Source organism: Rhinatrema bivittatum, chromosome 1, assembly GCF_901001135.1.
Source record: "Rhinatrema bivittatum chromosome 1, aRhiBiv1.1, whole genome shotgun sequence".
In the NCBI taxonomy this organism is placed as follows: Eukaryota; Metazoa; Chordata; class Amphibia; order Gymnophiona; family Rhinatrematidae; genus Rhinatrema; species Rhinatrema bivittatum.
The window spans coordinates 8,821,180-9,074,457 of NC_042615.1; the positions used below are offsets into that span (position 1 = coordinate 8,821,180).

The 253,278-nt window shown below is 45.5% G+C and overlaps 1 protein-coding gene across 1 annotated transcript; it reads left to right on the top strand.

The window, feature by feature from the left end:
• The first annotated feature begins 84,404 nt into the window (after positions 1 to 84,404).
• On the top strand, positions 84,405 to 243,463 carry LOC115078764 (2-hydroxyacylsphingosine 1-beta-galactosyltransferase-like). The gene is made up of 6 exons (XM_029582082.1): positions 84,405 to 84,756; positions 158,467 to 159,290; positions 182,028 to 182,170; positions 206,856 to 206,932; positions 236,673 to 236,892; positions 242,839 to 243,463. The coding sequence occupies exons 2-6, from the start codon at positions 158,469 to 158,471 to the stop codon at positions 243,206 to 243,208; spliced, it is 1,632 nt and encodes a 543-aa protein (XP_029437942.1). The 5' UTR covers positions 84,405 to 84,756; positions 158,467 to 158,468; the 3' UTR covers positions 243,209 to 243,463.
• Positions 243,464 to 253,278: the final 9,815 nt, after the last annotated feature.

A 253,278-nucleotide genomic window follows, 5' to 3' on the forward strand; every position in this document is an offset into this window, starting at 1 on the left:
CTCCACACTTCCCCCATCCAGTGGCCAAGGGTTCTCACCAAACACTCTCTCCCAATACACACACAATGCTCCTCACATTCACTACATCTCTCCCCATCAGTGCTCTTACTCCACACTTCCCCCATCCAGTGGCCAAGGGTTCTCACCAAACACTCTCTCCCAATACACACACAATGCTCCTCACATTCACTACATCTCTCCCCATCAGTGCTCTTACTCCACACTTCCCCCCATCCAGTGGCCAAGGGTTCTCACCAAACACTCTCTCCCAATACACACACAATGCTCCTCACATTCACTACATCTCTCCCCATCAGTGCTCTTACTCCACACTTCCCCCATCCAGTGGCCAAGGGTTCTCACCAAACACTCTCTCCCAATACACACACAATGCTCCTCACATTCACTACATCTCTCCCCATCAGTGCTCTTACTCCACACTTCCCCCATCCAGTGGCCGAGTGTTATTACTCCATACTTCCCCCTTTCCTGACCAGAGATGTCACCCTACATTATCCAGCTGCTTAGGTTTCTCACATCTTATGTAATGTGACATGGTAGACTACTCAATAGGGAAACTGAAGTTTTCCACCCACAGACAAAATAGATTCACTTGATAAGTTTTTAGCCCCCCAGAGCAAGGAAAGAAAATATAATTAAAGTTCCCAGCAGTGAGCTGGAGTGCAACATCCAGAGGGGCTCTGGAGGGTGGAGCCTCTATGTGCAGGGAGGGCAGAGGCTCCCACCTTGCTTATGCGAGTGATGGAGTAGATAATAGGTACCTAGATCAAGAGGAAGAGGAGGACATGGACTTCCTCCCATCAAAGCTACAGCTGGATAACTCTGTAGATGCAAACTTGGCCTTCATGACGGACAAGGAGATTATGCACAGTGCAAGAAGATAAAACAAATTGTTGAGAACTATGCCAGAAATTTTGGGAATTTGGTTTGAATTTGAAATGTGTAGTAAAAAAAACAATAGGTTTTTGGGACTGAAAGTAATTCAAGACTGTCCATTTGTTTGTTCTCTGCCATATTAACAGTTTATTAGAGAAATTAAAAATGGTCACCTGCTTGTTTGTCACTGGATTGCTGCAGCTTGCTTGGGGACTTTTCAGCAGCCAGAGAACCACAGGGCTGGAAGTGGCTGAGAAGGAAAAGCTGGCATCCAAAAGTATAGATAACTTGAGATGAGGGGAACTTTCTGCAGAAGCCCAGCCTGTTTCCTGAACTGAAGGACAACGACCCAGTGGGATCTTAACAGAACTCTCACCCTTCTCTACCCTTTGATTTCACCACACACCTTCGCACATCCAGTGCTCTCAGTCTCTTCTATCCTTCCCCACAAGTAATCTCATCCTTCTCTCCCCTGTTCTTTTACCCCTCTCCCCACTGCACTCACTCCTTTCTGTACTCTTACCCCCACCCATTCCCCTTTTTACCCAACATAGTCCTTTCACACAGTGCTTTCCCTTCTCTCTTACCTTCTTCAAACCAATACCTGGAGTAGGAAGAAGCCCTGCCTAGCAACTCAATTCAATTTAATTTATTTAACTTAATATATTGCTCATAAAAGCTTTATAAGAGTGGTTCACGATAGATATAGTGAACAAATACAATCAGTTTAAATAATACAATAATTCAACCTAATAAAAAATAAATAAAGTAACAAAATACAAACTATTACATAGTATAAAAAACAAAATACTACTAAATTGATCAAATTAGAACATATAATGGCAGTCATCACAAATTCAAAGACAGACACACAGATGAATTGGTTACAAAAGCAACCCATAACATTTAACATAAAAACTTAATCTGCACTTGCACTTGATGTTCAAATGGCATAGCACTCCCAAATAAATCACTGTTGGTGCTGCTTATTAGCTATATCAGATGTCAAAACATAGCTTCTCCAAAACATTTCTATAAATCAAAAGCAAGGGGAAAAACCATGATATAATTGGTTTCCAGAATTTCATAAAGTTGGATTCTGCCTGGATGTGAAAAGGAAGTGAGATGCAAAGGAGTGATGTTTGCTATGAAAAAGATTCTCTAGTGTGATCCAATCTTATAACTGAGGAAAGGAGAAAGCATAAAAGACGTATCCAGGAAGAGTGGAGAATGCATGAAAGAGAATATGGAATGAGAAGTTTTGAAAAATAAAGAAGAAAATCAGAATGGAAAGCACAAAAGGTGAAACAAAATATCTTGAATCTGTAACCCTATTTTCATGGATTTGCAATGTTTCAAGAATACACAAAAAATATATCTTTCGGGCTGTCCCCACAATAGCCTTTCCCCTATTTACTGTCCCCAAGGTGTGGGTGAAGACACCACCTGAGGACAGTCAATGACGATGCTCCTCCTCCTCCCACATGGCATGGTCCGTTCCCTTTTTTCCCCAACACCCACCCCCAATGCACACCATTATGAAACTGTAAATATGTTATTGTAAATAGTCTAATTAGTAAATAGTTAAAATTTACATTTTCAAATATATATTTTTTTTTATTATAAAAGTTGGTTCGTTTTCTTTCCACAATTGATTGCATGTCACTTATGTGTTGATACTGTGGCCATAATCAAGAACAGAATGACTGCCAAGGATGAGGAGAACATGCAGAGCATAGTGGCGGAAAAGAAAGGGAAAATTAACCGGAAGAGTAACACATGGAATACAAAGGGAAACGGAACCGAAACAGAAGAGGAGAACATAGAATACAAGAGGAGAACATAGAATACAAGAAAATCTACAGAACACAAGAGGATCAAATGGAATACAAAGGGAAACTCTACCAAAGCAGAAGAGGAGCACATGGAATACCACGATAAAATGGACCAGAGGTCAGGTACACCTGTGCATGGGATTGTTAGAGCAGGGGTCAGACACAGCTGGATATAAGATAGGAGTTAGAGCAGAGGTCAGGTACACCTGTGCATGGGATTGTTAGAGCAGTGGTCAGACACAGCTGGATATGAGATTGGAGTTAGAGCAGAGGTCAAGTACACCTGTGCATGGGATTGTTAGAGCAGGGGTCAGACACAGCTGGATATGAGATTGGAGTTAGAGCAGAGGTCAGGTACACCTGTGCATGAAACAGGGATTGTTGGAGCAGAGGTCAGACTCGGATGTCCGAGGTCGCGGCGTCCATTCGTGGACTTTCCTGCTGCCTTGAGCACCCAGCTGGACATCCAAGATGTGACTTTGGACGTCCGGCCGGGAGCTCAAGGTCCATGAACGTCTGAGGTCGCGGCGTCCATTCGTGCACCTTCCCGCTGCCTTGAGCGCACAGCTGAACATCCAAGACGTGACTTCTGACGTCCAAAGAGTGCTCAAGGCACCAGGAAGGTCCACGAATGGCAGAATGACATTTGAAATGACAGGTACCAGCGCACCCAGGATACTGTATAGGCGCTGTATACCGCTCTATAAAGTAAAATGGATTGCGCACGCCTACTGCTTCATGGACGCGCTTTGGACGCCGCTTGCATTTGCATCTCATTTGAATACTGTATCGAGCGATATGTGAACCAAATTGTGCGCGCGGCAAACGAGGGTGCGCCCGGCACTGCTGCACTCTTTCCTACGTGTACTTACTGTATCGGCCTGTATGTAATTATAGTTATTAACTTTTAGACATGCCCGCGTATCTCAATAAGCCCCACTATGTCTCCTATGTACAGATTTCCCCATGTAAATAACCAGAGATGCCACCTCCCTATGTAACTATAGTTATTAACCTTTAGACATGCCCGCGTATCTCAGTAAGCCCCACTATGTCTCCTATGTATAGATTTCCCCATGTAAATAACCAGAGATGCCACCTCCTTATGTAACTATAGTTATTAACCTGTAGATGTGCCCACGTATCTCAGTAAGCCCCACTATGTCTCCTATGTACAGATTTCCTCATGTAAATAACCAGAGATGCCCACCTCCCTATGTAACTATAGTTATTAACCTTTAGACGTGCCCACGTATCTCAATAAGCCCCACTATGTTTCCTATGTACAGATTTCCTCATGTAAATAACCAGAGATGCCCACCTCCCTATGTAACTATAGTTATTAACCTTTAGACATGCCTGCGTATCTCAATAAGCCCCACTATGTTTCCTATGTACAGATTTCCCCATGTAAATAACCAGAGATACCCACCTCCCTATGTAACTATAGTTATTAACCTTTAGACGTGCCCGCGTATCTCAATAAGCCCCACTATGTCTCCTATGTACAGATTTCCCCATGTAAATAACCAGAGATGGCCACCTCCCTATGTAACTATAGTTATTGCCCTGTTGAGCTGTTTGAATCAATTTTCTTTCAATGTTCACCACTGCTAAAATGTAATTGTATTAACAGTTGATTTGCCTCCATTCCATGTAAAAATAGTAAGACACGTTCGTCCTACTATTTCTCCATGCTATCGTGTAAACCGATCCGATGTACCCCATTGAATGTCGGTATATAAAAGCAAATAAATAAATAAAATAAATATTTTCCTTATTGGCTTTAAAGATCAGTACTAGAATTTTACATTTAGGGATAGATTTTAAAAAAGCGCGCCTTCGCGTACTTTTGTTGGCGCATCAGGCGCCAACAAAAGTACGCTGGATTTTAGTAGATACGCGCGTAGCCGCTAAAATCCTGGATCGGCGCGCACAAGGCTGCCGATTTCGTGTAGCCAGCGCGCGCCGAGCCGCGCAGCCTGCCGCCGTTCCCTCCAAGGCCGCTCCGAAATCGGAGCGGCCTCGAAGGGAACTCGCTTTCGCCCTCCCCTCACCTTCCCCTCCCTTCCTCTATCTAACCCACCCCCCCGGCCCTATCTAGACCCCCCCCTACCTTTGTCGGGGGATTTACGCTTCCCGGAGGGAGAAGTAAATCCCCGCGCGCCAGCGGGCCGCTAGTGCGCCGAGACGCGACCTGGGGGCGGTTCCGGAGGGTGCGGCCAGGCCCCGGACTGCCCCGGGCCGAAACCACACCCCCGGGCCTGCCCCCGAAACGTCGCGTTCTGCCCCCGAAACGCCGCGCTGATCCGACACGCCCCCGACACGCCCCCCAACACGCCCCCGACACGCTCCCCTCGAAAAACCCCGGGACTTACGCGAGTCCCAGGGCTCTGCGCGCGCCGGTAGGCCTATGGAACATAGGCGCACCGGCGCGCAAGGCCCTGCTCGCGTAAATCCGCCCGGATTTACGCGAGCAGGGCTTTTAAAATCCGCCCCTTAATTCTCTACTCCACAGGTAATCAATGTAGTTTAGCCAGCAGTGGGGTAACATGATCTCTGGGCCTACGTCAGCAGCATTTTGTAACAGCTATATAGCTCATAATCAATATTTGGGTAAATCTATCGATAAATGACAACAATACAATTGTCAACAGCAGTTAAAAGATATGTCTGAACAACTAATCTAAAATCAGAGCATGATAGAATATAATATAAATAATGTAGCAATTGTAATTTATAAAACCCTGAGCATATTAAGATATTTAAATAAGGTACATAACTTAAAAGAGAGTCAATTTGAAAACTTAAGTTCTGAACTGTTTTAATGAAGGGAATGTCATTAAATCTTTGTCACCAATCTGTTTACCAAGTTATTTAAGTTATATAAGATGCTTTTTCGTATTTGTATAAGTTACCAATTGGTCACCACTATGTATAAGTTGTTTATCCTGTAAACCGGAGTGAAGGCATCCCGCTATACTTCGGTATAAAAAAGCCTCGAAATAAATAAATAAATAAATAAATGTGTGTCCCTTCAAAGGTTAACCCCAAGCGCATACTAGGAGGAGGTTATTTAGAAATCCACATGGCCTCAGCTTTTATTTAATTAAGCACCAATTGATTAGATAACATCCAAGATTTTATATTTAACAAACACTGTTTGATTAATATAAATGTAGATTGAAGATCTGATGTTAGAGGAAAGCACAACTGTATGTCATTTGCACATATTTTATAAAAAATGTATGTTGATCTAACTCTGTACATATAGAAAAAATATATTTATTTATTTATTTTTAACTTTTTTATACCGACGTTCCTGTACAAAATACAAATCACACCGGTTTACATTGAAACTGCAAATTCGCAGGGGAGCGATACAAGGAAAAGAGGATACAAATAACTGGAACTGGGATGCTATAAATTTGTTACTTAAATTCGGCCCTGAATACAATCAATTTACTACAGAATAGATGAAGAAACATTTGAATGCAATGTGACCCAAACACAACCTTTATTACAAAACTAAATGAATACAAAACTAAATGAATACATTTGAATACATCTTCTATACAGCTTAACTTAAAAGGACTTAAATACAGTTTAGAGTAGGTCCTGAACAGGGTGATCTGAACCTACTTGTGGGCAGGTGATCTTAGAGGAACGGGTACAGTGGAATATGAGCTCTCTGGGTAGGATCAATTGGAGTATGGGCACTCTGTGAAGGATTAAGGATGAGATCTGAAAAGCTAGTACATAAAGGTGGAATGGATATGCAATTGCGACTTAAGTGAGAGTTATGTTGCGGGAAATGCTTGGCTGAAAAGCCACGTTTTGGGTTTTTTTTTTGAAAACCGATGGGCAAGGTTCTTGGCGGAGGTCCGGGGGGAGCTCATTCCATTGTTGGGGACCTGCTGTAGATAAGGCGTGCCTCCTTAAGGATGTGTTTGCTGGGGGAGCATACAATGTGCCTTTATATGCTCTTCTGATGGGTCTGGACGATGTATGGGGACGTAGTTGGATGCTTAGATTGAGGGGGTGAGGGTTTGTGTAGATTTGTGAATAATCGTGAGGACTTTAAAGAGAATCGTGGATTTGATGGGCAGCCAGTGGAGGTTCTGAAGGATGGGAGTGATGTGTTCTCTTTTGTTGGTGTTGGTAAGAATCCTGGTGGCGGAGTTCTGAACCATCTGTATGGGTTTGATGGTGTTGGCAGGGAGACCGAGAAGAAGGGAGTTACAATAGTCGATTTTAGACAGGATGATGGATTGCAGTACCAAGCAGAAGTCACGGAAGTGAAGGAGTGGTTTCAGCTTTCTTAAGACTTGCAGTTTGAAAAAGCATTCCTTTGTGGTGTTGTTTACAAATTTTTTTAGGTTTAGCTGGTTATCAAGAAGAACACCTATATCTCTCACATACGGTGAGTGATTAAGATTTAATTTGGGGGATTGAGAACAACTTGGTGAGTTGAGAAGAACGTTGTTGTCATCCTGAGAGATGATGAGAATCTCCGTCTTATTGGTGTTGAGGACTAGGTTGAGGCTAGAGAGAAGGAGGTTAATTGATTGAAGGCAGCTGTTCCAGTGGCTCAAGGTTTTATGTAGAGATTCTGTGATTGGGATGAGTATTTGTACATCGTCCGCGTAGAGGTAATGGGTTAGCTTTAGGTTTGTAAGTAAGTGGCAGAGTGGGAGAAGGTAGATGTTGAAAAAGGTAGGTGAAAGGGATGATCCTTGGGGGACTCCCAGGTTTGAGCGGACCAGGTGTGATTCTTTGTTGTTAATCCTGACCTTGAAGAACCTGTTATCAAGGGAAGGATTTAAACCAACTGAGAACAGTTCCCTTGATGCCTATGTCTGCGAGACGATCTAATAGAATTGCATGGTTCACTGTGTCAAAGGCCGCGGATAGATCTAGGAGAGTGAGAAGATAGGGTTGTCTTTTTTCCAGGTTTAAGAAGATGGTGTCCATGAGTGATATTAGGAGGGATTCTGTGTGTAATGATTTGCGGAAGCCAAACTGAGATGGGGCGAGTATATTATGTTCATCCAGGTATTCTGAGAGTTGCTTGTTGACTATTTCTTCCATAATTTTGGCAATCAGAGGCAAGTTAGCTATAGGGCGGAAGTTAGCTAGGTCTGCTGGCGACAAGTTTGGTTTTTTAATGGGGTTTTAGAATTGCGAGCTTTAGCTGGTCTGGCACTAGACCTTGAGCCAAAGAGCAGTTTATGATTTCTGCGATTGACTTGGAAAAGGTATTTGGGATGGCGAAGAGAAGGTTAGGCGGAATTGGGTCCGATGGATGTGAAGAAGGTTTCAGTTTCTTGAGAATATTTTCTATCTCAAGAGATGATGTGGATTCGAAAGATTCAAAGATTGTATTTCGTTGAGGAAAGGTAGAGAGAGGGAGAGGGGGCAAGGGATTGGATGTTGTAAGGGGGTCAATCAGGTTGGTGATTTTTTTCTCGAAGTATTTGGCAAGTTTTGTGGCTTTGCTAAGTGCTTGGTCATCCGGAATGATGGGTGGGGATGGTTTGGTGAGAGCTGAGACATATGAAAACAGGGCTTTTGAATCAAAGATGAAGTGATGGATTTTTTTTTGCAAAACAATTTTTCTTTATTCTGAGGACGGCATTCCTGTAGGCATTTAGGAGGGATATGTAGGCAGCTAGTGTTGTGGTGGAGGGGTTTTTACGCCATCTATGTTCTTTGCTTCTTAAGTCTTGTTTAAGGGACTTCAGTTCTGGGGTGAACCATGGTTTTCTGTTGTCCGGAGAGGGTTGTAGTAATTTAGTGGTAGTTGGGCAGGTTTGGTCTGCAACTTTATTGGTGATATTGATCCAGGAAGTGGTAGCTGAGCTTGCATCTGAGAGGTCAAGTTGGGTTAATTCCTTGGAGAGCTGACTGCTGAGGAAGTCTGTGGAGCAAGGTTTCCTGAATTGGATTGTAGTTTTAGGGAAGGATTGGGGTGGGTGTTCTTTGATCTCAAGAACCGTGGAGATGATCCGATGATCCGACCAAGGGACCGGTGAGCAAGTGGGCTTGGTAGAGAGAGAGATGCCTTCATTAATGAAAATAAGGTCCAATGTGTGGCCCACTTTATGAGTAGGGCTGTTGACAATTTGTCTGAATCCCATGTAGCTGAGCGAGGAGAGTAGTGTTTCGCAGTTGGGGGATTGTGGAGAAGCGTCAACGTGCATGTTAAAGTCTCCCATTATTATGGCTGGTTTGTCAGCGTTGATATGTTTAGCGATGAGTTCAATAAGGGGAGAAGGGTCGGATTCTAGAATTCCTGGAGGAGTGTAGATTAGACCAATTTGAAGATGATCAGATTTTAAGAAGGAGAATTCAAGATAGGTTGTTGTATTTGATTGTTGTAGGGCTAGACCTAATCCTTTTTTTGCAGCTAGTAGAAGCCCTCCTCCTCTTTTTTTGAGTCTGGTTATTGAGAAGAGGTCATATAATTGAGTGGGAAGTTGATTCATTAATACTGTATCAGAGGGTTTCAACCATGCTTCTGTGATTGCACAGATGTCTGGTTTGACTTCTAATAGTCATTCAGAATGTGAGTTTTTTAGTGAGAGATTGAGCATTAAATAGTGTTAATGAGAAGAGTGAGAGACCAAGAAGTTGTTGTGATCGGAGAGATCATGATTGGAATTAGCCTCTGTTGTCAGATGATGGAACGTGATGAGGGATTAGTGCGACTTCTAAGGTGATTGCTGATTATGGGGATAGCAAAGGTGCGCATTCCTGGGGAGAAGATAAGGTTGAGAGAGCTCGGAGGGAGTAGGACTGCTGATGTGCAGATGTGGGCAGGCTCAGACCAGTGAGAACCAGTGAGGGAGTCCGGATTTTGTGCAGGTGTAATCAGGCTTGGAGTGAGCTCTACACTTCGAGGTTGCACTTCGAGGCTGCACGAAGGGGCGCACAAAGGGGCAGGCCCCTTTGTCATGCTCCTTTGGTACGCGATGCCCGGCGCGTGGTGCCTGGAGGCAGATCTGAGATTTAATTCCCCAGCGGTCGCGGTCGCGTGAGGTCACTGGTGCGACTTCAATTTGATAGGGTGGTGCCTGTCTGATGCGTGGGTGTTGGGCTGGAGGGGTAGAGAATGGCGAAAAACCTCATGGTTGGCGAGGGGGCCCTCGGTGGTAGGAGTGAGAATTAAAGGGCCTTACCCCGATGGGCTCAAGCACCGGCCACGCGGCCCTATCTCCCAGCTCCTACAGACTTCTTTGGACATCCTCCGGCAGGACCTGGAGATCGCAGCGACATTGTTCAAGATATAACGCAATGTATTGAATGTCATTTGCATCTGTGTCGATGAGTATTGTATTGAAGTGAATATGTTTGACTTCATATTTAGATGTGACATTATTTTATTTTTGTTCTTTTATTATTGTGTTTAATTTATAATGTTTGTTCGTTTTAGTCTTTGAGAAACTTTGTGATTTTATTATTATGTATGTAATTTTGTATATCGCTTAGGCCATTTGTGTTAAGCGATTAATAAATTTCTTTAAATACAAAATACAAATATATATTGAATATATATATATTGAATATATATATTGCTTTATCTGTAAACCATCTTGAGGAGTTACCCTTTTTTTTTTTTTTAATTCTATTAGTATGTCATTTAGTTTAATATGTTTTATATTAATGTTTTATGACTGTTTATTGATTAATTTTTATGAGTTTTATCTTTCTTAACAGATAATTTATTCTTTTACTCTATATAGTTTTTTTAGCTGTTACTATTTTATGAATATTGTATTTCTGATTTTGTTTATGCTGTGTAAACCGATGTGAAGGCCTGTTCGATGTGTCAGTATATAAAATTTAATAAACCATTAAACCATTAAACAATATATATATATTGAACAATGTGGCTGAGAGGATAGACCTACTGCTATTTCATGCCAGTTTGAATAATATTGACCCTACTTAATTTTAATGGATTTTCCAGACAAAAAAGAAGTGAACCAAGAAATAGGGATGTGCATTAGTTTAAAATGAATACAAAATGCAATGAATAAAAGCAACCTTATTTGTTGCATTTGTTTTAAATGAATGCATTGGGCGTTAGCCTAGGCTTGAGGGCAGCGCCTCGCCTACAGCATAGTCCGAGGCCCAAAACAAGGGCTGCTGCCTAGGCCCAAGCTTGACGCAGAGGTTTCGGCCTAGGCCCAATCCAATGATGGGGCCTTTTCTGAGAAACAACCCCCCCAATCACTTGCCTGATCCATTGGGTATCCATGGAAGTGGCCAGGCTGGTTCCCAATTCCAGAGCCTCAACCCAGACACAGGCCTGACAGTGAGGCCCGGTCTGGAGGCCAAGTCTTGAAGCCAGGGCCTGACCCAGAGGCCAGAAGTTGACACCTAAGCCTCAGCCTAGGCCAGAGCCCGAGCTCAGGCCCAATGCCATGGCCTAGCCTGGAGGTCGGCTCTTGATGCCTGGGTTTCAGCCTCAGCCAGAGTTGGGGCTCAGGCCTAATTCCATTTCGCAGACCAGAAGCTGGGTCCCAATGCTGAAGCCTCAGCATGGACTCAGACTCAATGCCAGGGCCTGGCCTGGAGGCTGTTTCCCAATGCCTGTTACTCAACCTAGGGTCAGGCCCAGCCCCGGAGCCCAGGCCTCAGAACAGTTCCAGTGACATCCTTGTCTTTCTTCTGTTCTTCTGCTGGGGTAGCACCAGCGTTAATTAACTCCAGCACATTCTCCCCAGGGAATGGCACAATTGCCATACATCACAATGGGCCTGACCCTGTGCTGCTGAGTCCCCGTCGGTATCTGGCCTGGACCTGGGCTCCATCCTAGGCTGAGTCCCAGGCATCAGGATTCTTCCTGCCAGCCAGGCCCTAGCATCAGTTCTGGGTCCAGGCCGTGTTCCCGGTGTTGGGCTGAAGCCCAGGCCTCTGAGCCGGGTCCTGGCTTCAGGCTTGGTGTAGGTCGAGGCCCCAGCATTCAGAGCAGGCCAGGCTACCTCATCAGGCTTGGTCCTGGGGCTTTGGCCTAGGCCCAGCTGTCAGGACCCAGTTACCAATTTCACTAAGAATGGCTCATGGTATCAAAAGACAAAAGTAATGTTTAAAAACACAGGAAACAGTCTTTTATTATTATTATTATTTACTTGTCTGATTATAAAATCAGATGTGGCTACCAGCAATATTTCTGCACTGTGACCATATCTAAATCCACACTGATAGGGACTGATGAGCACATTGTGCTATTCTATAAAAATCAGTTAAGCTGAATTAGGACAGAACAATTATTTTTGCTAATGTAGGCAGTTTGGAGATTGTTCTGTAACCTAACAGGCAAATTTTAAAAGGAGCATGCGTAAACACAGATATTGGGCATGCAAGCAAAGATTCCCTTAATTTTATATTGTGTATGTGCGTATTATTTAAAATACCCCTGCTGCGCATTTGTATGACTGGGGGGGGGGGGGGGGGGGGAGGGGAAAGAGAGAGAGAGAGGGACCCTCTTCAACTCAGGGTGGATTTTAGGGAAAGGGCAGTGTTACAAAGGTATACAGAGCAATGTAACACCACCCCCCAAAATCCCACCCTGAGATGGAAGTGTCCTTCTTACAGTGGGAGAAAAACTGAGTGTCAGATTCTCTCTCTCTTCTTTTCCCTCCCTGTGTTCAGGCTCAAAATCTCCAGACTTGGGGGGCTGTTTTGTTTGAGCTTTAAATCTACCTGTAACTCACAAAGCCCATATTTTCAAGACCTTGTGTACTCACTCTCAGATACTTATCTGTCTGTATATATTTATACATATGGTGAATATTCCATAAGACTATAAATACAGCTATTTCTTATATTATATGTTAAACAGGAATAATTCACAACCTAGACTCACGTAATTATCTGCCTTATTTAACAGTCAACAGTCATTCCTTCCCCTCAAGTATAAATGCTTCATTAATTCTCCCTTGGACCGTATCTACTCCCATAACTATTTTAGGAACCACTCAGTGTAACCAAACCCGTGGTAACACTGTGAACCAATTCTCTATCTTACCTCGATGTCTACACTAATATCCTATCTTTGTTGTGACACTGTAACTCTAATTCTGGTGTAACATTGTTTCATCCCCTCGGTTGGAAAGGCTGCTTGATACAAATAAGCGATGATAATGATGACTTTACAATTTGTATTTAAATGGCTTGTATTTACAATGATTACAGTAGCATATCTATGCTTTCGATTTATGCCTATTTATAATATCCTTTCCATTTAAAATACATAACTGTAGCCTATATATTGTATGCCAAAAAGTTTGCTGTAACATACTTTTAACTCCTCAGCTGGAAAAGAGTGACATACAAAAAACAATGATGATGATAAGAACATAAGAACATAAGAAATTGCCATGCTGGGTCAGACCAAGGGTCCATCAAGCCCAGCATCCTGTTTCCAACAGAGGCCAATCCAGGCCAGAAGAACCTGGCAATTACCCAAACACTAGAAGATCCCATGCTACTGATGCAATTAATAGCAGTAGCTATTCCCAAACAAGTACATTTTCAAAGGTCTATACATGTAAATTTTGGGGTTTATGCGCATAGCTGGGTCTTGTGTGTGCCGCATGCATTTTACAATGGGTCCAGCCATGTGTGTAAACCCCGATAAGCACTCAAGTGTCGGGCGTCTCAGAAGGGGCGGGCCAGGTCTGGGCAGGGAGGAGTGTGGTGGGAGGTAAACCAGGAAAGCACCATTAGCTGCTGTCCTGGGGAATCATGTGCCGGCAGCTGACCGGTGCGTGGGGTCTACTGCTGCGCCTTCAGAGCAGTAAGATAAAAAAACAACAAAAATTACCGTATTTCTTCGATTGTAAAATGCCATCAATTGTAAGACGCATACTAATTTCAATGCCACCAACAATTAAAAAAGCTTTGCTTAAAGAAAAAAATACATTTCTCAGAATATCTTTTAAAATTTCTTAGGAATTTGATAGAATTTTTAGAATGATATTTCTAAGAATGAGTCTAAGAATAAAATGAATCTCTAAAATATATCTGCTGGGGTGTATAGAAATTAGAGTCCATTATCCAGTCCCCTTTACTAGCGAGCTCCACTATAATGAAATAATGGTGGCTCCACACTTGTAAAGTGAGCCACTTTATTCAACAAGGCAACTGCAAAAGTGAAGTGGAATGATAATGGTCAAACTTGGAGGCAGGGTTTCCATGTAAAAACAAAATGTTGGTACCATTTGCACAGCGCGGAAAAATTCTAAAAAAAATACTGCAGTCTAAGATGCACCTGCGATTCCAAGACACACCCTGTTTTTAGAGATGTTTATGTGGATAAAAAGTGCATCTTAGAATCAAAGAAATACAGTATTTTAGCTAGGAAAGGGGTAGGGGTCAGGGAGGAGAGGGGAAAGGGTAGGAAGGTTAGGTAGGGGTACAAGGAACTGGGGAAGCCCTAGTTTTAAATGTGCCCCATGCTAACTTCATGGAGTGTCCCCTAGTCCTTCTATTATCCGAAAGAGTAAATATCTGATTCACATCTACCCGTTCTAGACCTCTCATGATTTTAAACACCTCTATCATATCCCCCCTCAGCCGTCTCTTCTCCAAGCTGAAAAGTCCTAACCTCTTTAGTCTTTCCTCATAGGGGAGTTGTTCCATTCCCCTTATCATTTTGGTTGCCCTTCTCTGTACCTTCTCCATTGCAATTATATCTTTTTTGAGATGCGGCGAACAGGATTGTACACAGTATTCAAGGTGCGGTCTCACCATGGAGCGATACAGAGGCATTATGACATCCTCCCATGATTCTATGATGATGTTGATAATGAATCCTAGTTTCACTAAAACATTTTATTGAAACCATAACTGAGTCAATGTTACTGTACTAAACTAGACTTTGTTGTAGTTGTTTTTCTTAACCTAATTGCAAAATTTGCATGCAAGTAAAATCTTGAAGAACCATGAAGTTTATTGTTGTTGAATTTTTGTTTCCACTGACCCCTCTCCTATATTGTGAGGTAATTGGGAAGGTTGAGATGGTTTCAGTAGCACTTCCTGCTAGCAATGGTTGGAAGCATCACAATGTTCTGGGTTCCAGATAGGAAAAGAAGGGGAAGCCTGCACCACATGAGGCTACATCCCGGTCTGCCCAATGCAAGTCAGTAACTCTTTGACCCTCACTTTTTCCACATGGGCTAGATGTAGGGCTTTCTCTAGCTGGTCCATATGTCCCCTGCTCTTTTCCCTAGTCTTATTGGGGTCCAAATTAAAATGCTACTTAGCCCGATAAGACAGATTTATCGGGCTAAGTGGCAGACACTGAATATCCAGCTATACTACTTAGCCAGATAAGTCAGTGGATGGGCAGTGGGCGACACTGGGCAGTGCTATTTATTTAAGTACCTGATTCACTAAGGGTTTTTCCCATAGTACAAAATGGGAGACAAGCCTTAATGAATCTGGCCCTAACTTAGCTGTATAAGTGGCAATATTGTTGAGACTTATTTGGTTAAGTTAACTAGATAAGCTAGACGTGCCCCATGGCAGGTCTAAAGTTATCCGGATAAGCTTATCTGGCTATCTTTAATACTTATCCTGGTATATTCAGTGGTATTGCTGTGCCACTGAATATCCTGCGTAAGATGGCCAGATAAGTTTTATCTGGCTAACTTACATAGCTGGATATATTTTAATATTGGCTCCATTGTTGCAAACTGATTTTATAATGGCCACTCAAGGTCCTGCTGATCCTGTGGTGCCATACTGGACCTGGTATGCCCTCTGTCCTCTGCAGGGGGGGGAGGGTGTGCCTTGCTCTGTTTGAGCTGTACTGGGACCTGTCCTCTGGTTGTCCCAATGACATCATCACAGCATGACTGCTGATGCTGCTACTCTCCCTGACAGCTTTTGATGATTCAGGGGTTGTTGAGGCTGGGAATTCTGGGGCAGCCATGTTGGCATTCTCAGCTGGCATTATCTTTGCTGGCATGGTGGTGTTAGCAGTGGTAGTGGGAACAGTTGAAACTATCATTTTACTCTTCCTCTTCTAGGGAGGCATGCTGGTGAGCAGGGAGGGAGGCGGAAGGGGAGCACAGCCTGAAAGATGACTGCACTGCATCGCCTGACTATAGGGGTCTCCTCTTTCCTACCTCTGCTCTGGCTGCTCCTGAATCTCACAAGCTAGGACATGATTTTCTCCATTCCACTTCTCCAGTTTTGGCAGGATCTGCAAGGGTTTGGGGGGGAGAAAATGGGGGAAGGAGTGTCCATGCCATGTTATGTGTGTTTTCCAAGCACTCTCCAACTCTATTTTTCTCTAAAGAAAATTACAAAAATCACAATTATGCTTTCAGTCTTTTGTGTTGCTGCTGTGTATAAACTTCTTCCCTCCCTCTAATAAATAAATAGAATACAATATGCAAGAAAGGAATACAGTTTCTAGTCGTTGAATGAGGAGGTCAGGAATAGTAGTGAAAAGAAGCTGTGTCTTTAATTCTCCTTCTGTATTCTGCAAGGAGAGTGAAGATAGTGATGATTCATGACATTTCAATTCCCTGAGAGAGGGGAAAAAAGTCTGAACAAATAGGCTGTGTTATAACAAAATGGTTATTTGTCCAATCTCTGATTCCTGGCCCATCAATCCTTCTTTGTGCAAGGTTCATCCTACAAAATGTCTTTGTCTGATGCGGAATGCAACCAGAGGCGTGTAGAGCGAGGGGCCCCCGGCATGCAGCTTGAAGGAGAGAATGAGGCTATAGAATTCTGCCTCTAAGACTGTATATATATGTATGCATGTGTGTGTGTGCATAATATATGCATTATATATATATATAAAAATGATGCAGAATTTGTAAAGTTATATAGGATGTATAGAATTCTGCCTCTAAGACTGTATATATATGTATGCATGTGTGTGTGTGCATAATGTATGCACTATATATATATATATAAAAATGATGCAGAATTTGTATAGTGAATCCTGTACTTTAGCACCATTGAATAAATAGCTGAAGCCTACGTAGCCATGGGCAGTCCTACTGCAAACAAAATGATCAGCAAAGGTGATTGGGCTCCTTCACAACACATCCCAACAGAGATCTGTCTTTGCATAGAGAATGTAGAAATCTGACCTGTGCTCTGCATGTGTCATACAAGATGCAGACTCTTTATTTAGATTGTATAAATCTTCTACCATACAGTATGTGTTTTGTGTGTGCTGTATAATATGCACACATTTCCTGTCTCTGTAAATCAGTGGTAGAGCAATGATTACGTGGGTCCCAGTGGAAGTTTTCATTATGCTCACCACTCCCCCCCCCCTTCCCCGCAGCCTTATCCCAGCTGACAGCAGGATAGTGCAGCCCGTGACATAGGAGGCCTGAGGGATCTCTAAGCCACATTTCCTGCCCCTGACGTCTCTCAGATGAGCTGTTTGAAGCAGACCAGATTTCTAGACTGTGTGGTTCAAATAGATGTGAATTGGGTGGGAGAACCAATGGCAGGAAGAGCGGGTTAGAATAGCCGTGGGCCCACTGCACCACAGAGTCAAATCCTCTGCTGGAAGCTGGACATTAGGTCACTGGGTGTGAGGAGCCAACCGGCAGATGGGAGCGAGAGGTGACTGACGATACCTAGGAGCAGCAGGCACAGGGCACTGCTAGAGCTAAACCCAGGATTTTGATAATTTATTTATCTATTTATTTATTTATTTATAAACTTTTTTATACTGATATTCATGGCAACATCATATCGGTTTACATTGTAACAGCAAGGAGGAAAACACATTGAACAGGGGAGGGAGATGCATTGGAAAAATAGGAACAACAAACTTAGTAAGGGAAGAAAGAGAACCAAGCAATATGGTGCTTATGGAAGCCGTTTGCAAGGTTGGGATTGGGGGGAATATTTTGAGAGATGAGGAGCAGTTTGGTTTTAGAAGAGTTAAGGGCGAGGTGTAGATTGGATAGTAGGGTATTTATGGAGGAAAGGCAATTCTTCCAGAATCAATTGCGTTAGTGAGAGAGTTGCGAACAGGAATAATGATTTGAACATCATCTGCGTAAAGGTAGAACTTGAGACCAAGGTCTGTAAGGAGATGACAGAGGGGAATGAGGTAGATATTGAAAAGGGTGGATGAGAGGGAGGAGCCTTGGGGAACTCCTTGGGGTAGGGCATGGTGGGAGGATTTAGCATTGCCAATTTTAACAGAGTATTGTCTGTTAGAGAGATAGGAGGTGAACCAACTGAGGGCGGTGCCAGAGAGGCCTATGTCAGTGAGACGGGAGATGAGTTGGGTGTGGCTTACAGTATCGAATGCAGCAGAGATGTCTAAGAAGGCAAGGATGAAACAATGACCTTGGTCCATTCCTCTGATGAGGTGATCAGAGAGGGAGAGTAGCAGGGTTTCTGTGTTAAGGTGCTTACGGAAGCCGAATTGAGAGGAGTGGAGTAAATTATTTTCTTCAAGGTAGTTTGTTAGCTGGGAGTTAACCACCTTCTCCATGATTTTTGTGATGAATGGGAGGTTAGAGATGGGCCGATAATTAGATGGGTCTTGTGGGTCTAGGGAGGGTTTTTTAAGAAGGGGTTTGATGATATCAGACCATGGTATGGTATGGCTAGATTTGCTGGAAGGGGGGCCCTCGACACCTAGCCGCTGGAGATCCCCATCTCAGTTGGGAGAGGATAGAAATTTTCAGGAATATCTGCGGCAAAGGTGGCAGGAACATATGGATGCTCCAACTTTATTTTGGGAAGCCAGTAAGGCAGTGCTCCGGGGGGACATCACCTCCTATCTCATAGCTAAAAATAAGGCCTTGCATAGGAACTAGAGATGTGAATCGTGCCAGCGAAGTGGGCAGGAGGCCATAGTGGTGGGATTCGACTCAGAAAAGGCTTTTGACAGGGTCTCATGACCTTATTTATTTTCAGTTATGGCTCGCTATGGAATCACGGGGGCAATTGCAGACAGTATTGCTATGCTGTATGTGGAGCCGTACTCTGTGATCTGTGCTAACGGTCAGGTATCAGAGGACTTTCGGCTTTATCGGGGCACTAGACAGGGATGTCCCCTCTCGTCGCTGTTATATGTCCTGTCTATTGACCCATTATTGAGAAAAATAACGGCAGACCCGAATATTACAGGGTATCAAGTGGGTCACCAGGTCTTTACGGTTTCTGCCTTTGCAGATGATGTATTAGTGTTCCTTAATAAACCTCAGACCTCCTTATATCATGTATTGCAGCATAAGGTGGCCTTTGGGGCCTTTGCAGGCCTGAAAATTAACACGGATAAGTCCGAGGGCTATGGCCTTGGGGGTATGACACAATCTAGCTGGGCTGGAGATTTCCACTGCGATGGGTGGGCTCTGAAATGAAATATTTGGGGGTGCGAATCCCGAGAAGGGTGTCTGATCTATATGCGGTGAATATTGGCCCTCTATTAAAAAAAACGGAGCAGACACTGAGTATGTGGACTAATCTCCCCCTATCATTACATGGAAAGATTTGCCTGTTGAAAATGGTGGAATTGCCACGGTGGATTTATGTGCTACAACAACTTCCTCTGTGGCTACACAAAATGGATTTGGTTCGTATCCACCGTATCTTAAGGGCATACTTATGGGGTTTCCCACAGAGCGAGATTACCTTTAGCTACGTTAATGAAGCCCAAAGATCAGGGAGGCTTAGGATGCCCCAATTGGAGGGATTACAACTTAGCTTGCACCCTTCGACACATATATGACTGGTTGAACTCCACCAGTATATGCACTCCATATTTGTTTCTTGTGGATTGGTGTCAGCCTTTTCGGCCTGGGAATCTCCTCCAGAGGCAGGGGTTCAGATCTGCCAGGACCCATAAAGGATAGCCTACTCTTTAAATCTTGCAGAGCGGGCCTGGCGGTTTTTTATGCGTAACAAATTAGGGATGAGGAGGATTTCCTCCCATTTTAACCTTAAGGGGTAACCCCCAATTCCCCGGGGGGTATGACTTCCTCTGTGTTTCTCTTGTGGGAGGAACGGGGACTCAACAGCTTGTACCACTTTCTCGATCCACGCACTCTGGGAGTTAAAGTCTTTCAGGAGCTTCAAGACCAATATGGCTTAGACCCCAGGGATTTCTATGAGTACCTGCAAGTGCGCCATTATATTCAAAAGTTGTGGCCTAAAGGATCTGATCCTTATCAACCAGTCATATTAAGGGATTTTTTCTGGGCAAGTGGGGCTGAAAAGATTAACTCTAGCGCTACACACATGAAGCTTATTAATTCTATCCCTCATGATTCTATTTTTCACAACATTAAAGCTAATGGCTCGGGCAGGCCAATCTAGTGCTGACAGTAGAAGAAATTCGGTGCATATAAACGGATGGAATTTGTTCTCTGAAAATTCGAATATGCGAGAAGTAGGCTATAAAGTGTTTACACTGTATGTATATGTCCCAGACACGAATGTTTGCTGCAAAATGTGTGACTCAGAATATGTATAAATGTGGAAGGGGAAAGGGGTACTTTTTTCCATTGTATATGGGAGAGTACTGTGATAGTTGACTTCTGGAAAGATCTCTTAAGGGAGCTAACTAGGATTTTGGGTCAGCATGTTCCACGAGATCCGAAACTTTGTTTGTTTCGCTTGTTCCCTTATCAGATGGCCTCACTTACCGAATATCAAGCTATCTTTTTGGGCAAAGTCTTGCTTATAGGATTACAAACTATCATGTCTACTTGGATATCTTCGGACGGTCCGCAGGTGGCTCAATGGAGGACTCGAACCAGCAAACAATTGCAATTTGAATATCTGACGGCGGGAGCCAGGTCCCCCAGGGCTTATGCCCACATGTTCGGGCTGTCTGGAGAGACTACTGGGGTTATCTTCCACTATCCACTAGAGACTCTATTACTCATTTACTCATCTGTTTTATCAACCATCGTCTACATCCTGAACACCAGCGAGAGAATCCATCAACCAGGCTGATCTGTGTAGTTGGGGGGGGGGGGGAGGAGGGCTTTCACTGGGTTGTTTAGTTAAGACTGCTATGTTCCTTTTCAATCAGTTATTGGGATAGGTCTGGGAGATTCATAGGAGCGGATATGCTTTTCTTCTTACTGCTGTGCTGTATACATTCTCCTGTGATATGTCCACTGTGCTGAAAATGTTAATAAGAAATTATACAAAAAAAAAAGAAGGGGTTTGATCACGGCATGTTTGAGGGGGTTGGGAACAATGCCTGAAGAGAGGAGCTGTTTATGATAGTGGCTAAGGGTTTGGCTATGGTGTGTCCGGTATCGAAAGTAGGGCTTTTGTGGAATGGTGGCTGGAAGGATGGGAGGCAGGTTTTAATCTTTTTGAGGATGGAAGTGATCTCAATCGATGAGGTGCGCTCAAGGGATTTTAGAGTGGCAAGTGTAGAACAGGGGGTCTTGTGGGGTATGAGGGGGTTAGGGGGGAATCTGAGGAGGATATTAGATATTTTCCTATGGAAGTAATGAGCTAGTTGTTCACTTTTGTTCTTTGCTTCATTATCAGGGATGGGAGGGGGGTCAGACTTGGTGAGTTTAGAGACGTATGAGAAGAGGGCTTTCGGATTGTAGATATAGTCATGTATTCTTGCGGAGAAGAAGTCATGTTTGGCATTTAGTGTGGAGCATCTATAAATGTGAAGTGCAGATTTGAAGGTGGAAGCTTTCTGATGGGAAGGGTCTTTCCGCCAGGCTCTCTCTTTTTGTCTTAGGTCATTCTTTTTTCGTTTCAGATCAGCAGTGTACCAAGGTGTTTGGTTCTTGGCCGTAGGGTTTAGTTCATGACTAATGATAGGGCAGTGTTTATCTGCAATGTCTAAGGTGAGGTTGCTCCAGGATTCAATTGTGGCATTGGGATTAGAGCAATCGAGTTTGTGGATGGAGCTGGAGAAGGCAGAAATAAGATCATCACTGGGGCAGGGTTTTCTATAATTAATAGTGTTGTTGGGCATATGGTGCTTTGAGATAGGGGTCTTTATAGAGAGTAAAGTTTTGATGAGGGTATGGCCTGACCATGGGACAGGGGTGCAGATGGGAGTGTTAGTGGAGAGGATCTGAGAGTTAATGAACAACAAATCTAGGGTGTGCCCAGCTTTACGGGTTGGAGAGGAGATGATTTTGCTTGTAAACCCATGGCCTGAAGGGAGTTGAGGAGGGCTTCACAGGTTGAGGAGCGTGGGGGAGGCATCAACATGAAGGTTGAAATCTCCTAAGATAATAGCTGGTGTTTCAATATTAATATTGTCTGAGATTAATTCAATAAGGGGGGAGGGGTTAAGTTCTATGAGGCCAGGGGGGTGCATAAATGATGCATGCTTGAAGGTCGTGGGATTTGTATAGTCCAATCTCAAATTTGTTAGGGGGGTTTGATTGTTATGGGTTTGAGTTTTATATGTTTTTTCACCACAGGAGGAGGCCTCCGCCTCTTTTCTTCAGTCTTGGGATGGAGAAAAATATCATATGCGAGGTTGGGGAGCTGATTGAGGAGGACAGTGTCGGAAGTCTTTAAGCCAGGTCTCATGTGGTTTGCAGTCAATTGGTAGGTCGCTGAGAATTATAGTTTTCTTGGCAAGAGATTGGGCATTGAAGAAGATTACGGCTAGTGTGGTTAGTCCTAGGAACTGTGTAATTGGTGAGGTGAGGATTGGGATAAGGGATTTGCGATGGGAAGGGGTGGTTGTGAGGTGTGAGGATAAGATTCTGTGGGGGTTGTAGTGGATGCAAGAGATAGGGAAAGTGAGGTGGTTTGCAGTGTTCCATGTCATGTTGACCTTGGGGTTGAAATTGGTTTCCAGTCGGTGGTAGCATGGGAGAGGAGTGGGCGGAAGGAAAGGAGAGACAACAGAAATACAGAAGCAATGTAATTGGTAAACAGCATTCTAGATGCTAAGGCAATGTGCCAGTAATTGCATGGGATTTGCCCTGTATTATAACCGGGCCCCATCCCACATTTACATGCAAAACATGATCAGCCCACTTCCCACCTACCCACCCATAAGGTAGAAGTGTCCCGCCTGAAATCCTATCCCCGACCCCCTCCTCATCCCCATTTTCAGCTCAGCTGGGAGCAAGGGACCCTCTGCTCTGCTTCTGGCATCCCAGCACTGCTCAGAGAGAGGCAGTTCTGGAAGTGTACATAAGAACATAAGAACATGCCATGCTGGGTCAGACCAAGGGTCCATCAAGCCCAGCATCCTGTTTCCAACAGAGGCTAAACCAGGCCACAAGAACCTGGCAATTTCCCAAACACCAAGAAGATCCCAAGCTACTGATGCAATTAATAGCAGTGGCTATTCCCTAAGTAAACTTGATTAATAGCAGTTAATGGACTTCTCCTCCAAGAACTTATCCAAACCTTTTTTAAACCCAGCTACACTAACTGCACTAACCACATCCTCAGGCAACAAATTCCAGAGCTTTATTGTGCGTTGAGTGAAAAGAATTTTCTCTGATTAGTCTTAAATGTGCTACTTGCTAAATTCATGGAATGACCCCTAGTCCTTCTATTATTCGAAAGTGTAAATAACCAATTCAAATCTACCCTTTCTAGACCTCTCATGATTTTAAACACCTCTATCATATCCCCCCTCAGCCGTCTCTTCTCCAAGCTGAACAGTTCTAACCTCTTCAGCCTTTCCTCTTAGGGGAGCTGTTCTATTCCCTTTATCATTTTGGTTGCCCTTCTCTGTACCTTCTCCATCACAATTATATCTTTTTTGAGATGCGGCGACCAGAATTGTACACAGTATTCAAGATGCGGTCTCACCATGGAGCGATACAGAGGCATTATGACATTTTCTATTTTATTCACCATTCCCTTCCTAATAATTCTTAACATTCTGTTTGCTTTTTTGACTGCTGTAGCACACTGAGCAGACGATTTAAATGTGTTATCCGCTATGACTGTTGTGAGGTCCGATCGCGACCACACGCGACCGGACCCCCCTACCTCCTCCACGCGGGCAGGCCGGGGTCCTCATCACGGCGGTCCATGGCGCATGGGCCGCGGCGGCATCTAGTCTTCAGAGAGCAGCGTCAGGGAAGCCGCGGCTGGCCCCGCCTCTTAAAGGGGCCGTGTCGCAGAATTGAGGCCGGCCCCGGAAGATGACATCATCTGGGAGGGAGATTTAAACTCCCTCAGCGAAGGTTTGGACACCTTCGCAACAGTTCTCTGTGGTTGGTTGGTTTCCTTGCTCTCCTGCGTTTCCTGGTTTGACCCTTGGACTGATTTGGACTTCGCTGAGTTTGCCTGCCGCCTGCCTTGACCCCTGCCTGGTATCTGGACTGAGTTTTGCTTGCCGCCTGCCTCGACCCCTGATTGGATTTTGGACTTTGATGAGTTTGCCTGCCACCTGCCTTGACCCCTGCCTGGTATCTGGACTGAGTTTTGCCTGCCGCCTGCCTTGACCCCTGCCTGGCATCTGGACTGAGTTTTGCTTGCCGCCTGCATCGACCCCTGATTGGATTTTGGACTTCGCTGAGTTTTGCTTGCCACCTGCCTCGACCCCTGATTGGATTTTGACTTCGCTGAGTTGCCTGCCGCCTGTCTTGACCCTTGCCTAGTATCTGGACTGAGTTGCCTGCCGCCTGCTTAGACCATTGCCTGGTATTCTAGACCGTGTCTGCCTGCCTGTTTCTGGCCGGAACCCGGATTGCGTTGTGGCCCAGCTGAGGTCACCGTGTGGGTTGGCCGTACTACGGAATTTCCACCTTCCGAAGGCGAAGTTCACCTAGGTACCGCAGGTGGGTGTTCTCTCGTCCCGGGTCAAGGGTCCACTATCATAACAATGATGCCTAGATCTCTTTCCTGGGTGGTAGCTCCTAATATGGAAGCTAACATCGTGTAACTGTAGCATGGGTTAATTTTCCGTATATACATCACCTTGCACTTATCCACATTAAATTTCATCTGCCATTTGGATGCCCAATTTTCCAGTCTCAGAAAGTCCTCCTGCAATTTATCACAATCTGCTTGTAATTTAACTACTCTGAACAATTTTGTATCATCTGCAAATTTGATTGCCTCCCTTGTCATATTCCATTCCAGATCATTTAATATATTGAAAAGCATGGGTCTTAATACAGATCCTTGAGGCACATCACTTACGTTCACGTTTATCTATTTTCTGTTTTGTTTGCACTTTGTGAAATTGTCATTTTTTTGCATCACAATTGACAACTCCAGATTTGTCTATTATGAGTAATCCTTAAAAATGTACACCAAAAGGAGTAGAAAATCCCATCATGAAGATCTTTCATCAAATGGTCCTTCGAGACATATGCCAGCTATCTGAAGCCTGATGTAGAAAGGAATATCACAATATGAATTGGTCTGAATACAAAATGGTACAAGAACTGCAGAGTTGTACATCTGATTATAAAACCAGCAGATAAGAGTGAAAAAATTGTTGTAATGGATCAGGATAAATATGAAGCCAAAGTTAATTGACAATTAAGTGATACCTGATATTATAAGCTGCTTATACACAATCCCATACCATTTTTACAAAATTAAATTAATAAACTTTTCACGTCGTTCCCTTACAGTTAGGTTTTCATTCCTATGGAGGCTTCCTTTTTGAAAAAAGTACATCCAAAGATTCCTGTCTTCTATGTATGCCCAAACTATATAAATGAGGTTGCTCAATAGTGTTGGGCAAAGAGTTGCTTCTTGAACCCTTGTTACGCTTCATTCATTATATCTTAGCTCCTTTTGATCCTACATAAATAAGACATGCCATACTGGGTCAGACCAAGGGTCTATCAAGCCCAGCATCCTGTTTCCACAGTGGCCAATCCAGGCTACAATACCTGACAAGTACCCAAACATTAAATAGATCCCAATCTACTATTCCTTATTAATTAATAGCAGTTTATGGATTTTTCCTCTAGGAACTTATCCAAATCTTTTTTAAACCCAGTTACACTAATTGCCATAACCACATCCTCTGCAATGAATTCAGGAGCTTAATTATGCGTTGCGTTATGAAGAATGTTTGGTTTGTTTTAAATGACCTACTTTCTAACTTCATGGAGTACCCCCAGTCCTTTACTGTCTGAAAGAGTAAATAACCGATTTACATTTATCTGTTCAAGTCCTTTCATAGAAACATAGAAACAGAAAAATGACGGCAGAAAAAGACCAATTGGCCCATCCAGTCTGCCCAGCAAGCTCCCACACGTATTTTCCCATACTTATCTGTTTCATTATTTTCCCATATTTATCTGTTTCATCTGCCAAAAAGTTCAGGGCCCTTGTTGGGAACTCTTTGATTCAAATTTCCTGCCGTCCCCTGTCATTGATGCAGAGAGTAATGTTGGAGTTGCATCAAAGGTGAGCATAAGGCTTAATGGTTAAGGGTAGTAACCGCTGCATCAAGCAAGTTACCCCGATGCTTGGTTACCCAGACTGCACAGATCAATGCCTTGTTGGATGTTGTCTGAATGTAAAACCTGTTTTCCACATTTCCCCCTACCGTTGAAGCAAAGAGCAGTGCTATATATGTATTCAAAGTGATGTATCAGGCTTAATTGGTTTAGGGTAGTAACTGCCGTAATAAGCAAGCTACCTCCATGCTTCATTGTTTACCCAGATTGTGTAGTTCAATCCTTGTTGGTGGTGGTCTGAATGCAAATCCTCTTTTCCACATTTCCCCCTACCGTTGAAGCAAAGAGCAGTGCTATATATGTATTCAAAGTGATGTATCAGGCTTAATTGGTTTAGGGTAGTAACTGCCGTAATAAGCAAGCTACCTCCATGCTTCATTGTTTACCCAGATTGTGTAGTTCAATCCTTGTTGGTGGTGGTCTGAATGCAAATCCTCTTTTCCACATTTCCCCCTGCCGTAGAAGCAGAGAGCAACTCTGTATATGCACTGAAAGTGATATCATGCTTAATTTATTTATTTAACAGTTTTATATACCGCAGTTCAGGTAACAATGTTACTAATCACTTCGGTTCACATTTCAACATTAGTTGAAATGTGAACCCTAATTAGGGCAGTAACCCTAATTAGGGCAGTTACTACCCTAATTAGATTAGGGTAGTAACTGCCATAATAAGCAAGCTACCCCCATGCTTCATTGTTTACCCAGATTGTGAAGTTCACTCCTTGTTGGTTGTTATCTGAATCATGATATTGTAGACCACTATCATATCCCCCATCAGCTGTCTGTTCTCCAAGCCAAATAGCCCTAGCCTCTTTAGCCTTTCCTCATAGGGGAGCCCCATTCCATGCACTTTATCATTTTGGTTGCCCTTCTCTGTACTTTCTCTAGTGCATCTATATCTTTTTTGAGATGTGGCGACCAGAATTGTACACAGTATTCAAAGTGTGGTCTCACCATGGAGCAATACAGAGGCATTATGACATCCACCATTTTATTCGCCATTCCCTTCCTAATAATTCCCAACATTCTGTTTGTTTTTTTCACTGCCACAGCACACTGAGCTGACGATTTAATGGGTGGTAACTCCTAATATGGAACTTAATATTGTGTAACTATAGCAAGGGTTATTTTTCCCTATATGCATCACCTTGCACTTGTCCACATTAAATTTCATCTGCCATTTGGACGCCCAGTCTTCCAGCCTCACAAGGTCATCCTGCATTTTCTCACAATGTGCTTAAGATTTAACTACCATCTACCTTCCTTCCATAATATATATGTGATTCATAATATATATGTGAATAATTTTGTATCATCCGCAAATTTGATAACCTCCCTCGTCATATTCCTTTCCAGATCATTTATAAATATATTGAAAATCACCGGTCCAAGTACAGATCCCTGAGGCACTCCACTGTTTACCCTTTTCCACTGAAAAAATTGACCATTTAATCCTACTCTCTGTTTCCTGTCTTTTAACCAGTTTGTAATCCACGAAAGAACGTAGCCTCCTATCACATGATTTTTTAGTTTTCATAGAAGCCTCTCATAAGGGACTTTGTCAAACGCCTTTTGAAAATCCAAATACACTAAATCTACTGGTTCAACTTTATCTACATGTTTATTAACCCCTTCAAAAAATGAAGTAGATTTGTTAGGCAAGACTTCCCTTGGGTAAATCCATGTTGACTGTGTTCCATTAAATCATGTCTTTCTATATGCTCTACGATTTTGATCTTGAGAATAGTTTCCACTATTTTTCCCAGCTCACTGGTCTATAGTTACCCGAATCGCCCCTGGAGCCTTTTTTAAATATAGGGGTTACATTGGCCACCCTCCAGTCTTCAGGTACAATGGTTGATTTTAATGATAGGTTACAAATTTTAATGAATAGATCAGAAATTTCATTTTTGAGTTCCTTCAGTACCCTAGGATGCATACCATCTGGTCCAGGTGATTTGCTACTCTTCAGTTTGTCAATCAGGCCTACCACATCTTCTAGGTTCACCGTGATTTGATTCAGTCCATCTGAATCATTACCCATGAAAACCTTCTCCATAACGGGTACCTCCCCAACATCCTCTTCAGTAAACACCGAAGCAAAGAAATCATTTAATCTTTCCGCGATGGCCTTAACTTCTCTAAGTGCCCCTTTAACCTCTCGATCATCTAACGGTCCAACTGACTCCCTCACAGGCTTTCTGCTTCGGATATATTTTAAAACATTTTTACTGTGAGTTTTTGCCTCTACAGCCAACTTCTTTTCAAATTCTCTCTTAGCCTGTTTTATCAATGTCTTACATTTAACTTGCCAATGTTTATGCTTTATCCTATTTTCTTCTGTTGGATCCTTCTTCCAATTTTTGAATGAAGATCTTTTGGCTAAAATAGCTTCTTTCACCTCCCCTTTTAACCATGCCGGTAATCGTTTTGCCTTCTTTCCACCTTTCTTAATGTGTGGAATAATTCTGGACTGTGCTTCTAGAATGGTATTTTTTAACAATGACCACGCCTCTTGGACATTTTTTACTTTTGTAGCTGCTCCTTTCAGTTTTTTTCTAACAATTTTTCTCATTTTATCAAAGTTTCCCTTTTGAAAGGTTAGCACGAGAGCCTTGGATTTGCACACTGTTCCTTTTCCAGTCATTAAATCAAATTTGATCATATTATGATCACTATTGCCAAGCGGCCCCACCACCGTTACCTCTCTCACCAAGTCCTGTGCTCCACTGAGAATTAGATCTAAAATTGTTCCCTCTCTCGTCAGTTCCTGAACCAATTGCTCCATAAAGCTATCATTTATTCCATCCAGGAACGTTATCTCTCTAGCGTGACCCGATGATACATTTACCCAGTCTATATTGGGGTAATTGAAGTCTCCCATTATTACCACACTATCAATTTGGTTAGCTTCCCTAATTTCTCTTAGCATTTCACTGTCCATCTCACCATCTTGACCAGGTGGACGGTAGTATACCCCTATCACTATAGTCTTCCCTGACACACAAGGGATTTCTACCCATAAAGATTCAATTTTGTATTTAGTCTCATGCAGGATGTTTATCCTGTTGGACTCTATGCAATCCCGGACATAAAGCGTCACACCTCCTCCCGAGTGCTCCTCTCTGTGATTGCGATATAATTTGTACCCCAGTATAGCACTGTCCCATTGGTTATCCTCTTTCCACCATGTCTCTGAGATGCCAATTAAGTCTATGTCATCATTTACTGCTATACATTCTAATTCTCCCATCTTACTTCTTAGACTTCTGGCATTAGCATACAAACATTTCAAAGTTTGTTTTTTGTTTGTATTTTTATTCTGCTTTTTAATTGATAGGGATAAGTTAGAATTTTTTAGCTCAGGTGAGTTTTTAGTTACAGGCACTTGGACTACTTTTCTTATTATTGGAACCTCACTGTCGGGATGCCCTAATTCTAATGCATCATTAGTATCCTTTAAAGATACATCTCTCCGAACCATGCGCTGCTGAGCGACTGTCGGCTTTCCCCTTTGTTCTAGTCTAAAAGCTGCTCTATCTCCTTTTTAAAGGTTAGCGCCAGCAGTCTGGTTCCACCCTGGTTAAGGTGGAGCCCATCCCTCTCTGCAGCAGATCTGTTCCCTGGGATATTCGTGCTGCAGAGAGGAGAGGGGAGAGCTTTATTGTTCCCTGGGAGATTCCTGCTGCAGAGAGGAGAGGGGGGGAGCATTACTGTTCCCTGGGAGTTTCCTGCTGCAGAGAGGAGAGGGGGGAGCATTACTGTTCCCTGGGAGTTTCCTGCTGCAGAGAGGAGAGTGGGGACGTTACTGTTCCCTGGGAGAGTTGGGAGCGTTACTGTTCCCTGGGAGAGTAGAGAGCTTTACTGTTCCCTGGGAGATTCCTGCTGCAGAGAGGAGAGTGGGGAGCGTTACTGTTCCCTGGGAGAGTTCTGCTGCAGAGAGGAGAGAAGGGAGCGTTACTGTTCCCTGGGAGAGATCTGCTGCAGAGAGGAGAGAGGGGAGAGTTACTGTTCCCTGGGAGATTCCTGCTGCAGAGAGGAGAGTGAGGACGTTACTGTTCCCTGGGAGAGTTGGGAGCGTTCCTGTTCCCTGGGAGAGTAGAGAGCTTTACTGTTCCCTGGGAGATTCCTGCTGCAGAGAGGAGGGGGGGTGCTTTACTGTTCTCTGGGAGATTCCTGCTGCAGACAGGAGAGTGAGGAGCGCTACTGTTCCCTGGGAGATTCCTGCTGCATAGAGGATAGTGGGGAGCATTACTGTTCCCTGGGAGTTTCCTGCTGCAGAGAGGAGAGGGGGAGCGTTACTGTTCCCTGGGAGATTCCTGCTGCAGAGAGGAGAGTGGGGAGCGTTACTGTTCCCTGGGAGATTCCTGCTTCAGAGAGGAGAGTGGGGATGTTACTGTTCCCTAGGAAAGTTGGGAGCGTTACTGTTCCTTGGGAGATTTGGGAGCATTACTGTTCCCTGGGAACATTCTGCTGAAGATAGGAGAGTGGGGACATTACTGTTCCCTGGGAGATTCCTGCTGCAGAGAGGAGAGTGAGGACGTTACTGTTCCCTGGGAGAGTTGGGAGCGTTCCTGTTCCCTGGGAGAGTAGAGAGCTTTACTGTTCCCTGGGAGATTCCTGCTGCAGAGAGGAGAGTGGGGAGCGTTACTGTTCCCGGGGAGATTCCTGCTGCAGAGAAGAGGGGGGGTGCTTTACTGTTCTCTGGGAGATTCCTGCTGCAGAGAGGAGAGTGAGGAGCGTTACTGTTCCCTGGGAGATTCCTGCTGCATAGAGGATAGTGGGGAGCATTACTGTTCCCTGGGAGTTTCCTGCTGCAGAGAGGAGAGGGGGAGCGTTACTGTTCCCTGGGAGATTCCTGCTGCAAAGAGGAGAGTGGGGAGCGTTACTGTTCCCTGGGAGATTCCTGCGTCAGAGAGGAGAGTGGGGATGTTACTGTTCCCTAGGAAAGTTGGGAGCGTTACTGTTCCTTGGGAGATTTGGGAGCATTACTGTTCCCTGGGAACATTCTGCTGAAGATAGGAGAGTGAGGACGTTACTGTTCCCTGGGAGATTCCTGCTGCAGAGAGGAGAGTGAGGACGTTACCGTTCCCTGGGAGAGTTGGGAGCGTTCCTGTTCCCTGGGAGAGTAGAGAGCTTTACTGTTCCCTGGGAGATTCCTGCTGCAGAGAGGAGAGTGGGGAGCGTTACTGTTCCCGGGGAGATTCCTGCTGCAGAGAAGAGGGGGGGTGCTTTACTGTTCTCTGGGAGATTCCTGCTGCAGAGAGGAGAGTGAGGAGCATTACTGTTCCCTAGGAAAGTTGGGAGCGTTACTGTTCCTTGGGAGATTTGGGAGCATTACTGTTATCTGGGAACATTCTGCTGAAGATAGGAGAATGGGGACATTACTGTTCCCTGGGAGATTCCTGCTTCAGAGAGGATAGTGGGGATGTTACTGTTCCCTAGGAGAGTTGGGAGCATTATTTATTTATTTATTTAAAAACTTTTATATACCGGTATTAGTATGCATACATCATACCGGTTTACAATGTAACTTTAAAGGCAGAAATTACAATGAACAGGGAGGGCGAACAAGGAGGAGTATACAAAGAGCAGGAGGTGGTGGAATTAAAGCAATAAATAAAACTGCAACGGACTATTTACAGGAATATACAAGGCGTAGGCAAGATACTTGTGGAAGTCAGATACTTGCGGAACTCTCACAAGGAACATTACTGTTCCTTGTGAGAGTTGGGAGCGTTACTGGTCCCTGGGAGAGTTGAGAGCATTAGTGTTCCCTGGGAGAGTTGAGCGCGTTACTGTTCTCTAGGAGAGCTGGGAGCATTACTGTTCCCTGGGAAGTTCTGCTGCAGAGAGGAGAGTGGGGAGCGTTACTGTTCCCTTGGAGATTCCACCTGCAGAGAGGAGAGAGGAGAGCATTACTGTTCCCTGGGAGATTCCTGCTGCAGAGAGGAGAGTGGGGATGTTACTGTTTCTTGGGAGATTGGGGAGTGTTACTGTTCCCTGGGAGAGTTCTGCTGCAGAGAGGAGAGTGGGGTCGTTACTGTTCTCTGGGAGAGTTGGGAGCATTACTGTCCCTTGGGAGAGTTGGGAGCGTTACTGTTCCCTGGGAGAGTTGGGAGCTTTACTGTTCCCTGGGAAAGTTCTGCTGCAGAAAGGAGAGAGGGGAGCGCTACTGTTCCCTGGGAGAGGAGAGTGGAGAGCTTTACTGTTCCCCGGGAGAGTTGGGAGCGTTACTGTTCCCTTGGAGAGTTGGGAGCGTTACTGTTCCCTGGGAGAGTTCTGCTGCAGAGAGGAGATTGGGGATGTTACTGTTCCCTGGGAGAGTTGGGAGTGTTACTGTTCCTTGAGAGAGTGGGGACTGTTACTGTTCCCTGGGAGAGTTGGAAGCGTTACTGTTCCCTGGGAGATTCGTGCTGCAGAGAGTTGAGTGGAGAGGTTTCCCCGGGAGGGCATGCGGTCTTTGCAGTACAGTGGGTCTTAGTCATGCTAGGCAGGAGAATGTTGCTCAACTCTTGAGAATCATCTGGTGACAGCCACCCCTTTCCTTTGGGAATCTCATTATTGAGAGGAATTCTGTGGGTGATGATTGCTGAATTTCGTTCTGACTCAGGAAGAATGCACATCATTGTGGAGCTTCTTGCCTATGGAAATGAGCATTGCCAAGCCAGCTCCTCATGCTGTAAGAGGCTTCTGTACCCCATGAAATAAGTGGTTTTAAGATTTTTAGCTCTGCCTGCTGCTCTCCTTATTTTTGGGTAAATAAGTTTGTCCGAAGCAAGCAAACCTTTGCTGAATCCCCCGTGACCCCCACAGTGCTCCCTTCTTTGGTGGTATTTACTCATTTACAGCCTCGGATATCATGCTGGCAGTATTTTGCCATGGCTCATGGAAGTACCAGCCCTGGTCTGAAGATACTTTTGTGAGAAACCCTCCTTAATCCCAAGCTGTGAGTTCACAAGTTACCTCAAGCGGGGATCAATCAGAGGGGTAAACACAGCCTTTGCCTCTGAACCACATCCACTACACCTTCTCCTCAATGGTAGACTGATCTTGGCTGAAAAGTAAGCATCAGATACTCTTCCCCTATTAGAGGGATTTCACTAACTTATTTTCTTGCTTTCCTTAACCTCATTCTAAGCCCATCACTTCTCAGAACTCCCAACTCACCATGACAGTCTATAAATGAGAAACAAATAATTCCTGATACCTGCTAAGAATTGTACTTCCACACACACCTCTACCATGATAACAACCTGAGGAGAGACAGGAGTCATTACTGACCCGTATAAGAACTCTACCCCCCTGTCCAATCTCACACCTCTAATAATAGCCTGAAGAGACACAGGAGTCATTACTGACCCATATAAGAACTCTACCCCCTGTCCATTCTCACACCTTTAATAACCACCTGAAGAGAGACAGAAGTCATTACTGACCCATGTAAGGATCCTACTCCCTGTCCAATCTCACTCCTCTGATAACAGACTGAGGAGACACAGAAGTCATTACTAACCCATGGAAGGATCCTACTCCCTGTCCAATCTCACTCCTCTGATAACAGACTGAGGAGACACAGAAGTCATTACTAACCCATGGAAGGATCCTACTCCCTGTCCAATCTCACTCCTCTGATAACAGCCTGAGGAGAGACAGGAGTCATTACTGACCCATATAAGAACTCTACCCCCTGTCCATTCTCACTCCTCTGATAACAGCCTGAGGAGAGACAGGAGTCATTATTGACCCATATAAGAACTCTAACCCCTGCTCATTCTCACTCCTCTGATAACCGCCTGAGGAGAGACAGGAGTAATTACTGACCCATATAAGAACTCTACCCCCTGTCCATTCTCACTCCTCTGATAACAGCCTGAGGAGAGACAGGAGTCATTACTGACCCATATAAGAACTCTACCCCCTGTCCATTCTCACTCCTCTAATAACAACCTGAGGACAGATAGAAGTAATTAATGTTAGATGTAAGTGTTACGCATGCCGCCCGTGGCAGACCCGCGGTGCGGCCCTCTCACCTTCTCATGCGGACTCCAGCTCCTGATTCCTCTTTGCTGGTGGTAGTGGGCCACCAGCTCCGACCTCAGGTCGCCTCTGGCTCTGCCATGGTCCCCAGTGTTGCCAGCCAAGATGTCCTTGCTCTTCAGGTTTCTCCGCATGGCCCGTGGAGAGACACTGCCATCAGCGCCGCACCCCTCCCTAGGTGCACGCACATTACTAGTTCTTTTAAAGGGCTCGCGGTGGGAACCTGGCCGTGGCCCCAGATGCTGATGTCAGACTCTTCAGCGTATAAAAGCTCAGGCCTCGCTCCATAACGTTGCCTTTGCAACAGGTCTCCTTGTACTCCGAGTACTCGTTGCTGATAGAGAATCCTCTCTACCTCGTGTTTCTGATTCCTGTCTCCATGTTGGACCAACTCTCTGGGTTTTGACTCTGCTATGCCTGACTACTCTTCAGTCTATCTCCAACCCCAGACCTCAGCTACTCTTGTCTATGTCTTCCATCTCCATGCCCTGACCATTGCCTTGATTGACTAGCTAGAGACCTTTCGGTGACCAGAGTTCTACACTGCTTGCCACGACTTCCACGTGCCAATGGCTCTGACCCTAGCCTGTCAGTGACGCCTCCTCTTGCCTATCCTCTGGCCGTGGACTTACAAGGCTTAGGCCTTCCTTTGCTTGAGCACCTGTCACACCTCCTCTGGCCGATAGACTCCAAACCTCACCCTCTCCAGGGTACAATCTTGGAGAAGGGGCTTTTTCTGGTCACTTAAAAACTCAAATATCAATTACTTATAGTTTTTCCCCACAGGTCCCCCGGCAGGGTTTGATTGGAAGGCAGGTGCCCTCCCTACTGAGCCAGCCAGCAGACACTGGCTTCAAAAGTGAAATTTAAGCCTCTTGCTTAGTCTTTCCAGTCCTCTTTGACATCCAGCACAAAACAAACTTCTCTCAATCAGTTCTCCAAAGTCAAAGTCTGGCCCCAATGGGCCTAACTGCCACCTCCCGCTGTACATCTGGGATATCAACCCTTTCTCCAGGGGAACAAGCACCCACTTGGCAGTTTTCCTGGTAAGGTGTCCTTAAAGTAGGAAAATCCAAACAAACAGAAGCTCTTATATCCCCGAGCTCACCTTCTTTGTGGTCACTGTTGCCATCCTTCTTCACACGGTAGCGGGGACATCCAGAGTCAAAGTCTTCCAGAGCAAACTGATAGCAAGGTCCTTCCCCGGCAGGAGACTGAGACAGCTCTGTTAGGGAGTCCTTTTTATATCCTGTAGACTCCTCCTCCAGTAGCAAGGGATTGGTTCCTAGGGCCTCACCCTCTGGTATGCTGTCCCCCTGCAGCTATGGATTGGCTTCTGGATCTCCACCCTTTTCTCCCACACCTGTGTCTGTTTCTTTCTCTATGGTTACAGGGGAAGGAACCAGCGTAACTCTCACTGTCGCCGGGTTTTTCTTCCCCCTTCCCTGGGGTTTTTAGTTCCGGGGAGTTTTTGTTCCTGAGGTTTTGGTCTACCCCCCGGGCTGTATAGTGACCCCGTCACAGTGCCTCCAGTTACTTGTTGTTCCTTTGGCGCCTGAGTTCCTGTACCGAATCCAGTCCAGGGTAGGACTACGCCATCTACCGGCTGCTGTCTCTGGGCTGAACCACTTCTCGCTATTCTCTAACCTTGAGGCCCATTTAAGTCCTGCCGGCCCCGGCACCCAAAGGCTCAACCCGAGGGGAACGAGGGCTGGTATAGGTAAAGCCTCTATCTTCAGCCCACTCCACCTGCTGATGGTGGAGTGGGCATCAACCCCACCTCAGCCCAAGTGTCCACCTCCGATGCAACAGTAAGGATTCTACCTCCCAGCCAATTCTCGCTCCTCTAATAAAAGCTTGAGGACAGACAGAAGTCATTACTGACACCTGTAAATATTATATCCACTGTCCATTCCCACATCTCTATTAACAGCCTGAGAAGAGACAGAAGTAATTCTGGTACACATAAGGATTTTAGCCTTTGTCCATTCTCACATTTCTAATAATAGCCTGAAGAGAAACAGAATTCATTACTGCTACATATATGGATTCTACCCCCTTTCAATTCTCACACCTTTAATAACAGCCTGAGGAGAGACAGAAGTTATTACTGATACATGTAAGATTTCTACCCCCAGTCCATTCTCATTCCTCTAACAACACCTTGAGGCGAGATGGACATCATTACTGAAATGTGAAAGTATTCTATCCTCCTGTCCATTCTCACTCCTCTGATAACAGCCTGAGGAGAGACAGAAGTCATTCGTGACCAATGCAAGGATTCTATCCCTGTCCATTCTCACATCTCTAATAACAGCCTGAGCAGAGACAGAAGTAGTGTTACGCCAGAGGTGGACCTTTGGCCCGAGGTGGGGTTGATGCTATCCGCAGGGCAAGCCCTATGGGTCCCCACCATCGGAAGGCAGAGCTGGCTGAACAACAGAGGTCAGCAGGAGCTTCACCAATACCAGCCCTCATTCCCCGCAGGTTGAGCCCTTGGGTGCTGGAGCCAGCTGGTCTTAGGTGGGCCTCCTTCCGAGGACTCCTTGAGTATGATGGTAGGTTCAGCCAGGGGCCAGCAGTTTAGCAGGCAGACAAGGATGAGTCCAGACGAGGCCCGGGCACCAATAGAGTACAGGAGAGGACAGGTGGTGCCCAAGTAAAAGAAGGCCGAAGCCTGTAAAACCAAGTCCAGGGTAGAACCAGAGGAAACATCAGAGAGCAAGCTGTAGTCTGGACAGGCGGTGGACAAGAACCGGTGGTCAGACGAGCAAAGGTCAAACTAGGAGACAGTCCGAGAATGGTCAGGCGAAGCAGGAGTCATGCCAGAAGTCAATACGAGACGTGGTCAGGCAAAGCATGGGTCAAGCCAGAAGTCAATACGAGATGTGGAAGCAAGGATTGGGGACAAGTGTAGGAACCAGGAACAAGGACCGGAACAGGAACCAAGAATGGAGAAAGGATCAGGAACCAGGAACAGAGACAGGATCAGGTACTAGCAACAAGCACATGAAAAATGTGGAGACCTGTTGCCAAGGCAAGGAAACACTGACTGGGCCCGGCTATTATTAGGGATGTGCAGCCAAAAAGTTTTCGTTGCATTCGTGATACGTATTTGTGGGGGGTCAATTCCGTTTCATGCAGAAGTATGGAGAATTCCATAGGTTGTCGATCTGTAAATACGTTACTACGGCGAGTTAAATTAGTGTCCCAGCTAAAATTAAAATTAACTACAACCCCCCACCTTCCTGACCCCCCCCAAGACTTACCAAAACTCCTTGGTGGTGCCATTTTGAGTATTGGCATTGGACGGCCGGCGTGAAGGAGGTCGCTCCCGGAACCCTGCTGGACTTTTTGCAAGTCTTGTGGGGGTCAGGAGGCCCCCCAAGCTGGCCAAAAGTCCCTGTGGGTCCAACGGGGGTCCCAGAGCGACCTGCCATCCAATGCCAGGACTCAAAATGGCGCCGATAGCCTTTGCCCATACTAAGTCACAGGGGCTACCGGTGCCATTGGTCAGCCATTTCACATGTCACATGGTAGGAGCACAAGATGGCGCCGGTGACCATGTGACAGGGGCTGACCAATGGCACTGGTAGCCCCTGTGACACAGGCTATTGGTGCCATGATGAAACCAGCAAACGAGTGCAGCGATGGCTTCTGGATTCTCCGCTGGACTACCAGGGAGTTTTGGTAAGACTTGGGGGGGTCAGGAGGGTGGGGGGTTTAAATGTTTATTTAGGAGGCCGAATAAAACAGATATCTGTTAAATACGTGGGGGGTCGCGATGCGTTTCGCCTCCCCACGTATTTAACAGATAGGAAAAAATAAGTTGCGGATTCCAAATACGTGGAAAACGGATGCACATCCCTAGCTGTTAGTGGATCCTTGGACCGGGACGAGGGATGACACCCACCTGTAGCGCCCAGGTGTGCTCGTCTCTGGAAGGTGGAAGGTTCTGTAGCACAATCCGGCAAGGAGTCCCCAGGAAGGTGGCGAGCGACACAGTCCGAGTTTCAAGCAAGGGTCGAGGCAGGCGGCAACAAACACAGTCCGAGTTCCAGGCAAGGGTCGAGGCAGGTGGCAACAAACACAGTCCGAGTTACAGGCAAGGGTCGAGGCAGGTGGCAACAAACACAGTCCGGGTTTCAGGCAAGGGTCGAGGCAGGCGGCAACAAACACAGTCCGAGTTCCAGGCAAGGGTCGAGGCAGGCGGCAAAAAACACAGTCCGAGTTCCAGGCAAGGGTCAAGGCAGGCAGCGAGCAACGAAATCCAAATCCAGGCAAAGGTCCAAGGCAGGCGGTGAGTAGCAAGGTCCAAATCCAATCCGAATCAAGCCAGAAAACAGGAGAGCCAGAAGAACAGCAGACAAGCACTGGAACCTGTTGCAAAGATGTCTTCCATACCTCAGAGGGAGTTTAAATCTCCCTGGCTGATGATGTCATCTTCCGGGGCTGGCCTGGTTTCGGCGTCGCGGCTCCTTTAAGAGGCGTAACTCGCTGCGTCTCTCCCAACGCTGTTCCCCAACGTCCAGAAGCAGTAGCGCCGCGGCCCGTGCACTGCTGCCCGCCACGATGGAGACCCTGTGCCGGCAACGTGGAGGAGATAGGGGCATCTGACTGCGGGTAAATGCAGCCAGGACCCATAACAGTACCCCCCCTCTTACACCCCCTCTTGGAAGGACCCGGCTTGTTAGGATGCATAAGATGAAAATGGTGAAGTAAAGATTTATCCAAGATATTCGCCGATGGTTCCCAGGAGTTCTCCTCTGGACCAAACCCCTCCCAAGCAATCAGATACTCCCACCGCCTTTGGTTACGGTGAATGTCCAGAATCTCCAGTTCTTGATAGATGGGATCCTCATCGGACTCGACGGCAGGAGACTGGAGTGGAGTATCATGGAACGAAGAGGAGATCAAAGGCTTTAGCAAGGAGACGTGGAAGGAATTATGAATGCGAAGACTGGTGGGAAGTCGCAACCAATAAGTTACAGGCCCCAGACGTTTACTGATGAAAAATGGTCCAATGTATCTGGGAGCGAGTCGCATGGAAGGGACCTGGAGGTGCAAATGACAGGTGCAGAGCCAAACCCGGTCTCCCGCATTGAACTGCGGAGCAGGTCGACGATGCTTGTCGGACATCCATTTTGCAGTCTCGGCCGCATGGAGAAGACGAGCATTAGTGACCTCCCAGAGTTCATGGAGCCATTGTGCCGAAAGTTGGGCCACTGGAGAGGCGACTGTAAGAGGCAGGGGTAGGGGAGGCCGTGGTTGTTTGCCAAAAACGATTTGAAACGGAGACTGTCCAGTGGCCGAGTGTACATGGGAATTATGTGAGAATTCGGCCCAGGGCAGGAGAGTGGCCCAATCATCTTGGCGATGGTTCACGAAGAGGCGTAAAAACATCTTCAACCCTCTATTGACACGTTCTGCCTGTCCATTCACTTGAGGGTGAAACGCTGTGGTAAAATCCAATTGTATGCCAAATTTCCTGCATAGCGAGCTCCAGTATCCTCTATCAGAGGTTATGTGAAGAAGAAGCCCATGGAGACGGAAAATATGTAGAGAGAACAGGTTAGCCAATTCAGGGGCAGATGGTAACTTGGGCAGAGGTACAAAGTGTACCATCTTAGAGAATCGGTCGACTACAACCCATATTACCTGATTCCCGCATGACAGAGGAAGATCTACTACAAAGTCCGTGGATATATGGGTCCAGGGTTCTTGAGGAGGCGGAAGGGGCTGGAGGAGGCCCCAGGGTCGACCGGGTAAAGGTTTTTGATGGGCACACTTTGGGCAAGAGGCGACGTAGGCCCACACATCCCCCTTCATATGAGGCTACCAGTAATAGAGAGATAACAGTTCTAGTGTACGTACTCTCCCGGGATGACCTGCGGTGAGGGAATCATGTGCCCAGGAAAGTACTTTGGGGTGAAGTCGAAGGGGTACCACCGTCTTCCCTGGTGGTGCAGTCTCGGTGGTGGCAAGAATCAACTTGGCTGGGTCTATAATATAGTTGAGAGTTTCTTGTGTGTCCTCTATCTCATATGATCTGGAAAGCGCATCTGCTCGAATATTCTTAGTAGCTGGACGATATCGTAGCACAAAGTCAAAATGACTAAAGAATAATGACCAGCGGGCTTGGCGGGAGTTAAGGCATTGAGCTCTATTGAGATATTCTAAATTCTTATGGTCGGTATATAATGTGTTGTGCCCCTTCTAACCATTGTCTCCACTCTTCGAAGGCCATCTTGATGGCCAACAACTCCTTATCGCCTATTCCATAATTCTTCTCAGTGGGAGAAAATGTTTGGGAGAAGTAAGAGCAGGGGAATAAGATGCCTCGATCCGAGTGTTGGCTGAGGACTGCTCCAACCGCTACTTCGGAGGCGTCTACCTCCACTATAAATGGCCGAGTGGGATCCGGGAGATGAAGGCAAGGTTTTTGTAGGAAGGCAGTCTTGAGTCTTTCAAATGCTTGTACGGCTTCACAAGGCCACTTCCTGGGGTCAGCTCCCTTCTTGGTTAGGGCAGTAATCGGGGCTACATTATGAGAGTAGTGTGGAATAAAGTTCCGGTAAAAATTGGCAAAGCCAAGAAATCGCTGTATCGCTCGAAGTCCCACTGGTTGTGGCCAATCCCGAATACTAGCCACCTTATCTGGGTCCATTTGGAACCCCGTGGTAGAAACAATGAATCCCAAAAAGGGTATGGATTGTCTCTCGAAAAGACATTTTTCTAGTTTAACGAATAACTGGTTCTCTCTTAGTCGTTGTAGCACATGTCTGACGTCCTTGCGATAAGTAGCCAGGTCTTTTGAATAGATAAATATATCATCCAGATAAATGATCACTTGTTTATACAACATGTCCCGGAATACCTCATTCATTAAGTTCTAGAATACCGCAGGCGCATTACATAGGCCGAATGGCATAACAAGGTATTCATAGTGGCCATCACGGGTATTGAACGCGGTCTTCCACTCATCTCCGGGCTTAATTTGGACCAGGTTATAGGCACCACGTAAATCAAGTTTGGAGAAGATTCTGGCTCCGTGCAATTGATCGAGTAGTTCGGGTATTAATGGAAGGGGGTATTGATCCTTGCGAGTGATTGCTTTGAGTCCTCTGTAGTCGCTGCAAGGTTTTAAAGACCCGTCTTTTTTCGGAACGAAGAAAAATCCTGCCCCTGCTGGAGATGTAGAGGGGCAGATGAACCCCCGTTCAAAGTTTTCCTTTATATACTGGGACATAGCCTGTGATTCTGGACCGGAGAGGGGGTAAACCCACCCCCTGGGCAGGCTGGTATTAGGAAGTAAGTTAATGGCGCAGTCGAACTTTCGGTGGATTGGAAGGATTTCAGCTTTCTATTTAGAGAAGACGTCCATGAACTCAGCGTATTGTGGAGGTACTGGAAACTTAGTGGTAGTTACCAGCATCACTGGTTGAGGTTTCCGTTGGAGACAAGTCCCAAAGCAGTCTGAAACCCAGGCAATAATTTGGAGAGTCTTCCAGTCAATAGTAGGAGAATGTCTTTGTAACCAGGGAAGACCCAGTACCACTGGGTGAACAGATTTCTCCAAAATAAAAAAGGATATCTCTTCATGGTGGAGGATCCTGGTCTGGACAGTTATGGGAGCCGTGCAGGATGTGACACGACCGGGAAGATTCTCCCCTTGGATAGAAGAGATGAATAATGACGTCTTGCGAGGAAGTATCGGGAGTTGTAGCTGATGGACCAATTCAGCCAAGATAAAGTTCCCTCCAGCCCCAGAATCAACCAGAGCCTGAATGGTGAGGGATCCTTGACCACACTGCTGCGTAACTGGAACGATAAAGTGAGGAGCCAGGTTACTCCCTAGGGTCTGCTCCTCGAAAACACCTAGGTTCGATAGTTTCCCGGGCGCTCCAGGCATTGGGCCAAGAGGTGTCCCTTGTTCCCGCAATATAAGCAAAGTCCCATCCTTCTCCGGTGTTGCTTCTCCTCAGCAGTCAACCGACTTCTTCCTAACTGCATGGGTTCCTCCCTGTTTTCTGTTGGTGCCTCGGTAGTGGTATGAGTAACCAAAGGTCGAGAGAAGGTAGGAGCCAGGGAAACCATTCACCGGGGTGGTCTTGCTTCCTTTGCGCACTGTTGCAATTGTCAGTCGATACGGCCTGCCAAGTCGATGAGAGCGTCCAGATCCTCCGGAATCTCCCGGCCTGTGAGTTTGTTTTTGATGCGGGGTGACAACCCTTCTAGGAATATGCCCTGTAGATAGTCCGGACGCCATCCTAGTTCGGAGGCTAGGGTACGAAAGTCGACTGCAAAGTCAGCCAGAGTACGGGAACCTTGTCGCAGGTTGAGGAGTTCAGAAGAAGCCGTAGATAGCCGTCCCGGCTCATCAAACACCTGACAGAAGGTCTGGACGAATCTGGATAGATCGCTCAGAATGGGATCCCCCCGTTCCCAGATGGGAGAGACCCAGGCCATGGCTTTCCCATCCAGCAAAGAAATGATGAAAGATGTCTTCATCTGGTCAGCAGGAAATTGTTGCCCTTGCAAGGAAAATCTGATGAAACATTGGTTCAGGAAACCTCGACACTGTTTTGCTTCTCCAGAAAAGCGAGGAGGTGTAGGCATGTGGGAAACCGAAGAAGAGGTACTTGGAATTGTTGGTGCAGGAGCAGCCGCCTCGGCTCCATGAGCAGAATCGAGACGACGGACCAGGTGTTCCACGGTGGCAGTTAACGCCTCCAGACTCTGCTGTTGTTGTTGCTGTTGTTGTCGTTGCTGCATAAGCTGTTGGGCTAGGCCTGGGATAGCCTGGAGACCAGTCAAATCCACCGGATCCATGGCCTTTTCAATCTGTTATAATAGTGGATCCTTGGACCGGGACGAGGGATGACACCCACCTGTAGCGTCCAGGTGTGCTCGTCTCCGGAAGGTGGAAGGTTCTGCAGCACAATCCGGCAAGGAGTTTCCAGGAAGGTGGCGAGCGACACAGTCCGAGTTCCAAGCAAGGGTTGAGGCAGGCGGCAACAAACACAGTCCGAGTTCTAGGCAAGGGTCGAGGCAGGCGGCAACAAGCACAGTCCGAGTTCCAGGCAAGGGTTGAGGCAGGCAGAGTGCAACGAAATCCAAATCCAGGCAAAGGTCCAAGGCATGCGGTGAGTAGCAAGGTCCAAAGCCAATCCGAATAAAGCCAGAAAACAGGAGAGCCAGAAGAACAGCAGACAAGCACTGGAACCTGTTGCAAAGGCATCTTCCATACCTCAGAGGGAGTTTAAATCTCCCTGGCTGATGATGTCATCTTCCGGGGCCGGCCTGGTTTCGGTGTCGCGGCACCTTTAAGAGGCGGAACTCGCCGCGTCTCTCCCGACGCTGTTCCCCGACGTCCAGATGCAGTAGCACCACGGCCCATGCGCTGCTGCCCGCCACGATGGAGACCCTGTGCCGGCAACGTGGAGGAGGTAGGGGGGTCTGACCGCGGGTAAGCGCGGCCGGGACCCACAACACCGGCCTTATATACTTAGGGGGTGGCGTGGTGCCAGATGGTGGTGTCTCCCCGCGTGATCCGCGGGGAGGCCAGCCGAGGAAATGAGGACGACTGAGGAAGCTCGGGAGAGAAAGCGGCTGTCGACAGCTGCGAGGGAGTTCAAACCATGGGCAGAGGCTGGCAGTCGGGGGTGAGTGAGCCCGGAAACGGGCCTGCCGTGGGTGGCACACGTAACAGTAGTTACAGACCCACATGTACCATTAGCAAATTTCATCAGATAACAGGGATTAGACCGATCCACAAGACAGGCCAGTACAGGGGTGGCCACCAATCTCTGTCAGTCTGCCTGGTCCTAATCAGCAGCAGCTACAGCCCTCTAGTCTGTCTGCTCTTGACCTGTGGCCATTCTGTAAACAACACAACTCCCTCACTCCTCAGTTGTCTTACATCACATGACACCATGTTCTAGCAGCCTAGAACAAAGCAGCGGTGCATAATGCCAAAGTGGCTTATTTGCCAAGTTAAACACCAAAGGTTTAACGGGTAACCTGGCCCCTACATTAGACAGCAGAGAGATGCCACCACTTCTATGTCTGCACAGTAAACATATTGAGCTACATATGCCAGATTCCAGGTAGGCTCACCCTGGCAGCGTATACAGATGGTGAGTATGTGTCAAATGATGTGGCTTGCTGTGGCACCCTCTAGATCAACTGTACATATTATGATCTACAGAGAGGAGGCTAACTTTCCTGAAAAGGAGACCCTCATGCACCTGCCAACCCCCACAGGTCTCAGCAATATGCAGCCATTGTGCCCCTCCACCAACCCAGTTCTCCGGATAAACCTAGCATTGTTTGCATGAGGGGCCATTGTAATTCTGCATTCCAACTATCCTTGCACTCTACATTCAGGAAACAGCTTCTTAACCAAAGCCTCCCAAACATGATAGGCCTCCCTATCAGCAGAACGTCTGAGAACTCTGCACACCCCCATGTAACTGGACTATTACCACCATCCCCGCTACCTGGCAGAAGAGGTGTGCAGTACAGCCAATTGTCACGCCCCTCCCACCTCTCCACACAAGGTCTTACCAATGATAGGCCCAGGGGGAAGGTCAGAGGCCATTCTGACAACGGCCCATACTATCAGATCATGAGTGGAAGCACTAGATCAGTGCTGGGCAAGGACAGTGTGTCCAAAATGAATGCCCACATACACTGCCTGCTGTGGGGTATGCATTGCACAGGTAAGGGAGGAAATTACTAGGCCTACATCACCCTCCCACACATAGATATTGCCAGAGGCTAACACCACAGGACACTTACCCCCCCACACACACATACACACTTATCTGTTGTGAACAGACTACCAGCACAACTTCATGCACCTACACATGGGAAATGTAATCAAGCATCTGTGATATCAGTGGCAGCCTGGTCCCTAACTGCTAATGATGTAGTCGGAGTCATTACTCAGCATACACCTTTATCTACACCGGCACGCCAGACACAAAGCTGTCCGATGCCTATATGGAACGTAGTTTGGCTCAGTTACTGACATGGGCCCCTCAAGGCCTCAGGTGGCACTAAATGAGTGTCTTGCAAGAGACCAACATGAGACACAGCCTACAGGACAACTACTCCTCTGAAGGGGCCACAAGTCAGGGCTGTCAGACTCTCTAACCCTAAACCACCTGATTGCACCTTCATCACCCTGGCTTCTGTCCTTTCTGCATGCAGCTTACCTCAGGAATCGTACACCTATGTGCTTTAAGGCTGCCCTCAGAAAGCATACGGAGTGTAATAGTTAGTGTAACACACAAGTCTGCATTAATTACAGGTACATATATACAGCAGCACAAGATGACTAGCCCTCAGCTGTATGGCCCAAGGGCCAAGCAGCACCATCACATCTCCTTAGTGGGCTAAAGCTATCTGAGACCTCTCATGCAAGGCAAAAAGCTTCAAGCACACTTTTCCGATGGGTTCAATTAGGGGAAGCTTTGGTTAGGAGACAGTTGGGAGATAGTACAGTCTTTCTAAACTTGACAGTGGGGACATGACTTTATAATACAGTTAAAGGCATGCCACCATCTGATTCCCTGTCCTGCCTCCACACAGTCAGAACAGCATCCTTGTCTATGCTCCCTGAGAAGTCAACATTACCAATCTGACATCCCAACTGACAAGGCCTTGACTGTCTGGACATGATAGTTTACATTTAGCCTAGGTAGCTGGAGGCCAAGGCATGTGTATATGGTTGCACCCAAACTCTCACAGGTATGTTGGCTTGCAAACATCTGTGAGCATTGTGGGAATGACACTATCCTTGACATGCTCTTCAGGAAAACCTGTTACTGCATGCCTGCTAGATGAGCCCTCTGAGGTGTGCAGTGGCTCTGCCATCAGTGACTTTACAGGCCGTTGTGACACTAGGCAACCCATGTATAGGTGCATATGGTCAGAAGGACACAGATGTTCATTATGGAAGGAGCCCGTTAAATGTTAGAGATGTGGTTCGTTTTTCACCCTATTTAGGAAATTTAACGAAATTTCCTAATTCGTTTCTGTTTCGGAGTATCCGAAACACGACATAAACGCCGTTATTTCGGAGCCCGCGAAACCGGAAACGAAATTTTCCCCGCAATTCGGGGGAAAATTCGTTTTCGGGTTTGCCTGGGGAGAGGGGGCACAAATTTTTTTTTTTATTAAAACCCACCCCAAACATTTAAATTCACTATAATACACCACCCCCCGATCCCTCCCCAAGACTTCGTGGTATAATTCGGGTCTTCTCGTTTCGTTTTCGGTTCGTTTGCCCGAAAACGAAACGAGAAACCCGAAACCGGACCGAAAAACGAATCGGTAACGAAGCGGAAAAAAACCCACCCCAAGCATTTAAAAACATTTTTAAGCATTTTCGTACATATATAACAACCCCCCCCCATCCCGATCCCTCCCCAAGACTTACGAAGATCCCTGGTGGTCCAGCGGGGTCCCGGGGTCCATTTTCCCTCCGTGCCCTCCGTGCCCGGTGTGCTGTGCTGCAAGCCGTGCGCCTCAAAATGGTGCCGAATAGCCCGAACTACCATGTCACAGGGGCTTTCGGCGCTATTGGTCAGCCCCTGTCACATGGCCATCGGCGCCATCTTGTGCTCCTATCATGTGACAGGAGCTGACCAATGGCGCCGAAAGCCTCTGTGACATAGTATGGGCAAAGGCTATCGGCGCCATTTTGGTTACTGGCAGCCGAAAACGAAATCGCTTTCGGACCCTTGCTGGACCCCCAGGGATTATTGGCAAGCCTTGGGGGGGTCAGGAGCCCCCTCCTGACCCCCCCAAGGCTTGCCAATAATCCCTGGGGGTCCAGCAAGGGTCCGAAAGCGATTTCGTTTTCGGCTGCCAGTAACCAAAATGGCGCCGATAGCCTTTGCCCATACTATGTCACAGAGGCTTTCGGCGCCATTGGTCAGCTCCTGTCACATGATAGGAGCACAAGATGGCGCCGATGGCCATGTGACAGGGGCTGACCAATAGCGCCGAAAGCCCCTGTGACATGGTAGTTCGGGCTATTCGGCACCATTTTGAGGCGCACGGCTTGCAGCACAGCACACCGGGCACGGAGGGAAAATGGACCTCGGGACCCCGCTGGACCACCAGGGATCTTCGTAAGTCTTGGGGAGGGATCGGGATGGGGGGGGGGGGGTTGTTATATATGTACGAAAATGCTTAAAAATGTTTTTAAATGCTTGGGGTGGGTTTTTTTTCCGCTTCGTTACCGATTCGTTTTTCGGTCCGGTTTCGGGTTTCTCGTTTCGTTTTCGGGCAAACGAACCGAAAACGAAACGAGAAGACCCGAATTATACCACGAAGTATTCGAACCGAAAAACGACCCGGTAGAAAAAAACGAAGCACATCTCTATTAAATGTGGCATTGTATTAGGCTTTGGCGAAACTGGCTGCCACTCAGCATGTTTTCCTGCTCCTCTGCGGGTGGACAAGTGGCCAGTTACCTCAGCTGGATAGAGCAAGGTGCTGATAACGCCAAGGTCATGGGTTCATCCCCCATACTGGCCAATTTCTTCCTCCTCCTTAAAGTTACTACCAGTTTGGGTAAACAAGCACTGGGGTAACGTGCTTAATGCGGCGGTAACTACCCATAACCATTAAGCCTTATCCTCACCTTTGATGCAACTCCATCATTACTCTCTGCATCAATGGCAGGGGGTGGCAGGAAATTTGAATCAAACAGTTATCAATAAGGGTCCTGAACTTGGTGGTCAGTGAAACAGATAACTATGAGAAAATAAGTGTGGGAGCTTGTTGGGCAGACTGGATGGGCTGATTGGTCTTTTTCTGCCGTCATTTCTATGTTTCTATGTTCTATGTTTCCTGGGGTAGGTTCTGAAGTATATCTATTGGTAGACCATGACATAGGGTGAGATTATGAAATACACAGCATAGCAGCACTATATACGCTACTCTGGGTGGCACATACATCAAAGCTCCAACTGTTTGTCCAAACAGCAAAATCTACTTTTGAGAACTCTGAAGGTGCATTCTATGACACAGCGAGTTGAACATCAGGCCTTGTTGTACCACATCTAAGCCAGCATGTTAGCAAAGCCTGCGAGGGTGTCAGTTGGACCGTTAGATGATTGAGAGGTTGAAGGGGCACTTAGAGGCCATCATGGAATGATTAAATTATTTCTTTGCTTCAGTGTTTACTAAAGATGATGTTGGGGAGATACCCATTCTGGAGAAGGTTTTCATGGGTAATGATTCAGATGAGCTGAAACAAATCATGGTGAACCTAGAAGATGTGGTAGGTCTGATTGACAAACTGAAGAGTAGTAAATCACCTGGACCAGATGGTATACACCCCAGGGTTCTAAAGGAACTAAAAAATGAAATTTGAGATCTATTAGTTAAAATTTGTAACCTTTCATTAAAATCATCCATTGTACCTGAAGACTGGATGGTGTTATGCTCAGGCTTGTGAACCCTTGGGCTGACGGGAGGATGGAATACCTTAGGAGGAAGATCCGTAGGTTCTCCCGTTGGGTGGCGAGGCAGGAACAGAAGATGTGACCAGCTGACCCTCGGCACTGGAGACAGAGACAACTGTGGAGGCAGACGAAGAGCCGTGACGTTGAAGAGAGGAAGTGAGTCTTCACCAGTGGAAGTCCACGGTCCCTCCAGGAGGAGCCCGTAGGGACCCGGACCGCTGGGACTTAGGTGGATCTTTGAGAGGTCAAGAAGTTCGGTGCAAGGGCTGACTGGAGCTTCACCACTGGAAGCCCGCGGTCCCCCTGGGAGGAGCCTGTAGGGACCCGGGCCGCTGGGACTTAGACGGGCCCTTGGAGACGATGGTCAAGAAGGAGTCCGAAGTCAAGTGCCAGAGGGTCATTGCTTACCAGTCCGAGGTCACACACTGAGGGATCACCACTTGCAAGTCCGAGGTCACACACCAGAGAATCACTGCTTGCCAATCCGAAGTCAATACCAGGAATCACCGCTAGTCGATCCAAAGTCAGGAACCAGGAACACCAAGACGAAACAGGAACAAGGATCCAAAACAGAAGGACTCACCGAAGCAAGCAGACCTGACTAACCACGGAAGTTGCCAAGTCAAGGAATGAGCAGAGGAAGCCGCCCTTTATCCTTCCCTTGCTCTGGCTGATAGACAGCTGAAGCTAGTTAAAGAGATCAGGTCCCTTTAAATCTGTCAAGGAGGCGCGGCCTCACGCCTAAAGACGGCGGCGGCCATCTTGGATTTCCTCCATGGAGGAAAACGCTGTTGGACGCCACGAGGGGGGAGCAGGGATGGTTCTCCCTGCGGCAAGCAGCACAGGGACCCATGCCGGAGCGACGGGCCTAGAGTCAGGGCCTTCCCCCGAGATTCCTGCAGCGGTTCGCCATCGCGGGCAAGGTAGGGGACCGTAGTTGTGGCCTACTATGGCCATGGAACACAACAGTACCCCCCTCCTTAGGGCGCCTCCCCAGAGGCCTGGGTTTAGCCAGATGGTCTTTGTGGAATTGCTCCAAAAGAGTCCGGTCTAGGATGTTAGCCAATGGCTCCCAGGAGTTTTCTTCGGGACCGAAGCCCTCCCATACTAACAGGTACTTCCACTCCTTCCGATGTTTCCTCACATCTAAGACCTCTCGGACTTGATAGGTGAGGTCATCTTCAGAGGCAATAGGTTGGGGAGTCGGGGGCGTGCTAGAAGGCCATGATAAAACCAGAGGCTTCAGGAGGGACACATGGAACATGTTGTGTATCTTAAGGGAAGGCGGAAGACGAAGTTGATACGAGACAGCACCCACCTGCCGGATGATGGGAAATGGCCCAATGAATCGCGGGGCTAGTCGCGCTGATGGTAGCTTCAGGCGGATGAACTGAGTGCTCAACCAAACCTTTTGGCCCGGCCGGAGAGGCGGGTATGGTCTTCTTTGTTGGTCAGCATACCTCTTAGTCGCCTGACTGGCCTTGATCAGGGCATGTTGTGTGGATATCCACAGGCAGTGTAGCTCGTCTGCAGAGAGTTGGGCTCCCGGGGACGTAACTGAGATGGGGACAAGCAGTGGCGGACGTGGCTGTTTCCCATACACTATCTGGAACGTGGAGGATCCAGTAGCCACGGAGAGATGGGAATTAAGAGCAAATTCGGCCCAGGGTAGCAGGCTAGCCCAGTCATCTTATTTCTCATTGACATAAATGCGGAGGAACTGTTTCAGAGTCTGGTTGGTTCTCTCCACGTGACCATTGGTCTGTGGGTGATAAGCAGACGTATAGTCTAAGGTGACGTCGAACTTATGGCAGAGGGCCCTCCAGATCTTGGCAGTAAATTGAGGCCCTTGATCCGACAAGATGCTTTTAGGTAGGCCATGTAGCCTGAAGATATGCTGGACAAACAGTTGGGCCAGCTGTGGAGTGGACGGCAATCCTGGCAATGGCACAAAGTGCGCCATTTTATTAAAACGGTCAACGACCACCCATATCGCTGTGTTGCCACTGGATAGTAATTGCCAGGTTCTTGTGGCCTGGATTGGCCACTGTTGGAAACTGAATGCTGGGCTTGATGGACTTTTGGTCTGACCCAGTATGGCAATTTCTTATGTTCTTATGTTCTCTTATGGTGAGAAGCCAAGTCTAGCAACCATATTCCGAATCTCCTGCGTCAAAGACAGAATGGTGGTATCATTCATCCACCCATGAGTTGGAGATATCAATAGCAAGTTATAAGCATGTTATAATAGGGATGTGAATCGTTTTAGGACGATTAAAATTATCGTCCGATAATTTTAATATCGTCTTAAACCGTTATGGAACACAATACAATAGAGATTCTAACGATTTATCGTTATAAATCGTTAGAATCGTGAGCCGGCACACTAAAACCCCCTAAAACCCACCCCCGACCCTTTAAATTAAATCCCCCACCCTCCTGAACCCCCCCCCAATGACTTAAATAACCTGTGGGTCCAGCGGCGGTCCGGAACGGCAGCGGTCCGGAACGGGCTCCTGCTACTGAATCTTGTTGTCTTCAGCCGGCGCCATTTTCCAAAATGGCGCCGAAAAATGGTGGCGGCCATAGACGAACACAATTGGACGGCAGGAGGTCCTTCCGGACCCCCGCTGGACTTTTGGCAAGTCTTGTGGGGGTCAGGAGGCCCCCCCCAAGCTGGCCAAAAGTTCCTGGAGGTCCAGCGGGGGTCAGGGAGCGATTTCCCGCCACGAATCGTTTTCGTACGGAAACCTCCTGCAGTCGATCTCCTGCCGGCGCCATTTTCCGTACGAAAACGATTCGCGGCGGGAAATCGCTCCCTGACCCCCGCTGGACCTCCAGGAACTTTTGGCCAGCTTGGGGGGGGCCTCCTGACCCCCACAAGACTTGTCAAAAGTCCAGCAGGGGTCCGGAAGGACCTCCTGCCGTCCAATCGTGTTCGTCTATGGCCGCCGCCATTTTTCGGCGCCATTTTGGAAAATGGCGCCGGCTGAAGACAACAAGATTCAGTAGCAGGAGCCCGTTCCGGACCGCTGCCGTTCCGGACCGCCGCTGGACCCGCAGGTTATTTAAGTCATTTGGGGGGGGGGTTCGGGAGGGTGGGGGATTTAATTTAAAGGGTCGGGGGTGGGTTTTAGGGGGTTTTAATGTGCCGGTTTTGCGATTTTACGTTTTTTTGATTTTTCACGATTTTTCACGATTTTTCACGATATTTTACCCCCCCAAACGGCAACAATACGATTCCCTCCCCCTCCCAGCCGAAATCGATCGTTAAGACGATCGAGGACACGATTCACATCCCTATGTTATAAGTCATTTTAAGGTTAACTCTAAGTTAGCTTGGCCCTTCAAATACTGTTTCCCTACTCTAAGGCCATGCCTCTGTATTTGTTGACAGTATATGAACAGTATAGGACTTGCACATTCTGTGTCAGCTGGGGAGCCTACCACCTGATTGTCTGTCACTCATAAAGAAGCAAACAGTACCCTTTGTAGCAGTCATAAAAGCATGGAGTGTACCTCACAGCTGCCACACATGTCCTAGCAGCAAAGCTTCAGGCTCCTGGGATGACACTGCAAGCCCCCAGCTGCTCATTGCATGTCCTCCCCATAATCACATTGTTCTGACATATAACAGTTTGTATGCTAGTCCAAATAATGTGCATGCTACTGCTTTGGTTTTACCTGTGTCATGGTGAAGACAAAGTGTGTCTGAGCTACTCGCTGACCGATGACTAACCGGCCACACAGGATCTGGGAGTACCAGCAATGTGGATTCTAAATGTATGTGAGTAAGGAATACATTTCTAAAGCTGAAAATGTGAGACTTGGAAAGGAGAAATGTTTTAAGAGACACCTGTGAAACTGTATAGTGTCTGCCCACTCACAAAGCATGGGGGCAAGTATATTGTGAGACCACACAACATTAGCAGTAGGGATGTGAATCAGGTGCCTGATCGTTTTCACAATCGGGTTTATCTGGCAGTGGGAAAATATCATTTTCCCGTGGATCAGCATTTTTTTTTTTAGTATATTATTTTAGTATATTTAGTATATTTTTTAGTATATTTAGTATATTTTTTCCGAATAGTGCGCACTAACACGAGTTAGTGCGCACTATAAAAAATGTTACTTAACAGTTTAAAAGTAATATTTGAGGAAGTGTTCGTTAGCTAGAGGTATCGTTCTGCATCCCCATTGGCTGTCTCCACCTTGAAAAGTAGAATCATATATTTAACTGATTTATTGTAGTGCGCCCTAAGCCGCGCATGCTTGGTGCTGTTCCCCGTGGCCATTTTGCTACTTCAAAGTGCAGAAAGAGACAAGACATAGACACAGGCACAGAGTAATGATCTAAAGATTCTTTAGAAGAATATCACAACATCACATTCTCATTTAAGCATTGTAAGTAGTAATAAGTATAATAGAATTAATAAGATAGTATTACAAGCTTTTTTTTTTTTTAGTTTTTCTATAGTATATTAATGTTTTGAGGCTCAGGTTGCAAGTTTCTTTATTAAATGTATTGTTTCACTAAAGTAGCATACATAATAATTATTAATAATTATGAAGAGAAGTACTTTTTAATTCATTTTATGTAAAGTTTCTTTAGTTTAATACACAAAGTACTTCATTTTATTTTATGCTACTCTAGTGAAAAAAAAAGTTTAACACAGGAACAGCAAACTTGGGCACAGTTTTCTCACCAATTTTATCTGCTTGGCCCTTCACCCCCCTCCCCTCTCCCATATACCAGCCAGTGAATGGTGTGTGTGTGTGTGGGGGGGGGGGGGGGGATGTGAAGGGGCAGACAGCCCCTGCATTCAGGTCTGATTTTCTAAAGAGAGCTGTCCTTCAGAGACAGGGACTGCTTGGCCCTTCACCTCCCCCTCCCCTTCTCTCTCCCATATTCCAGCAGTGAATGAGGGGGGGGGGGTATGTGAAGGGGGAGACAGCCCCTGGATTCAGGTCTGATTTTCTGAAGAGAGCTGTCCTTCAGAGACAGGGACAGCTTGGCCCTTCACCCCCTCCCCCCTCCCCCCTCCCCTCTCCCATTTACCAGCCAGGAATGGTGTGGGTGTGGGGGGGGGGGGGGGGGGGAGGGATGTGAAGGGTGAGACAGCCCCTGCATTCAGGTCTGATTTTCTGAAGAAGGCTATCCTTCAGAGACAGGATGTGCTTGCTTGGCTCTTCACCCCCTCCCCTCTCCCATATACCAGCCAGTGAATGGTGTGGATGTGGGTGTGGGAGGGATGCGAAGAGTGGGACACTTCAGCCCTTTGCATTCTGAGCTTCTGAACATACTTTTTTTTCATCTTCTTTTTTATATTCTCATTGTAGATGGATCGTGATAGGGAGGAGTCAGATTCCGCCCAACCGTCCTCCTCCAAGATGGCAGCTGAAAGGTCCAGGAAGCCCTGCTTTAGTCGGGCTGATGTGGACCTCCTAGCCCGGCTAATCCTCCTGGATCAGGACAATCTCTACACCTGCCCAGGCTGCAGACCTAACCTGCTAAAGGGAGTCTGCAGCCTGGGTGTCCCTCCAGGAGGAATTTTGCCGGCGAGCATCTTACCCTCGTGAGATTGAAGATCTAAAGAAGAAATAATAATGTTGGTCAATTATTATGTATATTTTCATTTGTATTTGAAAATTGAATAGTGTATGTATTTGTAGTAGTAGCATAGAGTGAGTTATATAAAGTTATAAGTAGTAAGTAAAGTACAGTACTACTAATTTAAAATACACATATTTTAGAAGAACTGAAATAGTAGTAGTGTACCACCCTTACACTGCAGTAGCTACTAGACTACAAAAGAAAGAAAGTTATCTGTGGTAATATTATTAATATTAATATTTATAATTTTGAAATGGTGGTATTTGGGATTTTGAATGCCACATTGAAAGATTATCTAAGTAATAGTTTATTACTGACATTTCTATGTTGCATAAAAAAATAACCTAGTAGCTCAAGGCAAAACTTGGACATGTTGTTTGTAATTAAATGAATGATTGCTATTCTTTTTCCTTTATCTCTCTAATTCTCAGGTCGTCACCTACAACTTCAAGAGGGTGAGTGGCTCAAGGAGATCCGCAGTACCCTGTCCCGTCCCTTGCCTGGTAGGTTGTTTTCAGAATACTACACAAATATTATTCAATTAATTGTAATGGAATTTGTGTTTAATGTTTATTATAAATTATTATTATAACAGTGAATGAATGCTTGTGTCTGATCCCATTCCTGTTTTTTCAATTGTAACTGTTGTTCTCTGAATTTTGAACTGTATTCTACAGAACCACATAGTGGCAGGGATGAGGTGGGGCTTCCTGGACCCAGCAGCAGCTGCCACCAGAGGAGGACGGAGCCAACAGCCGCAACCAGGGGGCCAGGTCATATTATTAGATAAATGAGACCTGACCAACGTGCTGCAAATGCGAATGGGGGGGGGGGGGGAAGTGAGAGCGAGTGAAGGGGGTATCAGTCAGTGAGAGGGGAGGGAGGCAGTGGGAGAAAGAGGGTGAGTGAGGAAGAAGAAGTGTAGAAGAGTGCCGTGTCCAAAAACAAACTGAAAAAAAATTTGTTTTTAATGTAGCCCGTTTTCACGGGCTTAACGGCTTGTATTATGGACCACAGGGCCAGTAAGTAAGTAGTAGTGTCTACTGTCTAGTATATCTGTCTGAGGCTGAAAAACAAAATTATTGTTTGTGATCAGTTATAGAGGGTGGGATAGCTGTATGTTATGTTATATATTTATATAATATTATCTAATTATCTAGAATGATATCCCTTCACTCTCCCTCTCTGATGTTGTAGAATATAGATTCATTTTTCTAAAACCCTGTAATTTAGGAAACTAAGGGGTCAATTTTATTTTAATATTATAAACTTGCTGGTGCACGTACAATATTTGCTTATTTATTTCACATATATGTATTGTTCTATATTTTATGTTGAATTTTTTTACATTTATTTACAGGGCAAGAAGAGGCAGCCACAGCCACCAGTGCCACTGCCAGAGAAAGAACTGAGGCAGCCACAGTCGGACCCAGCACCACCAGCATCACTGCTGCTTTACTCCCTGCAGGATCTCCTCCAAGCTGCGTATGCCCTGTGCATGCACAGTTTGGCATGCTGAAGGAGATCCTGCAGGGAGTAAACAGCCTCAGGGCTAATTTTGATGCTCATTGCAAGGATGTGGACAGGAGGCTGTCAGCCATGGAGGAGGCCATTCAGGAGCTGAGGGTACAGGTATCTCCTCCTCACGAGATGCCTCGTGAGGAGGAGATGCCAATGCCCTCTGCTCCAGAGCAGGATCCTCTTCCCGGGTTGCCATGCTCCTCTCCACATGACCCTTTGCAATGAGTATCAAAATTAGCCAAGAGGGGGGTGCTAAACCCCATGTTTTTTAATTTTATTTTAATGTTTTGTTATTGTAATGTTATATTATATTTTTATAAACAATATTATTTATTTTAGTTATATTTTTTTTACTCTGAATAAAATATTTCATTTGAGAAATATTAGTGGACTCAATTATTCTAATGTGAAAACTGTCCTGTGCTTGATTACATTCATAGATGTCTTTCTGTATTTATATTATTTTATTACTGAGCTATATATTATTTAAACAAGTTATTGAACTTATTCTTCATTATTATTATTACTAAATGAAGTAGTATTGTACTAAATTTATAGAGAACATATGTACGTAATTGTATTATATATAATCCAACAAATTTCAGTGTTTTTTAATTTAGTATGGCACTCAGTCATACACATTCAGAAATAAAAATTCTGTCTGGTTGAATTAGCACAAGTTGTATACTTGTGAGCAGTAGCGCCAACGTCAAGGCTTCAACCATTTTATTTATTTATTTATTTATTTTTAATTTTTATATACCGGAATTCCTGTATACAATACAAATCAATCCGGTTTACAAGTAACGAAAAGGTTGCCCTGGTCTGGGAGGTTAGACCAGGGTTTTTTTTTACATGGAACATTGAACAATAACAATCAGCCATTGAACCTTATTACAACTATTTAACCTTATTACAATGAACATTGAAAGTAATAATAATTATATTTAACAAATTTAACAATTAACAAAACCTTAACCGTGTAATGAATAGTATGTGTGAGTTCATCTTTTTACAAGGAATTTTAGTAACGAATATGGTCTGCAAAAAGCGGCTATATAAAGGTGAATAACGACTGTTAAATAGACATGAGAATAAGTAAGTGCGGGTATGAAATTAAGTGTCAATGTGTTAGTGACACCCTGCAATGGTTGGATTTGAGAGTCAGGAGGAGGTGCCTAGTTAAGAGTCAGGATTTGAGAGTCAGGAGGAGGTGCCTAGTTACACTCTGGGAATTGGAACGCTTGCCTGAAAAGCCAGGTTTTTAACCTTTTTTTAAACTCTAGTAGATTGGGTTCGAGTCGAAGGTCTGGTGGGAGCGCATTCCATTGGTGTGGTCCCGCAGTGGAGAGTGCTCTTTTTCTTAGTGTTGATTTGGCCGGAGCTGCGACTAATGTGCCTTTGTAGGCGCTTCTGATGGGTCTGGCAGATGAGTGTGGATGAAGTTGGGTTTGTAGAGATATAGGTGCATCGTTATGAATTGCTTTATGAATGATGGTTAATGTTTTATATAGGATTCTCTGTTTGATGGGTAGCCAGTGGAGGTTGCTCAAGATAGGGGTAATATGGTCTCTTTTATTAGAGTTAGTTAGGATTCTGGCTGCGGCATTTTGTACTATCTGTAGGGGTTTGATGCTGATGGCGGGAAGGCCCAGTAAGATTGAGTTGCAGTAGTCAAGTTTCGAAAAAATAATGGATTGAAGAACGAGACGAAAGTCATTGAAGTGAAGGAGTGGCTTTAGTTTCTTTAGGACCTGTAGTTTAAAGAAGCAATCCCTGGTGGTTGTGTTTATGAATTTTTTTAGGTTAAGTTGGTTGTCAAGCCATGCTCCTAGATTCCTGACGTCGGCAGAGAGCTCCATGTTAAAAGATGTGGTTTGTGTCAGGCTGGGTGTGTGGGTGTTCGGGTTGTGTGAGATCAGTAGCAACTCTGTTTTGCTAGAGTTTAGAATCAGGTTCAGGCTGGAGAGTAGTTGTTTAATTGGTTGAAGACAATTCTCCCAGTAGGCGAAGGTTTTTTGAATAGATTCTGTAATGGGGATGAGGATCTGGATGTCGTCTGCATAGAGGTAATGAGTAAGTTTGAGTTGTGATAGCAGATGGCAGAGGGGGAGGAGGTAGACGTTGAATAGGGTGGGAGAGAGGGATGAACCTTGAGGTACGCCCTTGGTCTGATAGGATGGGGGCAGATTCCTTGTTATTAATTCTGACCTTGTAAACCTGTTAGATAGGAACGATTTGAACCAACTGAGAGCTGTGCCTTTTATTCCTATGTTTGAAAGTTGTTCTAGGAGTTGTGGGTGATTTACCGTGTCAAACGCTGAGGATAGGTCTAAAAGTACAAATAAGAATGACTGTTTTTTCTCCAGGTTCAAAAGTAAATTATCAGTGAGAGAGAGCAAAAGTGACTTTGTACTTCGTGATTTTCGAAAACCATATTGTGCCGGGGGAAAGAATGTTGTGCTCCTCGAGATATTCAGACAGTTGTTTTATTTACGGCTTTTTTCCATCAGTTGGAGATCAGGGGGCAGGTTTGCAATGGGTCTGAAGTTAGCTGGGTCCGTTAGTGATGCAGTTGGTTTTTTCAGTAGGGGTTTGATGATTGCAAGTTTTTAGTTGATTAGGGACTGTGCCCATGGCTAAAGAGGTATTGATGATTTCTGCAATAGGTTTTGCGACGGTGTTAGGGATGGCGATGAGCAGATTAGTAGGGAGTGGGGTCCGAGGGATGTGCAGATGGTTTAATTTTTTTAAGTAAATTTTCAATCTCCAAGGCGGATGTGGGCTCGAATGACTCTAGTCTAGAAGTCAGCGTGGTGGTTGGTATGAGCTAAGAGGTGTTGGAAGAGTTTGATGGATTGTAAGGGAGCGAGTGAGGTTTGATGAAATTTTTGTTTTTGAAGTAGTTGGCTAATTCGTTGGCCTTGCTGAGCGCTAGTTGGTCTGGAATGGATGGTGGTGTTGGTTTGGTGAGAGATGATACGTAAGAGAATAAGCCTTCGAGTCGAGATGAAGTTATGAATTCTTTTTGCATAGAAGTCCTTTTGGTTTTGTGTATGGCGTTTCTGTAAGGTGTTGAGGGTGGCTTTGTAGTCCAGTTCTGGTTGTGGGTGTAGGGTTGTTTCTCCAGATTTGTTCTTTGTTTCGTAATTTTTGTTTTAGGGCTCTGAGTTCCGGGTGAACCATGGTTTTCTGTTTGTCTCGTGCCGGTTGGATAACTTTAGAGGAGGTTGGGCAGAGTTGATCCGCTATTTTGTTCGTGAGTTTGATCCATGAAGTGGTGGCTGAATTGGCATCTGAAAGATCTATTTGTTTGAGATCTTTGGAGCAATGTTCGGTGAGTAACTCCAGTGAGCATGGTTTCCTGAAATGAATGGTGGTTTTGGAGATGTTTGGAGGTGGTGTGTTTTTCATTTTGAGGGTTGTGTCTATGATCCGGTGGTCTGACCAGGGGATTGGCGTGCAGGTGGGATTGGTATGGATGGACCAGCTATCGTTGATAAATATGAGGTCTAATGTATGACCTGCTTTGTGGGTGGGCCCGCTGATTATTTGTGAGAATCCAAGGTGACTGAGGGAGGAAAGGAAGGTTTCGCAGTTAGTGGATTGAGGGATGGAGTCCACGTGAATGTTGAAGTCTCCCAGTATGATGGTTGGTTTGTCTGAGTTTAAGTGTTTGATATCATCTCTATTAGAGGGGAGGGGTTAGCCTCTAGAGTTCCTGGTGTGGCGTAGATGAGGAATATTTGTAGATGTTGGGCTTTGAATATGGAGCATTCAAGTTTTGAAGTGGCGTATGATAGTTGTAGGGTTATGCCCAGTTGTTTTTTTGCAGCAAGTTGAATTCCTCCTCCTTTCTTTTTTGGTCTAGGTATTGAGAAGAGGTCGAAGGATTGTATAGGTAATTGGTTTGTTAATGATATGTCCGTGGGTTTTAACCAGGTTTCTGTTATTGCACATATGTCAGGGTTGTTGTCAATGAGGTAATCATTGAGAAGGTGCATTTTTTTGGAAAGTGACTGTGCATTGAATAAGTTAAAGTGAATAATGAGAGGCCTAGGAGTTGTGTAATGGGAGATGTCATGATGTTGATGAGTCTTTGTTGTCTGGGTGTCTGAATGGGGTCTGGTGGAGAGTTATTTCTGGGTTTTCCTTGAGTATGGGGATGGAGTGGCGGTGTATCATTGTATTATGATTGCTGGGGTTCTAAATTGGGGTAGGTCTGTGACCTGTTAAGTTCAGACTGCTAGGATGGATGCTGGACTGTTGGAGTGGATGCTGGACTGCTGGAGTGGATGCTGGAACTGGAGTGGATGCTGGACTGTGGAGTGGATGCTGGAACTGGAGTGGATGCTGGAACTCTGGAGTGGATGCTGGACTGGATGGATGCTGGACTGTTGGAGTGGATGCTGGAACTCCTGGAGTGGATGCTGGACTGTTGGAGTGGATGCTGGAACTCCTGGAGTGGATGCTGGACTGTTGGAGTGGATGCTGGACTATTGGAGTGGATGCTGGAACTCCTGGAGTGGATGCTGGACTGCTGGAGTGGATGTTGGATTTTTTATGGGGGGGTATTAATCCTGGAGATGAGAAGTCTCTCTGGCTGCACTCGGGCTACACGAAGGGGCGAACAAAGGGGCAGGCCCCTTTGTCGCGCTCCTTCGGCGCGCGACGCCTAGCAGGGCGTGGGATTTAAAGTCCAGCCGGGCTGTTGCTGATTGGCTGTCGGCTTAACTGTGGGCGGGCTTTTTCTCGGGTCCCTGCGGTTTTTTTTTTCCTTTGCTTTTCTTTTCTAGGTTTCGGGCCTCGGTGCGCGGCTGGCTTTGGGGCCCCCCGGGTGGGGAGGACGAGCACTGACCTGACCTTCCCCCGGCGGGGCTCCGGCGCCGGTCGAGCAGGTCTTCGGTCACAGCCGGATCGGCGAGGAGAAGGAAATGGCGCCTGCCGCGCTCAGGTTTAAAGCCCAGCCGGGCTGTTGCTGATTGGCTGTCGGCTTAACAGTGGGCGGGCTTTTTCTCGGGTCCCTGCGGTTTTTTTTTCCTTTGCTTTTCTTTTCTAGGTTTCGGGCCTCGGTGTGCGGTTGGCTTTGGGGCCCCCCGGGTGGGGAGGACGAGCACTGACCTGACCTTCCCCCGGCGGGGCTCCGGCACCGGTCGCGCAGGTCTTCGGTCACAGCCGGATCGGCGAGGAGAAGGAAATGGCTACTGACCATTCACACATCTTTCAAACGGGCCAATGCAATATTGTGCAGTGCACTGTGTGCAGCACTGCAGTGCACTCAATCTATTGGAACAAGTACAAAGCATGACCAAGGCAGTCATTTAAAGCAGCAAATGTAATGTTTGTGTGATGCTAAAGTAGGATAAGAGAAAGCAGAATCTTAAAAAAAAATCCTTCAGAAATACACAACTGCTGAGGGCTCAGTTTTCTTTTTCTTCTGATATTACTTTTGCATTATTTCTGAAAGTCTTTGCACTTACTTTATTGCATTGGCCTTGAAAATCTTTCATAATTCATTCACACAATTATTTTGTTTTGGAAAAGACTATGGGACTCTGGTGGAAAGGAGGTGGGTGCTGGGGGAGGCAGAGGAAGGAACCCAGCTGAGCTCACCTTCGGAGGTGGACGGTGGTGGAAAGGAGGCAGAGGAAGGAACCCAGCTAGGTCTGACCTCGGAGATGGACACTGGGGGAGGCAGAGGAAGGAACTCGGCCCGGTCCGGCCTCGGAGGTGGATGCTGGTGGAAAGGAGGCAGAGGAAGGAACCTGCCTGGGTCCGGCCTTGGAGGTGGATGCTGGGGGAGGCAGAGGAAGGAACTCGGCTGGGTCCTGCCTCAGAGGTGGGCAAGAGAGAGTGTGGGCGTAAGAAGCCTGTGTTCATGTCTTGTCTGTCTGTGGGCGAGAGAGAGAGCGTGGGAGTGAGAAGCCTGTGTGCATGTCTTGTCTGTCTGGGCAAGAGAGAGAGCATGGGAGTGAGAGGCCTGTGTTCATGTCTTGTCTGTCTGTGGGTGAGAGAGAGAGAGCGTGGGAGTGAGAAGCCTGTGCATGTCATGTCTGTCTGTGGGTGAGAGAGAGAGTGTGGCAGTGAGAAGCTTGTGTGTGTGTCATGTCTGTCTGTGGGTGAGAGAGAGCGTGTGGGAGTGAGAAGCCTGTGTGCATGTCATGTCTGTCTGTGGGCGAGAGAGAGCGTGGCAGTGAGAAGCCTGTGTGTGTCATGTCTGTCTGTGGGTGAGAGAGAGAGCGTGGGAGTGAGAAGCTTGTGTGCATATCGTGTCTGTGGGCGAGAGAGAGCGTGGGAGTGAGAAGCCTGTGTGTGTGTCGTGTCTGTCTGTGGGTGAGAGAGAGCGTGGGAGTGAGAAGCCTGTGTGCGTGTCGTGTCTGTCTGTGGGCGAGAGAGAGCATGGCAGTGAGAAGCCTGGCAGGGAGGCCACAAGAGAAAGAAGACAGGCCTTCTCACCCCATGGCTTGCTTGTGACTCCCGGACTGGCTTCTGCCAGGGGCCACAAGAGGCAGCGGCGGCATCGTGGAGTGTCCTGGACAGGAGGCAGGAGCAGGGCTGACTGGATGACTTCTGCAAAAAAGCCAGTACGGGACACATGATGCTGAACGCTCCATCCTGCTGCGTTCCCAAACAACCTTGCATCCCCGGCCTAGACGAGAAGCTCACTCCTCCTCCTAGTCACTGGAAAGTTCGGATTCTTAAGCAGCGGAAGGTTCATTTTTGATGAAAACCAATTCCATGGTGTGGACTCACAATGTTCCCTGTCATGAAAAATACTCTTTCACTTGCACACTGGTGGGTGGGCAGGAAAGAAGTGTTGTGCTACTATGGTACGATTAGGCCACATTGAAGTTTTTCTGCCCAATATCTCAGGGGATCTGACTCCATGCTCTGAACTGGCTCAGAGAGAAAATTCTTCACATGAATTTCTGAACCTTCTCTTGCAGGTATTGCTGCTGGTTAGCAGCACCACCAGTCACAATTCTGCCAAGTCTTGCTCTTGCTTTTGAAATAGCACCAATTTGATGAAATTGGGAGGAGAAGGGGGTGTCATCATGAGAGGGGAGCAGCTGGTGGAACTGGAAGCAGTTGAGCAGGATGGAGTGGGAGTTGAAATCTTTTCAACCATTTTAATCAACTTACCTTTCCAGTATGCAAGAGTATTGCACTTGAGAGCAAAATTGCCTTTCACACGTGGGTCACTCATAGCAGCTAACATATAGCTATCCCTTTCCATTAGAGATTTCAACTTTTTCTGTACTTGCTCTTTTAAGCATTTCACAAGCCGCAACACTTCCTTCGACAAATCTGTCTTATGCAGAAATTCCTCTAATACCTGCTCCAGATCGTATATTACAGGGATGATATCACCTAAACTGGCCATAGCTGTACTCAGTTCATCAGTATATTCTTTGAAAGGCTTGAGGACATGCACCATCTGTGCAATGTTTGTCCAGTCCTGACATCCCAGAGGACTTTCCAATCCAATTTCTGATTCCATTGTCAAATCATGCAGAGGTGTATGTTGTTCAGACACCCTCTCCAACATAAGATAAGTGGAATTCCATCTAGTAGGCACATTTTGAACAAGGTTCTGCTATTGGGCCCTAACAGCTATTTGTTTCTCTCTGAGTTCCTTCCCACTTTTCACACTGTGATTGAAATGCCCAGCTATTTTGCGACACTTTTCAATCAGCCGCTTCAGGACTTGACTAGTACCAGCACCTTGCACTTCCTTGCCACTTAGCCCCAAAGCATCCCTCACTACCAGGTGCAGTGTATGTGCAAAGCATTGGATGCCCTTGAATCCACCATCACCCAGAGCCTTAATCATATTGGCACCATTGTCAGTAATAACTAGGGATGTGAATCGGGCTTCGGACGATTGAAAATATCGGATGATATTTTCAAAATCGTCAGAAATCGGGGGCTCCCCCAAAACGATAGGAAAACCCCATGATATTGATCGTGGGGGTTCTCTTATCGTTTTGGGGGAGGGCAGGAAAAACAGCACACAACAATAACCCCTAAACCCACCCCGACCCTTTAAAAAACTAATCCCTTAGCTTCCCCCCCCCTCCCAACCCCCCAAAATTTTTTTTACAGGTACCTGGTGGTCCAGTGGGGGTCCCTGGAGTGATCTCCCGCTCCCGGGCCATCGGCTGCCACTAATCAAAATGGCGCTGATGGCCCTTTGCCCTTACCATGTGACAGGGCATCCGTGCCATTGGCCGGACCCTGTCACATAGTAGGAGCACTGGATGGCCGGCGCCATCTTGTGCTCCTACCATGTGACAGGGGCTGACCAATGGCACCGGTAGCCACTGTGACATAGTAAGGGCAAAGGCTATCGGCGCCATTTTGAATACTGGCAGCCGACGGTCCGAGTGCAGGAGGTCACTCCCGGACCCCCGCTGGACTTTTGGCAAGTCTTGTGGGGGTCAGGAGGGTCCCTCAAGACTTGCCAAAAGCCCCTGGTGGTCCAGCGGGGGTCCGGGAGCGATCTCCTGCACTCAGGCCATCGGCTGCCAGTAATCAAAATGGCGCCAATAGCCTTTGCCCTTACTATGTCACAGGGGCTACCGGTGCCATTGGTCAGCCCCTGTTACATGGTAGGAGCACAAGATGACGTGGGCCATCCAGTGCTCCTACCATGTGACAGGGTCCGGCCAATGGCACGGATACCCTGTCACATGGTAAGGCAAAGGGCCATCGGCGCCATTTTGATTAGTGGCAGCCGACGGCCCAGGAGCGGGAGATCACTCCAGGGACCCCCACTGGACCACCAGGTACCTGTAAAAAGTTTTTGGGGGGGTCGGGAGAGTGGGGGAAGCTAAGGTATTAGTTTTAAAGGGTCGGGGTGGGTTTTTTGTTTATCGGCTCGGGCGCAGCTGATAAACAAAACCACGATCGGGCCCGATGAAAAAAACCCACATGTGAATCGGAACCGGAATCCGAACCGATTCCGGTTCCGATTCCGGTTCCGATTCACTGCTGCCGGGGAAGAGAACATAAGAACATAAGAAAATGCCATACTGGGTCAGACCAAGGGTCCATCAAGCCCAGCATCCTGTTTCCAACAGTGGCCAATCCAGGCCACAAGAACCTGGCAAGTACCCAAAAACTAAGTCTATTCCATGTAACAATTGCTAATGGCAGTGGCTATTCTCTAAGGGGCGGATTTTAAGAGCCCTGCTCGCGAAAATCCGCCCAAAACCGGGCGGATTTAGGCGAGCAGGGCCCTGCGCGCCGGTGAACCTATTTTACATAGGCCTACCGGCGCGCGCAGAGCCCCAGGACTCGCGTAAGTCCCGAGGTTCTCCGAGGGGGGCGTGTCGGCAGCATGTCGGGGGCGGGCCCGGTCGTCGCGGCGTTTCGGGGGCGTATCGGCAGCGTTTTGGGGGTGGGTCTGGGGGCGTGGCTACGGCCCGGGGCAGTCCGGGGGCATGGCCGCGCTCTCCATACCCGCCCCCAGGTCGCGGCCCGGCACGCAGGAGGCCCGCTCGCACGCGGGGATTTACTTCTCCCTCCGGGAGGCGTAAATCCCCGGAGAAAGGTAAGGGGGGGGGGGTGTAGACAGGGCCGGGCAGGTGGGTTAGGTAGAGGAAGGGAGGGGAAGATGAGGGGAGGGCGTTAGAGGATTCCCTCCAAGGCCGCTCCGATTTCGGATCTCCGATCCAGGTTTTTAGCAGATACGCGCGGCTCCGCGCGTATCTACTAAAATCCAGTGTACTTTTGTTTGCGCCTGGAGCGCAAACAAAAGTAGGCCTATTCGCGGAGTCTGAAAATCCGCCCCTAAGTGAACTTAATAGCAGGTAATGGCCTTCTCCTCCAAGAACATATCCAATCCTTTTTTAAAGACAGCTATACTAATTGCACTAACCACATCTTCTGGCAACAAATTTCAGAGTTTAATTGTGCGTTGAGTGAAAAAGAACTTTCTCCGATTGGTTTTAAATGTGCCACATGCTAACTTCATCGAGTGCCCCCTAATCTTTCTAATATCCAAAAGAGTAAAAAAACGATTTACATCTACCCGTTCTAGACCTCTCATGATTTTAAACACCTCTATCATATCCCCCCTCAGTCGTCTCTTCTCCAAGCTGAAAAGTTCTAACCTCTTTAGTCTTTCCTCATAAGGGAGCTGTTCCATTCCCCTTATCATTTTGGTAGCCCTTCCCTGTACCTTCTCCATCGCAATTATATCTTTTTTGAGATCCGGTGACCAGAATTGTACACAGTATTCAAGGTGCGGTCTCACCATGGAGCGATACAGAGGCATTATGACATTTTCCGTTTTATTCACCATTCCCTTTCTAATAATTCCCAACATTCTGTTTGCTTTTTGGACTTCCGTAGCACACTGAACCGACGATTTCAATATGTTATCCACTATGACGCCTAGATCTCTTTCTTGGGTAGTAGCACCTAATATGGAACCTAACATTGTGTAACTATAGCATGGGTTATTTTTCCCTATATGCATCACCTTGCACTTATCCACATTAAATTTCATCTGCCATTTTGATGCCCAATTTTTCAGCCTCACAAGATCTTCCTGCAATTTATCACAATCTGCTCTTGATTTAACTACTCTGAACAGTTTAGTATCATCCGCAAATTTGATTACCTCACTTGTCGTATTTCTTTCCAGATCATTTATAAATATATTGAAAAGTAAGGGTCCCAACAGAGATCCCTGAGGCACTCCACTGCCCATGCCCTTCCACTGAGCAAATTGTCCATTTAATCCTACTCTCTGTTTCCTTTCTTTTAGCCAGTTTGCAATCCACGAAAGGACATCGCCACCTATCCCATGAGTGTTTACTTTTCCTAGAAGCCTCTCATGAGGAACTTTATCAAATGCCTTCTGAAAATCCAAGTACACTACATCTACCAGTTCACCTTTATCCACATGCTTATTAACGCCTTCAAAAAAGTGAAGCAGATTTGTGAGGCAAGATTCGCCTTGGGTAAAGCCATGCTGACTTTGTTCCATTAAACCATGTCTTTCTATATGTTCTGTGATTTTGATGTTTAGAACACTTTCTACTATTTTTCCTGGCACTGAAGTCAGGCTAACTGGTCTGTAGTTTCCTGGATCGCCCTTGGAGCCCTTTTTAACTATCAGGGTTACATTAGCTATCCCAGGGCCGCCATCAGGAATTTTGAGGCCCCATACAGCAAGCAGACAGCGACGGCCCGCGCGCTTTGCCGGCGCATACTGTCTGACGCGGCGGTGACGTCACAGCCGCGTGAGACAGTGAACGCTGGCAGGACAGAGCGCGCGGACGAGTCTCTGTCTGCGGTGCTCTGTAAATCAATGCTATGTGTGTCTAAAAGACACGCATAGCATTGATTCTCTCCCTTCTCTGGGGCCCACACCCAGGGCCGGCTCCAGGTTTCAGTAGGCCCCTGGGCGACAGACTGTCGGAGAGAGCCTCAGTGGGCCTCTTTGCCATGAACTAAAACATCCCCCAAGCGCACCTGCCGCCTGGCGGCTGCGGCGGGCCCCCATATATGGCAGTAGATCCTGGGGCCCCATACTGCAGGCCCAAGAATACTGCCCTGATGGCGGCCCTGAGCTATCCTCCAGTCTTTAGGTACAATGGATGTTTTTAATGATAGATTACAAAATTTTACTAATAGGTCTGAAATTTCATTTTTTTAGTTCCTTCAGAACTCTGGGGTGTATACCACCCGGTCCAGGTGATTTACTACTCTTAAGTTTGTCAATCATAAGAACATAAGAACATAAGAAAATGCCATACTGGGTCAGACCAAGGGTCCATCAAGCCCAGCATCCTGTTTCCAACAGTGGCCAATCCAGGCCATAAGAACCTGGCAAGTACCCAAAAACTAAGTCTATTCCATGTAACCATTGCTAATGGCAGTGGCTATTCTCTAAGTGAACTTAATAGCAGGTAATGGACTTCTCCTCCAAGAACTTATCCAATCCTTTTTTAAACACAGCTATACTAACTGCACGAACCACATTCTCTGGCAACAAATTCCAGAGTTTAATTGTGCGTTGAGTAAAAAAGAACTTTCTCCGATTAGTTTTAAATGTGCCCCATGCTAACTTCATGGAGTGTCCCCTAGTCTTTCTACTATCCGAAAGAGTAAATAACCGATTCACATCTACCCGTTCTAGACCTCTCATGATTTTAAACACCTCTATCATATCCCCCCTCAGTCGTCTCTTCTCCAAGCTGAAAAGTCCTAACCTCTTTAGTCTTTCCTCATAGGGGAATTGTTCCATTCCCCTTATCATTTTGGTAGCCCTTCTCTGTACCTTCTCCATCGCAATTATATCTTTTTTGAGATGCGGCTACCAGAATTGTACACAGTATTCAGTATTCAAGGTGCGGTCTCACCATGGAGCGATACAGAGGCATTATGACATTTTCCGTTTTATTCATCATTCCTTTTCTAATAATTCCCAACATTCTGTTTGCTTTTTTGACTGCCGCAACACACTGAACCGACAATTTCAATGTGTTATCCACTATGACACCTAGATCTCTTTCTTGGGTTGTAGCACCTAATATGGAACCCAACATCGTGTAATTATAGCATGGGTTATTTTTCCCTATATGCATCACCTTGCACTTATCCACATTAAATTTCATCTGCCATTTGGATGCCCAATTTTCCAGTCTCACAAGGTCTTCCTGCAATTTATCACAATCTGCTTGTGATTTAACTACTCTGAACAATTTTGTGTCATCTGCAAATTTGATTATCTCACTCGTCGTATTTCTTTCCAGATCATTTATAAATATATTGAACAGTAAGGGTCCCAATACAGATCCCTGAGGCACTCCACTGTCCACTCCCTTCCACTGAGAATATTGCCCATTTAATCCTACTCTCTGTTTCCTGTCTTTTAGCCAGTTTGCAATCCACGAAAGGACATCGCCACCTATCCCATGACTTTTTACTTTTCCCAGAAGCCTCTCATGAGGAACTTTGTCAAATGCCTTCTGAAAATCCAAGTATACTATATCTACCGGTTCACCTTTATCCACATGTTTATTAACTCCTTCAAAAAAGTGAAGCAGATTTGTGAGGCAAGACTTGCCCTGGGTAAAGCCATGCTGACTTTGTTCCATTAAACCATGTCTTTCTATATGTTCTGTGATTTTGATGTTTAGAACACTTTCCACTATTTTTCCTGGCACTGAAGTCAGGCTAACCGGTCTGTAGTTTCCCGGATCGCCCCTGGAGCCCTTTTTAAATATTGGGGTTACATTTGCTATCCTCCAGTCTTCAGGTACAATGGATGATTTTAATGATAAGTTACAAATTTTTACCAATAGGTCTGAAATTTCATTTTTTAGTTCCTTCAGAACTCTGGGGTGTATACCATCCGGTCCAGGTGATTTACTACTCTTCAGTTTGTCAATCAGGCCTACCACATCTTCTAGGTTCACCGTGATTTGATTCAGTCCATCTGAATCATTACCCATGAAAACCTTCTCCATTACGGGTACCTCCCTAACATCCTCTTCAGTAAACACCAAAGCAAAGAAATCATTTAATCTTTCCGCGATGGCCTTATCTTCTCTAAGTGCCCCTTTAACCCCTCGATCATCTAACGGTCCAACTGACTCCCTCACACGCTTTCTGCTTCGGATATATTTTAAAAAGTTTTTACTGTGAGTTTTTGCCTCTACAGCCAACTTCTTTTCAATGCGGAGCCGCGCGTATCTGCTAAAAACCTGGATCGGCGCGCGCAAGGCTATCGATTTTGTATAGCCGGTGCGCGCCGAGCCGCGCAGCCTACCCCCGTTCCCTCCAAGGCCACTCCGAAATCGGAGCGGCCTTGGAGGGAATCCTCTAACGCCCTCCCCTCACCTTCCCCTCCCTTCCTCTACCTAACCCACCCGCCCGGCCCTGTCTACACCCCCCTTACCTTTCTCCGGGGATTTACGCCTCCCGGAGGGAGAAGTAAATCCCCGCGCGCGAGCGGGCCTCCTGCGCGCCGGGCCGCGACCTGGGGGTGGGTACGGAGGGCGCGGCCATGCCCCCGGACCGCCCCGGGCCGTAGCCACGCCCCCGTACCCGCCCCAAAATGCTGCTGACACGCCCCCGAAACACCACGACGACCGGGCCCGCCCCCCGACACGCCCCCGACATGCCCCCCTCGGAGAACCCCGGGACTTACGCGAGTCCCGGGGCTCTGCGCGCGCCAGTAGGCCTATGTAAAATAGGCCCACCGGCGCGCAGGGCCCTGCTCGCCTAAATCCGCCCGGTTTTGGGCGGATTTAGGCGAGCAGGGCTCTGAAAATCCGCTCCATTATGATCATTATTGCCAAGCGGCCCCACCACCGTTACCTCTCTCACCAAATCTTGTTCTCCACTGAGAATTATTTCTAAAATTGCTCCCTCTCTCATCGGTTCCTGAACCAATTGCTTCATAAAGCTATCATTTATTCCATCCAGGAACTTTATCTCTCTAGTGTGTCCCAATGATACATTTACCCAGTCAATATTGGGGTAATTGAAGTCTAAATGTGGGAAATTCTTCAAACAAATGTACAACAAATGATTATAATCAGGGAAAAAACGTTGTAACCCAAATTTTGACTGGATAGGTTTTCAGAACTTTGAAGTATTCACATTTGTATATCACATTTATAGCTTAGGGACCTTCATAACATCCACAGTGCTGCAAGTTAAAACTTGTGTACTGCACTTTTATAGATCATATTTAATCATAGGTCCAATAGTCCATTAAATGAGCACGAAGGCGTATGCCTTATAAAACTTTCATTGTGGACATTATAAGGCTCTAATATAGTATTTTTTCAATTTTTATAAAGTTCTGTAAAAATAAGGGATTACTTCCCTCTTTATGCTCAGCTCAGCCAGAGTCAGAGGTCGGATGCGCGTGTTTCGCGGTCCGCTGCTTCAGGGATATTTATGGCTGACTTGCATGGCTCGGCACTCTTAGCCGCACTACTACTGCGGGTCCAAACTCCACTTAACTCATTCATGGAGGTCCCAGTGTTTATTTCTAAAAGGTAAAAATACTTTAAGAATACAATTCAAAATGCTTTCTCAAGAAATTTTGCAGAAACTCAAACGCCAAACCATTTATAAACACTTCACACTCAGTGGGGAACGCCAGCACTTACCAGGCCTGTCTTCACATACAGTTTTGGCATGTTGGAAAAGATACATTGATGATATTTTTGTCATCTGGGAAGGCTCTGAAGCAAGTTTGCATGATTTTCACACCTGGTTAAATTCTTTGGATTCATATTTAAAATTTTCCATGAATTTTCATCACTAACAAATCTCATACCTAGATATCCTGATCTCTAAAAATGGTCAAGCCATTAATACAAGCATTTTTCGAAAACCTAATGATCGCAACAACTTGTTACGGTTTGATAGCTCTCATCCTGTTACTTTTAAAACAATTTTGCCAGTGAGCCAATTTCTACGTCTGAGAAGACTATGCACTGACCGTAATGAATTTAAAATCCAAGCTAAACATATGGCCACCCATTTTTTGCAACTAGGGTACCCATTCAAATGTGTAAAATCAGCATATTGAAGAGCTTTGTATTCCAACAGAGATTACTTATTTTTACCAAGGACTGCTTCAGTTTCGGATTTGAATTTACAGACAGCAGTGTTGAGACATACTTCATTGTCTGCTCCTATCAGTGGAGCTATTAGGAAACATTGGGAAATCCTCCAACGTATTCATCCTTTGTTCAATTAACCATTGAGGATTGCATATTCGTGGGGCAAGAACATCAGAGATTTTGTTGTCCGCGCTAGTTGTTACAACCCTATTGATGAGTCTGAGCCACTGAAATTATGCACCAAGTGCATGTACTGTCCCCTTAAATCCGCATGGAATTCTATTACCACAGCCAATGGCAAGGTTTATACATTACCTAACTCTACGTGTCATTCCACTTTTGTGGTATATGTGATTTTTTGTCCATGCCCACTTATTTATGTGGGTATGACTAAACGCCAAATTAAAACTCGGCTCACTAAGCACAAATGTTGTCTAAATACAGACAGACTTGAGGAACCCTTGGTTGCCCACTTTAAAGAATATAACCATGATTTTAAGAATATTAAGTGGACAATCCTGGAGACAGTAAAACCACAGTGGAGGGGTGGTGACAGAGTCTTACGATTATGGCAATGTGAACAAAAGTGGATTTTTTTACTACAATCAGTAACTCCAGGTGGTCTCAATAAAGAGATCGAGTGGCACCACTTTCTGTGATTTCACGGCAAAATCACAGACAATTCATTGCATCAGGTGAGATCAGGAAATCTGCTTAAAAACCAGGTTTGTTCAGCCACATCGATGCTGACATGCCGAAACTGTATGTGAAAACAGGCCCGGTAAGTGCTGGCGTTCCCCACTGAGTGTGAAGTGTTTATAAATGGTTTGGCGTTTGAGTTTCTGCAAAGGTTTGTTGAGAGAGCATTTTGAATTGTATTCTTAAAGTATTTTTACTTTTTAGAAATAACCACCGGGACCTCCATGAATGAGTTAAATGGAGTTTGGACCCGCAGTACTAGTACGGCTAAGAGTGCCGAGCCATGCAAGTCAGCCATAAATATCCCTGAAGCAGCGGACCGTGAAACACGCGCGTCCGACCTCTGACTCTGGCTGAGCTAAGCATAAAGAGGGAAGTAATCCTTTATTTTTACAGAAATTTATAAAAATTGAAAATTGAAAAAATACTATATTAGAGCCTTATAATGTCCACAATGAAAGTTTTATAAGGCATACTCCTTCGTGCTCATTTAATAAATACATAAATAAATTTAATGCACTATTGGACCTATGACTAAATATGATCCATAAAAGTACAGTACACAAGTTTTAACTTGCAGCACTGTGGATGTTATGAAGGTCCCTAAGCTATAAATGTGATATACAAATGTGAATACTTCAAAGTTCTGAAAACCCATCCAGTCAAAATTTGGGTTACAATGTTTTTTCCCTGGTAATTGAAGTCTCCCATTATTACCGCACTACCAATTAGGTTAGCTTCCCTAATTTCTCTTGGCATTTCACTGTCCGTCTCACCATCTTCAGCAAGTGGACGGTAGAATACTCCTATCACTATAGTCTTCCCCGACACACAAGGGATATCTACCCATAAAGATTCAATTGTGCATTTAATCTCATGCAAGATGTTTATCCTGTTGGACTCTATGCCATTCCGGACATAAAGTGCTACTCCGCCTCCCAGGTGCTCCTCTCTAACATTGCAATATAGTTTGTACCCCGGTATAGCACTGTCCCATTGGTTGTCCTCCTTCCACCATGTCTCTGAGATGCCAATTAAGTCTATGTCATCATTCACTGCTAGGATTTTTGCCCGACTCTGGCCAAGTTTCACTCTTTTATCTAGAGCTGCCTCAGGGGCAATCAATTAGGGCAGGACTTATAGTATGCCTGCAGGGTCGATGCCACGATGTCATACGTAAACTAAAAACTTAAAACCTGTTGTGTCATGAATCTCTACTTTGATTGTGCGGTAGTGTCATGTAGCACCATTAGTGAAGACAACTTCATTCAGTTTGCATCATCAAACACAGTTAGAGATTGAATGACTATTGCGTCATAAAATTCTACTTTGTGTGGTAAATCTACGCAGCACCATTAGTGAAGATGGCTTCATTCAATTTGCATCGTCAAACACAGTAAGAGATTGTGTGACTGCGGAGTGTATCAACAAAGTAAAATCACTACTTTTCTTAGTATTGGAACCTCACTGTCGGGATGCCCTAATTCTAATGCATCATTAGTATCCTTTGAAGATACCTCTTGCTGAATCCTGTGCTTCCGAGCGACTGTTGGCTTTCCCCTTTGTTCTAGTTTAAAAGCTGCTCTATCTCCTTTTTAAAGGTTAGCACCAGCAGTCTGGTTCCACCCTGGTTAAGGTGGAGCCCATCCCTTTGGAAGAGACTCCCCCTTCCCCAAAAGGTTCCCCAGTTCCTTACAAAACTGAATCCCTCTTCCTTTCACTATCGTCTCATCCACACATTGAGACTCCAGAGCTCTGCCTGCCTCTGGTGACCTGCGTGTGGAACAGGGAGCATTTCAGAGAATGCTACCCTGGAGGTTCTGGATTTCAGCTTTCTACCTAAGAGCCTAAATTTGGCTTACAGAACCTCCCTCCCATATTTTCCTATGTCGTTGGTGCCCACATGTACCACAACATTTGGCATTTGACAAAGTTCCTCATGAGAGGCTTCTAGGAAAAGTAAAAAGTCATGGGATAGGTGGCGATGTCCTTTCGTGGATTGCAAACTGGCTAAAAGACAGGAAACAGAGAGTTGGATTAAATGGGCAATTTTCTCAGTGGAAGGGAGTGGACAGTGGAGTGCCTCAGGGATCTGTATTGGGACCCTTACTGTTCAATATATTTATAAATGATCTGGAAAGAAATACGACGAGTGAGATAATCAAATTTGCAGATGACACAAAATTGTTCAAAGTAGTTAAATCACAAGCAGATTGTGATAAATTGCAGGAAGACCTTGTGAGACTGGAAAATTGGGCATCCAAATGGCAGATGAAATTTAATGTGGATAAGTGCAAGGTGATGCATATAGGGAAAAATAACCCATGCTATAATTACACGATGTTGGGTTCCATATTAGGTGCTACAACCCAAGAAAGAGATCTAGGTGTCATAGTGGATAACACATTGAAATCGTCTGTTCAGTGTGCTGCGGCAGTCAAAAAAGCAAACAGAATGTTGGGAATTATTAGAAAGGGAATGGTGAATAAAACGGAAAATGTCATAATGCCTCTGTATCACTCCATGGTGAGATCGCATCTTGAATACTGTGTACAATTCTGGTCGCCGCATCTCAAAAAAGATATAATTGCGATGGAGAAGGTACAGAGAAGGGTTACCAAAATGATAAGGGAAATGGAACAGCTCCCTTATGAGGAAAGACTAAAGAGGTTAGGACTTTTCAGCTTGGAGAAGAGACGACTGAGGGGGGATATGATAAAGGTGTTTAAAATCATGAGAGGTCTAGAACGGGTAGATGTGAATCGGTTATTTACTCTTTCGGATAGTAGAAAGACTAGGGGATACTCCATGAAGTTAGCATGGGGCACATTTAAAACTAATCGGAGAAAGTTCTTTTTTACGCAACGCACAATTAAACTCTGGAATTTGTTGCCAGAGAATGTGGTTCGTGCAGTTAGTATAGCTGTGTTTAAAAAAGGATTGGATAAGTTCTTGGAGGAGAAGTCCATTACCTGCTATTAAGTTCACTTAGAGAATAGCCACTGCCATTAGCAATGGTTACATGGAATAGACTTAGTTTTTGGGTACTTGCCAGGTTCTTATGGCCTGGATTGGCCACTGTTGGAAACAGGATGCTGGGCTTGATGGACCCTTGGTCTGACCCAGTATGGCATTTTCTTATGTTCTTATGTAACAGCCGGCTCCTCCCCAGCACTGTCTAAATTCCTATCTAGGTGACCCATGAGGTCTGCCACCTTCGCACCAGGTAGGCATGTTTCCAGGTGATCCTCACGCCCACCAACCACTCAGCTGTCTACATTCCTAATAATTGAATCACCAACTATGACAGCCGACCTAACCCTTCCCTCCTGGACTGTAGGCCTTGGGGAGATATCCTCGGTGTGAAAGGAAAATGCACTACCTGGAAAGCAAGTCCTTGCTACAGGATCCTTTCCAGCTGCACCAGGTTGATGCTTTCCAATTATGAGACCTTCTTCCTCCAAGGCAGCCCCAGGGCTGCTAATCTGAAGTTGGGACTTGGCTACTATGTCCCTGAAGGTCTCATCTGTCTCTCTGTCTGCCTCAGCTCCTCCAGGTCTGCCACTCTAGCCTCCAAAGATTGGACTCATTCTCTGAGAGCCAGGAGCTCTTTGCATTGCACGCACATGTACAACGTCTCACTGGTGGGTAAAAAATTATACATGTGACACTCAATGCAAAAGACTGGGAAGACTCCCTCTTGCTGCTGGACTGCTGCCTTCATCTCAAATTTGTTCAGTTCCTATTTAAGTTTTAGGTTGCTATGGGTGTTATATTTGTGGACCCTCGACCCAGAGTAAAAGACACCCACCTGAGGAAACTAGGTGCCTTTCGCCTCCGGAAGGTGGAAGTCCCGGTACTGCAACCCCTCAGTACCCTACGCTGGGCCTCAGCGCGAAGTGGGTACAGGCCGAAGACAACTAGATGCAACGTCCTGGTTCCAGGCAGGGGTCAGTGTCCAATCCAAGGTCCAGGCAGGCAGCAGGCAAGGCAAGGTCAGAGTCCAATCCGAGGTCCAGGCAGGCGGCAGGCAACTCAGAGTCAAGGCAAGCAGGAGTCAAATCAGGAAAACAGCAGCACCAGGAACCAAACAACCGCAAGACCTGTTGTGAAGGTAATCAGTCCTTCACTGCAGGCGTCTTAAATATCCCTCTTTACTGACGTCTTCTTCCGGGGCCGGCCCCTACTCCGTGTCCCGGCCCCTTTAAGAGGCGGGGCCAACCGCGGGCTTGACAACGCTGCTCCTCGGAGGGATGCCATCTTAATGCCGCGGCCCGTGCGCCGCAGACCGCCGGGAAGGGGACCCAGGACGAGCTGGCTGGAGGAGGTAGGGGAGCCCGGTTGCGTGCAAATGCGATCGGGGTTCATAACAGTACCCCCCCTCTTACGCCCCCTTCTGGACGGGCCCGGTTTCTCAGGATGCGTAAGATGAAAGTGATGAAGCAAGGACTTATCCAATATTTTTGCTGCTGTTTCCCATGAGTTTTCCTCAGGACCAAAGCCCTCCCAAGCGATCAAATACTCCCATCGTCTATGGTGGCCCCGAATGTCCAGAATCTCTCGTACTTGATAGATGGCATCCTCAGCCGACTCGACGGTAGGGGTTTGACACAGAGTCTTATGGAAAGGAGAGGAAGTCAGAGGCTTAAGTAGAGAAACGTGAAAAGAATTGTGGATCCGAAGACTAGTAGGAAGTCGTAGTTGATAGGTTACCGGACCCAGACGTCTACTGATAAGGAAGGGCCCAATGTATCTGGGGGCCAGTCGCATGGAAGGAACCCGGAGGCGCAGATGACGGGTGGAATGCCAAACCCGATCTCCCGTAAGAAATTGCGGAGCGGGACGGCGATGTTTGTCCGACATCCGTTTTGCAGCCTCAGCTGCCCTGTGAAGGCGAGCATTAGTGACTTCCCAAAGTTCATGGAGTCGCTGAGCCGAAAGTTGAGCTGCTGGTGAAGCTACCGTAAGTGGTAGAGGTAGTGGAGGTCGAGGTTGTTTACCAAAAACAATTTGGAAAGGAGATTGCCCAGTGGCAGAATGTACATGAGAGTTATGTGAGAATTCGGCCCAGGGTAGAAGGCTGGCCCAATCATCCTGACGATGGTTCACAAAAAGGCGTAAGAATAATTTTAATCTTCTATTGACCCGTTCTGCCTGACCATTCCCCTGCGGATGGAAAGCAGTGGTAAAGTCCAATTGGATGCCGAACTTCTTACAAAGCGCGCTCCAGAATTTAGCTGTGAACTGAGGTCCTCTGTCAGAAGTGATGTGAAGTGGAAGTCCGTGGAACTGAAAAATATGCGAGGCGAATAGGTCCGCCAATTCAGGAGCAGAAGGAAATTTGGGTAAGGGCACAAAGTGGACCATCTTTGAAAAACGGTCGACAACGACAGCAGATTACCTGATTCCCCCCAGAAGTAGGCAAATCAACTACGAAGTCCGTGGAAATATGGGTCCAAGGCTCTTGAGGGGGTGGAAGGGGTTGGAGGAGGCCCCAGGGTCGACCAGGTAACGGCTTCTGCTGAGCACACTTAGGACAAGAGGAAACATAAGCTCGTACATCCCCCTTCATCTGGGGCCACCAGTAGTAGTGGGCAAGTAGTTCCCAGATTCGTGCTCTCCCAGGATGTCCTGCAGACAGCGAATCATGTGCCCATGAAAGTACTTTGGGGCGTAGTCTGAGAGGTACTACAGTTTTTCCGGGGGGTACCGTCTCAGTGGCCGCCAGTATTAGTTTGGCGGGGTCAATAATGTGATTAAGAGTCTCTGGTGAATCTTCGACCTCGAAGGATCTGGAAAGGGCATCCGCCCGCCCATTCTTAGCCGCTGGACGATACCGGAGGATGAAATCAAAACGCGAGAAGAACAGTGACCAGCGGGCTTGGCGAGGGTTGAGACGCTGAGCTCTGTTAAGATATTCCAAATTCTTGTGGTCTGTGAAAACTGTGATGGTGTGTTGCGCCCCTTCCAGCCACTGTCTCCATTCCTCCAAAGCCATCTTGATAGCCAGCAATTCCTTATCACCGATTCCATAGTTCTTCTCCGCAGGTGAAAATTTACGAGTGAAAAAAGAGCAGGGAACTAATGCCCCTCGGTCCGAATGCTGACTGAGGACTGCTCCAACTGCTACCTCGGATGTGTCTACCTCCACGATAAATGGACGATTGGGGTTCGGATGATGGAGACACGGTTCTTGTAAAAAGGCCATCTTGATATCCTTAAATGCTTGTACTGCTTCCTGGGGCCACTTCTTGGTATCTGCCCCCTTCCTGGTCAAAGCGGTAATCGGGGCTATAATGTGTGAATAATGTGGGATAAAGTTCCAGTAAAAATTGGAAAATCCAAGAAACCGCTGTATGGCTCAAAGTCCCATGGGTTGTGGCCAGTCTAGAATACTGGCCACCTTCTCCGGATCCATCTGAAACCCTGTGGTGGATATAATAAATCCCAAGAAAGGTATAGATTGTTTCTCGAAGAAACATTTCTCTAGTTTCACAAATAGCTGATTCTCCCTTAGTCGTTGTAGGACTAGTTTAACATCTTTGCGATGCGTATCCAGATCCTTAGAGTAAACGAGGATATCATCAAGGTAGACAATCACCTGTTTATATAGCATGTCCCGAAAAACTTCGTTCATAAGGTTCTGAAAAACCGCATGTGCATTACACAGTCCAAAAGGCATGACGAGGTATTCATAGTGGCCATTATGAGTATTAAAAGCGGTCTTCCACTCATCCCCTGGTTTGATTCGAACCAAGTTGTATGCTCCACGCAAGTCCAGTTTCGAAAAGACTTTAGCATCGTGCAATTGGTCTAGTAATTCAGGTATCAGAGGAAGGGGGTAACGATCCTTGCGAGTGATGGCGTTAAGACCCCTGTAGTCTATACATGGTCTTAACGACCTGTCTTTCTTGGGTACGAAGAAAAACCCCGCTCCTGCCAGGGACGTGGAAGGACGAATGAATCTTTGTGCGAGGTTCTCCTTGATGAAATCTGATATGGCCTGAGATTCTGGACCCGAGAGTGGGTAAATCCGCCCCCTAGGAGGAATGGTGTCAGAGAGTAAGTCGATCGCACAATCGAACCTTTGATGACAGGGTAGGATCTCTGCCTTCTCCTTAGAAAAAACATCCACAAAATCGGAGTATTGGGGTGGTATAGCCATCTTAGTGGTAGTTACAGGAATTGCAGGTTGATGTGTCCATTGGATACAAGTCCCATGGCAGTCTGGACCCCATGCCGCAATTTGGAGAGTTCCCCAGTCAATGGTAGGAGAATGTCGTTGTAACCAGGGCAGACCCAGTACCACAGGGTGGATGGCCTTTTCCAAGCAAAAAAGGAAATTTCCTCGTGGTGCAACACTCCGGTGAGGAGGAGTAAAGGCGCAGTGCAGGAGGTAATCCGTCCAAGAAGATTCTCGCCACGGATGGAAGAAATAAATAATGGCGTCTTACGAGGGTATGTCGGAATCTGTAACTGATGGACCAGTTCTGCCAAAATGAAGTTTCCTCCGGTTCCGGAGTCAACCAGGGCCTGGGTGGTGAAAGGTCCCGCATCACATTGAAGCATCACAGGTACTACAAATTGAGGAGCGAGATTACTCCCTAGGGTCTGCCCCTCAGAGACGCCTAGGACTGGTAGTTTCCCGGGCGTTCGGGACACTGAGCAAGAAGGTGTCCTCGGTTGCCGCAGTATAGACACAGCCCCATCCTCCTTCGTCGTTGTTTCTCTTCCACCATCAGCTGACTTCTTCCCAACTACATGGTTTCTTCCTTTGTCTCCGTCGGAGCTTCAGCCATACCGGGAGTCACCAAAGGACGAGAGAAATTGGGAGCCAAGGAAAACATTCGACGAGAGGATCTTGTTTCTTTAGCCCTCTGTTGGATTCGTCAGTCAATACGGCCTGCCAGGTCGATCAATGAATCTAAATTCTCAGGAAGATCTCTACCCACAAGTTCGTCCTCAATGCGGGGAGATAAGCCTTCAAGAAAAATGCCCCTCAGGCAGTCCGGTTGCCATCCTACCTCGGAGGCCAGTGTCCGAAATTCAATGGCAAAATCTGCTAACGTACGGGGAACTTGGCGTAGGTTTAGCAGTTCAGATGAAGCGGTAGCCATTCTTCCTGGTTCATCAAACATCTGGCGGAATGTAGCAACGAATCGGGACAGGTCGCTCAATATGGGGTCCATCCTTTCCCAGAGGGGAGATGCCCAGGCCATGGCCTTCCCGTCGAGCAAAGAGATGATAGAGGAGGTTTTCGTCTGGTCTTGGGGAATTACTGTCCTTGTGACGAAAACCTAATGAAACATTGGTTAAGGAAACCTCAACATAACTTGGCCTCCCCAGAAAAGCGAGGGGGAGCGGGCAAGTGAGATACTGAGGCAGAAATACTAGGTGGAGGTGGTGCAGGAACAGTGGCCTCGGCTCCATGGGGTGTCTCCAGACGCCGAGCTAACCGATCCATCGTGGCTGTTAGTGCCTCCAAGCTCAGTTGTTGCTGTTGTTGCTGCTGACGCTGCTGCATCAGCTGCTGGGCGAGGCCCGGAATCGCCTGAAGACTGGACAGGTCCACCGGGTCCATGGCCTTCACAATCTGTTATATTTGTGGACCCTCGACCCAGAGTAAAAGACACCCACCTGAGGAAACTAGGTGCCTTTTGCCTCTGGAAGGTGGAAGTCCCGGTACCGCAACCCCTCAGTACCCTACGCTGGGCCTCAGCGCGAACTGGGTACAGGCCGAAGACAACCAGATGCAACATCCTGGTTCCAGGCAGGGGTCAGTGTCCAATCCGAGGTCCAGGCAGGCAGCAGGCAAGGCAAGGTCAGAGTCCAATCCGAGATCCAGGCAGGCGGCAGGCAAGGCAAGGTCAGAGTCCAATCCGAGGTCCAGGCAGGCGGCAGGCAAGGCAAGGTCAGAGTCCAATCCGAGGTCCAGGCAGGCGGCAGGCAAGGCAAGGTCAGAGTCCAATCCGAGGTCCAGGCAGGCGGCAGGCAAGTAAGAGTTCAAGTCCAATCTGGGGTCCAGGTAGGCAGGCAGCAGGCAACTCAGGGTCAAGGCAAGCAGGAGTCAAATCAGGAAAACAGCAGCACCAGGAACCAAACAACCGCAAGACCTGTTGTGAAGGCAATCAGTCCTTCACTGCAGGCGTCTTAAATATCCCTCTTTACTGATGTCTTCTTCCGGGGCCGGCCCCTACTCCGCGTCCTGGCCCCTTTAAGAGGTGGGGCCAACAGCGGGCTTGACGACGCTGCTCCTCAGAGGGATGCCATCTTAATGCCGCGGCCTGTGCGCCGCGGACCGCCGGGAAGGGGATCCAGGACGAGCTGGCTGGAGGAGGTAGGGGAGCCCGGTCGCGTGCAAACGCGATCGGGGTTCATAACAGTGGGAGTAGGAATGTATCTAATTAATGTCCTTTAAATGTATTAGTGAATTCGCTATATGTCTGGTAGTGGCCTACAGGGGAATGATCAAACTCTCAATAAGGTTTTCTTTTGTTTTTTTGAAAGTGGCACCTGCCTATAAATTAAAGGATGAGCTAGGGGTGGGAGGGGCGGGAGATACAAACAGTCGAACTTCAATTAGTCAACCAGAATGATTCACTGCTCTCTTGATTAACAAATGTTGGTCCCTATTCAAACCAAATTCCACTATCTTAACACCTTTCCAAGGTGAGTAACTGAACTGAACTTTTCAACCTTTTTACTTAGGTACACACTGCTCCTAGCTTATTTCTAGCTTCTGGCTACTTTTTTTGTTGTTTTTTTTCTTTTAATATACAAACACTCTAACTTCTGCTTACTAGCTGTCTTACTGACTGATTATTTAAAAATACAAACAGTCCAACAGTAAGGCAGCAAATAAACTTCTGTTTATTTGCTGCCTTACTGACTATTAAAGCACAAACACACTAAATAATATTCCCAAATAGTTAACTTTGCCCCAATACTTTTAAAAAAGAAAATTTCCCAAGCAAAAACTTACTGATTCCTTTCAGCCGCCAGTAAGGTGATCCTCTCCCCTCAGTGCTCCCATTGCCAGAGGATGTGGTTAGTGCAGTTAAAGTAGCTGGGTTTAAAAAGGTTTGGATAAGTTCTTGGAGGAGAAGTCCTTTAACTGCTATTAATCAAGTTGACTTAAGGAATGGCCACTGCTATTATTGGCATCAATAGCATGGGATCTACTTAGTGTTTGGTTACTTGTCAGGTACCTGTAGCCTGGATTAGCCACTGTTGGAAACAAGGTTACTAAGAGCCAAGAGTAACAGATAAGTATGAGAAAAAAACCCCCAAAAAGTGCAAAGCTTGCTGGGCAGACTGGATGGGCCATTTGGTCTTCTTCTGCCGTCATTTCTATGTTTCTATTTCTAGATGGACTCTTTATCTGACCCAGTATGGCAATTTCTTATTATCTTATGATGATCCCTTTGGCATCGCAGACCTCCTGCATGATGCGATTTCAGGAGGGCTCATTGCCCACTGGTGTCTTATAGAGACTGGAGTGGAATCAATAAGGGAAGGATGCAATTTGGTAGAAATCAGTCATAACTTGTTATTGTTGCTGTCATATCTGAGGAAAAGAAATATAGTTATTTGTTTTCCTGAGAAATGCAGCCAGAAACTGATTAATATATATGGAGGGGGCTGTAACTTATTTCTTCCATGACTCCTAGTGGTATCTGGAAGATGCCGGTGACAAAAAAGACCAGGACCATAGTGACCTTGAGGTGTCCTGGCAAGGCATAGCCTGTTTGGGAGCAGGGTGCAGGTTCTGTTCTAATTGCTGGAAAGGTACAGTATGGTCTGACAAATCAAAAACTGTGCCCTCGTACTGTATAATCTCTATACGAGGTACCTACCTACTCCTCCTCCTCCTCCTCCTCTGTTCTCTCTCTCTCTCCTCAACCGTTATGCCATGAGTATCCATATGTATATTATTTTAGACTTTATTTATCCAGCCACTAACCCCTAAAGTCTGCCCTAGGGACATGCACTCACCCTCAAGTGTGCACCAGTAACACTCACTCACCCCAGTATATCCCAGTAACACTTGCTCATCCCCCAGTATGTCCCAGTATCACTTTCTGATCCCCAGTATATCCCAGAAACACTTGCTCATTCCCCAGTATGCACCAGTAACACTCATTCACCCCCAATATATCTGGTAACACTCGCTCATTCTCCCGTATGCACCAGTAACATTTACTCATCCCCCAGTATGCTCTAATGAGACTCACTCATCCCCAGTATATCCCAGTAACACTTACTCATCCTCCAGTATGCACCAGTAACTCAATCATCATTCAGTATGCACCAGTGACACTCATCTCTCAGTATACCCCAGTAACACTCACTTATTCCCCAGTATGCACCAATGAAACTCACTCATCCCCCAGTATGCGCTAGTAACTCTCATCCCCAGTGTGCACCAGTAACACTCACTCACCCCCTAAATTATCCCACCAGAAACAGTTACTCATCCCCCAGTATGCACCAGTAACACTCACCCACCCCCTAAATTATCCCACCAGAAACAGTTACTCATCCCCCAGTATGCACCAATGACACTCACTCATCCCCAATATATCCCAGTAACACTTACTCATCCCCCAGTATGCACCAGTAACTCAATCATCCCCCAGTATGCTCCAGTGACACTCCCTCATCCCCAGGGTGCGCCAGTGACACTTAACCCCTACTTTTGAAGACAGCAATACATCTATGTTGTTGCTAAAGCCATGGCAGTCAGGCCTCCACAGAAATCGTTACAAGTAGGTGCATTGTGGAGCAAAACTCGACCTTTTTCCCATAGGCAGAGCTGGGACAATTTACTGGCGTAGATGGCATTTGATAATTGCTTTCTTGTGTTTTACTTTGGCAGCAGGTAAAAATGATCATATCATGAAAAGTGTGCACATGGGCTCATAAATGATAAAGTCAACTTGAAAGATGGTGAGATTAAGGGAACCACGAGAGAAAAAGAGCGCGGAAGCGGCTGAAAAAAGAGTGCAGAGACAAACTGCTTGCACTTGTCCTCTCTAACGCCCCACGGAGCTTGCTGACCTTTGTACATGCAAGGCAGTTTTCAAAAAGCAATTTCCATGTGAAAATCTCAAGGCTCCTCAGAGAAAGTGGAGCACAATTGTAAAGGAATACTTTCTGCAGGTAAACTCCTCATTATTCAAAGAACCCCCTTTAAAATTGCCCATTTAGGAATTACTTGGCAATGAGTTTATGAGTCGCCCTGACAAGAAAGTATTCGGAACCTGAGAATAGAGAGGGCGGGCTGTGGGAGGGGTCAGGGAGCAGGTGGTGGAGAGAGAGGAGGGGATAGAGAGAGAGACGGAGGGCAGTTTACAGACCGAGCAAGTTAGGAGGAAAACACCACTAATGTGAAAAAGAGGAGACGGAGATTGCGAGGAAAGATAAACAAAGCAAGACAGAGACAGGAATATTAATGCATGAGTTAAAATGTCCAGAGTGTGACGCCGACGAAGCAAGACAGATTGTCGGAGTTTCTGTATTTTTCTGGGAAAACAGCTTTCACTTTTTAATTTAATAGGAATTAAACCAACTGCAAATTATTTATAGAAGTGCAATTTTTTCACCAGCCTCTTTTCCTTCTGACTCGCAGAGAGAGAGAGAGCCCATTCAAGAAACAAGGTAAGATGCTGCCCGCTACTGGAGAAAAAAAAAAACTATTATAGATAAACTCTGAAACATTTTGGATTCTGCTATAGTCCCCTTGTAACTCAGTAACTGAAAATTTTAAAAAGAAAATGTCACAGGGCTGCAGATTTTCATGCCTCATACTCTGCCTCACAATCTGTGTGGGGCTCCCTGGGCTCTGTAGGCAATGTTCAAACCTTCCTGTGGCTCCCTGAGCTATGCTGGTGATGATCAGACTCTCTTGGAGCTCTCTGAGCTATGCTGGTGATGATCAGACTCTCCTGGAGGTCTCTGAGCTGTGCTGGTGATGATCAGACTCTCCTGGAGCTCTCTGAGCTGTGCTGGTGATGATCAGACTCTCTTGCAGGTCTCTGAGTTATGCTGGTGATGATCAGACTCTCCTGGAGGTCTCTGAGCTGTGCTGGTGATATCAGACTCTCCTGGAGGTCTCTGAGCTGTGCTGGTGATGATCAGACTCTCCTGGAGCTCTCTGCGCTGTGCTGGTGATATCAGACTCTCCTGGAGGTCTCTGAGCTGTGGTGGCGATGATCAGACTCTCCTGGAGCTCTCTGAGCTGTGCTGGTGATGATCAGACTCTCCTGGAGCTCTCTGAGCTGTGCTGGTGATGATCAGACTCTCCTGGAGGTCTCTGAGCTATGCTGATGATGATGATCAGACTCTCCTGGAGCTCTCTGAGCTGTGCTGGTGATGATCAGACTCTCCTGGAGCTCTCTGAGCTGTGCTGGTGATGATCAGACTCTCCTGGAGGTCTCTGAGCTATGCTGATGATGATGATCAGACTCTCCTGGAGCTCTCTGAGCTATGCTGGCGATGATCAGACTCTCCTGCAGGTCTCTGAGCTGTGCTGGTGATGATCAGACTCTCCTGGAGGTCTCTGAGCTGTGCTGGTGATGATCAGACTCTCCTGGAGCTCTCTGAGCTATGCTGGTGATCATCAGACTCTCCTGGAGGTCTCTGAGCTGTGCTGGTGATGATCAGACTCTCCTGGAGCTCTCTGAGCTGTGCTGGTGATCATCAGACTCTCCTGGAGCTCTCTGAGCTGTGCTGGTGATGATCAGACTCTCCTGGAGGTCTCTGAGCTGTGCTGGTGATCATCAGACTCTCCTGGAGCTCTCTGAGCTGTGCTGGTGATGATCAGACTCTCTTGGAGGTCTCTGAGCTGTGCTGGTGATCATCAGACTCTCCTGGAGCTCTCTGAGCTGTGCTGGTGATGATCAGACTCTCCTGGAGGTCTCTGAGCTGTGCTGGTGATCATCAGACTCTCCTGGAGCTCTCTGAGCTATGCTGGTGATGTTAGAATCCTCCTGGGGCTTTCTAAGCTATGTTGGGGATACTCAGGATATTCCTGTGTCTCCCAGAGCTATGCTGGTCTTTTTCACACCATCCTGGGGATCTCTGAGCTGTGCTTGCAATGTTCAGAGTCTTCTAGGGATCTCTGGATTTTGCTGTTAGTTTTATCATTTCAGCATTCCTAAGGTGTCCTTAACAAAATACTCACAGGTAAAGAATCTCTGTTCCAATCTAAGGGGTAGCTGAGTCAATAGGAAATAAATTGGCTTGCCAAGGTCAGTGTCAGTGGCTGCTGATTTTCAGACATACCCTGGGATTCTCAGAGTTTTACTTAAGAATAATCAATGATTGTTTTTGTACATGGGGATTTGGGTACATGAAATGGATTCTCCTGGATCCTCTAACACAGACAAGGAGAGTCTGTCCTCTGTCTAGAAATTATTTTGCAGTGCTTACTTATTATAATCCTGTATAATTTGCATTTTCATATGACCATAGCTCACTGTCTTTAGAGCATCACAAATGTGCATGCCAGTGTGCAGAGATTGTTGATAGTTTGTCATATTAACCATCATAAACAGGCCAGAAAAGGTTTATTTCCTCCTTAATATCTATATTCTCCAATCCAACAGTCATGCATTTGGCAGATTATATAGTTTAAAACATAAAATAATACACCAAATAGAAGGATGAAAAAAAGAATCCAAAACCACAGTTGCTAAAATAAAAAAGTAAAAAAAAAAAAAAAAAGCCCATAGAATGTTTCTGTCAGGACAGACATTGAGAAAGGCACCATAACCTTTTATCCCTAAGGTCAAGTAGCTCTCTTTTGAGGGGGGCGCTGTAAGTCAGGAGGCTGCAGCTTGACAGTGAGATATGTCTGAGCAGAGTGAAGGAAAATACTCCATCCGTGGAAGGATTCTGTCCAAAAGCCTTTGAGTGGAAGAGAATATGGACAGGTCAGATCTTGGGTTTGTTATGTGTTGTAACAGTCACAGAGCAGCACCAGGTACGGTTCTTCTCTGGGGGTGAGGAAAAGAGTGGAAAGGATCAGAGAAAATGACAGCAAAATGGCCCTTTCCAGTCTGCCCAGTAAGCTGTGAGCTCAGCACAGTGCTTCCTGCCACTGGAGATCCTCTTGTGTTTTATCCCCTGCCCCGCTAATTTCCCATACAGTGATCCCTGAGCAAGATTCAATGCGGTGGGGATGACTGACTCAAAAAAATACTTCAGAAGAAAGTAAAAGATTCTCTTTGTATCTTACTTTCTGATACTTTGTGTCAATTCTTTCTGAATTGTCTATGTTAGCTGTTACTTTATGCTGATCCCCACTGAGAACAAGCCATTAGGGTTATTAGAGAAATGATCTGTGCCATTATGCAAGCTTTAATCTTTATTTCTGCCTTGCATTGTACCTTCCTAAACTTTCTTGTGCTCAGGTGTCTATTTAGACTCCTAATAAGTTCTGCCTTTCTTCAGGATAACAGAGGTCTGGAAACAATGAATAATCACAGTAATCTTTCCCCTGCAGTGCTCTCTACATCTCCGGCCATATCCCCTTCCCAATGTCTACTTCCTCTCCTTTTCTCTCTTCTCTGCAGTGACTCCTTTAGTCTTTCTTCCTCCTGTCTTTACTATCTTCTCACCCTACTCTCCAGCTTCTTTTTTTTTCTGCTCCTTCCTATCCCCCACTAACTCCCTCTGCTTCTTTAACTTGCCATCCCTATGTTCCCTTCCCTTTCTGCCCTCTCTGCCCAGGTGTTTGAAATATTTAAAGACAGAGCATTAATAATAGAGCACCAGACTGCTAGCTGTCCTGCCACAGGTATATTATTACAAGACAGTACAGGAGGACTGCCTGCCCCCCTGGGAGAAATCACGCAGAAATAAACTCAATATGACTTCCTGCAATCACTCCTTCCTGAGTATACCACAGGATGGAAACATACAAATAGGATCGCCTGTCTAGTCTGCCTATCCACACCACCACTCCTGCAGAGATCCTCTGTTCTTGTCCCATGCTTTCCTGAACTCAGAGGCTGTTCCGGGCATCTGTAAATAAATAGATTACTCCCCAGTAGTCTACCTCGTTTCACATTTACCCCATAAGCCCTCTTTCCAGAGACTTCTTTCCATTGAAAGAGACCCATATTTTGTCCATTGATATCTCAAGGTATTTAAATGTTTCTATCTTATCTCCCCTATCTTGCTTTTCCTCAACAGTATACATGTTTAGGTCTTTAAGTCTGTCCCCCATATGCTTTATCAAGAAGATCACTGACCATTTTAGTAGCCACACTCTGCACTGACTCATAAGAACATAAGAAAATGCCATACTGGGTCAGACCAAGGGTCCATCAAGCCCAGCATTCTGTTTCCAACAGTGGCCAATCCAACTCACAAGTACCTGGCAAGATAAATAAATCACAAGCTAACATTACTTTTAAATTAATAGCAATTTATCATTTTTTTTCATGAGGGAACTTATCCAAACCTTTTTTAAACCCTGTTACTCTGCTGTAATCACATCCTCTGGCAATGAATTTCAGAGCTTAACTATGCATTGAGTGAAAACAATTTGTTTCTCATTTGTTTTAAATGTGCTACTTGCTAACTTCATGGAGTGCCCCCTAGTCCTTCTATTATCTGAGTGTGTAAATAACTGATTTACATTTACCTGTTCAAGTCTTTAAATTATTTTGTAAACCTCTATCATACCTCCCCTTCAGATATCTTTTCTCCAATGCTGAATAGTCCTAAGCTCTTTAGTCTTTTCTCATAGGGGAGCTGTTCCATTCCCCTTATCATTTAGCCGCCCTTCTCTGCATTTTCTGCAAAGCAACTATATCCTTTTTGAGATTTTGTGACCAGAATTGTACACAGTATTCAAGGTGCTGTCTCGCAATGGAGTGATACAGAGGCATTATGACATTTTTTATTTTATTCACAATTCCCTTCCTAATAATTCCTAAAATTGTTTGCTTTTTTGATCACCTCAGCACACTTGGCTGATGATTTCAATGTATTATCCACTATGATGCTAGATCTTTTTCCTGGGTGGTAGCTCCTAATATGGAACCCAACATTATGTAATTATAGCATGGGTTATTTTTCCCTATATGCATCACCTTGCCCTTATCCACATTAAATTTCATCTGCCATTTAGACACTCAATCTTCCAGCCTCAGAAGGTCCTCCTGCAGTTTATCACCATCTGTTAGAGATTTAACTACTCTGCATAATTTTGTGTCATCTGCAAATTTGGTCACCTTGCTTGTACCCCTTTCCAGATCATTTAGAAATATATTGAAAAGCACTGGTCAAAGTACAGATACCTGATGTACTCCACTGTTTACCTTTTTCACTGTGAAAACAGACCATTTAATCCAACTTTCAGTTTCCTGTCTTTTAACCAGTTTGCAGTTCACAAAAGGACATCGCCTCCTATTCCATGATTTTTTAGTTTTCTTAGAAGCCTCTCATGAGAGACTTTGTTGAACACCTTCTGAAAGTCCAAATAAACCACATTCACCAGTTCACCTTTGTGCACATGTTTATTCACCTCTTCAAATAAATGTAGGAGATTTGTGAGGCAATATTTCCCTTGGGTAAATCCATGCAGGCTGTATCCCATTAAACCATGTCTATCTAAATATTCTGGGATTTTCTTCTTTGTTTTCTTTATGTTATATGATTGTTATTTTAATTATGTATTTACTTTGATATTTATTAGTCTTTTTGTAGTTTTATGAATGTATTCTTGATAATTGCTTTGTCCTATTTTTAGTATGAAGTGATTCATAAATTCCAATAAATGTAAATGTCATTTTAAATATAACAGTTTCCATGATTTTTCCTGGTACTGAAATTGGGCTCACTGGTCTATATTTTCCCAGATCACACCTGGAGTCCTTTTTAAATATAGGGGTTACATTGAGCACCTTCCAGTCTTCAAGTACAATGGATGATTTTAATGATAGGTTACAAATTACTTGTAATAGGTCTGAAATTTCATTTTTTTTAGTTCTTTCAGAACCCTGGGGGATGTACCATCTAGTCCAGGTGATTTACTACTCTTCAGTTTGTCAATTTGGCTTACTATATCTTTCAGATTCACCATGATTTGGTTCAATTCATCTGAATCGCCACCCCTTGAAAATCATCTCCGGAATGGGTATCTCCCTAACATCCTCTTCAGTAAACAGCAAAACAAAGAATTATTTTAGTCTTTCCGTGATGGCCTTATCTTCCATAAGTGCCCCTTTAACCCATGAAACTGATGCCATATCGGCCATAGGCTAGCCACAGCTCTGGTATGATTGAGCATGTGAGGGAGAGTGAATGAGCATGTGTATGTGTGTAGTTAAGCATGTGAGAGAGAGCACAAGCGAGTGTGTTTGTGAATGACTGAATATTAGAGATGTGAATCGGCACTGGAATCGGTTCGGATTCCGGTTCCAATTCACATCGTGGTTTTTTTTTTTTCATCCGGCCCAATCGTGGTTTTGTTTATTGGCTGCGCCTGAGCCGATAAACAAAAAAACCCACCCCGACCCTGTAAAACTAATCCCTTAGCTTCCCCCACCCTCCTGACCTCCCCCAAAAACATTTTACAGGTACCTGGTGGTCCAGTGGGGGTCCCGGGAGTGATCTCCTACTCTCGGGCCGTCGGCTGCCACTAATCAAAATGGCGCCGATGGCCCTTTGCCCTTACCATGTGACAGGGGCTGGCCAATGGCACGGATACCCTGTCACATGGTAAGGGCAAAGGCCATCGGCGCCATTTTGATTAGTGGCAGCCGACGGCCCGAGAGCGGGAGATCACTCCCGGGACCCCCACTGGACCACCAGGTACCTGTAAAATGTAAATGAGTGGATAGAGAGGCAGAGATAAAGAGAATGAAGGGAAAGGAAATGGAAAGATCAATATTAGATAGAGATGTAGGGGAGGAGCTGAGAGGAAATGGAAAATAAACAGGAAACTGTAAAGGAGTTAGGAGACCAAGAAAGGAAAAAAGTGTAAAGAAAAGAGGAGTAAAGTGATTGGAAAAATAAAATGTCTATTTATTTATTTATTTGACATATTTATATAGTGTTGTTCAGATAAAAATCAGTGGTTTACAATAAATAAAACTGCAAGAAACAAAATGTAAGATAATACATCAAAACGTAAAAATGAAATAAAAATTCAAATTTTAAAATCAATCACATTTTATTTATTTATTTATTTATTTTATATACCGACGTTCGATCGAGATATCATATCGGTTTCCAGATAACTAAAAGAATAGGGTAGTAACAGCCCTATTTTACATTATAACATTGTAATAAATATAATAAATTATAACATTGTAATAAATATAACGAATTATAACAGAAATAACAGGATTACATGGAACATTTGAAATGGTATATAACATATGTACATAAATGACTTGTTGATGAGGATATTTTAAGGTTAAGGTTGGCAGGGAGGGTTGAAAGGGGGGATAGGTGGGAGGAAGGTGGTGCAAGGGAGGGAAGATGGTGATGCGAGATGCTTGTGTAAAGTTAAAAATAAACATAAAAGGTATATTATCCTGTATATATTTTTCCTGTACAGTTATTTTCAAAAAACATCCTATATATTAATGATTCTACCCTGTGTTTTTATTATATAATTTCTTAAATTATGTTGTCCCCATAGTTTTCTCCCATATATTCCAACGAGTTTCTTGTCAAACGCCTCTGGCGTAATGTTTCTGTTCAGTGTACACTGACATGCTATCTTTGATGAATGCCGGTATATAAAAACTGTTAAATAAATAAATATAAAATAAATAGAGCACCTGATTAGATTCCACTTATAGGCCTGTAAAAGAGAACAGAATCAGCCTTTAAGCCTTTCCTTTTTAGGCTAGTTTAAAAAGCCAGGTTTTCAGGCTTTTTTTTAAAAGTGGTAAAATCATTCTGCAACCTTAATTCAGTGGGCATTGCGTTCCATAGTTTAGGACCAGCTATCGATAATGATCTATCTCTAACTTTACTTAAATGTGCAGAATGAACTGATGGGATTGTTAATCTCAGGTGTAAATGAATCATGGAGTCTAACCATTCTACTTTCTCTTTATATAAAGATTTGTCAAGAAAACATAAAACTTTAAAATCTATTCTCTGTTTTATTGGTAACCAATGCAACCTTATGAGAGTTCATACTTATTCCCGCCTAACAGAATTCTTGCATTCTGTAACATTTGTAATGGTCTTAAGGTACTTGATGGAAGTCCCAACATCAAGGCATTACAGTAACCAAGATAAGAAAAAAATCAGTGTCTGTAATACAGACCGAAAGTCATCAACGTTTAATAAGGGCTTTAAACATTTTAATATATGCAGTTTAATCATATCCATTCCTAATTTTTAAGATTAATATGCTTTTTCATTTTCAATTCACCATTAATTATAACTCCAAGATCTGGGGCTTAAGTGGATAAATCAATGTGAGTAGATCCAAATTTAAAGTTAAAGGGCATAGTAAGCAAAACTTTTCTGTTAAGATATAAAATTTCAGTTTTATTGATATTCAGAAAGTTCCATATGATGCAACAATTGTTGAATAGCTGACATGTAAATTTCAACTTTTTTAATGTTTTTTTTCAAAGGAGTCATTTATTTGTATTAGAAGATGAAGATTGTCACCATAGATATAATAGGGAATTCCCAATCCAGATGATAATTTACAGAGTGGTAGCATATACACACTAAAAAGGCTGGCAGACATGGAAGATCCCTGTGGGACCCCAGATAAAGAATTCCCAAATACAAGCTGGAATGATCATCTTAGAAAACCATTGTAAGGTCATGTCGCGGAGGCCCGAGGCAGCAGGAGTAGATAGGAATGTGCAGCTCATGATATCTTTTATTTTGCACAATACAGGAAGAAATGTTTCTACTTCAGAGTCTGGCCTCTGGGGGTTTCCAGTTCAGTGTCTGAATGAAGGCGAATGTCTCCAGTATCCCTGTACTGATTCCAATTGAGCAGGAGGAAACGGGGGTAAAATAAACAGGAAAATTTAAAGCCCCCTACATTTAACAGCCTCCCAGCTTGTGGTGTTTTGTTGTGTTCGGGGTGAGGGTTTTCACTTGGCCATAGGTGCCAGATAGCTCTGAGAATACATCCCAGAGTGCTGAGAAAGAACTGAGAAATGAAATTGCAGAGCTTCTTTTGGAAATTTGTAAACCATCAATAACATCATCTATGGTACCTGAAGACTGGAATGTTCCAAATGTAACGCCAATTTTTAAAAAGGGATCAAGGGGTGATCCAGGAAAGTACAGACCAGCGAGTCTGATATCTCTGCCAGGCAAAATAGTAGAAACTATCATCAAGAACACGATTTCTGAACATATTCGGGCTGATGCAGTATGGTGCGCTCGACTGAGCGCACCGTAAGCCCCTGTTTGGCCGCGGGTTTTCGACACGATATTTTTACCCCTTATACAGTAAGGGGTAATAGCGTGTGGAAAATGTGCAGCCAACCTCCCCCCCCCCCAAAACTAATAGCGCCCACAACATGCAAATGCATGAGCCTATTAGTTAGTCTCACACAATCCAGAAAGTAAAATGTGCAGCCAAGCCGCACATTTTACTCTCAGAAATTAACTCCTGCCAGGAGTTAATTTCAGCCAACACCGGGAAAGTGTACAGAAAAGCAGAAAAAATTACTTTTCTGTATACTCTCCCACTTAATATCATAGCAATATTAAGTTGGAGGCCTCAAAAAAAAAAAAAATCTTCCCACGGGTTGGAAGACAGACGCTCAATTTTGCCGGCGTCCATTTTCTGACCCCGTGGCTGTCAGCGAGTTTGACAACTGACGCCGTAAAATTAAGCGTCTGCTGTCAAACCTGCTGACAGCCGCCGCTCCTTATTACCGTGGGCCCTAATTTGCATAATCTTGCTTAGTGAATCACAGGCCCAGGAGAGTGGCCTGGGTGCGTGTCGGGAGAGCAGGCGCTTGCTGGCTCTCCCACGTGGTTTACTGTATTGGCCCGATAGATAGGCATAGTTTAATGGGACAAAGCCAACATGAATTTATCCGTGGGAAGTCTTGCCTCACAAATTTGCTACATTTTTTTGAGGGTGTAAATAAATATGTAGATAAAGGTGAGCCAGTTGATATAGTATTAATGTTTGTAAGGTTATGAGTGAACCCTTGGACACTGTGGCTGCTGACCACACCCACGGGGGGAGGTCCCATGAGGGCCACAGCTCTGGCTCAGCTTAGGACACACAACACAGAATTATCTTTTATTAAACAGAGTTGAGAAGCCACCAGAGGGGGCAGTAGTGAGCAGAGATGAAGCCCGGCTGGGCTTGTAGTCCCTCAGGACACTGGAACAGTGATTCCCTCTATGGCTGTGCTGTAGTGGAGAGAAACTGAGAGAGTGAGTACAGTGGGGCATACACAGGGTTCTGGTACAGAGCCTCGTTGGTAAAGTTACTCACACAGCGGTTTCTCCTGGAAGATAACACAGAAGCTGGAATAGAGGCAGGCCCTCAAGGAGCGAGACCGGCTGGACTTGTAGTCCCTCAGGACACTGGAACAGTGATTCCCTCTATGGCTGTGCTGTAGTGGAGAGAAACTGAGATAGTGAGTACAGTGGGGCATACACAGGGTTCTGGTACAGAGCCTCGTTGGTAAAGTTACTCACACAGCGGTTTCTCCTGGAAGATAACACAGAAGCTGGAATAGAGGCAGGCCCTCAAGGAGCGAGACCGGCTGGACTTGTAGTCCCTCAGGACACTGGAACAGTGATTCCCTCTATGGCTGTGCTGTAGTGGAGAGAAACTGAGATAGTGAGTACAGTGGGGCATACACAGGGTTCTGGTACAGAGCCTCGTTGGTAAAGTTACTCACACAGCGGTTTCTCCTGGAAGGTAACACAGAAGCTGGAATAGAGGCAGGCCCTCGAGGAGCGAGACCGGCTGGACTTGTTGTCCCTCAGGACACTGGAACAGTGATTCCCTCTATGGCTGTGCTGTAGTGGAGAGAAACTGAGATAGTGAGTACAGTGGGGCATACACAGGGTTCTGGTACAGAGCCTCGTTGGTAAAGTTACTCACACAGCGGTTTCTCCTGGAAGATAACACAGAAGCTGGAATAGAGGCAGGCCCTCGAGGAGCGAGTCCGGCTGGACTTGTAGTCCCTCAGGACACTGGAACAGTGATTCCCTCTATGGCTGTGCTGTAGTGGAGAGAAACTGAGATAGTGAGTACAGTGGGGCATACACAGGGTTCTGGTACAGAGCCTCGTTGGTAAAGTTACTCACACAGCGGTTTCTCCTGGAAGGTAACACAGAAGCTGGAATAGAGGCAGGCCCTCGAGGAGCGAGACCGGCTGGACTTGTAGTCCCTCAGGACACTGGAACAGCGATTCCCTCTATGGCTGTGCTGTAGTGGAGAGAAACTGAGATAGTGAGTACAGTGGGGCATACACAGGGTTCTGGTACAGAGCCTCGTTGGTAAAGTTACTCACACAGCGGTTTCTCCTGGAAGGTAACACAGAAGCTGGAATAGAGGCAGGCCCTCGAGGAGCGAGTCCGGCTGGACTTGTAGTCCCTCAGGACACTGGAACAGTGATTCCCTCTATGGCTGTGCTGTAGTGGAGAGAAACTGAGATAGTGAGTACAGTGGGGCATACACAGGGTTCTGGTACAGAGCCTCGTTGGTAAAGTTACTCACACAGCGGTTTCTCCTGGAAGGTAACACAGAAGCTGGAATAGAGGCAGGCCCTCGAGGAGCGAGACCGGCTGGACTTGTAGTCCCTCAGGACACTGGAACAGCGATTCCCTCTATGGCTGTGCTGTAGTGGAGAGAAACTGAGATAGTGAGTACAGTGGGGCATACACAGGGTTCTGGTACGGAGCCTCGTTGGTAAAGTTACTCACACAGCGGTTTCTCCTGGAAGGTGACACAGAAGCTGGAATAGAGGCAGGCCCTCGAGGAGCGAGTTCCTGCTTCCAGGGAACAGCTCTGAGGAAATAAAGTTGGTAACTCACTGATGATGTAGTCAGCGGTTTCTTCCAAGTAGGAGAGAGAAGTTCAGGCAGCGAGTCAGGGAACATGGGCCCTTGAGGAGCGAGTACCGGTTCCACACAGCGACCTGAAAGAGAAGAGAGAGGCCCCCGAGGAGCGGGTACCCTGTTAGGATAAAGTACAAAAGATGGAGAGGCAGAGTAGCTGGGTACGGAGAGCGAATCCCATCAGTAAGGAGATCCGTTGCTAACTCGTTTAGCTAGCAGTAGTGTCGGCTTTTGTATCTGGGACGCGTGACGTCTTCACAGGGGGAGGCCCCTGAGGTTCGCCCCAAAGAGAGAATAAGAAGCAGGGCCGTGCAGCGCACCCCCTATGGTACCTGGCGAGATGCAACGCCCAAGCCGGACCGGGGACACCGGAGAGGACGGCAGGCAGACGCCGCGACAACCAGACGTCCATCAACTGCGGGAGAAGTCGCAAAAAAGATAAGGTGGGCGGAGTGGAGACATCGGGCAGCAGCAGGCGTAAGATATAGGGCCAGATTTTCAAAGGGGTACGCGTGTACCCCCAAAAACCTGGCTGAAGTAGCCCCTGCTCACGCTGAGCCTATGTTGAGGCGTGTGCTAGCCCCGGGACGCACGTAAGTCCCGGGGCTTTCCTGGGGGGGGGGGGGGGGGGCGTGTCAGGGGGTGTGACGTGGTGGCGCATCATTTGGGGGCTTGGCCGAGGCCTCCGAAACGGCTCCAGGGCCTGGGAATCGCACGCTGGTGGCTGGCCCAGCGCGCGCAAGTTATGCCTGCTTCGGGCATAACTTGTACAACAAAGGTGTGGGGCGGGGGGGTGGAAGGAAAGTTCCCTCCGAGGCCGGTGTGCAAACAAAAGTACGTGCGGGCGCAGATTTATAAAATCTACCCCATAGTGTATCTGGATTACCAGAAAGCATTTGACAAAGTTCTTCATGAGAGACTTCACAGGAAATTAAAAAGTCATGGGATAGGGAGCAGTGTCTTATTGTGCAATGCCAACTGGTTTAAAGATAGAAAACTGAGAGTAGGGCTGAATGGTAAATTTTTCCAGTGGAGTGCCCCAGGGATCTGTTCTGGGACCACTGTTTATGCAGAGCAGTTAAATCTCAAGCAGATTGTGATGAATTGCAGGAAGACCTTGCAATACTTCAAAGTGGCAGATGAAATTTATTGTGGTCAATTGCAAGGTGATGCATATAGGGAAAAATAACCCATGCTATAATTACACAATGTTGGGTTCCATATTAGGAGCTACCACCCAGGAAAGAGATCTAGGTGTCATAGTGGATAACACATTGAAATCTTTGGCCCAGCGTGCTGTGGTGATCAGAAAAGCAAACAGAATGTTAGGAATTAAGAAGGGAATGGAGAATAAAATGATGGATGTCATAATGCCTCTGTATCACTTCATGGTGAGATTGCTTTTTGAATATTATGTGCAATTCTGGTCACCGCATCTCAAAAAAGATATATTGTTGAACTGGAGAAAGTGCAGAGAAGGGCGACCAAAATAAGTGGCATGGAGTGGCTGTCCTTTGAGGTAAAGCTAAGGGAGTTAGGGCTGTTCAGTTTGGAGAATAAACTGAGAGCGGATATGATAGAGGTCTACAAAATCATGAAAAAACTTGAAAAAGTTGATGTAAATCAGTTATCTACTCTTATATAAAAGAAGGACTAAGGGACACACCATGAAGTTAGCAAGTAGCTCATTTAAAACAAATCAACATTTTTTCTTCACTCAATGCATAGTTAAGCTCTGAAATTCATTGCCAGAGGATGTGGTTACAGCAGTTAGTGTAACTGGGTTTAAAAAAGGTTTGGATAAGTTACTAGAGGAAAAATCCATAAACTGTTATTATAATTATTAATAAGCAATAGTAGCTTGAGAATTATTTAACGTTTGGGTAGTTGCTAGGTACTTGTGACTTGGATTGGTCACTTTTGGATACAGGATACTGGGCTTGATGGACCCTTGATCTGACCCAGTATGGTAATTCTTATGTTCTTATCTAGGAAAGGAATGGAGAATAAAACAGAGAATATCATAATGCCTCTGTATCGCCCTATAGTGTGACCTCATCTTGAGTATTGTGTGCAGGTCTTGTCACTGCATCTAAAAAAAGATATAGCAGAATTAGAAAAGGTACAGAGAAAGGTGACCAACATGGTAAAGAGGATGGAGCTATTCTTCTATGAGGAAAGGCTAAAGAGTTTGGAGAAGGGATGAAGGCTGAGGGGAGATATGATAGAGGTCTATAAATAATGAGGGGAATGGAACAAGAAAATGTTAATCAGTTGTTTACTCTTTCAAAAAGTACAAAGACCACAATAAAATTAGTTGGCAATACATTTAAAACTAAAAAGAGAACATATTTTTTTACTCAACGCATAATTAAGCTCTAGGATTCGTTGCCAGAGGATGTGGTGAAAGCTATTAGTGCAGCTGCATTTAAAAATGGTTTGGACAAGTTCCTGGAGGAAAAATCCATTAACAATTATTAAAGTAGAGTTGCAGAAATCCACTGCCTATCCCTGGGATAAGCAGCTTTGAATCTCTCTATCGCTTGGGATCCTGCCAGGTACTTGTTGCCTGCATTGTCCACTGTTGGAAACAGGATGCTGGGCTTGATGCACCTTTTTGTCTCAAGCAGTATAGCAAGATTTATGTGCTTATGTGTTAGAGTGGTTGAGCATGTTTATCTGCCAGGGCTTCACAGCAGCACGAGGACTAGCCTCATATCTTTTGAAAGTAAAGTTAGCAACCCTTCTGGGACTTTTGGGAGAGCACAGCTATTTTAAAGAAAGGAATTAAATGGAGGTGGCTGGCACCTGTGCAAGGTAGAGAGGTGCAAGTTTAAGGTATGTGAGAGCTTTTTAAATGCACTACTTTATTGTGATGTCACCAGAGCAAGGATCTGTTCTGCTGGAAAAGAAGCTGAGGAGAAGACAGGAGGTACTGGGCAAAGGTGGAAAACGCTGTTCACCAGCTCTGCCAGACTCTAGAGACATTTTGGTGGAGGCAGGACCGTCACAGGGATTGCAAAGACCTGTGTTACTTCATGACAGACAGATCTGAAGAACAAAAAAGTGAGCTTAATACAAAGTGATGCCTGTGTCTTATAGCAAAGTAAGGGGACAAGGTAGTTAATTGTCCACAGTGAACAGGAATGCAGTTAAGTTTTAGTTACTCTTAATAGAGGAGAGACTGAGTGAAACATAGAAATTTTTATTTTATTTATTTATTTAAGTTTTTTATATACCAACATTCAAGACGGTGGTCCCATCATGCTGGTTCACAAGAAACAGGGGTGAAATTATAATAAACTTTACCATTTAAACAATAGTGCAGAAAAGCAGTTACATATAACAAGGAAAACAATAACTTGGAATGAGAGAGGAAATGAAGATCAGATAGTTATATACAAGTATAAATAACATTGTGAAAGGTGGTTATTAACGCTAATGTTAGCGGAGCTTGTTGCATGAAGGGAGTTAGATGGAGTTGGAGTTAGGGAAGGCCTGTGTGAACAGCCACGTTTTGAGTCTTTTCTTGAATGTTGAAATGTTGGGCAAGTGGAGCAAGTGGTCCATCCAGTCTGTCCTGCTAGCTTCTTATGGTAGCCAGCCACTGCCACTCTGTGCAGGTTACGCCCATATTTCTCATAAGGATGCTGCCACTCTGTGTAATTACCCCAAGCGTTATGATAACCATAGACATTGCAGCTAGCAACATTTTTTTACTGGGTGAGGAGCATTCTTGAAAACTCAGAGAGAGTTGCATGTGTGGGTGGGGTATATACCAACCCCTTTCTTCCCTACCTCGTTTATTCCCCCTTTTATTGATTGTTTATAGTTCTCTGTAAAACAAAGTCCCTATTATTGCTTGTTCTCTGTATAGCTAGTTTACCTATTAATGAACCGATGAGATGTTCCCAACGTTCGTCGGTATATAAAGATTATAAATAAATAAATAAAATATGCAAAAACACAAAGGGGTTTTCAGGTGTGCCCCCCTACTTACCTTCACTGCCTTGGCTCAGGACAGCAAAGCACTGGGGACTCCTCCCTGAGATGGTTTACACAATACATTATAATTACCTATAAAACAGATGAACATATAGTACAGTGTGGTGTAGATTGTACAATCACGTAGCATGCACTAGGATTCTGCTGCTGGGAGAGTGGGCTTGATTAAAAACAAAACAGGTTTTGATCTTATGATGGAAAGTCAATATATTATTTCCTTTATTGGGAAAAAATTGCAGAGTCCCTACACTGGGGAGGAGCAGGGAGGGAACATAGCCCCCATTCAGGATGAGATCGTGCCCCTCAAGCCTAGCATCCTGCTTCCAGCACTTACTCCTGGGGGGATTCTGCATTGTACAGTTGTGCAGAATTACCCTTTTGCACATAATTTTGCATTTACCCTCAGAATTAGTGGCAGGGAGCAGGAAGCAGCACAGGCAGCAGCAGTGGAGACCTGCACAGGCTGGATGAGAGGAAGGAATTGTGACGGCAGCAGGATCAGGAGAGAGAGACGCTTGCAGGCAGAGCAGTGGAGACCTGCACAGGCTGGATGAGAGGAAGGAATTGTGACGGCAGCAGGATCAGGAGAGAGAGACGCTTGCAGGCAGAGCAATGGAGACCTGCACAGGCTGGATGAGAGGAAGGAATTGTGACGGCAGCAGGATCAGGAGAGAGAGACGCTTGCAGGCAGAGCAGTGGAGACCTGCACAGGCTGGATGAGAGGAAGGAATTGTGACGGCAGCAGGATCAGGAGAGAGAGACGCTTGCAGGCAGAGCAGTGGAGACCTGCACAGGCTGGATGAGAGGAAGGAATTGTGACGGCAGCAGGATCAGGAGAGAGAGACGCTTGCAGGCAGAGCAGTGGAGACCTGCACAGGCTGGATGAGAGGAAGGAATTGTGACGGCAGCAGGATCAGGAGAGAGAGACGCTTGCAGGCAGAGCAGTGGAGACCTGCACAGGCTGGATGAGAGGAAGGAATTGTGACGGCAGCAGGATCAGGAGAGAGAGGCGCTTGCAGGCAGAGCAGTGGAGACCTGCACAGGCTGGATGAGAGGAAGGAATTGTGACGGCAGCAGGATCAGGAGAGAGAGACGCTTGCAGGCAGAGCAGTGGAGACCTGCACAGGCTGGATGAGAGGAAGGAATTGTGACGGCAGCAGGATCAGGAGAGAGAGTGGGGCTTTGGTAGGGCCTGAATAAGTTAGGTAGTTAGAGAGTTTGAGGGAAGGTAACTGGTGGGCTCGCTAAAGAGGGGGTAGCAGACAGAGAGGAAACAGGAGATCTTGCTTGGGTGAGAGGAGAAAACTGGAGAAGGGGGCTTCCTCTCTGTCTGTCTGTCCCCAAACCCAGGAATGAAGCCTGGATGGAGGTAGAGAGAGAGGTTTGGAGGGAGGCAGATAGAGAAAGCTAGGGGTGTCTTGCTGGAGTAAGAAGTGGAAACTGGATGGAGCAGAGAAAGAGATCTGGGCAGGCGGAGGGAAAGAGCGACTGAGTTGTGGTTTGAGCCAGGTGAGGCAGACAATAGATAGAGAGCTGATGGGGGGGGGGGGGGGGGGGGGGGGGGGATAGGTGAGCGGTCAACCTGGGTGGGGAGGTGGATGGAGAATAGTGAGAAAACTGGGAAGGAGAAATCAAGCATAGGGAAGGGGGAAAGAGCCAGGGAGAAGTGGAGAGCAATCTGGAGGCATCAAGTCTTATGATGGGAAAATTCTGCATCTTTTTTCTGTATTGCATTATAAATTAATTATTACACAGACAGTTATTAGATAGTGTTATCTGAACAAATCAAGTCTGTAGAATTTTGCAGAATTTTAACATATTGTGCATATAATTTGTATTTTTGGAACAAAGTTTTTATTTTTTTTGTGCAGAATTCCCCCAGAAGTGGCCAATCCAGGTGAAAAGTACCTGGCAGGATCCCAAACAGTAGACAGATCTCTTTGCTGCTAATACCCAGGGGTAAGCGGTGGCTTTCCCCAAGTCTTATGTGGTTCAGAGCCGAGACAAGAGGGGAGCTGCCCAAGGGGGTGTCATCAGCAAGGCTGCTGTGCAGGGATCTGCCGCAGTCCAGCTTATTCTGTTTTCTCACGAGACGGTGCATTGGTGTTTTAGGCCCAGGTGAAATATTTGTAGGGTTGATGCATTCTGAGTTCTGGGAATTAATGCTGTGTGGTATGGCAGGCTTGCTGTATAGGTTCTGAGTGACTTTTTGCAGGGTTTGTGTGTTACTCACAAAGTGCCAGGTAATTGAGGGATTAGTGATAACATACTTTGAATGTTTTTCTGACGTGAGTAGTAAAGGGAAAACAATTTAGTTCAGCCCAGCAGCCATTTCAGAGATTACCTTCAACCAATGTAGTATGAATTGCTTTTAATTTGTACATTTAGGTATTTCTTGTAGGGATGTGAATCGGGCTTCGGATGATTGAAAATATTGTACAATATTTTCAAAATCGTCAGAAATCGGGGGCTCCCCCCAAACGATAGGAAAACCCCATGAAATTGTTTGTGGGGGTTCTCTTATTGTTTTGGGGGAGGGCGGGAAAAACGGCACACAAAAATAATCCCTAAACCTACCCGACCCTTTAAAACTAATCCCTTAGCTTCCCCCACCCTCCCGACCCCCCCCCCCCCAAAAAAAACTTTTTACAGGTACCTGGTGGTCCAGTGGGGGTCCCGGGAGCGATCTCCTGCTCCCGGGCCGTCGGCTGCCACTAATAAAAATGGCGCCGATGGCCTTTGCCCTTACCATGTGACAGAGTATCTGTGCCATTGGCTGGCCCCAGTCACATGGAGGGAGCACTGGATGGCCGGCACCATCTTTAAAAATGGCGTGGGCCATCCAGTGCTCCTACCATGTGACAGGGGCCGGCCAATGGCACAGATACTCTGTCACATGGTAAGGGCAAAGGCCATCGGCGCCATTTTTATTAGTGGCAGCCGACGGCCCGAGAGCGGGAGATCGCTCCCGGGACCCCAACTGAACCACCAGGTACCTGTAAAAAGTTGCTGGGGGGGTCGGGAGGGTGGGGGAAGCTAAGGGATTCGTTTTAAAGGGTCGGGGTGGGTTTTTTGTTTATCGGCTCGAGTGCAGCCGATAAACAAAACCGCGATCGGGCAAGACGAAAAATAAACCACGATGTGAATCGGAACTGGAATCAGATCCGATTCAGATCTCTAATTTATTGGGTTCTTTTTTTTTTCTAAAATCTATTTCTAAAAATCACAGAAGAGATATTCAACAGACACTATTACATGACTTCTGAAACATATTTTGCAAGACAAAGTTTAATATTTAAAAGTCTGATTTCAAGTTATGTGATTTTTCAGGATTGTTCTGGAAGGGTTGTTTACATAATACTATATACTGGAGACTTTTATACTGTGCACGATTTAGGTGTGCATATGTAAAAGTAAAAATCATTTTGTTAACTGTTATTGCTCAGCATAACTTTTTGCCACACATTACTTTGCTGATAGGGTTGTGGTGGTGACATAATGATAGTTGAGTTTAATTATAAAAATGCAGGGGGAGCCCATGAACCTGAAAATCAATTGAGGAGGGTGCACAAGGCTGAAGGACCTAGGGAAGTGGTTCCCAAATGTTTTCTGGAGGACCCCCAGCCACTCATGTTTTCAGGATACTGCAATGAATAAGCTTGGGTAGGAGAAAGCTCGGAGCTGCCTCATGACTCAGTGGCCCTGAGGTGATTTTAAGTTTCTTCATCTGCAAAAAGATCTACAGCATTGCAGCCTGAGGAGAACCAGAAAGAGAGGGGGGAGAGGGAGAAGGCTGCCACGTGACAGAGGTAAAGAGGGGAGCCAAAGAAGGGGCTGTTGCTGCTGGGCAGGGGTTGGGGGAGAAGGGACTCCCTCTGCTGGACAGGAGGTGGGGTGAGGGTGAAATGGGGATGCCAGACAAATATGTGGGGGGGGGGGGGGGGAGAGAGGGACGGGACATAGGAAGATCCAGTCTTAATTATCCATTGAGTAAAAAAAATAAGAGAAAATATTTTTGTACTCAGCGCATAATTAAGCTCTGAAATTCATTGCCAGAGGATGTGGTGAAAGCTATTAGTGTGTATCTGCATTAAAAATGGTTTGGAAAAATTCCTGGAGGAAAGGTCCATTAACCATTATTAAGGTGGAGTTGCAGAAATCCCCTGCTCATCCCTGGGATAAGCAGCTTGGAGCCTCTCTACCCCTTGGGATCCTGCCAGGTTCTTGTGACCTGGCTTGGCCTCTGTTGGAAACAGGATACTGGGTTTGATGGACCCTTGGTCTGACTCACTATGGCAAGTCTTATGTAGAACAAGTAGTCGGGCGATGCAGGCAATGAGTGCGGGTAGAAATAGGAGGGTACAGGGGAAGGAGGGGAGGGGAAGAGAAAAAGGGGAATGCTAGATAGGAGGTGGGAGAGAGAGAGGGGTGCTTTGCTGAAGCTGCCACCATTATAAACAGCTGTGCCTTTGCTGCTAAAGGAGAAAGCGCCATGTCAGAGCAGACACTGGTAGGTGAAGGGAGTGGGGCATAATTCTGTATATCTGCCCCAGGCACAGAAAAAGCTTGTCCCGGCTCTGTTCTGCTTAATAACAGGAACCTTTTTTAAACCCATCTATGCTAACTGCTACAGCCCCTGGCATTGAATTCAGAGCTTAATAGCGCATTGAGTGAAACATTTTTTTCTCTGGTTTGTTTTAATTGGGCTGCTAAGTAACTTCATGGAGGGTCATCTAGGTTTATTGTTTGATATTCAGCACCATTTAGTCAGATACAGTAAGTAAGAACTTATCCAGCTGAATATCTGGTTGCATTTAGCAGCAGTCATATATCCAGATAAGTACTCTTCAGCTTTTTTTGAGTGAAACATTTGTGCTTTTTGAGTGGGAAATATTTTTATTTAATTACAAGAATTTATATTCCACCTTCATTGCCAAAATATTGTTCAAAGTGGATTACAACAGTAAAAATAAATAAACATAAAAACAATCTTCACATCATTTAAAAGCATTCACATAAAGGCTTTCAGACTCTAAACCTTTTATAATCCTGAATGAGATACAAATCAGAAGGAAAGGAATTCCAGAAATCGGGAGCTATCTGAGAGATCGCACACAGTGCTGTTAACTGTAAACGCGGCCCTTTATCCTAGAGAATGCACGCTGTGCTGTTAACTGTAAACACATCCCTTTGAGAGAACGCACACAGTGCTGTTAACTGTAAACGCGTCCCTTTATCCGAGAGAGTGCACGCAGTGCTGTTAACTGTAAACGCGTCCCTTTATCCTAGAGAACGCACGCTGTGCTGTTAACTGTAAACTCGTCCCTTTATCCTAGAGAACGCACGCTGTGCTGTTAACTGTAAACGCGTCCCTTTATCCTAGAGAACGCACGCTGTGCTGTTAACTGTAAACTCGTCCCTTTATCCTAGAGAACGCACGCTGTGCTGTTAACTGTAAACGCATCCCTTTGAGAGAACGCACACAGTGCTGTTAACTGTAAACGCGTCCCTTTATCTGAGAGAGTGCACGCAGTGCTGTTAACTGTAAATGCATCCCTTTATCCTAGAGAATGCACGCTGTGCTGTTAACTGTAAACGCGTCCCTTTATCCTAGAGAACGCACGCTGTGCTGTTAACTGTAAACGCATCCCTTTGAGAGAACGTACGCAGAGCTGTTAATTGTAAACGCGTCCCTTTATCCGAGAGAATGCACGCTGTGCTGTTAACTGTAAACACGTCCCTTTATCCGAGAGAACGCACGCAGTGCTGATAACTGTAAACGCGTCCCTTTATCCAAGAGAGTGCACGCAGTGCTGTTAACTGTAAACACGTCCCTTTATCCGAGAGAGTGCACGCAGTGCTGTTAACTGTAAATGTGTCCCTTTGAGAGAACGCACGCTGTGCTGTTAACTGTAAACGCATCCCTTTATCCGAGAAAATGCACGCAGTGCTGATAACTGTAAATGCGTCCCTTTATCCGAGAGAATGCACGCAGTGCTGATAACTGTAAACGCATCCCTTTATCCGAGAGAATGCACGCAGTGCTGATAACTGTAAACGCGTCCCTTTATCCAAGAGAACGCACACAGTGCTGTTAACTGTAAACGCGTCCCTTTATCCAAGAGAACGCACACAGTGCTGTTAACTGTAAACGCGTCCCTTTATCCGAGAGAATGCACGCTGTGCTGTTAACTGTAAACGTGTCCCTTTGAGAGAATGCACGCAGTGCTGTTAACTAGGGGTGTGCATTCGGATTGACCGCATTAGTGAAACGCAACTCATTTTTTTTTTTTACTTAAAAAATTGATTCGACATAAACGATCGGATTTCCCACATATCGAACATAGATATGTTCGATATGTGGGAAATCGCGATTGTTGAGCCAAAATAAAAATATAAACCCCCTCACACTCCTTAATCCCCCCCCCCCCCCCCGACTTACCACAACTCCCTGGTGATGGAGCGGAGTGAGGACGCCATTTCTGCAATCCTTGGCGAGAAGCATGTGACGTCGGCGGCACGTCGAGTGACGCCGGCGAACGAGCCGGGAATCACGTGACGCCGACGTCACATGATTCCCGGCAAGTTCGCGCCGGACGGCTCGTTAGGCCCAAAAAGAACTTTTGGCCAGCTTGTGGGGGCCTCCTGACACCCTCAAGCTGGCCAAAAGTTCTTTTTGGGCCGAACGAGCCGTCCGGCGCGAACTCGCCGGGAATCACGTGACGCCGCGTCACTCGACGTGCCACCGACGTCACATGCTTCTCGCCAAGGATTGCAGAAATGACGTCCTCACTCCTCGCTCGATCACCAGGGAGTTGTGGTAAGTCTGGGGGGGGGGATTAAGGAGGGTGAGGGGGTTTAAATTTTTTTTTTTGCACATATGTACATATACCCAACTCATTGGATTTTTTTTATGTCCATATTGGCCGCAAGTGGGACCCCCTTTCGGACATAAAAAATATGAACATAAAATTTTGCTCTGCACATCCCTACTGTTAACTGTAAACGCGTCCCTTTATCCGAGAGAATGCACGTAGTGCTATTAACTATAAACGTGTCCCTTTGAGAGAACGCACGCAGTGCTGTTAACTGTAAACGCGTCCCTTTATCCGAGAGAATGCACGCAGTGCTATTAACTATAAATGGGTCCCTTTGAGAGATCGCACACAGTGCTGTTAACTGTAAACGCGTCCTTTTATCCGAGAGAACGCATCCTTTTATCCGAGAGAGCGCACGCAGTGCTGTTAACTGCAAACGCGTCCTTTTATCCGAGAGAATGCACGCAGTGCTGATAACTGCAAACGCGTCCTTTTATCTGAGAGAACGCACGCAGTGCTGTTAACTCTAAACGCATCTCTTTACTAATTGGAACAGATAATAGCTGATGATTCATGGAACGTAAAGTTTTTTTTTGTTTGTTGTTTTTTTGGAAGATGTAACAATTGTACCAATGTTTTCAGATAAACAAGACAGTTACCTACTACAGTTTGATGTATCAAAGAGAGAATTTTAAAATGGATCTAGGGTTCAATCGGTAACCAGTGTAGCTGCATCAGAATGCACAAATGTTCAATTGCTCAAATGTTCTATGTAACGCCATAGCCACGACTGTTCTGTTCTATGGAAACCGATATGATTTGATATTTTGTTCAAGAATGTCGGTATAGAAAAATTCTAAATAAATAAAAAAGAGTGAAATATGTGCAGACAAGGCAATGGGCAGCCAGTAATCATCTGAGCAACCACAGTCATTAAAAGCTGTAAAGCCCTGCATAATCTAAACAAGACAGCACAAATGCCTAAAATCAACAATGTCCATTACATCTTTTAATTTATTACATTTTTTTAAATTTGTGTGCACCCCCCCCCCCCCCCCATTGATCCAGACTATGAATTACCCCTATGCTTGGGGTAGGGAGTACCACATGAGAAATTATATTCAGGAATATGATTTATCTTTGGGTTCATACCTGAGTCAAGGATGAGAGAGGTCCTGGTCACCCCACTACCACAATTCTCTGAGTTTCCTCCAGACCAGAGAAAATCATCACACCGGAATGAACCAGTAATTAACCCTTTCACCAGTATTGTGTATGTAGAAGTAAATCCAACCAGGACATTAAATAGGAAAAATACAGTAGTGAAGAATAATATAAACTTGCAGTTTTCTTACTTAGAATCAAGTAATGCAAAAATAACACTGGCAACCAACATACTCATATGGATAGTAAATAAAAAAAAAAAAGTAAGGAACGCTGATAGAGAGAGGTTGGAGAAGGGGGGAGCAGTGAAGTACACAGCTTTTAAATATTGTCTTTATCCCTGAGTACTCAAAAGTATGGGGGGGGGGGGACAGGAGGGATGGGGACAGATCCACCCCAATGGGTAATTGCCAGGTTTTTATGGCCTGGATTGGCCTCTGTTAGAAACAGGATGCCTGGCTTGATGGACCCTTGGTCTGACCCAGCATGGCAATTTCGTATGTTCGTATGTTCTAATGTCATCAATTTGTAAAGGGTGCACCCTGTCCCAAACACAAACTTGTGTGGAAAACAAAAAACAAGCAAGAAAATGAAGAAGTCCCTCTCGATGTTGGAGTTGGCAGGATGACAAACCAAATAGATGAGCACTGCAGTGTGTGGAAGCTCTCTCTGTCCTGGGGAGCTTCCCCGAATGGTTTAGATACTACCAAACAGAAAACAGGCCTGGTTTCAGTCTCTTACAGAAAGACCATCAGCTTCTCTTTCCCAGTCCTATGGCTGTGGCAAGGGTTTATGCTTGACTTCGGCTGAAACACTGAAGCAGTTAAGATGAGATACTGAATTTGTGATGAAAGGAAATAATTTCTCCCTCCTCTGCTAAGATAATCTAAACTTTGCACACAGAGTACTTAATGCAATCTGTTAGGAGGACAATACAGCCCTGTGCTCCTGGTCCTGGATATCTCTGGAACGAAGTCTCTTGGTCTCTCAGCTCCTGGATCCTCTGTCCCTTGTTGGATCTTACATAAAGCTTGGCTATGAAGCAAGAACTCTCTTTCTCTTTATTTCCTCAGACTTCTTTCTCTCCTTTTGATAATTAGTTCTTCAATAGATGAATTGACTGTAGAGTTGCAAGATACACTTCTCTCTTCCTGGCTCCTCACATAGAAGCAGAGACAGACAAATTGTGCCTTTTCTTCCTTATATGGTCTCCCAGGGTTCCTTTGGCTTCCTCCTCTGCTGGCTATGTAGTACTGTTCTCTGGGGAGACTACACAGTACAGCCCTTTTCCCAACTTAACACTGTGAGTGCTGGATGCTGATTCTTGCAGAACAAATGTTATTCACAAGAAAGCACACAGGGATTTTGACTTTTTGTTTTTTGTATAATAATTTTTATTCATTAACAGTCATATTGCAACATCTTGCTGTGTAAACAAGTAAACACAGTACACAAGGCCTCACACAAATGTTACATCTCAAAAAGTCCGTATGTAAGAAATGAAGAGGGAAAAGAAAAAGAAGCAGAAACAGCAAAAAGAAGCTATTTTCCATCGCTCCTACGAGCCCGGCATAAGTTAAGAATCAGCAGAAAAAGTAAATTACAAATCCTTGACCAGGCTCTAGGTGTACTGAAAGTTCTCGACCGTTAACTGAGTTTTATTTATAAGTCCCACGAACCCACTACAGTCCCCCCCCATCCCCCCAATATACACACTGGTAACACATATCAAAAAACTGTGGGAAACAAAGAAGAATACAAATGAAGAATTCACTTCTGGACCTTATAGGAGGCAGTTCAGAAATTCCTGTTCCCGTTAGCGAATATAATAATGTTCATAAACAGGAAGTGTAGCGGCGAGGCCATTGGATGTCCCATAAGCCCTTTTGCTCTAAAGCAGGTTGTTATCACTGTAGAGCCAAAGAGGGGTGTGGTAAATCAGTACAGAATAAAAGGGAATGTTACATGGTTAACAAGTCTCTTTCTGTAGCGTGAAGTAGGTTCACATATACCTCCCAGACCCTCCAAACCTTAGCATATTGTAAGTTTGATTTTTGCTTCGCTGTTAGCAGTTCTAAGTACAGTAGCTTATGAAATTTTGCCTGCCAGATCGATGGGTATGACGGTGCGGGATTTGTCCATTGGGCCAAAATAGCATCTCTGGTGGTTAAGCATATCTTATCGAACAATAACAACTGTTCTTCATTAGGAGATAGAACCGTTGCAGGAATCTCACCCAGTAGCCAGATAACAGGATCTAGAGGAAGAACACATCCCCACAGTCTTTTAATCTGGTTTTGTAAGTATAACCAGAAGAGTTGAAGACTGGGGCATGCCCAAAAGCAATGGTAAAAGTCTGGGTTCACTTGAGCACATCTATTACAGTTCTGGTTCTGCGTAATACCCATGTAGAATGCATGCTTTTGGGAATAAAATGCTTGATGGAAGAATTTGTAAGCTTTGTCCCTTAATAAAACGTTTTCGACAGAGCCTGGTATTCTCAGAAAGCACCTCTTGAAGACAGGCCTGGCAACAACTTGAGGAAGCAACTGATTCCATCTTTTAGCCACTAAGTCCAGAACAGGCCATGGGTTTAGGCATAATAGGCTGCATAAAATTGAGAACAGGAGCAGTGCTTGCCGTCTTCACCTAGCAAGAAAGCCTGCATGTCGCGGTAATGACGAAAAAACTCTGGGTGAAGTCTTTGTTGTTCTTGCAAGAAGTGCTGTATTTGTAAATAACCAAAAAAATCTGCTTCAGGCAAAGGGTAGCGAGCTTGTAATTCAGTAAAACTGTAAATCCGTGGTGGATCCACGCTATCGTCTAGAAACTGGTACATAAACTTCAGACCCAACCGATACCACCTTTGGAAGAGAAGATATGTCATACCTGATGGGAACAGCAAGCAGCCTCTAATAGGTAAGCAAGCGTGGGGACCCGGCTGTAATTTCATCTTCCGACATAAAATTTTCCAAGCCAGTCTAATAGGGCGGACTACTACGCTGCGTACAATGTAAGTTGGAAGTTGAGCATCTTGAAGCTGTAAAGTGGCACCGGGAGTGTGAGGAGAGGACCAGTTTTTATATAGATCCAAAGGAGAGTAGGAGGATAAATCGCAGACCCAGTCTTTAACATGGCGAAGGAGGCTGGCATGGTTGTAGCTTTCTAAGTTTGGACAGTTGAGACCCCCGTCCTGTTTGGAGGTCATGATTACCCGTAATGGGATACGGGCTTTTTTACCATTCCATAAATAAGAAGTAATACCTTTATGAATGTCTGAAATGTCCTTTTTTTTTTTAGCCAGATGGGTAACATATGAAAAAGATATAACCATTTTGAAATTTCCATCATCTTAAGTAATAATATTTTCCCAGACAACGATAGAGGCAGTCCCTACCAAGTTGATAAATTCTTAAGTAACTTCAATTTTAATGGGTTAACATTTAACATGTAAATTTGGCTGGGAATCGCCGGTATTTGGATCCCTAAGTATTTTAAGGAAGACTTAACCCACCTCAGCGGAAAAACACCGGACCATTTTGCCTGTAACGTACCCAGAATATCCAATGCCTCAGATTTATCCACATTTACCTTTAAGCCTGCAAACCTTCCAAAGGTAGATTGAATGTGTAACACGTGAGGCAGGGACACAGCCGGGTTACAAAGAAAAAACAACATATCGTCAGCAAATGCAGCCACCTTAAAGGAATTCTGTTTATGCAGCATTCCTTGGATGATCGGTGTTTCCGCTAGTTTGCGGAGCAGGGGGTCTAAGGACAAAATATATAAAATGGGAGATAAAGGACACCCCTGTCGCACACCTCGCTTGATATGAAACCCATTTGAAAGAGAGTCATTTACCACAATTTGTTATACAGGGTCATCATAGAGAATGGAGATAGCGGTGATGAGGCGTCCCGGAAACCCAAATCTATTAAGTACCGAGTACATATACTCCCAGGAAACACGGTCGAAGGCCTTCTCCGAATCGAAGCCTACAGCCATTGACTCAATTGACAGTGATGAGAGGATTCAATAGCGGAGATAAGCAGAATGACATGAGCCCCTGCATTTCGACCGCTCACAAACCCCGCTTGGTACGGAGATATTATTGCGGGCAGGACCGTGTTCAGCCGTACCGCTAGTATACGGGCATATATCTTAAGATCAGTATTTAATAGGGAAATAGGACGATAGGATGAGGCCTGAAGAGGGTCCTTGCCCGGCTTGGGTAAAACTGTAATGTACGCCTTGTTAAATTGCATAGGAAAATGTTGAGTGTCCCAGGCGTGGTTAAAGAAGGAAGGACACCATAGAGTCAGCAACGGAGGAGCTTAAAATTTTATAATACTCAGAGGTTAATCCATCAGGACCTGGAGATTTATGATTTTTACTGGACCTGATTACCCCATGTACCTCTCCTATCGACATAGGTCGGCTTAAATACTCTTTTTGTAGGGGTGTAATCTGCAGCAGCCATAAGCCCTTAAAAAACAAGTCTTCCTCGTCTGCTCCCCCCAAACTATCTTCGCTATACAACCCTTCATAAAATAAGCAAAAAATTTCACAAATATCTTTGCTCATATGGAAAGATATCTCTGCTGAGGATTTGAGACTTCCAATAAAAGTCTTCTTCCGTTTGATGGCCACCAGCCATGCTAACAGCTTACTAGATTTGTTTCCGAACCGAAAGAAAAAATGCTCCAATGCTTTCAAAGAGCGCTGAGCTCGTATATGTAAATGTGCATTTAATGCATTGAGACAGGCTCTGTAAGTCTCCTTATTGGAAACTGTGGGGGCGGTAGCCAGTACCCGCTTCGCAGCCTGTAGCTCAGTGTCTAATTTCAATATATCTGCAGTTAACTTTTTCCGTTTCAGGGCCGAATAAGCTATAACATCCCCTCTGAGGACGGCTTTACTCGTCTCTCAAAACAAAGAAGGGTCATTATGATGCTGCGCATTATGCTTGGTATATTCCTCCCATTTATTTTTTAAATACTGATGAAATTCTTTATCTTCTTTCAGCTGGCCAGGAAACCTCCAAAATTTGTGACCAGAGCATGCTGTAGACAGCCACAAGTCTACCCAAATTGGGGCATGATCGGCTATTACAATAGAGCCTATATCCACCTCTGCAACACTAGGGAAGAGGGTGGTAGGAGTAAGAATGTAGGCAAGCCTTGACATGGTAGCATGCGCTCTAGAGACGTGTGTATTAGGGATGTGAATCGTGTGCCCGATCGTTTTAACGATCAGGTTCAGCTGGGGGGGGGGGGGGGGGGGGCGGGGAATTTGATCGTTACGAGATGTGAATTGGAATCGGTTCCGATTCCAATTCACATCACTAATTTTTTTTAGTGAGGCCCACGCCGATAAAAAAAAAAAAAAAACAAAACCCACCCCAACTCTTTAAAATTACCCCCTTAGCCTCCCCCACTCTCCCGAGCCCCCCCAAAAATCTTTTTACACATACCTGGTGGTCCAGGGGGGCCGCGGGGAGCGATCTCCCGTTCCCACGCTATCAGCTGCACTAAAAAAAAATGGCGCTGATGGCCCTTTGCCGTTACCATGTGACAGGGCAAAGGTAGCGCCGGCGCCATTTTGAATATTGGCAGTACGGCCGACCGTCGGCCCCTATGACATAGTGAGGGCAAAGGTAGTGCCAGCGCCATTTTGAATACTGGCAATACGGCCGGAGTGCAGGAGGTCGCTCCCGGACCCCCGTTGGACTTTTGGCAAGTCTTGTGGGGGTAAGGAGGCCCCCCCAAGCTGGCCAAAAGTCCACGGGGGTCCAGCGGGGGTCCGGGAGCGATCTCCTACACGCGGGCCTTATTGCCAATATTCAAAATGGCGCCGGCGCTACCTTTGCCCTGTCACATGGTAAGGGCAAAGGGCCATCGGCGCCATTTTTTTTAGCGCAGCTGATAGCGTGGGAACGGGAGATCGCTCCCTGCGGCCCCCCTGGACCACCAGGTATGTGTAAAAAGTTTTTTGGGGGGGTCGGGAGAGTGGGGGAGGCTAAGGGGGTAATTTTAAAGGGTCGGGTGGGGTTTTTTTTTATCGGGCCATTGGCGCCATTTATATTAGTGGCAGCCAAAATGGCGCCGATAGCCCGAGAGCGGGAGATCGCGCCGGGACCCCCCCCCCCCCCCCCCCCACTGGACCACCAGGTAATTTAAAACATTTTGGGGGGGTTTGGGAGGGTGGGGGATTTATTTTAAAGGGTCGGGGTGGGTTTTAGGGTTGTTTTGGTGTGCTGGTTTTCTCGCCCTCCCCCTCCCCCGATTTACGATTTTTCAAGATAAATCAGGGGAATTTCTATTGTATTGCGACTCTAACGATTTTTGACGATTTAAAAAATATCTGACGATTTTTTTAAATCGTCAAAAAACGATTCACATCCCTAGTGTGTATTCCCTAATTTCAGGGTGTAAGATGCGCCAAACATCAATAAGACCCAGACGCTTACACAGTTGCCGAACACTGGACTCAGAGGTGTGTTTATAACTGCTAGGCAGTTGTGATTTATCCAGTGCACTGCTAACAATGCTATTAAAATCCCCTACTAATAACAGTTCCCCTCTCATTTTTGTCAAAAGTGTCGTGGATAGGTGATTTATAAAGGTTGAGTCATACATGTTTGGGGCGTAAAGGTTACATATAGTCACCTCTTTCCCCGCAAGAGTTCCCATCACCAGGATGAATCTGTCCTCAGGGTCTTTGAGTTCCTGTTGGAAAGTAAAGGGAGTATTTTTATCTACTAAGATGGCTACTCCTCTTTTCTTACCCTTGGCCACGGAGAAATAGCAAGCAGAGGCCCACTCTCTACATAATATTTTGCTCTCAGAATCAGAGCGGTGAGTCTCCTGCAAGCATGCTATACTGACCCGCAATCTTTGTAAGTGTTGAAAGATTTTTTTCCTCTTAATGGGAGTTCCCATTCCATCTACATTCCACGATATTAACCTACATTTACTCCCCATAACCCCTATAGAAGATAATAAGAAAATGGATCCATACATAAATAGGGCAGAGGATTGGCTCCCAGCTGACCAGGTCCTCTAATTCACCACTGCCTCCCAGAATCTCAGACATCTGAAACGTGCATATAATGAATGTGCTAAGACAAAATCCCACATAACCAAGAATACCAGAATCCCAGCCCCCCCCCCCTCTCTTCCTCCCTTTCCCTTTTCCATACCCAAAAAAAACCGTTCAGTCTCATGTACTGAACTAAAGATCAATATGAGTGCTCTTTTGGCTCAGAGCCTGCCTCCAACCTCCGGATTCAGATAATGAAAGTGAACCCCGAAACAGTCATACATCAAGATTAAGTCACTTGTTTAGAGAGTCCAAAAACTGGGTTGCCTCTTCAACACTGTTATACGTTTGCCATTTACCTGCATGGTTAATGCATAATTTTGCTGGGAACTGCATTACAAAACGGATATTCTTGGCAATTAGGGTACTGCAGATAGGTGCGTATGCCCGCCGTTGGGTAGCCACTTTTGCTGAATAGTCTGGAGCCAAACGAACGGGGATTCCTTGAAATTGTAGATTTTCACTTTTTCGGGCCGCTTGCATGAGGAGCTCCTTGTGACGGTAATTTAAAATTTTAGCGATAACTACTCGTGGCTGGGACTGGGCTGGACCCCGTGCTCCTATGCGGTGCACCCACTCTATTTCTAAAGGCCCCTGCAGCTCTGGCAGGCCTAAAGCTTCCAGCAGCCATTTTAACAACGCAAGGCGCAGTGAGTTATCTTCTAATGTCTCCGGGATACCCAAAAAATGAATATTCGACCTTCGGGCATGGTTCTCGAGGGCTTCAGATTTATCCATTTGTTCCTGGAGTTTGTTTTCCAGGGTAACCACTTTTCCTTGAAGTTCCGAAACTGCATCTTCCAGGGATGACATCCGCTCTTCGACCTGGGTCAGGCGGGGTGCATATTCCTGAAAAGAGTCTCGCAGCTCAGCAAGTTGGTCAAATATCCCCGTTAGCTTACCCTCCAAAGCCGCTAGCACTGCATCCTTAATTGCCGTTACTGTGGAGGGTGACAAAGCATTTACCGAAGAGTTCTCTCCGTTCACCATAGCTGGTGTTCCGGGAGCCATTTTAGGATCTGCTCCCTTAGGGTGTTCTTTGTCCTGTTTCGCCAGTTTTGGTGCCATATTCGACGGCGATTTAGACATAAAGGATGTTGTGGACATGGGGGGGTCCAGATCCAGCTTTTGAAGGTCTGCCCCATGGGTTTAAGAAGATTAGGGAGGTCGAAAGCAGGATGAGCCGTTCGGAGCGAAATCAGACGTGGCCGACCTCGCTCACCACATCACGTGATCTCCTTGACATTTTTATATTCCTTCACCTTGGCTACAGTGGCTTGCAGTCGCTGCAGGGTTGAAAAACGTTTTGGCACTTCCAAAATACATCACTCATATCCAGACGCAGCTTGGTTCACATTATAAGAGTCCAACACATAAGCTTGTGGGGGCAGGAACCTGGTTTATAGTAGCTTGCTATATTTGAAAAAACATATTCTAACTACAGATTGTAGCTATGCATCTATAGAGAATCTCATATCCAAAAGAACACCCAAATCATGACTATTTCGACAACTGTCGCATCTGATCCTCCAATTTTCAAAGAAATGGGGGTATTAACCTCTAATACTCAAGAAAAAGAGATCATTTTAGAGTTTTTTTTACATTGACCAAAAGACTAGTTTTAAGCATCCAATGGGTGGTTTCATTTACCACAGGAGTTATTGATTGATACTATTTTCCCACCTATCAGGGACTGAACATCGAAATACAACATTCAGAGACTCAAGCAATTTACACAAAGGTGAAAAGTAAACATAAAAAAGCATTGCTAAAAGGCAAGACCCTTGAGGAACCCCATGCTGGAGAGGAATTCTGCCCCAGACATGTTTTAAAAATGAAGAAAACCACTCAGCGACATTCTCAGCGAGTCTCCTTAATAATATTAGGTGGGACTCAGAATCAAAGGCCGCTGAGATATTTAAAAAATAAATATTACTCAATGATTTTTGTCCAACTCACATAATACAAAGTCAGAAACTCCGATTTCGGAGTGGCCTCAGAGGGAACGGAGGAAAGCTGCATGGCTCTGCACGTGCAAGTTGCACAATTGTGCAGCCCCTTGTGCGCTCCGACCCTGGATTTTATAACATGCATGCGGCAGCACGCGCATGTTATAAAATCAGGCGTAGATTTGTTCACGCCGGGTTGCGCGAACAAATCTACACCCACATGCAGGTTTAAAAATCTGCCCCAGTTTATGCAGATTGATTTCATGCATATTCATTGTGGATATCCTGAAAACCTGACTGGCTGTGGAGTCCCCAGGACAGGTTTGGGAAGCCCTGAATTAGAGGCTTTATCCAGCAAAGTGGTGGATGAGATATGGGCATTTTGGAGAGGAGCTACTTATCTGGTTCATCAAGCCTAGCATCCTGTTTCCAAACCAGGCCATAAGAACTAAGTCTATCCCCCGCTACTGATGCAATTAATAGCAGTGGCTATTTTCTAAGCCAACTTGATTAATAGCAGGTAATGGACTTCTCCTCCAAGAACTTATCCAGTCCTTTTTTAAACACAGCTATACTAACTGCACTAACCACATCCCCTAGCAACAAATTCCAGAGTTTAATTGTGCATTGAGTAAAAAAGAACTTTCTCCAATTAGTTTTAAATGTGCCCCATGCTAACTTCATGGAGTGCCTCCTAGTCTTTCTACTATCCGAAAGAGTAAATAACTGATTCACGTTTACCCATTCTAGACCTTTCATGATTTTAAACACCTCTATCTTATCCCCCCTCAGCTGTCTTTTCTCCAAGCTGAACAGTCCTAACCTCTTCAGTCTTTCCTCATAGGGGAGCTGTTCAATCCCTTTATCATTTTGGTCGCCCTTCTCTGTACCTTCTCCATCGCAATTATATCTTTTTTGAGATGTGGTGACAAGAATTGTACACAGTATTCAAGGTGCGGTCTCACCATGGAGCAATACAGAGGCATTATGACATTTTACGTTTTATTAACCATTCCCTTCCTAATAATTCCTAACATTCTGTTTGCTTTTTTGACTGCTGCAGCATACTGAGCTGATGGTTTCAATGTGTTATCCATTATGACGCCTAGATCTCTTTCTTGGGTAGCAGCACCTAATATGGAACCTAACATTGTATAACTATAGCATGGGTTATTTTTCCCTATATGCATCATCTTGCACTTATCAACATTAAATTTCATCTGCCATTTTGATGCCCAATTTTTCAGTCTCACAAAGTCTTCCTGCAATTTATCACAATCTGCTTGTGATTTAACTACTCTGAACAATTTTGTATCATCTGCAAATTTGATTACTTCACTCGTCATATTCCTTTCCAGATCATTTATAAATATATTGAAAAGCATGGGTCCCAAAACAGATCCCTGAGGCACTCCACTGCCCACTCCCTTTCACTGAGAAAATTGTCCATTTAATCCAACTCTCTGTTTCCTGTCTTTTAGCCAGTTTGTAATCCATGAAAGGACATCACCACCTATCCCATGACTTTTTACTTTTCCTAGAATCCTCTCATGAGGAACTTTGACAAATGCCTTCTGAAAATCCAAATACACTATATCTACCGGTTCACCATTATCCACGTTTATTAACCCCTTCAAAAAAAGTGAAGCAGATTTGTGAGGCAAGACTTGCCTTGGGTAAAGCCATGCTGACTTTGTTCCATTAAATCATGTCTATCTATATGCTCTGTGATTTTGATGTTTAGAACACTTTCCACTATTTTTCCTGGCATTGAAGTCAGGCTAACTGGTCTATAGTTTCTTGGATCGCCCCTGGATCCCTTTTTAAATATTTGGTGTTATATTAGCCACCTTCCAGTCTTCAGGTACAATGGATAATTTTAATGATAGGTTACACATTTTTACTAATTGATCTGAAATTTCATTTTTTAGTTCCTTCAGAACTCTTGGGTGTATATCATCAGGTCCAGGTGATTTAATTCTCTTCAGTTTGTCAGTCAGGCCTTCCACATCTTCTAGGTTCACCGTGATTTGGTTCAGTCCATCTGAATCAATACCCATGAAAACCTTCTCCATTACGGGTACCTCCCCAACATCCTCTTCAGTAAACACTCAAGCAAAGAAATCATTTAATCTTTCCGCAATGGCCTTATCTTCTCTAAGTGCCCCTTTAACCCCTCGATCATCTAACGGTCCAACTGACTCCCTCACAGGCTTTCTGCTTCGGATATATTTTAAAAAGTTATTACTGTGAGTTTTTGCCTCTACAGCCAACTTCTTTTCAAATTCTCTCTTAGCCTGTCTTATCAATGTCTTACATTTAACTTGACAATGCTTATGCTTTATCCTATTTTCTTCTGTTGGATCCTTCTTCCAATTTTTGAATGAAGATTTTTTGGCTAAAATTGCTTCTTTCACCTCACCTTTTATCCATGCCTGTAATCATTTTGCTTTCCTTGCACCTTTCTTACTGTGTGGACTACATCTGGACTGTGCTTCTAGGATGGTATTTTTTAACAATGTCCACGCCTCTTGCATACGTTTTTACCTTTGTAGCTGCTCCTTTTAGTTTTTTTCTAACTATTTTCCTCATTTTATCAAAGTTTCCGTTTTGAAAGTTTAGCTCTGGAACCGTGGATTTGCTTACTATCCCTCTTCCAGTCATTAATTCAAATTTGATCATGTAATAAGGACATAAGAACATAAGAAATTGCCATGCTTGGTCAGACCAAGACTCCATCAAGCCCAGCATTCTTTTTCCAACAGAGGCCAAACCAGGCCACAAGAACCTGGCAATTATCCAAAGACTAAGAAGAACCCATGCTACTGATGCAATTAATAGCAGTGGCTATTAACTAAGTAGACTTGATTAATAGCCGTTAATGGACTTCTCCTCCAAGAACTTATCCAAACCTTTTTTGAACCCAGCTATACTAACTGCACTAACAACATCCTCTGGCAACAAATTACAGAGCTTTATTGTGCGTTGAGTGAAAGAATTTTCTCCGATTAGTCTTAAATGTGCAACTTACTAACTTCATGGAATGCCCCCTAGTCCTTCTATTATTCGAAAGTGTAAATAACCAATTCACATCTACCCGTTCAAGACCTCTCATGATCTTAAAGACCTCTATCATATCCCCCATCAGCCGTCTCTTCTCCAAGCTGAACAGCCCTAACCTCTTCAGCCTTTCCTCATAGGGGAGCTGTTCCATCCCCTTTATCATTTTGGTTGCCCTTCTCTGTACCTTCTCCATCGCAACTATATCTTTTTTGAGATGCGGCAACCAGAATTGTACACAGTTTTCAAGGTGCAGTCTCACCATGGAGCGATATAGAAGCATTATGACATTTTCCATTTTATTCACCATTCCCTTCCTAATAATTCCTAATATTCTGTTTGCTTTTTTGACTGCTGCAGCACACTAAGCCGACGGTTTTAAAGTATTATCCACTATGATGCCTAGATCCTTTTCCTGGGTGTAGGTCCTAATATGGAACCTAACATCGTGTATCTACAGCAAGGGTTATTTTTCCCTATATGCAGCACCTTGCACTTGTCCACATTAAATTTCTTCTGCCATTTGGATGCCCAATCTTCCAGTTTTGCAAGGTCCTCCTGTAATGTATCACAATCCCCTTGTGATTTAACTACTCTGAATAATTTTGTATCATCCGCAAATTTAATAACCTCACTCATCGTATTCCTTTCCAGATCATTTATATATATATTGAAAAGCACCAGTCCAAGTACAGATCCCTGAGGCACTCCACTGTTTACCCTTTTCCACTGAGAAAATTGACCATTTAATCCTACTCTCTGTTTCCTGTCTTTTAACCAGTTTGTAATCCACGAAAGGACATCACCTCCTATCCCATGACATTTTAGTTTTCTTAGAAGCCTCTCATGAGGGACTTTGTCAAACGCCTTCTGAAAATCCAAATACACTACATCTACTGGTTCACCTTTATCCACATGTTTATTAACCCTTCAAAAAAATGAAGCAGATTTGTTAGGCAAGGCTTCCCTTGGGTAAATCCATGTTGACTGTGTTCCATTAAACCATGTCTTTCTATATGCTCTACAATTTTGATTTTGAGAATAGTTTCCACTATTTTTCCTGGCACTGAAGTCAGTCTCACTGGAGTATAGTTACTCGGATTACCCCTGGAGCCTTTTTTAAATATTGGGGTTACATTGGCCACCCTCCAGTCTTCAGGTACAGTGGATGATTTTAATGATAGGTTACAAATTTTAACTAATAGATCAGAAATTTTATTTTTGAGTTTCTTCAGTACCCTAGGATGCATATCATCCAGACCAGGTGATTTGCTAATTTTTAATTTGTCAATCTGGCCTACTACATCTTCCACGTTCACAGTGATATCGTTCAGTTCGTCTGACTCATCACCCCTGAAAACCATCTCTGGAACTGGTATCTCCCCAACATCCTCATTAGTAAACACGGAGGCAAAGAATTTATTTAGTCTTTCTGCAATGGTCTTATCTTCCCTAAGAGCCCCTTTAACCCCTCGATCATCTAATGGTCCAACCAACTCCCTCACAGGTTTCTTGCTTTGCATATATTTTAAAAAGTTTTTATTATGAGTTTTTGCCTCTATGGCCAACTTCATTTCAAATTCTCTCTTTGCCTGTCTTATCAATGTTGTACACTTACCTTGACAATGCTTATGTTTTATCCTATTTTCTTCAGATGGATCCTTCTTCCAATTTTTGAAGGATGTTTTTTTGGCTAAAGTAGCCTCTTTCACCTCACCTTTTAACCATGACAGTAATCGTTTTGCCTTCTTTCCACCTTTCTTAATGTGTGGAATACATATGGACTGCGCCTCTAGGATTGTATTTTTAAACAATGTCCAAGCCTGTTGAACACTTTTAACCTTTGCAGCTGCACCTTTCAGTTTTTTTTCTATTTTCCTCATTTTATCAAAGTTTCCCTTTTGAAAGTTTAGTGTTAGAGCTGCAGATTTACTTATTGTCCTCCTTCCAGTTATTAGTTTAAATTTGATCATATTATGATCACTGTTGCCAAGTGGCCCCACCACCGTTACCTCTCTCACCAAATCCTGTGCTCCACTGAGAATTAGATCTAAAATTGCTCCCTCTCTCATCAGCTCCTGAACCAATTGTCATTTATTCCATCCAGGAATTTTATCTCTTTAGCGTGTGTCTCTCATATCCGTGCCATCCATGCCCGCAGCAAACTCAGGCGTGCTCCGGCACTTAAACATAGGACTGGAAGAGGGAGGGGCCACTGGCTGAGGATCCGACCTGACAGGTGTTGGTGAAACCGAGGACTGCACCGGAAGAAAGGATTGCAAACCTTGAGAAAACTCCACCCAAGAAAAAGCAGCAGGATCCAGGCCAATCCCAGAAGGAACTGGAACGGGGCCCACTGAGCTGCCATCTCCTGTGGAGGAAACAGTCAAGGAAGTTCCAAGATCTGCCGTATCTCCGGACAAATCCTTAACCAGACCATCATCAGGCTGGGAGGTCCCAGGCTTAACGATGTCAGAGAGAGACAATTCCACCTGAGCCTGTAAGCACCGCTAACACATGTTAGAGCAACGAGTCTCAACCGGTGTGTTGCGACACAGCAGTGTGTCACCAAGCAGCAGCAGCAGGTGTGTCGTGTGCTACCCGTCTCCTGCTGCTCTTCCTTCACCGAGCGAGAGAGGGACTGTCTTCCACCGCTGCCGCCTGGGCTATCAGCACGTTCAAGCCCGGATGGCAACAGCAGCAGTGTTAGTGGAGGCTGGCAACTGCGGCTGGGCCTTTTCTTCTTCCCGCACCTGCCCCCCTGGCCCGGAACAGGAAGTGATGTGCAGTGGGGTGCGCGGGAAGAAGAAAGAGCCTTGCTGCATGAAAAAGTAGTGGTGGCAACATCTGCCCCAAGCAGTAGCGTGGGCCCGGAGCAAAATCAGAAGCAGCCAGAAATCGGCACAGGAGACAACAGAATTAGCCTCCCGTGGCCGATGGGAATTCTTCTTCCTTGGCCTGCAGGGACTAGAGGAAGAGGCTGCTGCAGCTACCATTTGTGCTCGGGGGGAGGGGGGGCAGGAAATGAGAGAGAGAGAGAGAGAGAGAGACAGCCTGTCTGTAAGTGAGAGAATGTATGTATGTGTGATTGAGAGTGTGCATGTGTAACTGTGACTGAGCCTGTGTGTAAGTGAGAGAATGTATGTATGTGTGATTGAGAGTGTGCGTGTGTAACTGTGACTGAGAGCCCGTGTGTAAGTGAGAGAATGTATGTATGTGTGATTGAGAGTGTGCATGTGTAACTATGACTGAGAGCCTGTGTGTAAGTGAGAGCGTTTGATTGAGATCATCTATGTAACGTGTGTGACAGTGAGCATGTGTGTGATTGAGAGAAACTGGTCAGAGAGGTGATGTGTGTGTATATAGGAGAGACAATGTAAGTGACTGCTCAGGGAGATGAATGGAATGTGTGTGTGTGTGTGTGTGTGAGAGAGAAAGTGATTATGGGAATGAGAAGCCTGTGCATGTGGAGAGAGATAGCATAGGAGTGAGAAATCTGGGTGTGTGTGAGACAGCATGGGAGTGAGAAGCCTGTATATGTAAGATAGAAAATGGGAGTGGGAAGCCTGTATATGTAAGATAGAAAATGGGAGTGGGAAGCCTGATATGTAAGATAGAAAATGGGAGTGGGAAGCCTGTGTGTGTGTGTGTGTGTGCGTGAGAGGGAGAGACTGGTTGGGAGATGATTGGTGTGTGAAAGACAGAAACTGGTCATGGGGGTGTGACTGATATGTGTCTGTCTGTGTGTGAGAGACTAAGAGACTGGTTGTGGTCCCTAAGGAAGAGGATCATGAGTACAGAGCTTCAGCCACTCCTGCTTCTGGTGTGTGCTACTGGCCTGCATGGAAGAGGAGTAGGAGAGCTGATGGAGGGGCTTCGTAAAGGTGGCTTAAGTTTATTTTTCTTGATTGACTGCCATTTTAATTACTGAATATTATGTGATTGCTGTTTTGAAATATTTTATTGGTGTTTGGAGAATGTTTAATAGTTTTTATGAGTTTTTAATTGTTGGATGTTATTCTGTTCATAGCTGTTTAGAAACATTTATTCTGCTTATTAGTATAGTTTTACAATTATTTCTGTGTGGGGATCTATAGCTGCTTGCTAGTTCTGTTTTCCTAATAAGAGGTGTATTGGTGTTTAGGGCCTGATTTAATATTTGTAGTGTTGCCTTTTCATAGATAGGGTTGCTCCTGTTTGAGTGTATTCCATAATACAGGTGTAACTGTGTGCGGATTAGTTTATGTGCATTACTACAGATCCTGGGAGTATGTTAGGTCGGTTCTGTGTCTGTTACCGAGATGAGATATTTTGCTAGCATGTAAGCGTTTGTATCAGTCTTATTTGTTGTGTTTTCTCAAGAGGACATGCATTGGTGGTAAACTGCTGTCTTTTCATAAGTAGGGCTATTGAGCCTGGAAGTAGAAGGAGTTTGAGTTGCTGTTACTGAGATGACACCAGAACCAGAATATCTTTTTTGTAGGGTGAGTTGTATGGGGAATGTCATAATTCTGCTTTACATCCATTATTGTGGGTCAGGGGGGTTCCCGTGGATGCAAACTGTACTTTTACATCTAGCCCTGTGACGATCATGGGTCAGTGTGTCACGCATGTGAGAACCATCTGTCAGGTGTGTCCCGACAGAAAAGAGATTGAGAACTACTGTGTTAGAGGACACATTAGGTTGAGATGCCCGACTTTGACAGGCAACACAGAAAGAAAGGTGCTTAGGTTTCTTGGTCACCAGCGCCATCCAGGGCCGGCGGAAGCACTAGGCAAACTAGGCGGTCGCCTAGGGCGCCAGCTTCCCGGGGGCGGCACTGCCCCTGTAAAATTAAGAGAGCCGCTGCCCCGGTAAAAATGAAAGTGAGCCGCTGCCCCGGTAAAATTAAAAGAGCTGCATTAAGCCGCCACCCCCCCCCCCCCCCCGATAAAAATAAAAGAGCCGCTGCCGGCAGCCCGCCCCAAAGACAGATTTAATTAATTATCTTGGCGCCGGCCACAACAGACCCATCTGACCTCCTCCCCCAACAAGACCCGATCTGATTGCTCAGCCAGCAGGGGCGGATTGACCTATCGGGGGATCGGGCTTCCCCCGGTGGGCCGGTTTAGCTGGTCACGTGGTCTCGACCACGTGCAGCCTGCATTCAGCCCAGTGACCTCCATCAATTCAAGGGCCTAGTCAGCCCCCGCTAGAGACCAAGCAGCGGGGGCGAAGAAATAAAAATCGTGGCCGGCGGAGGCCGAAGAAAAGAAGATGGGCCGGCCCGGTGCCTCCCAGACAGCCCCCGCGGGAGACCAAGCCTGCGAGAGCCGAAAAAATGAAGATGGGCGCCGCCTAGTCAGTCCCCGCTAGAGACCAAGCAGCGGGGGCTGAAGAAATAAAAATCGGGGCCGGCGGCGGCGAAAAAATGAACACCGGTGCTGCTAACCCCCGCCGGAGACCAGCTGTTCAGCTGGGGGCCTTAGATCGGCAGAGTACTTCTGTGTGTGTATGTGTGAAAGGAATGGTGCTTCTGTGTGTGTGAGAAAGGAATGGGGCTTCTGTGTGTGTGAGAAAGGAATGGTGCTTCTGTGTGAGAGAGAAAGGAATGGTGCTTCTGTGTGTGTGAGAAAGGAATGGTGCTTCTGTGTGAGAGAGAAAGGAATGGTGCTTCTGTGTGTGAGAGAAAGGAATGGTGCTTCTGTGTGTGAGAGAAAGGAATGGTGCTTCTGTGTGTGTGAGAAAGGAATGGTGCTTCTGTGTGTGAGAGAAAGGAATGGGGCTTCTGTGTGTGTGAGAAAGGAATGGTGCTTCTGTGTGTGTGAGAAAGGAATGGTGCTTCTGTGTGTGAGAGAAAGGAATGGGGCTTCTGTGTGTGTGAGAAAGGAATGGTGCTTCTGTGTGAGAGAGAAAGGAATGGTGCTTCTGTGTGAGAGAGAAAGGAATGGTGCTTCTGTGTGTGAGAGAAAGGAATGGTGCTTCTGTGTGTGAGAGAAAGGAATGGTGCTTCTGTGTGTGAGAAAGGAATGGGGCTTCTGTGTGTGTGAGAAAGGAATGGTGCTTCTGTGTGTGAGAAAGGAATGGTGCTTCTGTGTGTGAGAAAGGAATGGTGCTTCTGTGTGTGTGAGAAAGGAATGGGGCTTCTGTGTGTGTGAGAAAGGAATGGTGCTTCTGTGTGTGTGAGAAAGGAATGGTGCTTCTGTGTGTGAGAAAGGAATGGTGCTTCTGTGTGTGAGAAAGGAATGGTGCTTCTGTGTGTGTGAGAAAGGAATGGGGCTTCTGTGTGTGTGTATGTGTGTGTGTGTGTGAAAGGAATGGGGCTTCTGTGTGTGTGTGTGTGTGTGTGTGTGTGAGAAAAAATGAACACCGGTGCTGCTAACCCCCGCCGGAGACCAGCTGTTCAGCTGGGGGCCTTAGATCGGCAGAGTACTTCTGTGTATGTGTGAAAGGAATGGTGCTTCTGTGTGTGTGAGAAAGGAATGGTGCTTGTGTGTGTGTGTGAGAAAGGAATGGTACTTCTGTGTTTGTGAGAAAGGAATGGTGCTTCTGTGTTTGTGTGTGTGTGTGTGTGTGTGTGTGTGTGAGAAAGGAATGGTGCTTCTGTGTTTGTGTGTGTGTGTGTGTGTGAGAAAGGAATGGTGCTTGTGTGTGTGTGTGAGAAAGGAATGGTACTTCTGTGTTTGTGAGAAAGGAATGGTACTTCTGTGTTTGTGAGAAAGGAATGGTGCTTCTGTGTTTGTGTGTGTGTGTGTGTGTGTGAGAAAGGAATGGTGCTTCTGTGTTTGTGTGTGTGTGTGTGTGAGAAAGGAATGGTGCTTCTGTGTTTGTGTGTGTGTGTGTGAGAAAGGAATGGTGCTTGTGTGTGTGTGTGAGAAAGGAATGGTACTTCTGTGTTTGTGAGAAAGGAATGGTACTTCTGTGTTTGTGAGAAAGGAATGGTGCTTCTGTGTTTGTGTGTGTGTGTGTGAGAAAGGAATGGTGCTTCTGTGTGTGTGTGTGTGTGTGTGTGTGTGTGAGAAAGGAATGGTGCTTCTGTGTGTGTGTGTGTGTGAGAAAGGAATGGTGCTTCTGTGTTTGTGTGTGTGTGTGTGTGAGAAAGGAATGGTGCTTCTGTGTTTGTGTGTGTGTGTGAAAGGAATGGTGAATCTGTGTGTGTGTGTGTATGTGAGAAAGGAATGGTGCTTGTGTGTGTGTGAGAAAGGAATGGTGCTTCTGTGTGTGTGTGAGAAAGGAATGGTGCTTCTGTGTGTGTGATGTGTGTGTGAGAAAGGAATGGGGCTTCTGTGTGTGTGTGTGTGTGAGAAAGGAATGGGGCTTCTGTGTGTGTGTGTGTGAGAGAAAGGAATGGTGCTTCTGTGTTTGTGTGTGTGTGTGAGAAAAAATGAACACCGGTGCTGCTAACCCCCGCCGGAGACCAGCTGTTCAGCGGGGGGCCTTAGATCGGCAGAGTGCTTCTGTGTGTGTGTGTATGTGTGAAAGGAATGGTGCTTCTGTGTGTGTGAGAAAGGAATGGTGCTTCTGTGTGTGTGTGTGTGTGAGAAAGGAATGGTGCTTCTGTGTGTGTGTGTGTGTGTGTGTGAGAAAGGAATGGTGCTTCTGTGTGTGTGTGTGAGAGAAAGGAATGGTGCTTCTGTGTGTGTGTGTGTGTGTGTGTGTGTGAGAAAGGAATGGTGCTTCTGTGTGTGTGTGTGAGAAAGGAATGGTGCTTCAGTGTGTGTGTGTGTGTGTGTGAAAGGAATGGTGCTTCAGTGTGTGTGTGTGTGTGTGTGAGAAAGGAATGGTGCTTCAGTGTGTGTGTGTGTGTGTGAGAAAGGAATGGTGCTTCAGTGTGTGTGTGTGTGTGTGTGTGTGTGTGTGAGAAAGGAATGTGCTTCTGTGTGTGTGTGTGTGTGAGAAAGGAATGGTGCTTCTGTGTGTGTGTGTGTGTGTGTGAGAAAGGAATGGTGCTTCTGTGTTTGTGAGAAAGGAATGGTGCTTCTGTGTGTGTGTGAGAGAAAGGAATGGTGCTTCTGTGTGTGTGTGTGTGAGAAAGGAATGGTGCTTCTGTGTGTGTGTGTATGTGTGAAAGGAATGGTGCTTCTGTGTGTGTGTGTGTGTATGTGAGAAAGGAATGGTGCTTGTGTGTGTGTGTGCCTGAGAAAGGAATGGTGCTTTTGGGTGTGTGTGTGTATGAGAAAGGAATGGCGCTTCTGTGTTTGTGAGAAAGGAATGGTGCTTGTGTGTGTGTGTGTGTGCCTGAGAAAGGAATGGTGCTTCTGTGTGTGTGTATGTGTGAAAGGAATGGTGCTTATGTGTGTGTGTGTGAGAAAGGAATGGTGCTTCTGTGTGTGTGTGTGTGTGTGTGTGTGTATGTGAGAAAGGAATGGTGCTTGTGTGTGTGTGTGCCTGAGAAAGGAATGGTGCTTCTGTGTGTGTGTGTGTATGTGTGAAAGGAATGGTGCTTCTGGGTGTGTGTGTGTGTGTGTGAGAAAGGAATGGCGCTTCTGTGTTTGTGAAAAAGGAATGGTGCTTGTGTGTGTTTGTGAGAAAGGAATGGTGCTTCTGTGTGTGTGTGTGTGAGAGAAAGGAATGGTGCTTCTGTGTGTGTGTGTGTGTGTGTGTGTGTGAGAAAGGAATGGTGCTTCTGTGTGTGTGTGTGTGTGAGAAAGGAATGGTGCTTCTTTGTGTGTGTGTGTGTGTGTGTGTGTGTGTGAGACAGGAATGGTGCTTCTGTGTGTGTGTGTGTGTGCCTGAGAAAGGAATGGTGCTTCTGTGTGTGTGTGTGTGTGTGTGTATGCCTGAGAAAGGAATGGTGCTTCTGTGTGTGTGTGTGTGTGTGTGTGTGTGTGCCTGAGAAAGGAATGGTGCTTCTGTGTGTGTGTGTGTGTGTGTGTGTGAAAGGAATGGTGCTTATGTGTGTGTGTGTGTGAAAGGAATGGTGCTTATGTGTGTGTGTGTGAGAAAGGAATGGTGCTTCTGTGTGTGTGTGTGTGTATGTGAGAAAGGAATGGTGCTTGTGTGTGTGTGTGCCTGAGAAAGGAATGGTGCTTCTGTGTGTGTGTGTGTGTATGTGTGTGTGAGAAAGGAATGGTGCTTCTGGGTGTGTGTGTGTGTGTGTGTGTGTGAGAAAGGAATGGCGCTTCTGTGTTTGTGAGAAAGGAATGGTGCTTGTGTGAGTGTGTGAGAAAGGAATGGTGCTTCTGTGTGTGTGTGTGTGTGTGTGTGCCTTAGAAAGGAGTAAGAACATAAGAACATGCCATACTGGGTCAGACCAAGGGTCCATCAAGCCCAGCATCCTGTTTCCAACAGTGGCCAATCCAGGCCATAAGAACCTGGCAAGTACCCAAAAACTAAGTCTATTCCATGTAACCATTACTAATGGCAGTGGCTATTCTCTAAGTGAACTTAATAGCAGGTAATGGACTTCTCCTCCAAGAACTTATCCAATCCTTTTTTAAACACAGCTACACTAACTGCACTAACCACATCCTCTGACAACAAATTCCAGAGTTTAATTGTGCGTTGAGTGAAAAAGAACTTTCTCCGAATAGTTTTAAATGTGCCACATGCTAACTTCATGGAGTGCCCCTTAGTCTTTCTACTATCCGAAAGAGTAAATAACCGATTCACATCTACCTGTTCTAGACCTCTCATGATTTTAAACACCTCTATCATATCCCCCCTCAGTCGTCTCTTCTCCAAGCTGAAAAGTCCTAACCTCTTTAGTCTTTCCTCATAGGGGAGTTGTTCCATTCCCCTTATCATTTTGGTAGCCCTTCTCTGTACCTTCTCCATCGCAATTATATCTTTTTTGAGAATGGTGCTTCTGTGTGTGTGGTGTATATGTGAGTCAGGGAGGGTGCTTGTGTGAGTCAATGCGTGTGTACGAGAGAGAGATGGAGCATGTTTTTGGCTGGCTTGTGGCTGTGAGAGGAGGGCGTGTGTGTGATTGAAATCCTGCGTGTAAGTAAGGGGAGCGAGAGCATTGTGTGATTGAAATCCTGCGTGTAAGTAAGGGGAGCGAGAGCATTCTGTGATTGAGAGAGACTGGCCAGAGAGGCGACATATGTGTGAAACTGAACAGGGAGATGACTGGTGGTATGTGTGTGCTTGTGTGTGAGAGAGAGATACTGGTTGGGGAGATGATTGGTGTGTGAGAGACAGAAACTGGTCTTGAGGGTGTGATTGGTGTGTGTGTGAGAGAGAGAGAGAGAGAGAAGAGACTGGTTGTGGTCCCTAAGGAAGAGGACCATGAGGACAGCTTCAGCAGCTACTGCTGCTTCTGGTGTGGCCTGCAAGGGAAAGAAGTAGGAGAACTGCTGGAGAGGGTAAGTAAAGGTGGCTTTTAAAATTCATTTTTCTTGACTGACTACCATTTTAATTATTGGGTAGTGTGTGATGTCTTCTGTTTGAAATATTTTATTGGTGTTTTGATAAAGGTTTCAAAATTTGCTTGAGTCTTTAATTATTGGATATTCTATTCATCAGCTGTTTTGAAATTATTTTATTAGTATGATATTAATATTCATGATTTATATATCTTGATTTTATTGATTGTTTCATGAGGAATGGTGACATTTTTGTTTTTCCATTGTTACACTGTATAGAGTCTGGCATGATGCGTTTTACAGTTCAGTTTTTGTCTGCGCATTTCTATTTATACTTTATGTGGCTTTATTCTGTATTTGGTGAGGGTCTGTCTCTGCTCTGTGTGTGTGACCATGATGGGAGATTCTGCTAGTATAGGGATCTATAGCAATCGGGTTTGTTTTGTTTCCTCAGTAGGTGGTGTATTGGTATTCTAGGACCCAGTGTAATATTTACCCTTGCTTATTTACAGGTAGGGTTATTGTTGTTTGAGTCCTTGGTGTTATTACTGTTGTGTTACAATGGGATTGCAGTATAGATTTTGAGTGTCTTTTTTGCGAGGTTTTATTTTAGTTCACAATGTGCCTGGCAGAGGAAGGTGTTTGTGCTGCTGTTACTGTGAGGTGACACCAGCATTTGAAAATATCTTTTACTATGATGAGCTGTAGGGGAAACCTCCAAGCTCCATTGTTTGGGGGAATTTCAGTGGATGCACAGAGTTACAGAACTGGAGGTGCAGGGTTTATATTAAGGGAAACCTCCAAGCTCCATTGTTTGGGGGAATTTCAGTGGATGCACAGAGTTACAGAACTGGAGGTGCAGGGTTTATATTAAGGGAAACATCCAAGCTCCATTGTTTGGGGGAATTTCAGTGGATGCACAGAGTTACAGAACTGGAGGTGCAGGTTTTATATTAAGGGAAACATCCAAGCTCCATTGTTTGGGGGAATTTCAGTGGATGCACAGAGTTACAGAACTGGAGGTGCAGGGTTTATATTAAGGGAAGCATCCAAGCTCCATTGTTTGGGGGAATTTCAGTGGATGCACAGAGTTACAGAACTGGAGGTGCAGGGTTTATATTAAGGGAAGCATCCAAGCTCCATTGTTTGGGGGAATTTCAGTGGATGCACAGAGTTACAGAACTGGAGGTGCAGGGTTTATATTAAGGGAAACATCCAAGCTCCATTGTTTGGGGGGAATTTCAGTGGATGCACAGAGTTACAGAACTGGAGGTGCAGGGTTTATATTAAGGGAAACATTCAAGCTCCATTGTTTGGGGGAATTTCAGTGGATGCACAGTGAGTTACAGAACTGGAGGTGCAGGATTTATATTAAGGGAAACCTCCAAGCTCCATTGTTTGGGGGAATTTCAGTGGATGCACAGAGTTACAGAACTGGAGGTGCAGGGTTTATATTAAGGGAAGCATCCAAGCTCCATTGTTTGGGGGAATTTCAGTGGATGCACAGAGTTACAGAACTGGAGGTGCAGGATTTATATTGACATTCTGTCCCTTCCTATATATTCCAGACTTCACTCTCCTAGCCATATAGAATTAGCTGAATGAGGCTATCAAATCATTATATAGTGTGAAACTGGCCAGCTTTTTAAAATTACGCAGAAGACCCTTTGGACTTTTTTATTAACACTTTTTTTTTATAACCAATTTGAAAGCAGGATCCATGCTATAGAGGTGGGGGTGATGAAGAAATGTCATTTTGGCTCCCCCCCAACAATTCTTCTGTCTAGAGACGCCACTGATTTTCTGTGACCTTAAGCATTAGTACAAGAAGGATTACGGGGGGATGCCGGAGAGGCACACACATGCATTGGCCCCCAGGTGCCGGAGACCCTTGGTGCGCCACTGGGTGCGAGTCATATGGGGCTGCAAGCGGTGGCAAAGAGGAGTGGAGATTTGGCGGCCCAACCCTCTCGTGACCCAGAAAATCACACAGTCGGTGGGTGTGATCGAGAATGAGGTAGGAGTCGGGGCCGAGACCGGAGAGTGGCGGCATGACCCGGGGGGAAGGGTGCAAGGGAGAAGGCTCGCCTAGGGTGCCAAATCCTCTTGCACTGGCCCTGGTGCCATCACTGCTGCATAGCCGATAGAGAACGTGTGTCCCGCTGGCTCGTGCTGAAAAATTTCAAGTGCACAAAACTTATGCATACAAAAATTAGGCACCTAAGAGTAAGGGCCACAAAAAGCAAATGCACAAACTGTGCCCCAAAACCTGGGTGCACCACCAACTGCTTAAAAATGTGTGCACACAAGTCACGCCCAAAACTGAGTGCAGAATGCGTGTGCAGAGCCGATGCACTGCGCACACTGATGTCTTCTAGAGGACAGTAAAGCACGCACAGGAGCGTGTGAAAACACTGCCGTGGCCTACCATGCAGCATGCAAGAAAAAGCCTAACTGCGAGGCCTAGCTCACTGGGGCTGCTCAGTTCCCCTAACCACCACAGAGTGGGAATGAACATCGGAAGAGTGCGCCAAACACTGAGACCGGAGGAAGTTCTGCAAAATCCTCTATATTGTCTCTGCCTTTAGTATATTTTTTTTTTGTCTTTTTTTTTTTTTTAAACTTATCCAAGTTCAGTCTTTACCGGCTAATTACAGAGATGGTCTCCAGTTGTGGGGGGAGAGGGCAACTGCCATCACCGCTGCATTCAGCTTCCTGTACCTGCTGCCTTTTAAGCTGCATGATCAGTTAAGTCCATGCCAGGAACCCCAGCTACCGGACCAAGACACTCATCTAAGGGATCACAGAAATTGCCTCGGGAATTCTCAGCTGGGGGAGGGACCATCTGGAATCACCGCAGGAGAGCGGGGCTTTTTTTTTTCTTTTATTCTCCTTCCAAAATCTGAAGCAATCCCCATAGGGAGATGCACATCCACCATCTGCTGGAGACAGAGAATACTGGCAGGCTGGAGTCACTGCAGGGTTATATATATATATATCCCCAACCAGCCGGCCTCGGTGCCGATAACGCGGCACTCAGCCAGGCAAAAACAACAACTTAAATCTGAAAAAAAAGCAGAATCGCGCCGAAATCGCCGAGCCCCGCCCACCCAAACCGCGCCTCCAATCGGGAGCCAGCCTGTGGGGTTTTAAATTTACTCACACCTTTGGCGCCGCGCGCCGTGCGTCGCGCGTCGAAGGAGCGCGACAAAGGGGCAGGCCCCTTTGTCTCGCCCCTTCGACTAGCCCCGAGAAGGCCCGACCCATACCCACGTAAGTAACTTCAGCCATAACAACACTATAGTAACAGATAGTAAACGTGCTGAAGCCCTACGGAGTTTACTGCCTGCATTACAGCCAAAACCTGTTATAGCCACCGCAGCATCCAGCATCCAGTCCAGCCACTCCAGCATCCAGCATCCAGTCCAGCCACTCCAGCTTCCAGCATCCAGTCCAGCCACTCCAGCATCCAGCATCCAGTACAGCATCCAGTCCAGCCACTCCAGCATCCAGTCCAGCCACTCCAGCATCCAGCATCCAGTACAGCATCCAGTCCAGCCACTCCAGCATCCAGTCCAGCCACTCCAGCATCCAGCATCCAGTCCAGCCACTCCAGCTTCCAGCATCCAGTCCAGCCACTCCAGCATCCAGCATCCAGTACAGCATCCAGTCCAGCCACTCCAGCATCCAGTCCAGCCACTCCAGCATCCAGCATCCAGTACAGCATCCAGTCCAGCCACTCCAGCATCCAGTCCAGCCACTCCAGCATCCAGCATCCAGTCCAGCCACTCCAGCTTACACTCCAACAATCTGAGAAGAATGCCTCCATCCTTTCCAATCCCAATCCTCCCTCACTGTCCACCTTCCAAAGGACATTCAACTCGACACGCCAATCACCACAACCTTAAATCCCTCTCTCCAATCGTGATCACTCCCATTACCCAACTGCTAGGCCTTTCACTATTTACGTTAACACTATTCAATGCACAATCCCTAACTAAGAAATCAGTAATACTAAACGACTATCTCATCGATGTGAAACCGGATATATGCGCAATTACTGAGACATGGCTCAAACCTTCAGACACTGCAATAATTAACCAATTACCCACAGAGACATACAACTTCTTCCCCATCCCACGTCAGGGAAAAAAAAAAGGAGGAGGAATCCTCCTAGCTACAAAAAAGGACCTCAGATTCACTCAACACTCCTCCTACACCGACTCGAAACTCGAATTTGGCTTCTTCTCGTCAGACAAACTCCAAATTTTACTTCTCTACGCTCCTCCAGGCTTACTGGAAACAGACGCCTCTCCTCTGGTCGAATTAACTACTTCCCTTATCAATCTAGACGCCCCTGCTATAATCTTAGGGGATTTCAACCTGCACGTCGACAACTCCATATTATCACCTAACTGCGAAGCCTTACTCACAGCATACTCCGCTTTAGGTTTCACTCAACTAGTTAACGAACCCACACACAAAGCCGGACACACGTTAGACCTTATCTTCGTCAATACTGCAATCAAACTGGTCCAGCACCCCACCTGCACGAAGGTACCATGGTCAGATCACTCCCTCATAACTTCCTCTTTCTCAATAAAAGATACCAGTCCATCTCACATACCCTCACATTGCTTTACTTACAGGAAAACATGCACCACAGAAGATCTTAGCAATCACTTATCATCACATCTCACCCAAGTAGATTTCACCAATCCGAACTCAGCGCTTCGATCTTGGAACACCATCACGGAATCGATAGCAAACAAGCTATGCCCTCTAACAACAAAAAAACCTCACCCCAACTCCTCCAAAAGGCAACCATGGTTTACCCTAGAACTAAGAAAGCTTAAACTACTGCTAAGACAAAATGAGGCTAAATGGCGCAAAAACCCATGCACCCTCACTCTATCTACCTATAAATTAACTCTTCACCAATACAAATCCAATACATCAAGATCCAAGAGGAACTACTACGCATCCAAGATCCACCACCTAATCTTCGACGCTAAAGCCCTCTTTAGCTACGTCTCTAACCTCACTCAAATAAACCCTTCAGAAATCGCTCTAAACCAAGCCAAATCTAAAGCGGAAGAACTAGCGCTATTTTTCAACAACAAAATCAGCAAACTTCTAACTCAACTGCCCCCTAACACCGCTTCTACTTCTACTTCAACACCACATCAGACCGCCTTCAAAAATTCCCGCTTAGAAGAACTGGAACTCACTTCTTCCATTGAGATCCAAGGTATACTACGGAAAATGAAACCATCTTCTCACCCTTCGGACCACATCCCCTCAAAATTGCTTCTATCTATTCCTGACTCCATCTCCAAATCCCTGTCAGACATCATAAATTGCTCATTAACGCAAGGATCTTACCCAGATGACCTTAAATTGGCCTCTCTCAAACCACTACTCAAGAAACCTAATCTAGATCCTAATGACCCAAACAACTACCGTCCGATCGCCAATCTCCCCTTCATAGCCAAGATTATGGAGAAATTGGTGAACACCCGACTCTCAAACTACATTGAAGAAAACAACCTCCTTTTCCCATCACAATACGGTTTCCGCAAAACACTAAGCACGGAGTCCCTCCTCATTTCCTTAACAGATCACCTCATCCTGGGCCTCGATAAAGGTCAAGCCTTCTTACTGATCCTACTGGACCTTTCTTCAGCCTTTGACACCGTTAATCATTCATTCCTCATTAACCAGTTAGCCTCCATAGGTATCTCAGGCACAGCTCTATCTTGGTTCATATCATTTCTCAGCAATAGAGGATACAAGGTCAAGATACAGAACAAAGAATCCTCTCAACACCCGTCATCAGTAGGAGTCCCACAGGGGTCCTCCCTGTCTCCTACTTTATTTAACATTTACCTTATACCGTTATGCCAACTTCTCACCGACCTCAACCTCAAACACTTCCTTTACGCGGACGATATCCAGGTCCTGATACCCATTAAGGATTCCTTCGCAAAAACTCTGGCTTACTGGGATAAATGCCTTCAAAAAATTAAACTCCTCCTCACCAGCCTAAACCTGGTATTAAATTCCGGCAAAACTGAACTCCTGCTCATCGCTTCAGAAAACAGCACCATCACCTCTGCACAACAAGCCACGCCAACAATCACACAAGTGAGAGACCTAGGAGTCTTAATTGATAATCGCCTGAACTTCAAAGCCACTATTAACAAAACCACCAAAGACTGTTTCTACCAACTACAAGTGCTGAAAAGAATTAGACCACTTTTCCATGCCCAAGATTTCAGATCCATTCTACAAGCAATCATTTTTTCAAAATTAGACTACTGTAACACCATCCTACTTGGCCTTCCCGCTTCATACACCAAACCGCTTCAGATGGTGCAAAACGCAGCTGCACGAATTCTGACAAATACCAGGAGAAGGGACCACATAACCCCCATTCTAAAGAGCCTCCATTGGCTACCTATACACTTTAGAATAATATACAAGGCCATTCTTACCACTTACAAAAACATCAACCAACTGGCTCCCATTGAACTACAGATCCCTCTCCAACTACACAATTCGTCAAGACCGACAAGAGATGCATACAGGGGATCTCTACAGGTACCACCGTCCAAATCCACCAGACACTGCACACTAAGAGACCGGGCTTTCTCTACAGCCATTCCACCGTTATGGAACTCCATCCCCTCAAATCTAAGAACAGAACCATGCATCTCAACTTTCAAAAAAAGACTAAAGACCTGGATATTCACACAAGCTTTCCCGGACGCCAACTGATAGAACACCGCCAAGCCACCCCTAATCTCCAACTATACCATGGTTAACTAATCTCCAACATGGTTAACTAATCTCCAACTCGGTTAACTAATCTCCAAATACACCATGGTCATCCTTATCTTCTATCGTTTACCTGTGTGAATTTCAATAACCTTTCCTTTCTCTTCCTTCTCAGCCAAGTTCTTATCACCCTGTTATATGTAACTGCCTTTTCAACACTATTGTTATAGTTATGTTTACTATGCACCCCTGTTTTATGTGAACCAGCACGATGTGACTGCTGTCTCGAATGCCGGTATATAAAAATCTGAAATAAATAAATAAATAAATATATATATATATATATATATATATATACTGTGATGTCAGCTTTGCTCCATCTCCATCTGCTGGCATAAATCCACTGGTCCTGAGTCCATCTGTCTACACGCTAGGAAATGCTGTATTATTTATTTGATTTAATTTGATTATTGTATTTATTGCTTGATGTAAACTGTCTTCAATTGAATTTGTTTCAAGGAAGTTGGTATAAGTATAACAGAACATTGTCCTAGGTTACACAGTGAAAGGGCTCTGACTTTACGTGGTATCACTTTGTGCATAGATACAGTCTCTTGGCAAGGTTAAAGAGCAGGGTTTATTTTTAGCATAGTCGCTCAGAAACCCGATGAGATTATGGATGAAACCAATGCGTCTGAGGAGAGGCATGCAGTATTAGCTGCTGGTTGTGTAAATAAAGAGATTACATATTGACGCTTTTCTAAACACTTTAAACAAAGCAGAAATATTGCCTGGCATTGAAAAATAAGAGTAGCAGAAGTGGAAACAGCATCTTGACTCCAAGCCATCTGTTCCTCTCAAAGATGCCCAAGGTGTTTGGGCGGTGTTGTTCACTGTTTCCGAAAGCCACACAGGGGACTGAATTGTCAATTTTTATTTATTCAATGCACTGGTGGATGACGAGGTTATGAATATTTACAGCTTTCGCTTGTAAGGTACTTGTCTTCTTTTCTATTTTTATTCCCATGCTTACCACCTTAAAAATCGTTTCGCTCAATGTCCGTGGTATCTCTTCAACCATGAAGAGAACCCAGATTTTACAATATTTGAAACAGCAGGGGGCCTCAGTCACATTCCTGCAAGAAACCCACTTAAAAACTTGTGAACATGATAAACTGAAATGCGTCTGGGTAGGCCAAGTATTTGCTGCATCTTACTCCTCCCATATTTGGAGAGTAAGTATCCTTCTCCATAAGGACTGTCCGTTTCAGGTCTATCATTCCAGTTGTGACCCTAATGGTCGCTATGTGATATTGGAGGTGGGGGGGTTTGGACATTGGGTAATGCTTGTAGCAGTTTATGGCCCTAATACTGGGCAATCAGACTTCTAACATTAGCTCTGTGGAGCATTACAATCTAGGGATGTGAATCGTTTTTGAACGATTAAAATTATCGTCAGATAATTTAAAATCATCCAAAATCGTTAGATACGTGATACAATACAAATGCCCCCGATTTATCGTCAGGGGCATTTGTATTGTATCGTTAAATAGGGCGCGGGAAAACCGGCACACCAAAAAAACCTTAAAACCCACCCGAACCTTTAAAACAAATCCCCCACCCTTCCGAACCCCCCCTCAAAATGTTTTAAATTATCTGGGGTCCAGTGGGGGGGGGGGGGGTCCCGACGCGATCTCCTCCCGCTCTCTGGCCACCGCTGCGTTCAGAAATGGCGCCGGTGGCCCTTTGCCCTCATCATGTGACAGGGCAAAGGTAGCGCCGGCGCAATTTTGTTTCCTGGCTCCCGACGTCACGCGTGTGGGAGATCGCCCCCGGACACCCGCTGGACTCCCAGGGACTTTTGGCCAGCTTGGGGGGGGGACCTCCTGACCCCCACAAGACTTTCCAAAAGTCCAGCGGGGGTCCGGGAGCGATCTCCTGCACGCGTGATGTCGGGAGCCAGGAACCAAAATGGCGCCGGTGCTACCTTTGCCCTGTCACATGATAAGGGCAAAGGGCCACCGGCGCCGTTTCTCTTAACGCAGCCGTGGCCAGAGAGCGGGAGATCGCGCCGGGACCCCCCCCCCCCCCCCCCCACTGGACCCCAGGTAATTTAAAACATTTTGGGGGGGTTCAGGAGGGTGGGGGATTTGTTTTAAAGGTTCGGGGTGGGTTTTAGGGTTGTTTTGGTGTGCTGGTTTTCCCGCCCTCCCCCGATTTATGATTTTTAACGATATAAAAACAAAACAAAACACGACGATCAGATTTCCCTCCCCCCCAGCCAAAATCGATCATTAAGACGATCGATCACACGATTCACACCCCTAATAATTACACGATGTTAGGTTCCATAATAGGAGCTACCACCCAGGAAACAGATCTAAGCATCATAGTGAATAATACATTGAAATCATCGGCTCAGTATGAGCGGCAGTCAAAAAGCAAACAGAATTTTCGGAATCTATAAGAACCTGGCAAGTACCCAAAAACTAAGTCTATTCCATGTTACCATTGCTAATGGCAGTGGCTATTCTCTAAGTGAACTCAATAGCAGGTAATGGACTTCTCCTCCAAGAACTTATCCAATCCTTGTTTAAACACAGCTACACTAAATGCACTAACCACATCCTCTGGCAACAAATTCCAGAGTTTAATTGTGCGTTGAGTAAAAAAAAACTTTCTCTGATTAGTTTTAAATGTGCCCCATGCTAACTTCATGGAGTGCCCCCTAGTCTTTCTACTATCCGAAAGAGTAAATAACTGATTGTGGGAAAATAGTAGGGGTGTGCATTCGGATTGACCGCATTAGTAAAATGCAAATCATATTTTTTTTTTACTTAAAAAATTGATTCGACATAAACGATCGGATTTCCCACATATCGAACATAGATATGTTCGATATGTGGGAAATCGCGATTGTTGAGCCAAAATAAAAATTTAAACCCCCTCACCCTCCTTAATCCCCCCCCCAGACTTACCACAACTCCCTGGTGATCGAGCGAGGAGTGAGGACGCCATTTCTGCAATCCTTGGCGAGAAGCATGTGACGTCGGCGGCACGTCGAGTGACGCCGGCGTCACGTGATTCCCGGCTCGTTCGCGCCGGACGGCTCGTTCGGCCCAAAAAGAACTTTTGGCCAGCTTGGGGGGGTCAGGAGGCCCCCCCAAGCTGGCCAAAAGTTCTTTTTGGGCCGAACGAGCCGTCCGGCGCAAACGAGCCGGGAATCACGTGGCGCCGCGTCACTCAGACGCGACGTCACGTGATTCCCGGCAAGTTCGCGCCGGACGGCTCGTTCGGCCCAAAAAGAACTTTTGGCCAGCTTGAGGGGGTCAGGAGGCCCCCCCAAGCTGGCCAAAAGTTCTTTTTGGGCCGAACGAGCCGTCCGGCGCGAACTTGCCGGGAATCACGTGACGTCGGCGTCACGTGATTCCCGGCTCGTTCGCGCCGGACGGCTCGTTCGGCCCAAAAAGAACTTTTGGCCAGCTTGGGGGGGTCAGGAGGCCCCCCCAAGCTGGCCAAAAGTTCTTTTTGGGCCGAACGAGCCGTCCGGCGCGAACGAGCCGGGAATCACGTGACGCCGCGTCTGAGTGACGCGGTGCCACGTGATTCCCGGCAAGTTCGCGCCGGACGGCTCGTTCGGCCCAAAAAGAACTTTTGGCCAGCTTGAGGGGGTCAGGAGGCCCCCCCAAGCTGGCCAAAAGTTCTTTTTGGGCCGAACGAGCCGTCCGGCGCGAACTCGCCGGGAATCACGTGACGCCGCGTCACTCGACGTGCCACCGACATCACATGCTTCTCGCCAAGGATTGCAGAAATGACGTCCTCACTCCTCGCTCGATCACCAGGGAGTTGTGGTAAGTCTGGGGGGGGGATTAAGGAGGGTGAGGGGGTTTAAATTTTTTTTTTGCACATATGTACATATACCCAACTCATTGGATTTTTTTTATGTCCATATTGGCCGCAAGTGGGACCCCCTTTCGGACATAAAAAATATGAACATAAAATTTTGCTCTGCACATCCCTAGAAAATAGTAGCCCGGGGGATTTTTCTCCATACTGTAATGCAGCAATGGAAAAACAGAAAATACCATAATTCTTCATAAAACATCAAACAATAAAATCAAGAACTATAAAACATCAATCACAATAGGAAATCATAAAAATATACATTTCAAAACTGCTGATGAATAGAACCTCCAGTAATTTAACTCATATGGAAATTTTCAAAAATTTGCATAACACCAATAAAATATTTCAAAAACAGCAGACATCAAATAATAATCAATAATTAAAACTAATAAGGATAGAAAGAAATCCCCGGTTCTCCATACCTGGGAACTTTTTCCAGTCACCTTGAGATGGTCATGAATTAGTTGTTCTCTAGCACAGTGGTTCTCAACCTTTTTTCTGTCAGGACACACCTGACATATGGTTGTTACATACGTGACACACTGAGCACATGACCATCATAGGGCTAAATGTAAAAGTACAGTTTGCATCCATAGGAGCCCCCCTGACCCACAATTATGGATGTAAAGCAGAATTATGACATTCCCTGTACAACTCACCTTACAAAAAATATATTCTGGTTCTAGTGTCATCTTAGCAATGGCAACACAAACTCCAACTACCAGGCTCAATAGCCCTACTTATGAAAAGACAGCAGTTTATCACCAATGCATGTCCTCTTGAGAAAATATAACAAATAACAGCTGTGATGCATGGGTTGGATTGCCGGCTCCCTGCCGCGGCCATCGCTGCGGGTAGGTGCAATCGGCAGTGGGGGTCGGCCCCCGCCGATCGTAACAACGGCTTTGTCTGCTTTCAATAGCACTAGTCCCACCCACTTTCTTCCAGAAACGGAGTGGTATCTAGTCCACTTCCATCCATGCTCTTACCAACTAACAATGGTCTTTCCTCAAGGTCTTCATTAGTGAACACTGAAATGAAGTGTTTCTTTAATGCATACTGCTAACTTCTGCAGGAACAGTGCTTTAACAGAGGCAGATATAGAGCAGTAAGAAGTGTTTTTTGCTCCATTAATTTACACACAGGAGTGCTGTTTGAAGTTTTTTAATTAATTAATTAAATTCTGGAGAAACCACTGTTAACTAACTCATACTCTATTGATTATACAATGTAGTTCTTATTGTAATGGGTGTCCAGTATTCCACTCTTCTCCCTCCCCCCTTCTTATTACTTTCTTAAATTGTGCTACCCCTCCCCCCTTTCCTAGTGTAATTCGAGATCTAAGCGGGTCATAGTAAACAACTGGATTCAGTGGAGTAAATGGGTTAAGTGGATAAAATGGATTAAGTGAATTAAGTGAGTCAGGTGGATGAAGTATGTTAAGTGGATTTCGTGTGAAACGAATTAAAATGTGTGAGTTACGGGTTAAGTGAGTTAAGTAGATTAAGTAGATTAAGTAGGTTACGTAGATTAGGTAGATGAAGTGGGTTAAGTGGATTAAGAAGATTTGTTGATTAAGTAGATTAGTTGGGTGGCTAATAAGCATTTGAAAATATGCTACAGCCATGATTTTTTGTGGTTCTAGTATCAGCATTGCGTATATACTAGAGATCCAACATTCCTTGGGAAAACTTCCATTATCAGAGATCAAATATAGAAACACAAACACACAGATAGTGTCATAGGGCAGGACACAAGACAAGTATTACTAGTTAAACAGAGTCCACGTATGGAGATCAAGTGGCTTCGTCTTTGTCCCAAATAAGGAATGTTAAAGCTTCTGAAGGCAGTAATTTCACATAGCCTGACCATATTCGGGAATTTAATTTCTTCTGCTTGGCAGACTTTTGATGAGCTGTTAGGTATTCTCTGGAGCAATTGGTGAAATTTGTTCTTCCAAATAGGTTTGAATTGAGGATTTGGAGTCATTCACTGTGCGAGAATAGTGTGCATTGCTATGAGAGTGATTTTACGAAAGAGTTGGAGTTGGTAAGTATCCATAGCATCATTGGTAGTTGTTACCATACCGAACAACCATATCAGTGGATCCAGTGATAGGGTTATATCCCACATTTTCATCGGTATAGTTTGGAGGTATTGCCAGAAGTTCTGCACTGCTGAACATGACCAAAAGCTATGGTAAAAGTCTGGTTGAACAGCTGAGCATCTGGTACATAATCTATCTGTACGAGACCCATTTGGAATGCAGTATGTTGTGAGTGATAAGCTTGATAATAAAATTTAAATTGTTTGGCTCGCAGTACCACATTCTCGATGGTTGTAGGTATTTTTTGGAGGCAAGAGCTAAACTCTTTCTCTGAGATCTTTCGAGGTACCACTGGTTCCATTTTTGTGTACTGGTTGTCTGGTAGGTTAGACAGTTGCACAATCGCTGCATAAAACTGCGAGCATTTAGTACATTTACCATATGGTCCCTTCAGAAAAGAGATTAGTTGAAATGTATGCTTGGAGGATGAAGTAGCTTGTAGCTTTTCAGTAATAAAATTTCTTAGCTGGAGCTATCCGTAGAAGTCTACATGGGGTATTTGATATTTTTCTTGAAGTCCCTGAAAGCTATAGAGATGTGGTGGGGTGGATTCTAGATCAAACATTTGTAGGACTGTTTTTATCCCTAAGTGTGACCAGCGGGTAAACAATGCCTGTGTTAATCCAGGTTAAAATATTGGGTTGCCCATGATTGGGCAACCCAATCATGGGCAACCCAATATTGGGAAGCCTTGTCGGGCCCCTCTTTGTATTGGTAACTCCTTTGAAATGGAATCATTTGTTACGATATATGACTTGGGATTTCTGTATAGGATAGAGATGGCTTTGATAATATGACTGGAGAAACCGAAGCGGGCCATTACTGAAAACACATAATCCCAAGACACTCAGTCGAAAGCCTTCTCCGAGTCAAACCCCACGGCCATGGCAGGGACTCGAAGATGGTGAGATGTCTCGAGTGCGGCCTCAAAGTGTAGTTCATGAGCACCTGCGTTTCTGCCGCCTACAAAGCCGGCCTGTTGTGGGGAGATGATGGATGGTAATACGACCCCTACACGAATAGCCATGATCCTTGCATATAGTTTTAGATCATAGTTCAGTAGGGATATAGGTCTATATGATGCTGCTTGGAGAGGGTCTTTGCCTGGTTTAGGTAATACCGTGATGTATGCATTATTGAAAGTCGATGGGAAGCCATTACCTAGCCACGCTTGGTTGTAAAAGGCAGCTAATATGTCTAAGATCCTGGGACTTAAAATCTTATAGTACTCAGTGGGAAACCCATCTGGACCGGCTGATTTGTGGCATTTGCTTGTTTTTATCACACCAAGCAATTCACCAGGAGTGATAGGGCGACCTAGAAATTCCTTTTGTGCATCTGTTATTTTAGGCAAGGATATGTCTCTGAAGAAATCTTCTTCATCGTTCTGGTCTCCTTCTCTATCTTCCTTATAAAGAGATTCATAAAACTGACGCAGTGTATCTAGTACCTCTGTTGTATTGGTCACATACGTGCCTTCTTTTGTTTTCAATCTGGTAATGTAAGATTTTTTCCTCTTAATTGCTACCATCCAGGATAGTAATCTACTGGATTTATTGCCATGCCTATAGAAGTAGTGCTCCGAGGTCTGGATTGACTTTTGCGCATGAAGGTGTAAATGTGCATTCAATGAGTTTAAACATGCCCAATATGCTGCCTTAGAATCAATGGAGGGTGTCGTCACCAGCTGGATTTTGGCTTGTTGTAATTGTGAGTATAGTGTTAAAATGGTTTGATTTAGCTGTTTGCTTTTTTTCATAGTATATGCTATTATTTCGCCTTGGAGCACCACTTTACTAGTGTCCCAGAATAAAGAAGGATCTGGAAGATGTTGTTTGTTATTATCTTGAAATTCTTACCATTTGGTCTGTAAATACTTGTGAAAGTCTGCATCGCTGGCAAGATGACCTGCTAGTCTCCAAGATTTCCGGGTTTTATGTTCCAAGGAAAACCACATGTCTACCCATATGGGCACGTGGTCTGCTATAGCAATCGAGCCTATGTCTGCAGTCTCCACGTTGGAAAACAGGTGATTGGCTAGTAGAATGTAGTCTATCCTAGACATCGTACTGTATGCTCATGATACAAGAGTGTAGTCTCGTGCCTTCGGATTCAGTATACGCCAAGGGTCCACAAGCCCTAGTTGTTTACATAGTCGTGTTACTCCTGTTTCTGTTTTCTGGCGAAATCCTTTCGGGATCTGAGATTTATCCAGTTGAGCGTCAAGCACACAATTCATATCCCCTGTTACAATTAGGTCGCCTTGGGCATTGGCTAGTAGTAAAGTAATGATGTTGGTAAAGAAAGCAAGGTCTGGCACATTGGGGCCATATATATTGCATAGTGTCAGTTGTTTGCCCACTAATGTACCCATGATAAAACATCCTTCCGGGTCATGAAATTCCTTAGTTATAGTTAGAGGTATATTTTTATTGATCAGGATAGCTACACCACCTTTCTTTCCTTTTGCTGGAGAAAAGTAACATTCGGAAACTCACTCTCTTCAGAGCTTTGTACTTTCCTTGTTGGTGAGGTGTGTTTCTTGGAGGCAGGCGATATTCACTTTTTGCCTTTGAAGATGCTGAAAGACTTTTTTTCATTTTATGGGAGATCCCAACCCGTCTATATTCCATGAAATTATCCTATATTTACCCATTTCGCTCTTCTCTTGTGAAAACACTGAAGGATAGCGCTTTGCGATGAGATGAAAGGGGCCAGGTTCCCAGCCTGACCTGTGCCCCACGGAGTAAAATGGTTTGATGGTATTGTTCACCTATCTTCTTCCCCACCTTCTTCCACTTCTTAAAATAGTCAGGCAAGCTTAGATCAGATTTTAGACATACCTTATATTTTTTGTGAATTCCCCCTATCCCTACTCCCATGAATCCCAAAACACCACTTCTCTCTATCCCCATGCCCTAAGCCTTATAAAAGTAAACCCCCCTTATAGTTTCTTAATGTCCCTCACAATTGAAGGAATGCAGAAGTCACGATTTGGAGCGTTCCCGCCCCACAACACAGAATATTTGCCAGACAGAAATATTTTTCACAGCGAGGTCCTGGCAATTGGATTCTGATTATGCTAATCGTTGGGCTTAAAAGCCAGGAGATCATTGTACCGGGATATATACATTTCCCCTGTTGGTTTCCATTTTATTCTTTTATTACAGGTGTTGCCACTCTCTTTGTAAATTTTTATACCCGGGTCTTGTAGTTAATGCCCCAGTTAAAAGCACCTTGCTTATAGCTGATAAACTCCAAAAGTTCTCTAGTGATTAACTGCTGAAATCATTTTGAAGTAATCGATGTGAAAAATTTTTGGGCTCTCTCCAGAGTTTCAAACGATTGCCCTTTCTCTCCATACCAGATCTTTAATGTCGCTGGGTATTGCAGGGCAAATTTAGTTTGTTTTTCCACTAACGTGGAACATATAGGTGAGAATGCCTTCCGTTGTTGTGACACCTGAGCTGAGAAATCTTGTGTGATTCTTATTTTATTTCCTTGATATAAAATTTCTCGCTGCTTCCTCGAAGCCAGCCATATTTTCTGCTTGTGGGCAAAGTTTAGGATTTTAGCTGCTGCTATCCTAGGACTCGTGTCTGATTCCTTCCGGAGGCCCACCCTATGTGCCCTTTCTATACTGATCTTTCCTTTGAGCTCAGGTTCCCCCCGGGCTTCTGGCAGCCAGTCCTCCAGAAAGGCTCCAAGTCCTTTCTCATCCACATTCTCGGGTGGCCCTAACAATCGTAAGTTTGTCCTACGAGACCTATTTTCAAGGTCATCAAGTTTAAGCTGAAATTCTTTTAGGGTCACCTCCTGCATGCACAGTTTCCCCGTTTGCGCCGTCAAGTCATCTTCGAGCAGGGAGACTCGTCCCTCAACCTGCTCAAGACGCGGTCCTAGTTCTGTTAGGGCTTCTCTTACCTCGGATAATTTTTCAGAGATTCCAGCAAGTTTTTCATCTAGAGTTGCCGCTATTATTTCTTTTAGCGCCGCTGCTGTTAAAGTGCTTTGCAGAGAGGACTCGCCGTCACACGAGGCCGCCGCCATCTTGCCATCCACCGCAGGCTTTGCTCGTTCTTTTTCTTTTCATCCGCTTTTAGAGGTCATAATGCCTGGGGATCTATTCATGTAGGTGACAATTGACATGTGCCACCTTTCTCGTATCCCGGTTGTGGGTTTAAAAGCCGTTTGCAAGATTTTGCCGTTGATTTCCTGTTGTGGAGCCGGGAGCCAAAGCAAGTCACGTCTGCTTCAGCAGACCCCTGGGTGCCTCACAATGACCCCTGTGTGCCCCACGTGACCCCTGTGTGCCTCTTTTTATGGTTTTGCACTTTTGAATGCTGATCTTTTTGCTTTTATTTTTTGAAACACCTCTTCAGAGAATCTTATTAATTTCCCTTTCCAGTTACTTTTTTTTCACTTTTCTTGCATAAAGATTTGTTGCCTTTATGATAGCGCCTTCTGATTTAGCCCACTGTTGTTCCATTTCTCCCATCTAGCTCTTCCTCAAGGTACTTCTCCATTTTTTCAAAGTTTGCATTTCTGAAATCTATGACTTTGATCATCATGTGACTTTTTCTTAACTGCTATATCAAAGCAAACCATCCGATGATCGCTGGGTCGCAGATAGGCACCTACCCAGACATTCGAGAAACTGTCTCCATTCGTGAGCGCCAGGTCTAGTAGTGCTCCTCCCCTCATGAGTTCCCTCACCATTTGTCTAAGCAGAGCTCCTTGAAAGGTGTCCACGATCTCTCTACTCCTTCAGATTTTGCAGCAGGGGTACTCCAAGCAGCAGCATTTCTCCCTTGTTTCCCAACCTTTGGATATCTGTAGTCAAATCTCTGTCCAATTCTTCTGTGGGCCACACTAGTGTAAATGGAAGCACCATCTTCTTTTAAGACAGCCCACTCTTTATCCCACACCCCCTGCATTTCTAAGATATTGCTTTGGCCATCTCTTTGGTTGCTCAGCAGGTTCTAGCCCAGGATGGCTGCATGCTATTCTTGAGAGTCCCCGAGCCCTGTCTCCGTAATACTAGTAATATCCAAGTCTGCCTTCACCATGACGGCTTGTCTTTTGTTCCTCAGCAGGTTCTAGCCCAGGATGGCTGCATGCTATTCTTGAGAGTCCCCGAGCCCTGTCTCCGTAATACTAGTAATATCCAAGTCTGCCTTCACCATGACGGCTTGTCTTTTGTTCCTCAGCAGGTTATAGCCCAGGATGGCTGCATGCTATTCTTGAGAGTCCCCGAGCCCTGTCTCCGTAATACTAGTAATATCCAAGTCTGCCTTCACCATGACGGCTTGTCTTTTGTTCCTCAGCAGGTTATAGCCCAGGATGGCTGCATGCTATTCTTGAGAGTCCCCGAGCCCTGTCTCCGTAATACTAGTAATATCCAAGTCTGCCTTCACCATGACGGCTTGTCTTTTGTTCCTCAGCAGGTTATAGCCCAGGATGGCTGCATGCTATTCTTGAGAGTCCCCGAGCCCTGTCTCCTTAATACTAGTAATATCCAAGCCTGCCTTCACCATGACGGCTTGTCTTTTGTTCCTCAGCAGGTTATAGCCCAGGATGGCTGCATGCTATTCTTGAGAGTCCCCGAGCCCTGTCTCCGTAATACTAGTAATATCCAAGTCTGCCTTCACCATGACGGCTTGTCTTTTGTTCCTCAGCAGGTTATAGCCCAGGATGGCTGCATGCTATTCTTGAGAGCCCCTGAGCCCTGTCTCCGTAATACTAGTAATATCCAAGTCTGCCTTCACCATGACGGCTTGGAAATCTGGAACTTTGTTGCTCAGTCTGCAAGCGTTAGTGAACATAACTTTCCAGCTTTTTTCTCCTCAGTTTCCTGCTCTTTTCTGTGCTTTTTGCTTGAAAGTGAACTAATTTTGTGTTTTTCTCCACCCACATCCTCTATTTCTGTACAAAGAAGTGAAAATTATTTTGATATTACTCTTGAAGCCTCCTGAATCGTGCTTAGCTCAGACAAATGACTTAACAAGTCCATTTGGTAAATAGTGAAGCCAGTGGCTAGAGTGCTTGGACATTGAGAGGTCAGCCATTATCCGGCTATCTTGTCTAGGTTATTCAGTGGCACGGCCATGCTGCTGAATATTTCTGGATATCTAACAGATGGATAGGCTTAGCTGGAGAAGTAGCCATGGCCAGGAAAGCTGGTAGCCCACCCACCACTTAGTTATCTGGGTAAGTAGCAGCTGCTAAATGCAGCTGAAAATAGAAACAGAGACACTTAGCCAGATAAGTCCATGCTTATCCGGCCCCGAGCTTCTTATATTATCCTTTCTTATCCTCTGCAATACAAACATTTTCATTCAACCTCTGCTTTACACAACAGTTCTAATTTCTGCTCACTTTTAGTATTTGGTGAAGATCTGTGTTCTGCATGTGTGAACAGAGTGAGATACTTTGCTAGGATATAAGTTCTGGGAAGGGATCTGTAGCAGTCCTCCAGCTTGCTCTGTTTTCCCGATAGGAGGTGTATTAGTCTTCTAAGGCTTGGTGTAATATTTGCCGTGCTGCCTTTTCATATAGGGTTGTTGCTGTTTGAGTTCTGGGAAAGGATCTTTAGCAGTCCTCCAGCTTCCTCTGTTTTCCTGATAGGAGGTGTATTAGTCTTCTAAGGCTTGGTGTAATATTTGCCGTGCTGCCTTTTCATATAGGGTTGTTGCTGTTTGAGTTCTGGGAAGGGATCTGTAGCAGTCCTCCAGCTTGCTCTGTTTTCCTGATAGGAGGTGTATTAGTCTTCTAAGGCTTGGTGTAATATTTGCCGTGCTGCCTTTTCATATAGGGTTCTTGCTGTTTGAGTTCTGGGAAAGGATCTTTAGCAGTCCTCCAGCTTGCTCTGTTTTCCTGATAGGAGGTGTATTAGTCTTCTAAGGCTTGGTGTAATATTTGCCGTGCTGCCTTTTCATATAGGGTTGTTGCTGTTTGAGTTCTGGGAAGGGATCTGTAGCAGTCCTCCAGCTTCCTCTGTTTCCTGATAGGAGGTGTATTAGTCTTCTAAGTCTTGGTGTAATATTTGCCGTGCTGCCTTTTCATATAGGGTTGTTGCTGTTTGAGTTCTGGGAAAGGATCTTTAGCAGTCCTCCAGCTTGCTCTGTTTTCCTGATAGGAGGTGTATTAGTCTTCTAAGGCATGGTGTAATATTTGCCGTGCTGCCTTTTCATATAGGGTTGTTGCTGTTTGAGTTCTGGGAAGGGATCTGTAGCAGTCCTCCAGCTTCCTCTGTTTTCCTGATAGGAGGTGTATTAGTCTTCTAAGGCTTGGTGTAATATTTGCCGTGCTGCCTTTTCATATAGGGTTGTTGCTGTTTGAGTTCTGGGAAAGGATCTTTAGCAGTCCTCCAGCTTCCTCTGTTTCCTGATAGGAGGTGTATTAGTGTTCTAAGGCTTGGTGTAATATTTGCCGTGCTGCCTTTTCATATAGGGTTGTTGCTGTTTGAGTTCTGGGAAAGGATCTTTAGCAGTCCTCCAGCTTCCTCTGTTTCCTGATAGGAGGTGTATTAGTGTTCTAAGGCTTGGTGTAATATTTGCAGTGCTGCCTTTTCATATAGGGTTGTTGCTGTTTGAGTTCTGGGAAAGGATCTTTAGCAGTCCTCCAGCTTCCTCTGTTTTCCTGATAGGAGGTGTATTAGTCTTCTAAGGCTTGGTGTAATATTTGCCGTGCTGCCTTTTCATATAGGGTTGTTGCTGTTTGAGTTCTGGGAAGGGATCTGTAGCAGTCCTCCAGCTTGCTCTGTTTTCCTGATAGGAGGTGTATTAGTCTTCTAAGGCTTGGTGTAATATTTGCAGTGCTGCCTTTTCATATAGGGTTGTTGCTGTTTGAGTTCTGGGAAAGGATCTTTAGCAGTCCTCCATCTTCCTCTGTTTTCCTGATAGGAGGTGTATTAGTCTTCTAAGGCTTGGTGTAATATTTGCCGTGCTGCCTTTTCATATAGGGTTCTTGCTGTTTGAGTTCTGGGAAGGGATCTGTAGCAGTCCTCCAGCTTGCTCTGTTTTCCCGATAGGAGGTGTATTAGTCTTCTAAGGCTTGGTGTAATATTTGCCGTGCTGCCTTTTCATATAGGGTTGTTGCTGTTTGAGTTCTGGGAAAGGATCTGTAGCAGTCCTCCAGCTTGCTCTGTTTTCCCGATAGGAGGTGTATTAGTGTTCTAAGGCTTGGTGTAATATTTGCCGTGCTGCCTTTTTATATAGGATTGTTGCTGTTTGAGTTCTGGGAAAGGATCTTTAGCAGTCCTCCAGCTTCCTCTGTTTTCCTGATAGGAGGTGTATTAGTCTTCTAAGGCTTGGTGTAATATTTGCCGTGCTGCCTTTTCATATAGGGTTGTTGCTGTTTGAGTTCTGGGAAAGGATCTTTAGCAGTCCTCCAGCTTCCTCTGTTTTCCTGATAGGAGGTGTATTAGTCTTCTAAGGCTTGGTGTAATATTTGCAGTGCTGCCTTTTCATATAGGGTTGTTGCTGTTTGAGTTCTGGGAAAGGATCTTTAGCAGTCCTCCAGCTTCCTCTGTTTTCCTGATAGGAGGTGTATTAGTCTTCTAAGGCTTGGTGTAATATTTGCAGTGCTGCCTTTTCATATAGGGTTGTTGCTGTTTGAATTCTGGGAACTGGTGCTGACCTGACAAGCTGGGTGTGAGGGGTTGTCCCAGCCCCACTGAGGGACCTGTTCCAGCTTTGAAATGTTTGGGGGGGGGGGGGGGGTGCAAGCTGCAAGGGGTGCCTGGAACCTTTTTTTTGGCACTTTGGGGGGATGGGAGGTAGTGTATGTTGTGGCATGGAAGATCTTTTTTTTTTGGCACTTAGGAGGTGAAAAGGGGGGCCCAGCACAACTTACAGGTTATTTTGAGCACTTTGGAGGATAAAGGGGGTATGGAGTGGGCCTGGAAGACCTTATTTGTTTTGTACACTTTGTGGTAGAGATGTGAATCGTGTCCTCGATCGTCTTAACGATCGATTTTGGCTGGGAGGGGGAGGGAATCGTATTGTTGCCGTTTGGGTGTGTAAAGTATCGTGAAAATCATTAAAATCGTGAGCCGGCACACTAAAACCCCCTAAAACCCACCCCGACCCTTTAAATTAAATCCCCCACCCTCCCGAACCCCCCCCAAATGCATTAAATTACCTGGGGATCCAGCGGTGGTCCAGAACGGCGGCGGTCCGGAACGGCCCCCTCAATTGAATCCTGTTGTCTTCAGCCGGCGCCATTTTGCAAAATGGCCGCCGCAAAATGGCGGCGGCCATAGACAAAAACGATTCGACGCAGGAGGTTGTTCAGCGGCGGTCCGGAACCCCCGCTGAACGACCTCCTGCAGTCGATCTCTTGCCGGCGCCATTTTCCGTACGGAAAACGATTCGCGGCAAGAAATCGCTTCCTGAACCCCGCTGGACTCCCAGAAACTTTTGGCCAGCTTGGAGGGGCCTCCTGACCCCCAGAAGACTTGCCAAAAGTCCAGCGGGGGTCCGGAACGACCTCCTGCGTCGAATCATTTTTGTCTATGGCTGCCGCCATTTTGCGGCGGCCATTTTGCAAAATGGCGCCGGCTGAAGACAACAGGATTCAATTGAGGGGGCCGTTCCGGACCGCCGCCGATCTGGACCACCGCTGGATCCCCAGGTAATTTAAAGCATTTGTCGGGGGGGTTCGGGAGGGTGGGGGATTTAATTTAAAGGGTCGGGGGTGGGTTTTAGGGGGTTTTAGTGTGCCGGTTTTCCTGCCCTCCCCCTTCCCCCGATTTATGATTTTTTAACGATAAATCGGGGGAATTGGTATTGTATCGTGGCCCTAACGATTTTTGACGATTTAAAATATATCGGACGATATTTTAAATCGTCAAAAAACGATTCACATCCCTACTTTGTGGGGAGGGGTTTGGGGTGCAAGGGGTGCCTGACGCAACTTATATTTTTTGAGCAACTTGGGGGGGGTGGACGGGGGGTACAAAGGGGACCCCTAGAACCTTATATTTCATTTAGAGTACTTGGGAGGGGGAGAAGGTATGGGAGGATGTTGCTGCATGGGCACTTATTTTATTTCTGGGCAGGTGGGGCTGCCTCGAATGGCAGTCCTGGGTTGAGCCTTTATCGGCCCTGACCCCTTACTCAACCTTTTATTGAGCCTTGTTTTGTTTTTTTTAGGGGGGCCGGCCCTCCCAGCTCACATTTTACCACATTTCAAATAAGTGTAAATATTTTATTGCAGCTGACTACCTTCTTGGTTGGTAGCAATAAAGTATTTGCATCAGATTGCTAGTATGACCCTCTTTGCATGCATTTGCATTATTCAAGCATGCAATTCAGAAGTGAGGAAGGTCATTGTAATAGGGAAGAGTAAATAGGCGGGGAGATGCAAAATATCACATATATCGTGCGATATCGCGTGATATATGCTGTTTAATAAACGCATTAGAGCACTACCACAGCTTGATGCATCTCCCAGTTAGTTGGCAAAATTCTAGCTGGCTATCTTATTAGCTGGTGAGTATTTAGCTGGATAAGTGTTCAAATATTCATTTAGCTGGCTAACTTCTGAGTTAACAAAAGTGAATTAATATCATCCCTCAATCTTCCCAAAATGAATAGAAAATATCAGATATCTACATCCTGACATGCATCTTGTACACCAAAAAAGATTTTTTGTAACTTTTTAAAATAATTTCAAATCAAATTTTTATGGAAGAGATTGATGGTTTCATATAGCATGAAGGCTGTTACCATCCCGTTACTTAACGCTCCACAATTGTTGCACGCCCCGTCCACGCCCAGCCCGCACATGGGCCTGCTCACCTCGCTAGCTCCTCTGCAGGTCATGGGTTGGCTTCCCCAGCGGCAGCCGCGAGCTCCTCCAGGCCTCGGTGTCCCGCGGCGGCAGTTCCCGGGCCTTCCACTGCGCATCAGGCCTCACGCTTTCTCGGTGATGTTGACCATGCCCCTGCGTACTTGCGCGCGCGCGGACCGCCCAGCCTCTTGTAGGGCTAGGGGCGGGTCCTAGCACCACGGCATGCCCTGATTGAACATGCTACATAAGGAAGTTCCTGCCTGCACTTCCTTGCCTTGGCAATTGGGTGGGCACTGTATGGGGCAGATTTTAAATGCCCTGCGCGTGTAAATCCGGCCGGATTTACGCGCGCAGGGCCCTCCCGCGCCGGCACGCCTATTTTGCATAGGCCGCCGGCACGCGCAGAGCCCCGGGACGCGCGTAAGTCCCGGGGCTTTCTAAAAGGGGCATGTCGGGGCGTGTCGGGGGCGCGTCTAAAATGACGCGGCATTTCGGGGGCGTGACGCGGCGTTGCGGGGGCGAGCCCGGGGGCGTGGTGCCGGCCCGGAGATGTGGTCGAGGCCTCCGGACCAGCCCTCGGGTTGGGTAATGGCGCGCCAGCAGCCCGCTGGCGCACGCAGATTTACGTCTGCTTTTCGCAGGCGTAAATCGTGGAATAAAGGTAAGGGGGGGGGGTTTAGATAGGGCCAGGGGGGTGGGTTAGGTAGGGGAAGGGAGGGGAAGGTGGGGGGAGGGCGAAGGAAAGTTCCCTCCGAGGCCACTCCGAAATCGGAGCGGCCTCGGAGGGAACAGGCAGCGCACGCTGGGCTCGGCGCGTGCAGGTTGCACAAATGTGCACCCCCTTGCGCGCGCCGACCCCGGATTTTATAAGATACACGTGGCTACGCACATATCTTATAAAATCCAGCGTACATTTGTTTGCGCCTGGTGCGCGAACAAAAGTACGCGATCACGCAATTTTTTTAAAATCTACCCTTATGTGTACTAGTTTGCCTCCGCATTCACAGTCTTGTTCCAGTCTTATTCCAGTGTTCTACTGTTCCAGCATCCTACTGTTCCAGCCTGTCCAGCGTCCTCCTGTTCCAGCATCCTTCTGTCCTGTCTCCCCAGGTAGTACCTTCAGACTGTCTCTCTGGTACTGACCTCTGCCTGCTCCATTGTCCATTCTGCTCGCTGGCTGGATCTTCACCTCTGCCTGCCTTGTGACCTCATCTGACCCCTGGAACCTGACCCCTGCTTCATTGACTACTCTCGGACTGACTCCTGGTATCTGACCTCTGCCTTGGCTGACACTCCTTGGTCTGATCCACAGAACCTGACCCCGGCTGCCATTGACCACATCTCTTGATTCTGGCTTTGTCCCTTGCCTTGTCATAGCCTACGCTGTACTGGACTTCCCAAATCCTCCAGGCCTACAGCCTAGTGAGTGTCCATGCTGCCTTGCTGCTCATGGGCATGCCTCTCTACCACTTCTATAGGAAACCCTGCAAGGCCCATCTAAGTCCAAACAGCCCGGGGGGACCGCAGGCTTTCAGTGGTGAAGCTCATCCTAGCCTCTGTCCCCTCTTGTGCTCTGCCCCCTGGGGGCAGGTGCTTCCTGGTCCCTACAGGGAGCCATTCCACACTGCTCCAGGACAAGGGTCCACCTCCAAGCGCAAAAGATTGCCAAGGCCGTGGACTCGGCGGAGTCTCCCACCTCCAGGGCCCTACCGGGTTTGGCCGCAACAGTCAAATAATTTCACCAAGCTTTGGAATCGTTAGCCTCTTCGGTGGAAGAGCTTCATTCCCAGCTATGAGATACAGCTCTGGCCAATCCCGTGGGCCTATTGGCCTCTATGCTACCCAAAGATCGTTGGCGCTCCCTGCACCTCCTAAATACAATGGGGACCCACACTCTTGTCTTGGCTTCCTCAACCAGTGCTTCATGCAATTTGCACTGCAACCCTCCTTGTTCCTGAAGGAAACTACCAAAGCGACCTTCATCCTTTCCTGCCTAGAAGGGAAGGCTCTTGCAGGGGCCTCTCCATTGTGAGAACACTCTGATCCCCTGCTTTCCAAGTTATCCGAGTTTGTTGCTCTCTTCAAGCAGACCTTCGGAGACCCAGGCTGCCAAGCTGTAGCCAGCCAAAATCTACTCCTCCTCCATCAATGGTCACGGACCCTCTCAGAGTATATGGTGAAATTCAGGACCCTGGCTACCGAGCTCTGGTGGAAAGAAGATTTTCTGCAAGCCATCTTCCTAGATGGTTTCTCCAGGGCTCTCAAAGATGAACACTCCATCCATGAGACTCCCACGTCTCTAGAGGACCCGATTTCCCTCACTGGGAGGATCGACCATTGCCTCCGGCAATGGTGCCTAGAAGTAAAGGCCTCTCGCTCTCCTACTCCATGCCCCATGCATGTCCAGCCAAGACTCCATCACCACCACCTCTTCCCATGGTGGAATCCATGGAGGTGAACCTTGGGCAACTGTCTCTGACTGAACGTCTTCGTTGGAGGAAGGAATGTCTTTGTCTTTACTGTGGTGCCTCCAGACATCTTCTGCAGTTCTGTCTGGTCCATCCGGAAAACTGCAACTCCTGAGCCCGGTGGGGGTCCCGAGCTTAGGCGCTACTGTCACCAGCCCTCAACTCCTGCTTCCAGTCTCTCTGGGCATTGGGTCCCACTCCTTCGCCACCACTGCTCTTGTCAATAAAGGGGCAAGTGGAAGCTTCATCATGGATGACATCGTCAAGCTTCTGAACATTCCTCTTCAGTTATTAGAGGTGAGCCTTCATATTGCCTCCATCCAAGGAGAACATCTTCCAGAGCTCATCACCCATCGAACAGTGCCCGTTCTTCTTACTGTGGGCACTCTCCATGAGGAGTAGATGTCCTTCTATGTGTTAAAATGCTCTACACATCCAGTCATTCTGGGGCTGCCCTGGCTCCAGTCCCATGAACCCCAGTTCGATTGGCATTCCCTGCAATTGGTGCAGTGGGTTTCCAATTGCCAGAAGACATGTCTACATCAAGTATCTCCAGCCGTCTCTGTCTTGAAGTCTACCACCCTATCTGGTTTGCCTACCCAGTATGCCGAGTTTGAAGACGTTTTCTCGAAGCAGAAGGCTGACACACTACCTCCGCTACGCAAGCTGAATTGCTCTCTGGAACTGCTCCAGGCACAATGCCTCCCAAGGGTAGGTCATCTGTAAGTAACAGAATGTGTAAGGTCAATAAATAAGTTCACACCCATAATTCATTAGTAATTTTGAGTTTTTGATTGCAGCCAAAAGATCTTATATTAAACAAAGTTCCTATACTAAAGCTGCCCAATTTAATTCTTCAATCATTCCAAATGGTGTTGCTGTACAGAGCATATAAATCTAAAAAAACGTGGCCTTGTTGGGAGGGCAGTAAGCTATTATGTTTTGATGCTGGTGTTTCTAAGCTCATGTTTTGATACCGTCTTTTAAACTTGATGCCAGAATATTGTTATTTTATGAACTGATATTAGGTTAATGTAGGAGTGCTACTTTTGCACAATTCACTAGGAATCAATAAAAACAAAATTTCTCAATAAAAACATGGACATTACAATGAGGAAGGTGATTGGTGATTCATGATCTACTGAACTGTGGGGCATTGAGTACTGGGATGGTAACAGTCTTCATGCTATATCAATCTCTTCCATAAAAATTTGATTTGAAATTATTTAAAACTATTACAAAAAATTTTTTTGTATACAAGATGCATGTTAGGATGTAGATATCTTTGATATTTTGTGTTCATTTCAGGAAGATTGAGGAATGATGTTAATTTGCTTTTGTTAATATTATTACATTCCATGGTGGTTATTTTTTGCATTGGTTTGTAACTTCTGAGTTAGCCAGCCAAATGTTTTTGAATATGTGCCTCTTAATTTCTAATCAGGAAGACAGCAGCAGAAGTGAGACACAGAAATGAGCCTACATTGTCACTTGCTCATAGCTATCAGGAACCATGTGTAATGAGTCATCAGTCATCGGGTTCTCTGTATGTAAGAAGAATGTATGTGTAAAGCCAGCAATGAGCACAATCTCTGTACTCATTGGATTGTCTGTCAGAGATAGCATTTTGAAGACCATCAATGAGCATACACTTATTGCTCAATAAGTCCTCCATGGGTCAGAGAAAGTATGTGTAAGGTCAACAATGCATGCACACATTCATCACTCACTGGGTCATCTATGTGTCAGAGATAGCATGTCTAAGGTCAGGAATGAATGTAAAGTCATCGATTTTCAGGTCTTCTGTAAGTAACAGAATGTGTAAGGTCAATAAATAAGTTCACACCCATAATTCATTGGTAATTTTGTGTTTCTGATTGCAGCCATGACCTCTTATGTGCTTCCTTTCATACTCTTCATGGGTACTTTTGGAATTACAAATGCTGCCAAAATTATAGTTGTGCCGCCAATCATGTTTGAAAGCCATCTATATATTTTCAAGACTTTGGCATCTGCTTTACAAGAACAAGGCCATGAAACAGTGTTCTTGGTGTCTGAGGGCAGGGATGTGCCTCTATCAAGTCACTACAAGCTACAGCGGTACCCGGGAATCTTCAACAGCAGCACCTCTGATAACTTCCTACAGTCCAAAATGCAGAATATTTTCTCTGGTAGGTTGACAGCAATAGAGTTCTTTGACATTCTGGATCACTATTCCATGAACTGTGACATGATGGTTGGAAATCAGGAGCTGATGCATCAACTTAAACAGCAGAACTTTGATCTTCTCCTAGTGGATCCTAATGAGATGTGTGGCTTTGTTATAGCTCATCTTCTTGGAGTTAAATATGCTGTGTTCTCAACTGGCCTTTGGTACCCAGCAGAGGTTGGTGCCCCAGCTCCACTGGCTTATGTTCCAGAGTTTAATTCACTACTTACTGACCATATGAATCTCTTGGAAAGAATTAAAAATACTGTCATTTACTTGGTTTCCAGATTAGGAGTTTATTTTGTAGTTCTCCCAAAATATGAAAGAATAATGTGGAAGCACAAGGTGGTACCAGAGAAGTCCATGTATGATCTGGTCCATGGATCCAGCCTTTGGATGCTATGTACTGATGTTGCCCTAGAGTTCCCAAGACCAACTCTGCCTCATGTTGTCTACGTGGGAGGAATCCTTACGAGACCAGCCAGACCTTTGCCAGAAGTAAGCTTTATTACTCTTTAAGTTCTCTAACAGTGAAAGAATGGTAAAAGAAAAATCATGATGTCATGGTACAATATAAACTTTGGAACTTCAAGGTGTATGATATTAGCTGACATCCAATGATCACCAGATAGTATGGCTTAATATAAGAGCAAAGGAAGAGAGGAGTCACAACAAAGGTCAAGATCCTGCATTTCTACATACCAAATTTGTTAAGATGTGGGAATACCTTAGCAAGGCACTGGAGGGGTGGGGAGGCAGTGAGGATCCAGGTGAACTAGAAGCTATGGTAAGGGCGGCAAGTCTTTGATATGAAGGTAAATAAAAGTAAGAGGAAGAACAGACTAGTCTGGTTTTCAAAAGAGGTGGCTGAAAAAGGAAGGGCAAAAAGAGGTATCAGAATGATTAGGACATGGAAGAAAACCTAGAAAGTCTGAAAGAAACAGGGAAGATGGGACACCAAAGACAAAATTGGAGGAAAATGTAGCTAAGGCCATGAAGGAAGGTGCAACATGTTATACATGTTATGCATGTTATACATGTTATGCATGTTATACATATTGGGGTAGATTTTAAAAGAAGCGCGATCAGCCTACTTTTGCTTGCGCATCAGACTCAAGCAAAAGTACGCTGGATTTTAGTAGATACGCGCGGAGCCGCGCGTATCCACTAAAATCCTGGATCGGCGCGCGCAAGGCTATCGATTTTGTATAGCCTGCGCGCGCCGAGCCGCGCTGCCTCCCCCCGTTCCCTCCAAGGCCGCTCCGAAATCGGAGCGGCCTCGGAGGGAACTTTCCTTTGCCCTCCCCTCACCTTACCCTCCCTTCCCCTACCTAACCCACCCACCCGGCCCTGTCTACACCCCCCCCTTACCTTTGTCGGGGGATTTACGCCTCCCGGAGGGAGACGTAAATCCCCGCGCGCCAGCGGGCCTGCTGCGCGCCGGGCCGCGACCTGGGGGCGGGTACGGAGGGCGCGGCCACGCCCCCGGGCCGTAGCCACGCCCCCGTACCCGCCCCCAAAACGCTGCCGACATGCCCCCGGAACGCCGCGACGACCGGGCCCGCCCCCCGACACGCCCCCCTCCGAGAACCCCGGGACTTACGCGAGTCCCGGGGCTCTGCGCGCGCGGGGAGGCCTATGTAAAATAGGCTTCCCGGCGCGCAGGGCCCTGCTCGCGTAAATCCGCCCGGTTTTGGGCGGATTTACGCGAGCAGGGCTCTGAAAATCCGCCCCATTATACATGTTATACATGTTATACATGTGCGTGACTGGAGGAAGGTCAGAGGTAGGTCTGCAAGACTAAGGATGTGTGGTCATTGAAACATATAGGTAAAATGCAATGAATGAGACCATATATTATACATGTTATACATATTATACATGTTATACATGTGCGTGAATGGAGGAAGGTCAGAGGTAAGTCTGCAAGACTAAGGATGTATAGTCATTGAAACATAAAGGTAAAATGCAATGAATGAGACCATATATTATACATGGTATACATGGTATACATGTTATACATGTATACATGTGCATGAATGGAGGAAGGTCAGAGGTAGGTCTGCAAGACTAAGGATGTATACTCATTGAAACATAAAGGTAAAATGCAATGAATGAGACCATATATTATACATGTTATACATATTATACATGTTATACATGTGCGTGAATGGAGGAAGGTCAGAGGTAAGTCTGCAAGACTAAGGATGTATAGTCATTGAAACATAAAGGTAAAATGCAATGAATGAGACCATATATTATACATGGTATACATGGTATACATGTTATACATGTATACATGTGCATGAATGGAGGAAGGTCAGAGGTAGGTCTGCAAGACTAAGGATGTATACTCATTGAAACATATAGGTAAAATGCAATGAATGAGACCATATATTATACATGTTATACATATTATACATGTTATACATGTGCGTGAATGGAGGAAGGTCAGAGGTAAGTCTGCAAGACTAAGGATGTATAGTCATTGAAACATAAAGGTAAAATGCAATGAATGAGACCATATATTATACATGGTATACATGGTATACATGTTATACATGTATACATGTGCATGAATGGAGGAAGGTCAGAGGTAGGTCTGCAAGACTAAGGATGTATACTCATTGAAACATAAAGGTAAAATGCAATGAATGAGACCATATATTATATATGTTATACATGTTATACATGTGCATGAATGGAGGAAGGTCAGAGGTAAGTCTGCAAGACTAAGGATGTATAGTCATTGAAACATAAAGGTAAAATGCAATGAATGAGACCATATATTATACATGTTATACATGGTATACATGTTATACATGTATACATGTGCATGAATGGAGGAAGGTCAGAGGTAGGTCTGCAAGACTAAGGATGTATACTCATTGAAACATAAAGGTAAAATGCAATGAATGAGACCATATATTATACATGTTATACATGTTATACATGTGCATGAATGGAGGAAGGTCAGAGGTAAGTCTGCAAGACTAAGGATGTATAGTCATTGAAACATAAAGGTAAAATGCAATGAATGAGACCATATTTTATACATGTGATACATGTATACATGTGCATGAATGGATAAAGGTCAGAGGTAGGTCTGCAAGACTAAGGATGTATACTCATTGAAACAAAGGTAAAATGCAATGAATGAGACCATATATTATACATATTATGCATGTTATACATGTTATACATGTTATACATGTTATACATGTGCATGAATGGAGGAAGGTCAGAGGTAGGTCTGCAAGACTAAGGATGTATAGTCATTGAAACATAAAGGTAAAATGCAATGAATGAGACCATATTTTATACATATTATACATGTTATACATGTTGTACATGTTATACATGTGCATGAATGGAGGAAGGTCAGAGGTAGGTCTGCAAGACTAAGGATGTATAGTCATTGAAACATAAAGGTAAAATGCAATGAATGAGACCATATTTTATACATATTATACATGTTATACATGTTGTACATGTTATACATGTGCATGAATGGAGGAAGGTCAGAGGTAGGTCTGCAAGACTAAGGATGTATAGTCATTGAAACATAAAGGTAAAATGCAATGAATGAGACCATATATTATACATATTATACATATTATACATATTATACATGCTATACATGTTATACATATTATACATGTTATACATGTGCATGAATGGAGGAAGGTCAGAGGTAGGTCTGCAAGACTAAGGATGTATAGTCATTGAAACATAAAGGTAAAATGCAATGAATGAGACCATTTATTATACATGTTATACATGTGCATGAATGGAGGAAGGTCAGAGGTAGGTCTGCAAGACTAAGGATGTATAGTCATTGAAACTAGAGATGTGAATCATGTCCTCGATCATCTAAACGATCGATTTCAGCTGGGAGGGGGAGGGAATCGTATTGTTGCCGTTTGGGTGTGTAAAGTATCGTGAAAATCATTAAAATCGTGAGCCGGCACACTAAAACCCCCTAAAACCCACCCCCGACCCTTTAAATTATGTTATACATGTGCATGAATGGAGGAAGGTCAGAGGTAGGTCTGCAAGACTAAGGATGTATAGTCATTGAAACATATAGGTGAAATGCAATGAATGAGACCATATACATGTTATACATGTATACATGTGCATGAATGGAGAAAGATCAGATGTAGGTCTGCAAGACTAAGGATGTATAGTCATTGAAACATAAAGGTAAAATGCAATGAATGAGACCATATATTATACATATTATACATGTTATACATATTATACATGTTATACACGTTATACATGTTAAACATGTGCATGAATGGAGGAAGGTCAGAGGTAGGTCTGCAAGACTAAGGATGTATAGTCATTGAAACATAAAGGTAAAATGCAATGAATGAGACCATATATTATACATGTTATACATGTGCATGAATGGAGGAAGATCAGAGGTAGGTCTGCAAGACTAAGGATGTATAGTCATTGAAACAAAGGTAAAATGCAATGAATGAGACCATATATTATACATATTATACATGTATACATGTTATACCTGTGCATGAATGGAGGAAGGTCAGAGGTAGGTCTGCAAGACTAAGGATGTATAGTCATTGAAACAAAGGTAAAATGCAATGAATGAGACCATATATTATACATATTGGGGCGGATTTTAAGAGCCCTGCTCGCCTAAATCCGCCCAAATCCGGGCGGATTTAGGCGAGTAGGGCCCTGCACGCTGGTGAGCCTATTTTACATAGGCCTACCGGCGCGCGCAGAGCCCCGGGACTCGCGTAAGTCCCGGGGATTTCGGAGGGGGGCGTGTCGGGGGCGTGTCGGGGGCGGGACCGAAGCGCGCAGCATTTTCGGGGCGTGTCGGGAGCGTTCCGGGGGCGGGCACGGGGGCGTGGCTATGGCCCGGGGCGGTCCGGGGGCGTGGCCACGCCCTCCGGACCCGCCCCCAGGTCGCGTCCCGGCACGCTAGCAGCCCGCTGGCGCGCAGGGATTTACACCTCCTTCCGGGAGGCGTAAATCCCCCGACAAAGGTAAGGATGGGGTTTAGACAGGGCCGGGCGGGTGGGTTAGGTAGGGGAAGGGAGGGGAAGGTGAGGGGAGGGCAAAAGAAAGTTCCCTCCGAGGCCGCTCCGATTTCCGAGCGGCCTCGGAGGTAACGGAGGTAGGCTGCGCGGCTTGGCGCGCGCCGGCTATACAGAATCCATAGCCTTGCGCGCGCCGATCCCTACTTTTGCTTGCGCCTGATGCGCCAGCAAAAGTAGGCCAAATCGAGCGGTTTGAAAATCTACCCCATTATACATATATACATATTATACATGTTATACATATTATACATGTTATACATGTGCATGAATGGAGGAAGGTCAGAGGTAGGTCTGCAAGACTAAGGATGTATAGTCATTGAAACATAAAGGTAAAATGCAATGAATGAGAGAATATATTATACATATTATACATATTATACATGTTATACATGTTATACATGTGCATGAATGGAGGAAGGTCAGAGGTAGGTCTGCAAGACTAAGGATGTATAGTCATTGAAACATAAAGGTAAAATGCAATGAATGAGACCATATATTATACATATTATACATGTTATACATGTGCATGAATGGAGGAAGGTCAGAGGTAGGTCTGCAAGACTAAGGATGTATAGTCATTGAAACATAAAGGTAAAATGCAATGAATGAGACCATATATTATACATTTTGTACATATTATACATGTTATACATGTGCATGAATGGAGGAAGGTCAGAGGTAGGTCTGCAAGACTAAGGATGTATAGTCATTGAAACATAAAGGTAAAATGCAATGAATGAGACCATATTTTATACATATTATACATGTTATACATGGTATACATGTTATACATGTGCATGAATGGAGGAAGGTCAGAGGTAGGTCTGCAAGACTAAGGATGTATAGTCATTGAAACATAAAGGTAAAATACAATGAATGAGACCATATATTATACATGTTATACATGTTATACATGGTATACATGTTATACATGTGCATGAATGGAGGAAGGTCAGAGGTAGGTCTGCAAGACTAAGGATGTATAGTCATTGAAACATAAAGGTAAAATGCAATGAATGAGACCATATATTATACATGTTATACATGTTATACATATTATACATATTATACATGTTATACATGTGCATGAATGGAGGAAGGTCAGAGGTAGGTCTGCAAGACTAAGGATGTATGGTCATTGAAACATAAAGGTAAAATGCAATGAATGAGACCATATATTATACATGTTATACATGTTATACATGTGCATGAATGGAGGAAGGTCAGAGGTAGGTCTGCAAGACTAAGGATGTGTGGTCATTGAAACATAAAGGTAAAATGCAATGAATGAGACCATATATTATACATGTTATACATGTTATACATATTATACATATTATACATGTTATACATGTGCATGAATGGAGGAAGGTCAGAGGTAGGTCTGCAAGACTAAGGATGTGTGGTCATTGAAACATAAAGGTAAAATGCAATGAATGAGACCATATATTATACATATTATGCATGTTATACATGTTATACATGTTATACATGTTATACATGTGCATGAATGGAGGAAGGTCAGATGTAGGTCTGCAAGACTAAGGATGTATAGTAATTGAAACATAAAGGTAAAATGCAATGAATGAGACCATATATTATACATGTTATACATTTTATACATGTTATACATATTATACATGTTATACATGTGCATGAATGGAGGAAGGTCAGATGTAGGTCTGCAAGACTAAGGATGTATAGTCATTGAAACATAAAGGTAAAATGCAATGAATGAGACCACTTTTGTTTCATTTGTGTCCCTCTGAAATGAATGGAGATTGCTCATAAAAATAAACACAACTTTTGTATCAATTTATATCTATGGCCCATGTAAAAGTGCGGTAAATTAACACAGAGGGTGACAATTATCAATACTCCCTGATTTACTTATAGTTATATCACACAACAGAGAGATCACACATTCACAATGTATATAAATATTTAGATCTATGTCAAGAAATTTATGATCTGGATTGATCTTTTGGGAATGTGCAATCTTAGTCTCTGGTAATAAATGATTTGTAATCTATGTACATTGTTTAATCCATGTGCAAGATGTTTTTAAGTAAGTAATGGGTATGGTTGATTGTATGAGTGTGCTGGTTTAGTTTTTAAAGTGTCTACATAGGTGAGTGTGTTATGATGTTCAATAAATGTTTATACACATTGGGGTAGATTTTAAAAGAAGCGCGATCAGCCTACTTTTGCTTGCGCATCAGACTCAAGCAAAAGTAGGCTGGATTTTAGTAGATACGCGCGGAGCCGCGCGTATCCACTAAAATCCTGGATCGGCGCGCGCAAGACTATCGATTTTGTATAGCCTGCGCGCGCCGAGCCGCGCTGCCTCCCCCCGTTCCCTCCAAGGCCGCTCCGAAATCGGAGCGGCCTCGGAGGGAACTTTCCTTTGCCCTCCCCTCACCTTACCCTCCCTTCCCCTACCTAACCCACCCACCCGGCCCTGTCTACACCCCCCCTTACCTTTGTCGGGGGATTTACGCCTCCCGGAGGGAGACGTAAATCCCCGCGCGCCAGCGGGCCTGCTGTGCGCCGGGCCGCGACCTGGGGGCGGGTACGGAGGGCGCGGCCACGCCCCCGGGCCGTAGCCACGCCCCCATACCCGCCCCCAAAACGCTGCCGACACGCCCCCGGAACGCCGCGACGACCGGGCCCGCCCCCGACACGCCCCCCTCCGAGAACCCCGGGACTTACGCGAGTCCCGGGGCTCTGCGCGCGCCGGGAGGCCTATGTAAAATAGGCTTCCCGGCGCGCAGGGCCCTGCTCGCGTAAATCCGCCCGGTTTTGGGCGGATTTACGCGAGCAGGGCTCTGAAAATCCGCCCCATTGTGAATGTGTGATCTCTCTGTTGTGTGATATAACCATGTAAACATGCAGCAGGAGACAGCTGTTTTTCATCCAAAGGTAAGTGTAGCAACCAAGCAAAGCCAGTGAGGTAGTAGCCTGCCTAGAGCAGAGGCAGAGAAGTAGGCAAAAAGACAGAATAGAGAACCAATAAAGGTGGAACTTTTTTTTTAACTAGCTTTTAACTGGTACCTTGATGAATTGAAATTGTTGTCCTCCCATTGAAAGGTCTTAGCATGTGCAAATAAATTCAGTTTTCTCTGTTGGATTTCAGAGGGAAGGGTTGTCTTTTTTTTGAAGCTCTTTTTGAGTACAAGATGATTTCTAAAAGTTCATGAAAATAAGAGAGAGAAATTTTGGCAAAGTACTTTGTTACCTTCACTGCTGCAGTTTTGTGAGGGAAAGACAGGTGTGCTGTGCTCTGTCTGTTTACTGGGGCAGGGAAGTGGAGACAGAAAAGCAGTGAATAGCAATGATTTTATTTCTCTCTGGCTCTGCAGTGTGTTGCTTATTTGCAGATTTCAGACAGAGATTGCAGTGAACAGAAGAGCAGTCTTGCCAGCCTTTCCAGTATCTCCTCTCTGAGACTTTTTTTGTATGTGCATAAAGAATCAGTCTGCAATGCACACATATACACTGAGTATGAAAAAAGCATTTTTGTACACATGTGAAGGATAGATAGTCAGTACAGTTTGTACCACTGGCAAGTTGCTAATGCTGCTTGGCAATGCTTGCTAAGCACTGAAGTACACTCAAGTCGACAGACTGATTGTGTGTGTGACAGATAGTGATTACCAGAGTGGTACTAGTGAATGGTGCAGTACATTAATAAACTATATTCTGGCATCTAAAATCCCAGTAGCTACTTCCAATTTATTTATTTATTTATTTAAAATCTTTTCGTTAAGCGGGTGCCATCACAAGGGTTCACAATAAGGCACAAAAACTATACGAGCGGATTTTAAAAGCCTTGCTTGCGTAAATCCGCCCAGATTTACGCGAGCAGGGCCTTGCGCACCAGTGGCCTATTTTCCATAGGCCACCGGTGCGCGCAGAGCCCCGGGACGCGCGTAGGTCCCGGGATTTTTGGAAGGGGCGTGTCGGGGGCGTGTCAGGGGGCGGGACCCGATGACGCTGTGTTTCGGGGGCAGGACCGGGGGCGTGGCCCAGGCGCGCGTAGATTTACATCTGCTTCTCGCAGGCGTAAATCTAGGGACAAAGGTAAGGGGGGGGGGGTTTAGATAGGGCCGGGGGGGGGGGTAGGTAGAGGAAGGGAGGGGAAGGTGAGGGGAGGGCGAAAGAGAGTTCCCTCGGAGGCCGCTCCGATTTCGGAGCGGCCTCGGAGGGAACGGAGGCAGGCTGCGCGGCTCGGCACGCGCCGGCTGCCCAAAATCAGCAGCCTTGCACGCGCCGATCCAGGATTTTAGAGGATACGCGCGGCTATGCGCGTATCTTTTAAAATCCAGCGTACTTTTGTTTGCGCCTGCTGCGCAAACAAAAGTACGCGATCACACTGTTTTTAAAAATCTACCCCATATTGAATAAACTGACTAGAATTCTAATTCTTAAACAGGTGCCATCAAAAATACTGTAACATTATATCATAATAAATACTATTTGGTGAGTGTTATAAGTCATGTCTAGTTTTTCTAACTCTGCTAAAAGTTTGGTGTTATTTAATACGAATACCGAATTGGACGAATCCGTCCCTACTGCACATCCCTACCACAGGGACCTGACTTCCTCCACTGTGAATGTCTGTCATGCCCCTATCAACACCAGAGGGACCTAACTACCTCCACTGTGCCAGCCTGTCTTGCCCTTATCAGCTTTTGGCACCTCTGCTTTGCTGCCATGTACAAGACATCAGACGACTCTACCCCTTGTGGTGTTCTTGCCACTCTCATGTTTCCTCAGTGTCTTGGTGCTAGTCTTTCTGCTTGCAATGTTCCCCCTTCATTGTGCTGTAGGAGGTTGATGCCACTTGTTTTACCGCTTTGCCTGTCTTGCTGCCTTCGAGTGTTCATGCATCTGTTATCGGTGCTCTCTTTTGATGCTGTGGTGTGTTTTTGACACTCTCGCTGTTGCTTTGTGCCTCTGTTAAAGCTCTCTTGCCACCCCTGGTACTCCTTTGCACCTTTAAAATGCCTTAGGCTATTCATGTTACTTTGCCACAGCCTTTTTCTCATTCTGATGATTGCTCCCCAGAAATTTTGTCCAAATTGATAAGAAAACCCAAATTCTGCAGTCAAAAATAGGCTGCAATACTTCCCCCATTGACTTTAATGGCAAACAAAAAACGAATCAGACTAATAATAATAATTTTTTTGTTTTGAAACTAACGAAATGAATTGGGGTCCCAACGAGATGAATAAACGAACCAAAACAAATGTTTTTCTTCTGCACATCCCTAGTAATTATATTATATTATATTATATTGAACTGGAAAACTGAAAATAGATAACAATATGTATTTAAAAAGATATAAATATGAAAAAGAAAATGTTAATTTTAAAAACACTTAGAATGCAAAAAATATGTAAAAAAGAGATTATAAACTAAAAGCAGAAAAACTGATAGAAGTGGGAAGAGGAGAGGGCATGGTAACAAGAAACAGGAGAGGGGGAAGGAAAAGTTAGGATGGGAAAGAGGGGAGGGGGAGAAGGGAAGTGGATGTTGGAAAGGGCACAGCAGAGAAATGGGGAGAGAAAAGGCTATGCTCAGTACTGTAGTCCCTTTCTTTCTTCAGCTGGCCGTGCTGTATTCATGACTAATTTCACATTACTGGGCATGTTGGAAAGTAAAGCTTTCAGCTTGAACACCATTATCTCCTCTCAGTAAGATTTGTTTTTAAAAGGCACGAGTTATTGAAAATCATTTTGCTAGTGGTAGCGCTTTAAGGATCCTTCTTTCCGCGTCTGTCTTTTATATAATTGTAATTCCTTCTCCTCCGTGCTCTAATCTACACAGACTTTTGCAAACACTTTGTGCTTTATCAGATTGGCACAAGATCACAAGGGTGAGGCAGCAACGTCCTTGTGCAAGTCCTCCACCTACTTGCCTCGTCTTGCTTCAGCTTTCCTGTTTTTATTCTCACTAATCTTTATTATATTTATTTTTCTTTTATTTCTTTATTATGACTCATTAAGGCTTTCTGTGTTCAGCTGTTGTGAAGATCCTGTTGTCAGGGTGTTTACAGAGGTTGAGAGTCCTGTGAGACTGAATGTTCAGAGTCCCACAGGGTGCATCTAAGGTCCTATGTCCCGAGGGCACAACACCCTCACGCACGCTAATCACTTAATCTGGGCATTTTTTCATGTGTGTGTGTGTTGTCAAATATTGCAGTTATTTTTATTTACCATTTGTAAGCCTGATTCTAAAAAGGATTTCCATAAAAAATGTGAGGCTTCTGTACATAAATCTCTGCTTGAAAAGCAATTCCAAGTCTATGCATGAAAGACTATTTTGCAGTTACTTTCACATGTCTAGGAAGTAGACATAGTAACATAGTAATGATGGCAGAAAAAGACCAACATGGTCCATCTAGTCTGCCCAGCAAGCTTTCCAAGGTAATAACTGCCGCTCTGTGCAGGTTACCCCCATGTTTCTGTTAAGGGTAATAACTGCTGCTCCGTGCAGGTTACCCCCATGTTTCTGTTAAGGGCAGTAACTGCTCCTTGCAGGTTACCCCCATGTTTCTGTTAAGGGTAGTAACTGTCACTCCGTGCAGGTTACCCCCATGTTTCTGTTAAGGGTAGTAACTGCTGCTCCGTGCAGGTTACCCCCATGTTTCTGTTAAGGGCAGTAACTGCCGTTCCATGCAGGTTACCCCCATGTTTCTGTTAAGGGTAGTAACTGCTGCTCCATGCAGGTTACCCCCATGTTTCTGTTAAGGATAGTAACTACCGCTCCGTGCAGGTTACCCCCATGTTTCTGTTAAGGGTAGTAACTGCTGCTCCATGCAGGTTACCCCCATGTTTCTGTTAAGAGTAGTATCTGCTGCTCCATGCAGGTTACCCCATGTTTCTGTTAAGGGTAGTAACTGCTGCTCCCTGCAGGTTACCCCATGTTTCTGTTAAGAGTAGTAACTGCCGCTCCGTGCAGGTTACCCCCATGTTTCTGTTAAGGGTAGTAACTGCTGCTCCCTGCAGGTTACCCCATGTTTCTGTTAAGAGTAGTAACTGCTGCTCCGTGCAGGTTACCCCCATGTTTCTGTTAAGAGTAGTAACTGCCTCTCCGTGCAGGTTATCCCCATGTTTCTGTTAAGGGCAGTAACTGCTGCTCCATGCAGGTTACCCCATGTTTCTGTTAAGGGCAGTAACTGCTGCTCCATGCAGGTTACCCCATGTTTCTGTTAAGGGTAGTAACTGCTGCTCCATGCAGGTTACCCCCATGTTTCTGATAAGGGTAGTAACTGCTGCTCCGTGCAGGTTACCCCCATGTTTCTGTTAAGAGTAGTAACTGCCGCTCCATGCAAGTTACCCCCATGTTTCTGTTAAGGGTAGTAACTGCCACTCCGTGCAGGTTACCCCCATGTTTCTGTTAAGGGCAGTAACTGCCACTCCGTGCAGGTTACCCCCATGTTTCTGTTAAGGGCAGTAACTGCCGCTCCGTGCAGGTTACCCCCATGTTTCTGTTAAGGGCAGTAACTGCCGCTCTGTGCAGGTTACCCCCATGTTTCTGTTAAGAGTAGTAACTGCCTCTCCGTGCAGGTTATCCCCATGTTTCTGTTAAGGGCAGTAACTGCTGCTCCATGCAGGTTACCCCATGTTTCTGTTAAGGGCAGTAACTGCCGCTCCATGCAGCTTACCCCCATGTTTCTGTTAAGGGTAGTAACTGCTGCTCCATGCAGGTTACCCCATGTTTCTGTTAAGGGTAGTAACTGCCTCTCCATGCAAGTTACCCCCATGTTTCTGTTAAGGGTAGTAACTGCCACTCCGTGCAGGTTACCCCCATGTTTCTGTTAAGGGTAGTAACTGCTGCTCCATGCAGGTTACCCACATGTTTCTGTTAAGGGCAGTAACTGCCGCTCCGTGCAGGTTACCCCCATGTTTCTGTTAAGGGCAGTAACTGCCGCTCTGTGCAGGTTACCCCCATGTTTCTGTTAAGGGTAGTAACTGCTGCTCCATGCAGGTTACCCCCATGTTTCTCTTAAGGATAGTAACTGCTGCTCCATGCAGATTACCCCCACATTTCGGTTAAGGGTAGCAACTGCCGCTCTGTGCAGGTTACCCCCATGTTTCTCTTAAGGGCAGTAACTGCTGCTCCATGCAGGTTAACCCCATGTTTCTCTTAAGGGTAGTAACTGCTGCTCCTTGCAGGTTACCCCATGTTTCTCTTAAGGGTAGTAACTGCTGCTCCATGCAGGTTACCCCCATGTTTCTCTTAAGGGTAGTAACTGCTGCTCCATGCAAGTTACCCCATGTTTCTCCTAAGGGTAGTAACTGCTGCTCCATGCAGGTTACCCCCATGTTTCTCTTACGGGTAGTAACTGCTTTAGGTGTGGTTCTGTGAAATGTGACATTCCATCGGAACTGTATGATGAGTTATCCTCCCCGGCAGGGTATCTCCATGAATGGAGGACATAATCACTGGCTTTGGACACAAGCAAGTGGGAATGTGCAGTTGCTCTACCACATCTTGTAGAATAAAATTTCCACCAGCTCCAGAATCTACTAAAGCCAGAGTGGAGAAACGATGATCTTCGAAACCCAGGGTGACATACAGAGTTAAGAACATAAGAAATTGCCATGCTGGGTCAGACCAAGGGTCCATCAAGCCCAGCATCCTGTTTCCAACAGAGGCCAAAACCAGGCCACAAGAACCTGCCAATTACCCAAACACTAAGAAGAACCCATGCTACTGATTAAATTAATAGCAGTGGCTATTAGGGATGTGAATCGTTTTTTGACGATTTAAAAAAAATCGTCCGATATTTTTTAAATCGTCAAAAATCGGTACAGTGTGCGATACAATAGAATTTTTCACGATTTATCATGAAAAATCGTTACTCCCGTTAGTGCCCACTAACGGGAGTTATTTGGGGGGAGGGCGGGAAAACCGGCACACCAAAACAGCCCCTAAACCCACCCCGACCCTATAAAACGAATCCCTTACCTTCCCCCACCCCCCGAACCCCCCCCAAAACTTTTTACGAGTACCTGGTGGTCCAGTGGCGGCGCGGGGACCGATCTCCCGCTCTCTGGCCATCGGCGCCATTTTGACTGCCACTCAAAAATGGCGCCGATGGCCCGATTAAAAAAAAAACCCACCCGACTCTTTAAAGATGACCACTTAGCTTCTCCCACCCTCCCGATCCTCCCAAAACATTTTTAAATTACCTGGTGCTCTAGTGGTGGTCCCAGGAGCGATCTTCCGTTCTTGGGCCGTCGGCTGCCAGTCATAAAGATGGCGCCGATGGCCCTTTGCCCTTACCATGTGACAGGGTATCCGTGCCATTGGCCAGCCCCTGTCACATGGTAGGAGCACTGGCTGGCCAGCGCCATCTTTAAAGATGGCCTGAGAGCAGGAGCTCGGTCCCCGCGTCCCCACTGGACCACCAGGTACTCATAAAAAGTTTGGGGGGGGGGTTCGGGAGGGGTGGGGGAAGGTAAGGGGTCAATTTTAAAGGGTCAGGCCTCACTAAAAAAAAATTAACGATGTGAATCGGAACAGATTCACATCTCCAGCGATCAGATATTTCTCTCCCTCCAGCCGAACCCGATCGTTAAGACAAACGGGCACACGATTCACATCTCTAGTGGCTATTCCCTAAGTATAATTGATTAGTAGCCATTAATGGACTTCTCCTCCAAGAACTTATCCAAACCTTTTTTGAACCCAGCTACACTAATTGCACTAACCACATCCTCTGGCAACAAATTCTAGAGCTTTATTGTGTGTTGAGTGAAAAATAATTTTCTCCAATTAGTCTTAAATGTACTACTTGCCAACTTCATGGAATGCCCCCTAGTCCTTCTAGTATTTGAAAGTGTAAATAACCGAGTCACATCTACTCGTTCAAGACCTCTCATGATCTTAAAGACCTCTATCATATCCCCCCTCAGCCTCTCTTCTCCAAGCTGAACAGCCCTAACCTCTTCAGCCTTTCCTCATAGGGGAGCTGTTCCATCCTCTTTATCATTTTGGTTGCCCTTCTCTGTACCTTCTCCATCGCAACTATATCTTTTTTGAGATGCGGTGACCAGAATTGTACACAGTATTCAAGGTGCGGTCTCACCATGGAGCGAAATAGAGGCATTATGACATTTTCTGTTTTATTAACCATTCCCTTCCTAATAATTCCTAACATTCTGTTTGCTTTTTTGACTGCTGGAGCACACTGAGCCGACGATTTTAAAGCATTATGCACTATGATGCCTAGATCTTTTTCCTGGGTGCTAGCTCCTAATATGGAACCTAACATCATGTAACTACAGCATGGGTTATTTTTCCCTATATCCAACACCTTGCACTTGTCCACATTAAATTTCATCTGCCATTTGGATGCCCAATCCTCCAGTCTTGCAAGGTCCTCCTGTAATGTATCACAGTCCGCTTGTGATTTAACTACTCTGAATAATTTTGTATCAACCTCATATTTGATAATCTCACTCGTCGTATTCCTTTCCCGATCATTTATATATATATTGAAAAGCATCGGTCCAAGAACAGATCCCTGAGGCACTCCACTGTTTACCCTTTTCCACTGAGAAAATTGACCATTTAATCTTACTCTCTGTTTCCTGTCTTTTAACCAGTTTGTAATCCATGAAAGGACATCACATCCTATCCCATGACTTTTTAGTTTTCGTAGAAGCCTCTCATGAGGGACTTTGTCAAACGCCTTCTGAAAATCCAAATACACTACATCTACCGGTTCACCTTTATCCACATGTTTATTAACCCTTTCAAAAAAATGAAGCAGATTTGTTAAGCAAGACTTCCCTTGGGTAAATCCATGTTGACTGGGTTCCATTAAACCATGTCTTTCTACATGCTCTACGATTTTGATCTTGAGAATAGTTTCCACTATTTTTCCTGGCACTGAAGTCAGGCTCACTGGTCTATAATTAGCCGGATCGCCCCTGGAGCCTTTTTTAAATATTGGGATTACATTGGCCACCCTCTAGTCTTCAGGTACAATGGATGATTTTAATGATAGGTTACAAATTTTAACTAATAGATTAGATATTTCATTTTTGACTTCTTTCAGTACCTTAGAATGCATACCATTCGGTCCCGGTAATTTGCTACTCTTTAGTTTATCAATCTGGCCTACTACATCTTCCAGGTTCACAGTGATTTCGTTCAGTTCGTCTGACTCATCACCCCTGAAAACCATCTCCGGAACTGGTATCTCCCCAACATCCTCATTAGTAAACACGGAAGCAAAGAATTCATTTACTCTTTCTGCAATGGCCTTATCTTCCCTAAGAGCCCCTTTAACCCCTCTGTCATCTAATGGTCCAACCGACTCCCTCACAGGTTTCTTGCTTCGGATATATTTTAAAAAGTTTTTATTATGAGTTTTTGCTTCTGTTGCCAACTTCATTTCAAATTCTCTCTTCACCTGTCTTATCAATGTTTTACACTTATCTTGACAATGCTTATCTTTTATCCTATTTTCTTTAGATGGATCCTTCTTCCAATTTTTGAAGGATGATTCTTTGGCTAAAATAGCCTCTTCACCTCACCTTTTAACCATGATGGTAATCGTTTTGCCTTCTTTCCACCTTTCTTAATGTGCAGAATACATAAGGACTGCGCCTCTAGGATTGTATTTTTAAACAATGTCCAAGCCTGTTGAACACTTTTAACCTTTGCAGCTGCACCTTTCAGTTTTTTCTAACTATTTTCCTCATTTTATCAGTTTCCCTTTTGAAAGTTTAGTGTTAGAGCTGCAGATTTACTTATTGTCCCCCTTCCAGTTATTAGTTTAAATTTGATCATGTTATGATCACTGTTGCCAAGTGGCCCCACCACCATTACCTCTCTCACCAAATCCTGCGTTCTACTAAGAATTAAATCTAAAATACTCTCTCTCTTGTTGGTTCCTGAACCAATTGCTCCATGAATCAATCATTTATTACATCCAGGAACTTTGATTCTAGCAAGTCCTGATGTTACATTTACCCAGTCAATATTGGGGTAATTGAAATCTCCCATTATTATTGCACTGCCAAATTGGTTTGCTTCCCTGATTTCTCTTAGCATTTCATCATCTGTCTGACCATTTTGTCCAGGTGAATTGTAGCATATTCCTATCACTATACTCTTACCCAACACACATGGGTTTTCTACCCATATAGATTCTACTGAGTATTTAGTCTCTTGTATGACCTTTATCCTGTTGGACTCTATACCCTCCTAGACATAAAGTGCCACACCCCCACCAAGTTGATCCTCCCTATCATTGCGATATAATTATTCCCTGATATAGCACTGTCCCATTGGTTATTCTCCTTCCACCAAGTCTCTGTGATGCCAATTATGTCAATCTCATCATTGCTGCTATACACTCTAACTCTCCCATCTTACTTCTTAGACTTCTGGCATTGGCATATAGACATTTCAAAGTGTGTTTTTAGTTTGTTTTAACAACCTGCTTTTCAGTTGTTTGGGATAATTCAGAAATCATTAGCTTTGGTGATTTTTTAAATATAGGCGTATAGACTATGTTTGCTTTTAATGGAACCTCTCTGTGGGGATGCCCTAACTCTCCTGTTTCATTAGTATCCTTCAAGGATACATTTCTCCAAACCATGCACTGCTGAGTGACTGTCTGCTTTCCCCCTTGTTCTAGTTTAAAAGCTGCTCTATCTCCTTTTTGAAAGTTAGTGCCAGCAGCTTAGTTCAGCTCTGGTTAAGGTGGAGCCCATCCTTTCGAAAAAGTCTCCCCTTTCCCCAAAAGTTGCCTCAGTTCCTTACAAACCTGAATCCCTCTTCCCTGCACCATCGTCTCATCCACGCATTGAAACTCTGGAGCTCTGCCTGCCTCTGGGGACCTGCACGTGGAACAGGAATCATTTCAGAGAATGCCACCCTGGAGGTTCTGGATTTTGGCTTCCTACCTAAAGCTAGCTGCCTTGCTTCCCACATGTACCAAGGCAGCTGGCTCCTCCCCAGCACTGTCTATAATCCTATCTAGGTGACACGTGTGGTCTGCCACTGTCAGAAAGCTCTGTTGTTAAAGCTGGTATTTAGCAATCTGTTATTATTTAGAATAGTTGTGGGTGGATCCTTGGACCAGTGGCAGTTGACCACACCCTTGGGGGAAATCCCGAGAGGGACCACTGGTCAGGCTTAGTGTAGGAGACAGACACACACTAGTTCTTTTATTGGACAATATAGTAAACTACCAGAGGTGGCAGTAGTGAGCTGGAAGCGCCTGGCTGGGCTGTAGTACCTCAGGTACTGGAACAGTGATCCTGGGGTGGCTGAGCTGTAGAGAAGCTAAGAAAGTGAGTAGGCAGGGTATGCAGAGTTTTGGAACAAGTCCTTGATGATAAGACTGACGCCATAGTCTCTTGAGGCAGCCCAGGAGTTGGAGTGCAGTAAGCCCTCGAGGAGCGAGTACCTGGTCCCAGGGAAAGCTCTGAGAGATAAATGGAAACTCACAATGTTGTAAGCAGCGATGACTTCTTAGCAGAAGTGGTATTCAGGAGCAAGTCTGGGACGTGGGCCCTCGAGGAGCGAGTACTGGTTTCGGACTTCGACCTGCAATGAAAAAGAGAAAGCGAGGCCCCCCCGAGGAGCGGGTACATCTAGTGAAGTCTGAGGAGGCAGAGTAGCTAGGGTTGCGGAGAGTGAATCCCATCCGCAGCGACCAGGAGAAAGCTAGGTAAACCAATCCCTTGCTAACTCGTCTTGTTAGCGAAAACTGAGACCTTAAATATCTGGAGCTGGTGTCGTCATCACAGGGGGACGCCCCTGAGGTTCGCGCCAACACTGGTACTTCAGTCGGGCCGCACGCGCGCCCTTAGGCATCTGGTCAACATGGCGGCTTGCAGCATCGAGCCAGTCCGGGAACGCCGGAGGAGGATGGCCTGGAGATGCCGCAGCACCTAGCCTTCCATCAACCCCGAAGGGAGTCGCCAATGAGGTAAGGTGGGCGGAGCAGAGACATCTGATAGTGATGGAGACAACAGCCACCTTTGCACCAGGCAGGCAAGTTACCATGCGGTCCTCACATCCACCAGCCACCCTGCTATCTACATCTCTAATAATCGAATCACCATATTGCAGAAGAGTTACCCATAAAGATTTGTGCTTTTGCAGATGATACCAATCTCTGCAACAGGTTAGACACCCTGGAAGATTTGGAAACATGAAGTGAGTTCTAGTGAGGCTTGAGGAATGATCTATCATCTGCAATCTAAGGGGTAGATTTTCAAAGGGTTACGCGCGTAACCCCTGAAAACCTACCCCAAACCGCCCCCCCCCCCCCCGCACACGCCGAGCCTATCTTTCATAGGCTGCCAGCGTGTGCAAAGCCCCGGGACGTGCGTGTTGGGGGGCGCGTCGGGCATGTCGTGGTCGGCACGTCATCGTGTGCATTCCGGGGGCATGACTTGTGCAACAAAGGTGGGGGGGGGGGGGGGGGGGGTTAGATAGGGCCGGGGGGGGGGGTGGGTTAGGTAGGGGAAGGGAGGGGAAGGTGGGGGGTGGAAGGAACAGAGGCAGGTTGTGCGGCTCGGTGCGTGCAGGCTGTCGATTTTGAGCTGTGCGTATCTATTGAAATCCGGCATACTTTGGTTTGTGCGCGCGCGTAGTTTTATAAAATCTGCACTTTACCTATATAAGCGGGCTTTTGAAAATTACTACAATACATGCCATTGAATTGTCCATAGGATGTTAAAATTGGGTTTTACACGTGTAAATGCACTTTACCTATACAAGCGGGCTTTTGATAATTACTACAATACATGCCATTGAATTGTCCATAGGATGTTAAAATTGGGTTTTACACGTGTAAATGCACTTTACCTATATAAGCGGGCTTTTGATAATTACTACAATACATGCCATTGAATTGTCCATAGGATGTTAAAATTGGGTTTTACACGTGTAAATGCACTTTACCTATATAAGCGGGCTTTTGATAATTACTACAATACATGCCATTGAATTGTCCATAGGATGTTAAAATTGGGTTTTACACGTGTAAATGCACTTTACCTATATAAGCGGGCTTTTGAAAATTACTACAATACATGCCATTGAATTGTCCATAGGATGTTAAAATTGGGTTTTACACGTGTAAATGCACTTTACCTATATAAGCGGGCTTTTGATAATTACTACAATACATGCCATTGAATTGTTCATAGGATGTTAAAATTGGGTTTTACACGTGTAAATGCCCTTTACCTATATAAGCGGGCTTTTGAAAATTACTACAATACATGCCATTGAATTGTCCATAGGATGTTAAAATTGGGTTTTACACGTGTAACTGCGCTTTACCTATATAAGCGGGCTTTTGAAAATTACTACAATACATGCCATTGAATTGTCCATAGGATGTTAAAATTGGGTTTTACACGTGTAAATGCGCTTTACCTATATAAGCGGGCTTTTGAAAATTACTACAATACATGCCATTGAATTGTCCATAGGATGTTAAAATTGGGTTTTACACGTGTAAATGCGCTTTACCTATATAAGCGGGCTTTTGAAAATTACTACAATACATGCCATTGAATTGTCCATAGGATGTTAAAATTGGGTAAATGCACTTTACCTATATAAGCGGGCTTTTGATAATTACTACAATAAATGCCATTGAATTGTCCATAGGATGTTAAAATTGGGTTTTACACGTGTAAATGCAGTTTACCTATATAAGCGGGCTTTTGAAAATTACTACAGTACATGCCATTGAATTGTCCGAAGGATGTTGACATGTGTAAGTCCTTGTAAAATCACTTCCTTAGTTTCCAACCTCCTCTCTTCTCCCAGCCTTGTGAAGCGGGACCACCATCGCTATTCTCCAATCTTTCGGCAGCACTCCCATTTCCAGGGATCTATTGAACAGGTCTTTCAACGGACTTACCCGCACATCTCTGAGCTCCCTCAGTATCCTGGGATGAACCTCATCCAGCCCCATGGCCTTGTCCACTTTGTTTTCCTAGCTCTTCCCATACATTCTCTTCTGTAACTGGAGTTTCGTCTATTCCACCCCTATCTTCAGTCTTCTCAATCAGCAATGGTGCTTCTCAAGGGTTTTTTTTAGAGACACTGAACTGAAGCATTTGCTTAATATTTCTGCTGTTTTCATCTTTCAACATGCATTGCATTGCTCCTTGTCTCCTTTCACTTTTCCTGTACCACCATGGGTCTTCCTACTTTCTCTGCTATATCTGAAAAATGATTTGTCACCTTGCTTTACCTCTTTGCCAAGCTTTTCTTCTGTTTGAACTTAGCTTTCCTGCTTACCTTCCTCGTCCCCCTCAGCTTCACCAGATATTCTTCCCTGGGTTCCTCTCTTTGGGAAACTTTGCACTTCTTGAACGCTGTTCTTTTTGCCTTCATTTTTAGTCATCTCCTTTGAGAATCAGACCCGTCTCTTTTTCCTCTTACACATTTACTTTTCTTACAAGGAAATGTGTTGCCTTTAAATTTGGCCCTCTATTGTTCCACCTCACCCATCATCCATCAACGTCCAGGTAATTCCCCATTTTACCAAAGTCTTTATTTATGAAATTCAAAACTTGGACCTTCCTGTGACTTTTCTCTATCCTGGCTCGGATATTGTAAAGTACTTAAATTTTAGCATGAATTCTCAAAGTGGAGTTGCGTGAATGAGTCATAAGAACATAAGAAATGCACATATTGTGAAAATCAGGCAGTGTTCAGAAACCATGTCAGACACATTACACCTCCACCTCCGAAAATCAAAAGCACACACACAAGTGATTTCCCTGCCCCTGCATTAGCTCTTCCTTCTGCATATTTAAAATGCGTGTACATTTGCACACACACAAGTGATTTCCCTGCCCCTGCATCAGCTCTTCCTTCTGCATATTTAAAATGCGTGTACTTTTGCACACACACAAGTGATTTCCCTGCCCCTGCATCAGCTCTTCCTTCTGCATATTTAAAATGTGTGTACTTTTGCACACACACAAGTGATTTTCCTGCCCCTGCATTAGCTCTTCCTTCTGCATATTTAAAATGCGTGTACTTTTGCACACACACAAGTGATTTCCCTGCCCCTGCATCAGCTCTTCCTTCTGCATATTTAAAATGTGTGTACTTTTGCACACACACAAGTGATTTCCCTGCCCCTGCATCAGCTCTTCCTTCTGCATATTTAAAATGTGTGTACTTTTGCACACACACAAGTGATTTCCCTGCCCCTGCATTAGCTCTTCCTTCTGCATATTTAAAATGTGTGTACTTTTGCACACACACAAGTGATTTCCCTGCCCCTGCATCAGCTCTTCCTTCTGCATATTTAAAATGTGTGTACTTTTGCACACACACAAGCCCACGGACACTTTTCAAAAGCCCTTTGGGGTAGATTTTCAAAGGGTTACGCGTGTAACCCCCAAAACCCTTCCCTGCGTGCGCCGAGCCTATTTTGCATAGGCTCGGCAGTGGGCGCATGTCCCAGGGCTTCGAAACAGGAGCGGTGCGGGGGCATGGTGGCGGTCCGAGGGTGGGGTCGAACGCTCTGGCACAGTGCGCCGGCAGCTGGCTGGCATGCGCAAGTGACGCCTACCAGAGGCAGGTATGACTCGATGAAATAAGGTAGGGGGGATTTAGGTAGAGTTGGGGGGTGGGTTAGATAGGGGAAGGGAGGGGATGGTGGAGGGCAAAAAAAAAGTTCCCACCAAGGCCGCTCCGATTTTGAAGCGGCCTTGGAGGGAACAGGGAAAGCCATCGGGGCTCCCCTAGGGCTCGGCGCGCGCAAGGTGCACATGTGTGCACCCCCTTGCGTGCGCCGACCCTGGATTTTATAACATACACGTGGCAGCGCACGCATGTTATAAAATCGGGAGTACATTTGTGCATGCCAGGTGGGGCGCACAAATGTAGTCCATGCACGTAACTTTTAAAATCGGCCCCTTTATGCAGAGGAAAGAGTTTTATGCACATAAATGCTTTTACAAAGGAGGCTGAATGACTGTAAGCCATCTGTGGGCAGAGAAATAGCTCTTCCCACTACAATGATTAAGGCGCGAGCTAAATCCTAAGAAGTAAATAGCCTGCAGGAAAAGGCATTGCTATCTGGACAGGTTTTATATAAATCTTGACTTACTGCTGACTGTAATTTCTCTTTTTAAAGGACTTGCAAAGATGGGCGAATGACACTCAGGAACATGGTTTTGTTCTGGTCTCGTTTGGTGCTGGCGTGAAATATTTGTCAGAAGATATAGGACACAAACTAGCAGGTGCTCTAGCACGACTCCCTCAGCGGGTGCTGTGGAGGTAAGTCTGAGTAACTCTGCTATCTGAAAATTTCCCTTTCATGTCATTTGCATCTCATTTGCATGTTTCTCCATTTTGATTCCCACTGAAACTTGTGGGGGAGCAGTGCATGGGGTTTTGTGTTTTGGACTGGCTGGCTAGGTGGGTTGGGGAGGGGAGGGGAGAGTGTTTTCAGTTTGTAGTAACCTGATACTCCAAAAAGGTATAAAAGGTGGAGGAGAAAACTTTGTCAGTATCTGTGTGTAAGTGGGAGTGTGCACAGCTGTGCAAAGTCGGTGTTACGCCTGTCGGTCGCAGATGGCTGCGACCTCTCATGCTCACCTCTTTTTTTTCCCGCTCCATCAAGTCTGGGAAGATTGGCGGTCTCTGCCAATCCCCGCCGACCTCTCTGCCAATCCCCGCCGACCTCTCTGGCAATCCCCGCCGACCTCTCTGCCAATCCCCGCCGACCTCTCTGGCATTCTCAGCACAGCGTGGGCACTGCCGACCGCTATCTTGGACCTGGAATTACCTAGGTGCGCGCACAAGGGCCTCCTTTGAAGATGTTATGGCGGGAAACTCGGGGGCGTTTCCTCCTGATGACGTCAACCCGCTTGAATATTTAACCCGACCGGCCCTTGCCTTCTTTGAGTTAGCAAGGAGTTCAGTTTTGCTGTATTATCCACACCCAAGGACTTCCTGTTCCTGACTTGGTCTTGACAATTGGACGCTCTGAGTACCCACTCCTCAGGGGCTCCCCTGTGTTCCTGGCTATCCACTCCTCGGAGGGCCTTCCTGCCTGACTGCTTCTAGACCTGCTTCTCAGGTCTCTCTCTCTCTCTCCAGGCGCCACCTACTGTGAGAACCTCTACTTACTTTTACTACTTGAACTGTATTGCGGATTCCACGCGGTGTAACCCGACCATTGGGTGACTACTGCCTTTCATCAGTAGAAGCCTTTCAGCCTTCCTACACTACAGAATATCTACAGTACAGTTACAGGAGCCACTTCCGGGTTCTCACATCTCTGCTAGCTCTCCAACATCTACTGTACAGACATCCTTGGCATGCCCCGCTCCACGGGACACTACCGGATCTGTATTCCTGAAGTTGCCTACACTCATCAGAGGGGATCCTCGGCATACCCCGCTCCACGGGACACTACCGGATCTGTATTCCTGAAGTTGCCTACACTCATCAGAGGGGATCCTCGGCATACCCCGCTCCACGGGACACTACCGGATCTGTATTCCTGAAGTTGCCTACACTCATCAGAGGGGATCCCAGGCATGCCCCGCTCCACGGGACACTACCGGATCTGTATTCCTGAAGTTGCCTACACTCATCAGAGGGGATCCCCGGCGTGCCCCACTCCACAGGCCACTACCGGATCTTCTCATCTGTGGCCTCGCTCTGGGTATTCCCCATTGCTCAGGACTGTACTACTTCATCTCCAATTCTGTGGACATTACTTTTCTTTTCCTCATAATAAAGTCTCTACTTCTAGCTGTGTCCCACACCACTGAGACTACGCCTGCTGACGGTGAGGCTCACAGGGTTCCTCCCTGTGGGCAGAGACACCTCTCATCTCAGCCCAGGGTTCACATTCTCTCATAAACATAACAGTCGGTCTGAAAGTCAGATAACAGAAGTTGTAGGAAGCAGCCTTCAAACAGGGAATAAACATGAGTTTCCTGGTTCTGTGCTGCACATTTGCTGTGTGTTTGAGCGACACAGCAGCACAGGAGTGTGTTTTTAAGCAAAGCTCTCGCTGAGTGTCACTGTAGCACTATGATTGTAGGAAAGCACGGGTAATTCAGAGGGTACTGATCGCAGAACAGTTCCCTCCTGGTTATCTTTCTTGATAAAAGTTCATCAGGCAGATGTGGGAAAGGCACAGGAGGGAAACGAGAGAAGTAAGTTGGGGCAGTGGCATCAGTAGTAGTCCCTGGTCAGGATTGAGCGTGACTATTTTCAGAGGAGGATGACAGAGAAACCTGAGAGAGATGGAGGGTCAGTGGGCAAGGAGAAGCAGCCTCTTCTTTCACCTTCCACACTCGGTACAGTGCTAAGGCAGAAGGAGCAGACTTGCTTGAGGCTGGGAGCAGCAGGGCATCAGCCAAATCCACTGCACTGCTCCTATTTCATTCTGGTCAGATCTTGTTAGAGATGTTCTTTGACATTAATCAGATTTGGGAATGGATGATTTAGAGGAAGAGGATATTGCCAGTCTGGTAACTTAGAAGGATTTTGACTAGGGTAGTTTACCCAAAGAGGCAACCTATACAGCTGGGGACAAGAACATCCAGTGGTTAGAGTATGAGAGATGCCTCTGAGCCTTTATCTATTTATCTGCCCTCGGCCTCAAGCCCAGTCCTAGCAGCAGGGGTGGTTCTATGATGAGGCGGGGTGAGGCGGCCGCTTCAGACAGCAAAATTCTGAGGTGGCAAAAAATCTCCAACCCCCACCCACAAAAAACACCTCTGTGGCAGCCGCCTCACCCTGCATGCAGATACAAACATCTGCAGTTCCAAATGATGAATGTCCACAGGCAGGAAGAACATGATGGCAGTGATGCAAAATTGTCACCTGTCCGCGGAGATCCAAAGCCCCGCAGGCAGGAAGAAGATGGCAGCAGCACCGTGAAATTGTGACATCCCCACAGGCAGGAAGAAGATGGCAGCATCACAAAATTATTACATTTCCCATGACCATGGGGATCCCAGGCCCCATGAGCAGAAAAAGAAACCTCAGGCCAGTGCAGAATTATGATGGGGAAGGGGAAGGCATGACGAAGAAGAGACCCGGTCAGTAGGGTGTGAGGGATAAGAGATGGGGGTGACTGAGAGGGATTGGAATGGTATAGCAGGTGAGGGGGAATTGAGTGTATGAGAGAGAAGGGAAGCAAAGGGAGCTGAGTGCGTGAGGAGGATGAAAGAGGAAGGAGGGGAGCGAGAGAACCTGCGAGTGAGTGCGTGTGTGCATGTGCATGAGAGAACCTGCGAGTGAGTGCGTGTGTGCATGTGCATGAGAGAACCTGCGAGTGAGTGCATGTGCATGAGAGAACCTGCGAGTGAGTGCGTGTGTGCATGTGCATGAGAGAGCCTGCGAGTGAGTGCGTGTGTGCATGTGCATGAGAGAACCTGCGAGTGAGTGCATGCGTGCATGTGCATGAGAGAGCCTGCGAGTGAGTGCGTGTGTGCATGAGCATGAGAGAGCCTGTGTGTGAGGGAATAAAATATGTATGTTAGAAAGTGTGCTTATATGAGACTGAGTGGGTAAAGTTTGTGTGTAGCCCCTTTCCCCCACTTATTCAGGACAATGTCACAGTGACTGGAAATCAAAGGATTCCAAGCATGGAAAGCTGGGAATTTTTTAAATCCTTATTAGTTGTAATTATTGGATGTTATTTAATGTCTGCTGCTTTTTGAAATATTTTGTTTTTGGAAAAGTTTTAAACATTTTTATGAATTTAATTATAGAATTGTTATTGATCTGCTGCCTGATGGGAGGAGCAATCAGATAGGAGTTAGCAATCTGTTATTATATAGGAGAGTTGTGGGTAGATCCTTGGACCAATGGCAGATGACCACGCCCACAGGGAATGATCCCGAGAGGGACCACCTTGAGCGCCGAATCGCAGGGGTCGCACAGGCGCGCATTCATTCATCCAGGCGGAGGAGCCGGTGGCGAAAGCAGCCGGCTCCTCCGCCTGGATGAATGAATTCATTCACTGCCGGTGGGGGCTGCCTCTCCGGCAGCCCCCACCGGCAGTGAATGAATGAATGTGCGCCGGCTCCTCCGCCTGGATGAATGAATTCATTCACTGCCGGTGGGGGCTGCCTCCGGCAGTGAATGAATGCGCGCCTGTGCGGACCCGGCCTAGATTTAACACGCGACCACCCGCCGCCCGCCGGCCGTCTCGAACTAACGCGTGTCCCCCCGCCGCCGCTGCCGCTGCCGCCGCCGCCTGGAACAGGCGCCCACCCGCCCACGGCCTAGATTTAACACGCGACCACCCGGCTCCCGCCGCCGCCGGCCGCCTGGACCCACGCGGCCCTCCGACAGGTATTTAAAAATTTTTATTTTTTCTTCTGACAGGTTTTATGTGTCCCACATCATTACATTTTCTCGATCATCTCTGTATCGCTTTTTTTTTAAATTGTGTTTTATTGTTTTTGAGTATCTTAAGCGGTGTCGATGGATTTGTTACTAGACTCACAGTCCTAACTCCTACTAGGGGGAGGCGGTAAACTAACACGTTACGTCCGCGGCAAAACAGTGCGTTACTAATGAGAGAACCTGAGTGCCCGTTACGGTATCGGAGGGGAATAGCTAATTCCTTCATTATACAGCTAATTCGTTCATTTACATGCCGGGTGCGGGAAGGGTTACGCGTCTGTTTTAAGAAGCGCTACGGACGCGCAAAACTGGAGACTGTATCGCTGGTTTGCCTTACGCGTCCGAATTGTGCGCAGCGAGCTCGTTACAGACGAGAAATCTTCAACTGAACTTTACTGTATCGAGCTGATAGTTGGTAGTGATGACTTCCAGGCAGAAGAGTATATGGAGCAAGTCTGGGAACGAGGGCCCTCAAGGAGCGAGTACCGGTTCCAGACTGTCACCTGAAAAACAAAGGAGAGAGCGAGGAGCGGGTACCTCTGGTAAGTCTGAGGAGGCAGAGTAGCTTAGGTAGCAAAACCCTTGCTAACTCGAGGTGTTAGCAAATACTGAGACCTTAAATATCCGTTGCGGGTGATGTCATCTTCGGGGGACGCCCCCGAGGTTCGTGCCAATGCCAGTACTTCAGTCGGGGCCGCACCGCGCGTGCGCCCCTAGGCCTCCAGGAACATGGCAGATAGCAGTGTCGAGCCGGTCTGGGAATGCCCGAGGACTTGCGGCAGAAGAACACCGCAGCAGCCAATCTTCCCGCGGTCGGAGAGGGAGGAGCCAGAGAGGTAAGGAGGGCGGAGAGAGGGCATCGGGCACCAACGGACACAACAAGAATGCTATTCTATTTGTTGGGTATATTGAAATATTTATTTTTATTAGTATGGTTTTACTATTATGATTGATATTTTATATTTTGTAATTTTATTGTTTCATGAGGAATGGTGGTTTCGGTTTTTCCATTGTTGCACAGCATGCAGAGTCTGGCTTTTTATGATTTCCAGTTCAGTTTTTGTCTGCACGCTTCTAGTCATTTTATTCTACATTTGGTGAGGGTCTGTCTGTGCTCTAGTGTGTGACAGTGTGAGGGATTCTGCTACTGTGTTATTATTGTGTAAATATTATGTTATTATTGTGTAAATATTGTGCTGTTCAATTTCTCCCCTTCCATCCCAAGTTTATTTTCCTTGTTTTTTGTAACTTTCCCTCTCCCTTTTTCTGATTCACTGTATTTAAAGTTCAAGGTTCTTATTGAAAATATTGTTTTTTACGTTACGTTATGCTTTACACTACTTGTTATTTGTAAACCGGGTTGATGTGATGCCTATCATGAAACTCGGTATAACAAAAACAATAAATAAATAAATAAATAAATAAATTTCTGTGTAGGGGTCTAAAGCAGTCTGTCTTGTTTTGATTTCTTAGTAGGAGGGAGGTTCTGGAGGCCAAATTTAGGCTCTTAGGTAGAAAGCTTAAATCCAGAACCTCCAGCACATGGTTGGAGAGAGGTATCTTCAAAGGATATACTAATGATGCATTAGAATTAGGGCATCCCGACAGTGAGGTTCCAATAATAAGAAAAGTAGTCCAAGTGCCAGTAACTAAAAACTCACCTGAGCTAAAAAATTCTAACTCATCCCTTTCAATTAAAAAGCAGAATGAAAATACAAACAAAAAACAAACTTTGAAATGTTTGTATGCTAATGCCAGAAGTCTAAGAAGTAAGATGGGAGAATTAGAATGTATAGGAATGAATGATAAACAAAGTCAATTCCACATGATATCACCTTTTGGTAATTATTCTCAACCTAATCTTTAAATGTATAAATCCATTTCTATAATATCCAATGCTGAATTAACCATTAATTTAGTATCTTTATATCAATAATTCATACAAATATATGCTCAAAGAAAAATTTTAAAGAAGGAAGGGAAAGTTTCATACTTATGATCTTTTATCCCCAACACTGGGTGATCCATTATCTTGTAATCATTAACAATCCACCTCCAACCATTTTTTTGTATTTTTATATTGCCTGAAAATTTTTTTTTTTTAAATGTAATTGTCAGCAGAGCCGATACAATCTTGTGTTCTTAAAGTATCACTCCACAACAAGACAGCTGTAAATATCCCAATTTCAACACAAATGTAATTATCAGCAAAGCTGATGCATTCTTGCGTTTCCAAAGTGGCACGCTGCAATGAGCAGCTGTAAATGTCCCGGTTTCAACTAAAAAATGAATAATCAACTGACTTATCTGATTCCAATGGGTAGCCCAACGTGGCTACTTTTCAGATCCTGTCTTCTAGGTTTATATTGGAGAAGCATTTTTCTATCTGAATATTTTGCTCATTTGTAAGCTTGTTTAATTACTTTTTTGGGATACCCCCTTGCCAAGAATCTGTCCTGCAAAATTAAAGCTTGAGTTTCAAAATCCTGTGAATTAGAACAAATTAATGTAATGCAAAAAAACTGACTTGTGGACAATCCACATTTAAAGGAGTAAGGAAGGTGACTATGAAATTTCAAAAGGTTATTTTTATCAGTAGGTTTATGATATATTGATGTCGTCAATTCTCCATTCTCTATATGTATCAAAACATCAAGAAATGGTATGTGTGAATCAGACCATTGTACAGTGAAATGAAGATGTTCGTTCTGCGAATTAATCCAGCCATGAAAAGACTTCAACCTTTCAATCGTACTCTTCCAAATAAAAAAGACATCGTCTATATAACAACTCCAATGTCTTTCCACAATCCTGATTCATATATGGTGTCTTCCTCAAACTGAGCCTATAAAGATTGGCTGTTGTTGGAGCTAATGGAGACCCCATAGAGATACCATGAATTTGTAAATAAATCTCAGATCCAAACATGAAATAATTATTGAATAGTATTGTTTCCAGTAATTGCAAAATAACACTGATAGGTATCCGCTGATGTCCAATTCTGTTTGTTAAACATTGCTGTATGGTATCGAATGCTTGTTGTTGGGGTATGTTCTTATACAATGCGGATACATCCATTGTCACCAACCAATACTCCACCCCCTGTTCCATAATCATCCCTTGAAGTTTCTGAAAAAAGTGAATGGTATCCTTGGTATATGATGTTGTTTTCAAAACATATGGGGTAGATTTTAAAAACCCCGTGCATGTAAATCCTGCCAGATTTACACACGCAGGGCACTTGTGTGCCGGTGCGCCTATTTTGCATAGGCCGCCGGCACGCGCAAAGCCCCGGGACGTGCGTAAGTCCCGGGGCTTCATAAAAGGGGGCGGGAGGGGCGTGTCCGGGGGCATGTCTGGGGTCAGGGGGCGGTCCCAAGTCCCCTGGCACTGCAGCCTGTGCTGGGGGATGCCGAGGCGGCACACGCAAGTTACGCCTGCCTCAAGCAGGCGTAACTTGTACAACAAAGGTAGGGGGGGGATTTAGGTAGGGCTGGGGGGTGGGTTAGATAGGGGAAGGAAGGGGAAGGTGGGGAGACGCAGAGGGAACAGCGGCAGGCTGTGTGGCTCAGCGTGCAGGCTGCCGATTTTGTGCAGCCTTGCGTGCACTGACCCCGGATTTTATAAGATACGTGTGGCTACGCGCGTATCTTTTAAAATCCGGCGTGCTTTTGTTGGCGCCGGTTGTGCGAACAAAAGTACGCTCGTGCGTACTTTAAGATCTACCTCTATGGCTGTAAGATCTTACCTACCAATATAGCAGGCGCCTCTAATACAGATTTGTTTAGAGGTATGATGGAACGAATAGGGGGATTTAAAATATCCTTGTGAATTTTGGGCAATGAATAAATAACCAGAATCCGAGGGATTTCTGTCACAAATATTTTTTCTCCTTATCTGTCAAACCACGCACTTCATCCACAATGCTCTGGACTGAATTTATCAATGAACTAGTGGGGTCCTTCAATAATTTATGGTAAAAATTGTTGTCATTTAAATGATGGAGCATAGCTTCATCATATTTGATCTTATCCTGAAGTACTACTGCTCCGCCTTTGTCAGCGGGTTTAATAATTAATTGTGAACTCCTTTCCAAAGTGGTCAGTGCCATTCTCAAAGGACGTGTCAAATTATCATACCATTGATGTCTACCGGTTTCATAAGTCCGTAAATCCTGCAAAGCAAGTTGTTCGAATGTCTTCACATGTGGGTCTATCGGCCCTGGAGGGTTCCATCGTGATCGGGTATGGACAACAGAGATATCTTGGGTTTTAATATTGTTCTCCTTAGAAAAAAAACAATTTTAAGTTTAACTTCCGAATGAATCGCTGTAAAGAAATTCTTGCATCAAACGAAGAATGTGTTGACGTAGAAACTTTGTTTAACAATTAATAGATCCCTCTAACTAGTGCAATTAAAGTGCATATACATTTTGGTTTCAATGAATGATGACATAGATTTAAATGGCATCTCAGAGATATGGTGGAAAGAGGATAAGCAATGGGACAGTGCTATACCGGTGTACAAATTATATCGCAATGACAGAGCGGAGCATGTGGGAGGTGGTGTGGCGCTTTACATCTGGGATGGCCATAAAGTCCAACAGGATAAACATCCTGCATGAGACTAAATGCTTAATCGAATCTTTATGGGTAGAAATCCCTTGTGTGTTGGAGAAGACTATAGTGATAGGGGTATACTACCGTTCACCTGCAGGGCCAGTGGAAGCATTAGGCAAACTAGGTGATCGCCACAGGTTTGGGGGCAACTCAGCAGCCACGTACTGCTTCCATCGGTCCTGCTCAGAATTGTGAAAAAACATTGTCTCGATTCCTGACACTGGCAGCTGTAGGACCTCCTTCTTCTAGCCCTCAAGAACTGGAAAAGGAAATGTGTTGTGGGCCTTTGTGGGCAGGAAGAAGAATGGTGGAAGGAGTGGCCAGAAGAAAAGACTGAGAGGGTCAATTGCATCATCACCTGCATCGTGCAGCAGGAGAGATGTGCGATCAGCTAGGCTGCACGGCTGAACAGAGGCAGTGATCGGCTGGGCCGTGCGGCAGGAGAGAGGCAGCGATCGGCCTGGCCGCGTGGCAGGAGAGAGGCAGCAAATCTGCTGAACGAGGAAGTCAGTGGAGGCCTCCTGATGCTGTGGAAGTCCAAGAAGAAAGCTGCTGCTGCTGCTGCCTACACCTAAGAGGGAGAAAAAAAGAAAAGAGTACATGCGTGTGAGCATGTGTGAGTGCATGTGTATATGAGAGCATACGGGGAGAGAGAGCATGTGGGGAAAAAAGAGTATGTGTTTGTGAGAGAGAGCGTGTAAGGAAGAGTGAGTGTGTGGGGGAGAGAGAGCATTTATGTTTGAGAAAGCATGGGGGGAGTGTGTATGTGTGTGCATGTAGGGGAGAGAGAGCAAGTGTATGCGTATGTGAAAGCACGTGGGGGAGAGAGTGAGTGTGTGTATGAATATGTGTAAGTAAGCAAGAGTATGCCAGTGTTGGAGCGTGTGTATGTGAGAGAGAGGAGAAAGTCTTTGTATGGCAGCCACCACCTCCTCCCATTAATCCATGACAAGCTCAGACTGAAAATCAAAAGTTCCCAGGTATGAGTGTGGGAGATTTTTTATCCTTATTTTTAATTATAGGGTGGTGTTTGTGTTTGCTGTTTTGAAATATTTTATTGGTGTTTGGTAAAGCCTTCAAAATTTGCATGAGTATTTAATTATTGGATATTCTATTCATCAGTTGTTTTGAAATGATTTTATTAGTATGATTTTACTATTATGATTAATAATTTATATATCTTGATTTTATTGTTTGTTTCATGAGGAATGGTGAAATGTTTGTTTTTCCATTGTTGCATTGTATTGAGTCTGGTGTGCTGTGTTTTACAATTCAGTTTTTGTCTGCACATTTCTATTTATATTTTATGTGGCTTTATTCTGTATTTGATGAGGGTCTGTGTTCTGCATGCAAAGACTGAGATGAAGCATTATTTTAGCATGTGGTTTCTCCTTAGGGATCTGTAGTAGCTTGGCCTGTTCTATTTTCCTGATAGGAGGTGTATTCATATTTTAGATTCTGGTGTAATATTTGTGGTATTCCTTTTCATAGGTAGGGTTGCTACTGTTTGAGTGTTGGCAGATAGTACTGTGTGGATAGGAGAGGACCATGCTGACACAAAACATGTTACAATAGGTGTGATGCCATATGTATTCCAAGCTGCAAAGTTTTCTTGTTGGCATCACAACAGTGCATGTAACTATCACAACAACGTGTATATTATTTTTACCTCAGAATGTAATTTTTCATGTAAAATCTGTTGTTATAAATGCATAAAATTGTATATGGGAAGGTGGGGAAAGGGGCGCCAGGCTGTAAGGTTTTCCTAGGGTGCCTAATACTCTTGCACCGGCCCCGACCACCTGGCCAAGATGGTGAGACAGACAGTGAAATGCTAAGAGAAATTAGGGAAGCTAACCAAATTGGTAGTGTGGTAATAATGGGAGACTTCAATTACCACTAGAAAGACGTCATGTAACTATGATTTTTCTTAATGTGCTATTGTTTATGGAGCCATCATAACACCTGCGGGCATAACAGCATATTTTAGCTTAAGGTTTTGCCACTTCAGGTCGTATTTAATCATTGGCCCAAGTCCTTTATTCTTTTGCGTGTTTTTTTGGTATTTTTTCAAAGTTTTTTGTAAAATTCTGTATCGGGGTAATACCTTCCTTGGTATGACTCAAGGTATCAAGGAAATTTAAAGTCCAGTCCGACGCGCGTTTCGCACCGCTGCTTCAGGGACTGAAACGAATACACTCCGCTTTTATGTTTAACAGGTGTAGTTGCCCCGTTACTGGTTTGCTTGCTTTCAGTTATTTATTTTTACTTTCTGCAAAGGACAGATATCTTTGTTATTCAATAGACCGTGCAGCACATATATAATTAAAATATTTGGCGGGTAAAACTGGAAGGAAAGACAACTGTGAACTCACCCAACCTTGCCGCCGTTTCCTCTTACCGGCGTCTGAGCAAAGTTGCCGCGAGAGTCTCGCTGATTATATGTGATTTTGCATGTCACAGCTGTGTGAAATCAGCCAACTTCAGCTGTGTGTGTGACGTTTACATGAAATGGACCCATTCTATTTCTTTGTTGAGTCCATTAGGACTCAACAAAGAAATGTAAGAATGTAAATGTAAGAATCCATCGTTGTTCGCATTGACGAAGACGTTGTATTCTGTCACCTCGCCTCCAGTGTGCAGATATTACTTCCAGAACAGTCCATTTAATTTCAGCAAAAGTATGTTTGTGTTCAATGAAATGAGTGACCAATGGCTCCTCAATTCTTCCTGGGGCGGATTTTCAGAGCCCTGCTCGCGTAAATCCGCCCAAAACCGGGCGGATTTACGCGAGCAGGGCCCTGCGCGCCGGTAAGCCTATTTTACATAGGCCTACCGGCGCGCGCAGACCCCGGGACTCGCGTACGTCCCGGGGTTTTCGGAGGGGGGCGTGTCGGGGGCTTGTCGGGGGGCGGGCCCGGTCGTCGCGGCGTTTCGGGGGCGTGTCGGCAGCGTTTTGGGGGCGGGTCCGGGGGCGTGGCTACGGCCCGGGGCGGTCCGGGGGCGTGGCCGCGCCCTCCGTACCCGCCCCCAGGTCGCGGCCCGGCGCGCAGCAGGCCCGCTGGCGCGCGGGGATTTACGTCTCCCTCCGGGAGGCGTAAATCCCCCGACAAAGGTAAGGGGGGGGTGTAGACAGGGCCGGGTGGGGGGGTTAGGTAGGGGGAGGGGAGGGTAAGGTGAGGGGAGGGCAAAGGAAAGTTCCCTCCGAGGCCGCTCCGATTTCGGAGCGGCCTTGGAGGGAACGGGGGGAGGCAGCGCGGCTCGGCGCGCGCAGGCTATACAAAATCGATAGCCTTGTGCGCGCCGATCCAGGATTTTAGTGGATACGCGCGGCTCCGCGCGTATCTACTAAAATCCAGCGTACTTTTGCTTGAGTCTGATGCGCAAGCAAAAGTAGGCTGATCGCGCTTCTTTTAAAATCTACCCCCCTGTTTTTAAGCAGCATTTGTGTTCTGTTAAGCGGTTGCGAATAGGACGCTTTGTCATGCCCACGTAAGTTTGGGGGCAGGGGCAGAATATGGCATAGATGACATATGAAGTTCTGCACGAAAATTGAGGTAGCGACAGTGTACGTCCTGTTGCGGTACATATTGTAGTCTGTGATGATTTTAAGGTGCAGAACGTGCAATTGGCATAATTGTTAACTGTAATGTGGGGAATTAATGCCTCACGTAAGCTTGAGTGCACAACTTGATCCTTAATATTCCTTCCTCTGGAGTAGGCTATTCGTATAGGCTCCTTGAACATAGGATGGAGATCCTGCAGGATTGACCAGTGCGTTCTAATAGCTCTGCTAATAGAGGAGGACACCAATGAATGCCTCATAACCAAAGTTTGTGGGTTTGAATCTGGCAATTTTTTTGGAAGGAATAAATAGTCACGATTCGAGTATAATGCTCGACGGTATGCCTTTTTTACACAGGATGTGGGATACCCTCGTTGTAAAAATCGTTTTGCCAAGTGTTCTGCCTGTAGTTTGAATTCTTCCTCTTCAGTGCACAAGCGTCGGATACGCATGAATTGCCCCACAGGGAGGTTGGACTTGAAAGTATTCGGATGAAAGCTATCAAATCTGAGAAGATTATTTCGCTCATTCTGCTTCTGATAGAGGGTAGTGATGATAGTAACTTCGCTTCTGGTTATGAGGATGTCTAAATACGCCACTTGATGTTGGTCATAGTTTATTGTAAATTTCAAACATGAGTTTAAGTTGTTCAACCAAGAATGAAACTCAAGTAGGGACGCAGCGGATCCTTGCCATACTATGAACACGTCATCTATGTATCGTTTCCAGTGTTTAATCTGAGCGGACCACTGATTTTGATTGATATACTGTGATTCAAACGCAGTGACGAATAAATTGGCCACATCTGGAGCCATGGCCACTCCCATGGCGGTGCCACAAGTTTGCAAGTAGAATTTGTTCTGAAACATAAAATAGTTCTTGCTTAATGCTAAATGTAGAAGTTCAATCACAAATGATGTGGGAATACGTTGAGGGGGCACTCGATTCTTTAATACTGTAGAAATTACTGTCAACAGTTCTCCTTGGGGAATAACTGTATAGAGGGATTCAATGTCCATGGTAACAAGTATACTGTCATTAGATAACGTGACTGTGGATAAAAATTGTAACATTTCGGAAGTGTCCTTAATGTATGAATCCGCTTGAGAAACATACGGCTGTAGAAGTTTGTCTAAGAAAATGGAGATTGGTTCTAATACAGATTGTTTGGCAGAGACAATTGGTCTACCGGGGTTTTTTTCTAAATTTTTATGAATTTTGGGGACGATGTATATGACTGGAATAGTAGGCTGTTTGTTAATTAGAAAATCTCGCTCACTGTTGGTCAGAAATCCCAAGTCATGTCCTCTATTTACTAGTTGTGTGACTTCGGCTAATATTTCATCAGTCGGATCCGTTTGCAATTCTTGGTAAAACAATGTATTTGAAAGTTGTCTCTGAATTTCCTCAATATATGATGTGAAGCTCATAATAACCACTGCGCCCCCTTTATCCGCGGGTTTGATAACAATATCTTGTCTGTCGCGTAGGTGTTGGAGTGCCTGATGTTCTTCTTTGGTCAAGTTATAATAACTATGGGATTTTGTTTTTTCAATTCATTCCACATCGCGCATAACTAATTGTTGGAACGTGATGATGGCTGCATCTCCCGGTGGTGGCAGGCTCCACTTTGATTTATTTTTGACTATGGAAGTAATTGATGCCGGAGAAGTCTCAAACGGACTGAGTGACAGATAAACTTTACGTTGTAATTGCCTGATGAATTTATGGAAGTCACAACGAAATTGGAAAGGATCATGACGTTGGGTGGGCACAAAATTTAGTCCTTTGTTCAGGACGCTTTCTTCAATAGCTGTAATTTGGCACCCTGATATGTTAATAACAGCTGATCTTATTTCCAACCTTTCTGAGTAGCTGGAGGGGGGTTGTTTGGTTGATACTGTGACCTCGTTCTTGGACGATTCCAGTCTGCATTGTGATAATTTCGGGACCCCCGTCTTCTCCCTCTGTCTGTTTGTCCACGTTGGGGTGCTTGTTTTAAGCCGTCCCCCGACGGTGTTTCTTCGTCGCTGCCTGAAGAATGGTCAGATGTGTTGAAGGTGACTTGTTTGGGTTTAGCAGTACGGTTGAGCCACGGATAGATGGGGCCTTTTTTATAATCTCCCTCGTCTCTTTGGAATTTGTTGATCTTGGCTAATTTTGCATCAGCTTTAAATTTTTCCATGTTGCGTTTGAATTCCTGGTGAGCATTATCAAATGCTTCTAAGGTTGCATCCTGCTTCAAAGATTCCAACATGGCCATTGATTGATCCTGTAGTTCCTGTATGATCTTATGAGTTTGTTTAACTATTAACAACATCAGGTCCATACTGCATTTGTTCAAAATAAAGGACCATTGTTCCAGGAACTCAGGATATTCTGTGTAAATTTTAGGTTCTTTAACCATCCTGAGATCTCTGGGGATGCGGTGATGTTTTAAGTATTCTACCATTGTAGCTCCATGGAGTTCCGTGCGAATTAATCTTTTGTGCAACATAGTGATTTCAGACCAACTGGAGACTGATGGAATAGGTTGATCACTTGAGAACAGAGATTCACTTTGTAATGTGTTGCTGAGTTGGTCCTGAGAGAAGCTCAGGATGTTTACCCAGGGTGTGTGTGCCATATTGTAATACTGTAAATTTGTGGAAACCACACACTGTAAACAGTTATGTATTCGGACACAACGAGTACAATTCTCACTAGAAAGACGTCATGTAACTATGATTTTTCTTAATGTGCTATTGTTTATGGAGCCATCATAACACCTGCGGGCATAACAGCATATTTTAGCTTAAGGTTTTGCCACTTCAGGTCGTATTTAATCATTGGCCCAAGTCCTTTCTTCTTTTGCGTGTTTTTTTGGTATTTTTCCAAAGTTTTTTGTAAAATTCTGTATCGGGGTAATACCTTCCTTGGTATGACTCAAGGTATCAAGGAAATTTAAAGTCCAGTCCGACGCGCGTTTCACACCGCTGCTTCAGGGACTGAAACGAATACACTCCGCTTTTATGTTTAACATGTGTAGTTGCCCCGTTACTGGTTTGCTTGCTTTCAGTTATTTATTTTTACTTTCTGCAAAGGACAGATATCTTTGTTATTCAATAGACCGTGTAGCACATATATAATTAAAATATTTGGCACATACCTGGGTAAAACTGGAAGGAAAGACAACTGTGAACTCACCCAAAAAATGAAATTTCTGATCTATTAGTTAAAATTTGTAACCTATCATTAAAATTATCCATTGTACCTGAAGACTGGAGGGTGGCCAAAGTAACCCCAATATTTAAAAAAGGCTCCAGGGGCAATCCGGGTAACTATAGACCAGTGAGCCTGACTTCAGTGCTGGGAAAAATAGTGGAAACTATTCTCAAGATCAAAATGGTAGAGCATATAGAAAGACATGATTTAATGGGACACAGTCAACATGGATTTACCCAAGGGAAGTCTTGCCTAACAAATCTGCTTCATTTTTTTGAAGGTGTTAATAAACATGTGGATAAAGGTTCTATGTAACGCCATAGTCGCGACTGTTCTGTTTAAATGGAAACCGATATGATTTGATATTTTTGTTCAAGAATGTCGGTATAGAAAAATTTTAAATAAATAAATAAATAAGGTGAACCGGTAGATGTAGTATATTTGGATTTTCAGAAGGCGTTTGACAAAGTCCCTCATGAGAGGCTTCTACGAAAACTAAAAAGTCATGGGATAGGAGGCAATGTCCTTTCATGGATTACAAACTGGTTAAAAGACAGGAAACAGAGAGTAGGATTAAATGGTCAATTTTCTCAGTGGAAAAGGGTAAACAGTGGAGTGCCTCAGGGATCTGTACTTGGACCGGTGCTTTTCAATATATATATAAATGATCTGGAAAGGAATACGACGAGTGAGGTTATCAAATTTGCGGATGATACAAAATTATTAAGAGTAGTTAAATCACAAGCAGATTGTGATACATTACAGGAGGACCTTGCAAGACTAGAAGATTGGGCATCCAAATGGCAGATGAAATTTAATGTGGACAAGTGCAAGGTGTTGCATATAGGGAAAAATAACCCTTGCTGTAGTTACACGATGTTAGGTTCCATATTAGGAGCTACCACCCAGGAAAAAGATCTAGGCATCATAGTGGATAATACTTTAAAAGCGTCAGCTCAGTGTGCTGCAGCAGTCAAAAAAGCAAATAGAATGTTAGGAATTATTAGGAAGGGAATGGTTAATAGAACAGAAAATGTCATAATGCCTCTGTATCGCTCCATGGTGAGACCGCACCTTGAATACTGTGTACAATTATGGTCGCCGCATCTCAAAAAAGATATAGTTGCGATGGTGAAGGTACAGAGAAGGGCAACCAAAATGATAAAGGGGATGGAACAACTCCCCTATGAGGAAAGGCTGAAGAGGTTAGGGCTGTTCAGCTTGGAGAAGAGATGGCTGAGGGGGGATATGATAAGAACATAAGAAATTGCCATGCTGGGTCAGACCAAGGGTCCATCAAGCCCAGCATCCTGTTTCCAACAGAGGCCAAAACCAGGCCACAAGAACCTGGCAATTACCCACACACTAAGAAGAACCCATGCTACTGATGCAAGATAGATGATAGAGGTCTTTAAGATCATGAGAGGTCTTGAACGAGTAGATGTGACTCGGTTATTTACACTTTTGAATAATAGAAGGACTAGGGGGCATTCCATGAAGTTAGCAAGCAGCACATTTAACCCTAATTGGAGAAAATTCTTTTTCACTCAATGCACAATAAAGCTCTGGAATTTGTTGCCAGAGGATGTAGTTAGTGCAGTTAGGAGGAGATTTTTAAAAACTGCGCGATCGCGTACTTTTGTTTGCGCAGCAGGCGCAAACAAAAGTACGCTGGATTTTATAAGATACGCGCGTAGCCTCTAAAATCCTGGATCGGCGCGCGCAAGGCTGCCGATTTTGGGCAGTTCCGGAGGGCGCGGCCACACCCCCGGAACGCCCCCGGGCCAGCGCCACGCCCCGGGCCCGCCCCCAAACGCCGTGCCACGCCCCCCAAACGCAGCATCACTCGGCGACGCCTCCGACACGCCCCTTTTCAGAAACCCCGGGACTTACGCGAGTCCCGGGGTTCTGTGCACGCCGGCGGCCTATGGAAAATAGGCGCGCCGGCGAGCAGGGCTTTGAAAATCCGCCCGAAAGTGTAGCTGGGTTCAAAAAAGGTTTGGATAAGTTCTTGGAGGAGAAGTCCATTAATGACTATTAATCAATTATACTTAGGGAATAGCCACTGCTATTAATTGCATCAGTAGCATGGGATCTTCTTAGTGTTTGGGTAATTGCCATGTTCTTGTGGCCTGGATTGGCGTCTGTTGGAAACAGGATGCTGGGCTTGATGGACCCTTGGTCTGACCCAGCATGGCAATTTCTTATGTTCTTATGTACTAGGGCAAATTGACAAACTGAGTAGCAAATCTCTTGGACCAGACTGTATATATCCCAAAGTGCTGAAAGAATTATGAAATGAAATTACAGACCTGCTATTAGAAACTTGTAAATTATCAGTAACATCGTTTATGGTACCTGAAGACTGAAGTGTTGCCAATGTAAAGCCGATTTTTAAAAAGGGATTTAAGGGTGATCCAGAAATTACAAACAAATGAGTCTGATGTCTGTGTCAAGCAAAATGGTAGAAACTATCATAAAGAAGAAAATTGCTGAACATATGGATTAGCAAAGTTTAATGGGACAAAGTCAACATGGATTTAGCCAAGGGAAATTTTGCCTCACACATTTGCTACATTTTTTGAGGGCATAAATAAACCTGTGGATAAAGGTGAGCCATTTGATATAGTGTATCTGGATTTCCAGAAAGCATTTGATAAAGTCACTCATGAGAGACTTCTTAGGAAATTAAAGAATCATGGGATGGGGAAGTGTTAAAAGAAAAAGAGGAGGGCTAAATGTAACATTTTCCTAATGGAGAAAAGTAAATAGTGGAGTGTCCCAGGGATCTGTTACTGCCTTTTAATACATTTATAAATGACCTGGACATGGGAACAACAAGTGAGCTGATCAAATCTGCCAAAGCTGTTAAATCACAAGAGGACATTGCAAAACTGGGAGACTGGGCATGCAAATAGCAAATGAAACTTTCAGTGGACATGTGCAAAGTGATGCACTTTGGGAAGAGTAACCCAAATTATATGTACATAATGTATGGTTCCACATTAGGAGTCACCATTCAGGAAAAGGATCGAGGTGTCATCATGGAAAATACATTGAAATCTTCTGCTCAGACTGGCGGAATTAGCGCGCATTAACTTAAAAATGATTTTTTTCCAAAATTTCGGAAAAAATTCAATTGTTTTTTGGTTCTCCCGAACCATTCTGAATTAGGCAATATCGTTGACATTGCCTAATTCGGGAAAAATAATTGCACAGCCCAAGTGTGCAGCATCAGCCAAGAAAGCACTAAAAACACTAAAAAAAAAAAATCTCTCAAATTTTAAAAAACAGTGGGCACTAGTGATTCAAGGCCAGCTGTCCCTCCTTCCCTGGGTTTAAGTTAAATCCCACCCCCTTCCTGTGCACACTTCCCATTCCTCCTTCCCCTCTCCAGGATCCCGATAATCCTTGGTGGGAGCGAGGAGTCTCTTACGCTGAAAGGAGACTCTCACATTCCTTGCAGGAGATTCAGGGATCCAGGACAGCGCCAGGGATTCTAGGTTGTGGGTGGAGAGCGGAGTCAGAAGAGCATTCATATTTACGCTTAAAATTGGAGAAGGAGGGTAGGGTGCCAGTATTGTGTTTTAAAGTTGGTAAGTTGGAGGAGGTTGGGGGGATAGAATGCTACAATTATCTTTTTTAACTGTTTTCACGGATGGGGGACTGAGAGATTGGGTTTAAATCTCCCAAATGTTTTTGTTAAGTTCCATTTTGCAGCCACTTTAATGGCTGTAATTCAAATATAGCTGGTTAAGTAGCAAGTTATCCAGCCACGCCTTAGGACTGCTCTGAAACTGTCCTGGAGTGAAATCAAGGCACACACACACATTAAGAGAAATTACCCAGCTTTCCTTGCTTTTCAATTTAATTTACCCCACAATTTCAACTCTCCCTAAAATGTTAAGTCCCAGTGTTACCCAGCAAGCAATAATTACCAATGCTCTTCAGCCGCTCGCCAGATCTCCTCTCAACACTCACTCACGATGGACAACATTTGCAGCAGGGTAGATAGTCAGGATGGCATGGAAAATATAAGGAGCGATCTAGTGAAGCTCAAGGAATGATCTGGGGGCTGGCAGCTATGATTTAAAACTAAAACATGAGAATTATGCATTTAAGCTGCAAAAACCCAAGGGAGAGGTGCAATATCAAGGGTGAAATTATTCTAAGTATGAAAGAAACACGAGATCTGGGGGTGATTGTATCTGAAGACCTTAAGCTGGTTAAACAGGTGGATAAAGCGACAGTAAAAACCAGAAAGATGCTTGGATGCATAAGGAGAGAATGGTCAGCAGAAAACGGGAGGTGATATTGCCCCTGTATAGGACCCTGGTGAGACCTCACTGGGAATACTGAGTACAATTCTGGGGATCAAACCTTCACAAGGATATAAACAGGATGGAGTCAGTCCTGAGGGAGGCCACTAAAATGGTCAGTGGTCTTCATCCTAAAGCATATGGGGATAGACTTAAAACATGAATACCCTAGAGGAAAGGTGAGATAGAGGAGATATGCTAGAGACGTTTAAATACCTCCAAGGTTTCCATGCACAGGAGGCAAACCTCTTTCAATAGAAAGGAGGCTCTAGAATGAGAGGTCATGGGATGAGTGTGAAGGGGGTAGGCTCAGGAGTAATCTTAGGAAATATTTCTTTACAGAGAGGGTGGGGGGATGCATGGAACGGCCTCCCAGTGGAGGTGGAGGAGAGAGAGAAAAGCAGTATATGAATTCAATAAATCATGGGATAAACACAGGGGATTTCTGAGGCAGTGATGGGAATTCTGAAGATAAATTAGTTGGGCAGACTAGATAGGCCATACGATCTTTTATTTCTGTCGTGTTTCTATGTTTCCCTGAGGTCCATATTCAAAAGACATTTAGAAGGGTAAATAAGAAATTACCCATCTAATTAGCAAATGTGGCATATCCAGCCAGCTATTCTCTGGGGATGCAGGGAAGGGCTTAGATATGGAGTATCAGGGATATCTGGCTAGGTTACCTATGCCAGGTTTAGATTAGGCCTTGTGTGGCTGGATAGCTCCCTACTTACCCAGATATCTTTAAAAAACATGCGGGAAAGTAGCACTGTCACGAAAAGAACAAAAATAAATAAAGCAGCTCAGTTCTTCCCCTCCTGATCCTTGTGCCACACACCCTCTGTTCCCAAACCGCTTTCTTAACGCAAGGGGGGTGCCATGCAATATGTAAATTAGGGGGTCGCGCTAGTTAAGAGGCGCCAGTTTTCATAAATTGGCGCTCTGCCGAATTATTTTATTTTTATTTTTTTACTTTAAAAAAGTAGGTTTTTTCTGCTTTTACCTGCGCTGAGCTATCAACTCCTGCTCCAGGCTTAATACCTGAGCAATAAATGAGCATCTGAGATGCACATTTATCTTTTTGCATGCGGAGTGAATGAGTAATAGGCTGATTCGCATGCATTTGCATGTGATGAGCGCTATTACATTCTCTCCACATGCGACCTGGGTTAAATGGGCGCTAATCCCCCTGTTGCATTAGGGGTGGATTAGCGTGGGAGTGCAGGTTAAACGGTGCACTCGGCTGAGCCCAATCTATTGCATCGGCCCCTACATTTATAGTAGGGATATGATTCGTTTTTCAACGATTAAAATTATCGTCCGATAATGTTAATATTGTCTTAAATCGTTATAGAATACAATACAATAGAAATTCTAACGATTTATCATTAAAAATCGTTAAATTGTGTTAGTGCGCACTAACGGGAGTTAGTGCGCACTAACTGAAAATGATACAAATAGACACTTTCCAGGTCACTGAAGGTCAGTTAGGAATGAATATGTGTTCCTATTGGCTGGCTGCCCTCTTATCTATTGATGTTACCAAGGTTACCACTGAGGTGATGGTTGGGGGGATGGGAAATGGAACTGGAAACTCACGAACACCAACAGAAAATGAAACAAAGTGTTGACACTTCCCAGGTCAGTAAAGGTCACTTAGGAATGAATATGTATTCCTATTGGCTGGCTGTGCTCTTATCTATTGATGTTACCAAGGTTCCCACTGAGGTAATGGTTGGGGGGATGTGAAATGGAAACAGTTGGAAGCTTGACAAAAAAAGTAATGTAATGATCATCACTCACGTGACTAGAACTTGTTTGTTTATTCTTTTTGTTATTTTTGTCAGGAAGCTCCCCCCTGTCTGTGAAGCCAGCCTCTCACTAGTAATGCAGGGAGGGAGCTGTCTCAGACTTCACCATCCTCCTCCCCCCCTCACCCACACCCCATTCACTGGCTGGGACATGGGGGAAGTCAGGAGTGAGGGTCAGGCAGCTCCCCCCTGTCTGTGAAGCCAGCCTCTCACTAGTAATGCAGGGAGGGAGCTGTCTCAGACTTCACCATCCTCCCCCCCCCTCACCCACACACCATTCACTAGCTGGGACATGGGGGAAGTCAGGAGTGAGGGTCAGGCAGCTCCCCCCTGTCTGTGAAGCCAGCCTCTCACTAGTAATGCAGGGAGGGAGCTGTCTCAGACTTCACCATCCTCCCCCCCCCCCCCCTCACCCACACACCATTCACTGGCTGGGACATGGGGGAAGTCAGGAGTGAGGGTCAGGCAGCTCCCCCCTGTCTGTGAAGCCAGCCTCTCACTAGTAATGCAGGGAAGGAGCTGTCTCACCCTTCACCATCCTCCCCCCCCCCTCACCCACACACCATTCACTGGCTGGGACATGGGGAGGGGAAGAGTGAGGGTCAGGCAGCTCCCCCCTGTCTGTGAAGCCAGCCTCTCACTAATAATGCAGGGAAGGAGCTGTCTCACCCTTCACCATCCTCCCCCCCCTCACCCACACACCATTCACTGGCTGGGAAATGGGGAGGGGAGGAGTGAGGGTCAGGCAGCTCCCCCCTGTCTGTGAAGCCAGCCTCTCATTACTAATGCAGGGAGGGAGCTGTCTCACCCTTCACCATCCTCCCCCCCCTCACCCACACACCATTCACTGGCTGGGACATGGGGAGGGGAGGAGTGAGGGTCAGGCAGCTCCCCCCTGTCTGTGAAGCCAGCCTCTCACTAGTAATGCAGGGAAGGAGCTGTTTCAGCCTCACCATCCTCCCCCCCCCCCCCTCACACACACCCCATTCACTGGCTGGGACATGGGGAGGGGAGGAGTGAGGGTCAGGAAGCTCCCCCCTGTCTGTGAAGCCAGCCTCTCACTAGTAATGCAGGCGGGATAGGGCACTGCATGCAGGAAGATCACAACACCCCTGGTGTCAGGGTTAGGGCACTGTGTGCAGGAAGATCACAACACTCCTGGTATTAATAGGGATAGGGCACTGTGTGCAGGAAGATCACAACACCCCTTGTGTCAGGGTTAGGGCACTGTGTCCAGGAAGATCACAACACTCCTGGTATAGGATAGGGCACTGTGTGCAGGAAGATCACAACACCCCTGGTGTCAGGGTTAGGGCACTGTGTGCAGGAAGATCACAACACTCCTGGTATTAATAGGGATAGGGCACTGTGTGCAGGAAGATCACAACACCCCTGGTGTCAGGGTTAGGGCACTGTGTCCAGAAAGATCACAACACTCCTGGTATAGGATAGGGCACTGTGTGCTGGAAGATCACAACACACCTGGTGTCAGGGTTAGGGCACTGTGTGCAGGAAGATCACAACACTCCTGGTATTAATAGGGATAGGGCACTGTGTGTACATGAAGATCACAACACCCCTGGTGCCAGGGTTAGGGCACTGTGTGCAGGAATATCACAACACCCCTGGTATCAGGGTTAGGGCACTGTGTGCAGGAAGATCACAACACTCCTGGTATTAATAGGGATAGGGCACTGTGTGTACATGAAGATCACAACACCCCTGGTGCCAGGGTTAGGGCACTGTGTGCAGGAAGATCACAACACCACTGGTATCAGGGTTAGGGCACTGTGTGCAGGAAGATCACAACACTCCTGGTATTAATAGGGATAGGGCACTGTATGCAGGAAGATCACAACACCCCTGGTGCCAGGGTTAGGGCACTGTGTGCAGGAAGATCACAACACTCCTGGTATTAATAGGGATAGGGCACTGTGTGCATGAAGATCACAACACCCCTGGTGCCAGGGTTAGGGCACTGTGTGCAGGAAGATCACAACACTCCTGGTATTAATAGGGAAAGGGCACTGTGTGTACTTGAAGATCACAACACCCCTGGTGCCAGGGTTAGGGCACTGTGTGCAGGAAGATCACAACACCCCTGGTATCAGGGTTAGGGCACAAGTTCTAGTCACATTGACTGATCACATTACTTTTTTTGTCAAGCTACCAACTGTTTCCATTTCCCATCCCCCATATACTGTCAGTGGGAACCTTGGTAACATGAATAAATAAGAGGGCAGCCAATAGGAATACATATTCATTCCTAAACTGACCTTAACTGACCTGAAAAGTGTCAAATTGTATCAATTTCTGTTAGTGTGCACAAACTCCTGTTAGTGCGCACTAATTGGGGGTTAGTGCGCACTAACTCCCGTTAGTGCGCACTAATCGGAAAAAACGATTTTTAACGATTTTTCAACGAAATAATCGTGCCTAACACGATTTTCTTCTCCTGCCACACGATTTCAATCGTTAAGACGATATGGCACACGATTCACATCCCTAATTTATAATTCTCCTGAGTTAGGCAGCTTGCTGGCCCCTCCCCCATTCCTGGTAGCACAGATCTGGATGCAGTTCCCTTCCCTCCCACCCACTCGCAGTCTTAGTAGTCCTGCTGTGCCCCCATCCCTCCAGACCCCCCTCCCCCATGTTACCCCACGAGCAAGGTCTCCACTCACCCGCTGCCGGCGCTGCAGATTACTCTGACTGCTGAAACTGTACACTATGGGTAGTTTATGTTTTGCAGTAGCTGGCCAGTTAGGTTTAAAGTTAAACGGCTAGCAGTAGCCAGGGAAGTTTAGCTAAGTCTATTCAGTGGGAAGTTTACCATTAGCAGAATGACTAGTATGGACCTCCCTGCTAATAAGCGTCCTCACAGGTTGCTCTGAAAGAATAATATTAAATGCCAGCAGAGGACATTTCCTCCTGCAATCCATACGGGTGTCAGCACTGCAGAGGAGCTGCTTCCCTGCTGATAGTTGTAATCTCATGAGCAATAATAAGAATCAATTATGAAAATGAAGTATTAACATTTAAATATCTTTCCCATACACATTACAGGTTTTCTGGGAGCAGACCTAAGAACCTGGGAAACAATACAAAGCTGGTCGAATGGTTGCCACAAAATGATCTTCTTGGTAAGCAGATGATCGGCTCCCTTTTAATCCAAAGCAAATGATTAATCCTAAAGCAAGATAAAGTAAATACAAATGCATAATAACCATACCTCAGTCTCCCTAAAGCAAGATAAAGTAAATACAAATGCATAATAACCATATCTCAGTCTCCCTAAAGCAAGATAAAGTAAATACAAATGCATAATAACCACACCTCAGTCTCCCTAAAGCAAGATAAAGTAAATACAAATGCATAATAACCATACCTCAGTCTCCCTAAAGCAAGATAAAGTAAATACAAATGCATAATAACCATACCTCAGTCTCCCTAAAGCAAGATAAAGTAAATACAAATGCATAATAACCACACCTCAGTCTCCCTAAAGCAAGATAAAGTAAATACAAATGCATAATAACCATACCTCAGTCTCCCTAAAGCAAGATAAAGTAAATACAAATGCATAATAACCACACCTCAGTCTCCCTAAAGCAAGATAAAGTAAATACAAATGCATAATAACCACACCTCAGTCTCCCTAAAGCAAGATAAAGTAAATACAAATGCATAATAACCATACCTCAGTCTCCCTAAAGCAAGATAAAGTAAATACAAATGCATAATAACCATACCTCAGTCTCCCTAAAGCAAGATAAAGTAAATACAAATGCATAATAACCATACCTCATTATCCCTGAGATTGTTGAGGAATAGTGGAGAGGAGGAGGAAGCAGGAGAGGAGTTAATACCCAAACTTTCTCCTCTCTCTCTGTCATATACGCACACACAACCTTTCTACCCTTCCTTCTGACTCCCCCTTCCCTCTGTCACTCACCCCCTCACTCCCACTCACCCCACCCCTTCCCTCACCACCTCCCTTCTACTCCTCCCTTCTCTTTCCTTTCAATCAATCACCCCCCACCCCTTCCCTCTGTCACTCACCCCCTCACTCCCACTCACCCCCACCCCTTCCACTCCTCTCTTCTCTTTCCTTTCAATCAATCACCCCCCACCCCTTTCCTCACCTCCTCCTTTCCACTCCTCCCTTCTCTTTCCTTTCAATCAATCACCCCCACGCCTTCCCTCTGTCACTCACCCCTTCACTCCCACTCACCCCCACTCCTTCCCTTACCACCTCCCTTCCACACCTCTCTTCTCTTTCCTTTCAATCCATCACCCCCCCACCCCTTTCCTCACCTCCTCCTTTCCACTTCTCCCTTCTCTTTCCTTTCAATCAATCGCCCTCCTCCACTTCTGCCACTGGGCGGGATGGGATCTCTCAGTGCCCATTGCTAGGGCCAGTAATAGCATTTTTTCTGCCCTGTGTGAACAATTACTGTACTGCTCTCCTCTTGGTTCCCTTTTTTTTTTAAACACAGAATGATGTTTTTCCCAGTAACCAAAACACAGTAGAAACAGTCAATCTCTCACTCTGTCACAGGACCCCTTCTCTACCAAAAAAAGCCAATCTTCCGTCGGCAATCTAAACTTTTAAAATTGATACTCCCCCTGAACCTGAATGTCAAAATTGAGCCGGAGTCATCCACTAACCATTATGGCCTCGCTCCGGCTCTCCCCGGCCGCATAACATACTCTGCGCGGCTGGAGCTGACCCGTCGGGGTCCAGAGCCCTGCTGCACCGTTTGCTACTCTTTTCAGGCCACCTCAGCCCTCCAACCGGTGCCCCGTGCCCCTCCTCCCCTCGGCGGAGAGGCCCACCCACCGGCCACGTCATCGGAGCCTCAACAAGCCCTAAAGGGCAGGCGCGGGCCGCATTCACCGCCTCGCTCTGGCTGTCCCTGGCCACACCACATGCTCTGCATGGCCGGTGCTGACCCGTCGGGGTCCAGAGCCCTGCTGGACCATTCGCTACTCTTTTCAGGCCACCGGCAGCTCTCTGACTGGCACCCCACACCCCTCCTCCCCTCGGCGGAGAGGCCCACCCACCGGCCATGTCATGGGCGCCTCGACGAACCCTAAAGGGTGCCGCGTGTTGGGTGTTGCACGTCTAAGGAGCGCAGCTACGGGGCCTGCCCTTTTGTGCTGCCCCGCCGACTATTGCCTGAACAATCATGCCAGGAAAGCAGCACAAACACTTCCAGCTACACTAACATCTCACCTTCTCCCTCAGCACTTCAGATCCTAGTGTCACCATCACCTGTAAGTACTTTATTCTGACCAACGTCCTTGCTAACTCATAAACCCCAACGTGGAATTTGGATACGCAATCCCAACACTAAGCCAGAACAGGAACACTAAGAGATGCAAAACAAAGCGCACAAACAAACTACAGGCTCTCACTCTATCCCCATCAACCCCAATTCCCAGATGACAGCCCTTACTGTCTTAACTCTGTTTCTACTTAATGCGCAGTCCGTGACAAAAATGATACCGATTCTTCATGGCCTGCTCTCAGACAACCACCCTGACTTATTTTGTGTGACTGAATCATGGCTCCAAAGCTCAGATGTGGCCCTAATCAATCAACTTCCCAAAACAATTTACAGCATTTACTCCATACCCAGACCAAATAGAAAAGGAGGCAGGCCTTAAAGAAATTTAAATTTAAAATCCACCCATCAACCTACCACCGCCCCTCGAAATAAGTTTTTTCAAATAAAAAAACTTACAGATTTTATTGCTCTATGCCCCACCAGGCCTACTCGAACACAACCTGTCCCCACTAATTGAAGCCATCACAACCAGCATCAACATGGATATCCCCACAGTTATCCTGGGTGATTTCAACCTTCACATTGATAAAATACCTCTTTCACCCACCTGCGAACTCCTATTGGATACTATGACGGCAATCGGTTTTAAACAAATAATTAATACCCCCACCCAAAGGTCAGGTCACACACGACCTTATATTCATCAATGGAAAAATTTCGCACAATGCCCCATCAGCAACCACTATTTCCTGGTCAGATCATAAACTTATACAAACCAAATTATATCTAGAAAACCCCCACACGGAGACAAACAATCTCAATAAATACATTGAATTTACCAAACCGTGCACCAGTGAAGACCTAATAGAAATTCTACTGGATACCTTAAAATCCCTAAACAAGAATGATGCAAACTCTGCAGTAAACTCCTGGATCATCATCAACTCAGAGGTTTCAAGGATTAAATGCCCAATTATCAGAAAAGAAATCAAGCCATCCACCAAATATAAAGCCCCATGGTATACCCCAGAGTTTCAAATGCATACTAAGACAAGCCGAGAAAAAATGGAGGAGAAACCCACCTAAAAGACAAATACAGATCCATCCTATACATATACAGATCAGACATTGAGAAAGCCAAGCGTGAGTTCTACACAAAGAAGATACATAACTATCAATTTAATCCCAGAACCCTATTTGCATATGTAGCAGACCTTACTCAACCAATTCACAATTCACCCACAAATGATAATCAAACGAGAACTTGCGAAGAATTAGCCCAATTTTTCAGTGACAAAATATCAACCTTAATCGCAAAAAACCCTTACATGAACAAGGATACTACAACATCAACAACCAGACCTAATGCCACATGGACACAATTTGAGACCGTTGCATCATCTGAAGTTGAAGCAATCATCCAAAAAACATACCCCGCTGCACATCCCCTCAACCCCATCCCAATAAAAATCCTGAAACCCCAACATCATTGCCAGACCCATAGCTGACATAGTCAATCTATCACTCGAACAGGGTATCTTCCCAGATAACCTTAAATGTGCCATCATTAAGCCTATTCTTAAAAAAACACAACTCAACAAATGCAACCTAACAAACTTCAAGCCCATCTCCAATTTTCTCTTCCTAGCCAAGATCCTAGAAAAAATTGCCAATCGCCAACTCTCTGAGCATCTGGAAAATCAGAACATATTATCTTCAGCTCAACATGGCTTCAGAAAGTTCCTTAGCACAGGAACGCTACTACTCACCCTGGTTGACACAGTCCTCAGAGGACTCGAAGCGGCTGCTCCTACCTATTGATTCTACTTGACATCTCCACTGCATTCGACACCATTAACCACGAAATACTGTTAAAAAGATTAAGAGAAATTGGCTTATGCAACACCATGATCAAATGGTTTAACTCATACCTATCAGGCAGATCCTAAAGTAAGACTAAACTCAACAGAATACAAACAAATACCCCTTCCACACGGCGTCCCGCAAGGATCTTCCCTTTCATCCACCCTCTTTAACATTTACATGCTGCCCCTCTGTATCTGGATTAGGCCTATCCTTTTACGTCTATGCGGACGATGTTCAAATTCTGCTCCCCCTTAAAGAGACCCTCGAGAACACCCTAAAACTCTGGGAGACTTATCTATCAGAAATAACTCAGCTTCTCTCACAAATGTCTCTCTCACTCAACCATAATAAAACTGAAATTTTATATATAACAAACAAATCCACCACAGCTCTTTCCCACGATGGCACAGCTTCCCATATGAAGAATCAAATAGTCTCAACAGTAAAAGACCTAGGCGTCATCCTAGATAGCGAGCTAATCTTTAAAAAAAACACATTAACTCCAAGTCCTAAAAAAACTCAAACTGCTTTTTTATACCCAAGACTTTTGAACAGTTCTGCAGGCACTACTTTTCTCAAAACTCGATTAATGCAACACCCTCCTCCTGGGCCTCCCAGTTGCCACCATCAGACCAATGCAGCTGTTACAGAACGCAGCAGCAAGATCACTCACTAACAGTAAAAGATTGGATCATATTGCACCAATCCTCAAAGACCTACACTGGCTACCCATCCCATTTAGAATCCAATACAAAACTCTAACTCTCATTCACAAAACTCTCAACAATGACAGGATTGCCTGGCTGAATGCATCACTACACTTTCACATTCCCCAAACGAACCTCCGCTCCACTAATACTGGGCTGCTTCCAATCCCCCCTCCGAAAGTGACGCACCTGAAAATGGGTAAGAGAGCGCACACTATCAATGGTAGGCCCGGCTCTTTGGAACAACCTTCCAGTACAGCTAAGAATGGAACCCACGTCGCAAACATTAAAAAAAAAACCCTGAAGACATGGCTCTTTCAAGAAAGCCTTTTCATCAGCTTCCTAATACCAACCAATCTCCAACAGTAAGAAAAAATAGCGGTCCTCCCATAGAATGCCTTGGAAGACATTCCATGGATACTCACTGATAATGCCCTTAGTAGCATCTTGTTACCTTAATTTCAATTATTGTTTATTCTAAGTTACTCTGTAAGTAAGAACCTGAGGACTAGGTCCTCCCTAGCACCTTTGACTCTCGCTGATTATGTTCATAGTAGCAAGCAATGTTAATGTTACATTAATCCAGTTAATGTTGATTCAAAGTTATACTGTAAGAAAGAATAAGAAAGCAATGTCTTTTTAGCTCCAGTTTTACTGTAAACCGATGTGATATGTCAGATCGAATGTTGGTATATATAAAAAAATAAATACATGTAAAAATGGTGCCGGCAGATCCTGTAATCTGGCACCATTTTGTTGTATAGAAATGTTTGCACTCCTGTGGTGCCACCTAATAAACCCAAATGCTTTAGGCCTATTGTAACATGTTGGGTGTGGTTTTGGTCCTCAGAAAGTCTTGAGTAAACTAAATGAAAATAATTTATTTATTTATTTATTTATATCTTTTATATACCGGCATTCGAAAAAAAAAACATCATGTCGGTTTACAGACAACTGAGAAAGGAAATTACAATGATAGATGGAGGAAGGATAGGAAGTTAAAAGGTGACAACTTTACTGTAGAGCCAACAGGCGCCACAGTTATTAAATGAGATTACATGTGGTTAACCAGGTTGGACATAAATTAATTATATACAAGAGGCGACAGAGTGGGGGGTAGCGCGGGGTGGGGGATGAAGCGCATAGGGGAGGCGGGGTGGGGTAGGAACTGTACAAGGGGGCAGGTGGTGGCGATGGGAAGGAGTGACTGAATATCAGGAAGGTGGTGACTGAATATCAGGAAGCCATAAAATGGATGGGGTGGTGAGGGAGGGAGGGTGTGTAGGGGGGCGGGGGGACACTGTACTAGGGAGAGGGAAATAATGAGTGTTGAGGAGAAGTCAAATGCTAGGGTTGAGAGGCGTTGGGATAGGCCTGTTTAAATAACCAGGTCTTGATTCCTTTTTTGAATTGATTAAGTGAAGGTTCTAGTCGGAGCTCGGTGGGGAGGGAGTTCCAAAGGGTGGGGCCGGCGATGGAGAAGGCTCTCGCTCTGGTGTTTGTGAGGTGAGCAATTTTGAGTGAAGGGGTGTGGAGGGTGCCCGCAAGGGAGTTTCTGGTAGGACGGTTGGCCTGGTGGAAGTGTGGCATATCTTCGATCCAGGGGGAGTTATTTTTATATAGCGTGTTATGTATGATAGTAAGTGTTTTGTATTGAGAGCGATAGGTGATTGGTAGCCAGTGGAGGTTTTGTAATATGGGAGTAATATGATCAGTCTTTCTTGAGTTTGTAAGGATGCGAGCCATGGCATTTTGTAAGATTTGGAGGGGTTTGATTGTGGAAGCTGGAAGGCCTATTAGCAGTGAGTTGCAATAGTCAAGTTTTGATAGTATAGTGGTTTGCATAACGGTACGGAAGTCATGTGCGTGGAGGAGAGGCTTAAGTTTTTTGAGGGTTTGGAGTTTATAGAAGCCCCCTTTTAGGAGTGATTTGATGTGGGATTTGAAGCTAAGTTGTGTATCTAAGAGAACTCCTAGATCTCTGACAGTGGACGGGGGTGTGAGATTTTGTGAAGTGTTCTGTTGCAGTTGGTGAATGGATAAGCTGGGTTGATTAGTAATAATTAGGATTTCAGTTTTTGAAGTATTGAGTGCAAGGTGTAGGTTGGAAAGGAGGGCGTTGATAGATGTGAGGCATGTCTCCCAGATGTGTGTGTGTGTGTGTGTGTGTATGACATGGTAAACGTCCCATACTAAAACAGTGCTAAGTGCCAGCACTCAAACAGGAACAACCCTATCTATGAAAAGGTGAGACTGCAAATATTACACCAAGCTTTAAAACACCAATAAATGTCCTGTGGGAAAAACAGAAATAACCAGGCTGCTATAGATCCCTACATAGAAACTGCAAGCTGGCAGAATATCCCACCTCAGTTAAACAGGCCTAACACAGACTCACCCTCACCAAACACAGAATAAAGAGACCATAAATTATAAATTGAAACATAGAGACAGAAACTGAACAGGAAACTGCAACAAGCCAGACTCTGTATGTAATGCAACAATGGAGAAACAAACATCACCAGTCCTCATAAATCATCAAACATTGAAATCAAGCAATATAAATCAATCCTATTAGTAAAACCACACAAATAAAAAAAAAATGTATCTCACAAGCTAAGGAATAGAATAACATCCAATAATAAAGAGCTCATACAAAATTTTCTAAACAGCAATAAAATAATTCAAAATGGCAGACCAGACACCCAATAATTAAAATTAATAAAGATGGAAAATTGCACTATATACCTGAAAACTTGATTTCCAATCACCCTGAGCTTGTCACGGATTAGTGGGGCAGCACAAACTTTCTTCACACACAGAGGCAGGCTCATATTCACACACAACACCGCAGGTCACTTCCCATTCTCACACACACACACACAAACACACACACACACACACCCATTTGGGTTCCCAATCACACACACATATAAACAGTTAGGTACTCATTCACACATACACACACAAACAGGAAGGTTCCCACTCACTCACACTCACACACACACACACACACACATCCAGCCAGGTTCCCATTCATTCTCTCTCACACACACATACATACACATACACACACACACACACACACAGAGAAGGTTCCCATTCACTCACACACACACACAGAGGAAGGTTCCCATTCACACACTCACACAGAGAAGGTTCCCATTCACTCACATACACACACTCACACAATGGAAGGTTCCCATTCACACACACTCAGGCAGGTTCCCATTCACTCACACACACACACACACATAGACAGACAGACAGACACACACACACACACACACACACACACACAGACAGACACACACACCCAGGCAGGATCCTATTCACTCGTTCATTCGTTCACAAACACATACCATCAAGAGCAGACAGGGGAGCCCATTCTGCTTCTCCTCTTTGTGTTCTGGCCCCTGCACTAGTCGAATCTTATGGGGCTAGCACTTCCTCTATGCCGATCTCATGCATTGCGAGAGCAGCATAGAGTACTGCTAGCTGCAAGTGGTGTGAATACTGAATGCCGGCACAGAGGCACAAGAGAATGGGCTCCCTCCTTTTCATTTCAGTCATCAGTGGGATGAGGGTCCATTGGTGGCCTGATACCCCTCCTCCACTTCCTGGCCATTGTTGTCCCCCCTGGGTGTGCCCCTCCTCCACTTCCTGGCCATTGTTGTCCCCCCTGGGTGTGCCCCTCCTCCTCTTCCTGGCCATTGTTGCCCCCTCTGGTTGTGCACACACTGTAGCACCGGGCCTCTTCTACTTTTTCCATGAGGCAGGATGGGATCCCCTGGTGGCTGTGCGGTCTTTTCTTGACTGGGGAGGATGGGATCCTCAACGTCCCCAGTATCCAGAGCTTTCAGGTGTTGGCTCGGAGACCCGGCAATTCCTGCAGAATTCCAGAGTCTCCAGGCCAAATCCGGACAGTTCCCAGATATGATAATAACGGATGCCTCTTTGCATGAAGAAAATACATAGATGGATTTCTCTTGTTAGCTAGATCTCTCAGTGCCTGCAGCGAGGTGACCTGAATGTCTCTCAGGGCATGGGATAATCTGTCAGCAGAGCTGGTGGAAGCCTTAGAATTTGAGCTTGCTCAGGACAGATTCAGAGAGCAGTGGTAGGGACAGGGTTAAGCACATGCAGTATTGCAAACAACTCACCTTTCGATTCCTGGAGACCAGAGGCAAGGGGCAAAGTGATAAGGAGAAAACAGTTGGCAGACTAAGGAATCACATTCCATGAGGTAGACAGGGAGGACTGTGACTCTGCAGAAATCAAACAGATCGATGCCAGCATTTTACTGGTGGTGATGGGACTGGCAGCGCTTTTTCATGCAACATTTAATGGTAGGAAAAGGCTGAGAGGGGCTGGGTGCTGGATTAAGGATGAGAATGTGCTTCTGCCAGAATGGGAGGATAAATGCTGGCTTAGAAAGGATCTGTGGCTGGCAGCTGAGGCAGTAATGAATGGACATTAATTACTATAATACTGCGGCCAGGCTACATCCCAAAGCTTTTCTTCTCTGCAGTAAGGGATCTGAGCAGAAAACTATCCTGACTACTTGTCATCCATGTTTTCTCTCAATGTTATTAATGAGTTTGCACCAATGTATCATAGCAAGATTGTTATATTAATTGAAAACAAGACACAGAACAGTTAAAATCCTTATACAAACAATGCTTCACTTATTCTGTTACTGGAAAAATAAGTGTGCAGTAAACAGTTAGAGTAGCCTGGTAACATTTGCAATTTTCTTATCACATATATTTGTAACACTAGCCACAATTCAGTTTCCAGGTCTTGATAAGCAGCTAAGATGCTGACCTTATTTTAACTTTAGTCACCAAGTGCTTCAATAGTAGTGAACAAGGAGCCTACTTTTCGGAGAAAGATTTCCCAAATTATAGATACATTACAAGATAAATTTCTGAATTAGGTTATAGTTTCCATTGTATACTCTTACGAAAATAATCGTAAGCAAGAGAAAATTGAAGGAGCAGATGAGCACCTCCAATGACTCTCTATATTACACCTCACTGTTGCGGTCTGCACCGCTTCCCCTCTCTTCCCCGTGACCAGCGCCTACCTCCGCGTCTGGGGACGCCGCACTCCGCGGTTTCCAGGACCCAAGGACGCGCTCAGTTCCATGTGGCATCCGCCATTTGCCTGTCTCTCTCACCGCGGCCTCGCGCGCGCGCGCGAGTATGGCCACTTTGAGCGCCCAGAACCCGGAAGTCAAGCCCCGCCTGCGCTGATGACATCACGCTCCGAGACAGATATAACCGGCGTCCAGACGTTCCATCATCGCCTTGCAATGAGGTTCACTACAGTCTTGTAGTTCTGAGTTGCGCTTCGTCTTGCTGAGTTCCTGCCGCTGACCTTGGAGTTCCTGACTACGCTCTGCCTGCTGCCTGCCTCAACCCCGGTTCGTCCCTGACTACGCTCTGCCTGCTGCCTGCCTCGACCCCGGTTCGTCCCTGACTACGCTCTGCCTGCTGCCTGCCTCGACCCCGGTTCGTCTCTTACTATGCTCTGCCTGCTGCCTGCCTCGACCCCGGTTCGTCCCTGACTACGCTCTGCCTGCTGCCTGCCTCGACCCCGGTTCATCCCTGACCACGCTCTGTTGCCGCCTGCCTTTGATCCCGGCTCGTCTCTGTTCCTGCTTCAGCCTTCAGCCTTGCCTTCACCTGCTGGCTGTGGACTCCGCTCCAGGTTTCTACTTGCTCCTACTCACGTCTGCTCACTTAGAGACTCTATTACCTTTGGACTTCCTGGTTCTCTATTACTGGACTCTCTCTCTAGTACCCAAGTCCCAAGGTGCCAGAACCCTACGGGGCCCTCCTGGGGGGTTCTGGGTACCCGGGTGAAGATCTTGTGCTAGACTCAATTACCATTGGACTTCCTGGTTCTCTGTTACTGGACTCTCTCTCTGGTACCTAAGTCCCAAGGAGCCAGGACCCTACAGGCTCCTCCTGGGGGGTTCCTGGTTTCCGGGCAATCACCTGATGAACACTTTGAGCCTTGGCTCCGCCTCCCGGCCTACCCCACCTCTCATGGTAGGTCGGCCCAAGGGTCCACTATTCCACAGCAGTACCCAACTGCAACAGTTTGCAAGGCCATGGACTCGGCAGAGACCCCGAGCCTTCAGGCCATCCCGGGAATGGCTCAAAGCCTCCAGCAGCAGCAACACTGCATAGACACCCTAGCAGCCACCGTAGAGCAGTTGGTCGCCCAGCTAGAGGTTTCTGCTCGGGAGTCACGTCAGGCATCCACTGTCCCTACTGCCTCAGTTACACAGCTACCTACGCCCCCCCCCCCCCCCCCCCCCGGTATGCCGGGGACAGCAAGTCCTGCCGAGGGTTTTTAAACCAGTGTCAATTACGGTTTACCCTTCTGCTGGCCCAATTCCCTTCTGACGCAGAGAAAGTGGCATTCATATTTTCATTCCTGGACGGTAAGGCCCTTAACTGGGCTTCACCCTTGTGGGAACGCCGGGACTCTATGCTACAGAATTTGGAGGAATTTCTCCTCAATTTTCGGCTTGCCTTCGATGACCCAGCACGCCTAAGTGCCGCAGCCTCAGAACTCCTGACCCTCCGGCAAGGAACACGCCCAGTGGCAGATTATGTTATCGAGTTCCGCACGCTAGCCATGGAGGTCGGTTGGCAGCACGACTGTCTGAAGGGCATATTCCTTAAAGGTCTATCCAGCCGAATCAAGGATGAGCTGGCAGGTCGAGACCTACCAGGGGACTTGAACGATCTCATTGACATAGCTGGTAGGGTGGACCGTCGTCTCCAGCAGCGAGATAAGGAGATCCGCTCGTCCTGCAGCCCTCCTCCTCCGTCTTCTACTACTTCTAGATCCCGGGCTCTCGGGGCTTCTCCTACTCCTGTGTCTAGTGGGGAACCCATGCAGGTCGGCAGATCTCCACTGACTCCTGAGGAAAATAAGAGACGGCGTACGCTTGGCCTCTGCCTCTATTGTGGAGGCAAGGGGCATTTTCTCTTGACTTGCCCAGAGCGTCCGGGAAACGCTCCTGCCTATGCTATACTGAGGAGCTACACCTAGGCGCTTCCAGATCAGCTCCTCTGTGCACATTGCCTGTAACCCTGAAGTATCCTGGAGGGGAACTCCAGGTCCGCGCGTTCATAGACTCAGGTGCAGAAGGGAACTTTATAGCGGCCGACCTGGTGGTCCAGCTCGCCCTCCCCACAGTGCAAAAGGTCCCTCCGCTGCGGATCTCATCCATCCGAGGCACTCTGCTCCCCGGGGCCATTACCTGCTCCACAGCTCCCGTTACTCTACAAACCGGATTATTCCATTCGGAGCAGATCTCTTTGCTTGTCTTAGAGCGAGCGGTGCACCCCTTGGTTCTGGGACTGCCGTGGCTCCGTCTGCACTCGCCCCTAATACAATGGGACGACTTTCAGTTGGTTCGGTGGGGGCCAGCCTGCTTTGAACACTGCTTGCAGCTTCCGCATCTGCCTAGACCCCTGAACGTCTGCTCCTCCCAACTATTGCCAGAGCCATACCAGTCCTTCGAGGATGTTTTCTCCAAGGAGATGGCAGAGCTTCTTCCGCAGCATCGGCCATTTGACTGCCCCATTGACTTACTGCCTGGTACCACCCCGCCTCGCGGCCGAGTGTACCCTCTGTCTTTACCCGAGACCAAGGCCATGTCGCAGTATGTGACGAGAACTTGGCCAAATGATTCATCCGGCCCTCTCGCTCCCCTGCAGGTGCCGGCTTCTTCTTCATGGCTAAGAAGGACGGTTCTCTCCGGCCATGTATTGATTACCGGGGCTTGAACGCCATTACCAAGCGGGATCGTTACCCACTCCCGTTGATCCCGAACTGCTGGACCGCCTTCAGGGTGCCCGTGTGTTTACCAAGCTGGACCTCAGGGGGGCCTACAACCTGGTACGTATCCATCCTGGAGACGAATGGAAGACGGCGTTCAACACCAGGGACGGGCATTATGAGTATCTTGTAATGCCCTTCGGACTCTGCAACGCCCCAGCCGTCTTCCAACATCTCATGAATGAGGTTCTACGAGACTTCCTGAACACTCATGTTATAGTATACCTAGATGATGTACTCATCTTCTCAAAGGATTTGGACTCCCATCGTCATCACGTAAAACAAGTCCTTCAGGTCCTCCGGGAGAACCGCCTGTATGCCAAGATGGAAAAGTGCATCTTTGAGGCTGAATCCCTGCCTTTTCTAGGTTATATTATCTCCTCAACCGGCTTCCGCATGGATCCAGAGAAGGTAGCGGCCATCACCCAGTGGCCTCAACCCAAGGGGCTCAAGGCCCTCCAGCGATTTTTGGGCTTTGCTAATTTCTATCGACACTTCATTCCAGGCTACTCTTACCGGGTGGCTCCACTCACAGTTCTGACCCGCAAGGGCGCCGATGCCAGGAACTGGCCTGACGCCGCTGTTACAGCTTTCGCTGATTTAAAGGAAGCCTTCCTTTCCAACGTTTGCCTCCGACACCCGGACCCCTCCAAGCCCTTCATAGTGGAGGTTGACGCCTCCAGTATCGCTGTGGGAGCCGTGCTGAGTCAGCATTCGGATTCTGGACAACTCCTACCCTGCTCCTACTTCTCGAGGAGGTTCTCCCTCGCTGAGAACAACTACTCCATTGGGGACAAGGAGTTATTGGCTATTAAGCTCGCCCTGGAGGAATGGAGGCAGTGGCTCAAGGGGGCGTTACATATCACCACGGTATATACCGATCATAAAAACCTTGAGTTTCTGTCCCAGGCCCAACGTTTGAACCCCCGCCAGGCCCGCTGGGCCTTGTTCTTTAGCCGTTTCAACTTCATCCTACATTACCGACCGGCAGCAAAAAACGTCCGAGCGGATGCTCTCTCCCGGACCTCATGTAACGAAGGGGATCAAGAACAGCCTCAATTCATCCTGGACCCGAGTAAGGTCCGTCTGTCAGCCCTGACGGTCTTCACCCAGGATAGGACCATAGTTCCTCGCAAGGATCGCCTCACGGCGCTACGATGGGCTCATGACTCCCTCATCGGAGGGCATGCCAGGCGTGAGAGAACAATGGAGCTCCTCAACCGATTTTATTGGTGGCCCAACCTCCGGCGGGATGTCACCACCTATGTGAGGTCCTGTCCTATCTGCGCTCGTCAGAAACCCAGCCCGGGTTCCCCATGTGGTCTCCTTCAGCCCTTACCAATACCCACCGAACCCTGGACACATCTGGCCACAGATTTTGTGGTAGACTTGCCTCCATCTAGCGGCCATACAGTAATCTGGGTCACTGTAGACCGCTTTTCGAAAATGGTGCATTTAATCCCTCTACCTAAGCTCCCATCAGCTCCCGAACTGGCTCTTCTCTTCACTCAGCACATTTTTCAGCTACACGGCCTTCCCCAAGATGTCGTCTCCGACCGAGGTCCCCAGTTTGTGGCGCGTTACTGGAGAGCCCTTTGTAAGTGTTTCAAGGTGAAACTTAACTTCTCCATGGCCTTTCACCCGCAGAGCAACGGGCAAACCGAGCGGATGAATCGGACCCTGAAGTCCTACCTCCGGTCCTTCGTGAATGAGAAACAGGATAATTGGTCGGAACTATTGCCCTGGGCCGAGTTCGCCTACAATAATCAGGCTCACGCGGCTACTGGCAGGTCTCCATTTCAAGTGGTGTACGGGAAGCCCTTAAGACCACCACTCCCTCTCGACACTTCCAGCGCTTCACCTGCTGCCCAAGTCACAGCACAGCAGCTGCGGGCACTGTGGCATGGAACCCAGCGCAAACTGCGCCGTGCAGCCGCCTCCGCCAAGCAAGTGGCCGATCGCCACCGACGGCCAGCTCCAGCCTACCAGCCAGGAGATCGGGTGTGGCTCAACACCAGGAATATTCATCTCCGCCTTCCATCACGAAAATTTGCGCCCCGGTTCTGCGGTCCCTTCCGGGTAGCTGAGAGAGTGGGCCTGGTATCCTATCGACTGAGACTGCCATCCACCCTACGGATCCATGACGTCTTTCATGTATCCCTGCTCAAACCTGTGGTCCTTTCACGCTTCCACCGCGCACCTCTGGATCCCACCTCTGCACCCATAGATGATGATCCTATGTATCAGGTACGAGAGGTTGTGGACATCCGTTTCCACAACCGCAGGTGGGAGTACCTCCTAGCCTGGGAGGGTTGTGGTGACGAGGATAATACATGGGAGCCCAGCCGTAACATCCTCGACAAGGATCTTCTGCAACAATTCCACCGGGACCATCCCGAGAAGCCCGGGCCTCTCAAGAGGGGCCGTAAAGGGGGGGGGTACTGTTGCCTGGACGCCGCACTCCGCGGTCTCCAGGACCCAAGGACGCGCTCAGTTCCATGTGGCATCTGCCATTTGCCTGTCTCTCTCACCGCGACCTCGCGCACGCGCGAGTACGGCCACTTTAAGCGCCCAGAACCCGGAAGTCCAGCCCCGCCTGCGCTGATGACGTCACGCTCTGAGACAGATATAACCGGCGTCCAGACGTTCCATCATTGCCTTGCAATGAGGTTCACTACAGTCTTGTAGTTCTGAGTTGCGCTTAGTCTTGCTGAGTTCCTGCCGCTGACCTTGGAGTTCCTGACAACGCTCTGCCTGCTGCCTGCCTCGACCCCGGTTCGTCCCTGACTACGCTCTGCCTGCCTCGACCCCGATTCGTCCCTGACTACGCTCTGCCTGCTGCCTGCCTCGACCCCGGTTCGTCCCTGACCACGCTCTGCCTGCTGCCTGCCTCGACCCCGGTTCGTCCCTGACTACGCTCTGCCTGCTGCCTGCCTCGACCCCAGTTCGTTCCTGACTACGCTCTGCCTGCTGCCTGCCTCGACCCCGGTTCGTCCCTGACTACGCTCTGCCTGCTGCCTGCCTCGACCCCGGTTCGTCTCTGACTACGTTCTGCTTGCTGCCTGCCTCGACCCCGGTTCGTCCCTGACTACGCTCTGCCTGCTGCCTGCCTCGACCCCGGTTCGTCCCTGACCACGCTCTGTTGCCATAAGAACATAAGAACATGCTGCCTGCCATAAGAACATAAGAACTTGCTGCCTGCCTTTGATCCCGGCTCGTCTCTGTTCCTGCTTCAGCCTTCAGCCTTGCCTACACCTGCTGGCTGCGGACCCCGCTCCAGGTTTCTACTTGCTCCTACTCACGTCTGCTCACTTAGAGACTCTATTACCTTTGGACTTACTGGACTCTCTCTCTAGTACCTAAGTCCCAAGGAGCCAGGACCCTACAGGCTCCTCCTGGGGGGTTCCTGGTTTCCGGGCAATCACCTGGTGAACACTTTGAGCCTTGGCTCTGCCTCCCGGCCTACCCCGCCTCTCGTGGTAAGTCGGCCCAAGGGTCCACTATTCCACAGCAGTACCCAACTGCAACACCTCACAGCTACTAACGTATATACTTGAGTTTATTCTTTTCCTTATATCAGAGAGAGAGAGACCCTGGCTGGTAACTCTAAAAGTCTAGTGAGAGGCCCTAATGGCAGATGTATTCAGGTAAAATGGAAAATAATCGTAAGCAAGAGAACATTGAAGGAGCAGATGAGTATCTCCAATGGCTTTCTATATTACACCTCACAGCTACTAACGTATATACTTATTCTATTCCTTATATCAGAGAGAGAGAGGCCCTGGCTGGTAACCCTAAAAGGCTAGTGAGAGGGTCTAATGGCAGATGTATTCAGGTAAAATGGAAAATAATCGTAAGCAAGAGAACATTGAAGGAGCAGATGAGCATCTCCAATGGCTTTCTATATTACACCTCACAGCTACTAACGTATATACTTATTCTATTCCTTATATCAGAGAGAGAGAGGCCCTGGCTGGTAACCCTAAAAGGCTAGTGAGAGGGTCTAATGGCAGATGTATTCTGGTAAAATGGTATATCTAAGAGGGAATTTCAGACCAAGCAGTTTTCTCTTTACTTTATATTATTTTTTTCCCAGCAGATGAATTAATATGGCAGTGCTTAACAAATGATAGTTAGGTTCTTCTCTTAATGATCTTAGTTATATATAATTTGTTGAATATGACATTTTTTTAAACTATTTTTTGTGAATTGCCCGACTATTTTAATTATGTATGTTTTCTTGTAAATCACTGCAATATTTTTTGAGCAAGCGGTATAGAAATATTTTTAAATAAAATAAAGAGTGTAATGAGCTTGGTACTAGTGAGACCTTAATGCTCTGGCTGGGTTGGAGTCTCCTAATGGATGAGACTGCTAGGCCCACGTTGACAGCTGGCGGATGTGCCCTGCAGTGAGACAGGCTGAACCAGCCACCTCCCCTGCCCAGAGGCAGGCGCATAAGGTAAAACCAGTTTTGGGGGGGTTAGAGTAGGGGTGGGGGGAAAGGTTAGAGGAAGGGGTGGGAAAGTCAGGTTAGGGGGAATGGGGGAAAGCTGCGCAGCTCACCGCACGCAAGGTGCACAATTGTACACCCCCTTGTGCGTGCTGACCCTGGATTTTATTACTTGTGTGCACCTGCGTGCGCAAATGATAAAATTGGGTGTACATGTGCGCGCTCGTACGCCCATATGCAACCTTTTAAAATCTATCCCTAAGTCAAGTTGATTAATATAAGTTTATGGACTTCTCCTCCAGGATCTTGACCAAATCTTTTTTAAACTACCTTTACCATATCCTCTGGCAATGGAGCGGCCTGGGAGGGAATGGGGGAAGGCAGCACCGCCTGGCGCAGGCTCGGTGCAGGCAAATTGCACAATTGTGCACCCCCTTGCGTGTGCAGACCCCCGATTTTATAACATGTGTGCGATGTTATAAAATCGCGTGTCCATGTGGGCGTGCGCTGGGTAGCATGCGCAAATGGACGTGCTTGCGCAGGTTTAAAACTCCACCCCTAAGTGTTTTAACAGATTCTCCTCTTACTTCTGTTTACTTTTCTAACATATAGATTTTTTGCCTTTGTAATAGCTTCTTTTAATTTGATTCACTGTTGTTCCACCTAACCCATTATCTCCCGATCTTCTAGTTCTTTCTGTAGGAACATCCTCATTTCACTAAAGTCCTTGTTTCTGAAATTCAAAACTCGAGTCTTCGTGTGACTTTCTTTCGATATCAAACTATATCATCTGATGATCACTGGTGCTCAGATGGGCACCTATTTGGACATTAGAAACATTATTGCCATTTATGAGCACCAGGTCGTGTTTCACACCCTCCCTCATGGGCTCCATTACCATTTGTTTGAGCAGATCTCCTTGAAGGGCATCCATTATATCTCGACTTTTTGCAGATTTCGTAGAAGAAAAACTCAAATCTACATCTGGCAGATTAAAATCTCCAACAAGCAACACTTCTCCCTTTTTTCCCACATTTTGGATGTCTTCAACCAGATCTCTATCCACCTTTTCTAACTGAATTGGAGGCCTATCGACCACACTGATGTAAATAGAAGCACCATCTTCTTTTCTTAGGGTATCTCATATTGCTTATTCCCTACCCCACGTCCCTTGCATTTCAGTTAGTTGGATATTGTTTTTGACATAAAGAGCTACTCCTCCTCCTTTTATGTCACTTTTATCCTTCTTTAATAAGTTATAGTCAGGATGGCCATATCCCAATCATGAGACTCCATGAACCAGGTCTCTGTAAAAGCAACAATGCCCAAGTCTGCTTCCACCATTAGAGCTTTCAGGTCTGGTATTTTATTGCCTAGAATTCGAGTGTTTGTGCTTATAGGGATCGATTTTGAAAGGAACATGTGCACGTCCATGTGCAAGCAGTTCCCGGCGCGCGCACATGGATGCGCTGATTTTACAGTATGTGCATGCCGGCGCGCGCATGTCATAAAATCCAATGGTCGTACACAATTGTGTGCCGGATTTTAAAATCTATGTGTAGGCGGCCTGTGACTTGCGCATGCAGGGGGGGATTTTGTAACTTGTGTGGCAACGTAATTGGGCTTCCCTAACCAATTAAGGAGCAGACTGGGAGGGAACTTGCCTACGCCCCTGCCTAACCTTCCTTTCCTTTCCCCTCTCCACTCCGACCCCTAACCCCTACCTAGCTACCCCAAATGTTTTTATTTTACTACTTACTGCTCCTCTGGAGCAGAAATATTTTCTATGTGCTGACCGGCTGCCAGCACGCGCTTCCCTGGGACAACGGGTAATGGCCGCTGCCCGGCCCGCCTCAGTCCCGCCCCACCCTGCCCAGACCACACCCCCGGCTCGCCCCTTTCTCAGGGCCCAGCAGTTCCGCACATAGGGGGGATTATGCGCAGGGCTGGGCCCATTATAAAATGTGCACGGCTCGTGCAAGGCCTGGCCATGCACGTAGCCCCTGTTTTTTAAGCACACGACCCTTTGAATATCAACTTGATAGCTTTTCAGCTTCTCTCACTTAACTTGCTGCTCTTTTTGGACATTTTAAGGTAGATTTTAAGAGTCGCATACATTTGCCAGCGCACGCACATGCGTGATTGTTATAAAATCGGCTACCCTTGCGCAGGATTTTATATCGACACGCACATGTGCTCGTAAATTCCGTCTTGAGTGTGGGGGGGGGGAGGAATTTTAGTAGGGTGGTGGTGTCTCATTAGGCCTATTTCCCAGTTCCCTCCCAGTTTACCCCAGTAAAGTAGTGGACTTCCTAAACCTCCCACCTAGCTTGCCTCCCATTTACCCTACTAGCCTAGACTCCTAATACCCCGTTGACTATCCTTTTTTAAACATTTAACTACTTAACGCTGCCCATAGTAGAAACAAGTTTCACGGTTGTGGGATCTCGGCACACGCTAGTGCTCATGACTGACTTCATGGCTGCTGTCCCAGCCCAACAATGCTCCAGCCAATCCCCACCCCCAAACATTTTTTATCCGCATACAGGGAGATATGCACATGGCTGCAGGCCTCAAAATCCGCACGGCCCGTGCATGTCCCAGTCACATGCGTATCTCCCGGATTTACCACTCATAGGGCTTTTAAAATGCAGCCTTTAACCTGCTCTATTCAGCAAACGTTTGTTGGGTTTTTCCCCCACTCCTTGGAGATGTCGGGGGTGACATTCCGATTTCTTTCTGCCACCCCTGTTCTCCAGTTTAAAAGTCTTATGTCGTATGATTTGAATTTTTCACTTTGGATCCTTTTTCCTGCCACTGAAAGATGTAAGGCATTTTTGACATAGATCCTTTTACTGTTCCATCCACCACCCCAGCCCCCAATATATCCAAAACGTTTTTCCTTATACCATGTTTGAGCCAATCATTGACGTTCTCTACATAGCTTAGCCTCTCCTTTCCCTTTCCACAAACAGAGCCTGGAAATTTCTCTACACCTCTTACATGCTGTTACAGCAAGGTCTTTGGTTCCCACTGTAATCCATTTATTCTTGGCTTTCTCCATGCTCTGTGCAACAGTGGAGGACATCTTTATTGCGCAATAGAGAAAAATGGATGTTTTTGGGATTCAGGTCTTTTCCTACCTGAGCTCACTATAAACGTTCATTTCTGGGATTCTGAATGTTTTGTGGGAGTGGGGGAAAGTTACCTGAATGCTGGAAAGTGAGTGAGGCTTCCTTGGTGGTTGTTTTTCTTTCATTGAAGAGAATGGTGAACAAATGGGGCAAGCCCTAAGCTTCCAGATGGTTTGCCTGAAGATAAAAGCACCATAGTTATTACAATGTTCAATTGATTTGATAGAGAAATCCTTTTGTTGAATTAGCAAAGTTTTTTCTTATCAATTACTGCAGTTATCTACCCCAGAAAGACTATTAGAAGAGCAAACTCTGGGGAGGGTGAGTAGAGGGGTAGGGAGGAAGGGCTTCTAACAGTTCAGATTAACAAAACAGCAGAGATAACATAGAAACATAGAAATGACGGCAGAAGAAGACCAAATGGCCCATCTAGTCTGCCCAGCAAGCTTCACACATATTTTCTCTCATACTTATCTGTTTCTCTTAGCTCTTGGTTCTATTTCCCTTCCACCCCCACCTTTAATGTAGAGAGCAGTGATGGAGCTGCATCCAAGTGAAATATCTAGCTTGATTAGTTAGGGGTAGTAGCCGCCGCAATAAGCAAGCTGCACCCATGCTTATTTGTTTTACCCAGACTATGTTATTAGCCCTTATTGGTTGTTTTTCTTCTCCCCTGCCGTTGAAGCAGGGAGCTATGCTGGATATGCGTGACGTATAAGTCTTCTCCCATGCCGTTGAAGCAGAGAGCCATGCTGGATGTGCATCGAAAGTGAAGTATCAGGCACATTTGGTTTGGGGTAGTAACCGCCGTAACAAGCCAGCTACTCCCCGCTTTGTGAGTGCGAACCCTCTTTTCTTCTCCCCTGCCGTTGAAGCAGAGAGCTCTGCTGGATGTGTGAAGTATCAGTTTTTCTTCTCCCCTGCCGTTGAATCAGAGAACTTTGCTGTATATGCATTGAAAGTGAAGTATCAGGCTTATTTGATTTGGGGTAGTAACCGCCGTAACAAGCCAGCTACTCCCCTCTTTGTGAGTGTGAATCCTTTTTTCCACATTTCCTCTTGCTGTTGAAGCTTAGAGCGATGTTGGAGTCACCGTAAGCCTGTGTATGTTTATTTAATAAGGGTATTGACTCCAGGCAGTAGCCATCATTCTGGCGAGTCACCCACTCTTCATTGGCAGCCTCTTGACTTTATGGATCCACAGTGTTTATCCCACGCCCCTTTGAAGTCCTTCACAGTTCTGGTCTTCACCACATCCTCCGGAAGGGCATTCCAGGCATCCACCACCCTCTCCGTGAAGAAATACTTCCTGACATTGGTTCTGAATCTTCCTCCCTGGAGCTTCAAATCGTGACCCCTGGTTCTGCTGATTTTTTTCCTTCGGAAAAGGTTTGTCGTTGTCTTTTGATCATTAACACCTTTCAAGTATCTGAAAGTCTGTATCACATCACCTCTGCTCCTCCTTTCCTCCAGGGTGTACATATTTAGATTGTTCAATCTCTCCTCGTATGTCATCCGATGAAGACCCTCCACCTTCCTGGTCGCCCTTCTCTGTACCGCCTCCATCTTGTCTTTGTCTTTTTGAAGGTACGGTCTCCAGATCTGAACACAGTACTCCAGGTGAGGCCTCACCAAGGACCTGTACAAGGGAATAATCACTTCCCTTTTCTTACTCGATATTCCTCTCTCTATGCAGCCCAGCATTCTTCTGGCTTTAGCTATCGCCTTGTCGCATTGTTTCGCCGACTTCAGATCATTAGACACCATCACCCCAAGGTCCCTCTCCTGCTCTGTGCACATCAGCCTTTCCCCCCCCATCGAATACAGTTAATTCGGATTTCCACTCCCCATATGCATGACTTTGCACTTCTTGGCATTGAATCTCAGCTGCCATATCTTTGACCACTCTTCCAGTTTCCTTAGATCCCGTCTCATTCTCTCCACTCCTTCCGGCGTGTCCACTCTGTTGCAGATCTTAGTGTCATCCGCAAAAAGACAAACCTTACCTTCTATCCCGTCCGCAATGTCGCTCACAAAGATATTGAACAGGACAGGTCCCAACACCGATCCTTGCGGTACACCACTTAAAACCGCTCTCTCTTCAGAGAAGGTTCCATTTACCATCACACGTTGTCTTCTGTCCGTCAACCAATTTGCAATCCAGGTCACCACCTCGGCACTCACTCCCAAGCTTCTCGTTTTATTCACCAGTCTCCTGTGCGGAACCGTATCAAAAGCTTTGCTGAAATCCAAGTATATGATATCGAGTGCTCTTCCTCTATCCAATTCCTTGGTTACCCAGTCAAAAAAGTCAATCAGATTTGTCTGACAGGATCTTCCTCTGGTGAATCCATGCTGCCTCTGGTCCATCAATTCTCCGGACTGTAGATAGTTCACTATTCTCTCTTTCAACAGTGACTCCATTACTTTTCCCACCACTGAAGTGAGGCTAACCGGTCTGTAGTTACCAGCCTCCTCTCTGTTCCCACTCTTGTGAAGAAGGACCACCACCGCTCTTCTCCAATCACTCGGCACCACTCCTGTTTCTAGGGATCTATTGAACAGGTCGCACAGCGGTCCCGCCAGCACATCTCTGAGCTCCCTCAGTATCCTTGGATGAATCCCATCAGGCCCCATGGCTTTGTCCACTTTCAGATTCTTTAGCTCTTCCCATACATTATCTACTGTAAATGGATTTTCCTCTGTTCCGCTTCCCTCCAGTTTCTTGTTGTGTAGAGATGGTCCTTCTCCAGGGTCTTCTTAGTGAACACAGAGCTGAAGTATTCGTTTAATATTTCTGCCATTTCTTCGTCTCCCTCCACACATTGATCATTTCCACCTTTCAATTTCACTATACCACTTTGGACTTTTCTCTTTTCGCTGATGTATCTGAAAAATGTTTTGTCACCATATTTTATCTCCTTGGCAATCCTCTCTTCTGCTTGACTTTTTGCCAACTTGATTAATTTCTTAGTCTCCCTCAGTTGAATCAGATATTCTTCTTTGTGCTCCTCCCTTTGGGATCTTTTGTATTTATATAAAAGCAATAGATATAGGGAAAAATATAGAAGAAAGAAATATTGAGACTTTTTTAAACTTAGCCAAAGCAGGATCAAGCTGCTCAGCCCCTCAGCCAGGTCTCCATGTGCTTTGAAATTCTGTCTCTAACTAGATTATAGTAGAGACCTCTTGCTTTGCAATTGCTTCAAACGCAGTGCTGGTGCAAGGGGATTAGGTGCCCCCTGGTCGTGAACCCTGCCCCGGTCACAGCCCTAACTCCTACCTCTCACAAGCGGGAGTGGAGACTCGGATCCCCACTCCTCTTTGCTGCCGGCACCCTCGGCCCAGACCTAGCTCACCTAGTGCTTCCGCCGGCCCTGTTCAAACCACACCCAGAGCGCAGGGAATTAGTGCTCTGTGTTACTCTTAATAACAGACAGGAAATGTAAAATAACTAGCAAATATAATTACACCTATAAAACAAGTGTAAGACTCCAGCAACAGATGACAAAAACAGCAGAAATAAAATCATTGCCTATTTGGAGATTGCTTTTTTTTTTTGGGCTAAATTAATCAGCCACACAGAAGACATATAGCACACAGCAGAAATATGCAATATCTATAGGGAAACAACGATCAGCCACACATAACAGTTTTCCTTCTATGGTATACGTTTAGATCTTTAAGTCTGTCCCCATATGTTTTAGAATAAAGATCATTGATCGCTTTAGTAGTCCCATCAGGACCAGCTCAGTCCTCTTTATATCCTTTTGAAGGTGCGGTCTTCAGAACTGTACCCAGTATTACAATTCAGGTCACACCAGGGATTTATACAAGGGCAATCTTGCCTCATGTTTTCTGTTGACCATTCCTCTCCCTATTTGGATTTTACCATCTCCTTATCCACCTGTTTGGTCAGATTTAAAATACCGTCTTTAGGTGGAGGGCAGTATTTGCTTAATGATTTATGCCCTTCTCAGCCAGCTTGTATGTTAGGTTCTACACAGCAAGATTTGCTTATTGCGTCTTCTCTTTCTATAGTGAGGTTAGAACAAACTCACCTTACGGCTTTCAGTTACAAAGCTCCATTTCACTGAAACAGAATTCTATCAGTGATTAGAAAGAAAACAAACTGCTTAAACTTTCATAAGCACTTATAATCCTGGTTTTTTTCACAAGCATTTGAGTTGTAGTTTATATGGATTAACTATTTTTTTGGTATTTCTGAGTTTTTTATTTTTATTTTTAACTTTATTTTTATTAATTTTCAAAATGATTACAAAGCACTTAAACTTTGTTCATAAAAAAATAGAAACATAAACAGTAATATTACTTCCAAAAGGAGACATTCATCATATATCAGACCACAAATACTTTCTAAGAGGAGAGGAGAGCATTTGAGGAGCACAACAGAAGGAAAAAGAAATTTACTCAGGAATAGCATAGCATGTATTAAATAAATACCCATTCATTATTTGCTTTCTTGTGGAGAGGAGGTGGGCAGCAACCTTTTTCGGGAATCTATAAACAATTTAAGCTGCTCTGGAACAAAAAATATATATACATCATGATTAGATCTTAAGATACATTTGCAGAGATATTTTAACTGAAATGTCGCCCCTTTAGACTGGGCCAAGAAACCCTTCCTCCTCTCCTGTGTGGCTTTAGCTAGGTCTGGTAAAATTTCCCCCAAGTTCTGAAAGTAACTACGCATGACTAGGCCAAGATCTTGTTCACAAACCAATGAAATTAGTAAAGTGGCTCTTTCAGATATCTGCACTGCTGAGGATTCCAGGAATTCCATCAGGTTCCCAAAATCAAACTGATCTTGTGCAGCACCACCTTCCAGACGCCGAAAAGGCAAAAAATATACTCTATTGAAAGAGGGAAAATTTTCTGAAGGAATTTTCAACACTTCAATCATATATAAAAACATACAAATAAATAAATATATTTCCTCAGTGTAATTCTTGGCTGCTCACCAATTATTTTAGGAAAGTTCAAATTCAAGCATCTCGATCGGTTTTCCATAAATTCCACTTTCTTATTCACAACCATCTAACTTGAATTATAGAAGAGTGAACATTTTGCCCTCTTTTCACTTGATCTTCCAAGCTTTGTATCCTATTTCTATCATCCTCGAACTGGGAGTTGTATTCTTGTGTTAAAGTATCCAATTTTGAGGCAATAGATGAAATTTGCAATGAGCAGTTCTGAAAAGCAGGCCCTAGCTGAGCCACTAATTCCCATAGGGAATCCAAGGTCACCACTACTGGTTTGGGGAGTGCATTCACCACACTGTCAGAAGAAACAGTTTGAAGCATACCTGTTAAGGCATTCGAATCTGCACTCCCCAGCGTCGAAGAAGTTGTGTCACTCCAAGGCTCCGCGGCTACTCCCTCTGCAGCTACACCCAAACCCAATGTCTCTGAAGCTGCAAGAGCCATCTCTGGAGAAAACTGAGAGTGGATTGCTGACGGCGTCCTCAGGACGGGGGGGCTCAGAGAAATTTCTCCAGATGAAACAGTGAATCCTCTTCCGGTCTCATCAGTGGGGTTCACCACCTCTGATTTTGGGTAAGTTGTAGCGAGTTGAGGAATAGTACGCTGCCCCGGAGGAAGCGAGGGTGTCGAGGGAAATTTCCTTAAGAACATAAGAAAATGCCATACTGGGTCAGACCAAGGGTCCATCAAGCCCAGCATCCTGTTTCCAACAGTGGCCAATACAGGCCATAAGAACCTGGCAAGTACCCAAAAACTAAGTCTATTCCATGTAACCATTGCTAATGGCAGTGGCTATTCTCTAAGTGAACTTAATAGCAGGTAATGGACTTCTCCTCCAAGAACTTATCCAATCCCTTTTTAAACACAGCTATACTAACTGCACTAACCACATCCTCTGGCAACAAATTCCAGAGTTTAATTGTGCGTTGAGTAAAAAAGAACTTTCTTTTAGAAGACATTACCGCTAGTGAAGAGTAAGAATCAGAAGAAATTCTAGGAGCAGGTCAACCGTGCTACCAGCAGGCCGCCATCTTAACTCCTCCCCCCGAGTTTTGTTTATTTTTAACAGCATTGTTTATTTTATTGTTTTGATTTCATTAACTTTTATTTTAATTCTATTATATTCAATTACTGCATTTTACTGTAAACCACTCTATTTCTATGGGAAACATTCTTATCCTCCCAACTCTCTCAGCCCATAACTTTGGGGTCATCATCAACTCCTCCCTCTCTCCCATCACTACACACACACAAAATGCTGCTAAAATGTGTCATTTCTTTCTCTATAGCATCAACAAAATCTGTTTGTTCCTTTCTGTGCGTACTACCAGAACCCTTATCCAATCTCTATTTATTTATTTAAAATTGATATACCACAAGACTACCACAATCTCCTCCTTACAGGTCACCCAGTGAGCAATTTCTTTCCACTAATAATTACCCTAAATTAAGTTGTACAACTTATTTTTCTCCCAAGTCACTACAGTCATATAACCCCTCTTCTCAAGTCATTATGTTGGCTCTGCACCTGTTTCCTCTTATTCACCTACCTACAAGAGCCTTCACTCTGCAGCTCCTCACTACCTCCTACTCTCCTGCCTCTCCCTACACCACTCCTTATGAACTCTGCTCATCAAGCAAGTTACTCCTCTACCACCAACTTCAGATTTGGTGCTTTCCACCTGGCTGCACTGTGTGCTTAGAAAATAGTCTTTCAGAGTTGGAGCATTATGCTCGTGGTACATGTGGGCACCAACGACATAGGAAAATGTGGGAGGGAGGTTCTGGAAGCCAAATTTAGGCTCTTAGGTAGAAAGCTTAAATCCAGAACCTCCAGGGTATCATTCTCTGAAATGCTCCCTGTTCCACGCGCAGGTCACCAGAGACAGGCAGAGCTCCGGAGTCTCAATGCGTGGATGAGACGATGGTGCAAGGAAGAGGGATTCAGTTTTGTAGGAACTGGGGAACATTTTGGGGAAGGGGGAGTCTCTTCCGAAGGGATGGGCTCCACCTTAACCAGGGTGGAACCAGACTGCTGGCGCTAACCTTTAAAAAGGAGATAGAGCAGTTTTTAAACTAGAACAAAGGGGAAAGCCGACAGTCGCTCAGCAGCGCATGGTTCGGAGAGAGGTATCTTTAAAGGATACTAATGATGCATTAGAATTAGGGCATCCCGACAGTGAGGTTCCAATAATTAGAAAAGTCGTCCAAGTGCCTGTAACTAAAAACTCACCTGAGCTAAAAAATTCTAACTTATCCCTATCAATTAAAAAGCAGAATGAAAATACAAACAAAAAATAAACTTTGAAATGCTTGTATGCTAATGCCAGAAGTCTAAGAAGTAAGATGGGAGAATTAGAATGTATAGCAGTGAATGATGACATAGACTTAATTGGCATCTCAGAGACATGGTGGAAAGAGGATAACCAATGGGACAGTGCTATACTGGGGTATAAATTATATCGCAATGACAGAGTGGAGCACTCGGGAGGAGGTGTGGCGCTTTATGTCCGAGATGGCATAGAGTCCAACAGGATAAACATCCTGCATGAGACTAAATACAAAATTGAATCTTTATGGGTAGAAATCCCTTGTGGGTCGCGGAAGACTATAGTGATAGGGGTATACTACCGTCCACCTGGTCAAGATGGTGAGACGGACAGTGAAATGCTAAGAGAAATTAGGGAAGCTAACCAAATTGGTAGTGCAGTAATAATGGGATACTTCAATTACCCCAATATTGACTGGGTAAATGTATCATCGGGACACGCTAGAGAGATAACGTTCCTGGATGGAATAAATGATAGCTTTACGGAGCAATTGGTTCAGGAACTGACGAGAGAGGGAGCAGTTTTAGATCTAATTCTCAGTGGAGCACAGGACTTGGTGAGAGAGGTAACGGTGGTGGGGCCGCTTGGCAATAGTGATCATAATATGATCAAATTTGATTTAATGACTGGAAGAGGAACAGTGTGCAAATCCAAGGCTCTCGTGCTAAACTTTCAAAAGGGAAACTTTGAGAAAATGAGAAAAATTGTTAGAAAAAAACTAAAAGGAGCAGCTACAAAAGTAAAAAATGTCCAAGAGGCGTGGTCATTGTTAAAAAATACTATTCTAGAAGCACAGTCCAGATGTATTCCACACATTAAGAAAGGTGGAAAGAAGGCAAAACGATTACCGGCATGGTTAAAAGGGGAGGTGAAAGAAGCTATTTTAGCCAAAAGATCTTCATTCAAAAATTGGAAGAAGGATCCAACAGAAGAAAATAGGATAAAGCATAAACATTGGCAAGTTAAATGTAAGACATTGATAAGACAGGCTAAGAGAGAATTTGAAAAGAAGTTGGCTGTAGAGGCAAAAACTCACAGTAAAAACTTTTTTAAATATATCCGAAGCAGAAAGCCTGTGAGGGAGTCAGTTGGACCGTTAGATGATCGAGGGGTTAAAGGGGTACTTAGAGAAGATAAGGCCATCGCGGAAATGATGACTGAGGTCACCCTAACCAGTCTACATCCTTTCTTCCACTCATCCGCTTGTCTTCAGTCTTCCAAAACTACTCCTGTCTTTGATGACACATTGAAAAGATCAGCCAGCGGAACTGCCAACATTTCTCCAATTCTCCAAGTCCCCTTAATACCCTTGGATGTATATCATCATCCAGCCCCAATACAATCTACTCCAAGTTTATTTAGCTCCTTACAAACTCTTGCAGTAGGTGACTTATCAATAAATATATAAATAAACATTTTCCCCCTTCTCCTCTGTGTCTCTCAGTGCCACTTTTAAACATCCCTTATCACTAATATATCTAACAAAAAGTCTTGTATCTCCATATTTGCTATTTTTCTTCCATGTGCATCTTAATTTGAAATACTGGGTTGTATAATATCATGGAACAGTGGTCACCACCCTTTGTCTCTGTCTGTTACTGGACAGAAATGCTGACAGGCACAAAAGACATTTCAAGTGTCAGTAAAATGAAACACTGGCACAATGTCGGGCAGTCGTTATCTCTTAAAGATAGAAACCATCCATACAAAGTAAAGTTAAATGATTTTAATTGCATTTAAAAAATGTATTCTATTAACCCCCCCCCCCCCTTCATCCCATGATTATATCCCATCCGATGATTATAATGTAGAAGTAGTTTTTTTGTAGACTTTATTTATTTTATTTATTTATTTAAATTCTTTTAATATACCGATGCTCAAGACAAGGTCCTATCGTACCGGTTTACAATGAAACTAGGGGAAAACCAATTAACAATATATAGAAGGTACTTTACAAACTGTTACTGAGTAGTATTGGCATCTCTATATGATGGTCATATAGAGATGAGCAAATTGTGCACAATTATTTCAACTATTCATTAAAATGACTCTCTTAGTTTGATATTTCTCATTTTCACTAGATTGAGTTCTTCGTTTTGGTATTACTTCCCTTTTTAGGACATCATTGTTTTTTGCAGCATGTCTTGAATCTCTGTGTACCTTTGTCTTTTTCCTGTAACTTTTTTGCTAGTGTTAAAGCCTCTTTTAATTACTGTTTCTCTCTCCCCAGGCCACCCTCACATAAAGGCTTTCCTCAGCCATGGTGGACTGAACAGCATCTTTGAGGCTGTATATCATGGCGTGCCAGTGGTGGGCATGCCGCTGTTTGGAGACCACTATGATACCATGACTCGAGTGCAAGCTAAAGGCATGGGCATTATATTGCACTGGAAGACTATCACAGACATTGACCTCTATGAAGCACTGGTAAAAGTTATTAATGATCCAAGGTGAGATCACAATGAAAGAAAATGGACATGGAAAAGGAATTTATTTAATAGCTACATATGTTCCTGATGTTTTGCATTCAAGGTGTTAAACATAGCGGGGTCCCAGCTGGCAAAGTTAGCTGGATAAACCTTTTGGACTAACTTTTCTTGAATATTCAAAGGCACAGGCATGCCACTGAATTTACCTAAAAATTAGCTGGATTAGTTTCTCTGCTTAACTTTGGGACTGCTTTGTTGCAGTCTGGCCACATTAACTGGATGATACTGCGCCACCACAGAATGCCCCAGATCACCCCTGACATAGCTGGATACATTTTCAGCAGGCTAAAAAGTTATGTCAGGGGTGGTCAAACCAGCAGGAGTTTTAAATTCCATACTTTGTCTGGCTAAGGCCAAACTTATGCACAATCAAACAAAAACCATGTCACAATTATTTGCATCTTTATTAAAGCAATGATGGCAAGAAAGGACAAAATGGTCCATCCAGTCTCCCCAGCAAGCTCATGGTGAAACCAAAAGTATCAGGCTTATTGGTTAAGGGTAGTAACAACCACATCAGCATGTTACCACCTTGCTTATTTGTTTTACCAAACCTTAAAATTTAGTGTCCTTTATGGTTGCTGTCGGATTCCCCTTTTTTTTATTTTCCTCCTACTGTTGAAGCAGAGAGCAATGATGGAGTTGCATCAACAGTATGAAGGCTTATTGATTAAAAGTAGTATCTGCCACACCAGCAATTTACCCCCATACACTCTTTTCTTCATTCCCATCCTCTAGCCTTCAGGGATCCACAGTGTTTATCCTATGCCCTTTTGAAATATTTCACCATTTTTGTCTTCACCACCTCTTCCAGAAGGGCATTCCAGGCATCCACCACCCTCTCCGTGAAGAAATATTTCCTGACGTTGGTTCTGAGTCTTCCTCCCTGGAGTTTCATTTCATGACCCCTAGTTTTACTAATTTCTTTCCAACGGAGAAGGTTTGTTGATTGTGCAACATTAAAACCTTTCAGGCATCTGAAGGTCTGTATCCTATCTCCCCTGCACCTCCTCTCCTTCAGGGTATACATATTTAGGTTCTTCATAAGTCATTTGATAAAGACCCCCCATCATTTTGGTTGCCCTTCTTTGGACCACCTCCATCCTGTCTCTGTCCCTTCGGAGATATGGTCTCCAGAACTGAACACTATACTCCAGGTGAGGCCTCACCAAGGACCTGTACAAGGAGATTAGCACCTCCTTTTTCTTACTGGTTATTCCTCTCTATGCAACCCAGCATTCTTCTAGCTTTAGATATCGACGTGTCACATTGCTTTGCCATCTTCACTCCCCATCACATTCAACTCTTTTGGATTACCACACCCCAGATTCATGAATCTGTACTTCTTGGCATTGAATCCTAGCCGCCAAGTCTTCCACCAAGGTTTCTTAAATCAAGAAGATTCTTCATCAGAATCAGATGCAAATAGTCCCTTTACTGCCCTAGCTGTTGGGTTTGTGTCTTGCACTTCTGATATCTTTATGCTGCACTGCTACTCTCTGCTTTCGATGGCTCTACCACCCTTTCCCTCACCTCCTAAACAACAGGAAGAGAAACAGGTGCTACTGGCACATCCTTTCCAAATTTCAATTTCTTCGGGCTTGAACTCCCTGACTTTCCTGCCATTTTGGATATGAAAAGGTCCCTTTTCAATTTAAGTGTAGGATTCCCTGTTTTAGTGCTGCCCCTGCCAACAACATTATTTTTTCACCCTCTGCCTTTCCCTGACATGATGGAATTTGTCACCGTATACTGGGGATTTGGATAATAAAATGCTATTTTCTTTATTAGTAATACCATAACTGACTATACAGTACAACCACTGACTGTACCACTCTGTGAAAAACTGTCTCACACACAGACAGGGCACTAGTGCCTGGACTGCGGACAAGCACCACATTCAAAAACAGACTGGCAGCCCAGTGGATGTGCTTCAGTCTCTGTGCACTGCCCACCTTGCTGGACTGGTGCTGCTCACCCAGACAATTTAAAAAAATTACTCAGTAGCACCGATGGAACTCTCTCCCACAGCAATCCAGTCCCTGCCTCCCTCCTCCCCCAGGGAAGAGAAAGATCAGCAGCAAAGTGTGACTGCTGGCATTCCTTGCCTTTCTCTCCTCACTACCATAGTGAATAAGACCAGCAGCAGCAGCCAAAAAGCTTGTTTCTAAAGTTGAATGATATTTTGAAAATTCTGTGAGAGCTGAAAAACTGCATCCTTTCCAGACAGTCTACAGAAAAAATACACAATACTTCTCTCACATGCTGAGTGTTGAGGGCATGGACTCTTGGACCAAGGTGGAGTTGGCGCAACCTGAGGAAGGAGCCCTGCAGGTCTCCACCATAGACTGGCAGAGTCAGATGAGGCAGAGGTCCAACTGGAGCCCATGTTCCCCTTAGGTTGAGCCCTTGGGTGCTGGGGCCAGCAAGTGTTAGGTAGGGATCTCTGAAGTCCTAAGATCCGTAGGTTAAAGACAGGCCAGGGTCAGGGCAGGTGGTAGTCATGGGAGATATGATGTTCAGTGTCAGGTGGCAATCAAGAAAAGGTCCAGTGGTCGGTGACTGGCAGTAGTCAGTTGAGTCCAGGAAGCAAGCAGAGGTCTAAGCCGATGATCCATCCGAGGAAAAGTGGGATAGAAGGGCAGGAAGGCAAGGCACGCAGAAGGACTACAGGACTGAAGACTGACTACAGGGGCTGGTGGACAAAATGAAGACCACGAGGATTGAAGACCAGGATGAAGACCAGAATCTGAAGAAAGAAACGCAGGAGAAATGCTGAGGTAACTCGCACTACACAATGGTAGGAGTCCTGTTGCTACAGCAAGGTTTGCAAGGAAAATTGACCTTTTATAGGCCAAAGTCTTTGAAATCATCCATGGGTACCACGGGGGATTTCCTGCCATAGACCCTTTAAATCAGGGCAGATTGAGCACATGCGCACCTAGGGATGGCCATGTTCGGGGTTGGGGGTGTTCTCCCTACTGTTGCATTGGGACTACACAAGTGCAGTGTCTGCCACGTGTCTATCCGGGTGGCCTTTCTTGATGTCAGGGGTTCCCGCTGGCAGCTCGAGGCTGGAGGTAAGAGTGGCAGTTCTCGGGGGAGATCTGCAGATCGCCAAACGCAACAGTAGCCCTCTCTTAAGCCACCTCCCTGAAGGTCTTGGTTTCTTGGGATGCTGAGCGTGGAAGTCCTTTAGTAAATTGAGGTCCAGAATACTTAAAGCGGATTTCCAATGTTCTCCTCTGGACCATATCCCTTCCTCAAGAGGAGGTATTCCAATTTCTTACCTCTGTGCCGCGAGTCTAGAATTTCCTTCACTTCATAGACAGTGGGGTAGATTTTTAAAAAAAGCGCGTTCGTGTACTTTTGTTTGCGCACCAGGCGCAAACAAAAGTACGCTGGATTTTATAAGATACGCGCGTAGCCGTGCGAATCTTCTAAAATCCTGGATCGGCGCGCGCAAGGCTGCCGATTTTGGGCAGCCGGCGTGCGCCGAGCCGTGCAGCCTGTCTCCGTTCCCTCCGAGGCCGCTCCGAAATCGGAGCGGCCTCGGAGGGAACTCTCTTTCGCCCTCCCCTCACCTTCCCCTCCCTTCCTCTACCTAACCCACCCCCCCGGCCCTATCTAAACCCCCCCTTACCTCTGTCCGTAGATTTACGCCTGCGAGAAGCAGACGTAAATCTACGTGCGCCAGTCCGAAGGCCTGGACCACGCCCCCGGGCCGGCGCCACACCCCCGGTCCCGCCCCCGAAACGCTGCGTCATCGGGTCCCGCCCCCCCGACACGCCCCCGACATGCCCCCTTCCAAAAACCCCGGGACCTACGCGCATCCCGGGGATCTGTGCGCACCGGCGGCCTATGGAAAATAGGCACGCCGGCGCGCAAGGCTCTGCTCGCGTAAATCCAGGCGGATTTACGCGAGCAGGGCTTTTAAAATCCGCCCGAGTGTTATCTTCCCTGGTCACTTTTTGAGGTTCTGGAGATTCCCTAGAGGGCCAGGTGAATATTAGTGGTTTCAACAGGGACACATGGAAGATATTGTGTATGGAAGACATTGTTTTAATTAATCAGATGGTTGCAGCAGGGAAAAGGAGGAATTGGTTCCCTATATAGCAATAGGACATACATGCCGGATCCACTACACCATCCCACTGACCAGTGTGATTTTTTTTTTTATTGAAAGCACAGAGATTGATGTGAGTACCACAAGTTGAGGTTACAACTCTATAGCTAACTAGGTCTGATTTAGAAGACACATTTACTTGGATATTACCAGGGATGCGTATTCTTTATAAACAAATAGGCAAAATGCAACAAATGAGGCCATTTATGTTTCATATAAACAAAATGAACTGAAAATTAGACCTGGATGAAAATACCTGAGAATTTCCAGGCATTTATTTATTTGTTTGTTTGTTTAAAATATTTATGTTTCACAACTTCCAAATACAAAATTTATGAAGGGTGGAATACAAGAATACATACATAATTAAAATATAAAATTTAACTGTACAACAACACCACATCTCATCCATATAAAACTTCACATTACATTTCATTCATATCATATGCCTCCTGAAAAAGATATGTTCATGTATTTCTGCATTTCAAAAAAATGTGTCTCTTGCAGGACCAGGCCTTTTCCTAGTCCTATCCCCGGGGCCTGGCATGAGGACAGGTCTCATTGCTGAGGTGCAGCCAAGGCAGGTTCCCATCACTGAGGCTCAGGCCTAGGCCTGAAGCCAAGGCCAAAGTCCATAGCTGGAGTGCAGGTCTAGAACTAGGCCCAGGTCCAATGACTAGACATGGGCCTGATGCCTGTGCCCAACTGAGGCCAGGTCCCATTGCTGAGCCACATGCTTGCACCTAGGCCTAGGCCCAGGCCCAGGTCCGATGCTGTGGCAGGGTACTGTTGCCAAGAACAAGGCTTGGGCCTGGGCCTAAGCCTAGATCTGTTGTCAGGACCTGGCACGAACCACAATCCTGTCACTAAAGCTCAGATGTAGGCCCGAGCCCAATGCTGGTATCTGGGTCTCAGCCTAAGCCTAGATCTTAAGCTGGGGTCCAATCCAAAGCAAGGTCTCATCGAGTCCCAGGGCTAAGACTGGATCCTATGCTGGGGCCTGGTTGACGCCAAGTCACATCACCTAGACCCAAGGCCTAAGCCTGGGTCCACTAGGGCCTGGTCAAGGGAGGGTTTCATCACTGGTGCCCGGGCCTAAGGATGGATCCCATAAACAGGGACAGGCCTAGGCCTAGGCCCATGCCTCAGGGCCCAAGCCTGGATTCCATCACTGGGGCTTTGAGCCTAAGCCTACATCTAGACTCAAGGCCTAGAATAGAGCCTGATGCCAGGATCTTTAAAAGGCTGGGTCCCATCCCCAGAGCCCAGGTCTAAGCCTAAGGCTGGGTCTCATTGCTGGTACCTGGGACATTTGGCAAGTCTTGGGGGGGTCAGGAGGGTGGGGGGTTGTAGTTAATTAAATTTAAAGGGTTGGGATGGGGGTTTTTTTTGGGAATGAATACATATGTAACTAATGAACAGATTGAGGTGCCCTGAGAACAGATGCAACGGATTTGGGTCCCGACGAATCCGAAAACCGAATGGGACGAATCCGTCCCTGCTGCACATCCCTACTTGCCTGTAGAATTGCTCTGTGAAAATGTTTTGCCTGGCAGGAACTGCAGGATCATGAGTCCAGAATCAAAGTCCTCACTGGGAAGTGCATGCAGGGAGTCATACTTTGCAGGGACAATCCTGACACCCCTCCTTTTCCCTATTTATTCATGGAAAAATATTCTGGAGAGAGATCATCTTTTAAACAAACTTGTATGAAATGAGATCTGATCTTTGTTTCCAGAGTGTTCTATGGGAATTAATCAATACTGTTCTTTGTTTTCCAGTTATCGACAACAGGCCCAGAAGTTGTCAGAAATTCACAAAGACCAACCTGGCCATCCAGTGAGTCGGACAATCTACTGGATTAACTACATCCTGCGTCACAATGGGGCAGTGCACCTGCGCACCGTCCTTCACAGGATCTCCCTCTATCAGTACTTCCTACTGGATGTTACTGCAGCCCTTCTGCTTGGCACCGTATTGGCATTGTACATTTTCAGCAGGACAGTGAAATTTATCATCAAAAGAAGCCAAAAACTATGGCCCATCCCTGACTTCAGCAGTCTGAATGGCCATAGTTACAATGGAATAGGAAATGGAATTGGGAAGCACAGAAGAAATGACCCCACGAGGCATGAAAAAAAAGTGAAATGAGTGAAGGCCTTTCCACTGCAGAGTCCCGTTCAGTGACATAATGGGACAGGTGCTTCTCACTAACTCTCTAATCATTACTCCAATTAGAATCTCATCTAACAAAGCGAACTAAGAAATCTAAAACCCCCTCCCCATCTTAAAATGGAAAGTATTTTATTCTCCATTCTTACTGATACCGAGATTGTCAGCACATCATTAGTGTGATTCATGCAACAGTGTTTGTAATTTTATCTGCTTATAAATGAACCAAACATACTCTCACCTCTGAAAACGTGTCCTTTTCCATCATAAAATACAGTACCCACATATACACACACACAGAGCATGACGCTCAAGGCTTTTATCCAGAGAGCTTTACAGATATCCAGATAATGCCAGTGTTTGACTATTGCTGCCACTCATGTTATCTGGATGAGCCATTACTGAGATAAAATTTAGCTGGATGTGGAAGGTATTTCGGGGGTTTTCTGGAATGGAGTTGAGTTAGTCACATAACATTGCCAGCTAACTCCAATTTTTGTAGATAACTGAATAAGTTATTCGGCTAATTTCAAAAGTGCCCAAGTGCAGGAATAAGGTTATCTGAGTAAATGTACGCGGATAAATGCACCTTAACCAGCGACATTCAAACAATAAAACTGGTTAAGTGGTGATCTCTGCAACAATAACAACCAAAAAACAACCTGCAAATCCAATTCTTCACCCCAATGACCAAAAAAATGAGCCCCCCCCCCTACTCTTCACTACCCTGCAAATATAATTTAAAAATCTAGGAACTCTTGTTGTCCTCCCTCCACCCAACCTTGGTTTGCCAAAATACCTTATGTCTGGCCCCTTCCTATTTCTCCCTCTCCCTGACACCACAACCCTAACCCTCCTGCTCCACCTGTTCCCCTTCAAATCCCTCCTTGGTTCCAGGATTATGGGTTACTCCTGCTACTATCAGCAATGCTAGGAGCTTATGCTTACAAAATTGTTGTCCGTGTACAGTACTGAGCCGGATAAATTAAATACCACTAGGTGAGACCAGCTGCAAGGCAGGAAAAATGTATCCCATTAACTTAACCAGTTAAGGCTGAATATTGGCACTGGATAAGTTAACCAGATAAGTAGGACCGCCCCGATCCACCCATTCCCTGCCCATTGACTAACCGGTTATCTGCTCAGCAAGATAAGTGACTTGTCCAGCTAAGTAGCGGCTGCAGAACATAGAAATTCTGTGACTGCAACTTGGTTGGATAAGTAGCATTTCAGTATTATCCTCTCTCTCTCTCTATATATATATATAGAGAGAGAGAGAAAGAATACTCTGTGTGTAAAGAGAGAGTAGTATGTGTGCGTATGTTTCTGTAGAGAATAATCTGTATATATACGAGAGAGAGAAAAAGAGTACTCTATGCATGTATAGTGAGAATAATCTGTGTGTATGTGTCTATAGAGAAAACTTTCTCTGTATACAGGAGATATATGCTAAAGGCCTGAGTTTAAAAAGCATTTACATGCTTAAAAATGGGTTTTATACATGTAACTACATTTTACCTGTGTAAATACATTTTTGAAAATTGCTACAATACATGCCATTGAATTGTTCTTAGGTTTTACTCATGTAAGTGCATTTTATGCACGTAAATGGCTTTTGAAAATTACTATGATAATATGTTAGATTTATGCATGTAACTCCTTTGAAAATTCACCTGTATGTGTGTATGAAGAGAGAGTACACTGCGTGTGCATTGAGAGCGTATAATGTGTGTATATGTGTCTAAAATGAATACTCTACGTAAATATAGTGAGAGAGAGAGTACTCTGTGTATAGAGAAAGAATAGTATGTGTGTCTAAAAGAATATCCTGTGTGTGTGTGTATATATCTATCTATCTAGAGAGAGAGATAATTCTGTACGTATAGAGACAGAGTAATGTCTCCCTATGGGTCTATAAAGAATATTCTGTGTGTATATATATATATATATATATATATATATAATATATATATCTAGCGAAAGAGATAATTCTATATGTATAGAGACAGAGTAATGTGCCTATCTATGGGTCTATAAAGAATATTCTGTGTGTGTATGTATGTATATATATATAGAGAGAGAGAGAGAGAGAGAGAGAGAGAGAATGAATTCTGTATGTAAAGAGACAGTGATGTCTCTCTATGGGTCTATAAAAAATATTCTGTGTGTGTATATATATATATATAGAGAGAGAGGGAGAGAGAATTCTTTATGCATAGAGACAGAGTGATGCTCTCTATGGGTCTATAAAGAATATTCTGTGTGTGTGTATATATACATACACACACACACACAGAATATTCTTTATAGACCCATAGAGAGCATCACTCTGTCTCTATACATACAGAATTCTCTCTCTAGATTATATATATATGAGAGAGAGAGAGAGAATTCTGTATGTATAGAGACAGAGTGATGCTCTCTATGGGTCTATAAAGAATATTCTGTGTGTGTGTATATATACATACACACACACACACAGAATATTCTTTATAGACCCATAGAGAGCATCACTCTGTCTCTATACATACAGAATTCTCTCTCTAGATTATATATATATGAGAGAGAGAGAGAGAATTCTGTATGTATAGACACAGAGTAATGTGTCTATCTATGGGTCTATAAAGAATATTCTGTGTGTATGTATGTGTGTGTGTAGTTATATAGATATATATATATATATATACATACACCTAATAAATAGCAATCCTAATATTAGGCAATACTACTCTCTCTTCTTGTGCCTATTAAATAATAACAACCACAAATACTCATTTCAGAGTGTTTCAGAGTGGAGTAAAAGCACAATTATGTTCTCTCTGATATTTCCTTTATTGCATTTTTATATCAACAAATATCACAAATTCAGACTTTCATAAAATGACACATATCTCATCTCTACCTCACAATGCCCGTGTTCTAAATTGTACATTGGACATATTATTTTACCGGTTAGAACTCGGATCATTCAGCATAGGAGCTGCATACGCACCGGTAAATTGGAAGCGCCTTTAGTTCATCATTGGTTAGAGGCATCGCATACAATTGAACAAATAAGATTTACTGTTCTTAAACAGTTATTGTGCCCCTGGGGAGGCAATGTTTCTTTACAATTGCGACAGCAAGAGCAAAGATTAATTTTTCAATGGGGTACTCTTATTCCCCACGGGTTAAACTAAAAAATCGAATGGGAGGCATTTTACTAGTAGTATCAAGCGGTGGTCCGCTATTGGATGAACATTAGTGGATTGGGGGAGAAGAGGGGTGTGGAGTATGTGGTGCCAATGGGCAGATTTTACGTCCTGTAACGTAGAGATTGGTTAGAATTGAAGCAGATGGTCAGTATTTAAGGAACGGGTGATGGGGCCCATTCACCGCGTCTTTAATATCGCAGGAGCAACATTGGAGCAATTGGTGGAAGTAAGTTTGTAGGCTTTAAGTTTTGGGGAGTATGGTGGTTTGAAGGCAGAGTGAGATTTGATGGTTTTTATACATGTATTCCTTTATTTTTTGATTTTCAGTTTGAATGTGAAGCTTACTTAGCGCCACTTAAACGGCAAAAATTGTTAACATGAAAAGGAAAAGCCGTGTTGGTGAGATACCAGGTCTTTAAATACAACAGGGAGGTTCCAATGGTTCTAAAAAAACTTTTTAAAGGTGAGTAGGATGAGAAGTTGGTTTCAAGAGTGTGGGGTTAAAATTTCTTGTGGAGTATTAAAGTGGATATTTATGGGTGTTTGAATAATGGTTATGTCTATATAACACTAGCACAGTAAAGAGTCATTTTTTGATTTTGTGGGATTGTGGTAGGTAGTAGGGGTGGTAAAACATTGAGGGATTGAGCGATTTGAGGGGTGGGTAATTGGCAGTGAAGAGAGTAGATTAGGATAGTACTGTGATGAGTTAACAGTCCGGTAAGGATGAGGGACCGATACGGTTCCCTCAGTAAATGAAATTTAAAATGTAAAGAAAGGTTAATACATTGGTGATTTGTGTTTAGGGTGAGAATTGCGAGACAGAATTATATAAAAGTTGGATATCGTGAATAGTGATGACAGCGGTTCATAAAAGTAGACACAGGTAACATCTTGTAGAGATATACAAATGACAGTCAAAATTTTTCTTAAAAACATTTTTTGGATGCATTTATTGAGTAACAGTGATTTTAAAAGATATATTTATTATTTGATCTAAGTTCCATACAACATATCTGACATGAGGTATTTTTTAATACAGACAAACAAGATACAGATACAATATATAGTTGCAGATACAATGAAAATCATGGGTGTCCTTATTGGAATGGCAAAGAATATATAGGAGTGTTGTGAGAGATAGACCATTGATTCAACAGCATATAAATTCACCTGAAGAAGCCAGAAGGTGAAATGAGGGCCCGGTTGGGAGAAATTAGAACTGTTAATAATAATAACATCAGTGTTAAGCACTTTGCGATTACCCAGAGTTGTCAAATATAAATATTGGTAACATGTATTTTTACTGAAATTTGCTAATATAAAGTTGAGTTATATTAAGTTGTATAAAATTTTATCATTAGAAACATAGAAATGACGGCAGAAGACCAAACGTCCCATCTAGTCTGCCCAGCAAGCTACGCACTTTATCCATTTTTTCCCCTTTTTTTCTCTCCCACCTGTTACTATTGGCTTCCAGTACCCTCCAGCCCTAATTCCCCTCCACCCCACCACCAATTTAGAGAGCAGCGCCGTATCTGCATCCAAGTGAACGTCCAGCTCAATTAGGGGTAGCAACCACTGTAACAAGCAGGCCACACCCATACCCCATACTCTTACCCACCCCTGTTTTTATTTTTTTATTTTTTGAGATAGCAGCTCTCCATCCTTCCGCTCCGTGAAGGTGGAACACCAACTACTGGCCACTGGCATCCCGCTCCGTGAATGCCTCTGTGGCTACTGCCGCTCCGTGCAGTGTTTGAATGCCTCTGTGGCTACTGCCGCTCCGTGCAGTGTTTGAATGCCTCCTCTTTATTCACGCCCTCTAGACTTGATGGATCCACAGTGTTTATCCCTTGCCCCTTTGAAGTCGTTCACAGTTTTAGACTTCACCACTTCCTCCGGAAGGGCATTCCAGGCATCCACCACCCTTTCCGTGAAGAAATACTTCCTGACATTGGTTCTTAGTCTTCCTCCCTGGAGCCTCAGCTCATGACCTCTGGTTCTGCTGATTTTTTTCCGACGGAAAAGGTTTGTTGTTGTCTTTGGATCATTAAAGTTTTTCAAGTATCTGAAAGTCTGAATCATATCACCCCTGCTCCTCCTTTCCTCCAGGGAGTACATATTTAGATTGTTCAATCTCTCCTCGTATGTCATCCGATGAAGACCCTCCACCTTCCTGGTCGCCCTTCTCTGTACCGCTTCCATCTTGTCCTTGTCTCTTTGTAGATACGGTCTCCAGAACTGAACACAGTACTCCAGGTGAGGCCTCACCAAGGACCTGTACAAGGGGATAATCACTTCCCTTTTCTTACTCGATATTCCTCTCTCTATGTAGCCCAGCATTCTTCTGGCTTTTGCTATTGCCTTGTCGCATTGTTTCGCAGACTTCATGTCATTAGACACTATCACCCCAAGGTCTCTCTCCTGCTCCGTGCACATCAGCCCTTCTCCCCCCATCGAATATAGTTCATTCGGATTTCCACTCCCTATATGCATGACTCTGCACTTCTTGGCATTGAATCTCAGCTGCCATATCTTCGACCACTCTTCCAGCTTCTTTAAATCCCGTCTCATTCTCTCCACTCCTTCCAGCGTGTCCACTCTGTTGCAGATCTTAGTGTCATCCGCAAAAAGACAAACCTTACCTTCTATCCCGTCCGCAATGTCGCTCACAAATATATTGAACAGGACCGGTCCCAACACCGATCCTTGTGGTACACCACTTAAAACCTCCCTCTCTTCAGAGAGAGCTCCATTTACCATCCCACATTGTCTTCTGTCCGTCAACCAGTTTGCAATCCAGGTCACCACCTCGGCACTCACGCCTAAGCTTCTCATTTTATTCACCAGTCTCCTGTGCGGGACCGTATCAAAAGCTTTGCTGAAATCCAAGTAGATGACATCGAGCGCTCTTCCTTGATCCAATTCCTTGGTTACCCAGTCAAAAAAGTCAATCAGATTTGTCTGACAGGATCTTCCCCTGGTGAATCCATGCTGCCTCTGGTCCAGCAATTCTCCCGACTGTAGATAGTTCACTATTTTCTCTTTCAACAGTGACTCCATTACTTTTCCCACCACCGAAGTGAGGCTAACCGGTCTGTAGTTACCAGCTTCCTCTCTGTTCCCACTCTTGTTAAGCGGAACCACCACAGCTCTTCTCCAATCACTCGGCACCACTCCCGTTTCTAGGGATCAATTGAACAGGTCACACAGCGGACCCGCCAGCACATCTCTGAGCTCCCTCAGTATCCTGGGATGAACCTCATCAGGTCCCATGGCTTTGTCTACTTTCAGTTTCCCCAGCTCTTCCCATACATTTTCTACTGTAAATGGAGTTACATCTACTCCATTCCCCTCCAGTATCTTGTTAACTAGGGATGGTCCTTCTCCAGGGTCCTCCTTCGTGAACACAGAACAGAAGTATTCGTTTAATATTTCTGCCATTTCTTCGTCTCTCTCCACACATTGATCCTTTCCACCTTTCAATTTCACTATACTACTTTGAACTTTTCTCTTTTCACTGATGTATCTGAAAAATGTATTGTCACCTCTCTTTACTTCCTTGGCAATCCTCTCTTCTGCTTGACTTTTTGCTCTCTTGATGATTTCTTCGTCTCCCTCAGTTCTACCAGATATTCTTCTTTGTGCTCCTCTCTTTGGGATCTTTTGTATTTGTTGAATGCTGTTCTTTTAGCCTTTATTTTGTCAGCCACCTCCTTTGAGAACCAGATAGGTTTCATTTTTCTTTTGCTTTTCTTTACTTTTCTAACATATAGATTAGTTGACTTGGCAATTGCTCCTTTTAGATTGGTCCACTGTTGATCCACTTCTCTCACATTCTCCCAGCCTTTTAGTTCTTCCTCCAGGTACTTCCCCATTTCATCAAAGTTTGTGTTTTTGAACTGCAGAACTCGGGTTTTTGTGCTTCTTTTCCGTATCTTTTTTGTGATATTAAACCATACCATTGGAAAGAAATCAGTAGAAGAAGGATGCCTCAGAACCAACCTCAGAAAATATTTCTTCACGGAGAGGGTCGTGGATGCCTGGAATGCCCTTCCAGAGGAGGTGGTGAAAACCAAAACTGTGAAAGAATTCAAAAGGCCATAGGTTAAATACCATGGATTCCTTAAGGCTAAAGGATGGAAATGAAGAAAAGAGTGCATAGAGTAACTTGATGGTATAGCAGTTATTACCCTTAACCAATAAGCCTTGATACTGTTGATGCAACTCCAACACTGCTCTCTACTTTAATGGTAGGGGGAAAAAAGGGGAATTGGATTCATTCAGCAATCAAGGTCCTCAACTTTTATAGTCTGGGGAAAAGTATGGGAGTAACTTGATGATGCGGTGGTTACTACCCTTAACCAATAAGACTGATACTTTGATGCAACTCAAATATTGCTCTCTGCTTCAACAGCAAGACATAACAAAGAATTGGATTCAACAGCAATCAATGAGAGCCCTGACTTTTATGGTCTGGGAAACAGATAAGCATGTGTGCTTATCTGTTTCCCAGACCTACATGGCACAGCAGATACTACCATAAGCTTACCCGGCAGACTAGATGGACCATTTGGTCCTTTTCTGCCATCATTTCTATGTTTCTATGTACTATGGACTAATAGATCAGGATAAAGTCCTCAGTAACCACACCTCAAACACAATTCTTGCAGACAAGTTATTCCCATGTTATTAATTCATCTGAGTGCCCATCATTCCCTGAGTGGGGGGAAGACAAATCTTTGAGGCCCTATGAATTGTTTTTACTCAGATCCTAGTTTCAAATTCTTGTAGAGAGCACTGAAAATCACAGAAGCTGTAATCATGCTGGAAACAATGAATGGTTTCCATCATAACTTTTACTGATGAATGATTATATAGATGTAAATTCTTTACAACGGTAGTTGTTTCAAATATAATGTTACAAATTTAATTCATTTTAGTTGATTTGTGATCTTTATTCTGGGAAATAGATCTTACAAAGGAGTTAATCAAATTCCAGTTTATTAGCCCAATTCCTTCTCCTTCCAATCAATTTGGGCGAAAAATAACCACCCTTCCAATTAATAGGAAATCGTCCTTTGGTCAGATTGATACTATTATAGACAATGTCAAATAACTCCTACCTTTCATGAAGTTCTTCTCTTTCACTCTCTCGCTAATGATACCTGCTGGATACCAATTTACTCCTCTTTTTTGTTCTCCTCAAGTACATAGTGGTGAACCCAGGAATAGGTCCAAGTTGTCTCCTCCTTCAACTTGACTCCTCGCTCCTTGTAGCACTTCGGTGGAAGGGAGCGCAAGGGGGCGCTCCCAGCGCGGGATGAGAATATGTGTGCCCTTGCAGCGAGACGGCCCAAGCTGGGAACTGGGAGCCTGGGGACCTCCACTGGACCTGCATGCCTCTGGGAGACCACCAATGCAATGGTGGTCTCTGAATGGTCCTCTGACCATTCCTAGCCCTTTCGGACTCGCTGCAGGGAGCAGCAGAAGTGGCAGGTCGGACATGAGGCAGATGTGGTAGAGGACTGGAACATGGATGCTGATGGTGATAGGATTCAGACATTGAAGGATGAGACGAGGGCTCAGATGTTGAAGGATGAGATGAGGACTCTGGTTTAGATGGATACAGGATCAGATGGACTCAGATTCAGACAAGAAGAGACAAGCTAAAACCAGGATAAAACTCAAGATGGAAAAGACTCTGGGTAGACTCTAACATCTTCAGTTGGAGAAAACTGCAGTGGCCAGAATGGCCCTCAGGCTTTCCACTGGAGCCGTATGGCCATATTGCCGTATTGCAAAATGGCACCGGCCATACGGCCGGTGCCATTTTGCAATACGGCAGCGAGTGCAGGAGGTCGCTCCCGGACTCCCGCTGGACTTTTGGCAAGTCTTGTGGGGGTCAGGAGGCCCCCCCAAGCTGGCCAAAAGTCCCTGGGGGTCCAGCGGGGGTCCGGGAGCGATCTCCTGCGCTCGTGACGTCGGGTGACAGGAACCAAAATGGCGCCGGCGCTACCTTTGCCCTGTCATATGATAGGGCAAAGGTAGCCCCAGAGCCATTTCTATTAACGCAGCCGTGGCCCGAGAGTGGAAGATCACACCGGGACCCCCCCACTGGACCCCAGGTAATTTAAAACATTTTAGGGGGGTTCGGGAGGGTGGGGGATTTATTGTAAAGGGTCGGGGTGGGTTTTAGGGTTGTTTTAGTGTGCCGGTTTTCCCGCCCTCCCCCTTCCCCTCCCCCCTCCCTCGATTTACGATTTTTGACGATAAATCGGGGGAATTCCTATTGTATCGCGCCTCTAACGATTTTTTACGCTTTAAAATATTTCGGACGATATTTTAAATCGTCAAAAAACGATTCACATCCCTAATATATATATATATAGAGAGAGAATATACTGTATCTGTGTATGTGTGTATATATATATTAGAGATGTGTATCGTGTGATCGATCATCTTAACGATCGATTTCGGCTGGGGGGGAGGGAATCGGATCGTCGTGGTTTTGTTTTCTTAAATATCGTGTAAATCGTAAATCGGGGGAGGGCTGGAAAACCGGCACACTAAAACATCCCTAAAACCCACCCCGACCCTTTAAAATAAATCCCCCACCCTCCCGAACCCCCTCAAAGTGTCTTAAATTACCTGGGGTCCAGTGGGGGGGTCCCGTTGTGATCTTCCACTCTCGGGCATCGGGCCATGGGTGCGTTGATAGAAAAATGGCGCCGGCGCCATTTTGGTTCCTGTTCCCCGACGTCACGAGCATAGGAGATCGCTCCCGGACCCCCGCTGGACCCCCAGGGACTTTTTGCCAGCTTGGGGGGGCCTCCTGACCCCCACAAGACT

Bases quoted from the DNA above. Each gene is read 5' to 3' on its own strand.
- LOC115078764 (XM_029582082.1), top strand. From the start codon at position 158,469: ATGACCTCTTATGTGCTTCCTTTCATACTCTTCATGGGTACTTTTGGA. The intron at 159,291-182,027 runs GTAAGCTTTATT...CTCTTTTTAAAG, and splicing joins CAGCCAGACCTTTGCCAGAA to GACTTGCAAAGATGGGCGAA. The intron at 236,893-242,838 runs GTGAGATCACAA...TTTGTTTTCCAG, and splicing joins AAAGTTATTAATGATCCAAG to TTATCGACAACAGGCCCAGA.